Source organism: Gopherus evgoodei, chromosome 1 (genome assembly GCF_007399415.2).
Source record: "Gopherus evgoodei ecotype Sinaloan lineage chromosome 1, rGopEvg1_v1.p, whole genome shotgun sequence".
Taxonomy (NCBI): domain Eukaryota; kingdom Metazoa; phylum Chordata; order Testudines; family Testudinidae; genus Gopherus; species Gopherus evgoodei.
In genome coordinates this window covers 298,494,365-298,782,722 of record NC_044322.1, presented here as the reverse complement: position 1 = coordinate 298,782,722, position 288,358 = coordinate 298,494,365, and the positions used below count along the sequence as shown (strand labels likewise).

The window sequence follows — 288,358 nt, the reverse complement described above, 5'->3', positions numbered from 1 at the left end:
AGTCTAAATGAGCTTGCCCTGACAGGTAGTGATGAGCTGGGGCTGCGGGGAAAGGCTTCAGGGCCAGATTATATTTACATTCACACCTAATCCACCTAGGCATCCAGCAAACAGAGCTGTGTTGTCCAAGTGATAGATTTTGGCTGGGGTTGGGTTACAAACCACTTGAATGTGGGGGCGGGGGGAGATGAAATGTTGTTCTTATTGTATGAGTAAAGGGCAGTAGAACTGTACTTAGTCTGTGATTATTTGAAGGCATCAGGAGAGAGGGTGGGGACCTGTCCCTCTCCACTGTTTAAAGACAGAGCTGATTAGGCTCCATAGATAGTCTTTTGTTCTGTTAAGTGACCACTGCAGCTGAAATCACTGACAATCAGGTCTAAGTGCTTAGTCCTGTTGTGGGGACAGTGTTCCTGTGGGTACAGTGTTTTTGTGTAAGCAACAGCCCAGACTGCACTAGCAGTGAGTTTCCCCCATTGAGAGCTCAGCTGAAATCACTGAGAGCTGGTGGAACCTCAAGAGATCAATTCACAGAGGTCACAGTGGCAGATGGGAGCAGAAGGTGACTGCGCAGGGCCATTGGCAACATAGCGGTGGAGTGAACAGTGGCACAACGAACAGCCATGGCCAGAGTGAACAATGAGCAGCTGGAGGAACAAGTAAGGTGCCTTCTTGTCCTCCACCTGGGAGATGAACTCACGTGAAAGCACCTCTGAACTCTGAGTCTCCACTGACCAAGGACAACACCAGTGAGCGGGGTGCGGTGGAGGGAAAAGTGAGGGGCAAGTTAAATAAACATTTGTTTGTTGGACTATATTTTAGTCTCTTTGCTCCAGAATGCTAGATTAGTCACTGGGAATGGAAACTTATATAAATATGTTTCCTAGTAGGCCAAGATTTTTAAAATGCATTTTTTGCCAAGGTTGTTATCTCACATTGTTGCTATCTTGAGAGGTCATTATGTTGGGGAGTTTCTGTACTAAACATTTTTATTATTATAATTATTTTTGACATAAGAATGGTCATACTGGGTCAGACCAATGGCCCATATAGCCCAGTATCCTGTCTTCTGACAGTGGTCAAGGCTGGGTGCTTCAGACGGAATGAATAGAACAAGTAATCATCAAGTGATCATCCCCTGTTGCCCATTCCCAGCTTCTGGCAAACAGGCTAGGGCCACTCAGAGCATGGTGTTGCATCGCTCCCATCCTGGCTAATAGCCACTGATGGACCTATTCTCCAGGAATTTATCTAGTTCTTTTTTTAATCCTGTTATACTTTTGGTCTTCACATCATCCCCTGGCAAAGAGTTCCCTGGGTTGACTTTATATTGTGTGAAGAAGTACTTCCTTTTGTTTTTTTAAAACCTGCTGCCCATTAATTTAATTGGGTGACTGCTAGTTCTTGTGTTATGTGAAGGATTAAATAACATTTCCTTATTCACTTTCTTCGCACCAGTGAAGATTTTATACACCTCTATCATATCCCCCTTAGCCATCTCTTTTCTAAGCTGAAAATACCCAGTCATTTTAATCTCTCCTCCTGTTTCATACCCCTGATCATTTTAGTTGCCCATCTCTGCACCTTTTCCAATTCCAATATATCTCTTTTGGGATGGAGTGATCAGATCTGCACACATTATTCAAAGTGTACACATACCATGGATTTATATAGAGGCAATATGATATTTTCTGTCTTATTATCTATCCCTTTCTTAATGATTCCCAACATTCTGTTTGCTTTTTTGACTGCCGCTGCACATTGAGCGGATGTTTTCAGAGAACTATCCACAATGACCCCAAGATCTCTTTCTTGAGTAGCAACAGCTAATTCAGATGCCATCATTTTGTATGTATAGTTGAGATTGTTTTCCAATGTGCATTACTTTGCATTTATCAACACTGAATTTTGCTTGCCATTTTGTTGCCCAGTCACCCAGTTTTGTGAGATCCGTTTGTAGCTCTTCGCAGTCTGCCTGGGACTTAACTATCTTGAATAGTTTTGTATCATCTGCAAATTTTGCCATCTCACTGTTTACCCATTTTTCCAGATGAATATGTTGAACAGTACTGGTCTCAGTACTGACCCCTCAAGGATATCACTATTTATCTCTCTCCATTCTGAAAACTGATAATTTATTCCTACCCTTTGTTTCCGATCTTTTAACCAGTTACTGATCCATGAGAAGACTTCCCTCTTATCCCATGATGGCTTACTTTTCAAAAGTCAATTTAAATTAATTTTTTTTTAATTTATATATTTTTTAGAAATCTGTTATGCTTTTTGGCGTAACTTGCATTATTCTTATGTTAAATTTGTATCATCTTAACAAAACATTTACTTTATTCATCTCTCTTTTATATATCTCATTGGTCCTGACACCCCCCTTGTAAATTTAAACACCCCCTCTAATTTCAATTCCTGGGGAAACCACTGCACCATAGTTCCTTCTTAGTCTTTATTCACTGGAAAAATACATTGTGTAGAACACATATGGTGTTGCCAAATCTCACAAGTTTATCCTCAACTACTAGAATTGAGTGATTATGTGAGAATCTCAGCTTTCATTTGAAAATAAATTATGTTCTACCCCTCGAGATTGCAGCAGGAAGCTAGAAAACATGACATGAATGCTCTTTAAAGGCTCAAAAACCAGGAGGCAAATAAAAAGAACAAAAAAGACTGCCTTGTGTAATACAGTGTTAGCTGGTTGTAAATCGTAGAGTCCACCCTAAGACTGACTAGCTGATTGATTGTTAATACAAAAGCCTTGTCTATACTGAAGGCCAGATTATCCTTCATATGATTCTGGCAATGTAAAGGGTCTTCATGAGTGTAAATCTCATTATGTCCCACTTTAGGTCCATTTACACAGCAAAAATGGTTTAAAAGGGGCTATAACATAAATGAGAATCTGGGCCTGAGTGTTTCATACTATGTTAGTTAATTAACACTGCGTAGTTATCTGGTGTAGAGAAGCCCATAAGGAGATGTTCCAACTCAGTTTATGGCTCTGAGGCTCCACAAAAAGGGAGCAGCGGAACTCTCCCCTCAACATTCCTACTCTCTGCACATGCATAATGAATTATTTTGGTTATCAGTGTCTGGCTTGGACAAGAGTTAATGAAAGGAAGATGGAGTCATACTGAGGAGACTTGAAAAGAGTACAGTTAAAGGAGAAAGTGGATATTACTCATATCTTAGTATGCTACTGTACTTTGATAGGCACTCTTTCTTTTATTTGATCTTCCTAATGGTTGGAAACTAAAGAGAAGGGACTTGATAAGAAAGAAGAAGAGATAACCTGGCAGCTCTCCCACTTGGTCTCACTCCAAACTTTGATTAACAGTATGTGGAGTCATGTATCTAATTCTTTAATTTCTTATACACCATTGCTAGGATCCTGGGTTTATAAGAACATAAGACTTGCCATAATGGGTCAGAACAATAGTCCATCTAGACGAGTATCCTATCTCAGGCAGTGGCCAGTACCATAGCTTCAGGGGGATTGAACAGAATAAAGCAATTTTGGACCGAGCCATCCCTGTCTTCCCCTCCCAGGTTCTGATAGTCAGAGGTTTATGATTGTCCCAAGCATGGGACTGCATCCCTGACCATCTTGGCTAATAGACATTGATGGACCTATTCTCTGTGAACTTAGCTAGGTCTTTTTTGAACCTAGTTATACTTTTTGGCCATCACAACCTCCCATGGCCTTGAGTTCCATGGGTTAGTTGTGCACTGTGTGCAAGAGTGTTTCCTCTGGTTTGTATTACACCTGCTCAGGGCCACCCAGAGGGTGGAGCAAGAGGGGCAATTTGCCCCAGGCCCCAGGCTCCGCAGGGGCCCCCACGAGTTTTTCGGGGCCCCAGAGCAGGGTCCTTCACTTGCTCCAGGGGGCCCGTAAAACTCTTGTGGGGAAAGGCCCTGGAGCTTCTTCTGCTCCCGGTCTTTGCCGGCGGGGAGGGTCCTTCCGCTCCGGGGTGGAAGGACCCCCCACCAGTGAATTACCACTGAAGCGGGACCTGCTGCTGAAGTGCAACCCGGTCTTCGGCGGTAATTCGGTGGCGGGGGGCCCTTCTGTTCCGGGACCCACTGCCGAAGTGCCCCGAAGACCCACGGCGGGGGCCCCCCGCCACCAAACAGGGCCAGCTCTAGATATTTCACTGCGCAGGGGGCGCCCTGCCACTTGCCGGTCCCGCGGCTCCAGTAGACCTCCCGCAGGCAAGCGTGCGGATACTCCACCGGAGCCACGGGACCAGCGGATCCTCTGCAGGCACACCTGTGGGAGGTCCACCGGAGCCGCCTGCCGCCGACGGCCCCAGGCCCCCAGAATCCTCTGGGCAGCCCTGAACCTGCTGCCTATTAATTTCATCAGGTAATCCCTGTTTTTGTACTGTGGGAAAGGGTAAAGAACACTTCTTTATTTCCTTTTTCCACACCATTCATAATTTCATAAACCTTTATCATATCTCCCCTTAGTCGTCTCTTTTCTAAAATGAACAGCTGTAATCTTTTTAGTCTCTCTTCATATAGAAGCTGTTCCATACCCTTGATCATCTTTGTTGCTCTTCTCTGAACCTTTTTCAGCTCTACTATATTCTTTTTGAGATGAGGTGACCAGAACTGGACATGGTATTCAAGCACACCGTGGATTTAGATAGTGGCATTATGATATTTTGTCTCTCTTTCAAGAGAAATTGGAATTGCTCATTTATGAGCATAAATTTGACCTAGTTGGTATTACTCAAAACTGGTGGGAAGATTTGCATATTTGGAATGTTAAAGTAATGGTTATAATCTATTTAGGAAGAACCAAATAGGCAAAACAGGAATGGCACTACATATTTTAAAGTCACTGACAACTCAGAAGAAAATTATCTTTAATGCTTTTGGAACAATGTAATAACAGATAAAGCCCCAAATGAGGTACTAGTTGTTGTCTGCTACAGACCACCAAATCTCACTGTGAAACAGGATACCAGCTCTGTAAGCACCTGTCTATAATGTGTAGGGGGAAAAGCTGCATTATTATCAGGGACTTCAATCTGAGTGACATATGCTGGAGGCCTCAAAAGCCTCAGAATTTCTAAATAGTATAGATGAGAATGCATTGCATCCAACATGGGAGAATTCTATATCAGACCTTACCTTGACAGAAAAAGAGGAACTGATCACACCACTAAAAATTAGTGGTTGCTTTGCTGAAAGTGATCATGACTTGATCACATGTCTTGTGTGCAAACAGAATAAAATCCAAACCTGTAATATTATACTTGGAAGTTTAAAAGCACCAGTTTCACAAACTTGGAAAGAGCTATGAGCCAAGTCAATTGGGAGAAAGAATTTAAACAGAAAAAATGTGAATGAAAATTGGAAACTATTTAAGAATATTTTCTCAGATTCCCCAAAACCACCATCACTCAATCAAAAAAGAAGGCTATACTGGTTAAAAACCAACCTCACTTAGAAGGGAAGTAAAATCATCTATAAAAATAAAAATATATATAACCAATAGAAAAAGGGCAGTTATATAAATGAATGACTATCAGCTAGGAGCTCGCAATTGTAGACAATGTTAAAGGACACAGATAAAGACAAGGAGCTATCTATAGCTAGCAGAGTTAATAAGAATAAGAAGAGGTGTTTTTAAGCATATTATGAACAGGAATTCTAACAATAGTATCAGCCCATTACTAGACAGAAATGGGAATGGTCGAATTTTCAATATGGCAGAAATGTTCAATAAATATTTCTAGTCTGGATTTGGGAAAAAGCCTGGTGAATTCCTATCAGATGATGCTGATGAAATACTTTCCATTCAAACAGTGACTCAGGAGGATGTTGAATGCAGCTATTGAAGTTGGATATTTTTGAATCAGCAGGTCCAGATAACTTGCATCCAAGAATTTTTAAAGAATTTATGGAGGAGCTCCCTGGATGGTCAATGTTGATTTTCAATAGCTCTTGGATCACTGGAAAAATTCCAGAAGATTGGAAGAAAGTTAATGTTGTGCCAATACTTAGAAAGCATAAAAGGGATGACCTGGGTAATTATAAGCTTGTCAGCCTGAGATGGGCCCCAGGCAAAATAATGGAATGGCTGATATGAGACTTTTGTAATAAAAAATTAAATGAGGGTACTATAATGCCAATCAGTGTGGGTTTATGGAAAATAGATCTATCTTTTTTTATGAGATTATAAATTTGGATGATAACAGTAATAGTGTTGATGCAATATTTTTTGACTCTGTAAGGCAGGTCTGCACAACATGCGGCCCAGGGGCGGCATGCAGCCCACGTGGGCTCACTGTGCCGCCCGTGGGGGGTGAGTAGGCAAGCGGTGGGCGGGCAGTGGCGGGGGGTGAGGAGGCGAGCCAGGGGGGTAGGGGGCTGAGGAGGCGAGCTAGGAGTCAGTGGTTGACCTGTTCTACTGATCTGGTCTGGCTCCCATCCCCTCTCCAAGAGTTGCAGTTGTCTGGAGGTGCTGCCTTCCACGCCTTCCTCAGTCATACCTCATTCATTCAACAGGGCAATTGATTAAAAAATTGGAGGAAGAGCTTATTCTACTTCTAGCAAAAAGACATTTTTCTTTTATCTTAATTATACTGCCTTAGGGGCCTGCTATAGTATATTACCAAGGTTCAATACCACTGTTTCGGTGGGGCAGCGCTGGGGAAGGAGGGTTTGTTTCTATGGGGTGGGCAGTTCTGGGGGAGGGAGTATTTCAGAGGGGCTGGGTGGCACTGTGGGAGGGTGTTGTGTTTCGGGGGGCTTGGGAGCACTGGGGGGGGGTTCGGCAGGGCCGGGGGAGTTGACCCTCAGCTGTCTTCTTTGGTGTAATGTGGCCCACACCGCTTTACGAGTTGTGCAGGACTGAGTAAGGCATTTGACTTGGTACTACACAACATTCTAAGAAACTAGAACAATAGAAAATTAACATGGCACACATTAAATAGATTAAAAACTGACTAACCTCATTGAGCAGGTGTGTTTCTAATAGGATCCAACGGGTATTAGTTCTTAGCCCTATGCTACTTCACTTTTTTTATCAAAAGACTTGCAAGAAAACATTAAATTATTACTGATCAAGTTTGCAGATGACACAAAGATTTGGGTGCAGTAAATAATGAAGACCAGTCACTGATACAGAGCAATCTGGATCAATTTATACGCTGAGCACAATCAAACACTGTATTTCAATGTGGCTAAAAGTCAAGTCCAGGAACACAGAATATAGGCTGAACTTGCAGGGTAGGGGATTCTATCCTGGGAAGTAATGACTCTGAAAAAGTCTTGAGGGTCATGGTGAATAATCACGTGAGTTCCTAATGCATCACTGTAGCCAAAAGGGCTAACACCATCCTGGGACATATAAACAGGGTAATGTAGAGTTGGACTAGCGAAGTTATATTACTTCTGTATTTGGCACTGAGGTAACCACTTCTGGAATACTGTGTCTAGTTCTGGCCTCCACAAATAAAGAAGGATGTTGGAAAATTGGAGAGGGTTCAGAGAAAAGCCATGAGAATTAGTAAAGGATTGGAAAACATTCTTTATACCAAAAGATTCAGTGAGCTCCATCTATTCATCTTAACAAAGAGAATGTTAAGGAGTGACTTGATCACAGACTGTAAGTAACTATACACAAACATAAAGAAACTGAAAGACCAGAGAAATAACTTAACCTTGGGCAAACTGTGGGATAAAATTGGGAGGGGAGAAACCAAGTCAGCTTGTCTGTAAGCACAGAAGTCTTGCCCATCAAAGACCTTGGAATGGCCGCCTTTTGTTCTTCGTACCCACCCCAGGTGTTGAGAGGAAGAGATACTGCACCTTCCCCTCCTCACCCCGCCCCGCAAGCTCCTAGAGGGGATTGGGAATACAGTGTTGTTTGGGGGGCCTTTCTTCAGGGGCTGCAGTGGGAGTCTAGCCTCAAGCTGTTTTTTTGAAGCTCAACCAAATGCCTCAACGTGTCTGATTGGTCCCTCACAATCTGCAGCAGCTCATCCTGTGTGGCATGCTCATGCTCTAGGGCTGCTCTCCTGCTCTCCATGTCCATGTCCAGTTTTTCAGACAATGAAATCCTCCAGGTTCTGAGCTCCATGTCTGCTGTCCAAGAAGCATTTGTTATCTCACTGAACATGTCATCATGCATACTCTTTTTCTGTCTTCTAATCTGCTAGAGCCTTTCCGCAGGTGTTGAGGCTGCGCTAAAGGCCAAGCTTTCCACTGCAATGCATGCAAAGCACAAGGCAATCATTGTCAGTGCATACCCTGGGTCTAGTACAAAAGTTGCTATTTAAAAATCACTCTCCTTTTTCCACTCAGGTGCAAGCCAGAACATAATCAGCATCCCTAGCTATTCAATGAACCAGTTTGCTGTTCCAGCCATGGTGAGTATGGCCCAGGGGCATGGGTGATGGGCCTTGTAGCAACTTGTGGGCAACATGGACGGTGCTTGGAGACTGTGGAACAGCAGTAAGCCTCTCAAAGTCCAGTCTTTGTCCGAGGTTGCTCCAGGGGAGGGGAGTTTTGTGTCCATGAGATAACACAGGAAAGCCATCCACCCCCTTCCCTTAATGCTGCTGGTAGACGTCACCCTGGGCTTGCAGATTCTGAGGTCAATGCTGATCCCTGCCACCCAAAACACTGGCATGTTAGGGAAACAATTACTGAGGGACCCATAAATCACCATGGGTGGAGGATCACATGCTCTGTTGTTTGCAGTACGAGCGCTTGTAATGAAAACTTCCACTGTCTCCTCTAGGTGACCCTAAGTGATATCAGTATCCTGAGGGTAACAGAGACTGCAAGGGAGCAGACGCTGCAAGAGTCTGAATACAGACCTGGTCCTTATGCTGTGTGCTGCAATAATGGCAACAGAGTTAATTCTGGAGTGTCCTACTGTGATGGAAGAAATAAGGCAGCCTTGCCCAGAAACCTTCTGCAAAGAATTGCAGAGTACCTCTGGGAAAGTTTCCTGGAGATCTTCATGGAGGGTTCCAAGGCCATACCTGTGCACATGAACAATCTTTTAAGAGGGAGGCGCCCTCTGGGTAGCTGGAGCTGCCACTGGGAAGCAGATACCCACCACACCTCACTTTTTCTTCATAATAAACATAAAGTATAAGAGCATGTAATCACTACAGTTTGATTGGAATTGCTTACTCACCAGAGGGTCCTTCCCTGGCATCACACTTGGCGACAATGCTGTCCTGTGATCGGCTGGACTGCTCCAGGGTTAAAAATAGCTCCTGGATCTCAGAGAGAATGGATCCGCCACTTGCCTGTCTCCCATTCTCCTCTTCCTCCTCTTTCAAAACCTCCTCCTTCTTGTTGGTGCCTGAGGTGACTCAGGATTCAGACTCCTGTGAGGTATCAATGCTGTGGTTTGGGGGTAGTGGTGGGACACTGCTGACAATGGCATGCAGCTCCTTGCCCCGTGAGACAAAATCAGAATGACTGTTCGCCTCTCCTGTCTTCTGGTACACCTCCCACAGTTCTTTGATTTTCACATAGCACCGCTGCGTGCACCTGGTGCAGCCCTTCTTCCCCAGACCCTGCATGATCTTTTCATATATGTCTATGTTTCTTGGTCTGGACTGGAGCTGTGTCTGCACAGACTCTTCTCCTCACAGACCAACCCATGACCTCCTATGTACTCCAGGCTGGAGTTTGTTTGGGTCGTTGAGTCACCATGATCAGCTGGGCTGCAAGCTCTCCAAGCTGATCAAACAGGAAATAGGAATTCAAAAGTTCCTGGGGCTTTAAGAGGGGAGGGGCTATTTCCTGTGTACCTGGCTGCTGTGCAGTAGAGTTGAAGTTGAAAACAATCACCAGAGCGGTCACATCGCTTGAAGGCCAGTTCAGTTGACTTACACAATGCTGTGTCTATGCTGTCTGTCTGTCGATGCATCAACATTGAATTAAGCACTATGCCTCTCATAGAGGTAGAGTAATTAAGTCAACGTAACAGATGAGTTAGGTCAGCAGAAGGGACCTGGTAGTGCAGATTCATACGTTATTAGGCTGACATAAGGTGGCTTTCATCAAACTAAGTTTATAGTGTAGAGCAGGCCTAAATTGAACATGTGTAATTCACAAGTATTGAGAGCTTGTTTCCTACTGAAGTCATAGAAGAAAGACTCTATAAACAGTCTGAGCCTGTGAGATGCTGAGCAGCTCATGCTTGCTGCTAAGCCCCCTCAGCCTCCACTGACTTAAATGCGAGTAGAGGGTGCTCAACAACTTTCAGAAGGATCTCAGCACCAGGCAGGATTGGCCCCGGTATTTTGACTTCCACTATAAAAATAACATCACTGTTTCAGCTTACCACAAATATTTTGGGATCATTCCCACCTGCACAGACAAACCTATGGGTAGGACCAGGGGACTAGGTAGCACAATGATAGGTGCCTTAGATTGACAGATAAGGGGAAGAAAAACCCTGGTGGTTCTCTTCATTTCACTTGCAAGAGTTTCCAGTAGATTGTTCTGTTGAAATGATAGAAGGAGATTACCTTTCTGGAAGAAACAGGGGGTTCAGAATCCACAGATCAGCCTGGAGACCAAGTTATCCATTCAGAGAGCCAGGGCTTCTTCCACCCTGGTCCAATCTGGACTGGGCAATGCAATTCAATTTGCAATTAACTAATAGGGACTCTCTAACTGCCACCATCCATGAAACCTTCACTAAAGTGGGCAGTTCACTGCTCTGCTGAAAAGTTAACACAACTTTAGGCTATACTCACTTTTTAAAGCCTTCTCTAAAGAACTGATATGGGACAATATGTGTAGTGCACCTGTCCCTCCAGCTGTCTACACTTCTCTCCCTGCCCCCAGCTCCTGCAAATATCTAGAGTTCCAGAGGGGTTCCTGTTGGCCCAAACAGGGAGCGGGAAGGGTCCCATGAGGTAGTACTCTGCCCTTTATGGTGGGCAGTGGAGATAAGCCAGGCCAAAATAAGGATATTTTTGTCTCCAGAACTCCTATTAGAAATCTGTCCCCATGCTAAAGCATTTGTCCACACTAAAGCCAACATTTCAGGAATCATCTAAACTGCTTCTGGTGTGCACAGTGAATACATACTAGGAGAAGGAACTGTAAAGCATGTAGATAATCCATTTATAGCTTAAATCTAAACAGAAATAATTCTTTTTGACAGATATTTCAAAAAGAAGGCAATAATGCTGAAAGGAACAACAGCGTGAAATCATCATGGGAACAAATGAAACCTGAATGTTTCCATTTCATGCCTCCTTTGAGCATAATTGCTTTGATTTTCAACAGTTAGGATAACAAAGGATGCTTTTCCCATTGAGACTGTAGGCTCCACATCAGCAGGCAGTTGACCTTTGTGCCTCTCTATGCTAAATCATTTGTTGCCATCCCATCAAAGTGAATGATTTTTTTGGCACTACCTCCTCATGACAAAGAAACAAACAATAAAGAACAGTGTTTGTCCTGAAACTGTGTCCTATAGTGTGGAACATCCACCCAAGCACACAATTCCAGCTTCCCAAAACTGTGCCAAATCATCTATATCTGTGGTCAGGGTTTCCATATATATACACTATATCCAGAGATGAGCCTGAACAAAAGCTATGAATCCAAACACCCTCCATCTATATTGAAAATCCGATACAAAGATGTGACCTTTATGGCTGGTCCCTGGCTCTAAAATGAGGCAAACTAAAATCCCGGATCTGACCACCACCCACACTTTTGGGGAAGTTCAGATCTCTAATAAGCTTTGAACGTTGTTGTTTAGATCCATCCCTGCTATCATTAATGTACAGGACCCAAATAAAATTTATGATCCATAGTGTATTATTATTTAATATTTATATTATGATGACACACAGATGTCCCAGTCAAGATGCGGAGGACATTGTACTAGATACTTCATGTGTGTAGCAAGAGTAGTAAGAGAAAATGTGTGCTCCAGAGAGTTTACTGATGGGAATAAACTGATGTGTTTTATACATTATTCACAAAGAAAATTAGAGTCCCTTGACTTTTCCAAGTTGTAGGTCCAATGTTTTCTTTCCTACCTTTTGTATTCCATGCTAAATATTTGCCCATCTTGCTAAGTCTGGGAATGCCAGTCATAGACAATAAAGGGCCAAATTCTCATTGGGTGTAAATTTCCACAGCTTCATTGACTTCAATGTAGCTATGATGATTTACATCCTAAAACGACTCACGGGGAAAAACATCGGATATGGATATATGTAGGATGTTTACTCTAAAACCTCCCTAGAGAATCTGTGTGAACTATTTCCTCACAAAGTATGTCAACAAAGGCAACAAATGAGGATTATCGAGGTCACAAGCCTTCACTCAAACCCCAATCTGTACTACATTTGTACAAGAGACAAAATCTGTGTTACTGATAATTGGCCCATTTTTCATAAGTAACATTTCACATCCATCTGCAAAATGTCAAATACACATCAGAGATAAGTGTCTTTTTGGAAATAAAGATGTATCTAAACAGCATCCTCCATCACAACAAGACCCATGTCTTGAAAAAGTGCCATTTAATACAGGCATCTGTGTGCCCATGCACATTTCCCAGACATGCCTCCAACTGAAAACTCAACAGCTACATGCAGACAACCTTCCACTAATTGCTGTTGCAACAATATTATTTGGTGTCAAGTATCAGAGGGTAGCCGTGTTAGTCTGGATCTGTAAAAGCAGCAAAGAATCCTGTGGCACCTTATAGACTAACAGACGTTTTGGAGCATGAGCTTTCGTGGGTGAATACCCACTTCCTCAGATGCATGTAATGGAAATATCCAGGGGCAGGTATATATATGTGTGCTAGCAAGCAAGCTAGAGATAACGAGGTCAGTTCAATCAGGGAGGATGAGGCCCTGTTCTAGCAGTTGAGGTGTGAAAACCAAGAGAGGAGAAACTGGTTCTGTAATTGGCAAGCCATTCACAGTCTTTGTTCAATCCTGAGCTGATGGTGTCAAATTTGCAGATGAACTGAAGCTCAGCAGTTTCTCTTTGAAGTCTGGTCCTGAAGTTTTTTTGCTGCAGGATGGCCACCTTAAGGTCTGCTATAGTGTGGCCAGGGAGGTTGAAGTGCTCTCCTACAGGTTTTTGTATATTGCCATTCCTAATGTCTGATTTGTGTCCATTTATCCTTTTCCGTAGAGACTGTCCAGTTTGGCCGATGTACATAGCAGAGGGGCATTGCTGGCATATGATGGCGTATATTACATTGGTGGATGTGCAGGTGAATGAACCAGTGATGGTGTGGCTGATCTGGTTAGGTCCTGTGATGGTGTCGCTGGTGTAGATATGTGGGCAGAGTTGGCATCGAGGTTTGTTGCATGGATTGGTTCCTGAGCTAGAGTTATTATGGTGTGGTGTGCAGTTACTGGTGAGAATATGTTTCAGGTTGGCAGGTTGTCTGTGGGCAAGGATTGGCCTGCCACCCAAGGCCTGTGAAAGTGTGGGATCATTGTCCAGGATGGGTTGTAGATCCTTGATGATGCGTTGGAGGGGTTTTAGCTGGGGGCTGTATGTGATGGCCAGTGGAGTCCTGTTGGTTTCTCTCTTGGGTTTGTCTTGCAGTAGGAGGCTTCTGGGTACACGTCTGGCTCTGTTGATCTGTTTCCTTATTTCCTCATGCGGGTATTGTAGCTTTGAGAATGCTTGGTGGAGATTTTGTAGGTGTTGGTCTCTGTCTGAGGGGTTAGAGCAGATGCGGTTGTACCTCAGTGCTTGGCTGTAGACAATGGATCGTGTGATGTGCCCGGGATGGAAGCTGGAGGCATGAAGGTAGGCATAGCGGTCGGTGGGTTTTCGATATAGGGTGGTGTTAATGTGACCATCACTTATTTGCACCGTGGTGTCGAGAAAGTGGACCTCCCGTGTAGATTGGTCCAGGCTGAGGTTGATGGTGGGGTGGAAGCTGTTGAAATCATGGTGGAATTTTTCCAGAGTCTCCTTCCCATGGGTCCAGATGATGAAGATGTCATCAATGTAGCGTAGATAGAGAAGGGGTGTGAGTGGACGAGAGCTGAGGAAGCGTTGTTCCAGGTCGGCCATGAAGATATTGGCATATTGTGGGGCCATGCGGGTGCCCATAGCAGTGCCACTGATCTGGAGATATATATTGTCATCAAATTTGAAATAGTTATGTGTAAGTATAAAGGCACAGAGCTCAGCAGCCAGTTGTGCTGTGGCATCATCAGGGATGGTGTTCTTGACAGCTTGTATTCCATCTGTGTGTGGGATGTTTGTGTAGAGAGCCTCTACATCCATGGTGGCTAGGATGGTGTTTTCTGGGAGGTCACCAATGCATTGTAGTTTCCTCAGGAAATCAGTGGTGTCGCGGAGATAGCTGGGAGTGCTGGTGGCATAGGGTCTGAGTAGAGAGTCCATATATCCAGACAGTCCTTCAGTGAGAGTGCCAATGCCCGAGATGATGGGGCGTCCAGGATTTCCGGGTTTGTGGATCTTGGGTAGTAGATAGAATAACCCTGGTCGGGGCTCTAGGGGTATGTTGATTTCTTCTGGTGTTAGTGTAGGGAGTGTCCTGAGTAGATGCTGTAGTTTCTTAGTGTATTCCTCAGTGGGATCTGAGGGAAGTGGCCTGTAGAATTTGGTATTGGAGAGTTGTCTGGCTGCCTCCTTTTGATAGTCAGACCTGTTCATGATGACAACAGCACCTCCTTTATCAGCCTCTTTGATGATAATGTCAGGGTGGTTTCTGAGGCTGTGGATGGCATTGCGTTCTGCACGGCTTAGGTTGTGAGGCAAGCGATGTTGTTGTTCCACGATTTCTGCCTGTGCACGCCGGCGGAAGCATTCAATGTATAGGTCCAGGCTGTCATTTCGACCCTCAGGAGGAGTCCATGTGGAGTTCTTTTTCTTGTGCTGTTGGTGGGAGGGCACCCGTGTATCAGTGCACTGTTCAGTGTTGTCCTGGAAGTATTCTTTGAGTCGGAGACGGCGAAAGTAGGCTTCCAGATCACCACAGAACTGTATCATGTTGGTGGGGGTGGCAGGGCAGAAAGAGAGTCCCCGAGATAGGACAGACTTTTCTTCTGGGCTGAGTGTGTAGTTGGATAGATTGACGATATTGCTGGGTGGGTTAGGGGTACCACTGTTGTGGCCCCATGTGGCAGGTAGGAGTTTAGACAGCTTACAGTCCTTTTTCCTTTGAAGAGAGGTGAAGTGAGTAATGTAGATCTCCTGTCTTATTCTAGTGAAGTCCGTTTGTATAGAAGTTTGGTTATTAATGAGAGTCTCCAGGTTGGAGAGCTCTTTTTTGATGTTTTCCTGTTTGCTGTATAGGATGCTGATCAGGTGGTTCCTCAGTTTTTTAGATAGAGTATGACATAATCTCTCACTGTGGTCCGTGTAGTATGTAGATAGCAGTGGATTTTTTACCTTTAGTCCATTTGGTATGATGTCCATCCGTTTGCATTTGGAAAGGAAGATGATGTCTGTCTGTATTTGTGCAAGTTTCTTCATGAGGTTGATGGATTTCCATTCCATACGGCTAAATGCAGTGCCTTGCATGGTGTCAAGTATCAGAGGGTAGCCGTGTTAGTCTGGATCTGTAAAAGCAGCAAAGAATCCTGTGGCACCTTATAGACTAACAGACGTTTTGGAGCATGAGCTTTCGTGGGTGAATACCCACTTCCTCAGATGCAACACCCCACCATCAACCCCACCATCAACCCCACCCCACCATCAACCTCAGCCTGGACCAATCTACACGGGAGGTCCACTTTCTCGACACCACGGTGCAAATAAGTGATGGTCACATTAACACCACCCTATATCGAAAACCCACCGACCGCTATGCCTACCTTCATGCCTCCAGCTTCCATCCCGGGCACATCACACGATCCATTGTCTACAGCCAAGCACTGAGGTACAACCGCATCTGCTCTAACCCCTCAGACAGAGACCAACACCTACAAAATCTCCACCAAGCATTCTCAAAGCTACAATACCCGCATGAGGAAATAAGGAAACAGATCAACAGAGCCAGACGTGTACCCAGAAGCCTCCTACTGCAAGACAAACCCAAGAGAGAAACCAACAGGACTCCACTGGCCATCACATACAGCCCCCAGCTAAAACCCCTCCAACGCATCATCAAGGATCTACAACCCATCCTGGACAATGATCCCACACTTTCACAGGCCTTGGGTGGCAGGCCAATCCTTGCCCACAGACAACCTGCCAACCTGAAACATATTCTCACCAGTAACTGCACACCACACCATAATAACTCTAGCTCAGGAACCAATCCATGCAACAAACCTCGATGCCAACTCTGCCCACATATCTACACCAGCGACACCATCACAGGACCTAACCAGATCAGCCACACCATCACTGGTTCATTCACCTGCACATCCACCAATGTAATATACGCCATCATATGCCAGCAATGCCCCTCTGCTATGTACATCGGCCAAACTGGACAGTCTCTACGGAAAAGGATAAATGGACACAAATCAGACATTAGGAATGGCAATATACAAAAACCTGTAGGAGAGCACTTCAACCTCCCTGGCCACACTATAGCAGACCTTAAGGTGGCCATCCTGCAGCAAAAAAACTTCAGGACCAGACTTCAAAGAGAAACTGCTGAGCTTCAGTTCATCTGCAAATTTGACACCATCAGCTCAGGATTGAACAAAGACTGTGAATGGCTTGCCAATTACAGAACCAGTTTCTCCTCTCTTGGTTTTCACACCTCAACTGCTAGAACAGGGCCTCATCCTCCCTGATTGAACTGACCTCGTTATCTCTAGCTTGCTTGCTAGCACACATATATATACCTGCCCCTGGATATTTCCATTACATGCATCTGAGGAAGTGGGTATTCACCCACGAAAGCTCATGCTCCAAAACGTCTGTTAGTCTATAAGGTGCCACAGGATTCTTTGCTGCTAATATTATTTGGATTACTGGAACACAAATCTAGTTGAGCTCTTTCACCATCAAACTAGCCATTTATGTGCAAATATGAAGTAATGTGCCTCCCAAATTATGACAACATAGCACACAGCTTAACAATGTGCTTATGAGTCTTTTGATGCTGTGGTGATGTGAGATCTTTGGACCAATTACTTGACCACGCTAAATATCTTTTGTGCCATTCTAGCCCAACTAAGAAAACTTAAAGTTTGTTTAAGTGGCCAGCTGAAGATCTGCTTTACACAGAGAAATCCTCCAGTTATGTAGAGTTGGCATAGCCACCTCTACATCATCTTCATCATAGTTTCTGGCACAGGACATATGTCATAGCATGGCCAATGGAAATGGAAAGGGATCATGGCTGGAATGCTGCTGGGCTCCAGCAATGCCCAACTGGAGTTGTGCAACGAGGCACAAATTAGAGCAGCTTTGACATTGCTCTATATTGAATGTCCAGCCCCAAGATCACTGGGGACATAAACCAACTTTGTCCCCTCAGGACCTGCACTGACCAAAGCTTGTCTGGAATTGAGACTCTCACCCATTATATCTTAAAGACACATGTTTATGGAAGTTAACAAAAAAGTCACATATGCCTAACAACAAAATTCCTGAATAACACATTCATATTTCCATGCCATCAATGTGTATCTGCCTCCCACGCATGCCATCATGGCCTCAGGGAACTCTTCAAGCAGTCCTTGTCTTTGTTTCACCAGTCAAGGAGCTTCTTCAATCATTCATAAATCCTTTCATCCAGTCACAGCTCTTCTCAGGTTCTGGTTTATTAAATTAACAAAACGTTCAAAATCAAGGTCTCAAGTTCATTCATTTGCCTCCTCATTGGGTCACTCCCAGGCCTTTCAGGTTTCTATCCTGAAGCTCCCAGAAGCCTCTGTACTGCCACTTTCTTCTCTACTCAGTGTATGTTAAACCAGCCGCACATCCCAGACTCCCCTAGGCTGGCATACTATCCCCAACAACAGAACATGCAAAACATATTTTATACTGCAAATAGCATGCCCCACACAAGTCTCCACATACCCATCACCTTCTGTTATGTACTCTTATACATCAGCCTAAACAGAAATATACAGTATCCTGTGCTGAAAATGCTCAAATCAGACTTAGTAATAGAACAATTAATTAAAACAGGTATGTGCTAAGGCCTGGCCTCATGCACATATCTCTTAGTGTGTGGGCAATGCATTCTGAAGGTTCAAAAACGGAAGTCCTAGTTAGAAACTATGTTCAGTCTTCCCCACACCTTGCTCTGTTAATAAATAATTTGCTCAGCTAACAATTTATTGCTATGTATGATTCTTGTTTTGATGGAGAACTCCCTTATATTCACATTACATATTATCTACAAACACACCTTGAGAGCTGATAAGCATGTGTGTGTATGGTGACTGTGTCCTTCAGTAGTTGGTACAGTATTGATAAGGAAAAATCTGGTTATATTTGATGAAGGAACAAGGAGGAAAAAAAGAACACCCTGGCAAATACATGCTACAAAAATGTTTATGGAGGAATATTGTAAGTCAGCCAAAGGTACAACTTACATAACATTATGTTATATAGGATACAGCCTTATTTAGGTATAATCAAAAATCTTCCCTTTAAACTGTTTTTCAGCAGAAAACTGGGCTTTTAATTAAACAAAAAAAGTTGTAAAGTTTATTTTCCATGGAAAATTTTATTTTTTCTTTTAAAAAACGAATGCACAAAAATGTAAACTTTTTCAGTTTGAAGCTAAAAGCAAAATATTTCAATTTGGAATTGCCATCATAATGTCTCATGGGAGTTGTAGTATGGTTTTCTCACCTCCCCATTCTCTTCTATGGGCTCGGCTTCCCAGCCAGACTTCATTGCCAATGGTGCACTACAGCCATATGTATCCCATGATGCAATGACGTCAGCCACTAAAAGAGGAGACCATGCTGCATCATGGGAAAATTATTCTGACCAAGCATCCTGACTTTTAGAGGAAAATGGGAGCAAGAGTCACCCAAATTTCCTTAACTATGATTCCATGAGAGATTGTGGCAGCATTTCTGAGTGGAAATATTTCAAGTTGTGGCCAAACTATTGTAGGTTTTGATTTTTTATTGAAAGAGAAGAGTTTTTGCTGAAAAACTTTTTATTTTTGTCAACATTTTCTAAGGAAAAAGCAGCTATTTTCCAAACAGCACTAATATTAATTTATGTATTTATATTATAGTAGCACTTAGGGTATATCCACACTACCTACCGGATCGGCAGGTAGCTATCAATCTATCAGGGATTGATTTATTGCATCTCGTCTAGACGTGATACATCGATCCCTGAACGCTCTGCTGTCTACTCCGGAACTCCACCAGGGCGAGAGGCAGAAGCAGAGTTGATGGGGGAGCAGCGGTCGTCGATCCCGTACCATGAAGATGGGAGGTAAGTCGATCTAAGATACGTCGACTTCAGCTACACTATTCTCATAGCTAAAGTTGCATATCTTAGATCGATTCCTCCCCCTCCTCACTGTAGATCAGGCCTTAGAGGCCACAGCTGAGATCAGAGACCCATTGTGCTCAGGGCTATACAAACACACAATAAGAGACAATCCTTGCCCCCCAAAAGCCTACAGTGTAAACAGACTAGACAGATAAAATGTGAGGGGGGAAACAGGGCATAAAGAGGCACAAACAGCCTTGCAGCACCGGTGGCTGTCTAATGTACAGAATCATGGGTGAAATCCTGGCCCTAAAGAGGTCAGAATTAATACCCCTGCCTCCTCCCACCAGAACAAGGCAGAAGCAGGGAAGGAATAGTGGTCCAGAGGAGTTTCTTGGAGGCCCACTGCTGCCTTCGGCTGCTTCTGGGGTGGTGCATCTTATATATTACCCCTGGCTCAGGGCTGTGACTAAAGAGACAATCTAGCCCACGGAAATAGCAGCTAACAATTGGTGTGGAGAAGTTTTGTGCTCTTGAGCAAGGAAACAAACCTCACTAGTTGAGAATGTCTGAAAAGTATTAGTGGGGAAAATCCTTTTCCATTCAAAATAAACAACCTCTTAGTAATACATCCTTCATATTTTGAGATACTAGACAAAGATTATTCTGCTTTTATTGTCTCCACTTTTATTGCAAAAATAGCTCTGCCAAAATAAAAATGTTGATTAGATATGCACAACAACACATAAAAATAATCCTTAGCCACGCTAGAAAAAATGTCCATTTTGTGCTTAACTAAATTTTTGTGGTGAGAGTAAAATCTCAAGGAATTTTATGGAGAACTTTTGCACTGCAAAATCACACACAAATATGCAGCACTCAGTGAAAGTCGTTATCGTTTCGAAAATGTAAAAGGCAGCGTAACTGGAGAGGCCTAACAGAAAGGGATTCATTCTCCCCACCCACCCACCAAAAAAATAAAAATAAGGACAAGTGGCAGGTAAGAGAAAGTAGGAGCCCGGAAAACATGAGTTACTACTCCCTGTGTGATGCAGCAGAAACAAACATGTACAAAAGGGGGCGGGGGGGAATGACTAGCAGCAATCCTCATGAAAGCACAACAGAATTATATGGGATAAGACACAGCAGGTCAAGAAGTGACCAAGGTGTCCACTCTTTTGTTTTCACATTTCTAATGCAATATTTATAAATAGAGGAAGGCGACTCAGAGGGCCAAAAGGAGATGAAGAAAGCTGTTTGGGAACCTATAAACCAACTTATTATGAAATGCATATAATACTAGAGCTCCTTCCACCTGCTCATGTAGAACAATAACTTAAACCAGGAGTTTTCAACCTTTCTCTTTCTGAGTGCCTCCACCCTCCCCCAACATGCTATAAAAACTCCACAGATCACCTGTGCCACAATAACTGGTTTTCTGCATATAAAAGCCAGCACCAACGTGAAGGGGTAGCAAGCAGGGCAACAGCCTGGGGCCTTGTGCCACAGGGCCCCCCACAAAGCTACATTGCTCAGGCTTCGGCTTCAGCCCCATGTGGTGGGGCTTTGGTTTTCTGCCCTGGGCCCCAGTGAATATAACACTGGCCCTTCTTAGACCCCCTGAAACCTGTTCACAGCCCCCAAAGGGCCCCGGAATCCTGGTTGAGAACCACTGGCTTAAGCCAAAGAATAGAAACAAAAATGGGTAGTCTGCCTGTTATTGTTTCTTTAAGTGCCAACGAGTGCCTCTCCCATACATACAATTTGTAGCTGAGCCATTCAGAAGAACTGAAAAAGTGATCTCTTAGCCAATAAGAAAATAAAAATGACCAGAATGCCAGTGAAAAGTATGGTACAATGCAGAACAGCTGACAGTTTGCTACATGGATGCAAAAGATGTAGCACTTTGCATAGTCAAAGTCTTTCCAAATATTTACATCAGAGCCAACCAAGACAGGGTTGCAGGGGTGCTCTGAGCCAGGGACATATACCAAAGGACCTTCTAGTTGACTCAGACAAAAGCCCTCAGGAGCACAGAGGGAGTGTATGCTGGAATAGGCACTTAAACACATTTTGACAGCCTTTGGAGGGGGGGCAGTGGGCACTCCAGCAGTACTAACCCTGTTGACTATGGTATCACCCCAGCTCTTTGGGGAGGTGTCTTTCACTAGAGTCCAGTCATCTTGCAGTCTGAGAGTGCCAGGGCACAGATTGAAGTTACCCTTTGCTCAGGTGCGAAAAGGGAGGGTGCCTTGCATCCCTTTTTAAATTCCACTGGACACCCACACAAGCCTAGTAATTAATTCATTTACTTGTCCTCTTCTCAGGGGCGGCTCTAGGTATTTTGCCGCCCCAAGCACGGCAGGAAGGCTGCCTTCAGCGGCTTGCCTGCGGGAGGTCCCCAGTCCCTCAGATTTGGCGGCAGCCTGTGGGAGGTCCACCGAAGCCTTGGGACCAGCAGACCCTCCGCAGGCATGGTGCCCCAAGCATGCGCTTGGCATGCTGGTGCCTGGAGCCGCCCCTGCCTCTTCTACAGTAGTCATGGAAGACATGCCCTGCCTAAAATCAGTGAATAGGAAGGAGACGCTTTCAGTATGTGGGCAGTCAGAGCTACCAGAAGGCCAGCCCTGTCAGAAGGATAGCCCTACCAGACAGAGGCAGCTTTGATGTGGGGAGGGGTCTACCTGCCACCAGCTTCTTCAGGGAGAATAAGAACAAAATGCAACCTAAGTGGGAGGGAGCCCCCTAATCCAATCACGGGGTAGTATGTGTTTCTGCATTAGGATTCCACCTCCTTGTTTGTCTACCATTTTGTGTGTCTCAGAGGAGATAATCTTCCTCAGTGTACCTCCTTGTAGGGCTGTTGAGAGGCTACAATTGCTTTTCTTGACAACACGCATTGAGAGCCTCCGATGTGGGAAGGTGTTACATAAATACTAAGAAGAAAACATTGGACAGTGAAAATGACCATGGAAAATAGTGGAATATTGCTTTTGTCACCACTCCTTTATCTTGATGTGTTCAGTTAGATTGCAAACTGTAGGCTATTTATAGAGCATTTTAGAGTGTAATTTAAATATATATCAACTACTATTAGACACATGTTGGATTTTCAGGTACATCTCGGGGTGACTATAATCAAACCTTCTGCCTTTGGGTGGGAGCTCAGACACTAGTGAGAGGCAAAGAAACGGGTGTACAATAGAATAGTTCATGTTAAATTGACCCGCAGTACTGCAAACATGCAACAGATGGCAGAAGAAAACACTGAAATAATATTAGGAAACAGAACAGGTGTTCAGCTGTTGCTGAGATGCACTAGGCTGAAAGGAAGAAGCAGCTAATACTGACCTATATGTGATTTTATCTTTTCGTCTAGTTGTTTTAAACTGTTTTCATTGTGTGTCTGGGATACCAATATTTCTAGAGTTTAGGCTGAACTCAGCCCTAGAACATTAAACTTTATTTACTATCAGTCTGGCTGTGAATGCGTCCTTTCACCTTATTTTACAGTTTTTTCATAGTCAGGGGGTATTGTTAGTTTTCAATGCTACACTTTTGTTAATCTTTTAATATTCACCATCACAAGGGACATTGGTCTTCTACATTCTCAGAAACGTGAGTGAAATCCCAGATTTAGGACTTCTGAGCAGATTCTTCTGTAGTCCTCCAAATCTGTTTTTCATTAAAAGAGTTTCTCTTCCTTTCTGTTTTTACAAGAGTTAGTTTGCATGCTGGGGACACTTCCTGTGTGCATGGTGCAGTTTGCCAAAAGAAAGGATGAAAACACCAAGAAAGGTGTGAACCCATTCGTTTTAGTGGTATGTTAACTAAAGTTATCAAAGTCAACAATGCTTTGTTTTCCTGAAAATGTGGGTGAAATCACACATGGAACTGGAAAGAGGAATTTCTGCATGGGGACAAGCATGCGAGGATGAACTGAGCCACCTGATCTGATCCTTGAACCTCAGAACTGAATTGTGCTGGAATAGGACAATCTCCTCGAGGACAATCGCAAAAATGAGAGGGGTATCTAGGTATATCTCCTAACATTATCTGTAGCCTCCTGAACAAAACTGTAATATAAATAAACAAACTCCTGAATTTCTGCTCCCCCACTTCCCATAATCACCCCAGATACTCTCTGCTCCTTCTCATAGTCTAGTCAGAAACTTCAGAACTGAGCTAGCTGATCCTTAACCGCAATGTTGGCTCCTGGCTGATCCTGCTCTACACCTCTCCTTCCTCAGGTATAGGCTAGAAAATTAAAGAAGGGCAAGACTTCTATTTTGTTTTAAGAAGTTTTTAATTTCTCCCACTGTGCTGCTCCTACCTGTCCATCCACCTGGAGTGCAGTGCTGAGCCTGCTCATTGCAACACATATGTACCACATCCTCTCACCAACTGAGAAGACCGCACTGCATGTGGCACAGAGGGATCTTTGTGATGAGCTGTGTCAGGACGTCAGGTTAATATCCACCGGGCAGCACAGCAAGAAGGACTAAAAATATTGGGCCTGATTCTCGTTTACACTTAGGCTCCTTTACTCTGTCAGAGTGGTATAAAGGGGACTGAGTGTAAATGAGAACAAGGTCCATTGTTGGCGTTTTTTTAAATCATCATTTCTCTCATGCATCACCCAGGAATAGGCAACAAAGGAGTCTACTCAATTTTCACGGTGGCTGGCTCTCCTCATGCGTGTTTGTCTTCCCATTCATGCCTAGGTGTCCATAAAAGGGAACAGTGAAATGCAATGGTGAAATGCGAGAAACCAGCCTCACAGATGCCACTACTGTTCTAAATTTACAAATCTGGAAAAGAACATTTGACCACTTTATTTCCCATCCATCTCTGCCCCTCCCTAGATTTGGCTTGCAAACATGCTGTACAAATTGAAGTTGTTTGTGTTTTTAAATAAGAACTGCGGGTTAATTTCATCTGCATTCAAAACAAAGCAAAACAAAAACATTGGACAAGCAGAAAGAGAAGAAGGAAATCAATAGGAAAATAAATGGTGGTTTTAAGCTTCTAAAGCGGGGATTAAAATAATGCAGATTCAAGAACAATAAAGCTCTGAAATGCCTTGATGGTGTCCTTTTATGTGCACATGTGTGGTTTTGATTCATTCCCACATGCTCTAGCCAGCTCTCCAACCAGATTGCAAAAAGGATGTGTATGATTTCCCCCCGTCCCGCCCGAACCCCAGAAATGTTTACCATAAAACAAGCTGAACAAGTTTGGTCTCTTTGTAATGATCAGTGTTAATAATTTCAAGAATACAAATACTTGCTGCTTTTCTTTTTCTCTTATACTAAAACGAGCTGTAAGACATTCCATTTATTACCTACCATCAGCACTTTTAATGCACCCATTCTTGTCCTATCTCGGCACCAGTGACAAGGATTAGTAATAAGACAGAATCACACATATCTGTCCAAGTCATCGCCCTTTCCTTGTGTGTTGGCTTCTGCTACTCAGGAGAATATTGCTGGGACATTACTGCCACTCCTTTACTGAAGTAAAATCTATGTAAGGGCATAGGTCTTGCAGCATGTTCTGAACCTAGCAAAATGTGGGCTCACCCTGACCTCCAGTGGCAGTGAATGACACAGCCTATGACATTCTACCAAGAATGCTCTGGCCCCACTTGCGCGAGTTTCCCTCAGCTAATTAAAATGTCCTGTCTCTAGCAGCTGCTGTGGCAGGTCAAGGTGGGAGACGTACTCTGCATAAGTTTCCTTGAAAACTTTAGAAAGGCTGAACTGGATCTGCAGTAAAACAGGAAGCTATTGCAGGCTACAGAGCACCAGTATGCTGTGCTTTTTGAAGTCTGTTCCATGTAGTAGGCTAGCCATTGCATGCTAGGCCAGCAGCAATTCCTGTGCTACCTTAGTCTCATGTAGTCTCAGGTAGAAAAATACTGCAGTAGTCTATTGTGAAGGGAATGAAAGAATAAAGCACAGTCACTTGCCTCTTGCCCTGAAACCCTTGTATGTAAAATGACAAAAATCAATAACCAGCTCTGCTTGCCAGGCAAAGGATTTCAGCAACTCTCCTTATCTGGGTGTCCAGAAGCAATGATGGAACCCTGAGACTGAGCACTGCCTTGACTTCTGGGAAGCAGGGCAGGATTAAGGCACAGGCACTATAGGCCCGTATCTAGGAGTCTCAGCTCCCTGAGTCATGTGGTCACATCAGAATCTCAGAATTTAATTTTAAAATCCCAATAATTTCCCTTATGGATGCAAAGAAAATCTCCAGAATGTGACCAAATGTAACCAATGCAGAGATGTCTGCCTGAGTCTGCAGACAGCATGAAACAAGGGCTCAGAGAGAGGTGAACTGCCTGTACATCCCAATGAGGTGTTAACACCAAGACCTGTGTTGTATTGAGCACCTCTCCACCCACACCACCAGAGAACTGTGAGTATGTCAGGAGGAGAAGAGTGCAGCATGCCCAGCTGAACCATCCAAGTAGATACCTACTGGGGTAAGTACTGGGCAGACTCCCCCTGCTACCACTCCTGCCTTTATAGAAGGCATAAGCCCCTTGCTTCTGCTCTCCTAAGGAAGTGGGGAGAACCTGTTGCCACTGCTTGGGAGCAGAAGAGGGCCACATGATGCTTCTGTGCTTGCTTCTCTGGAAGCTCCTGCCACCATCACTCCCAGAAGGGCAGAACCATGGCATAGGGGTAGGATGCAGGAGTGGGCCTACAGGATGTCTCTGTGACATGGTTTGCCTAGGGTCCCGTATCGACGGATTCCAATTCAGCTGGTGAGCAGATGGCTTAGATAGGAAGGACGTGGACATAGTGTCTGCCAGCTCTGCCTCCATAGTCTGGAATTTTTTTTGACAGATTCAAATTTTTATGCTGATTTGTGAAAAGCAAAGCTTTTTGTCACATGGAATTCTGTTTTCCAGCCAGCCCTATTTACTACTGCTGCAGTTTTACCTGTCTGTCTTAGGTACTTCTAAGGTGCCTATTACCAGCAGGTTTAAGCACAGTATACATTTAAACAAAACAATCACTGTAACTCATTATAACAGTATATTAAATATCCTGGCCAAAATGTTCAAAGATGGGTGGCTAAAGTTAGGCCCCTAACTCCATATTTATGCACCTAAACAAGAACGATTGAATGCAAATGTCACCACCCCAGCATGTATTTGCCACCTCTGATTCCCCCCTGTAGCCCTCCCCATTTCCCCTAATTCCATCCACTCATTTTCCTTTTCAAAAAGAAAATTGACAAAATCTGATATAACCTCTCTTCCTCCCTCATGAACCACTCCTCCCTTCTTCTTCTCAGGTTCTCACTCTGTTGATGCTCCTTCTCCAGGCAATGCAAACATGCTTTAAACTCTCTCATCATGAAATGTCCCATCCTTAACCCAATTGCCTCTTCAACTACTGTCCCATCTCCCTTCTCCTGTTCACCTCCAGACTTACTGAAAGGGCCATCTACAAACACTGCCTTGAGTTCTTTTCCTCCAATTCTATCTCCAATCTATTTTATTCCCTCTACCCTTCACTGAAACTGCTCTCACCAAATCCCAGAGCCTATCAACTCTCCTGATCCTTTTTGACCTTTCTGTGCCTTTTGATGCCCTTACCCACTCACTGTTTCTTGAAATCCTGTCCTCCACTGACTTTTGAGGTGCCCTCTGTCATGTTGTCTGGAGTGGCTCATGACTCTGAGTGCCAAGCTCAGGGCAGACTCTCAAAAAGCAGAGCAGAAACCCCAAACTGGTGCTATGTTCTACAATTAGATTTCACCAACCCAATAACAAGTGTGAACTCCCAAAGCATTGTGACAGTCTTATCATATATCAGCGGGGTAGCCGTGTTAGTCTGGATCTGTAAAAGTAGCAAAGAGTCCTGTGGTACCTTATAGACTAACAGACGTTTTGGAGCATGAGCTTCCGTGGGTGAATACCCATTTTGTCGGATGCATCATGCTCCAAAATGTCTGTTAGTCTATAAGGTGCCACAGGACTCTTTGCTGCTTTTTTAGTCTTATCATGGAGTCACAGACAGTTTGCTTGGGTATTGCAGTCTATCTTGCCATCCAGGCAAGATGGACTATGTGATAGATGGTCACTTTACAACAAAATCACAACAATATTCAGGTTACTCCCAGTTCCAAAGGGCCAGTCACTTACCCCAGGTCAATTATATTCGGATCTCAAATCAAAGACGATGCCGGTAGTCAGTCCTGTAATAAACTAACTAAAGATTTTTTAACTAAGAAAAGAAATGAGAGTTATTTAATAGATTACAACAGGAAACACACACACACACACACACGAGTGACAGTCTTAGACATAAAAAGGTAATATAAGCATCTATAATGAATAGGTCCTTTAGGGATATCCCATGCCAAGCAGCATGGCAATCTCTTGCTTATATTTAGGAAACTTTGCCCCTCAGACTCCAGACAGCATAAAGATCCCAGTTTCTCCTTATCAGGGATTTTTATCCCCTATAACCCAGAATCCAAGATGGTGGAATGAGCTCATGCACAGGTTGGCCCTTCCTGGAGGGAATGAGGAATGCAATCAACAAGGTCTCTGTCCTTCAATGCTGCACAATGCCTCATTTGCCTTCAGTGGGCTGTCTTGCATGCAGGATGAGCATTTTACCTTAATTAATGCTTCTTTTCCTGTTTGGTGAGTTACACAATTATAAAGGTTTACAATCTAAACACTCAATGTAACTTTATCCCCTGTGATACAGATATTATAAGTAGGATTAATGCATGCAGCATCCTATAAGCATTCCATACTGTCTGAATACTAAACACATTCTTATAATCTGAATATCTATTTTAATTACGCTACCTCACAAGAAAGCCAGACGGGTTTCGGGCTATGCATTTGTCAGCGTTCAGTGGGGCTCTGGGCTTTGGCATGACCTGGCCCCTGGTCAGCCAGCATCACACCCTCCTCTCCTGGTTATCACTCTGATTGCTCCTCTGGTAGCTTTTCCTCTTCCTCGCATCCTCTTTCAGTGATCATGCCCCAAGACTCAGCCTTGGCCCCCTGCTCTTCTCTCTCTACCACTTATCTCCAGGTCTGTTTATCTTAGAGCACCCATTCAAACACCATCTACATGCAATGACTTACTAACCTATCTTTCCACTAAAGACCTGCCTCCCTCTATGCAATCTCGGTATCTCAGTCTGTCTCTGTGATACCTCTTTATGGATGTACAATTGGCAACTTAAACTCAAGATGGCTAAAACTGAGTTTTTGATCTCCTCTCCTATCCACAATTTTTCCATCTCTGCGGGCACCACCATCCTCCCATTCAATCAAGCCCACAATCTGGGGAGTCATCTTCTACTAAATCCTCACCTCCAGGCTTTGTCCTCCATAATATTTCACAGATGCAGCCTCTTCTGTCTCTCCAGCCTGCCAAGGCTCTTATTCAGGCCCTCCTCAACTTGTACCTTGTTTATTATAACCTGCTCTTTAGCCTTGATGCCAGCCACAATGCTTCCTTCAAGTCCAGTCAAAATACTGCTGCTAGGAGCATCTTCCTGGCTCATCGCTATAACCACATCACCTCACTCTTTGCATCCTTCCACGGATTGACACCAACAAACACAAGCCGCCTGTCTTTGCCTTTAGGGATTTCACCATTTAACCCCACCTTATCTATCGACTCCCATCTTGCACTGGCAATTGGCAAGCTGGGACTTCTGCTTGTCTGTTATGTTTGCTTTATTCTTGCCTTTTCCTCCCAACTTACATTCCACTCCATTTGTTCATTTCATCCACCCGTTATGTCCCTACTGACAAGTAGATTGTGAGCCCTCTGACTGTGTTATGTTCATCGCAAGAAAACAGAGACTTTAGAGGAAAAACTAGAATATTTCTTCTGAACAGTCGCAACTTTAATTTCTTAAAATCCAGACCCTTAATGCACAGGACCAAAATGCACAGAGAAAGCAGGCTGCTTCCTAAGGCAGAGAGGCACAATTTACCCCATCTTACTTTAGGCTGGTTCTCTGCAGACTGACTGCAAAAGACCCAGATTGCATGCTTCCCTACAGAGTCTCCTTGCCTAGCACTAGGAAATGTCTCACCCTTACAAGGATAACTTGTCATTTTAACAAGTTTCCACTACATCCCAGGGCAGGATTTGTCTTCTTTGTTATTTTCCTTTATAATGCACAGTGCCTAGCACATTTGGATGCTGATCTTTGACTGAGATGCCTAGGGGCTACTACTAATCATAATCATTATCACCACCTGATTTTCAGAGGTGCTGAGCACTAACTGTTATTGGTTTCAATGGGGGCTGCAGGTCCTCAGCACTCATGCAAATCAAGTCATTTTTAATAAGTGCCTCAATATGGACTTAGGCATCTATTTTTAGGCATCAATCATATGTAACCCTTCTGCCCCTCTAGTTGGCAGCAACAAGGGCCGGGTTCAGTATCCAGGGGTTCCGTTTCAGTAACACAATGCATGACCGGCTCGAGCCCCCACCCAGTGACCTGGGACACTCACATACCACACCCCCCTGGGCGCCTCTAGGAGGCAATACTTCCCCTCTCGCAAGCACGGAGTCTGAGTGTAGCAAAATCTTTTTTAATAAAGGAAGGAATCAATGTGGCATCCCATTGGAGAAACACCACAAACAGGGTTATAACACAAACCATAAACAAAAACCCACCTCCAAGTACGTTTGCCACTGTCCTTTTTCCGCTTAGGGTTTTAAGTCCAATCACCCCAAAGTCCAACAACCCAAAAGTCTCTGGTCAATGCCACCCCAGAGTTCGAGAGTCTATCTGTAGAGGTCCCCCCCCCCCAGCCTGGGTAGAAAGGGGCACCTTACGTGGTCCAGGGCCAACTGCCCTGCCTCTCCGTGGGTTCTGCTTCCGCCTTCTCCACGAACTGCTCCGCTTTACCAGCTGCTCCACTCTGCTCCTCCAGCCGTCCTCAGGAACTGCTCCGCTCCACCAGCTGCTCTGCTCCATGAGCTGTTCTGCAAAACTGCTCGGCTCTGCTCACTCTGTGGGCCGCGCCACCCGTCCCACAGCTACTCCGCTCTGCTGCCACCAGCTGTCCCATGATCCGCTCCAGCCGTCCCCGCAACTGCTCCACTCCACCAGCTGCTCTGTCCACAGCATATCTTCAGGCTCCCCCACTAGTTAGCACAATGCTCAGTGCTCTCAGCTCAGTCATTTCAGCTCTTTTTGTGATTTCAACTCTTAGTGATCTCAGCTCTTAGTGGGGGAGCCCCAGTGCTAGTGCACCATTAGCCCAAAGGGCATTCAGCTCAGTAACCTGTATTTAGATTCTTGAGAGAATAAAAAAACCAACTCTGACATTCCACAGTGGAGAGAGGAGGGGGTGCAACTGGTGCTTCTAGCTCCACAAGGAGCCTGCACCACCAGGCACAGATACCTGTCCCCAGCCTCTCTCAATTCTCTGGGTTTTGGAACCCATGTCCCATGTCTAGCCAGTACTACTCAACTGAGGGTGAGCAATTTGTCACCAAGCAATCCCACAGCTTGGGAGTCTGGGATAGGGTGGGCGTACCTATGCAAATACACTCTCTGAACTTCTTTCCACCAGATGTCAGGGTAGAGCTTATCCTGACTCTGCTTACACATACATAGCTACAGCCAAATGAGATTGAGTCTCAGGGAACATCCTGAATCAGAGTGCTGTTCTCTCTAAATTCTGGACAGATTAGCTTGCGCTTTCTCCTCTCTTTTCCAGTGTTCTCTACCTTAGGTTCTCTACCTCTGCTTTCTCCTCTCATTTTCTTCTGTAGAACACATAATGCCTTCTGTTGTCATCAAACACTAGCAGTGTCTATGGCCATGGTATAATTCATTGAGCACACAAACAAGTGGGTTGACAGATGCCATGGATCCAAATGGCTTGTCATCTGCTAGACCCCAGATCACTTGGTCCAATAATAATGTATGAAAAGGGATCAATTCATGCCCCTTTTGTGTATGAACTTTGCCACTACCATGGCTCACTAATCATTCCCTTGTTCCATCTTTGAGCTAATGGTCTGGTCAGAGAGCCGAGCACTGGACCGACTGGTTTTTCTGAGGAAAGGTATTCCTCCCAGATGCCAAGTTGTTAATATTACTGCATGCCTATGTAGGTCTTAGGAACCAGAGTTGGCCTGGTATGTCTTGATATTGGTTGCAGTATGAGATTGTGTAGGACTTTGAGACAGCTAGTCATTATTAATGGCTTACTCTCATTGCTATATATTTGCAGAATATGGGGAGGCCTGTTATAGTCACGGGCTACAATGACCTCCCATTTTTAACAGCTGCTATCTGAGCTATTTGGCTCCATGAAATTATGATCTTTTCAGCCATTGTTCATACATGACTTTGTATCTGTCACTGGTGTGTATTCTTGGCAGGAGTCCCATTATAACTAGAGGGGAGTATGGAAGAAGTTTTTAACTTTATTAACTCCAAGACACTGAAGTGGAATGGTGTTATGCTTTCATTCATGTTCTTTTGCTGTTTTTAAGAATCCCAATCAAACACCGCTGACTGAAGCTCAGTCACTCATAAAATTTCATAGATTGTTAAAATTTCTGTTTATTCCTTCTCTGAGGGAGATGAAGATTAAACCATTTTAGATTATATTAACCTTTATTCCTACAGGACCAATAAAAACCAGGCAGGACTAAATTCAAGGCCTGTTTTGAGGTTAATTTGCCAGTGACCAGTCTGGAATAACTGATTTAGCAAAAAAAAAAAAATAAAAGTTGTTTGTGTTTAATTTCTTGGCTGATGCACATCATGGTCCAATATACAGGGCACAGGACTAGGACTCGAGACCTGGATTCTCTTTTGATTTTGTCATAAGGTGACCTTGAGCATGTCACTTCACCTCTAAGTTTCCCCATCTGTAAAATGGCGGTAATGATACTTACTTTCCATGTGCCAGATGCTTCACCACATTCACTGAGTTCAATCAAATGTTGGGATATAAAAAGTATGTGACCGCCACCATTGCACAGATGCTGAAGGAGGGTCAAGTGGCATAACAATAAATTCATTCTTTCTTTTCCACTTCGTTGTGTCTATTTGTTCTTTTGCTCATTATCCAATATTATATTAGCATTAGTATTTATTTGTGTTCCAGTATTACCCACAGTTTGCTAGATGCTGCGTAGACACAGGCTGCGATCTAGCAAGTGCTTAAACATGTGCTTAACTGATTTATTCTATCGAAACACTAGCAAATACTTATATAGTCTCAGATATTCTTCTTAGTATTCTTTCCCTCTTTCTCACTCTCTCTATTTATACAGGGTTTGAAGGGTTGTTGTTTTTTAAATGATGCCATGAATAAGCCTGAAAGTTTCAAAGATTTTTCCACAATAAATCTCAAATCATTTTCCTGGTCAGCGTGCTATTTTGCTGCTGAAGCAGATTTCAATAACAGCATTTTTATAGAGAGAGAAATAGTAAAAACAGAGGGAAACAGCCATCTCATCTGAGATCAAAAATAACTTTATTGGGATTTCTATAATATTCCTGTAGAATCACTGTCTACTTTCTCTGTCAATGCTGCCACTCTTTCTTGAAACTTTGTAGAAGCTTTGCCTCACAGATGGATGAGTGTATAAGTAACCAGTTTCAAAGAACCTGCTTTTTTGTCCAGGAGCCACATAAATACATTGTGCTTAGCCTTTTTACAGGATTATTTGAGCACAAACACATTGTGTTAGGTGTGGTAATTAAATCAATAAGTCTTTTAAACAATTCACAGCTTTCTGATTTATTTGAGTGTACGGGGCAACATCTTGTGCTCCCATTGTGCTTTTTTTAAACATATCGCTGTTCTGACAAGTTAATTACTTTCTGTGCCATCTCATTGTTACTTCTCAATGAGGCTGAAGCTTGTGTGTAGCTGAACCATTCATAACATACTTCTGTTGTATTTTGAGATTATTTTTTGCAGCTACTTATTTTTAGTAATGAATTATCATTGCAGTCCAGTAACTCTGTTGTTTTGGGGATGTTTATCCAAAGTTTTTCTGAACATATCTGCATCTCTTGGCTCTGGAAATGAGTTGGAAATCTTGCAAGATCAAACTTCCTTGAAGAGATTACCTCTCATACCTCTTGGTTACAGTGAGGCCAGTAAAAATACCACAAGAATTGTTTCTTATACACTTTTGCTCCTGACTGAAAATGGAAATGATGGGGAATGTGAAAATTATACAATTAATCAAACTTTTCCAGCCCTCAGAAAAAGGTTTGGTTCAGTTCAGGTTCTGGGTAAGAGTTCAGGTCTGTTCTTATTGAATTCAAACCAGTTTAAAAAGCACAAGAATGTATCTGCATTGCACCTCACTGCTCTCTGAGTCTGATCCAAAGTCCACTTACATTCACTGAAAGGTTCCAATTAACTTCAATGGGCTTTAGATCTAGCCCAGAGTCTTTGAGTCTCCGACTGCTGTTATAGGATATGGGGATTTCCACCCTCCTCCAATTCTGGTTATTCAGTGGCAGTTTTCTCAATAACTCTACTGAAAAGTAAACAAAATGCTGTACAGTAGCTCCATTTTAAGAGGAAACTGACCCCTGTGCATCAATTAAGTCAAATAGGGCAAAAGTGGGACTTAAGTGATAGGCAGGTATGGTGCAAGCTTACTGCACATGGGTGAATTTCACCTCAATTATTTGTCCCCAAAACCAAAACCATCAAAGTGATTCCCTAAAAAGACTATTCTTCTCTGAGCATGATTTCAGGTTACACTTTGGCCTTGCTCTGGGTAGAGTCCCTCCTTGGAGTTCTCCTAGAGATCTTAAATTCCAGTATTTGCAAAGGCTAGTAACAGTTTTAAGTTATTTATCCAACAACATTCTTTAACAAAATTGGAAAATGTCAAGACAAATCCACATAAAAATAAACCACAGCAGATGTAGAAAGTATACTTATTAAAATGCAAATATTATTTTTTATTAGACTATTGAGTTTTAACTATTGAACAGGGCGGCTGTATATACAATTCCATTTTCATGATTTATGTTAATGCTCCATTATAAGAAAAGTGGAGAATTCTTCCTCCTGCTTCTCCATGTTTTCACTGTACTGGAGTGAATTGTTGAAGAAACTATTCTACAATTAAGTCTTTGACAAAAAAGCACTGCAACCACGATCCCAAATAATTTTTCATACATTTCACAATAGGGGGAACTAGAAACATGAAATTACATAAATTATATTACATTATTATGTATTTGTTTCTCTAATGAAATTTGTGAGACAATAGATGAGAAATCAGCAATAATTAAAAAAAATAGTCTCATATATGGATAATCGCTTAATAGACCCTTTTTAAAATTTCTCTCTTTCTTTTCTTTCTTTTTTTATTAACATCACTCAACCTGAAGAGGGATTTGTAAGTTCTAGGTTCTATGAGTGTTTTATATAATGACATGCAAAATACAAATAGTTTTCTGTTCTGATCTTAATGTAAATTCTGTGTATTGTGATGCACTATTTTGGAACTGTCTATGTGATTGTCAGTCTCCATGCTTTGTTCTGAATATCAATGTTAAACGCATTGTCCTACCCAGGGATTTTGACAATTTGATATTGAAAAACACACATTCTAACAAGAAAGGAAACAAAGAGAATTTAACCCATAGAATCCCCTCGCTTTTCCAACAGATCAATAAAACAGAAGATTTTATGGATACTTCTGATGCAATTAAGATAACTAATAGTATTGAAGTCACTGGCTAGCAGAAGGCAAGTATTCCACTGGAATTAGGCCCAGTTCCATTTCAATTAAGGTCACTTTGTGGAAGATGCCGTAAATTGTTCATAGTTAGATAAGGGATCAGAGTTATGGAAGGAAAGTAGGGAGATTTTGCCTTAAAAATTAGAGATATATTTCTTCACATTTGTAAGGAACAGGTTAATTTGCTAAATGGGGTACTAAACTGTGTTTGGCAGATCTTTCTCTATCCTCAGTTAACCTATATATAGGGATATTGATATGTCACTTTGCTCATTTCAAGCATGGAACAATACTCAGAAGATGACCATTTAAGACAGAAAGACCAATGAGAGCATTTCACACTGAAATATGTGAGTTCTTCTCACTCACATCCAATTCCAGACCAGCTCAAGGTCAGTCCTAATCTTTAGCACCTATTTGGGTTAGGGCTTAGCTATTTTAGAGTCCACCTCTCCATCTACCACCCATTGAGACAGCCATGTTCATTGGGGATGCAGTGCCACCCAATCTATTGGTATAAACCGTCCTTCGTTTTAAAAATGACACTTCCTGCCTCACGGAAAAGAAAACTAATAATCACTCCATGAACTAACAGCAAATGAATCTTGAAGTGCTGGAGAGTAGGACCCTTTGCACACAAAAAATAAGTAAGATTCTTAATTGTGTAGTTGATGCCTACAGAGTAGCACACTCAGGGCATCAGATAGATAATATAGAGCTAATTTTTCTGTGATTTCTTTGTCCTGAAGATTGGCATGTTCTCTGTGTTAATTTGTATTAACTTGGCACAAATCCTTCTTCTAGTAGCTCATGTATTCCCTGGGCACAGTGAACTACATTTATTTGTTTTTCCTTTTTTAAAAGTGAATGTAATGCTTCTTGAGGTTGCCAGATTTACAATACGGGCCAGTGAGGCCATCTTTTTTATAGAAGGTAAAGCCTGGGGGGGGTGGGGGGCAGCAGTGCAAATATCCTCATGCTGTATTTCAAAACTTACCTAAAGGGGCCACCTCTAAGACAAACAATGTGTCTTTTCTCTATGCACCTTTTCTTTCTCTGCCTCTTTGCAGAAAGTTTTGTTTTACCTTACATGGGCTCGACTCATGAATAGGGGGTGAATACTTCCTAAGTTCCTATTCATGGAGTCAGGGTGAGGGTGCGATCTGTCCCAGCGAGAATTATCAGGGAGGATTGATTTTCCCAATCCAATGGATCTCTCAGTATCAGGTTTTCAGGGGTAGCATGAGCTGTCTGCAGAAAGGTTGACTCCACACTAGCTCCCTCTTCCTCTTAGGGCTCCTTAGCTGCTGCAGGCACTGTGTTGTTAGATGACATCCCTGGACCGCTCCCTGAACCCTTCTCAAGGGGTTCCACAGCATGGAGGAGGAAAGTGACTAAGGGTTTATCTACATGGTGCAGTAATGCTCACCAGTGGGGTTTGAATTCTACCCTGACTAATTTGTGTAGATTCTACTGCTGTGTACTAAAATTTCCACAGTGTGCATTAGCATAATACTATTTCAAACAGTTAAGAGCACTAAGGAAATTTTAGTGTACACCCAGCAGAGTGGACTTGGGCCAGTTAGTGCGCAGCACATTGGTGTGCATTAGACTTCACAACCCACTGGTTGCATTCCTGCACCCTGTAGACAAACACTAAGTTAATGCGGAGAGTGTCAGTGTTCATTTATCTGCTGAACACTCCACAATTTTGTTGGCAGAGCAGAGCAGAGCAGAGAGGAGTGGACATCCTTCCAGGCTCCACCCCACACCCTCTGGCCACCAATGCCGCCACATAGCTCCACCCCAACAGAAGGAAAGGCATCAGGCAAAGGGGCGCAAACGACAAAGCTGGTACTCTTGTCTCTACAGCTGCTCTGCATCACCCAGTGAATTCGGCCCTTAAACTGAAACAACAATGCTAAGTTGTGTCAAGAGTAAGAAGCTTTTGTGATATGAACAAAATTCATGGCAATTAGAACAGGACAACCAGCAACATATTTCTCTGGAGACTTTAGGTCAACGGTAAACTACCAAATGTTGTATTTAGATTTCACAGAAGTCTGAATATTAAATGTGCTCAAAAGAGAAGCTTTAAAAAAATGAAATGGACTACCATGTGAATTCCAGCTGGAAAAAGTGCAGAGATGGGCTACTAGGATGATGTGAGGAATGGAAAACCTACCTTATGAAAGGAGACTCAAAGAGCTTGGCTTGTTTAGCCTAAGCAAAAGAAGGCTGAGGGAAGATATGATTGTGCTCTATAAATACAGCAGAGGGATAAATGCCAGGGTAGAAGAGGAATAATTTAAGTTAAGTGTCAATATGGACACAAGAACAAATGGCTATAAACTGGCAATCAATGAGTTTAGGCTTGAACTTAGGCAAAGATTTCTAACCTGAGGAATGACATTCTGGAACAGCTTTCCAAGGGGAGCAGTAGGGGGCAAAAAAACCTAACTAGCTTCAAGACTGAGCTTGATAAGTTTATGGAGGGGGTGGTATGATGGGACTGTCTACAATGGCATGTGGCCCATTGATGATTACCAGCAGCAAAAATCCCCAATTGCTGGAGACAGGACACTAGATGGGGGAGAACTCTGAGTTACTACAGAGAATTCTTTCCCAGGTCTCTGCCTGGTGGGTCTTGCCCACATGCTCAGGGTCTAACTAAGCATGTGGGAAAGGAATTTTCCCCCAGATCACATTGGCAGAGACCCTGGGGGGGGGGGGGCGGAATTGCCTTCCTCTGCAGCATGGGGCATGGCTCACTTGCAGGTTTAAACTAGTGTAAATGGTGGATTCTCTGTCACTTGAAATCTTTAAACTGTGATTTGAGGACTTCAGTAACTCAGCCAGAGGTTAGGGGTCTACGAATGTCCAGTATGATTCCATTATATATAGCAAAAACACTCAACTGGCTTGAAAATCACTTGAAATCTTTAAACCATGATTTGAGGGGTTAGGGGTCTATTTCAGAAGTGGGTGAGGTTCTGTGACCTGTCCCTAAGAATGTCCAGTTTGATTCCAATATCTATAGCAAAAACACTTGACTGGCCACTGTATAAATACAGCTAGTGAAGTTCTTTTTCAGCAAAAGGGCAGAAGTGGTTATTTTAGATTCCGTTAATATAACGCCATAATACAGTGCCAGTCAAATCAACCTCTTCTGACTGCGTATCAAGTGTGTGCAGACTGCTCTGGTTTCAGACTTATTGTTCTGGGATTTTCCAGAGCTCTCTGCTGCTTGATCAAGAACACATGAGACTATAGAAGTGTCAAAGGATATCACTGGCAACATCCCAGTAGCAAATCTTTCCTCCTTTCTTGCACGGTCCATTTAATTGAACACTCATATCAGTGGCAGATTCATTGCAAAACACATTTTTCATCTTTTTAAATGCTCTTTTTAAATGAAAGTTGTAAAGTTAAATGCTTAAAAGACTTTGGCAAAAAAAATGTATGTGAAAATGGGCAACATTTACTTTCTCTAGGCTTGAGTTGGAGTAAGTTTTTCACATTGTGGATCCACTTGAATATTATGCTTTTATGAACATTTCTATTGTTTACAAGCTGTTACCAGATGTCTGATTTACAGTCCATTTCTAGAAAATAAGATTCACAATATCTGCTACCCAGATGAATCCACTCTGTGGAGATACCTACCCCTGGAGTGTGAGCCGGTTTAGTACTGAAAAGAACTAGTGAGTTAGTTCCCCCACCTTTTCCTTTTGCACCATGATGAGGACATATTGATCACTTTGCAGCTCCAGAGTTCTGCTGCTCACTCACTGATCTTCAGAATATTGGCATTGTTTTAGGAGGACCCGACATAAGAAGACCTCTGGGCCAAATCCTGAGTCTCAATACTTTACGAAAGCAAAACTTCCATTGACGTCAATGGGAATTGTGCCTGACTATAAAATGAAGTACTTGGCCCCAAATGCTATCTTTGAAGGGGGCTTTGTGTACAGAACACAGCTGGATCTCATGAAAAGGGTCTGCAAAACTCAGTTATATTTCCCTATCTGAACTCACGAAGGGAGCCAAGATAAGAATATCATCTCTGGTCCAGAAAGGTGAATTTAAAACATACTTAACACATTCTGAAAACATTGTCAGATATTACAAGCGTGTCACTGGTCTCAGAAAAAAAAACTATAGTAAAAAGGCACTGGGGTTCTTATAGTTAAAGTAAGGAAATTCACAACAGGTTCATCAAAGCAATATAGCATGACAGAAGTTAGCAATGGAAAAGACCTACACAACTATGTCTTCACTTCATCCCTCTTTCAGGACAGCATTATTCCCTCCAGCACGGGTGCCCAACCTACAGCCCGTGGGGCATATGGCCAACCAGAGCATTTCATAAGGCCCCTGGCCTACTTCATCACCATATACTAACAGCCGACTTTTTCTTGTTTGCTGTAATTCTGACATGTTTTAGGCACAGATTTCTTTATTTGTTTTTAAATAAACAATACTGTACATAGAAACAACCAACTAAATCTAACAAGCTGAATTTAAAATATAAATCAATACAAGTGACTTTATATCTTATTAAAATATGTAGAATCTGTTTGGCCACACAAGCTTGTTCTTAGATTTATGTGGCCTTCCTGTGAAATAAGATTGAGCACCACTGTCCTACAGTATATTTTCTAGTCTTTTGTCTCATCTTATTTTAAATATCTTAAGTCACAGAGCTTCTACTCTTCCCTTGGAAGACTGTTCTACAGTCTAATGAATCCCATTGTCAGGAAACGTTTCCTACTATTCAACCCATTTTTTCCTTTCTTAAGCCCATTGCTTTTAGTTTTACCCCCATGTGTTATGCTAAATACAATGGCTAGGCAAATGATCAGCTGAGACTTTTGCGTACCACATGATAGCTTGTGCATGTTGGGCTTGATACAGCTCCCGTTGCAGTCTATGGGCATTTTTCTATTGACTAATGAGATTGAATTGGGCCCTTTACAGTTATTTCATCCTCTACCCATCTCCTCTCCCCCGCCGTCCGCTGGTTGTCCCATCCACCTACTGCATCTTGTCATAACCTAGACAGTGAGCTCTTTGAGGCAGGGATTACCTTTTTGTGCCATGTCTGTATAGCATCTAGCACTTTCCTTTCCATCCCTGACAGTTACATCTTTTGAATATTTGCAAACTGTGGACCTGTCCATGCTTTGTCATCTTATAGCCAAGCTACGCATATGTAGCTCTTTTAATATTTCCTCACAAATTGATTTTTCCAGTTGTGGAATTGGTTACTCTTCTCTGAATTCCCTTCAGGTTGTCAATATCTATGATATAATATAGTACCCCAAACTGAACAAATATTCCAGAGGAATTCCCATTAGAACCTGATAGGGAATTGTTACCTCACTACTCTATGATGTAACACTCTTTGTGTATGCAGCCCAAAATTTCATTGGCTTTTATTATTGCCATACTCCACTGAAAATGTGTGTCTAGTTTCTTGTGCTCTAATGATATGTCTACACAGCAACTAGACACCTGTAGCTGGCCCATGCCAGCTGACTTGGGTTGGCAGGGCTTGGGCTGTGGGGCTGTTTCATTGCTGTGTAGACTTCCAAGCTCATGCTCCCCAGCCTTATCTCTAGGACCCTGTAAGGTGAGTAGGTCCCAGAGCTCAGGCTCTAGCCCATGCCTGGAAGTCTACACAGCAATGAAATGGCCCCACAGCCAAAGCTCCACGAGCCTAAGTCAGCCAGCATGGGCCAGCTGTGAGTATCTAGTTGCTGTAGACATAGCCTAAGGTTCCTATCACAGTTCATGTTCAGTATATCTGCTCCCCGGGCTCCTCTCTCCCATTGAGTATGTCATGGTTTGGGGTTATTTATACACACCCACTCCCACATATTAAATATATTAACTTGTATTTTTATGAACTGAACCTTTTTTGTTATTTCCTGTGCATTTATAATTTTTCAGTCCCTTCTGTTGTTTCTTTTAGTCTTTAAATACATGTGTTCCTATCCCAGCCAATTTCAATTAACTCTATGTAAAGTTTCATGAGTTCCTTTATCAAAGCCAAGTAGATTGCCTTTATTTTCCTAGTTGATGTTCACAACAGATCCCAATTAACTGTCATTGTCAAATTTCCTCCATCCAGAGACCACCAGCATATATCACAGACTCCACTTCACAATCTTAACTCTGCCCTGTAGGGATGTCAACCTTCCAGTATCGTGCTCATTCAAGCTCCTCATCACCACAAAATATTAAACTTCCCTCAGACTCCCCCCTATTCTGGAAAATCAGATTCATTCATGAGGCCTTAATCCAGTCTACAGTTTTTTAAGCTAACAGGGACCAACAACTCCCTCCCACCAAAAAAAAAATCCCAAGACTCAGAATGTGAATTTTTTTTTTTTGGACAGCTTTTAACTGATTAGAATTTCTTGAAACTCCCTAGAAAATTCAGTCTTTACTCTGAGATAATGTGCCCAGAATTTGGAATAGACACTATTTTTCATACTGAAAGCAAAAGATTAAATTTCCACTTGAAGAGCAAAATAGGCTTCTACCTTAACTATAGTGTTTCAAAGGCTCTGCCAGGATACTATTTACTCACTCTCCCAGAGCATTAATGAAGATGTTAAATAAAATCAAACCTTACATCAATCCTCACTAGACACTTACCCCAACACAATACATCACTATATACTTGCTATTTATAGTCTTTTAGCTAGTTTTAAATATGGGAGTGTTCCTATCCCAGATAATTTGAATTAACTGCATGTAACATTTCATGAGATCCTCTATATTCCATTTATTTTTATTTTAAGAGATTAGGTGCAGGTGCTGTTTGATATGGCTTACAACTGAGAGTGCCAATCACAGGTCAGGCTGTCAGAAAACAGGGCAGACACCTCACGCTGGTGGTATATTCTATAATTAGATTATAGAATTCTATATATTATAGAATGGTGGTATATTCTATAATTAGATGTTCAACAGTAACATGTGCGCCCTTGGGCCTGGTCTACACTATGGGTTTATACTGAATTTAGCAGAGTTAAACCGAATTAACCCTGCACCCGTCCACACAACGAAGCCCTTTATATTGATATAAAGGGCTCTTAATACTGATATTTGTACTCCTCCCCGACGACAGGAGTAGCGCTCAAATCGGTATTGTCATTTCGGAACAGGGTTAGTGTGGCCGCAAGTCAACGGCATTGGCCTCCGGGAGCTATCCCACAGTGCACCACTGTGACCGCTCTGGACAGCAATCTGGAGTTGGATGCACTGGCCAGGTAGACAGGAAAAGTCCGGCGAACTTTTGAATTTCATTTCCTGTTTGCCCAGCGTGAAGCGCTGATCAGCATGGACTGTACAGGAGATACTGGATCTGATCGCTTTATGGGGAGACAAATCTGTTCTATCAGAGCTCCATTCCAGAAGACAAAATGCCAAAGCATTTGAAAAAATCTCCAGACAGAGACCACAGCAGGGACTCAACACAGTGCTGTGTGACAAGCGTAACAGAAAGCCAAAGAATCAAATGGACGCTCATGAGAGAGGGAGGGGGGACTGAGGACTCCAGCTATCCCACAGTCTCCGAAAAGCATTTGCATTCTTGGCTGAGTTCCCAATGCCTGAAGGGTCAAAAACATTGTCCTGGGTGGTTCAGGGTATATCTAGTCAATTTACCCCCCTCACCCCTCACCGTGAAAGAAAAGGGGGAAAAAATTGTTTCTCGCCTTTTTTCAATGTCACCGTATGTCTACTGCATGCTGCTGGTAGACGCGGTGCTGCGACACTGAACAGAAGCATCCCCTCGCCTTCCTTTCCTGATGGCAGATGGTACAAAATGGTGGAAAACCATCCTCATCTTCCCGTGAGTGCTCCTGGCTGGCCTCGGTGAGGTCGGCAGGGGGCGCCTAGGCAACAATGGGAATGACTCCTGGTCATTCCTGGCAAACGGTGCAAAAGGATTGAAAACCATCCTCATCATACCAACTGGGGGCTGAGCTCCATCAGCCCCCCCTTTTCATGTTTAATGAAGATTCTGTACTGCATGGACTATCATAACAGCGGGAGGCTGCCTCCCCCTCATTTTATCTCACTAAAAAGTCAGTTTCTTATTCCTGCATTCTTTATTACTTCATCAAATAAATGGGGGGACACTGCCACAGTAGCCCAGGAGGGTTGGGGGAGGAGGGGAGCAACGGGAGGGGGGGTTGTTGCAGGGGCACCCCTTAGAATGGTATCATCATTTCTGTGGGATCTCTGGGGCTCTGACCCGGAGCATCTGTGCTCTCTGGTTCTCTAGTAGACTTGCCCCATATTCTAGGCAGGACAGATTCTATTTTTAGACAAAACATAAAGAAGGGAATGACCTGGGGAGTCATTCCCATTTTTGTCCATGCGCCCCCGGCCGACCTCAGCGAGGCCAGCCAGAAGCACCCATGACAGCAGCAGACGGTGCAAAATGACTAATAAACGTCATCACCAATTTCCAATTGCAGACGGTGCTATAGCTGGTGTCAAAGTTAGAATCAGGACTCACAATTTGTTTTATTAGTGCAACGCTCTGCCAATAACACCCAGATAATGTGAGTGGCCATGCAAGACCCAAACAGTCTTATTTATACAGATAAAAGAGCAGGAATTAGACAAAGGGACAAAGAAAGCAAAACAGTAAAATTCACCAGGGGCATAGCATGCATATCCTACTTCCTTACTAACTCTTATCGATCTAAGGCTAATACTTCACCAATTGCCCTTAAATGGTGCAATTGTTCTATGTGAATGTCTGTATTCCTGACACCTGCATTGCAGCATTCCAACAGTTTTACTTAAAGGTACAGACAGCATTTCTTTAATCCTTTCTATTTTCACAATATAATTCATTCTACTTTCACAATCCCTCCTTTTGGTCAAGCGGACGCCATGACCAACAATTACTAGGTTCCACAAATTAACCGTTCCTTATCTCTTTGTTCATCAGTGATATTCAAAATCATCATATTAGCACTCTGTTTTGGGGCAGTCATCTGGGTGACACAATTCTGGATACAACAGGAGATTAACTGAAAGCATACAAAAATCACTAAGATTCAAAACAGGATAGTTAGGGCTCCCTGAAACAACCAGTTTCCTATGCCAGAGAAATTGAACAGGTTACTTAGCCACTTCCATAAAGAACTCGACTCTTCATGGGGAACATATGTGATTTGTTCTAAGTGGCTAGCAAGATCTATTACCTCATTGGTATTGTCAGGTATAAACACACAACATTCTTTTCCAATGAGAGCACAGGTCCCTCCTTTGGCTGCCAGCACTATGTCCAATGCCTAACGGTTTTGGAGGGCCACCTGTCGGATCGCCCCTGTTTCTTTGGCCAGGGTTTTTAAACTTTCTCTGGTTTCATTTGCCATTATTTTAACTACTGCTTGTAACCTCAGGAGCCTTTTTGCATGGTGTATTACTCCCCCAAGTGGGATAAAGGAACTGCCAATAGCCTCTGCCCAGGTGTCATTACTGTTCCATATTGTGTTAAATGGACAAGGTCCTCCAGTGAGGTCTGGGGAATTGAATGGGTAGCCAGGACAGGAACACCAGTTTGAAAGTGGGCTGGGATGTGGCTGCAGACCTAGCATTTAGAAATAATAAGGTCTGAGCTATCCACACTTGCTGCTGGATAAAAGAATTGTCATTGTGGACTCCCCAGACCTTAAGACACCAACAGCCAAGGAACAGGCACCACCAGAGGTGCATGTTGGAGGCAGGGCCCTTCTGGTTCTGACAACCTCAATTGAAGGAACTGCAGTCACAGTTTTATGTCCACCAGGCAGCAGGCGCTAGGCTCACTACTGCTTCTTCTTGGGCCTTGCTTTATGTTGTCATCTGCTTCTGGCAACCCTTACGAGAGCGTAGATTGTAAGGTATTGCAGGCTGTTCCTCTATGTCTTCTTCTGGAGTCACAATTGACTCTGTGTGGTCCTGAAGTGATGATTGGTTCACTGGGGGTGGTGCATTCTTACACTGCGAAACATGTATCCACTTTGAGATGCCAGACAGTTTAACAGACGTCGGGTTAGTAAGCACTGCCTGGTGATTCTTTGATGTTCTTTAAGTCTCTTTACTACTTCTTCCTTGACTCTGGCTATAACAGTGGCCTTCACATCTTATCTTTTCCTGATGCATATATTCCTCATTCACACAAATAGATTGAGAATACAAACAGTAGTATTTTATATCGAGCAAAAAAAATGCATTGCAAATTAAACCTTGCTAAGTTTTACAATTGATAACCAAGACAATTTACATTGAGACCCAGGCCTTCAATGTTTCTCTAATTTATTTAACATAGACACAGTAGAGAATCCTGTCTCTTACTAACTAAATCTTAAAGAGTTAAGAGAGGGCCCAATTTGTAATGCATATGGGAAAACAGAATCTTATAGTCCCAGGGGGTCATTTCTTTCTGCTATTTAAAAAAGTGGCTAGCAGGATGAAATCAAATTATACCTTAATTCTTATGGGACATTATAAAATCCTGCTCCTACATATCCCCCTTTTGACACTAAGATTATTAATCGCTAGTGTCACTTCTTATTTAGTCCGCGTAATAGAAAATACTGGGAGGTGATTTGGGCCTGTGGCTTTAGCTTTGCATACATTTGTTTTATCCAACAGCACATTTTAAACATTGCAATTAAACACATACAATTTAAAACCAAACACAATTAGGGGCAGTAACATTAGTATGCTAGTAGTTGTGAGAGACCATCCAGAAAATGTGTTATACCAATGGTAAGCTGTTATGTCTTTCTGCAGTGGCAATTCTTAACATGTCCCCATTTGTGTGTATAATGTGAATGGTCCAGTTTTCCACATTTTTTTTTCTAGGAACTTTGTTACCTTTTTACCTTTTAACAGATGATTGGTAACTGTTTGCAATTCAAGGCCAAGATTGATAGAGAACTCAGCTAAATCAGGGCTTACAGTAAGCTGAGACTTTCTTTTGTTGTTGTTGTGGCAAATAGTGAATGTGATTATTAGTAAACACAGTACTTATATTACATTTACATTTGTCTTCTGGTGGGTTACTAACACTTTTTAAACAATTTTCCCCAAGAATTAACACATACACATAGCCCATTATACAGTACTTTGGTCTCATTATTAATTTTATTTCACATACAGGATTCTAGTGAGATGTCTTTACTACAGGGCTTTGGAGCAACAGGCATGGATAAGCATACCCACTTTGTATAACCTGTAGTGTTCAATAGTTTCCCTTTCTCCACAGCCCATTGGCTTGAGGTCCAGGATAGCCAGAAAGATCCCAGGTGCAATCTGGGGAGTGGGCTAACCTTCCATGTCTTTGCTTCCAGAGCCTGTTGGTGTGCAATTTTAACAATTTCTTCACTTAACAAATTTTGTCTCACCGTACTGGAGACATACTGCATCCATTTATATTGATAGGTATCAAACAATGATTTTTTTTCTTTGCTTTAACAAATGCATTAAAAACTTAATATTTTCTATTACCCAAAACATCTTATGTTCTAAATATCTGCATTTCAGTACATTCCATAGCTATTGCAGTATTTTTTTTTACTTATATTTGTTCTGTAGCTGGTATTAGCTTTTTATGATTTTCTGAAAGACAAAAATAACATTTTTCTACCCCTTTTGGGGTGGCATTGATTATTGCTTAAAGATTCCATTCTTTTACAAATACCCTTCCTGATTGCAGGCAAAACAGAGGAATTACCCCATATTTTCCTGTGTTAAGCTTTAAGTTTCTTCACAGGTAATAGCTGAGAAGCATCATTACCATATTACTTTAAAGGATTTTTTCAAAAATCATACACACTATAAGTTGTTATAGGGGTACTTACTAACATCAAATTTATTTTAATGTTTAATATTAACAATAACATTAGCATCAAATCTATTAAAGGTATCTTGTTATACCATGCCTTTTATGTAGGCAATTTGTTTGCTGACCAGGTATGTTCTTTATTTGCAGCTTCTTTTGTGCTGGCAGTTCTCACCTTTCTTTATCAGTTAGGTAATTTTCATCAACACAGGCTTGGCTTTTGGATTCAAAGTCATCAACAGAGCTCAGAGACTCTGTCTTAACAAACAGAGATCTGAAAAAGAAAACACAGCCTATTGCGGCTATTTTTGGAGCCCTAATAGGATTTTAATTCAGTAGCACGTTTCATTTGCATTTCTTTTATCCCCTTCTACAATATACACTGCACATGTCCTAGGGAAAATGCACATTCCTTCTGTTCTACAAGTTTTTAAAAACATTAGCCATATTAATTTTTATATAAGGTGTAACTGTTTGTTTTGTTTTTACAGAGTTTTCATGTACCCTTATAAAAGTGACAGTCTGATTACACAGAGCCATTTTAAGGCTCAGTGTTTTTAACATTGCTTCTTTTTGTTTTGTGCACCTCACCTCTGCTGTTGCTTCAGAGGGTCACTGTTAATTTCTTATTCTTTCATTACAGCTTTAATCTGCTATTCTTACAAAAAAAAACAACCAAACAAACAAAAAGACTTCAGAATCTCTCCCTATTCTCCTGATTTTGATTGCCCTATTGCAGCCATGACTTGGTCTTTATTTAAAAATATTTTAATTTTTGTAAAGAATCAAGGTACCCCTTAAGGGTTAAATGCTAAATCTCAAAGCCAAACAGCACTAATTACCTGGGTCTTGCAAAAAGGTCTGTCAGTTTTGCAACTTTGAATTAAAGAGTCAAATGAATTTTTAATGGCATTAAAAACAAAAACAAAAACAATTTATCTCAAACCTAGAAAACAGGAGTTTTACAAACCAGATGTGTTGGTTTAGAGTCTTAGAATGTTACATATTTTCACAGACAAATAGATACATACAGATTTTCTTTTCCTTAACATTTCTTTACACTGCTTTGTTTTTACATAGCTGTATATATATATGTATTATTTACAGGCATTCTGGAAAAAGGGCCCATTTTCCCTTCAGAATGGCTGCAAAGAAACCAAGAATTCTCTCTCTTTAACATGGTCCTTCTTAACATTTTCCACAAAGTTTAACTGCTTAATTCTCTTCAGCCTCTGTAGAGTTAACTTTTCACTCTCTGTTCTTAAATCACTTGTTTATGTCCCAAAATGACACCTTTATCACCTCAAATTTCACCATTTTAAGTATTGTTCCAGGGGTTCATGCCTGCACTTACTGCTTTTCTTACCCCTGACACTATTCCCTTAGGGCTTTCAACCTGTTTCTTTATCTGTTGCTTGCCTGGGCCAGACCTTGCTTTTTTTTTTTTTTTTCAGTGAACTGTTTGTGAGTGCTGTTGTGGTCATTTCACAATTTTGAAAGAAATGTTCAAGGAAAGGGACCAGGAAGGGTAGGGGCTAGTTGAGGAGCCCACCCTCCTTGCTGAATTGGTAGTGGAACACTAAAGAATCAGTTTTTGAGGCAGACAACAAAGGGGAACAGAACAAGGGGCTTTTTGTCCTTTTTACAATGAGATGGGAGTATGAAGGGGGTTGGATCGATCCGGGGTTTGGAGAACAGGGTAAAGGAGAGCACTCAATCTGGTGGTGGGAGAGGAGGCTTTTAATAAAGCTTTTAACTTATTATTTGAATATTTGAGAGAGGCGAGTTTTGATTTTGTCCACCTATGATTTGCCTCTTGCCACCACTGCATGAAACAATTAACCTCCCCTTTAGCCAATTTAGTTTTAGGTTGGCTGAGTTTGTCCTTTAAGACGTCCACTCAGTCTTTGTTTCAAGATTTTAACAGTGGCCACTGAGTTTTGGGATCCCCCTGAGTTAGCCTAGACCATTTTTCCAGAAATTTACAGGAGTCCAGACCCATCCTAAATACATAAAATGAGCCAGTGTTCATTTAGGGAACAGTCCCGACTTAGACGTCTGGTTACCAATACAGGAGCACTTCACACACCAATCACACAAGAAGGAAATTCAGGTTCGTCAGAGCGATGCCCTGTGCAACACACAAAAGGAGCCCACAGGCTACTGCCTCAATCGCCCTTGCTTTCACACCAGGGGTCTTACCCAAAGTGCGGTGCGGCTGCGATTGTGCAGATTCCACTCACTCAGACCGCGGGGACAGGAACCCCTTTGTCGGCCTATCCCCGGACAGAGACGGCACCCAGACTCAAACAATCCACAAGAGGACGGATAGACACAGAGACAGGACAGTCCTCAGTCCGGACAAAACACAGAAATAATTACCTGACGAGATTCCTGATGTCAGATCCCGGGATCCCTACCAGAACAGCGTGGAAACCAACAGGTTCGATGGCGTAGACCTCACTGTGGCTGTGCGCCTTTCCCTCTAGTGGAGGACTGCTCGGGCCAAATGCCCAGGTGCCGGCTACCACGGTCATCCTACAAAAATGGTCAGGAATCACACAGCCCCAGTGAAGACGGTTGCCATCTCGGTGGAACCTTCAAATTGTCAAAGTTAGAATCAGGACTCACAATTTGTCAGACCACTCTGTTTTATTAGCGCAGCGCTCCGCCAATAACACCCAGATAATGTGAGTGGCCATGCAAGACCCAAACAGTCTTATTTATACAGATAAAAGAGCAGGAATTAGACAAAAGGACAAAGAAAGCAAAACAGTAAAATTCACCAGGGGCATAGCATGCATATCCTACTTCCTTACTAACTCTTATCGGTCTAAGGCTAATACTTCACCAATTGCCCTTAAATGTTCTATGTGAATGTCTGTATTCCTGACACCTGGATTGCAGCATTCCAACAGTTTTACTTAAAGGTACAGACAGCATTTCTTTAATCCTTTCTATTTTCACAATATAATTCATTCTACTTTCACACTGGTAACCATCTCTTTAACCTTGCAAAGGCAAATGAAAGCTGCTGTGTAGCACTGCAGTACCGCGTCTGTCAGCAGCATCCAGTACACATACATTGACAGTGACAAAAGGCTAAACGGGCTGCATGGTTGCCATGCTATGGCGTCTGCCGGCCAAGCTAGGGAAAAAGGGCGCGAAATGATTGTCTGCCGTTGCTTTCATGGAGGAAGGATTGAGTGACGACATTTACCCAGAATCACCCGCAACATTCATTGGGATCTCAACCCAGAATTCCAATGGGCGGGGGAGACTGCGGGAATTATGGGATAACTATGGGATAGCTACGCGATAGTACCCACAGTGCAACGCTCCGGAAATCGACGCTAGCCTCGGTACATGGATGCACACTGCCGAAATAATGTGCTTAGTGTGGCCGCATGTACTCGACTTTATACAATCTGTTTTTAAAAAACGGTTTATGTAAAATTGAATTAATCCCATAGTGTAGACATACTTACTATATCAGTCTTACCATGGAGCCACAGACAGTCCCCTTAGGTTTTGCAGCCTCTCTTTACCACCCAGACAAACTGGACTTTGTGATAAAGGGCATATGTGCTGGAACTAGGGGTTCTGCCGCACCCCTGGCTTGAAGTGGTTTCCATTATATACAGGGTTTGCAGTTTGGTTCAATGGCTCTCAGCACCCCCACTGTACAAATTCTTCCAGCACCCCTGAAGGAAGGTTATTAAAACCAAAAAATCACCTCACATTAGGTTACTCCAAATCCCACGGGGCTGGTCACTTACTCCAGGTCAATGGATATCCTGGATCTCACACCAAAGATAATGATGTGATCCAATTTTTCTAATAAACTAACGAAAGGTTTATTAGCTAAGAAAAAGAAATTAGAGCTGTTGAGAGGTTAAAGCAGGCAAAATACATTAACAGGTGAGTCAAAGTTTGTAAGTTCAAAATGATAGCAGAGATATAGTGAGCTCCTAGATTTCCATAAGTCTTTCAGGGTTACCCAAAATAACTTTGGGGATCTCTTTCCACTTGTTCAGAATCTCCCTCCCTCCGTCCCCCCGGTCAGAATCCATCAGTCCAGAGACACAGCATCACTCCCAGAGTTCATTCTTATAGTTGTTTTCCCCAGAAAGCAGTCTGGCCAGTGTTCCCATCACAACATAGGTCTGTAGATTTCCCATTGTTGAACACAACGATCCATGCTATGAAGTGAGCATGCTTCTTCATTTACAGTTATAAGACTTGAATCCTGTTTGATGGGAAATGTAATTACAGAGACACACATAATGCATTTAGTTACAGCCATCCAGACAACCTTTCATTAGTTTTCATAAACAATGTGATAGCCGGAAATAATTCTTCATTAGTTTTCATGCAGTTTTACACATTAAGTAAATTCTTATCCTAATACTAACACCGTTTTGATCTAGGGCTAACTAACTATCAGGATACACATAATGTAAATTAACAAGTTACAGATAAATGAAGACAGTATCATCAACATTTTCTTTTGATCTATACTAACCAATGAATTGGCTTGAACACACGATGGCCTTTTAACGTTTCTTTGACATTCACCACAAGTAAATTGCCCTGTGGCTTTAGTTGGCTGCCACCATCACAGCAGGGTTGGCATTTTATTTTATACTTATACACCACACAATACAATGAACCTCCTCTTTGGATTTAAACTTCTGGATGTTAAAAGTTAAGTATGTGCCTAAGTATTATTTTTTGGATCAGGGCCACAGTCATTTATACCTGTGGAAAGTGAGTGCAAAAGAGGCTGTAAAAAATTACCATTTTATATTCAGTTTGCAGGATCCAGGGCAATAAAGAACCATGATCAATATATGTGATGTAAAGGAGCTGAAAATTTTAACCATCACTGTAAATTATTGTATTCCTAATAGGGCATGTCTGGGAGACTAAAGAATAAAGAACAAGGAGAAGAGAAATATGCCAGAAGTCACGATTTAACTTAAAATATACTAATTTTGAAGCCACTGGGAAATTTCATTCCCCCTCCACTCACCCTCACTCCTGCCAAAGAAGCACCCAGGAAACACTATTTTTGTTTATTTTCCTTGAAAGTTGATTTGTTCTGTTCTGTTCTCTGTTCTCACTAGTTAGGGAACAGGAGGAATTAAGTTGTTGGAGTCTAACAAAGATGTGAAGCACCACTTTTAACTGTTATGTTTCCTAACAGATATTCTGAGCTCTGGGCTGCCTGAGGCCAGTCCTAGAAAGAACAGGAAGTTAAAATGTGAGAGAGACTCTGGCACAAAGCTCAGAATCTTAAGACTACGGCCTCATGAAAATAGGAAGCACTTACAAGAAAAAGTTGGCCAGAGCCAACACACGGGTTCATGACATTGCCACCTGCATGATGAGAACACCCATTTCGCACACCAGAGACCTGGCACTCTATACAAATCTCAGGTTTTGTTCATATTCAGTAAAACAAAATTAATAATAAAACTACATTTACTAACAAAATAAAATCCTGTGAACAAATAGCAGCTTCAGCCCTTTAATTAGCTATGACTAACCCAATACCAACATTAAGACAACTCTTCTCTAGCTCTCACTAATTGAGAGCAATGGGCAGACTGGTTGTGTGTGTGTATATATATAGATAGATAGATACATGTTTGACTATGGGGTGAGATGGGCTTCTTTCTTCTCCCAGGTATTTGAATTTAGGACCTAATCTTCAGGCCCAGATTAACCAATGTACACTCGCACATAAGTCCTGATCTCAGAGAGGAACCCAGTCAGGCAGGGCCAGTCCTAGATTAAATGGCGTCCCAGATGAGGAGCATCTTTGGTACCTCCCCACCCTTCATTTGCTAAACTTCTGAATACCTTATTTTTTATTGCAATTGTAGCCCATTTCATGACTTTGTGAGTGAACATAACCCCCCTGCCCCCCCGTCTCATTGGATAGAGCTTTGCTACTGTTCATATGGGATCTTGTCTTGCCACCAAAGCATTTTGGGAGGTTGCTGTCACTGGTTGGATGCTGTATCAGGACCCTGATTGAAATAGTAATCTACCAGTCCCTGCTGCAGAGCCCTGTCATTGATATAAGCATCTGTAATTTTAACATATAATATTGTAACAATTATATGCTTTTAGCTTTATTAGTTTACAGGCCCATGCAAGCTAAATAAATGCAAAATAAAAGCCATGGTTTAGTTCTCAAAGAAAACTTGTTTATCTGCATACTGTGGCACTGGGTGTGGAGAAACTAGATATGAGAAAGCGGGGTATGAAACACTGACAAAAGAGGAACTAGGAGGGGGACAAGGGGTCACTTGAGTGCCAGCTGCTTTAAGCAAAATATAGTACGATAATTATTGCTTGCTTACGGTAACTTCAAGGTGGAGTTACAGAATGACCAGCTCACCCACTGCCAAAATGCATGATAAGTGTGGAAATGGCTTGCTCAATTATAGAATGACCAGCTCACCCACTGCCAAAATGCGTGATAGGTGTTGAAATAGCTTGCTCAATTATAATATTTTATGCTAGATAAGGTAAAACATTAGTTTTAATATACTGTGTTAAGCAATATCAACCCAAATATGGGCATGCTTATATGTGACGTTTTGCGGTTTTAACCTTTATAAGCTTGGTGAAAATTGTAAAGGGCAGAGCAGCCTACCCCTTGCATGAGGTTACACTGTCTCTCCTTGTATGCATACTTGTAATCTTGTAGTCTTGTTTTATCAGTAAAGGTGCCTCAGGCTGTCTGATCCAAATCAACTGGGTGGTGGTCTTTTCCACAACAACTTTGAAGCCTGATTTGCATGCATAATTTATCCCTGTCATGTACTACAATAAATTTGCAACTAGGATCCGTAAATCTATATTTATTCATGTCATATATAAGCAAATAAAGAAATTAGTTTCCTCTAAGCTTATAGAAACTTTTTAAATTTAAGAATAACCAAAATGTACTAACATCAAGAAATTGAACTATGCACCAACACTGGATGGACCACTATTAAATAGTGTTACAGTAGGTGACAACCTTAGAATGTTAACCCTGGTAATTTAGTTCAAAAGGTCGCTTTTCTCGCCTTTGTCCTTGTGAACCTAAGCACAGCGTCAGCGATCCAAACACTGACCAATGGCATTTTCAAATGTTAAAATAGCAAGCGATGTCAGTCTTTCGTTGGCCATCGTCAATCAAAGATATGTTTTAATGAGCCTGAGCTTCAAGAAGCTGCACTCACCAGCTGCAATTGTGACCGGTAGCATGAGCAGAATCCTGAAAGCTATCCATACATTAGGAAAAGTGTCCTTCAGGCCTGCATCATGAATGAATTGGAGAACTTAGAGTGGAGAGTGCTTCCTGTGTGGCAAAATGTAAAGGATGTTGTCCAATTCAACACAGAGGACTTTATCAAAGACATCTGAACATTCCCCATGTGTCAGCATCCGGTGAAGGTCTGTACGATTGTTCAAGAGTGTTTTTCTGTCTGCCAGCAACTTACTAAGGTCATATGATACCCGCCTGGTCTTTTTGTGGTGCTTCATTTGTCCAAACCTTTCTTCTATGGATGCTCGAGTGGTGTCAATGAGCAAGCAAAATAACTCCCTCTTGAATTTTTCTTCCAAGCTTCCAATCACCTCATCTCTGCTCTCATAGCCAAACAGTCTCTTCTTCCCATGAACATGAGTTTCCTTGAAGATAGGCTCAACTCCTACAGTTTCTGCCATTTCTTTGGCAGCAGTGAGAGCATCTTCAAATCTGTTGTCTCTGTAGGCCACAAAGAAATCAAGGCAGCTTCTCATCAAAGAAATAGCAATTGCACTGTCCATCGACTGAGTTTGTAACGTCTTCCTTACAATGTTTACTTGGAACAAGATATCGTGCCAAACTGCAATTGAGACCAGAAATCTGAAGTCAGTGATCTAGTTTGCCAGGCTTTGTGCCTTGTGTCAGATTCAGCATTGGCTTTACTCGACTGAGTCAATTCCATCAAGGCACTGTAAACCTGTCATTTGATACCTCACTGACATCACACTGCCAATGCGGCTCTCTCAGTTAGTGTCACTTAGCAGCTTTATGGTCAGATTTGTAACGTTGTCTGTGAGGATCTTCCACCTGATAGTTGATGCTGAAAACAGGATGTATATCCTTTGCAGTACTCTGAAGAGAGACATTTAAGATGACACTGCATGTGACAACCAGGTTGAGGAAATGGCAGCCACAAGGTATGAAGAAAGCTCTTGGATTCAGAGCAAGGATCCTTGCCTGGGCACCACTGTTTCTTCCCATTATGTTAGTGCCATTGTCATAGCCTTGGCTGTGGCAGCCCCGAAGCTTTATTTTATTCTCATTCAAAATTTTCATAAATAGTTCTGTTAGGCCTTTTCAGGGAGAGTCCACAGACCAGAAACAGATAAAGTGTTCCTTTCCTTGGATACATCCTTGAATCTTACTGTCAATGACATCATTTCACTGTGACTAATGTCAGGAGTGCAGTCCATTATTATGGGTTTGTACTTTGCTTTGCCAAGTTGCCTCAATATATGTTATCAAGCACCTTTCTTGACATAAGGTCAATCATTTTTTTAAATTGTTTTGCTGTAGTAATGGTCCATAGCTTCTGTATGAACTACTCGACTTAGGTACTCAAGCATGACGTTGTATTTCCCAAAGGAGCTCTACCAAACTGAGGAAATTACCATTATGTTCAGTGAAAAACTTATCAAGTGAGCCCCGGAAAGTCAAATTATTCTTTGCAAGGAAGAGGGTAATTGACATCAGACACTCAAGCATGTTCCTCCAGTGCTCGGTTTCTACATTAATAATGCACTGATTTTCTGTGTCTATGCATTTATTCAGCTTGAGCCTGGACTTGACCTCCATCCATTTGGAGTAGGCCATAAAATGGCCAGGTGACTTTTCATGTTGCTTTAGAGCATCAGCTAAGTTATACCAGTAATTGTACCTAGAAAGCACAAGCAACTATTTGGCATTCTTTTCAAATATTCTGCAACAAAAACAGACCTTTTTTTAGTTGATTTTGAGTAAACCAGCCAACACTGATTCAGTTTCTTGCCATTCTCAAGCCCTCTTTTGCAGTGTGACTTTGACAGATGTCACTTCTGCTCATTTACTGGAAATGTCAGAGCCTCGATTTTGTGTGGGCTATTCAAAACTGTATGATCAATAATGGCAGAATTTAGGATAGCTGGCCATAATGCAGGATCTGATGTATTGATTTGTGAGGTGCAATTTTTCTCAATGTTGTTTCTGTCATCATCATCTTCTTTATCATTTCTCTCCTTTTCATGTAAACCAGACTTTTCTTTGTCATTACTCTCCCTTTTCATGTGAGCCACATTTTTCTTTATCATCACTCTCCTTTACGCCATCAGAAAAACTAGACAATTCTCCATCACTTTCCTCACATTTCCACTCCTTATTTTCAGGTAAATCAGCTAATTCTTTAGTAATAGGACTTCCATCATTTATGTTTTGCTCCTCAATTTCTTCTGTTTTGGGATGATTGCTACTGCCTAAAGCCCAGTCTATGTTTTTCTGTTTCTGATATTTTCCCATCAGATTTGCCCCTTGCTGCAAACTAGATTGCAGCAGAGCTTTTTGCTTCCTATACTGAACTCTGGAAGACTTCTTTGGGGGCATCTTTTATTTTCTCTGGTGGAAAACAGTATTAGGGAGAGCACAAATCTATGTTCTGCGATCTTAGAAAGTCATCAAACATTAAGTTTTTAGCATGGCAAAAGAATTAACAGTATTTCTTTTATATGGAAGCGTAGATAGGGGTTTGATAGATATTTCTGGCATCTCATTAAATATGTCCTTTATTAGTTGCTACTTACACTTTTCAAGTCTTAAAACACAAGTACACTTTCACAATAACACAGTAAAACAAGGTTCACCATATCACAGCTGGGCTGTCACTTCACTTCAGTTTGCTCTTATATCTCACTGACTGACTGGTGTCACCCAGCCCCTTATATACCTGCGAGGGCATGTCTGACAACATTCAGGGGGGTTGAGGAAAATGTAGTTCTCGGAAAGTCTTGAAGGTTCCATGAGATTCTACAAAGGTCCAGAACATTCGAGGAGGTTAGTGAAAAATGAATCCACATATGGAATACCTGAAATGTAACTTCAAACATTCTATTTTCCCTTTTGTTGCTAACAATAAAAACAGCACCCCGAACCCAGTGCCCTTCCTAGCCTGGTATCTCAAGCAGTCACCTGGGTCACCTGCCCCTAAATCCAGCCCTGCAGCCCGGTTTGGGCTTAGGGTTGCTACCTGTCCAGTTTTTAACTGTCCTAGCCAGTTTCCCTCCTGCATTGCTGTTTTTTTTCCTGCATTGTCACTAAAAAAAAATCAATGATTAACACAAGGAAGTGCCTGGCATCAATCAAAAATGATCCAACTACATGGCTAAAAAGAAGAGAACCCCCTAGATCCTTTTTCTCCTTTTCCTTCACAGTTTAGACTGCTCTGGTGCTCCTACACATATTGGGCTATTCTCAAATTGTGTGAATTAAAGGATCTGAGAATGTCCACTGTACTTGAGATATGCCCACCCCAGAGCTCACCTCAGTGCTTTGCAATGTACTCACTGGCTACCCACAGGGGAGCAATGATGCCTGAAGGCCCCATCTCACCTTCTTTGTTATCATGTTAGGTCACTGTTGATTAAGGCACATCCTCTTTTGAGGAGCAGAGTGTGCTGCTACCACAGAAATTCCAGCTTCTTTCATCTCAAGAAGCATATTTGGTTAGGGTCCAGAGTTCAAACCAAGATCTCCTGCCTAATTATGCATAGCACTACTACTGGACCATCCTTTTAGAGAATTCATAACAAGATAAAAAGCTATGTGTCAGGAGAAAAGGAAACAGAAGTAGGGGTGGCAAGGAATGGGTAAAAATGAGGAATTAGAAGACAGTATAAGATAGAAAAAAGCTACACAGTAAAAATAGCCTAAAGGAGAGCAATTCTATACAATTATTGTTATCCCATTTCTACTGTGATTGTACCTGCAGTCAGGGATTAGGGCCTTATTGCGAGAAGCTATAGATATAGATATATAATAAAAAATAATTATAAGACAGTCCTTCATCAGCTTACAAATAAGCAGATACATTAACACAGATTCAGATGCACACTCCCAGAAGGAAAGAGATAAACCCTCAGTCAACCTTATACAATTCCATAACTCTGGCAAGATTATTACAATTTTGTGTTCTCAAAAAATGCACAGGTCTGGGTTAGTTCTTAATTAAGTTTAGGTGACTGCCAAAAAAGTAATAGTGATTTTTTGTTGTTTTTAATATATAAAGTTATGTTTTGAAAACTGATGCAGAACACCAGGACAGTTAATTAGACATGACAACAGCTGCCAGCTAAAGGGATCATAATTAGTCTCCCAAAGCTAAGGCGGCAACACGTGTTTCACTCTCACTGGGGTTCTTTCATATTCTATCTCCTCTTTTGGGAAAAAGACTGAGTAAGCTTTGTGGAGTAATGATCTTACATTGAACTAACTTTGGGTGACAGCCAGAAAGTAATAGTTCTCCAAGTATTATGGGTAATGCCATGTTAATTAACTGTACAATTTGCCTGGTAATGGTTAATAGCTGGTGAGATATTGTTTTCTTGTCTGTCAGATGTTATCCGTTCAAGGAGGAAAATATTTTTAAGGTGATTTCATTTATGGTTTCAACATATTCTAAGTGAACAATCTGATTTCACCACAAATGGTATTGTATTGAATAACACAATTGACAAGGCTTCATAAATCCTTTTCCAACTTCAGTTTAATTGCAGTTTCAGATTCTTTTGTTTCTACTAAACCAGGTAAATAAATAGAGTGTACTGGCAAGTTTGAACAGTGACCCATGGCACAATCTCCAATGCACTGGCACAGATGGAATTCTTGCAGATCACAAATCTGCAAAAAGCATGTCTGTGTATTCCAACAAAATGTCATCACACTGCTGAAAGAATCCATATTTATACTGTGCATGGTGTGTTACAACACTGAATTGGAAGGGGCAGAATTTAAAGCAACAGACCTAAAAAATAGTGTTCTCCCTTTGAATTTCTTTCTTTCCAAGCAACAGAATCACAACCCACTTAAAGTAATGTTTTGTAAGATAAAATTAAAGATCTTTCTTTCCCTTTCCCTCTTTGCAGGCTAAAGAATCCCACCCTAGATCCTGATTCTCTCATTTATGGTAATAAAATGATCTTCCATTGACCTCCTTAAATAATAATCCCACCATAATTCTCAATTAAAAGTTAAAGTGAATTCTGAAATGGATGTTTCACTTTCCAATGTATAGCTGTAGCTGATCTCTAATAAGCTAAGTGATTTATGGAAAATAAAAATAGAGGTTTCCTTTTGCCTAATTTTTTCTCAACTGTTATCCTAGCAAAACAGGTTAGGAACACAGTAGACCAGCAACAGGGCTATACAATCACTGCAGGGATCAGTTCATGAAGGTATGCACAAACCGTACCCTGCAATATAGATACCAGTGTTCAGAAATGAGGTAGAGGACCACATGGAAGTTCGAGTCTGATTAACTCAAACCCTTAAGCAGCCCGATCTGCTTCCACTAACGAACATAAGAACAGCCATACTGGGTCACACCAAAGGTCCATCTAGCCCAGTATCCTGTCTTTCAATAGTAGCCAATGCCAGGTGCCCCAAAGGGAATGAACAGAACAGGCAATCACTGAGTGATACACTCCCTGTCATCCATTCTCAGCTTCAGGCAAATTGAGACTAGGGACACCACTGCTGCCCATCCTGGCTAATAGCCATTGATGGACCTATCCACCATGAATTTAGCTAATTCTTTTATGAACCCTGATATAGTCTTGGCCTTCACAACATCTTCTGGCAAAGACTCCCACAGGTTGACTGTGAGTTGTGTGAAAAACCATTTCCTATTGTTTGTTTTAAACTAGCCTCCTATTAATTTCATTTGGTGACTCCTAGTTCGTGTGTTATGGGAAGGAGTAAATAACACTTCTTTATTTACTTTCACCACACCAGTTATGATTTTATAGCTCTCTATCATATCCCCTCCTTAGTCATCTCTTTTCCAAGCTGCAAAGTCCCAGTCTTATCAATCTCTCCTCATATGGCAGCCATTCCATACCCCTAACCATTTTTGTTGCCCTTTTCTGAACCTTTTACAATTCCCATATGTCATAAACATACAGGTAAGGGTATCATAAAATCCCTCCTTTACCTGTAAAGGGTTAAGAAGCTCAGATAACCTGGTTGGCACCCGACCAAAAGGACAATAAGGGGGGAAGATACTTTCAAATCTGTGGTGGAAGGTTTTTGTTTTTGTGTTCCTTTGTTCTCTCCGGGTCAGTGAGGAACCAGGGCAGGGAAAATACATCTCCCTAAGACATATCTGAAAGCATCTAATATTACAGAAATAGTAAGTAATAGCAAGGAAATGCATTCGATTATCTTTTGTTTTAGCTTGTGAATTTTCCATGTGCTAGAGGGGAAATCCTCTGTGTTTTGAATCTTTTTGTTACCCTGTAAAGTTATCTTCCATCCTGATTTTACAGAGGTGATTCTTTTATCTTTTTTTTTTAAATAAACTTCTTTTAAGAACTTGATTGTTTTTCAGTGTCCTAAAGACCCAGGGGGGTTGATCTGTACTCACTTTGTAACCAAATGGTTAGGATATTATTCTCAAGCTTCCCCAGGAAAGAGGGTGTACGGGCTTGGGGGAATATTTTGGGGGAGGTAGGGATCCAAGTGGCTCTCCCTGAATATTTGTTTAAATCACTTGGTGGTGGCAGCAATACCAAGGGCAAGGAAGGAATTTTGCCTTGGGGAAGTTTTAAATGTAAGCTGGTAAAAATAAGCTTGGGGGGGGTTTCATACTGGTCCCCGCATCTGTACCCCAGAGTTCAGAGTGGGGAGGGAACCCTGACACCATATATCTTTTTTAAGATGTGGCAACATATCTGTATTCAAGATGTGGGCGTACCATGGATTTATATAGAGGCAATATGATACTTTCTGTCTTATTATCTATCCCTTTCCTAATGATTCCTAACATTCTGTTCTTTTTTTTTTGACTGTTGCTGCACATTGAGTGGATGTTTTCAGAGAACTATCCACAGCGATTCCTCCAATAGAGGCTCATTCTATGGGAAGTGCTAAGCTATGCCCCACAAAGACATCTATGGTAAGATGAAGTGGTCATGTGGCTTACTCAGGGAGTTTTTGCAGGCAAATGAGGAAAGCCAGTTGTGGCAGGGTATGAAGGGTGTGTAAATTGCCTTAGATCACATCTGCCAAATACACACAACCATGAGCTGAGGTTCAGGTATGCGCTGGACTCTCAAAGCCTGATGTGCAGGCAGGACAGGAAGGTGACTCATAGTGTTTGCCTTTTTACACAAAATCTGTGAGCAGCTCTTTCTTGTGCATACATATGTCAACAAAGGAGCAAGGAGGCACTTTAACTTGATGTTTCACTGTCATTATAGAGGTCAGACTAGGACACAATTTCAGCACAGAGATGGCATTTACTGTGTTCTGTAGACCTGCCGCCTACGTTCAGGGTCATTTTTCAATTCTGTTCCAGTAAAAGAATCCAACAGGCTTGCAAATCTGCATACTACTACCACATTTTAACACACAGATAGGAGTGTAACCAGACAAAACACTCTCCATCACATCATGCTATTTGTTTTAAGCAGAACTCCCTACTGAAATCAGCATGGATTTCTGTTTAAACATTGATGTCAGGATACGGTCCCCATCAAGTTTGATGCCAGCACAGAATTTCCCCACTAGCTGTTGGGCCATCTCGCTCTCTCTCCTGAGTTTATGGCAAAGGGGATGGGCTATTTCTTGTGGAATGGCTTATAAAGATGAAAAACAAATATTTTCCATGGAAACTTGGAGAGCTCTTGGCTATCCTGAATCACAGTAAATCTAGAATTCTCCACCCTTTTGTTTTGTGTGGGAGACCCAACTGGAAGTGACTAAAATGAGCGTTGGCATCCCCAGCTACTTTTGGCTAACTTGGTCAACAAGGCGTGGGTAGCCCCTAATGCTTCAAAGTATTTTTTGAAATGAAAGCATCCCTAAATACTATCATCAAAATGCTGTTTAAATGCAAGGTACTATGGAGTATCGGAAACCCCTGATCCAAAGATATCCAGAAATTTCATTCCCTAAGGGAGCAGAGGGAGAGAGAAGGGAAAGTTTTTGCTTACTGAAGCCCCAAAATAAGCTTTAAAAGGTGCAACTGCAATAGATATAGAAGAAGTGATGAACCACTGGACTGTCTGCACCACTGGAAAGAGAGATTCTGGGGCAAAGGCAGAAGAGGTGTGGCTAAGCCTTGAGGGCATCTCTGAAGTGCTGGCAGTATTTTCAGGAAGATTTGGTACAGCCTAAATATTTTGGACTTGGGGAGAGATCAGGACCTCCAGACAGTAACTGTTTTAACAAAAGAGAGACCTGCTGGATCTTAATATCTATTCTGATCCTCACAAACTTTTCCATGCCCTCACCTTACCTCCTCACCAACCTCCCCCTTTGTATGGCTTTCTTGCTGCTGCAAAATCAGGCCACTTATTCTGCAGATATTTACCCTTCCTGCTCTCATTCTGCCTTGCCATTTTACTCCAGCTGTGTCACAGAGGTGTTGACTCTGATCACTGTTACCTTTACAACATGTAGATACTGGAACTACAATTTAAAAAATAATAATTATTTTGTTGATTTTTCCCAAAGATCAATATAGAAATTCATATAGAAAATCGAGGACAAATTCTCTAGTATGATCTTGCTCCTTTGTGCCACTGATTTTTTATTCTATAAATGCTGTAGGCACATTTGTTACAATCTGGGGTGGGGGGGGGAAGAGTTCAGGTGGAGTGGATTAAAGAGGTAGTAGATTTTATAAGAACAAAAGCGGCAAGATGAAAGAAGAAAATGACTAAGATTTGCCCCTAAATCTGCTCTAATGTAGTTGTGTCATACCAATGATGGAGCAAACATTGATGGAAAACACAACCACAGATTAACAAACAAATCTTTAGTTTATTTTTATTTTCATCTTGCAGCCGCATGTTATTATCCTGGCTTTGTTTGTTTGGTTAAGAAAGAACCCTGTGTGGGTGCCAAGCAAAGGGCAAGATTGTTCAGGTAATAATTTGAATTATGATTTAATAACAAAACTGTTCAGCCATGTGAATGTATGGTTTTTTGCCATTAGCACAGTGGGAAAGAAGGTACATGTAGTCAGATACATTTAGAACGAACAATTATTAGAGAAATAATTTTTAAAAGGGACAAAGCTAAATATTGAAAAGGGATTTTTCTATACTTTGCTAAATCTTCTTGTGGTTAATACAGATACATTTGAGATTATCTGATATACAATTTCCATTTGTTAATTTACAGTTTGTGGCATTGTTGTTTAGAATCCTGATGAATTTATACAATTTCAGGCTTCTTTTTTTAGCTGCAATTGGTTTATTTCTGGTTTCAGTGTTGTTGTAGGTACACTATAGGTGTAGAGTGGATGTCTGTGTATATTTATATGAAGTGATCATGATTTTAAAACTAGATGTATGACCCTGCACAAGTTCCTGCACACAAATAGATATTCAGCTGACCATGTGCAGCTAAATGGCCCAAGGCAGCATGTGAGATGCTTAGCCTACCATTATAAGTGCAACTACCAATTTGTGCACTGAATATGTTTACAATAGGGGCTGGACTTTCCGTCCCACCTGAGATTCAGTTGGATGCAATGGAAAGGGGGATGCACAGAGCTGATTGCAGCTCCATAACCCCATGGCAACTAGCCCCAGCCTGAGGAGCAGCACTGGCATAAGGTCCCCCAGTGACCTGACCACTGTGTAGGATCAGCTGTAGGTCTGCTTCCCCAAACCCTTCCCCAACCCAGCCCACTCCTAGAATGCCCCCTCAGTTACATCACGGACGGAGAGATTGATGGTCCAAGAGCTAGCTCTACTGCCTCTGTCATCTTTCTGCCACCAGAGAGCTCCCCTACACAAGGGAAACCCTCTGTTGACCATCTCTCAACAGTCTAAATCCACTCGGTGCTGCTTGAGCAGTGCAAAATGGACTTAGACTGAAAAATCTAGCCCAAGGTATCTGTGTGCATACCTTAGGCATGTCCAATTGTTTGTGTACAAGCGCCTATGCCTGCAAATTTGGCCCCTTACCTGTGTCCAGTGTTTTCATGCTTGAAAGTTTGCATTCACAGGACGCATATTGGTGTGATCAGTGGAATTTTTTCTGTAGGTTTTTCTTCTTTAAGATCTGTTTCTTGGATTGTAGCAACAACTTTATTAAGTTTTCTGATGCAAGTGCTATTACCTCTCTCCTAACATCTATCATGATTCTATAGCTAAAGGCTTTGTCAATGACTTCAGTTATAAATTTTTGTTTTTCAGAGATTTAAAACTCAGCCAGAAAAATTCACTCATGTCTAAAAACTGGCTTCTATGGTTGTAGTTTAGAAGCATATTCTGTTTTTACTAACTGCCATAAAAATCCATTTGGTTGTGATAAAATAATAGAATAAAAAATGGAGGCTTGCCAGTGTGAGACGCGTGTTTGTGCTCATATGTGGTCCAGTTCTTCAAAAACGTCTCTTATTTAAAAACAAAACTTAGTCAATATGCTCTATGGGCCAAATATTGCACTCTTTACTCAGACATAATTCTTGTTAACTTCACTATGAGCTTTGCCTGAGTTAGCGCTGCAGGGTTAGTTTGAAAACAAAGATGAAAAATGCCCAATTACAAATTATCTGAAGATTCAGAGCCAGATTTTTAGCAGGAGTTAATCAGCATAACTCCACTGACTTCCGAAGAGCTAGAGTGATTTCAATCAGCGGAGAATCTGCCCTGTGTAATAATTGTAACAAATTGCCGGCACTACTATAACGCTTTCTCTTCTGGAGGGAGAAGGGGTTCAGGGCACAGTTTCTTGTCTCTGAACTGGGAAATTAATTGCCCCACTAGTGTCCTAGAGGAGGGGAGTGGAGAGGGAGGGACCTGGGCACCCCCCCTCTACTCCGGGTCCCAGCCCAGGGGCCCTAAGGATAGCGGTAAACCACTTGAACTAGCGGTTCCTTCCCCTGGGCTACTTCCCTCTCCTGCCCTTCAGCTTGTGGGGGATTCCTGCCCTCCCTCTGCACAAGCCAGGTGTCCCTTTACCTAGGGTCTGGGTCTTCTTAGCCACCGCAGCACTTCTCCAAACTTCCCTCTGCTTCTCTCCAAACTGTTCTCTGCTCCCACACAAATCCATTCTGCTCCAACTCCTCCAAACTGCTCCCTATTCCAACACCTCCACTTGTCTGATTGAAGCAGGGGGGTTTTATCAGGTGACTGACTTCAGGTACTCTAATTGGCTTCAGGTGCTTTAATTAATCTATAGCAGGGGTTGGCAACCTATGGCATACGTGCCAAAGGTGGCATGGGAGCCGATTTTTGATGGCACTCGGGGCAGGCTGAGCCACTCAGCCCGCCGCTGCTCTGGGGTTCCCGCTGCTGGTCCCTTGCCAGCCGGGGTCCTGCCGCCTGTCCCACTCAGCACCCGCTGCTGGCCTGGGGGAAGGAATCCCAGGCTGGCGGTGGGCTGAGACCCAGCTGGCAGAAGCAAGTAGCCAAAACCCCAGAGTGGCGGTGGGCTAAGCTGCTCAGCCCATCGCCACTCTGGGGTTTCCACTGCTGGTTCCTGCCAGCCGTTGTCCCACCGCCAGTCCCACTCAGCGCCCACTGCCGGCCGGGGGGATGGAACCCGCTGCTGGCCTGGGAGAAGGAACCCCTTGCCAGACGGAGTCCCCACTGCTTCCCCACTCACCTTGCTTCCAGTTGGAGTTCCAGCACAGGCCCCCTGTCAGACAGGGTTCAGGCTTCCGGCCCTGCTCAGATCTACCAGCCGCCAGCTCCACTCACCTCAGCTGCTGATCTGAGGTTCCAGCTGCTGACCTCCTGCCCGCCGGTTATCAACTTATAACTCCAAAGCCTGTGTGCAGCTTAAAGTATTTAAATAGGTACACCAGACATTGGAAAACTCAGCAAGGAAAAGCAAGGGCAAGGATCACACTAAACTAATAAGATCTGCATTTTAATTTAATTTTAAATAAAGCTTTTGAAACATTTTGAAAACCTTGTTTACTTTACATATAACAGTAGTTTGGTTATATATTATAGACTTATAGAGAGACCTTCTAAAAAACGTTCAAATGTATTACCGGCACATGAAGCCTTACATTAGAGTGTATACATGAAGACTCAGCACACCACTGCTGAAAGGTTGCCGACCCCTGATCTATAGCAAACTTTCCTCCCTCTACAGAAACTAAGGCTCCCTTCTATCCCTCTCCTGCTGCCCTCTGGCCATGCTGTATCACATAATATAAAGTTCAAGTATTGTATGGTCATAAATCCACTTTTGTTGAAATATCTTCATTACATAGAGATTTACAGTGTAGACTCTAAAATGCGATACCACTATATTCTTTGTACTAGAGCGGATATTATTAAAAAAAAACGCCACCATTGACCAGGATTTAAGTTTAAACCAGTTTTTACTGGTATTTAAGAGGACCACATTAGTAGCCATTTTAAGTACAGGAATACTGCAAGTTCTGTCAAAGGGGCAGATTCTCATCTGGTGTGAACTGGTGTATCTCCACTGAATTCAGTGGATTTTTGACATTTACATCTGAGGGTCTAGCCCAAGCAGTGTACCATGGGAAGTCCTGATTTTTTTAAATATTGCCCCTCAGCAGAAGTGAAACAAGAACACTAGACTGGGACCCAGCAGATCTAGGCTGTGCTCCTGAATCTGCCATTTGCCTGTTGGGTGACTTTTGGGCAAGTTACTTCACCACCCTGTGCCTCAGTTACCCCATCTGTAAAATGATAAATGATAAGGGAATAAATGATATTGACCTCCTGATGAAAAAAGCTACATATTTGTATCAATTATTATATAAAAATATTACAACATTGGGACCTGCGTTCCAGTGTTCTCACTCGTTGACTAGCAGTCCTTACCTCAGAGATAAGGACTGCAAGTAGGAGCAGAAGGAGTATTTCCCACACACTCCCATTTATATAGCTCTATGAGTATACAAGATGTTCTCCAATAGATGTATAAAATCAAAGTAAATAGCTGTTAAATAAATAAGAGACCAAGATTTTCAAAAAGAATCTAAAGATAGGTCTCTAACGGTACCGCTATATTGCATTTTAAAGCCCATGGCAGCTAGTCTCAGAGCCTGGGGCTGCAGAGGCAGCTTTGCATGGCTCATGCTATAGTGTTAAAAACAGCAGTGTAGACATAGCTGCTTGGGCTGGAGCACAGGCACAGAAATCGACCCCCTATTCCAGGATTCAGAGCCTGAGCTCCAGCCCAAGCACAAGCATCTACACAGCTGTTTTTAGCACTGTAGTGCAAGCTCTGGGCTTTCAGACATACTGCCACAAGTTTTAAAACGGCAATGTGGACATACCCTTAGTCTATGTTTAGGCATTGCTTTTTTCTCTGCAGAAAATATATTCTGCCAGATAGGCACTGCAGTTATGCCTTTTGCCCACCAGTGGCTTCTGTGACCAGAACAGAGGGTAGCCAGCTCACCGGCCATAGCAGTGAGCTACGGATGAAGGAAGGAAGAGAAGGCTGCATTCCTCACAGTACCCTGGCCACAGGGTCAGATCAGGAGACACAGGATATGGGGAGGGAAAGACAGAGTGGGGCACACAGGTCTGCTGGGGGGTCACATAGACTGGGGTTCAGAAGGGCTAGTAGGGGAGAAGACTGGGGTAGGGGCTGAATGGGAGTGGGGGTCCAGGGCTACATAGGGACAGGGGGTGCCTGGAGGTGGGGGGTTATTGGGTGGGCATGCAGAGACACATTGGGATGGGGGTGCATGAGGGTGGGGGCTGGCTGAGTGGGGGTGCAGGGACACCAGGGGAGGAGGGGTAGCTGAATGAGGGTTCAGGGATATATGGGGACAGGGGGAGATGTGCCTGACAATGGGAAAGGCTAAGGCTAGGGCTCAGCCAGGGTTTGCAAGTGGAAGACTCCCCAACTCCATAACAATCCCTCCCAAAATAACTTATTCCATACTTTTCCCACCCACACCCAACAACCCTAAGTTCACACCCAGGCTTCTTCCCAGCAATTACTTCCTTCTCCCTTAGCTTCTCCATTCCCCCAGATTCCCCCAAGCCTTTGCACTTCTTCTGAGCGGTGCAGGAAATACTTTGAGTAATGATTCATTTAAACTACAATACAGAAAAGTTCTGTATTAATATCCCTAGTAAGAAATCTATTTGTCAAAAAAAATTTCCTGAATGTTTTTGTTGTCTGTATTATTACAGACATACTTGTTGATGGGTATTTTGAAATCAATTACCAAAATAATTGAAACTGACATAATTATATTGTGTTATTTTGACAAACAACATATGCAGAATTTTGCGGAATTTTAAAATATTGTGCCCAGAATTTTTAATATTTTGGTACAGAATTCCCCCAGGAGTAGCCTGTAACTCACACACCACCATTGTGGACATAATAGCTACCAGGAAAGCGGTTTTCTGACACAAGAGGGGCAATAGACAAGATGCTAGGGGCTGAAATGGAGGACCCCCACCAGGAACATGTTTAGGTACAACACGGGAACCAGAGGCTGTAGTCAGAGAAGCCCTTTTGGGAATCTCTTCACTATGGCATTAGAGAAGATGATTTTCCCTGAACAGGGGGATGAAATGCCAATATTGCTGCCAGATGCCCTCTCAATGAACTAAGCACAAGCCTATACATCTGAAGGTGTAGCAGGGGCCAATGAACACACTGAAAACCTCTTCCATTTTGCCATGTAGGCCATTCTGGTAGAGGAATTCCTACTATTGAGCAGGACTTGTTGGACACTCACCAAACACTGCTCTTCCTTTTCATTCAGCTATGCAGCAGCCACATCATGGGATGCAAGATGCAGTTGTTATTCTGAGGGAGCAGGCTGGAATTGAGAGGAAGCAATATGGCAGGCAGGTTTGACAGCAGGAGAAGGTTGGTGAACCAGCAATGTCTTGGTAATACCAGGACAATCCAGGGCAAATGAGAATGAGTTTGCCCCGATCCATCTTGAGCTTGAGAATTACCTGTGGGATGACTGGGACAGGAGGAAAGGCATAGAGGAGAGTGTGACATTCCCCTCTGGTGTTTTCCAGACCAGTGATCTGCTAGGTCACTCCAGTCCTTGACTCTGGGAGCCAGCCTTCTCCTGCTCTTCTGTGAGAACCCCCACTCCTGGGCTGTTCATGCACAACCTCTGGCATGTAAGCTGCTCCCAGCTACTTGCAACTGAATGACACTAGCCAATATCTCTGGTCTCAGACACAACTTCCATCTTGCAGTGTCCAATTATGCCCGCTGGACGTTACAAGTTATATGAGTTCATCATTTTAACCAAGAAATTGATATTACCAGGCTTGTTATCCCAAGGGGAGGTCTCTGACACACTTCAAACTAAATGCACTGCTTCAGGTAAAATAAACAAATAGATTTATTAACTATAAAGATAGATTTTAAGTGATTATAAGTCAAAGCACAAGAAGTCAGAATTGGTCAAATGAAATAAAAGCAAAACGTATTTAAGCTGATCTTAACACTTTCAGTGCTCTGACAAACTTAGATACTTCTCACCACAGGCTGACTGGTTGCTCTTCAGTCAGGGTCTCCCCTTTGATCAGCGCTTCAGTCACTTGGTGTGGTATCTGTAGATGTATATGGAAGAGAGAGGAAGAGCATGGCAAATGTCTCTCCCTTTTATCATGTCCTTTCTTCTCTTTTGGTCAAGTGAGCATTACCTCATTACAGTTCCAAACTGACCAAAGGAAGAAGGGAGACTCATTCGAGAATCTAACAGATCCTTTTGTTGTTGCCTAGGCCAGCATCCTTTGTTCCTGTGAGGCTGGGCTGGGTTCGTCCCATACATGCCCTGATAAGGTGTGAACTGCCTCTTTGTTCTTGGACAGTTCTTGCCTGGGCTTGCTTTAAGCCATGAGGATACATTTTCAGCCTCATTACTATATACATGAAATTATAACCTAGAACCTTACTATACCATTACTGTAACAATTACTATAACATCACTATAACAACCATGCTCAGTGCATCATGAACCTTCTGAAGACACCCAACATGACAAACTTTGCATTGGATCCCACACATTTTATAAAGACAGAAATAGGGGTGTAGGGTGTTCAGGAACCTTGTGACTCAGGAAAAAATACTTGCTGAGATGGTCCACGAGATGATTCTGAACTCTGGGCAAATGAACAGCTATCGAAGTAATGTTTTCATTGATGCAGAACTGCCACAGCCTAATTGCCTCTAGGCAGAGCAACCTGGAGCTTGCTCCCGCTTGTTTGTTCACATAGTACCTTGTTGTGGTATTTATCAGTAAATATGTGAACCACTGAGTCTCTGATATGGACCCTTAAGGTGCAACATGCATTGTAGGTGGTCTGAAGCTCCATCACATTGATATAGAGTGAAGCCTCCTGCTCCAACCACAGTCCCTGTATCTTCAGCGACCTCAGGTGTACCTCCGTCCCAACCCATTAGGGAAGTATTGGTAACAATTGACTTGGTTGGTGAATGCCATGTGCTCTGGCAAACATTTTGTAAACACATCCATCACTGCAAGAAGTCTAGGACCAGTGAAGAGATATGACCCAGTCTGTCTGGAGGATGAAGGGTAGGACAGACCATTATGAGGCACATTTGAAGGGGGCAAAGGCACAACCTTGAAAACTTGACCACCTGCATGCAAGTGGATATGTGGCCCAGTAATCTCAGACACATTTGAACTGTCATGCAAGGCTGTGATTGCAGACAGAGGGAAAGACATTGAATTGTCTGAAAACGGTCAGCAGGAATGCTCTCAACATCATGGAATCTAACAGGACCCCAGTGAACTCAATTTTTTGAGTAGGAGCCAAGGTTGACTTTCTGCTGTTTAGAATGAGACCCAGATGGGCAAGCAAGTGCAGTGTGGTACTGATGTAAGCAAGAACTTTCTCTCTCTCTCTGCCCCTCAGTAACCAGTCATGGAGGTATAGGAAAATGTGTATCCTCTGCTTCCTGAGATATTCCATAAAGCCCACGCATTTGGTAAAAACTTGGGGGGCGGAAGAGAGGCTGAATAGAAGTGCTGTGTATTGAAAGTGGTGTTCCCCCTTGAAGAACCGAAGGAACTTTCTGTGGTTTGGTAAAATTGTCATTAGAGAGTTGGCATCCTGAAAGTCCAAAGCAGAGAGATAGCTATGCCCAAGGGACCTTATGATTAAGGTTAAGATTTTGTCTCTGTTATTTTTAGTAAAAGTAATGGACAGGTCTCATAGACTCATAGACTTTAAGGTCAGAAGGGACCATTATGATCATCTAGTCTGACCTCCTGCACAAAGCAAGCCACAGAATCCTACCCATCCACTTCTATAACAAATCCCTAACCTATGTCTGAGTTATTGAAGTCTTCATAGAAGCCCATGCCCTGGCTGTGACTTTTACTAAAAATAATGGAAGAGGGGTTGATGTGGGATGATTGAAGCCTGAGCCCTGCAGTGGGGGGAAGAAAGCCTGAGCCCCGCTGTGGGAGGAGGGTGGGTCCGGCACCCGTCACCATGGTGGCAGACAGCTCCAGGACCCCTACCACAGCCCCAGCAACTCAGAGCTGTGGGGTCTGTGCTGCCCATGGTGGCTGACGGATCTGGGGTCCCCACCACCCGTGGCGGTTGACAGGTCCATGGTCCCCACTGCCCAAGCCAGTTCATAGGTCTACAGGCCCCCCACCAATGCAGCAGCTCAGAGCTCCAGGTCCAGCGGCTGAGAGCTCCGTGGCTCCTGCCAGCTGACAGCTCTGTCCTGCTGCCCCGGAGCTGAGGTAGAAAATGTGACGGACGTTTCCACAAGTCACGGAATTCGTGAGTTCTGTGACATAATCTTATCCCTTCTTATGATCTAAATAAACTATACAATGCAAACATAATGCACCAGGTGTTTGTATGTATTATCAGAAAAGGGTGCAGGATTTTTGCAGTGAACTTTGCCAGCGTAGGTCCTAATCAGGAGCAGAGGAAGTTCCCTAAAAGTGGGGAGGTCACCAGTGCCCAAACTGGGGCCCTGACACCCTGCACGATCCCTTGCCCCGAGGCCCTGCCCCTGCACCAACCCTTCTCCCAAGGCCTAGCGCTTACATCTTCTCTTTCTCCCAAGACCCCGCCCCCAGCTTGCTTCTCTCTGCCCCTCCCCTCATCGCTTGCCCTTACAGCCAGTAAAAAGTAGGCGGGAATAGCTTTCCTATTTTTAAAAATGGGGGGGCCATAGCCCCCTGGTAACTCCCTGTTCCGGCGCCCCTGGTCCTAATACTATATTTCTTGTGTAGTCAAAATTCTCAAGTAGGTCAGTGGAAGTTTGCAATGTACAAGAAAGGCACAGTTAGGCTCCTTCCCTTCCCTTCCTCAAGGAAACTTAATAACCATTTGGTAATGGATAGGTAAATGTTATTGAAAGAAACACTGTTAATATCATAAGTAAAAGATTTTTTTCCTGGGGAAGTAAAAGTTATAATTATTTGGTGAGAAATAGCAACTGTGAATTACAAGTTATTGTTGGCATCATGCCCAAGGCATACAACATTTTTATCCTACCTATCATAAGAGTAAGAATAAGAAAGAACCTTACACCCCCTTACTTCTCTATGCAGGCCCATACAGCAAGTGACAATCCTGCCTTAAATAATTTACAGAAGCAAAGTGCTGGAGCTGAGCAATCAGGTGTGGTGTGAGTTTGGTATAAGACAGAAAACTGAGGGGTGCAGGTTCATCTGGTGTAAACTGTCATAGCTTTACTGACTTCAGTAAACATCTGCCTCTCATGTCCAGCACCTGAAAAGTATGGCTATTTTACTATGACAGCCTACATTCAGTTAATTTAAGTTATAAGTTTCCTTCCATTGACATATTCAAAAATATAAAACACAAATACATCTAAAAAGTTTGTTTTGGACTAAGTAGTTAGTGGGCCATTTGAGTTACAGGACAACCTGCATAATTCCAATGAAGTCAAAGAAATTCTACAGGGTACTAGTCAGGGCTCTATTTGCCTATGTTTTTATTTTGCAGATGATTTTTTTTTTAAAATAGTTCCTTCTCTTGTATTTACTGGCTCCTTTGACTTAGGGTACATCTACGTAGTACTGTACGCTACTTATGGCACACTCCTTCTGGCACTCTACTCCCTAGCATGGGTATAAATAGCAGTGTGGATGGCAAGGCACATGCCTGAACCCGGTGAGTATGTACCCTACATGGCTCTCTACATGCCCAAGCAGTACCTCCCACACCTCCCTGATACTGGTGTCATGCCTCAGTGCAGTGAAAGACTTTGGCAGCAGGGGAAGGATCTGGCACCCCTGCCACTGCAGACTTTCCCTGCTGCTTTTTCCCTGCCAGAGCCCTCCACTGATGCATGTAGCTGCACACCACAGTGTGGATGCAGCTTTCTTTTCACTGAGGCATGCCCTACTCACTGCTGCCAGTGATGTGCAGTATAGATGTAGACATAGTGACAATAAACTAAATAGTCTTTTCAAAGAGAAAAATATTCTGATTGTTTTTTAAAATTTCAACTTTTCTCCTCAGTTAGATGTAACAGTTTAGTTTTAAACTGTATTAGACCTTAGGGACTTCATCTTCAGCTGGTATAACTCCATGTAGCTGCATTCTGAAGTAGATATTCTGCTAGAATAAATTAAATTCACTAAAAATCAGATACATTGTTTTCCCAACCTTTATTTTTAACATGTAGGGATTTTCAACCTTGCTTACCTTTTTTTTATTCTTTTTTGGTTCTCCTTCTCTTGTTTGTAGAATGACAGATAAAAGGTCAGATTAACAAGGCAGAACATTAAGAAATGATAACTGTAAGGGACTCAATGCTCAGGAACCTGTAATTATTATCAATATAATAAGATTCCAGGATTGTCACCTCTGTGCAAGGGGTGGGCAAACTCTTTGGCCTGAGGTCCACATCGGGGTTCCGAAACTGTATTAAATTGCTCCCCATAGGAACGTGCTACTTATGGTGTACTATTTACAGTTGCCAGTTCTGGTGCCCTGAGCAACATGGTAAGGGAGCAGGGGAGTTGGATAAGGGGCAGGAGGTCCTGGGGGGCAGTCAGAGGGCAGGGAACAGGGGTGGTTAGATGGGCAGAGGTTCTTGGGGGGCAGTCTAGAGTGGGGGTCCCAGGAGGGGGCAGTCAGGGGACAAGGAGCAAGGGGATGGGATAGATTGGGAGGGAGAGGAAGCAGATGGGGGCGAGGGCCAGGCTGTCTGGGGAGGCACAGCCTTCCCTACACAGGTGTAGTGTATTAAATTGTTCCCCGTAGGAATGTGCTACTCACAGTGTACTACTTATGGCTGCCAGTCCTGGGGCTTCGCAAGTATCACATTCCTACGGGGAGAAATTTAATAAGCTACACCCAGCATCTCTTGCAGCCACACTGCCTGGCAGGACCTCGCAGCCCTGCCATTCTGAGCACTGGCAGCATGGCGAGCTGAGGCTGCTGGGGATGGGCCAGGGGCTAGGCTCCCTGGTCAGGAGCTCAAGGACCGGGCAGGACATCCCGCAGGCCGGATGTGGCCCTCAGGCTGTAGTTTGCCCACCTCTGTTCTGTGTGTTGCTCTGAAGCCTGGAATGTCTGTTGAGTCAGTGTAAAGCAAAAGAAACAGCTACAAGCATAGCTGAGAGCTCTTTTTGGTTAGAATTTCACCAGGTTCAGTCAAGAGTTTTCGACTATTGTGATATCAGATGTTAACAAAACATCATTGCTGTTAGTCTCCAGCTAATTTTCATTTAACGAATTCATTGGTTGTATAAGGAAGACTGTACAGATGGTGAAATACTTAGCTCAAGAGGCTTTCTGCTACTAGTAAGATATAATACCTTTTGTGACAATTTGAAGAATCTATCTTTTGTTGTTTCTTCCCAATATAGCCTGAGAGCTTACTAACAAGTTCTAGCCAGCTATACTTTTAATCCCTAACCTAGTTAGGATCCCTTGACAAGGGAACAGGGCTAAAGTAACTCAGGGAGAACAGGAGTTTAAAAAGCCATCTCCAAGCAACCAGGAATTTTTTGAGGTAGTGAGAGAGTCAGATACACCTAACAAACTTACTGTAAACTTAGGAAAATAAAAAAAAAACCCTGCAAGAATAAATTAATGCATGCAGAAGTCCAGCAGCAGAGTGGGGTCTATCTAGCTTATTGCACTGAATGCAGCATGTGTGAACACCTGCCTCATGGACAGGGTGGCATATGTGCACATATGGTGCAAGCAGCTCAAGGCCCTTAGAGGGACAGTATGGTCTTGAGCCTGAACTGGAAGAGCTAAGGGAGAAATAGAGGTACGCAGACAAGACTTTCAGGGACATAGTAGAGAGTTCACACCCCCAGTCTGACAGCCTCTGTGCTGTTAAGGAAGATTAAGTCTTGGGGAAGGACAACATCATGCTGGAGCACTGGGAAACAATCCCATAATTGGGACCCTCTTTCCAGATGATGTCATGGTATCCTCTCACATTGACAATACCTCTTCTGGGAAGGGAACCCCAGTAACTAAGAAGAGCCAGGTAAAAGTAATGGGAGATTTGATCATTAAAAATCTAGATAGTGGAGTTTGTGATGACCAGGAGAACAGCAGGGTGAATTGCCTGCCAGATGTGAAGGTTGCAGATCTCATGAGACATTTAGACAGACTTATGTGCAGCACTGGGGAGAAGCCAGTGGCCATGGCACATGGAGGTACCGTTGATAAAGGGAAAGGTAGAAGAGAAGCCTGGAAGCCAGATATAAGCTGCTAGGTAAAAGATTAAAGTTCACAACTTCCATGGTAGCATTTTCTGAATGCTTCCAGTTCTACATGCAGGGCCAGAAAGACTGGCAGAACAACAGGATCAGATGGTGTTGTAGGGAGGAGAGTTTTAGGTTTATTGGGAACTAGGGAACCTTTTGGGAAAGGAGGCACCTATGCAGGAAGGATGGACTCCACCTAAACCAAAATGGAGCCAGACTCCTATTATGTAAAATGAAAAAGGTTGTAGAGGATATTTTAAATTAAAGACTGGGGGAAAGCTGACAGGTGCAGAGGACCACAAGGTTCAGGCAGAGATACCCCTTAGGGATGAATTTATTAGAGGAGTCTCTATATTTTTGTAAAGAGGATAGGAAAGAAGTTGGTAAAGTAAACGTAGGAACTAGTAAGGAATAGTCAAACAGTTCTATTTAAATATAACACATGAAGGCAAGCAGCTGAATATTGACAAAATGTACAAGTGCTTATATACAAATGATAGACAGGTGAACTAGCATGCCTGGCATTAAATTAGAATATTGATATAATGGGCAATATGGAAACTTGGTTGAATGAGCATAATCAATTGGACAGGAAGGGCAGGGATGGTGTCCCTTGCTTCTGTTTCCCAAAAGCTGAGAATAGGAGACAAGGGATGGATCACTTGATGATTACCTGTTCTGTTCATTCCCTCTGGGGCACCTGGCATTGGCCACTGTTGGAAGACAGGATACTGGGCTAGATGGACCTTTGGTCTGACCCAATATGGTTGTTCTTATGTTCTTGGACATGGTAATACCAGGGTACTAAATATATAGGAATGACAAAGTAGGTTGCACTGATGGGGGAGTGGCACTATATTTGAAAGAAAGCATAGAATCGAGTTTAGTAAATATCTTAAATGACTCAAACTGTACCATAGAATCTCTAAGGATAGAAATTCCATGCTTGAATATTTAGAATATAGTATTGACCACCTGATCAGGATGGTGACAGTGATTGTGCAATCTTCAGGGAGATTTAGGAGACTGCAAAGCCAGTAAATGCAACAATAATGGGGGATTTCAACTATCTTCTTATTTATTGTGTAAATGTCACCTCAGAAAGGGATGTAGAGAGAAAATTTCTAGACACACAGGTAGCTGGACCATGAAATCTCAGCTCTCAGAAGGGGGTACTAGACAGAGGCTCTGTGCCCCGATGCCTGCCTAGAGTCCCCAAGCCAGGCGCACTCTGTTCAGACTCTGGGTGCTTACAATACATGCAGATTCAGTAGTTAAAGCTCCTCACAGAAATCTGGTGAATGTCCGACAGGGGTGCTCAAGTAGATCTGTCAAAGCTTTCACCGGTACTTCACCTGTTTGAATTCAGCCCATGTCAGTAGTAGCTAAAAGTTTCTAACAGCTGTTTAGTGGCCAATGTGAAAATGATTTTGATGGTCTGGGTTTTGTTCCCAATGACTAAGCAGTTTCCATAAACTCCTGATGTCAGTTTTCACAGTGATCAAGGTCTGAATAGGTCTAAAGACTGAACTATCCTCTCTCTCCTGGGAGAGGATCCCTCCTAGTAAGAGTTGAAGCATACTCAGCTGTATTGGCAAGACAGTGTGGGGAAGCTAATACTGTTTGTGGTTGTTGGATTGACAGAGTACTTTATTCTCCAATTCTGTCAAGCTGGTACCTTTCATTACCTTTTAAACTACACTTTCATTCACTAGGAGACAATGCAGGCAGAAGCCCAGCAGCAGAGTGGGGGCTATCCAGTTTATTGCGCTGAGTGTAGCATGTGTGATTATCTGCCCTGTGGGCAGGTGGCGTATGTGTGAAGTTGGTGCAAGGAGCTCCTGGCCCTCAGAGACCACGTACGGACTTTGGAGGCCAGGGTGGCAGAACTGGAGGAGCTAAGAGATGCAGAGAGGTATGTTGATGAGGCTTTCCGGGACACTGTAGAATTGTCCTCCGCTCAGACAGCCTCTGTGCTGTTGAGGAGGAAGAAAGGCCCAGGGAAGCAGAGGAGTCAATGGGAGCAGAGAGAAACCTTCCCGTAGTTAGGACCCTCCTTCCAGATGGTGCTGGGGTTGCCTCTCACACTGAGGTTACCTCTCCGGGGGAGGGAACTCCAGTTGCTAGGAAAAGGCAGGTGTTAGTAATGGGAGATTCAATCATTAGAAACATAGATAGCTGAGTTTGTGATGACCGGGAGAACCGTATGATGACTTGCCTGCCTAGTGCGAAGGTTGCGGATCTCTCGAGGCATCTAGACAGACTTATGTGTAGTGCTGGGGAGGAGCCAGTGGTCGTGGTACATGTAGGTACCAGTGACATAGGGAAGGGTAGGAGAGATGTCCTGGAAGCCAAATTTAGGCTGCTAGGGAAGAGACTGAAATCCAGGACCTCTATGGAGGCATTCTCAGAAATGCTCCCAGTTCCACGCGCAGGGCCAGGTACGCAGGCAAAGCTTCAGTCTCAATGTGTGGATGAGACGATGGTGTAGAGAGGAGGGGTTTACGTTCATTAGGAACTGGGGAAACTTTTGGGATGGGGGGAGCTATACAAGAGAGATGGGCTCCACCTAAACCAAAGTGGAACCAAACTGCTGGCACTAAACATTAAAAAGGTTGTAGAGTAGTTTTTAAAGTAGGAGATGAGGGAAAGCCGACTGCTGCAGAGGAGCATGTGGATTGGACACAGACTTCTCTTAGGGGACAGAGTCTAATGATAGAGAATCTCCAGGTTATAGTCAGGAACCGAGGACGGAAGAGGATAATGTAAGGGCCAGATCACATAAAAAAGAATCTGGCACATCAGAAAAGGGCAGACAAATAAACAGGGACAAGTTTTTAAAGTGCTTGTACACAAATGCTAGAAGTCTAAATAATAAGATGGGTGAACTAGAGTGCCTTGTGATAAAGGAGGACATTGATATAATAGAAGTCACAGAAACCTGGTGGACTGAGAGCAATCAATGGGACACAATCATTCCGGGGTACAAAGTATATTGGAAGGACAGAACAGGTTGTGCAGGAGGAGGAGTGGCATTATATGTGAAAGAAAATGTAGATTCAAATGAAGTAAAAATCTTAAGCAAATCCACATGTTCCATAGAATCACTATGGATAGAAATTTCATGCTCTAATAAAAATATAACATTAGGGATCTATTATCGACCACCTGACCAGGACAGTGATAGTGATGATGAAATGCTAAGGGAAATTAAAGAGGCTATCAAAATAAAGAACCCAATAATAGTAGGGGATTTCAATTATTCCCATATTGACTGGGAACATTTCACTTCAGGACGAAATGCAGAGATAAAATTTCTCGATACTTCAAATGACTGCTTCATGGAGCAGCTGGTACGGGAAACCACAAGGGGAGAGGCAACTCTAGATTTAATCCTCAGTGGAGCGCAGGAGCTGGTCCAAGAGGTAACTATAGCAGGACCGCTTGGAAATAGTGACCATAATACAATAGCATTCAACATCCCTGTGGGGGGAAGAACACCTCAACAGCCCAACATTATGGCATTTAATTTCAAAAGAGGGAGCTATACAAAAATGAGAGGGTTAGTTAAACAAAAGTTAAAAGGTACAGGGACTAAAGTGAAATCCCTGCAAGTTGCATGGGCCCTTTTTAAAGACACCATAATAAAGGCCCGACTTCAATGTATACCCCAAATTAACAAACACAGTAAAAGAACTAAAAAAGAGCCACCGTGGCTTAACAACCATGTAAAAGAAGCAGTGAGAGATAAAAAGACTTCCTTTAAAAAGTGGAAGTCAAATCCTAGTGAGGCAAATAGAAAGGAGCACAAACACTGCCAGCTTAAGTGCAAGAGTGTAATAAGAAAAGCCAAAGAGGAGTTTGAAGAACAGCTAGCCAAAAACTCCAAAGGTAATAACAAAATGTTTTTCAAGTATATCAGAAGCAGGAAGCCTGCTAAACAACCAGTGGGGCCCCTTGACAATCGAGATACAAAAGGAGCGCTTAAAGATGATAAAGTCATTGCGGAGAAACTAAATGGATTCTTTGCTTCAGTCTTCACGGCTGAGGATGTTAGGGAGATTCCCAAACCTGAGCTGGCTTTTGTAGGTGACAAATCTGAGGAACTGTCACAGATTGAAGTGTCACTAGAGGACGTTTTGGAATTAATTGATAAACTCAACATTAACAAGTCACCGGGACCAGATAGCATTCACCCAAGAGTTCTGAAAGAACTCAAATGTGAAGTTGCAGAACTATTAACTAAGGTTTGTCCTTTAAATCGGCTTCTGTACCCAATGACTGGAAGTTAGCTAATGTAACGCCAATATTTAAAAAGGGCTCTAGAGGTGATCCCGGCAATTACAGACCGGTAAGTCTAATGTCGGTACCGGGCAAATTAGTCAAAACAATAGTTAAGAATAAAATTGTCAGACACATAGAAAAACAAACTGTTGAGCAATAGTCAACATGGTTTCTGTAAAGGGAAATTGTGTTTTACTAATCTATTAGAGTTCTTTGAAGGGGTCAAACATGTGGACAAGGGGGATCCAGTGGACACAGTGTACTTAGATTTCCAGAAAGCCTTTGACAAGGTCCCTCACCAAAGGCTCTTACATAAATTAAGCTGTCATGGGATAAAAGGGAAGGTCCTTTCATGGATTGAGAACTGGTTAAAAGACAGGGATCAAAGGGTAGGAATTAATGGTAAATTCTCAGAATGGAGAGGGGTAACTAGTGCTGTTCCCCAAGGGTCAGTCCTAGGACCAATTCTATTCAATTTATTCATAAATGATCTGGAGAAAGGGGTAAACAGTGAGGTGGCAAAGTTTGCAGATGATACTAAACTAGTCAAGATAGTTAAGACCAAAGCAGATTGTGAAGAACTTCAAAAAGATTGGGCAACAAAATGGCAAATGTCATTTAATGTGGATAAATGTAAAGTAATGTACATTGGAAAAAATAACCCCAACTATACATACAATATGATGGGGGCTAATTTAGCTACAACGAATCAGGAAAAAGATCTTAGCGTCATTGTCGATAGTTCTCTGAAGACATCCACGCAGTGCGCAGAGGCGGTCATAAAAGCAAACAGGATGTTAGGAATCATTAAAAAGGGGATAGAGAATAAGACTGAGAATATATTATTTCCCTTATATAAATCCATGGTACACCCAAATCTCGAATACTGTGTACAGATGTGGTCTCCTCACCTCAAAAAAGATATTCTAGCACTACAAAAGGTTCAGAAAAGGGCAACTAAAATGATTAGGGGTTTGGAGAGGGTCCCATATGAGGAGAGATTAAAGAGGCTAGGACTCTTCAGCTTGAAAAAGAGGAGAATAAGGGGGGATATGATAGAGGTATATAAAATCATGAGTGATGTGGAGAAAGTGGATAAGGAAAAGTTATTTACTTATTCCCATAATACAAGAACTAGGGGTCACCAAATGAAATTAATAGGTAGCAGGTTTAAAACAAATAAAAGGAAGTTCTTCTTCACACAGCGCACAGTCAACTTGTGGAACTACTTACCTGAGGAGGTTGTGAAGGCTGAGACTATAACAATGTTTAAAAGGGAACTGGATAAATTCATGGCGGCTAAGTCCATAAATGGCTATTAGCCAGGAAGGGTAAAGAATGGTGTCCCTAGCCTCTGTTCATCAGAGGATGGAGATGGATGGCAGGAGAGAGATCACTTGATCATTGCCTGTTAGCTTCACTCTCTCTGGGGCACCTAGCATTGGCCACTGTCGGTAGACAGATACTGGGCTAGGTGGACCTTTGGTCTGACCCGGTATGGCAGTTCTTATGTTCTTATGTTTCATGGAAAAACAAAAAATAGGATTTTGCTTGGGAGACTGAAATGCAGCTTGTCTCATTCTTTATATCTCTGCACAGTGAATGCAAAGTAGGTGTAAAACACTATGAATCTGATTCTTATTTACCCTAAGGCCACTGTGCACCACTCTGGTCATGTAAAGGGACCTTAAATCAGATTCAGTATAATTTTATCCCATTTTACGGGCTCTTTAAATGGGCAGAATGGTGTAATGAAGATTTAGTGAAAATAAGAATCAGGTACTACCATTCTGATTTGTTAGCATTTTATACCTACTTTGCTCTTACTTTGCAAAGGGGCAAATGAAGTGCAGGGCAATGGGAAATCTAATTTAGGACACTATGGAGAAGGGAAATTATTAGTATCTTTTGCTAGCACGGTTGGATCAGTGAGGGTTCTTATAATGCACTTTGAGCCTAATGCTGAGTAACGAGTAAGCCACCCATGTAGTTTCCATTTTCAACTGCTAGTTTTCTGGGATGAGTGAAATAAGCTACAGCTGATGGTGAAGGGTACAAGCTGTGATGGCTTCTTTCCAGTGAGTATATTTTCCTGGACACTTGCTGGTCTAAATTGTGACAATCTGCAAGTAAGAAGAAACAGTTGTGCAGTATAACTGAGGCTACATTTGAAGGAATGTACATGATGGATTCATTACCAAGATGGCAACAACAACTCAATCTAGCATTTCTTTTATTCCACTCTCCTGCTACAACAGTGAGACAGACAGACATGGGATCAGTCCTGCAACTATTGTGAACCCAGTAAAACTCCCAATGCCACAGCTATTGTAATATCAGGTCTTTGAGTGAGAAACATAATGGAAATGACCTATACCTTCCATGGACTGGCATCCACGCACTTTATTAATGGATTTGTTTCCATTTTTAAGAAACAGAGAAAATACTAATTCAAAAAAAGTGAAATTTGGCTGAAGTAACTATCCACAGGGCCACTACTGTTCACCTTTTAGATATGGGACTGATTCTCTACTTCATTATGTCACTTTATGCCTGACTCTAATGGAGTTACACCAGAATAAAACCGGTGTGATAGAATGGAGAACAAGGACTGTAATCTTTAATGCCCATGTCAAACAGGACTTTCTAGAAACCCCGGAGGGCCTTGCAATCAGATAGGACTAGATTCTGAATGCAGGTGTCATTGAAGCAATGTAGGCACCTAGGGAGATATGCTAAGCCCCTGAGATCTCTGAACATGAGAAAAGAGCTATATAACAAGCCTATTTGAAGAACCTTATCCTTAAAGATGCTGAGCGCTCACATTTCACAGTGCACCTGAAGGGAGCTTCAGGTGCTGAGCACCTCTCAGAGCTGAACAATTTTGAACTGACCATCTACCCAGCAGTGATAAATGGCTCATGAATCACTAAAAGTTTAGCAAACTTCTAAAATATGGGCCAAATTTTGTTCTAATCTACCTGCCCTCTCCACTCCACTGACTGCCCTGGGATTGAATGGAGTGTCAATCAGGGCTAATTGGGATCAGTATATGCAGTGGGTCAATTCCAAGCCCCATTGTGGAATGAGCCATATTGTGTTATGAATGAATAAGGAACACAATAAGCCTTTCAAAATGTGACTGGCGTTTGCATTGCATATGGCTATCTTGCACCCTCTCAGCATTCTTGTAAAAACAGAATGGACCAAAGTCAACCACAGTGTAAGTGAACTGACTTTACTAGCATGAGAAAAACAAGCAGAATTTGGGCCAGAGTGTGCAAATTTAAAAACTATATTGGTATTATTTATTCGAACAAATCTGAGTTCTTCTACCAACAATTGAAAGCATCTGCTGAAGTCAGTGGGAGAATAAGATGATCAGGATTTGGCCCTGAGTCGTCAATAATTTAAAATTATAATATATATAGATATGCAAATAAAGTTAGCTACACCAACTGAGCCAGATGCATTTGAACAAAGATGTGTCTTTAATTCCTAATTAACCTCCATTCCAATTTCCTGCCCATCCCAATTTACCACACCTCTATCTTCTTGCCATTCAAATTCCCTTTAAAACCCTATACCACTAAGAAGTTATTTGTATAAAGAAGAGAAAGGAGAGAAAAAACACAAGTGCTCAGCCCTGTCCCTACCAGTAATACCCACCTTCCCTGTGTTTTTATTTTAAATTGTAAGCCTTTTGGGATAGCACTTGTTTTTTATGCACTGCACAGTGCTGATCACATTAATCTTAAATAACAACCATGACCACTCTGTCAGGATGTAGTCAGACCCAGTGCTCAGTTTATTCTGATATCTAGGTTTAATAAATTTAATTTTTAAATAATTTGAGATATATCTATCTCATAAAACTAGAAGGGACCCTGAAGGTCATTGTGTCCAGCCCCCTGCCTTCACTAGCATGACCAAGTACTGATTTTGCCCCAGACCCCTAAGTGGCCCTCTCAAGGATTGAACTCACAACCTTGGGTTTAGCAGGCCAATGTGTAAACCACTGAGCTAGCCCTCCCATCCTCTTAGGAGATTGAACTAGTGAACCATCTCCTAATATGAATGTAACATTGAGTGGTTAATAGGAATCTTTTAAAATCTTCCTCGGGATTCCAAGCTGCAAAGCAAGTGTATCCTGTGTCTTAAGAATCTGTAGCCTGTTTGTATCATCAGCTAGGGTGAAAATTTGTTAATTCATATCCTATCTTCCTAGTATTATAGACTTAGTTTGCATTTGTGTTTATTTACTAGGTAATCTGATTTGATCTGTTTGCTATCACCTATAATCACTTAAAATCCATCTTCTACAGTTAATAAATTTGTTTTTGTTTTATCTAAACCAGTGAGTTTGAGTGAAATGCAGGAGAAATCATAGCTCAAGGGGCAAAGGCTGTAGCATATTCCTCTCCACATGGGGGGGGGGAGGGAACTATGAGCTTACACTGTACAAATCCCTGTGCAGTGCAAGATGGTATAATTCTGGGTTTATACTCCAGCAATGGGGAGTCCTAGGCTGGGAAGCTGGTGATTATTTTGGATGTAGCCTCTCTATTGTTGTTTCATGCAGTGGCTGGTCAGAGAGCCTGCATGTAACTGCAGCTGGGTGTGTTCCTACCTGTGTGAATGCTGGAGGAAGTGTAGGACCAGGGGCAGGTCCGTAGCTTGTCACAGCAGCACAGTGTGAAAGGAAGCCCAGGCTGATGGGTCAGAGGGCTCAGTGGTATCCTAGTTCCAGGTGGCAACCCACAAAGAACCCATCACACTGACTACATATGAACAATATTTGAAATAGTGCCCTGTGGTAGGACATTCACCACTTCCCTATATATATCATTTTCTGCCTACATTTATGTTCACACAGATTGATTTGGTGTATATTGACAGAGCCAGAAGAGTACCCAGAAGTCACCTACTACAGGATAGGCCCAACAAAGAAAATAATGCCACTAGCCGTCACCTTCAACCCCCAAGAAAACCTCTGCAGCGCATCAAAGATCTACAACCTATCCTGAAAGATGATCCCCTCACTCTCACAGATCTTGGGAGACAGACCAGTCCTCGCTTACAGACAGCCTCTCAACCTGAAGCAAATACTCACCAGCAATTGCACACCATACAACAAGGAACCTATCCTTGCAACAAAGCCCGATACCAACTCTGTTCACATGTCTATTCAAGTGCCACCATCATAGGACCAAATCACATCAGCCATGCGCTCAGGGACTCATTCACCTGCACATCTACCGTGATATATGCCATCATGTGCCAGCAATGCCCCTCTGCCATATACATTGGCCAAACCAGACAGTCTCTACACAAAAGAATAAATGGACACAAATCTGACATCAGGAATCATAACATTCAAAAACCAGTGGGAGAACACTTCAACCTCTCTAACCACTCAGTGACAGACTTGAAGGTGGCAATTTTACAACAAAAAAACTTCAAAAACAGACTCCAAAGAGAGATTGCTGAACTTGAATTAATATGCAAATTAGATACAATTAACTTAGGTTTGAACAGAGACTGGGAATGGTTGGGCCATTACACTAATTGAATCTATTTCCCCATGTTAAGTATCCTCACACCTTCTATGGGTCATCTCGACTATCACTTCAGCAGGAGAAAAAAAACTTCTGATGACAGGCCAATTGATTGGCCTCTTACAGTTGGTAAGGCTTCTTCCACCTTTTCATGCTCTCTGTATGTATAAATATCTTCTTGCTGTATGTTCCAGTCTATGCATCCGATGAAGTGGGCTGTAGCCCACAAAAGCTTATGTTCAAATACATTTGTTAGTCTCTAATGTGCCACAAGTACTCCTGTCCTTTTTACAGACTGGTTTGCAGTGCATGGTTCAGAATTTCATTATCATGAGATGAAGTTTTTTTTTCTGATGTTAATATCCCTGGTATAGCTATGTGGTGGAGAATTTTAAATACAGTATATATTTTCCTCATTTCACTTTAGGGATCTGCACTATGTTAAGAAGCAGAGAAAGAAGAGAAGATTTGAGAACATGTATTTATTTAGATGCTTTGTTCCCTTCAAGTGTTTGTACGTGACCTTTTATTAGATAAGAGGACAAGCTTAGATAACACATACAATGTTAGCTTAGAAAATTATTCAATAGCTACAGAAAAACAGAGACATTCTCCCACTCTACTTCACTGTCTGGAGTGTTCTGCCTCGTGGCAGAAACTATCTTCTAGTTCAGAAGGACTTGAGGCAGATTCATAGGTGCTGGAAATAGCATGCTGCCACACTCCCTGGCTTGATGTGGTTTCTATCATATACAGGGTTTATAGTTTGGTTCAATGGCTCGTAGCACCCCTACTATACAAACTGTTCCAGCACCCTGTTTCAATGCCCACAAACACTCCCTAAACAAGTCAGAAGGGATTGCTGAAGAACAATGTTAGACACTAGTTCTTGCTACCTCTAGGAGTAAGTAAACAGCTTGCTTATTGTTCCAAGTCTCTGCAGGCCCAGGAAACCAGAAAGCAAGACTGAGTTAAACAAAAAATTAAAATTTTCATTTATTTTCCCATTAAACTAACAATATTACCTCAGCATACATTCTATCTTATGAGAGCCTGATATTACTGTACATACAATGTGAGATATGCCTGCACAAAGGCTACTTGCTAAAGCCCTGTGTATAAGACCTTGGCTACACTTGTGCATTATAGCACAATAAAGCTGCCAAGAGCGCTCTACCTCACTCCCCGTCCATGCTGGCAAGGCACATAGAGCGCTCTGACTCTGCGGTTGGAGTGCTCCTGGTACTCCACCTTCCCAAAAGGAATAACGTTTGTTGCACTCTCGCTGGAGCGCCGTGGCACCAGTGTGGACATCTAATGAGCTCTGATTGGCCTCTGGAAGTGTCCCACAATGCCTGTTCTAGCCACCTGGTCATCACTTTTAAACTGTGCTGCCCTCAGGTGATCAGACCCGCCCTTTAAATTCCCTGGGAATTTTGAAAATCCCCTTCCTGTTTGCTCAGCCAGGCGTGGAGTGATCTCAGCACATCTTTCTAGGTGACCGTGCCGCCACGCGCCAGGTGATCCCCAGTATGGAGCAATGGCAAGGTGCTGGACCTCATCAGTTTTTCGGGGGAAGTAGCTGTCCAGTCCCAGCTGCACTCCAGCTGTAGGAATTACAATACCTTTGGGCACATATCAAGGGCCATGATGGACAGGGGCCATGACCGGGATGTGGTGCAGTGTCGGGTTAAAGTGAAGGAGCTGTGGAATGCCCGCGAGGCAAATGGCCACTCCACTGCTGCCCTCACGACCTGCAAATTCTACAAAGAGCTGGATACTATACTTGGGGGCGATCCTACCTCCACTGCAACGACCACCATGGACACTTCCGAGCCCAGCACAGTAAGGGGGAGAGGAGGAGGAGGAGAAGGAAAGCGCGAGTGATGGTGCTGAGGTGGGGGGAGACAACCTGGCATCCCTAGATGCATGCAGCCAGGAGCTCTTCCCAAGCCAGGAGGAAGGCAGCCAGTCGCGGCGGACGGTGCTTGGGGAAGGACAAACAACAGAGGAGGTTCCTCGTAAGCGGCTTTCTTTTTGGGAAGGAAGTTTTTAGGTATGGACTCTTTGGGTGAAGAGGGTGAGGACTGAATGCATGCCTAGATGCAGAATAGTGCATTGATGTGGTCTATCACATCGAGGTAATCGGCATCGGTGATCTCTTCAAAAGTCTCAGCCAGAACGTGGGCAAAGCGCCTGCGCAAGTTTATTGAGAGAGACAGCATGGTTCTTGTCCCAGTCAAGCTAACGTGTCCACCCCACTGTGCTGTAAGGGGCGGGGGGACCATTGCTGCACACAGGCAAGTTGCGTATGGGCCAGGGCAGAAGCCGCATTGTAGGAGAAGACCCTCCCTTGCTTCCCAGGTCACCCTCAGCAGCAAGGTATCTTCCAGAACAAAGTCCTGTGGAGAATGTTGGGACAGTGTTCAGAGTAAGTGCCCTCTGCAGCTGTTGGCTCTCCCCAAGGCACAGAAACCCAGAGGACAGTACAGCCATGAAACAATCAGTTCCCATGGACCCTGTGCTTACTCACCATTTCTGGAGCTCCCGTGGGTTATGTGCACTTGCTTTGGGACAGGAAAAGTATGGTTTTTGTGATTGCACTGCTTAAGTGTGGGGGAATCATTGCTCTGTCTGGTGTGTCCAATGCTGCCTCTGTTAAGTGTTGCATTTTGCCTGTCTAGGTGCAATCTTGAGATCTCAGCCTTCATTCTTATCACTGGCCAACAGACTGAGAAGACTCTGGAAGAGGCCACGTAAAAGCAAAGAAGACATGCTGCATGAAGTCATGCAGCAGTTTCTAAACAAGAATCGAAAGGCACAGAAGTGGAGGGAGAGTGAAAGGAGGATCCACCAGAAAAATGTGATGCACCAGTGCAAAAGCACAGAACGGCAGATTAGCATAATGGAGCACCAAGCAAACTCTATCCAGGCACTCATCGTCATGCAGGCAGAACTCTGCCGCACTCACACACACCCTGCAGCCCTTGTCCCAAAACTCTTCCCCTTGTGCACCCATGTTCCCTCCAACCCACTTTCCCCAACATCTGGGTTCTTACCACCCCCCAGCTGCCTTCTACACCCATAGCTTCACCACTCACCCACCCACCCACCCACGAAAATTACAACCCTTATCCACTGCACTCAACCGTCCTCAACATGCCTTATATCCATCCTGAGGTGCAGCACTCAGTGCACAGCACTCCAGACGGGATTCAAGAGTATGAAATCAGGACATACTCAAGCCTCTGAGTGAACCGGTCCCCATCCCACCCCCTTGCCCTTTTGATATTTCTGGGTTACTTTGGGGGGTTTTCAATAAATGAATTTTTTTTCAATAAATGGAGTTTTTTACTTTGAAAACATACTTTATTAGTGCATAAAGCCTAATATACCTTAGCCCAGGAAAGCAACAAGCACTGCAAGTCAGTGTACCAAACACAGTCACTGCACTTAACTTCCGTGCAGAGCACCAGACATTACTGGTGGCTTTCAGCCTCATATTGCTTCCTCAAGGCATCCCTAATTCTTGCAGCCCCATGCTGGGCCCCTGCTCTCTGGCTGTACAAATTCAGCCTCCAGGTGTTGAAACTCCGAGGCCCATGCCTGAGTGAAGCTTTCACCCTTACTTTCACAAGTATTATGGAGGGTACAGCACGCGGATATAACTGCGAGGATGCTGTCTTCGGCCAAGTCCAGCTTCCCATACAGAGAGGGCCAGCAGCCCTTCAAATGGCCAAAAGCACACTCCACAGTCATTCTGCGCTGACTCAGCCTGTAGTTGAACTGTTCCTGGCTGCTGTCCAGGCTCCCTGTGTAGAGTTTCATGAGTCATGGCATTAAAGGGTAAGCAGGGTCTCCAAGGATCACAGTGGGCATTTTGACTTCCCCTACGGTGATCCTCTGGTCTGGGAAAAAAGTCCCAGCTTGCAGCTTCTTTAACAGGCCAGTGTTCCGAAAGATGCGTGCATCATGCACCCTTCTGGGCCAGCCTGCCTTAATGTCAGTGAAATGCCCACGGTAATTCACAAGTGCCTGGAGAACCATGGAGAAATACCCCTTTTGGTTTACGTATTCGGAGGCTAGGTGGGCTGGTGCCAGAATAGGAATGTGTGTCCCAATCTATTGCCCCTCCACATTTAGGGAAACACATTTGTTCAAAGCCAGCCACAACGTCATGTACGTTACCCAGAATCACGGTTCTTTTAAGCAGGATGCGATTAATGGTCCTGCAAACTTGCATTAAACACAATTCCAACTATCGACTTTCCCACTCCAGACTGGTTAGCGACCGATCAGTAGCTGTCTGGAGTTTCCAGCTTTCAGACTGCAATAGCCACCCACTTCTCCAATGGCTTGGCAGCTCTCAATGTCGTGTCCTTGCGCTGCAGGGTGGGGGAAAGCTCAACACACAGTCCCATGAAAGTGGCTTTTCTCATCCGAAAGTTCTGCAGCCACTGATCGTCATTTCAGATTTGCAGGATCACGTGATCCCACCACTCAGTGCTTGTTTCCTGAGCCCAAAAGCAACGTTCCATGGCGGAGAGCATGTCCGTGAATGAGACAAGCAATTTCATGTCGTATGCGTTATGCAACTCGATATCATCGTCAGACTCCTCACTGTCACTTTGGATCTTAAGCGGCAACTCGACTGTCAAACAAGACGTGCCGGCGAGACTCGTCAGCATGTTCCGCAGCAGTTCGGGCTCCATTCCCACAGATCGAAAGGGAAGACAAAGAGTGCTCTGCACAGAAACCATTGAAAGATGGCACCAAATGTGGACGGAAACACAGGGATTGCTTGGATGTGAAGCAATACTTCATGCCCCGCATGCTATGGCTCCTTCCCACAAGCCACAGCGCCAGAATGGGAAGGAGCCATAGCGCCATATGTTCTGTGGGATAGCTGCCCATATGCACCACTTCAAATGCCGCTTCAAGTGCTGCAAATGTGGCCACATCAGTGCGCTTGCAGCTGTCAGTGTGGACAGACTGGTGCGCTTTCCCTGGTATGCTCTCCGAAGGCTGGTTTAACCCAAAGCACTCTACAACTGCAAGTGTAGCCAAGCCATAAAGCTCTGGTTCATCAGGGCACTTTGGCAGATACTTAAGTCCCATTGACTTAAATGGGATTTAAACACATGATTAAGGTCCTAATATAGCAAATACTTATGTATGTGCTTAATTTTAACCATCTGTCAAAATTATCTCTATTTATCACAGTACTTAAGCATGTGTTTCAGTGTTGTGTTGAAATGAGGCTTATCTACTTTGTTAAACATGGACAGGATTATTCATGGGCTTAAAATTCAGTGTGTACTTAAGTGCTTTAGTGAATTGGGGCTCCAGTGGTTAGTTCTGGGTAAATAAAAGGTTAGTTCAGTTGTTTCAGCTGAAGAAGCTGTTGAGATTTGAGGATAAATGGTTTAGCACATGTGGTTAGAGTTGAATTTGCCTCAGGGAAGGATGTGTATATTCTAAGCTCTATTTCTGCAGAAAGAAAACTTGATATATTGTTTAGGATTGCTGGGGATATTATTAGCAGTTGAAGAGTGCCTACAAGTAGAATTATCGTACATGACCACGAGGGACTATGGTTTTTATTCCCTGGTTTTCCCATTATAATGTTGTTAGTAAGGAATAAGAGAAACATAAATTAACACTAAAAAAACATGGAAATAATCAGAATTGAGCAAATAATTCAGCATATCATTTATTGGATGATTTTTGCTTCTTTCTGTTCACAGACTGTCTAGATAGATCAGTTTTTGCTAATGTTTTCATTAGTTGGCCATTTTGCTTCAAGTTTCATTCAGTCTGTGGTCTGTTATCTGAAATTCAAAAACTGAAATTCTGCTCTGTTGCTTAGTTGTGATTGTATACATTAGTCCCATGGTATTATCTTTGTTCCCTGATTTCATGAGTAACTCATCAGGTTTCTAGTATAAATACTGACAGGAAAAAAAAGCTATAAAACTTGATATCCTCACTGATTTTAAAATTTGCATTGTGAACAATAATGTAGATTAAACTCACTTGCATAAATGTTTGCAGAAAGCAAATACAGCTACATTCAACTGGCTTAAAGTTGCAAATGAAATATTTACAGAAATTGTTTTATACTTCTTGCTAGTTCCAGAACAAAATATTTCTTGATATAGCTTATAAATTGGAAGATGTTATCTAAAAAGATAGTAAAAAAATAAACCCCTGATGAGAAAAGATAAATCTGAAGGCTAAATTCCAACTCTTAAATACTTACATTTGGTAAGTGTTAAATTACAGCTGTGAAACACAGACATTCAAACAATAAAGAAACTCTAGTTATGGTGCTTTAGAATTCTGATAATATCACAAATATATTGTGCACCCATTAAAAAGCATTGGAGATAATTGGAATTCAGCAACTGTTAGTCAGAGATCTTATGAAAAGAAAGATGTGATTTTCAGGGCCCATTTAAGGGATTCAACAAGTGACGGATGTTCACAGGCACTAGAAGAAAAAGTTGATAGCAGAAGAACACAAGGCAAAAAAAAAAAGATGATCAAGGATGGATGATGTGGTATTCTGGGTGGATCAAAAGAACTATTTATCCACCAAAGGATTAGCAGAGGATTGTATAGAATAGGCTATCATGGTTGCGAACCTCCAGTGCTTGAGATGCCCCATATGAAGAAGGAATAAAAAAATACATAGACATCCCTAGTTGAATTATCTTAGCATTTGAATTATGTTATAAAATAGGTCCTCATTAGCTTCCTCCTAACAGATATGATCTATAGACTAAACCTATGTAATTTATTCTGTCTCACTAAATTAGTTGTGTTAAATTTTTTGTTTATTTGATAGTTCATAAAGTTAAACAATGGCAGAGGAGGGTACTTGGGCCAAGAGACTCTCTCAGTCCAGAGTGGCCCAAAAACTGGGCACAATGAGGCTTAAAGGCAGTGGCTTTGCACAGTCACCTTTCCTCAGAAGCCCTTAGTATTCATCTGCCATACTCAAGAATCTGGTCATTTGTGTTTATGCCCACTCAGACACTGAGTTAGTATAGGTTCCTATTTTGAAAAAATTGGTCATATAAAATATGCTTACAGGTATATTTTCAAATGGGTCTCATTCTGACCTTCATTTGTGCATGAGAAGTTTATGGTGTTACGTCTAACTGCTCCATTGCATACAGTGTACAATTTATGCATATGTATATGCAGGAAGTTTAAAAACAGAGCTACACTATGAAATCCTCAATCAGATTGCCTGAAAACAGAGGGAAAAATCAAGTAAGGATCTCAAGGCTTGGTACGTAAGAACTTCATATGCAAAACTGCAGGCACAAGTTTGGAGGCCAGAGCGAAATTCTTTTAAATCACAAAGCAGTTTAATTTAGGAAAGGTTAGGTAACAGCTGCAACCCATCCAAAATACTTTTTATTTACCATTACTAGCTATTTATTATTATAGTATAGTTCATGTGAAATAAAGGAAGACATAGTACCTGGCCCAAGAAGTTTACAGTAGGTCAGATTCGGTGACCATTACTTGCATTACTCATGAATTAGGCTGGCAGAATTCGGCCCACTATAAATAATCTCAGGTTGCTTCTGTTTTGTTAAAGACGACATTTTTGATTGAAAAACAAGGATTAATTATCCATGATCATTTTGTCAAACACATAGTAAATAATCTCCACCCCTAACCTAACTTCAAAGTATATGGAAGGATGGGAAATAGGGACTGTCAGAAACCAAGGGCAAACTCAGACAATGGAAGATGAATAAAGCAATGCAAGAAAAAGCAAGAGAATTTCAAGTGATCAATCTAATTACAGACATAATGTTATATCCAGTTTCTCTACCTAAGAACCATTAGCCATAACAACATATAAAGATTAGTGAGGTGGTGGGAAAGCAAAGGTCAACGGAAAGTTCCGTGTGTGTTCCTGTAGCACTGATTTTACTGGGATGATCAAAAATGAATAGCTCACATGTATTTTTGCCACAGATATGTCCCTGAAGAGAATTTCACTTAAATCAAGGATGTCTATGCTAAATGACTTAACAGTAATATTGTTTGGAAATTATAGTCCATGTTAAATAAGAAACTACTAGAGTACTTTTGGACACCACCTGATTAACACAGCCAAATTTTTAGTTGTCTGCCTAATGTATAATTCCTATAGTACCTGATGCCAGTAAACTATTATTCTGAAGTTAAGTCTTTATTGTGTCTGTTTTTCATCTAAACTAAGGAGGAAACTATTTTTCTGGAACTGGTTTCTTGGAGGAAAAAAGAGAAAGTTCATTACATTGCTAAAAGTGAAGTGCCTAGATCTCTTTATGTATTGTATCTCCACATTGTCTTGCCCAATATTACCACATTTGTCTAACCTTGTCACTTGGCAAGGAACATGCTTTATTTGATGGCAATGAGAAAGAGTATACTAGTAAAGTGGTATATAGCTATTAAGCCTCCAATACACATGATACTGTTGGTACTTAATTCACATATAATTGATCCTTTTTAAGTCTTTCTAGTTGCTGTAATTATTTTTATTACGATCCTAATGAATATCAGACTATTTTTTGAGATTTAACACACATAGTACTGGGAAGGTACTAATAAACAGGGCTTGATTCTGATATATAGTAAAGCCCTTTATACCACTGCCAGTGTAAACAGGGTCTTAAAGTCAGTGTAAAGTCTGAGAATGAAGGTCTTCAATGTACAGTGGCTATGGCCCTGATCCAGCAAACTCTTATACATGATTTATTTTTATACAGGTGACTAATGCATAAAGTTAAAAATCTTTTTTTAAATTATTGCTATATTGAAAACTGAGAGGTTACTTACCTGTGCAATAGCTGTAATTCTTCAAGATGTTTTGTCCCTATGGGGGCGCCGCTTTAGCTGTGTGAGCCCATACACCTTTGACTGGAAACTTTTGTCAGCAGTGTCAGTGGGCACCTGCACATCACCCCACATTGTGCTCTGGACTGAGGATATATGGGGAGATGCCACTTCAGCTCCATCTCAACCATGATGTTGAAAGACAAGGACTCCAAAACAGAGCAGAAAGGAAGGCAGGCGGTGGAGGACCCATAGGGACAAAACATCTCAAAGAACTCCAATAACTGGACAGAAAAGTAACCTTTCCAAGTTATCATGCATATGGGTGCTCCACTTCAGGTGATTCTTGAGTGGCATGGAGGAAGGTGCTGAGGAGGAGAGCAGTTCAGAATAGTTTGAAGGAGAGCCTTGCCAAAGGCTGTGTCAGGTTTGGAAGCATGAAGTATAGCACAGTGCCTGGAAAAGGAGATGCATAGATGATCAGGTTGCAGTTTTGGAAATGTCTGCAGTTGGTATGTTCTTAAGTAAGACTATAGAGGTGGATTGAGCCCTGGTGGATGGGCCACTGCCCTAGGTGGAGGGTGCACCTCAGAAGCTTCACAACATGCTAAGATGTCTCCTGAAACCCATTCAGATTACCTTTGAGTAGAAAGAGGAGCTCCCTTCCTTCTCTCTGCAGTAGATACCAAGAGTGTAGGGGAGGTTCTGAAGGGTTTAATCCTGTCAAGATAGATGGCAAGGATTCTTTACACATCTAGATAGATGGTGACCCTGAATAGTAGTACAAGCAAAGAGTAGCTCTTGTGGCAAAGAAGGTCCAACCACTTAAGTTCTTTATCATGAGGAGTAGATCTCAGTGTTGTCTGTTTCTTTCATTAACTGTGTTGAAGACCAAGAAGTTAGGGGTCGGATGATAAAGGTATTCTAAACCCTTGGCCTGCATCTAATACTTTTGTCAGCTCTATTGCACATAGGTGAGATGGTAGCACATGTCTGCCATATGGTAAAAGCAGGTGTCAAGAGGGCATCATTAATAGGCAAGGTTTTCTTACCTTGAGATATAGCATGCAGAATATCAACCAAGGAACACTGTAGTTCCTGTATCTCCTCTAGGGGAATTTGTAATGTCTTGACCATCCTTACCATCAATTCTTGGAAAACCTTGAAACAATCCACATAGGATGACAGAGGCCCTGTAACTTCCTCATCTGGGAAGGAATGGGATTTATTGGAAGGAGGTGGAAGATCTCCCTGGGGAAAGGGGGCTTCCCAGGGAAGAGGATCCTTGCATACTGGTAGTTGCTCCTCTTGATGAATCCTCTTTAATGAGGGCCCAAGGGTTCTAGAAATCCCAGCGTGGTGGGATGTACAGAAAAGAAGATGGATCCCAAGGGCATCCTGCCAGGGTTGGTGGGTTATGTGTTAACTAGTATAAGAGGAAGGAAACTAATGAGAAGGTGGTTGAATCTTGGATGGAGATCTCTGATTCCAAGCATGTATCATCTCCTGAGTTGAAGGCTAGGCTATCAGTACCAGCAGCTGAGTTGGTACCAGCAGTTAAGTGAACACTGACATCCACATCAAAACAGACAACTAGGTTTTTGTGGGAGGGTGCAGTGGCAATGGTTGGTAAGTTGGTGCAGATGAGTATGTTGGTACCAGCAGGAACACTCTCTGTATGTCTCAATATGGGGATTCAGCCACTATTATTCAGAGAGCCTCATGAGAGAGGAATGTGATCTGCTCTGGTGATCCAGAGAAGTACTCAGGTTGAGGTGACTCATGCAGTATCAGGAAGTGTGGTCTTACTGCGAAAATTGGGCCTACAGATGTACCCAAATTGTGAGCTCAACTGTAAAAAGTATATAAAAGTTCATAAGACTTTACAACAACCTATAACAACAAATGTTGATGGGTAGAGAACAAAAAGGACAGACAGAAAGAATAGACGGAGGCTAGTGGAGCAAGCTTCACGGTCATGGCTGCCACACGCTTTCTCCTCTGCCCCCATTTCCTGGGACCCTGGGCCTTAATCATCCTGATACTGACTAGAATGAGATAGAGAGAGGGATTCAGATGACATGGCCACCCACACTAGCTCCAGCTGAATCCCAGACGCCACCTGGGATCATAGTTATTATCATCTTACTACCATCTAAGATATTATCAAACAGAAGTGGGGTTTTCCTTCTAAAAATTGTCTACAGCTAAAGAGAAAAGGAACAAGGGATGTGATTAAAATAACAGCCTTATTTAATGCTTTACAATGCTTTAACTGTTTTTCCTTCTTTCCTGCATCTTTAATAAAAGGGTAAAAAGATGTTTAATGACATCTTTGCCATAATGCTAAGCAAGTTGAGCTTTCTGTATACCAAGCCCCAGACTTTAACACTGTTTAATATTCAACAGTCACTGAGCTACATTAACACCTTTAGCCCATTTGTTTCATCTAAATTAATGCAACAGTCTGCATGCTCCTTATACCTGTGGCCCTCTGAGGGTGCCAGAGTTGGGACCAGTGGTGATTTCTTTGAGAAGTACCTAGGGCTGAGAACGTTGGTCCAAAACAGGGTTGCTTGGAAGTCTCTTTTGGTGGTACAGGAGGAGCCTCAGTAGTGAGATGTGATGTCCCCTTAGTCCCCTGGGCTTTAGAACAACTTTTCCTTATGTTTAGGCTCTTGGCCAGGGGATTAACATTTTCATCTTTAATGGGTTGAGGCCTCAATGCGTTCAGTGTTTACTTAATGGAACTGAAGCTGAAGGAGTTGAAGACTTCTGAGAGGCTGAGGCCGAGAATGGGGGGAAGAGAGTCTGACCCTGCAGGTCTCAGGGAACTCTCCATAAGGTGCAGCTTCAGCCTGTCCTCCCCTCAGCTTCCTGAATCTGCTCTTGAAGCCAGAGCAGACCCTGCACTTTGACAGAATGTGGGACTCTTTGAGGTAGCTGGAATGACCTCACTCGGGGGAAGGACTTGGCAGGGTTTGAAACCCAGGGTTTTGGGCATAAACTTCAGGAGGGACCCCACAGGTGAGGAAAGACCAAGGGTAGAGGAGGCCCTAATCTCAGCAAACAAAAAAAGCAGGGGGGCCCTCTCTGAAGGCACCAATTTGTACAGAGGGAAAAAAAAACAAACAAATACGGCTTGACCCTTTAAAGCTCTTACTCAGAAGTGATCTCACTCTTTGGACCAACACTCTGGCTTGAAATGATGACCAGTTCTCCACTCTTCAGTCACACACCTCATTTAAAAAAAAAACAACCCACAAGTTCTTTCAGTCTCACAGCTGACATCACTTTCTCTGCCTCCTTCTGTCAGCAGACAGTAAGGCGACTGTTCTTAAATGAAATCCAATCAATAGATCCTGCCTCTTCCAAAACTATAAATACTTCCCATCTCCAGCTAAACAGATTATCAAGAAAATTCATAGTGAACATTTTAATACTAGTCTTCTGGGTCTTAATCGAAAGTCTACCCAGGCATATATTCTTGGTAATTTCTCCGAATTATCTGCTGGGTGAAATCCTGGTCCCTTTGAATTAAATGACAAAACTACAGCTGACTTCAATGGGCCAGGATTTCACTGGTAGATTTTACTCCATGGATTATATTTTCAAAGCATACATTTGAACAGTATACTATGTCCTGAGAGCCCCATGCCAGCACTACCAGCACAGCATGTAACAGGTCATTTTTGCACTGACTCGAACAATCAAGTTACCTCCCTTCCTGTGTGGTTTTTCTTTTTCTCCACATATGTATTTATATTGTAAACTGCTGGCAGAGGTATATAAACAAAATTCCTATCTGTAAAGCATGGACAACGTTGCTGATGCAATATAAACACATTAAGAAAAAACACTAATATTATGCCTGCCCTGTGTTCTTTACATTACTTCTCTGTAAAGTTCTGGACTGATTTTAAATTTTCCGTGCTGGTTTTTAAAGCCCTCAGTCTAGTGTGGGCCATCTTACCTCCTGGTTATCTCTTCTCTGGTACCAGTGGTCCTTCTGCAGATCCCACCCTTGCTTCTCAGCTGTCAGAGTGACCATGCTTTCACTGTAGAGAGCGCTAGCATATGAAACCTGTTCTCCTGTCTCTGTCAATTTTTTGTACTGGCCCCCTTATTTGGTTTAATCTAGATTCATTTTAAAAAGGAGCTTACTTGTGCTTTTATTGTATTTGAATTAATGTAAGATGCTATGCGGTAAAATCAAATGGATGGGATATTGAAAGGAGCAAGTTTAAAAAATACAATTTTAATATTCTAACTACAAATAATTATCCAGCCATTAAAAAAATATGCTACTGTATTTTAGTCTATAATTTCCATGACTGGGCAGCTCAGGTCTTTTCCTATGTATAGTTTTACTGTATGATTTCTGATTACAGAACACCAGAGAAATATAAACCATACTTGTTTTCACTGAGTGACTGTCCTATACCATACCTCCTTAACCAAACAGCATGAAACACTCACCCAATGTTCTAATGAAACACTGTAGCTTGAATATCACCACACACATGCATAGTAAACATTTTCCTCTGTATATTCAGAAACATATCTGCTGGTTTTATTGACAAAAATAAGTTTTTACTGCATCTTACTTCTGTTAGAGGCAATAGGACCAATACTGCTAAGTGCTTATGAGCTGGATTCTATTCCTTCTTGTGCATAATCGATAGAATTGTTTACTAAGCTTTACTCCGCTAATCTTTGCAAACCCTTTGAATAAAATACAGAGTTGCACAGGCACACTAAAGGCCTAACTGCAGTTTCTTTATAACTGTGATAAAATATAAGGAAAGAACTCAGTTCCATTGTTTGTCCTCAGAGAGAGTTTTGCTGAGCTGGCACTGAGGACACATTTTTTCCCTCTTCTAAACTGTGCTTTTTGTTTTGGAATTGCTGAGACACAGTAAATGTGAAACCTCATTTTGCCATTTGTAGTCACTTTTCAGATTAGCTACACTCTAAATGTTCTTGAAAAGGGTAAACTCTTCCCAACTCCATTGTTTATAAAACACAAGCACTCACCCTGTACGTGCTGCAGCCTCTTTTACACCTGACCTACTATTGTTTCCTGCCCTACCGTCACAGCTCAAAGAGAAGAACAGAAGATAAGCACCGATACAGTAGAGTGGCTACGGGCTAATAAAAGCTACATTAAATAAATGACCTATTGTTAGCTATCAGTTGAAGCGATGCCAACCAGCTAAATTAATCACTTTGAAAACCTAAACAAAAAGGGGCTTAATTTGACATGACTGTTTGACTTTCCACCTTTTTGTACTTTGGCTGGTATGGAATGCCTGATTTACATACCATGCCAGAGAAAGAACTAGCAGCACAGCCCCTAGTTAATGCATCAGACCCTTCCTTTTTTCACTTATATTATTTGCTATTAGAAATGTGAAGCATGGTTCCATAAATCTACTAAAAAAAAAAGTCCTTGATAACTCATGAATAAAACTTCTCCATCCTCCTAAAACATTTGGCTGTTTTGCTTTGTGCAGTTAAAGAAAACCAGTGGGATATTGAACACAGATAGCAAAATTATTTCAGTTTATTTAACAGTTTGTGTGTTCCCTACAATCTCCTGGAAAAAGTGAAGGGGCAGGGATGCAGGGTTGTGGCAATAAAATATTTTTATAGTGAATTTCGCTTAACTATAGAAGATGTTAATGCAGGAGTAAATCATTAGTCTGGCAAGTAAAGCTGGTAGGTGGGCAGCTGCCTGACCATTTACAATTTTGCATTTCTCCACTTCAGCAGGTTTTCCCTTTTTAAATGATACTTATAATAAACACTCTAGCTCAAATTTTCCACTCAGTTACAGCATGCAACCACATTGGTATCAGTGACTGACCTGGTGTAACTAAAAGTAGGATTTGTCCCTTTACATATACCACATCTTTCATGTAAGGGTCTCAAAGAACTAGAGACTGATTCAAACCAAATACCCAGATCCAAACACTCCCAAAGTTTGAGAAGGTTCAGATCCAGCTTTGCAGCCCAGCCCCATCCCAGATACACATCGGATATATCTTCTGCACCTCTTGGTTCCGGGATTTTTGCAAGTATATTTTCCCAGTCTGATTATTTACATAGAAGCAGAACAAAAAGAGAAGACTCAAAAATACTGCAAATTGTCTTGGGTTTGCTTCAAAATCAAAGTTTGATTTACAGTAGTCATATAATTGTGGCTTTAGAGTCTAAGAACCCAAACAGTTCTGAATATTCATTTAGTTTTCTACTCTATGAAAACCCAGTTGCATCATTAGTTTTTCTTGGGAAAAACAGTTCTCAGAAACTTAATAACTCAGTTAAAACTGCAGTTCTAGCAAGATTAAAATGAAATATTACTATGATACCTGTTATTTAACCAGTTTGCTACTATTCTAATTACTACTAAACAATAGAATACCTTTTGATTTTTAAATTGATACATCATTCGGTTTATATCAAGAGACATTTTTGTTTGCAGTATTTGAGAGAAACTAAAATTGTCCATAAATAAGGCAATGAGGAATAATTAAAAGTTTAGAAAAACTTAGGGATGGCTATTTTCATGTCAAAAGGTATAGAAAGTCAAAGTGAATACATTATAGCAATTTCCTCACAGAAGATGCCCCTATCCTCTCAAAGTCAGAGTAAATATGCCATAGTGGAAGACAGAATTTACTCTCAAACAGCACAGATGCAACACAAATGCTCTGAAATTACTATTCCAAACTGTCTCTGTGGACTGAAACAGCAGCGATAGCTGCTCCCCACAAAGGAATTAGATCTGTGTCAGTGAAGTTTAGTAAGACTTTATTGGTGAGCAGGCATTTACCTAAAATCACAATTTTCTGTTACCACTAATAGTAGGGCTGTCGATTAATTGCAGTTTTAATCACATAGTTAAAAAAAAATCTTGCGACGCTGGCTACAACAGTGCCATGAGAACAACCGTTCTCACTTTCAGGTGACGTGAACAAGAAGCAGGCAGTATTATCTCCTGAAAATGTAAACAAACTTGTTTGTCTGAGTGATTGACTGAACAAGAAATAGGACTGAGAGGACTTGTAGGCTCTAAAGTTTTACATTGTTTTATTTTTGAATGGAGTTATTTTTCATACATAATTCTACATTTGTAAGTAGAATTTTCATGATAAAGAGATTGCATTTACAGTACTTGTATTGGGTGAATTGAAAAATATGATTTCTTACAGTGCAAATATTTGTAATAAAAAATACAAAGTGAGCACTGTACACTTTGTATTTTGTGTTATAACTGAAATCAATATATTTGAAAATGTAGAAAATATCCAAAAATATTTAAATAAATGCTAGTCTATTATTGTTTAACAGTGCGACTAATTGCAATTAATTTTTTTAATCGGTTGACACCCTAATTAATAGTACTGACTAGAAAAACAGGAAGAGAGGATGATTATAGGGCAGCAGGTTCTCAGACTGTGGGTCAGGACCCCAAAGTAGGTCCTGACCTTGTTTTAATGGGGTTGCCAGGGCTGGCTTAGATTTTCTGGAGCCAGGCCCTGGTTTTGGCCCTGGGCAGTGGGGCTCAGTTACAGGCCCCCTGCCTGGAGCTGAAGGCCCCCACATCCACCCGGGGCAGTGGGACTCAGGCTTTGGATTTAGCCCCCCATCTGGAGCGGTAGGGCTCAGGCGGGCTCAGGCTTCAGTTCGCCTTCCTGGGGTTGTATAGCAAGTTTTGTTTTCAGAAGTGGGTCACGGTGCACTGAAGTTTGAGAACCTCTGTTATAAGGTCTGGAATGGCTTGGGAGAAGCAAGTCCTGAACTGATTCATTGCCTTTAGTTCTCCTTCCTGAACTGATTCATTGCCTTCAGTTCTCCTTTCTGACATTCTAGAATGATCAGGGAGAAGGGGGGGAAAAATGAAATTATAGGGTTAATATGTTGAAATTCTCCCTTCTTACCACAGAGTGTCACACTCACCCCACACAGCACTAGGCTGCAGTGCACTTCTACAGGGTAGGAAAAGAACACTTCTAAAGGAATCAGCCTCTAAGGGCTTGTCTACATGGAGACTTAGTGTGCAGCAAGCCGCGGTGTAAATCTACAGCTCACTAACCTGACCCACACTAACTGACCACATTGACCCTACGACTGCACACTAAAAGTTCCCTAGCATGACTCTTTGCAGTGCACTCAGGACCGGCGCTAGGGGTTTGAGCACCCTAGGCAGACGGCAATTTTGCTGCCTCGCACGCTGGTCCCGCGGCTCCGGTGGAGCTGCCGCACTGGTGCCTGCGGGAGATCCACCGGAGCCATGTGCGCAGCCGACCGTCCGCGGGCACGACTGCGGCAGCTCCACTGGAGCCGTGGGACCAGCGGATCCTCCGCAGGCACAACTGCGGCAGCTCCACCGGAGCCGCGGGACCAGCGGATCCTCTGCAGGCACGACTGCGGCAGCTCCACCAGAGCCGCCTGCCGCCCCCTCCGGCAAAACGGTGCCTGCCACTTATTCTGGCGCCCAAGGCGATTGCCTAGCCTGCCTAAATGCTAGCACCGGCCTGAGTGCACTTAGTGCCCACATATATATGCTAAAACAAGTCAGGGATTTGGATATACTGATTTTAGATTATAATAGGTAATTAGGTTGCAGAAACCTAAAGTAATGCATATTAAAATCGATTCACTAGTTTTGGCTTACAAGGATTATAAGGACAACACTCAAAAACACACCTCTAAAACTAACCTTATTTACTTCTGTATGGGCACTCCAAGAACTAACTTTGGAGAAGGCAGAAGAGCATGAGCGGTGCATGAATACTCCATTCAGGGAGGCTACGCCCCCCACCCCACCTCTCCCATGCCCATTCCGCCCCCCCCCCCCAACTGCTGGGGCCAAGTCCCCTTCTTCCCCTCACCAGCCCCAGGCCACCTGAGCACCCCCAGTCCTGAAACGCTGGAGTGCTGATCCACTCTCCAGTCCCAGAGCATCAGGCAGGTGCCCCCAACCCCACAGTGCTGACTGGAGCGGCCCCGGCCCCAACGCCCCCAGCCCTGGACAGCCTGGCAGCCAGCCCCTGGCCTCATCCACAGTATCACCTTTTTTTTTTTAATATATTCCTAGGCATGCATGTGTTTATAATAAAATATTTACTCTTCAAAGAAAAGGGATCTATGAAAAATTACTTACACTCTTACATGTGCTGTATAAATGGAAACCAAATCTTTTGCCTAATATGAACTCAGTGCTATCGGACTAGCAATAAATAATGAAGGAAAAATATGATAACATTTAAATAAATGTGCATTACAATGGATTGCTGTCTTGTTAAAAATGGTGAGGTTGGATTATGCATTTAAGGAAACTAAACGTAATACACTGCAAGTATGTTTATTTGCTCGTCCATTTTAATGAACAGCCTTCCATTCCCTGTGTGTCAAGTGCCCTTTTCAAGCCTCAGAACCCCTACTTCTTTCCAAACACATGGCTTCATTTTTACAGGTGCGTATCACCCACCAAAAAATCAGGGCAGTAATAACCACACATCACTTTGTGCACAGCCCTGCCTTTGGGGCGAGATGGATTTGCACTCACTCAGAAGGAACTCAAGAGGCACAATCCCACCCCTAGTGTTTAGAACGGTTGAAAGATGTACAGTACCATCTTTTAGCAGCCTGCTCCCTCTTGATGCACTCAACACTCTTCACAAACCAGTGCGATTCTGGGGGCAGCTACAGTCCTACCTCTTCTGTGCCTTCTTTGGGAAGAGGTGTGCTCCCAGGAGTGCACAGAAGAAGCTGTCCCATAATTGTTCCAGATGCGAAGAGAGGGATTGTGACAGGCTTGTGCATGTGGTGCACAATGAGGGAGGGAAAGTTTCTTGCATACTCCCACACAGTGCTCTAAATTCTTATGTACACAAGCAGCGCTTACCCATAGGAACAGTCCCTTCCCATTGACAACTCAGGCTTGGGGTAGAGATAATTATATTTCATCTATTGTGCAGAATTCCCTATGGCACCAATAATGTTCTACCCAGCACATCTAGAGCCATATAAAGTCCTTATGTAGAACCATGCTTTAGATTAGGGGTTCCCAAACTTTTGAAGGTCACACCCTTAGCCCTTACCCTGTTCGCACACACACACATCCGGAACCAGGGCTGGGAGCAGGGATGCAGCCTGGGGCAGGGACACGATGGAGTAAGGGGGCCACAGCTGGGGATAGGGGTGGGGTCAGGAGCTGCGGCCAGGGACCAAGGCTGGGGGCAGCGGTGGAGCTCCAGCTGGGCTGCAGTGGGGGCCAGCAGCCGGGGCCAAAAGCTGGGCCCAGTGGCCACGTGCGGCTCCACTCCCAGCCCCAGCCCTTCCCCCAGCCTCGACCCTAGACTGGGAACAGAGCCATGGCTAGGGGCCAAGGCTGGGAGCAGGGAGTGGAGCTGCAGCAAGGCCATGGTGGGGGCCAGTAACTGAACCCCTGGCCAGATTCTGAGCCATGCCAAGGCTGGGAATTGGGCCAGGCTCAGGGCCAGGAGCTGGGGCCATGGCTGGGAGTGGGGCAGGAACAGAGCTGGGGGCAGAGTGCTGCTCCCTCCCCCATGGGGGCTGGCCCAGGCCTGCAGCACCCTCCAACTGTTCCTCCATACTCCCCCAGTGGGGCACTCTCCACAGTTTGGGGACCTCTGCTTTAGAGCTATGAAATACTGCTGATTTGGTGTATTGCTCTATCCCAGTGAACATCTGTCTATATCAAAAAAACCAGCACATTCTGGAGTATTTCAGCAAAATTGAAAATCTTTGCTCAGTAACAATCCAGAAAGCAAACAGCAGGGTTGCTGCATGTTAGGAGTGGGAAACATTGACAGAAATATTTGGAACAAGAGCAATGATGGCTCTCCACACTTCTTGCTCATGCCATCAGCTATCAGAGCATTAATGAGATGAAGTCCAAATTTAAGAAAGACAAATATTTAAGGATGAAAAATCTCATGAATCTCTGGGGGTAGGGGATGAGGTATTAATTTACGTTGTGTGTGGAGTTAGGAGACCTTTTATAAAACCTCTTGTTTGGCCTTCGATGATTCTGAGGTATTTTTGTTGGGCACAAAAACTCTATAAACAAGCCACTACTAACAGTTTCCTTCTGTGAGGGGCTCGGTTTCAGCACAGCTCATAGCGTAAATCCAAAATAAATAGTCCCAATAAAAGAAAATTGAAAAATAGCTCCCCTGTAATCACATAATTAGTGGTACAACTTGTTAACCACTTTTGTGAAAGCAATTTAAAAATGTTCACCATTCACATTGTCTAACACATCATTGAGCCAACTGCTTGAAAACTAAGTATTGATTAAATTAAATCTGATCTGTACTGTAGTTACTGACATGGAGGGAAATTCTGCCCTCTCTCTGCAGACATAGGAGCCTCCAGAGGTACCATAGGGCATATACATCCTCAGCATGCTGGCTCACTTTGCCATAAGAACGTTTGGAGGATGGGACAGTGGTATGGCATAGATCCAAGCCCCTCTGGGCACAAAGTCGACCATCCAGCCCATCCATGAACTGATCTGCACTCATTGGGGGGGAAACTACCCAGCTGAGAGGAAGTAAGGGCCATTGAGAGGGGTCCGGGAGAGGAAGAGTCCTTCCGTTAACTCCTAAACACAGCTCATTTACTCAAGATGCATGCAGGATTCAAGATTTACTCCATAATTAGCTGATCAGACAAGTGGAATTCTGTAAAAGGATGTAAAGCAGTGGAAAGATACTGCATACCGTGCTGCCATAATTTGCATTCAGTTAGGATAAAATTCACAGCAGCAAGGAAGATGTCCAGGACACAGTCTGTTCCAAGCTCTACCATAGAAGAATCACTGTGTGACCCTGAGCAAGTCATAGATGAGTCTCTGCGCCATAGTTTCCCCATCTGTAAAATGGGGATAGTAATACATACCTACCTGACGAAGGTGTTGTGTTCATAAACGTAGGCAAGGCACTCAAATACAATTGCCACAGTACAGATATATTTATAAATAAATGCAAAATTATAAAACTGGAACCTGTTGCAAACCAAAGTCATTAAGGACCTCTATTTAGCTAGCTAATCTCCCCATAACAAACAAACAAAAAAAACCACACCCAACTGTCTTTGGAGCTACAAGTCTAATTAAATGAAATCTATTAAACAGGAAGACTTCCACGTACCCTACTATTGCCAGCCTTATGTGGAAAGATAAGTCTTCTGGTGTACCGATTGCCACGTGCATGTAATCTTTTCTCCCACGAATCATGGAAATACAACCAAAAGGGACCAGTAATTCATCCCCCTGTAATGAGATACCAACATCCCATTTTGCCATAACTTAAAAACATAATGAAAAATAGATTAAAATGCAGCATATCTAAAGCATTTAGTGAAAAAATGTTCATGTTTGTAGAATCAATAATGTATACAGGACAACTTGTGCTACTGTAGATTATTCAATTAACAAAGGCCTTTACACTGGAAAGGATCTTTAGGTTTACTGGGGTCTGGGCTCTATCTTGAATTATTAGGCACCTACTGTTGCCTAATTTCAGCACTGATCTGCACTCCAGGTTCATAATCTGAAGTAATTATATAAACATAAAAAGGATCGGCATCAAAATGGATAGCCTTTGTAGGAAAAGAGCTTTCCACTGTTTCCCCTGTGTCATTGTTACTGTAAGATCATATTTCCAAATGTGTGGGACATCCCCTGTGGGGCGGGGAGGCATGAAGGATGGACCTTTCAATACAAACTTTTTTTTTTTTTTAAATAATGAAAGCTAAGAAAGTCTCTAGATGTTATGGCTCTGAAAAAAGCCTTCAGAGCATGAAATGAGCATAAGGCCTTGTTTACACTACAGAGTCTATGCTGGTATTCTGATGCCTGCAGAGTTCCCCAGCAGTGTAAACCAATAGGAATTATTTTGCTGGCATAGCTTTACCACCTACCTGAACATTAGGTCAGCTAACAAACACTCTGCTGTTGCCATAGTTGTGTCCACATTGGAGCTTTTGCCAGCATACCTACATTTGCTAGAGGGATTGATTTTTCACACTCCTAGCCAACATAGCTGGCAAAACTTTGTACTGTAGACTAAGCCCAACTGAGGGAGAGATGTCTGAGTTTACAAAAAGCCAGAAACTATAGCTCTGAGGTGCGAGCTTAACTACTTCACTGCTCAAAACATGTAAGAAAGGAGCAGTAAGATTTATACCAGCATTTCCTGAAGTGGAGATTGAAGGGAAAGGGTGACGGACTAGCTGAAGGAAGATGGAGAAGATGTATAAATATAAAATGTACACACATACCAGGGCTGAAAGCGGGGAAAAAGGGGTGGTATTTATTGGTTTCATTTTCCTGAAGGGGACTCAGATTTCAAAAGTTTGGGAAACACAACAGTAGGAAGATGTAATAGTCTCATAGACTTTCGGGTCAGAAGGGACCATTATGATAATCTAATCTGACCTCCTGCACAATGCAGGCCACAGAATCTCACCCATCCACTTCAATAACAAACCTCTAACCTATGTCTGAGTTACTGATGTCCTCAAATTGTGGTTTGAAGACCTCAAGCTGCAGAGAATCTGTGGCCACAAAGACTTCAGTCACTAGCTACTCCCCACAAAACAGCTGCCTGGTAGTAAAGCAGGCATGGTACCCATGTCCATCAGGTCTATAAACCCAGTCCTTTGCCAGTTAGAGTAAAAGAAGAATCATTATTAGTGTCATTGGTACTGATTGCCAGCTGACGGCTCTCCCTATAGATTTTCCAATACAAATATCATTATTAGAAGCAGCAAAGAATCCTGTGGCACCTTATAGACTAACAGAAGTTTTGGAGCATGAGCTTTTGTGGGTGAATACCCACTTCGTCAGATGCATTTAGTGAAAATTTCCAGGGGCAGGTATATATATGCAAGCAAGCTAGAGATAACGAGGTTAGTTCAATCACCATCAACCTCGGCCTGGACCAATCTACACAGGAGGTCCACTTCCTAGACACCACGGTGCAAATAAGTGATGGTAACATTAACACCACCCTATACCAAAAACCTACAGACCGCTATGCCTACCTTCATGCCTCTAGCTTCCATCCCGGGCACATCACACGATCCATTATCTACAGCCAAGCACTGAGGTACAACCATATCTGCTCTAACCCCAGAGCAGATATGGACAGAGACCAACACCTACAAAATCTCCATCAAGCATTCTCAAAACTACAATACCCACACGAGAAAATAAGGAAACAGATCAACAGAGCCAGACGTGTACCCAGAAGCCTCCTACTGCAAGACAAACCCAAGAAAGAAACCAACAGGACTCCACTGGCCATCACATACAGTCCCCAGCTAAAACCCCTCCAATGCATCATCAGGGATCTACAACCCATCCTGGACAATGATCCCACACTTTCACAGGCCTTGGGTGGCAGGCCAGTCCTCATCCACAGACAACCTGACAACCTGAAACATATTCTCTTCAGTAACTGCACACCGCACCATAGTAACTCTAACTCAGGAACCAATCCATGCAACAAACCTCAATGCCAGCTCTGCCCACATACCTACACCAGCAACACCATCACAGGACCTAACCAGATCAGCCACACCATCACTGGTTCATTCACCTGCACGTCCACCAATGTAATATACGCCATCATATGCCAGCAATGCCCCTCTGCTATGTACATCGGACAAACTGGACAGTCGCTACAGAAAAGGATAAACACACACAAATCAGATATTAGGAATGGCAATATACAAAAACCTGTAGGAGAACACTTCAACCTCCCTGGCCACACTATAGCAGATCTTAAGGTGGCCATCCTGCAGCAAAAAAACTTCAGGACCAGACTTCAAAGAGAAACTGCTGAGCTTCAGTTCATCTGCAAATTTGACACCATCAGCTCAGGATTAAACAAAGATTGTGAATGGTTTGCCAACTACAAAACCAGTTTCTCCTCCCTTGGTTTTCACACCTCAACTGCTAGAACAGGGCCTCATCCTCCCTGATTGAACTAACCTCGTTATCTCTAGCTTGCTTGCATATATATACCTGCCCCTGGAAATTTCCACCACATGCATCTGACGAAGTGGGTATTCACCCACGAAAGCTCATGCTCCAAAACGTCTATTAGTCTATAAGGTGCCACAGGATTCTTTGCTGCTTTTACAGATCTAGACTAACATGGCTACCCCTCTGATACTTGACATCATTATTAGAGTCACTAAAAGTGCTGCTGAGCACAAACCTGAAGCAGAATCAAAGGCAAAACCAATGAATGAGCTCATTGGTCACATTCCAGGTGACGTGTTTCTCCCACACTATTACAAAATACTATGTTGTACTTATGTAGTGCCTTCTATCCAAGTAATCCAACATGAAAGAATTAACCTTAAATAGCTGGACCTAAATCAAGGGGCTCACTCCTGCAAGAGATAAGAATGATCACAAGCATCACCACTTTCAGAACTAAATCCCAAACTCATTTCTTTTGACCTAGCTTTCCCTCTTATGCTCTTTTTGCACACAGACACACACACACAAAATAAATTAAGCTACTTCTCCTACCTTCTGGGAAGAAAGAAAGAAAGAAAGATATATTGTTATTGCTATTTCTGGTTTGAAGCTACTTGGGAAGCTCTCAGATATTTCAGTGATAAGGGGCATATAAGTTCCTAGATAGATTGTACAAGTAACTGTGCAAAAGAATTTTATTTAGAGAAATGGCTACAGGAATTGAGGTCTACGTGAAACAGCATTCCGGCTCACACAGCCCTTATGACAGGTTTGAAGACAGTCAAATCAATTTCCATACAAATGGTAAGCCAAACATATTAAATAATAAATACATCTCATTGAGGCCAGTCATTCAGTCTCCATTAGTTCAAGTGTTCTTCCATCTTAAAATAGCTTTAGTCTACCTTGGAACCCAAATCAAATTGAACAATATAATTTGGCTTCAGCAATTAACATGAAAATAAATACAGCATCTAAAAGAGCTAATGGAAATACATGATGTAGGGTAAGTATTACCATATGTTGTTTGTGGAGGAAGGTAACAAGAATGGAATGGACAATGCAAACACCCTCCTCAGAAATACATCATTCAACAAAATAGTTTTGAAGCAATAGGAGTCACAAGGGAGGTCAGAGTTTAGACTAAAATTCTTCCTCTAGAAGAGTTAATTAATAGGCAGAGAGTTTTAAAAATAAGAATAGCTCTATTTCTACAACTGCCTACTACTAAGGATAATCACTGTAGAGGACCTGATTGCCAGCTGATGGCTCTCCCTATAGATTTTCCAATACAAACATCATTATTAGAGTCACTAAAAGTGCTGCTGAGCACAGACCTGAAGCAGAATCAAAGGCAAAATCAATGAATGGGTTCACTGGTCACATTTCCAGGTGACATGTTTCTCCCATAGTGTTGCCCCCTCCCTAGCCAGAACATACCTGTGCCTGTAATTGACTTTCCTGTCAGTATAGTTGTTTTTAACTTGTAGCTTCTTTTAGAAAAGTGAAATTGAAACTATTAAACGCTTCTATTTTTATTATTTGTAAGTGAAACTAAAAGGCAAATGAATTCTTCTATGAGAGCTGTTTAGAGGAGAAGAGAAAAAACCCAGAGTGCAGGGAAGACCAATAAGTTTCCCCTGCATTTGCTGCTACATGTAAACTCCAGTTATCACATTCAAGTGATCTGAATTTTTAAGTTGTATCCCAAATTGAAATATATACAGAAACAAATTTCATTTATCCAAAACTCTGATTATCACAATGTTTCAGGTGACTTTGTGGCATTCAAATAATTGGGGTTTACCTGAATATACAAGTTAAAATATTATTTTAAGTAGTGAAAAGATGACATTATGCTGGTTTTTTTTACTCCCTCTTTTCATAAAACAAATCTCATTGGCATAAATTAGATGATCTGGTGACTTCATACCCTTTCTTCTTAAGAGTTGTAAACAAATATATGACAACAATAAAAGCCATCTAGAGCCTGGTTTGGAGTGACAAAGGTAAATATTTTCAAAAATTGGAGGATGTGCTTCACAAAAGCTAATTTTGCATGTAAGTGGGAACATGTATTCACAAGCTCCTATTAACCAATTTGTCTATGGAAACCAGGAAAATGTGTGGAACAATGTACATGCATGCACCTACCTACTTCTGAGCTTCCAATTGGTGGAAATTTGTCCCTTAATGTTCAAATCATGCTAGAATGGAGGATTCAAAACATACAGGAAGAGAGAAAGCAACAAGATTTGTTCTTCCACTAGAAATCTGTCCTCTGAGAAAATAAAAGCACAAACACAGCCAAAAGCATGAAGCATGAGGTTCTATAATTTAATACTTGAGGCCTCCATTCATTTACTAGCTTATAGACACAAGTATCTATGGAAAAGGAGAGCACAAGTCCATCTAGTACAAAAATGGTAGGACCATTGCACCTTGGAAAATGATCAGTAAAGATTTACACTTATATGTTTGTTCACTATTGTATCTGATTTGGCAATGTACCCACATTTTCTTTGAATTATCAGTGAACTTAGGAAAGGCTTTCCAAAGTGCTTACAACAACACAATTTCAAAACTTATTTAAAATATGAATTTTGTTAAAACCAAGAACATTTTCCGTGAAGTATTGGTTTCTACAAATCAGCATTTTCCAGTAAACTACATAAGTCAAAAAATTCCACATCAGCTCTATTCACAGCCCCTTGAGGGATTAATTGTCATTACTTTCAAACTGATATTGGATAAATGTTCTGCTTTGTTTGAGCATAACTTGTAATGCAGTGATAAAAAGTTGTAGGATGTTGAAATGTGGGGAAAAAAAAGTTTTAGTTATTTAAAATGAGATTAGAAATAAGCTGTAGAATTCTAGTATTTCCTGATATCTAGTTTTTATAGGAATATAATTATATATGATTATACTAATATCATATGTATCACATCAATATATAAATAGATACCAGTCTACAGAGTTTAATTTTAGGAACATTTTAAATGCATCTGACCTTTGGCTTTTGACAGTTCTTTAATTTATAAAAGTTCACCAAGAGAATTAAAAAGGCATCTAAGGAAATTAAACATGTTCGGTTTGAGGTTTGCAGAGAACACTTCAAGCATTTCATATTTTACAAATATTGTAAAATCCCATCTGGTGTTTGAGAAGTATTTTACTATCTCCTGCTGGGCCAGGCAGACATTGGTTTGCATGTCTGCATGTTCCCAAAATATTAGAAAAAAAAATCTGATGGATGTGGACCAAGCATAGCAAAATGATATAATACCACAGTTCCATTATTCTGTGTTCAGGAATGAAGACAAACTTCCTCAGCTTCAGAAAAGTTTTACTTAATGGAACTTTGTGTGGAAAATGTGAGTAGTAGTATTTCTCCAAGTAGTACAGTGTTCAACATTTTGAGAAAGATAGATGGTTATGAGCAATAAATTTCTGATTCAGTTATGCATTTTGTTTTCTAGAGAATTCATTCAGAAAATGTAAAATAAAAGATATTCCATTTTAATATACACACTTTTTCTTCTCTGTGCAGCTCACATTGCCTATTAATCACATGTAAGTCCCTACCTCCTAATATTCTTCTAGACTTTGGAGCCTGCTTTATGTGCATTATAGCCAATTTCCTCTGAAGTAAATAAGAAGAAACCCACTTCTGATCTCATTTACACTGAGTATACACTGGCTAACTCCATTCAAATAATCAGAATTTATTACACTAACAGAAGTAAGAGGAGACTCAGGCCCAAGTGTTCAAACCAACGTGACAGTGATACTGCAGCTATTATACAAAAATATATTTGAATAACTTAAGAAATGATCTGATAACATTCAACATTTTCAAGCCAAAAAATTCTAGTGCTTTGGCTCAGAACAACTTTAAAAAAATTAATGTCCTCATTTTTTATAAAATTTAAAAGGTCAAAATCAAAACTAAATGTTCCAAAGTTACTGAAACAAAATATTCTGATTGAACCAATTTTTTTTTCCAGATTGTTGGTTCACAAAATTGAGATTTTCACTTTTCATCCTGATTTGGAATGGGGAAAATTTCTGAAATCTCAAAAAAAATTTCTGGGATGGAAACATTGTTTCCTGCCCAGCTCTAGTTATGAATTCAATTTAAACAAATTGACTTTCTGGAAGGGAGCCTTGTCTACATAAAAAGACAGACAGTGTCCTTGTATCAAACTCATTCCTTGAGATCTGAGTAGTAGTTGATTTATCTGGATATTTTAAAATATTCAGTATGTTTGGACTAGTCATCTTATTTCTTTTGTCAAACATCTCTGCTTTAAGGCAGAAATTCATTTCTGAATACTTTATGAAAGATTCATCAAATTATACGCAATCAATGTTAGTTTACTTCTGTCAGCCAAAAAAAATTATTCCATGTGGAAAAATAAAGACTCAGAGTCAATTCTGCAGCTAATATTAATTGGCATAAAGCTAATAGGTGAAATCCAGAGCTCTCTGGAGTGGGGAGCTTTCCCTCTGAGTTCAGAGGAGCTTTGACTTCAATGAAGCTACACTGATTTATACCAGCCAAGAATCTGGCTCAAGCAATGTTTATGTGAGCAAAATAAAACTGTTCATACATAAAGATTTAATTCAGTTTATAGAAGTGTTATGATCATTAGACTTGACATCTGAAGGTGTTCAGTGGAGAGCCGAAGTCTACATATTTATGTTATAGGTTGACCAGAGTGTCTGTTGGGATTCATTTTAAAGATGGATGCAAAGAATATGAGTACAGCAATGCACTTTTTTAATCATGACTTTTGTATGACTGTATGCTCAAAAGTGCATGATGCAGTAATGAATTGTGTGTTGTCATCTTTCAATCACAAAGATTAAAAAATGCCTTTCATTGCTCTTCTTTCACTGCATTGTTTGCCAGATTTATAAAAGGCAAACACTGATATCCACACACATTTTGCATGCCTAATTTTTACACCAGAAAGTACACCATTAAATTAGGTGTTTCTTAAAACACATACAACACAGAAGATAGGTATTTATATGATGATGAGCTTACTGCTGATGTCAATGGGAGCCTTTCTATTGGCTTCAATGGACTTTATAAATTTCTATTTACATAAAAATTATGAGCAATTTCTGTATGCAGTTGCAGAAAACAAACTTGCAACGATACAAAGACAAGTGTGTCTGGATCTTTGACCTTGTTTTATGAAAATCTGGTCTCATATTTAGGATATAATAAAGAGTATGTAAAGTGGCTTGTTTTATTAATAACAATAACGAGGAGTCAGGTGGCACCTTAAAGACTAACAGATTTATTTGGGCATAAGCTTTTGTGGGTAAAAAACCTCACTTTTTCAGATGCAGTTGTTTTTGTGGATACAGACTAAGACGGCTACCCCCGATACTTGTTTTATTAATGTAGCTGTTGTTATAGCTGTTGAAATAATATGAATTAATTGGTTTGTTCCCCATTTGTGTGATGTATTAGTAAAGTTCCTGATGTTTTCGTGTGATCGGCAGATTGTGCTTTTTGCTTAAATATTTTTAAGACAGTAATACTGTCAGGATAAAGATAAGCCAAAATAAATTCTGCTTGTGAAACTTTTACTTTGGTTAAGTAAACTATATGCATCACCTACCCATTTGACTGCATCCATTTACAGACAAAAATCTGCCTTCATAGAAATTTATGTGCAAAAACAAGGGACAAAGTTTAAGGGCTGGATAACTTTAGTAGAGATCATTTAATGAGGGTCTTATCATTTAGTTCATCAGTTCCACATGTGGCACTCCTTTGAACTTAATGGGAGATTTAAGTGTAGCTTGACAGAAGAATCAGTCCTGAAATGTTCCGTAGTGAGAAAGAGGCTTAGCAAGATACAAGCAGATGGTGTCCTGAGGGAATACATGGAGTAGGACATACCTTACAGGGCAGTTATATTCAAAAGACAACTCCATAAAATTGTGAGAGAAAAGGTAGGTGTGTTAATATCTTTCATTGGACCAACTTCTGTTGATGGAAGAAACAAGCTTTCAAGCTTCACAGAGCTCTTCTTCAAGTCTAGAAAAACGGAATCAGTGTCACAGCTAAATATAGGGTGAGACAGATTGCTAAGGGGTTGACATATATTGCAGGAAACCACTTAAAATAAGGTGGGCAATTAACACCTCTGTAGCCATAGAACAAAGGAGGGTTACCAATTGTTGAGCCTTAAAACCAGTATCTCTGCTGAGTGATTTTTTAACATCCAACTGAATTATGAATTTAATTTCCCAGGTTTGTCTTTTTAAGGTGTCATGCAGGATTTTTTTTGAGGATGAGAACTAAGAGGTCAAATATGGAGTGATCAGCTTGGGAAAAATGATCACCCATGGGTGATAGGCTATTGTCTTTTATCACACCACCTACTACAAAGAACTCAAAAGAGACCTCACACCACAAATTCACACAGGAACTTAAGGATATCAAATTCTTCCCCAAACAAGTCCAAGAGAAACTTACTGTATTCCCCATGAATCCACCCCAGGGACCTTTTACATAAGGGTTTCTCAAACTGGGGGTTGGGACCCCTCAGGGGGTCAAGAGGTTATTACATGGGGGGGGGTCACAAGATGTCAGCCTTCACCCCAAACCCCACTTTGCATCCAGCATTTATAATGGTGTTAAATATATAAAAGTGTTCTTAATTTATAAGGGTGGGGGCGGTCATACTCAGGCTTGCTATTTGAAAGGGGTCACCAATATAAAAGTTTGAGAACCACTGTTCTGCATGCTTCCCAAGATACACAAACAAGGGAACCCAGGCAGACCCAAGCCATGGAACTCTTACTGATGTAATATCAGGACTCATCAAAACCATCCTCAAAACACTCACTGAACAAAGGGACAATTTCTCTAAGGACACAGCTAACTTCCTCCAAAAACTCCACAACATTAACAACCTCCATCACCGTCACTACAGATGTCATCTCCCTGTAAACCAACATGCCTCACCTCACCATTCGTGATAGCATCACTGCGTGCCTCAGGTATCTAAACAATGAACAACACCTCAGATATCCATCCCAAACATATCACACTCATCCATTTCATCCTCACACATAGCTTTACATTTAGCAGCCATAGGTATTAGGATGGTTCCCCCATATGCTAAACTCTTCAGGGGCCACCTCAAGGGAAAGTTTCTGGAAAAATTCACCATGAAACCAATATACATTGATGACTCTAGACAGATGACCTAAGTTCCCTCAGATTTCAACCACAACTTCAACAACCACCACTCTTCCATCAAACTCTCTCTAGAACACTCCCACACCAGCATCAACAATGGACACACCAATCAGCTTCAGCAATGAAATTCTACAGACAGCTATATACAAGAAACCCTAGGATCTGCACATGTGCCTCCACAAATCCAGTAACTACCCCATACGCCCAAGAAACCTGCTATCCACAGCCAAGCACTCAAATACCACAGAATATGCTCTGAGAAGAAAGTCTGGGACACACTTTAACACACTTAAAGCCATCTTCACCAAACAAGGACACTCCACCAGGGAAGTAGTTTGCATCACGGAATGGACCGAGAACCTGCTTCAGTATGAAAAAGAAAAAACAAAAAAAAAAACACCAACTGACTGTACCTACCACCTGCTGGCACCTCTGTGGGGTATCAAACAATTACAACCCATACTTGATGGTAACCATGTCCTGAAACAAATCTTTCCTGACCCTCCCCCCTCCCGCTTTTCTGGCTTTCAAACAACCTCCCAATCTCAACAAATTCATCATCAGAAGCAAGCTCCTCACAGACCAGCAGGAGCAGCGCCAGGGTTTTTGGCACCCTAGGTGGGGGTCCTTCTGCATCCCCGGTTGCTGGTGGCAATTCTGCTGCAGGGGAGTCCTTCTGCGCTTCCAGTCTTCAGGGCACTTCAGCGGTGGGTCCTGCAGTGAGTGAAGGACCCGCCGCAAAATTGCTGCCAGAGACCCAGAGCGCAGAAGGACCCCCCGCTGCCGAATTGCCGCCGAGGATGGCAAAATGCCACCCTCCCAAATCCTGGTGCCCTAGGCAACCGCCTAGGTCGCCTAAATGGAAGCACCGGTCCTGCAGACCAGAGCCCGCAATTCAAACCAGACCTGCAAAATCTGTGGACATATCACCACTTCTGCAATGATAAGTACCCCCCACAACAGATCTTTCAAGATCCATCTTTCACACATCCCTATCGGAACATGTGGTGTACCTCATTCAGTACATCGAGACCTCATTGTAAGGCAGTTGTAGATCGAAAGTGAAGTTATTTTGGTAATTTCATCCTTATCTCTAATTGGGACTACATGGCCTGAATCTGCTCCAGCTGAAGTCAATGGGAGCTTGCTGTTTACTTTAATGGGACCCAGATTACATCCATATTTTATTAAATGCATAAAATAACTACCCATTTGGCATAGTTGTTTTTTTCCCCAGGAAAGATCCTTTTTTAATCATACTGTCCAAGTCCAAATGCTATTACTTTCAGGTGGCACTTTTCCTACTCCTACTCATGCTGCATATCTTGGCACTATACCCATCTATTGTAGACTCTGACTCCAACCCCTATCTGCCCTGTCCCAATCTTTCTTTCTCATCTGAGTGAGTACTATGAGCCTCAATAAATCTTGAGTTATCTCCTCGTTAATGGCCCCAAATGCTAGCTGCCATTTCTGTGTTTCATAACTTACATATGGAAAGAATGATACAATCCCTTTACCAATAAGTAACTTTATCCACACTGCTACAGTGTAAGAAGATTTTCTTTGTCTTCCTATTTAAATAATTTGACCAAGAGGTCTCAGATATTGGTTGCCTCTCCTTGGTCTTGGCTAATGTGTAAAATGTACCCTTGCAAGCTCCAAAAATGATCCTTCAGTCTTTTCTTCAAAAGATCTCTCAGAAGTAACCTCAGAAAGCCAGAGATGCTGGTCCACCTGCTAGATTCCAGATTAATCAACATTACACAAAAGAGTCACAGTAATGTGAATAAATTGTTTACTATATAATTATTCTCACAGCAAAATGACTGACCAAGTATTATTATTTTATCAGCTACAGTTGGTTAATAACATAGTTCAAGTATCCTGATCGGTTAATAACTTAGAGTGGTTAATAATTAAAATCACACCCTGTTTTAATATCATGTGCTGCAAAGAGCTGCAGGAGACACATTAAAGAGCCACTCGTGGCTCTCGAGCCTCAGTCTGAGTATCACTGATCTACACAATGAATGTAAAGGCACAAGTCACGGACCTCAGATGCCATATCTTTACACAGATGCTTTCCTACAATATTTACTATGACAAACTTGTTTCCAAAAATATTAGAATTTGTATAAAAAAAGAGAGACATTGACAAGAAAAATAATTAAAATTTTTAACTTTCATAAAATTCACACAGATGTTTAATAAATATATGGCTCCCACAACATTTTTGCAGAAAGTATGTAGAAGATTAAAAAGGAAAACGCTTTAATTTTATTTACTGTACGATAGGATCAAATGGGCTAACACTCACACAGCACTGGAAATCCTCTGCATATTTTTTTACTCACTTTTTACAAATTCAGACACTCAGATTAGCAGAATAATCTGCTCCGCCACAGACTGTAGCTGTACAAAGAAATAAAACATGTAAAGATGTAGAACTCAGTCCTCTCTTCCTTACTCAGGTCCTGATCCAGTAAGCCATCTATATTTAGCAAAGCATTTAAATACATGCTTAAGTGCTTTGCCAAATTGGGGCTTTAATCCTTAGTCAATTAAAACTTCCATTGATTTCAAATGTTGAATGAATAAGGTCAGAATAAGAACTAGAAGATCAGGCCTTATAGTAGTGGTGTTAAGTCCTTCTGTCATACACAGTAAAAAGTGCCTCATCCTACAGTGAGTTCCATCTGGGCAGATACTGTGCCCTTATGGAAATCCATCTGAACCCAATTCAAGTTAGTGGAGTTTTAGCAGCAGAGAAACTGGCTCCCTGTTTCTAGCCCTGTAGGGTCATGAAACATTACACCTTAAATTATATTATCCATCCTGCTCCTCAAAGCCGTGTAAAGGGCTGAGGGTGAAGAAAATTCCAAATCTGAGCACAGGGGACAAACATTTATCTGGTGAGCTGTTTTGCTCTGTTTGTTTGCACTTTAGATTTGAAGCTGCTCAGAAGTTTAGAGAGAGTTAAAAGCCATCCAGGTGTCAATGCCTTTAGAGCAGTAGTCCCCAAACTGTGGGGCATGGAGGAACGTTCTGGGGTGGGGAAGGGGACAGTGCAGAGTGGGACCCAGGCCAGTTCTCATTCAGTGGAGGAGCACCACCCAGCCCTGCTCTGCCCCAAGCCCAGCTCTGGCTCCAGTTCCAGCCTCAGCCTGGTTCTGCCCTCATTCCCTCTCTGCTCCCAGGCCAGCTCTACCTCTAGCCCCAGCTCCTCCCCCATCCCTTGCTCCACCTTCAGCCCAAGCTCCTTTGCTGAGGAAACTTAGGCTGTGCAGTAATGGAGGTGTCATAACCTTAGTCCCAGATTTGGACCTTAGCGTCCAAAATATGGGGGTTAGCATGAAAACCTCCAAGCTTAGCTACCAGCTTGGACCTGGTACTTGCTGCCACCACCCAAAAAATTAGAGTGTTTTGGGGCACTCTGGTCCCCCTGAAAAGCCTTCCCTGGGGACCCCAAGACCCAAATCCCTTGAGTCTCACAACAAAGGGAAATAATCCTTTTTCCCTTCCCCCCTCCAGGTGCTCCTGGAGAGATACACAGACACAAGATCTGTGAAACTACACAGAGTGACTCCCCCTCTCTGTTCCCAGTCCTGGAAACAAAAAGTACTTTCCTATTCACCCAGAGGGAATGCAAAATCAGGCTAGCCAATTCAACACACACAGATCTCCCCTGATTTCTTCCTCCCACCAATTCCCTGGTGAGTACAGACTCAATTTCCCTGAAGTAAAGAAAAACTCCAACAGGTCTTAAAAGAAAGCTTTATATAAAAAAGAAAGAAAAAATACATACAAATGGTCTCTCTGTATTAAGGTGACGAATACAGGGTCAATTGCTTAAAAGAATATTGAATAAACAGCCTCATTCAAAAAGAATACAAATCAAAGCACTCCAGCACTTATATTCATGCAAATACCAAAGAAAAGAAACCATATAACTTACTATCTGATCTCTTTGTCCTTACACTTAGAAACAGAAGATTAGAAAACAGAACTACTTCTCCAAAGCTCAGAGAAAGCAGGCAGCCAGAAAACAAAGACTTCAGACACAAAATTCCCTCCACCCAAAGTTGAAAAAATCCGGTTTCCTGATTGGTCCTCTGGTCAGTGCTTCAGGTGAAAGAGACATTAACCCTTAGCTATCTGTTTATGACAGGAGGGGAACACAGACAGAATCCATTACTAGTAAGAAGGGGTGCAACAGGAAAAGTTTGGGCACTATTGCTTTAGAGAGCAGAGTACAGGTGAGTTGAGCAGAGGCACATGATAATTCACTTTATAACAGGGGTTGTGTCTTTTGCTTTTTACACAACATGTGTACTATGAACGAACCTACTGGACACAAAGGGGCCAAATAATGGTGTTTACTAAACACGTATCACATGAAACTTCTAGCTAAATATGAACACAGCTGCTCTGGCAGGGATCTAGTGGCTTTTGAAATACAGAAGACAGTGTGGGCCACTAGTCTCTTACTAAGACTTTCTTCCCTTGAAAACTGTGCAGTCAAGAATTACTATTTGTGGTCATTTGATTGCACTGTTTCTTAAGAAAATCCCTCTGCAGATTGGGCTTTAACAAGGCCAGATTTTACATTAAATTACATCCCATAAACAACATCACTTATGTCTGATATGTAGTAACATGTACAGCCAAAAGAAAAATTGCTACCTTGTGCTGTGAACAACCATAGCGCAAATTGTTTGCTTGAATGTCTGGATAAGCCTTTCCATTAATCCATTTGTGGCAAGATGATGAGTGTTATGGACAAGGATGCAGGTGGTCTTGTCTAGCAGTCAGAGCAGGAGTCAGGTTAGGGAACAAAGCCAAGGGTCAGCACCAGAGTCAACTGCCAGTTACCAGAGCAAGGGTGAGACCAGAGCTAGGAACTGAAGCTGAAAGTCAGAGCCAAGGTCAGATACCAAATGCCAGAGACAAGGGTCAAGCCAGACTCATGAACTGGAGGCTGGGGTCAGAGCCAGGACTAGTAACTGAGAATCAGAAGCAAGGCATAAAGGCAGCAACTGGAGGAGAAGCAAGGATTAAGCCTGGAGGAGGAGCACAGTGGGGAACAGGAGCTGAGGCAGGAATTAGGAATAGTGTTGGGTGGAGGAGCAGAGCAGGAATCAGGAACAGTATTACATGCAGGTGGCAGGCACAAGCACAATTCAATACAGCCACAACAGAAAATCACTTTATTGCTCAGAAAAACTTGTTGTGCCGACTTCTGGTTTAAACAGCATCGCTGGACTAATCAGTGGAGCCAGGTGAACCGCCAATCAAGGCTGCTGTGGGTTTGCCTTGTCTGAGGCTATAGTCCTAGTAGATTCTCAGCCTACTGGATTTCAGTAGATATTGGATGGAGACTAGGATACAGCAGTTCTCTAGGGACTCCCAGGCCTGGGTTCAAGACCCAGGATGTTGTACTGAGAAGCTGATGAGTTTGATACCATTTCTTTTCACTAATCACTGAAACTCTTCAGATGTGAATTGAGTTTGTGTCACCCAGAATCTGTTCAGAACAGAGAGTCACACTTCGCTCCCAGTTCTCCCTTCTCGGGGAGTAGGGAGGGGATGAGAGTGAGAAAAAAAGCCATATCAACCTTTAGCCTGGTACAGCACACTTCCCCTTTCATGCCTATTTAGATGCGCTCGAAAATGTATGTGGGATCCTGGAGTCATATCTCCACTCACTCCCTGCCTCTGTCCAACCATTCCCTTCTCACCTGCATGGGAGGGAGAGTAGTGGCCTCTGGAAACCGTGACCCGCACGGTTGGGAACAAGGATAGTGCTTTACATACACACACTCTTTTCTTCATTCTGTAGGCATGTAAGGCATTGCCAGTTGATCACTGAGTGCTGAGGGGGACGTAGCACTCTTTATTCAGGGATCAGCAACCTTCAGCATGTGCCTCGCCAGGGTAAGGCCCCTGGTAGGCCAGGCCGGTTTGTTTATCTGCTGCATCCGCAGGTTCGACCGACCACAGCTCCCACTGGCCACGGTTCACTGTTCCAAGCCAATGGAGGCTGCGGGAAGCAGCGCAGGCCGAGGGATGTGCTGGCCGCAGATTCTCGCAGCCCCCATTGGCCTGGAACAGTGAACTGTGGCCAGTGAGAGCCACGATCGGCCAAACCTGGGGACACGGCAGGTAAACAAACCAGCCTGGTTTCCTCAAGCGTCTGCTGCCAGACATTAGCAGGTGCAGTAGACTAGGCCTCTGGCTGTTTCCACTGGGGCCACAGTTAGCTAGCCTCACACTTTAGTCGGTCCTATACTTTTTTTAGGTCTGCTGGGTGTGGAGAAGGAAAAATGGATCCATGCACTCACCATTTTATGACTCACTGAAGGACTGTCTGGATATGTGGACTTTCTACTCAGACCCTATGCCACCAGCACTCCCAGTTATCTCCGTGACACCACTGATTTCCTGAGGAAACTACAATGCATTGGTGACCTTCCAGAAAACACCATCCTAGCCATCATGGATGTAGAGGCTCTCTACACGAACATCCCACACACAGATGGAATACAAGCTGTCAGGAACAGTATCCCTGATGATGCCACAGCACAACTGGCTGCTGAGCTCTGTGCCTTTATCCTCACACACAACTATTTCAAATTTGAGGACAATATATATCTCCAGATCAGTGGCACTGCTATGGGCACCCGCATGGCCCCACAATATGCCAATATTTTTATGGCTTACCTGGAACAACGCTTCCTCAGCTCTCGTCCACTCACACCTCTTTCTCTACCTATGCTACATTGATGACATCTTCATCATCTGGACCCATGGGAAGGAGTCTCTGGAAAAATTCCACCACGATTTCAACAGCTTCCACCCCACCATCAACCTCAGCCTGGACCGATCTACACGGGAGGTCCACTTCCTAGACACCACGGCGCAAATAAGTGATGGTCACATTACCACCACCCTATACCGAAAACCTACCGACCGCTATGCCTACCTTCATGCCTCCAGCTTCCATCCCAGGCACATCACACGATCCATTGTCTACAGCCAAGCACTGAGGTACCATCGCATCTGCTCTAACCCCTCAGATAGAGACCAACACCTACAAAATCTCCACCAAGCATTCTCAAAACTACAATACCCGCACGAGGAAATAAGGAAACAGATCAACAGAGCCAGACGTGTACCCAGAAGCCTCCTACTGCAAGACAAACCCAAGAAAGAAACCAACAGGACTCCACTGGCCATCACATACAGTCCCCAGCTAAAACCCCTCCAATGCATCATCAGGGATCTACAACCCATCCTGGACAATGATCCCACACTTTCACAGGCCTTGACTGGCAGGCCAGTCCTCGCCCACAGGCAACCTGCCAACCTGAAACATATTCTCACCAGTAACTGCACACTGCACCATAGTAACTCTAGCTCAGGAACCAGTCCATGCAACAAACCTTGATGCAAACTCTGCCCACATATCTACACCAGTGACACCATCCTAGGACACAGGACCTAACCAGCTCAGTCACACCATCACCGGTTCATTCACCTGCATGTCCACCAATGTAATATACGCCATCATATGCCAGCAATGCCCCTCTGCTATGTACATCGGACAAACTGGACAGTCGCTACAGAAAAGGATAAACACACACAAATCAGATATTAGGAATGGCAATATACAAAAACCTGTAGGAGAACACTTCAACCTCCCTGGCCACACTATAGCAGACCTTAAGGTGGCCATCCTGCAGCAAACAAACTTCAGGACCAGACTTCAAAGAGAAACTGCTGAGCTTCAGTTCATCTGCAAATTTGACACCATCAGCTCAGGATTAAACAAAGACTGTGAATGGTTTGCCAATTACAAAACCAGTTTCTTCTCCCTTGGTTTTCACACCTCAACTGCTAGAACAGGGCCTCATCCTCCCTGATTGAACTAACCTCATTATCTCTAGCTTGCCTGCATATATATACCTGCCCCTGGAAATTTCCACTACATGCATCTGACGAAGTGGGTATTCACCCATGAAAGCTCATGCTCCAAAACGTCTGTTAGTCTATAAGGTGCCACAGGATTCTTTGCCTCATTTTATGACTGGACATCGACAGTATCTCAGGGTATAAATGGGACAAGATGCTGAATTAGAGTGAATTCTTATCTGTATGCACAAGTTGAAACTAACTACCACATTGGGGTCTTAAAGGAAATTTTTCCTATAGCATTTTCCCCAGAGATCTTGGAGGGGGCCAGAGTGGGGAACTCACTTTTCTTTTGAGATTTAAGCAAGAATCATAGAACTGGAAGGGACTTTGAGAGGTCATCTAGTCCAGTCCCCTGCACTTAAGGCAGGACTAAGTATTATCTGACCATTCCGGACGTGTGTTTGTCTAACTTGCTCTTAAAAAATCTCCAATGATGGAGATTCCACAACCTCCCTAGGCAATTTATTCCAGTGCTTGACCACCCTGACAGTTGAGAAGTTTTTTATAAAGTCCAACCTAAACCTCCCTTGCTGCAGTTTAAACCCATTGCTTCTTGTCCCATCCTCAGAGGTTAAGAAAAACAATGTTTTCTTCCTCCTCCTTGTAACAACCTTTTACATACTTGAAACTATTATTTCCCCTCTCAGTCTTCTCTTTTCCAGACTAAACAAGCCCAATTTTTTCAATCTTCCCTCATAGGTCACGTTTTCTGACCTTTAATCATTTTTGTCACTCTTCTCTGGACTCTCTCCAATTTGTCCACATCCTTCCTGAAATGTAGCACCCAGAACTGGAAACAATACTCCAGCTGAGGCCTAATCAGCATGGAGTAGAGTGGAAGAATTACTTCCTATATCTGTCTTACAACACTCCTGCTAATACATCCCAGAAGGATGTTCGCTTTTTTTGCAACAGTGTTATACTGCTGACTCACATTTAGCTTGTGGTTCACTATGACCCCTAGATCCCTTTCCACAGTACTCCTTCCTAGGCAGTCGTTTCCCATTTTGTATGTGTGCAACTGATTGTTCCTTCCTAAATGGAGTACTTTGCATTTGTCCTTATTGAATTTCATCCTATTTACTTCAGACCATTTCTCTGGTTTGCCCAGATCATTTCGAATTTTAATCCTATCCTCATGTATCATGCATTAGGATCAAGTGATGGTATCACTTCTCTTAAATTGCAGAGGTTGATGAACATTGGGGAAAACTTGGTCCTGCCTAGTATCTTCCTTCCATGTATGATTGTTCTGCTGTAACAACACTCATGTAAGATGGTACTACATCATCATCTTCACTATTTCAAGAGCAAATCAATACACAGCAAAAAGATTTTAAAAGTAAGATTAAACCTATTTTCAACACCCACATTATATTTTGTCCCGATATTACCATTAAAAGCAGTCTTGTCTTCTCGATCTTAATATTGTTTGGAGTCCCTGCTAATTCACTGAGGGACACTAGCAGCCAGCAGAGGGAGCCCATGCTTTTAGCTTTACCTCCTTTTCTTCCTTATTCAAATCAGTAAGATGAAGATGGAAAAGGCAAGGTAAAAAATTAGTGCTAAAAAAAATCCCATCTGCTTCTGTATTTATGCATGCAAGTAAAAATTCCCAACATATATTTAACACTTCACATCTCTCTCAGGAGTTTTTGGCAATACAATAAGCAAAATGCATACCCACCGCTGATAATCAGAGAAAATGATTTGGGAATTAGTCTAACTTCTCTGCTTGAGACCACCTTTTAGATACAACCAGAACCCTTTAAATTACCCTGTTGCTTCATATTTCTTTTTGTCTGTAACCACTGAAGAAGTCAAAATAATGCCTCAAGATGATACATATAACTTTAGGTTCTAGTCCTACACTTATACATGTGCTTGACTTTGCTCAAGGGAGCAGTCCCAATATTAGTTGGATAATATTGTCACAGGGTCATGGGGGAGTTGCTCTGGAACTACTCCATACGAAGCCAGTCAGGACTCTGCGGGAGCCTCCTCTCTCTGAGCATACTGTCTCCAGGACAAGAAGCTTACACAGCTTTGACCTTCTTGGGTCTGACCTCAGAGCATTCAGCATCCCTTTCCACATCGTGTGCTTCCCTCAGCGAGTTCACCCGGGCAACTCCCCAGTTAGACGTGACTCTCAGCCAGCCAGTAAAACAGAAGGTTTATTAGTCGACAGGATCACAGCATAAAACCAGGGCCAGCTCTAGGTTTTTGCCATCCCAAGCAAAAAAAATTTTGGATGCCCCCACCGCAGCCCTGGGCTCTCACCCCCTGCCACCCCAGCCCTGGGTTCTTTCTTCTTCCACCTCACTCGCATGCCCTGCCGCCCCAGTGCTGGAATCTCCACCTCACCCACATCCCCTGCCACCCCAGCGCTGGGCTCTCTTCTCCCCCCTCCCACTCACACCTGCTGCTGCCCCAGCCCTGGGCTCCCCCACACCAGTGCTGACTCCACCCGCTCCCCCCTCACCTCCAGCCAGTCCGGTGCTGGCAGGGGCATGGGGCAGGGACAGGGGCAGGGGAAGCAGTGGGGCTCCCAGGCCGTGCGTCAGCCCAGGGTCCCTACAGCCAAGGCTCTTGCCTCCAGGACCAGCCAGGACCCAGGAGACCACCCCGGCAGGGGGCTGAGGAGCCAGGGCAGAGTAGCCCCAGAGGGAGCAGCACCCCAGAGAGTGGAACGCGGGCCCTGCACGGCAGCGCCCTGCCCTCTATGGCCCCGCTGCTGCTGCTGCTTGTGGCTGCCCTGCCACAGTCCCTGGGCAGCTCGGGCCACTTCGCTCAGCCCCAGCTGCAGCGCTGGGGGGCAGCCGCCCTGCAGCATGTGCTGGCAGCTCCGTGCACCCCACAGGGCAGCCCCCAGCCTGAGTGTCCCCTGCTCGGAGCCTGCCCAGCCCAGCCACAAGGTCCAGTGCTGCTCCCCCGCGGCGCAAACCGCAATGGTCCCAGGGCACCCCCGTGCATGACGCACTGCTGCTGCCAGGGCCGGCTCTAGGCTTTTGCCACCGGAAGCAAAAAAAGAAAAAAAAAAACCATGGCCAGAATGCAGCCCTTGAAAATGTGCTACCTCAAGCACATGCTTGGTTTGCTGGTGCCTAGAGGTGGCCCTGTGTAGAACAGAACTTGTTAGCACAGAAATCAGTGACTTTAAGCCAAGTCCATTTTGAGGGAGGGAAGCCCAGAGTCAGGGCTCTGGTCCTCCTCCTGCTTCCCAACCCAGATAAGATTGACTTGCTTCCAGCTGCCTGGCCCCTGCCCTGCCTGTTGCTCCTTCTCTGGCCTTTGTCTCACTTCCCGGGCCAAGCATCACCTGGTCCCATTCCACTCCTGGGTCTCAGGTTATGAAGGGGCGGCCATGGCATCCATGCAGGCAGCTGGATCAGCCCCCACAGAAGTCACACATGCTTATTCCCACCACCTAGACATTGATGCAATACACAGGGAAATTGAGGCACACACAGCATTCATGAAAAACAGTGAGACTCACATACAACATGACAAGGGAAAATCTCCACTTTGTCACAAATATAAAGAAAATATATAGAAATATATAGATTGTACCATTCATTGGAAAAGCCAGTGGTATTGACCGTATAACTGGAAAAGCCAGAAGTATTGACCATATAATTTGTATCTTTCTAATATATATTGCAAATGATTTTTAATGGTTCTGAAATAATTAAAGCCAGTAACTCTTAACTGGACACAAACAGTAAAGTGTACTAAGTGTTTGATATTTTAAAAGTGTTATAAATATAGTATTTACAGAATTTTCTCTGGATGTTTACAATTCCAAACTTGATAGTTACTAGTCCTGCCAGATATCAGAAATAAATATTCATTAATAGTCTAACATATCAGATGTAATGAAACCATTGCAAAAGTCCCTACGCCTTGAGTAACAAATCCTCTGCTGTAAGTTGTCAGACAGCAATATTAGAGCTGGAAGAACTTGGAAAGACCCATCAGGTTGAGTAGTTCTTTAAGATAAAAATCATCCCAAACTTCTGGATCTAAGAAGAATGTAGTGAAAACTGAACACACTTGATTCTGCCTACTAGATGCATATTCAAGAAATAACCACTGAGAACTCCTTCAATAGGAGGCCTTTCTGAAGAAACTCATTGGAAAAAAGTGAACCTCTGCTCTCTGCAACATACTGCCGGGCAGCTGTAAAACTGAAGTAAAACCTAAGCATTAAAGATTAGATTAGGTGTATCTTCCTCCTATTTACGAAGCATCCAATCACCATGATAATACAGTATTATGTTTTCAAATGTGGTTACTTATTTTAGGTGCGCATCTTGAAATATCTTAACGTGTCTTAAATTGAGATCTCAAAAACTAGGGTGTCCAGGATCAATGGCTATTTTGAAAATTTGACTGCAAATGAGTGTAAATGTCTAATTTTGAGGCTTTCTGTGTAAAATGAACTTTAATACAGAGGAAACTTTGCTTTAATATATTGAACTAAATTCAGCTCTGAGTGGGAGTCTCATTAAGTGAAAGGGTGAGTATAGTTCACCACCTTAACATCCAGTATATATTTCTTATACTAAAACAACATTACCCAGAGAGGGGCAGATTACACTCTGAGTCACAAAGTGAGTTGAAGTGGGGCTCAACGAGGAGACAAAATATTAAGCCCCTTGAATATCTGAATTCCATATTGCAAGCCACATGTTCAGTGACAACAGCCAAAAAATACTCTTCTATAGGTAAAATTAATCTTAGCTTTGCTGAATTACCTATCCAAATGAGAGAGACTTTTATTATTAATATTCCAATATTCTCATGATCTGAGAAACCCAAAACTTCTCATTTCTTTCTATAATATGAATTATGAAAATGTATACTCTTAGTATTTATTATAGTACCTTAAATACACATGGCATTTTACTATACAGATAGAGATGGATTCCTTGCAAAGAAGAGTTTATAATCTATAATAAGGTGAAAATAAACAGGAAGTTCCTGCTGTTCATTCCAAGGCAAGTTCTCTGCTCAGTGCCCCACCAACTATCTGAAATTACCATGACTTTAGCTATTTTCCTAATAAATAAAAACATCACTTTCTTCTTTTGCCATCTTTCTCTTTTCAACATATTCTAACATCCAGCTGTTATTGGCCTAATTCACATAAATATTTCATAGAAAAATTCAGCCTAATCAAGTGCTTATTCCAATATCACTGCTGCTTCTTCTGACAGATTCCAAGTGGCACTAAACCAGTGATGATTTCCTGGTGACCCTCTTTTTCATCTATCTCAAGAGCTCATATAAACTCATCTTTAAGCAAGATGAGCCACATGCAGACCTAATATGTAAACAGAGAAATAAACTTATGGTTTTCAGATTAGTCCTTGTTTGCCAAACTTTCTTCACCGCTGCTATACACTGTAGCTTTCTAAGAGTAGCTTTAGTGAAACAATAATGCAGAATATTATATTTGATATCCAATAGTTATTTTATGTGGTGAGGTAATTCATGTAGCTATAGTAGATACATATTACTTATTAAAGAAATGTAGCCAAATTCTCAGAGGACCAAATTCTTAAGTGGTATAAATTAATGTAGCTGCATTGGCTTCCATGGAACTATTCTGATGTACACCAATTGAGAATCAGGCCTTCTCATCTGTTAAATGTAAATACATATTAACCTACTCTGGATTTACAGCTGTTTAACTAAGATTAGAATCTGGTCTATAAACTATAAATCTTCATATCTCTTTGATTTTGTTTTTAAAAACAGGTTCTATGGCAGCTACATATTTGGAAATACTTTAGTGATAATGACTGGTCCTCTCTCAAGCAAGCAAACATTATGAGTTATAAAAATATTATTATATGTTCAAAGCACCCTACTGCGGTTTGTAACTATCAAACTTTTAAATGAATTGCTGGCATTTAAGGCAGATACTCCCTAGAATAGTTCCGTTGCCAGCTCTCCTGGAGAGGAGAGGAATGAGATATGTGATGCCACTTAAATGTTTCATGGATTTAGCATAACCTAATTAATCTTAGGCACTATTTTAAGAGCCTGCTTCACATATCAGATCTGAAGGTGTGTGCTCTTTTATCTCTTTCAAAAGCATTTCATACAAATGTTGATTCTTACATATCAGTTTATTGCATATCAGTATCAAGCCCAAAGGGTGCAGTATTTGTGCATGGTGGAGCATGTACAATATCAGATGGCAGTTTTAAAGCCATGGGGTGAAATTCAAGCCCCCGTGAAGTCAATTGGAAAATTCTCATCGACTTCAATAGGGCCAGGATTTCACCCATGGTGTACTTGATTCTGTTAATTACAAATTCAGTTATCTTACATAACAAGTTGTCTGAGCAGAATACTGTTAATATTGCACAGTGCAGGACGTCGCTGGATTTTGAAAATATGCTTGTAGGTGAACTGAAAGTTCTCATAAGCATGTGGCTCTAGGGGAGAAAGTTAAAGCCAAAGGGCATCATTATCCCCAGTTGCACAAAAAAGTGTACAATAGTAAATACCACATGAAAAGGATATAGAAGAGGGGGAGGAGGGTATCATGCAAATTCAGTACAGCTCAGTGTGACATTAAAGCACAGGCCCACACTAGGGGTAATGTGGATCTCCACTGTTCCAAGGAAGCATCAGAAGACAATTTTCTCCTGGAATTCTCCAGCTTGCAAGAGAAATGTGTGTGCTTCTCAGGGCCAGCTCCAGGCACCAGCCCAGCAAGCACCTGCTTGGGGCAGCCAACGTGAGGGGCGGCATGTCTGGGTCTTCGGTGGCAATTTGGGGGCGGGTCCCTCAGTGCCTCTGGGAGCGAAGGACCTGCCACTGAATTGCCACCAAAGACTGAAGCTGCAGAGATGCAGATCACGATCGCGGCTTTTTTTTTTTCTTTTTCTTTTTGCGGTTTGAGGCAGCAAAAACCCTGGAGTCGCTCTGGTGTTTCTGCATCCATTCAGAGGGTTCTGCGCATTCCTACAGTGCTCCAGGTAGCTCCAATGACCAGTATGCATGTGTGTGTTGAAGGCCATGGCCTTGCATTTTCTCCCCCATCCACTTGGTATGTCTTGCAGAAGTACACGTGGATTTGATTCTACAGGCATTCAGATGAGAGGCAGCAACAGTAAAGGGTGCCAACTGAAAGCACAGTGCAACATCACACTGAGGACAAAGTATGCATTACCACTCCTAATAGATGAGCCAAAGAGACAGAAGACAGTGAACCAACTTCTGAGAGACAATAGTTAGGTAGCTAAATATGAGCTAAATTGATCACACTTACCCAGTATGGGTATCCCAAAATCTGCAAATGAACTCCCAAAGTCCCATACACACTAGGTTCAGTGTAAAACCTACTCTGTCACCATGAGGCATTCTCTTCTTTGATTGTTCTAACATCCTGGTCAAGAAGAGCAAAAGGACTCATAATAGAAGAATAATATCCCACTATGTTAGAGATGTTAGCAACTTTTTAGGGCCCAGTTCAACCAAGAAATGCTCTTGACTTCCATACTTTGTAAGACAACAGAAATCAAATTTTTGGTGCTAGCACAACAGAAGTTTTATTATATATAATGGGGTTTAAAGGAAAACTGATGTTACATTATTTAAACTATGATGCCTGTCACAATTATTTTCCTTTCTTCTGCTAGCTTATCATACACTAACTGATTCCAAAATTGCTAAAACAGGATCTTCTCCTATTACATCTGCACTAAAAAAAGAGCCATTACTAAGCCCCCTCAGAACCACCTCAGTACTACAGTACATGCTTCAAGCAATTATAAAAGGCCATGCAAACACATCACAAACTACAGTAACCCCAATGAGTTTGTCACAGCAAAAAATTATGAGAAGGAAGGAAGTAAAAAGATAGAATTCCTAACAGGCTGCTAAAAGTAGTAGTCCTTTTATTCATACCTGCCCTATGTCCCAATTCCTCTCCCCATCTCAGAAAGGGTGAAATTCATCATAGCACAAAGGGCCCACACGAAGCCCCCCCCTCTATTCTTCTCAAGACATTAATAGAAGGCTTAAAAGGGGCTATGCAATATATGAGACTTCTGGGGGCTCTGGAGCAAATTCCATCGCAGAAGTGGAGGGCTCTGCTTTTAGTGGACCTGTTAGCACTTCTGCAGCATGAGGTGCATAATGTTTTGAGAGCCTCCCTGGGGTCATGCCCCCTATACACCACAGAGCTCAGCATCATGAAGGCTCCAACATGCAGTTTTAAGAGCAAAGATAATTCATCTGCAACCGCACAGAACTATTGACCATTAATACCTGTAAGGAAGGACAGTACACAGACTGTACAGGGCTAATGAGCTGGGGACCAGAACGCAGGTCTGCTGAGCCTGAGACTGCTAGTATTCCCACAGTGCCACTGGCAGGCCACACAGGGGACAGCTAACATGCACTGTGAAGAGAAGGTGCCAGAGAACCTGTCGACCAAGAAATCCAGAGTGATGATACCCTGCAGCCCTCTGATTGGCCAAGCACCCTATTTAACCCTAGGGTTTGCCAGAGGAAGGTGTCTGGGCAATCACAACAGATTTTGGCCTGCAGCAATGCCAGACTTTACTTGATCTCTGACTCCAGCCTGACTCTGACCTTGACTTTTGCTTACAAAACCTGACTCTTGCAATTCCTCCAACTCCTGCCCAGCAACTACTGTCCCTGGTGAGCAACCTCAGCCCAGCTGTGATCTCTAAGCCAGACCACCTGTGCCCCAGTTCCATATGGCAAGTCCTAAAATAGCCAAGTGCTTCACTTCTGTACAGACCTCCAAAATTCAGACCCTTCTCGGGTCCATTTTTCAGTCACCTCTAAGCAGAATTTGAACCAGGTAACAACTGAGTTCAAGAAAACTATCAAACCAAAGATTTGGGGGTCATGGTGGATAATCATAGCTCTCCAATGGCCAAAAGAGCTAAAGAAGGCCTGCATTACACAGAAGGTCACACTAGGTGATCATGATGATTCTTTCTGGCCTTGGAATCTATGAACCCAGGATGTTTATGTATATTTCAGAACTGGCAAAATTAGCTCACCCAACCCTAATTTTGTCACCGTCATTCTGTGTTGACAAAATACAATGAAAAGCATAACATAAATACCTAGACAAAGACATTCAGATAGTGTGATATCACAGCATTTTGATCTGCCTCACTGTCCTTTGTACACCTTTGCACACTGCTTCCCTATCCATATTCTTGTTCTTGCCCCTGGTCCTTTGTGCATTAGAGCAGATGATGAGGGGTGTATAGATCTAAGATGGTCAGAGAATAGTAAGAGCTAAAGATAGAAAGGACTAATTAAAAACACATAGTTCATCTCTATGTTAGTCCAAGCCATATTGTACCTTTACTAGAGCTTTGTCTAGTCTAGTTTTAAATATCCTAAATGATGTCACTTTCACTTCAATTTACTACAGTAAAAGCTGTGTTATCTGGCATTTTATCAACTGGAAAGCTCTATTAACCAGCATTTCTGATATCTCCCAGTACAAACCTTCAGTCTATTAACTGGGACTAGTATACTGCCCAGGAGGTTATGCAATTGCATATTCCGCACTCTACTTTTATGCAAAAGAGGCAGAAGACAAGTAAACAAGTTGATATCAGGGATTTATTCAAAAGAGCAGCTTCCAGGGTATGTCATAGGGTCATTTTAGATTCAGCCCAATCTCCTACACCTTCTACATCTACAATGATAATTGATGTTAATAATGATGACCTTGAGGCACTGCAAGATTCTGAAGTGCCTTCTGAATCATCCAACATGCCAGATAACAAAGCTTTTACTGTATTAGGGAGTTCTTCTGAATTGCTTGTTTCTACATCTTCATGCTTAAATAGACTGTATTCACTCTAATACAGGGTGTTTATTAGAAACAGACCAACTGTTGTGGAGATTAGCTTCTCCACATTCATTCTTTCACAGACCCTACCTTCTCTCACAAATAAATAATATGCAGTAAAACCATATTGTATATATTTTCAATTTTCCTCTCCCTCCCCACCTCATTACTAGCTATTAGAACAGGCATGTGTAAATCTGACTTTTTCCACCAAATCTTTCATCCATTTCTACTATGTGTTTTTTACATTGGAGTCAACATCAGTGTTAGGACATAATTTTCTGCAGGAGAAATGATAACAGAAAATAAATAGGTTTTTTTGCATTGATTTAAAATAAGGATACTTTCCTTCATTTGATCTTGCTTACATATATAAACTACTTGATGGCAGCTGATCATTCCAGGTAAATGCAGGAAAATTCACTTGTCAAATGCTCCAGCTATGTCCTTTCACACTGATTATAAGAGAATGGTCAAGGAAGATGGCAGCTAAGTGGTGATGTGACCCCAGGCTGCTCTCAAGCATGTTCCTTGTGGCCCTGCAGGTGCATTGCCCTCAACACCCACTCAGGTTCTTTTAGTCAATCACCCAGACCAGATTAGGTCAGAGAAATAATCACTTCATGAGGTCTGCTTAATTAACATTTTTTTACTGAGTACAAACTCTTTCTAGTCTCTCCAGTTCACACCCACTCTGGGTCCATATGAGAATCCAGCTCAATTTTCTTTTCCCCACATTTAGAAGTCCCCAGACCTCCTCCTAGCGCTCAGTTATACTTCAAAGAATCACTTTCTCTCTCCTTAAGGAAGGAGCCCCCAGCTCTCCTTGTGGAGTTGAGATGCATTTTCCATCATTAATGCTCTCTTTAAGACAGGAGTCCCAAGTCCTCCTCCTGTAGTTGGTTGTAATTCAGGCCAGCTGCAGAGCCTCAGCCAGCTTGTCCTCCAGTTAGACCTTTCCCCCTCACTTCCATCCACCTTTAGCTTGGAAAGCTCAGCAAGCAAACCCCCTGCTATGAGGGAGGAGGCAGTATTTATGCTGGTCCATTTCCCAAACCCAATTGGCTGGAAGAGAAGAGAGCCTTGCCCTGCCCACTCTGCCAGGCTCCTAGTCTCATGCCCTTAAAGAAATAGTAACAGTTGCTCCCCACTCCCAAAAAACTCTACTTATTCCCTGAGATGGCTTCCTCTCTTCCAATATCTCCTATTTCCTAGGTCCTTGTATACACCAGACCTCCCAGAATCTTAAAGGGCCATGCTAGATGCATGGGCTGATCCCTAGACCCCACTTCCCTTAAAGGGACAGAATGCCCTATAACAGATGGTAAACCAGGACTAAAGGGATTAATATAAAAAACAATATATGAGAAAAGTGGAAAGCTATTTAAATAGCATACAGTTTCAATGGGAGTTAGTGCCTAAATAACTTTGAAGATTTGGATGTGGATCACTTAATGTTTCTGTATTTATGTATATACCTCTACGCCAATATAACGTGACCCAATATAACACGAATTCGGATATAACGCAGTAAAGCAGTGCTCTTGGGGACTGGGGCTGCACACTCCAGTGGATCGAAGCTAGTTCGATGTAACGTGGTTTCACCTATAACACGGTAAGACTTTTTGGCTCACGAGGACAGCATTATATCGAGGTAGAGGTGTAAGTGTGTAAGCCTTTTGTCAGGTGTTGATGGCAACAAAAAGGCCCAGTTCAATTTTCTATGAGTGTCCTTAAAGATATAAATAACACGAGCCCAAAACCCCAGCCAGAAGCCTAGGATCCTTGGCACCCATCCTGGGCAAGTCTTCCCCACTCACAAGCACTGAGTCCAGGGGTTGCAACAAAGAAAACTTTACTAGGGGGAAGAAGAAGAAGACAACAGCATGAATTTGTGAAGACCAACAATTAACAAATTCTATGATGTCAGACTCTCTTCCCCCATAGTGTCCCAACAGTAGTCCCAACCTCAGTCCTCCTTTGGCTGTTGTTAGTGGCTGATGTGTTCTGGCCACTTCCTCCTCCCCAGTTCCCCACTCACAGATAGCTGTGGTGGGCTGGAAAGGTCCAAGGATTCTAGCAGGTTGGAGCCACCTGTGCTGCTTTGGGGACTCTCCTACCTAACCCAGCTAGAGTGATTTCAGCTTTAGTTGCTGGGTAAGCAGGCCTGTACCAGAATGCCTTGGTAAGGCTGTCACTCTTTCCATGGCTTCAGCTCAAGCTGCCTTGACCTGCTATCACTCTGCACTGTCCATCATTTCAAGGTGCCACCACCACTGTGCCATCCATAATTGTAGAGAACCTGCAGCTGCTACAGCCCCCACTCTGTGCCATCCAGCACCTTGAAGCTACTGCTTCTCTGTACCACCTGCCATCACTCTGTACTGCCCCCTGTTCAGCAATCTCAGCTCAGTTTTGGAAAGAGATCAGTAGTATCCAGAACCCTTGATATTCCTCACACACACACCCAGAAAAACACACTGTCTGCAATAAACAGAAGAGTTTTCCTCTATCTCCTTCTCTTTTCTAGCTTGATCCAAGCTCCCTTACCCAAAAGGAGACAGCACTGAGCTCTCTTCTCTCTAAGACTTCAGGCAACAGGGCTTACATGTAATATGGACACAATGTTACTTACCCAGGTCATAAGGGTGTTATGTAGCTAAATAAATTGATGTTTGTACAATGGTTTGAGCAGGGGCGGCTCTTTGTTTTTTGCCACCCCAAGCATGGCAGTCAGGTGGCCTTTGGCGTTGTTTCTGAGGGTGATCTGCCCGCCCCAGGGTTTGAGATCCTGGGATGAAAGATATACAGCTAGTGAGTGGAGAGAGAGAGATTTGTGTTATACATATTTGACTTTCTCGGGTATAGACAAATCTCCTAAATCAAGATAAAAATAAAAGGCAAATCCTGGTGCTGAGGCCATCTCAGAGAGCACTGGCAGGGTAGAGTTGTTCTGCAAGGATCAGAGGGAAAGAAATCTTCCTGTTAGGGTCACAGGACAGTTGCAGTATTGCTCTGCAGCCACTAGGCAGCTCAAGTATTAATGGAACTGCACAGTCCCACTGAATCCTCTCTCCAATTAAACCACGTGATAACTTGGAAGAATCATGCAGAGCTCAGCTCCATGGTGGGCAAAGGATGCAGGCCACCTGCAGTTTAGCCACACAGTTTTGTTGCATGCAGGGTGCTCAAACCATCTGGGTGGGGAGGGAAGAAGGTTTTCTCTTAAAATAATTAAACTGCACACTAGGATTGCCAGTTATGGTTGGTCGAATTCCTGGAGGTTTTATCACATGACATACTCTTTAATTAGAGATTAATCTTTAAATCCTGGAGGGTTGGCAACCCTACTGTACACCAAGCATCTGAAATTCCACCTCCTCCTTTGCTATCATATTTTTTTAGTTTGTCACTGAATTGAAAATTATTTAATATTTAAGCAGTGACTGCTGTACTCTGTTGACACTTCTGTTCTAAACCCTGTTTTGGCTGTGGCAACTGTTGTGAGATGGTGGTGGTAGAATTTTATATGGCCGAAAATTATATTCTCATCCTGGGAGCTGTTTTTAACCACAATTTTAAAAATATTTTCAATCATTCTAAGCTGTAGAAGAGAAATAATATTAGAAGTTTGGTGGTCCTCAATGTTCTTTTATACTCCTGTATTTTAGAAAGCAGCTTCTACATAAGAATGGCCATACTGGGTGAGATCAAATGTCCATCCAGCCCAGTATCCTGTGTGCGGACATTGGCCAATGCCAGGTGCCCCGAGGGAGTGAACCTAACAGGTAATGATCAAGTGATCTCTCTCCTGCCGTCCATCTCCACCCTCTGACAAACAGAGATTAGGGACACCATTCTTTACTCATCCTGGCTAATACCTATTAATGGACTTAACCTCCATGAATTTATCTAGTTCTCTTTTAAACCCTGTTATAGTCCAAGCCTTCACAACCTCTTCAGGCAAGGAGTTCCACAGGTTGACTGTGCGCTGTGTGAAGAACTTCCTTTTATTTGTTTTAAATCTGCTGCCCATTAATTTCATTTGATGGCCCCTAGTCCTTATATTATGGGAACAAGTAAATAACTTTTCCTTATTCACTTCTTCCACACCACTCATGATTTTATATATTCTGTATAAACCTGTAATTTTGCAGGCTGTTAATCCATGATATGTCTGAAATATCCAGGTTTAATAAATTACTTAAATTAACATTAAGAATTGTTATATTTTTGTGTGCACTGATAACATGTATATAATCCAGCATTTAATACTGTAAATACACAAAATTCCGTCAACATGATGCACTGTACCAATAAACCATAAATATAGGTACATCGTTTTATGTATCATTTTTAAATGAGCTGGAAGTCTTGTATACTTGCAAATCACATTAAAGCCTCCCCAATGTATTAAAATAGCTAAGAGATAGTGCTGTTTATCAGCTGCAATTATCAGCTGTGTTTATCGTCTGTGAAACAAGGGTGTATTTCTGGCTCCACTGGAGTCAATAAGAACTTTCCCATTGATATCAATGGGGCCAGGATTGTAGTGACAGTAGAATATGCTTAGACGTTAAAAACACATTTGCTCTGAAGGATCATTCCCAAAGAAACTGTAATCTCCTTTGAAGAACTGTAAGGGTACCACTTATATCCCTTTAGACCAATAACACCAACTCATGCATAGGGCCCTACCAAATTCACAGTCCATTCTGGTCAATTTCATGATCATGAGATTTTAAAAACAATAAATTTCATTATTTCAGCTACTTAAATCTGAAATTTCAGTATTGTAATTGTAGGGGTCCTGACTCAAAAAGGAGTGTGCTGGGGGGTTGCAAGGTTATTGTAGGTGAGGGTTGCGGTGTTACTACCCTTATTTCTATGCCGTTGGTGGTGGCGATGCTGCCTTTGGAGCTGGTAGCTGAAGAGCAGTGGCTGCTGGATGGGAGCTGCCTGCAGAGCTGGACCTTCAGTCAGCAGCCGCCACTCTCCAGCTGCCCAGCTCTGAAAGCAGCAGTGCGGAAGTAAGGGTGGTATGGTATGGTATGGTATTGTCACCCTTATTTCTGCACTGCTTCTGGCGAGGTGCTGCCTTCAGAGCTGGGTGCCCGGCCAACAGCCATCGCTCTCCAGCCACCCAGCTCTGAACAGGGGCAGCTCCAGGCATCAGTGCAGCAAGTGTGTGCTTGGGGCAGCAAGCCACGGGGGGAGGACTGCTGCTCGCTGAGGGCGGCAGTCAGGCAGCCTTCGGTGGCATGTCTGCGGGAGGTCCGCCAGTCCTGCCGTTTCGGCTGCAATTCGATGGCGGGTATGCCGAAGGTGCGGGACCAGCGGACCTCCCACAGGCATGCTGCCCAAGGCTGTCTGACTGCTGTGCTTGGGGCAGCAAAATACACAGAGCTGCCCTAGGCCCTGAAGGCAACACAGAAGTAACCTTGTGACTCCCCTGCAACTCTCTTTTGGGTCAGGACCCCCAATTTAATAAGTGCTAGTCTCCCCCATGAAATCTGTATAGTATAGGGTAAAAAGCACACAAAAGACCAGATTTCATGGTCTGTGATGTGTTTTTCATGGCCATGAATTTGGTAGGACCTTACTCATGCATTATTTCAAATAACAATTTTTGTGGTTTTTTCCCTCCTTATGGGGAAACAAGGGACTTTACATATAAGAAATACTAAAACAAATACTATAATGGTATGACTTAAATTCAGTCATACAGAGCACCCCGTCCCACCACATCCTGCTTTTAATGAGTTTTTTAAAAACAGTCTTCTCTTAAAAGTTTGTGTTTATATTAGGTATAATTAAATAAAGATATGTTTTATTTTTTAATATTTCAAAATCATGTATTAGTTGAACAAAAGCATTCACGCAAAATAAATAATACCTAAATTAAATATATAGTTAAACCTTTCTCTAGCCCTCCTAATTAATTAAACTATGTTTATCTGAAGGAAGTAGATATCCAGCGTAATACTGATTATATCCTCAACATGAAATGAGCAGGGTAAACAATGGACTCTACCTTTTAGAACAAATTATATAAGTCTATAATAGCCCACCAAGTTGTGTAAATATGATTTCACTATTCTTATGAAAAAATATCTACTTTTTAACTAAAGTTATTCTGGCATCTTTTGGCAAAGTATATTAAACATTCTAGTGGCATGCAATGCATGTTTCTGAAGTGGCCATTTTGACATAGATGAAAGTAAAGTATTCAGATATCTGTCAAGCCACAAGCATGAACCTGTTCAACGGTATTCAGTGAGCGATTACTCTGAAATCACATAATTCAGAAACAAAGGTATTGATCCTGCACGGGGTAAGCAGTACTCAAAGCGGTCAAATAGGGAAACTGCTCTCTACGGCAGGTGCCAGGGTGTCTCAGTGGTTGCACAGAGTAAACACTGTATCCAGCACAGTTTTTCTCCCCATCCATTCATGCCTTACATGTCCCTTGTACTTCCAGACATTGTTATCATGAGCACATGAAAGGGTGTTTGCAGAGGAGTCTCTCAGTGCTCTGGTGGACATGGATTTACACAAGAGGAAAGTAGAAGCTATTTTTATTTATTTTAAATAAAGCATTTCTCTCCAGTGTAAGGCCACCTATGCAGCTCATATTACATCAAATGATGGTGCAGAGGTGGGGAACAATAATTACAAGCTAGATATATCCATTTATATGCTATCTTCCCGGACTTCTCATTAGGCCACTATTTTGGACTATCCTCTGGATTCATCAGGCCCATAACCCTTTCATGAATGCTCTCCAATACCCAGGTAGTCTGATCTACCAGTTGGTCACAAACAGCACAATTCTACTCCCATTGTAGTGAATGCAAGTTTTGCTAGTGACTTCAGCGGGGACAGGAGTGGGACTCGGATTAGTAAACTGGCAACCAGACGCAAATATGGGGCTTGTGATGGTGCACAATGCATTATGATGCATGAGGGATGAACTTCACCATCTGTCTTACAAGGTTGCCTGTATGCCTCCCACGGCCAAAATCCATCTTTTGTTCCATCTAAAGTGCAGAAAAACGCTGGGGATTGCTACCATGGGCAAGGTTCTCCTTGTTCATGACAGGAATCCCTGACCATCAATCAAAATTTAGGATTGGCCTCATGAAACTGAAAATGTAATTTTGAATTGCTTTTGCCAACAGATACAGCCTAATGTACCATAAGAACACATTTACTACCTAAACTCATGTCTAATTGAGTTTGAGAAATAAAAGTATCACCCCTAAAGATCTATTAAGATTTACAAAAATGTAGAAACAGATTCACAGCTGGCATAAATTGGCACCACCCCACTGAAGTCAATGGAACTACACCAATTTACACCAGCTGCAAAGCCAACCCTTATTAACTTAGGTAGAGATTTCCAAAGGCACAAATGAGAGTCATGCACCCAGCTCTCATAGAAAGACAATAGAAGTTTGCCCCTAATTTCCTTTAGCTTTTGAAATATATTTTTAAATGACGATCCCTTTTTATATTGCTCTATCCCTAAATAAATAAAAATAAATACTGTATATTTGTGAGATCAGTACAAAATCACTATGCATATCATGTTAGAGCTTGTTTTTCAAAATGTGAAAGCAGCAAATGTTACAGGAATTTTCTGCTCTTGCAAAGAATGAGCTTTGGTGTTGCATTTTACCAGAGTAAAGGTGATGCTGGTTTTCCAGCTGATGCAACAAGCTTTTCTGTCCTATGACAACTGGAAAATGAACATCCTTCAAAGCCTGTAGCCACTCAAATTAATCAGATACTAAAGTGCCCAACTGCCTGTTCTACCTGTAAGTATAGTGTTACTTCAGCTGGTCTGATCAGGTCAGACATGTCACTAAACTGTCTCCCAGAATGAGAAATGTCTTTCATTTCAAGCCCAATATGTGCCACATTTCTACACAGCCCAGACACTATACCATTTTTGTTTGAAAATTACTTATCTCTGCAGTGCTAACCCATGAAGCAGAGGTATAATGGTATCAATCAATAATAATAATAATAATACATACTGGCTGCTTGCCTCCTAAGAACACAACTTGTCCCAAATTTTGTAGGATTGTCTGACTTCTGACCAGGAGGGTCCCATGTGCTGCCAGAAGCTGGAGCCATGTGGTGGCATTTAACTTGAAAACATTTCAGAGGCCAGTCAAACTGTCCTCAAATGTGCTTTTTACTACAAGGCCAACTACATGTGAAATTAAACTTCCCAAGAAGCCTCCCTTGTGTGATCTCATCTTAATACTGGATAAAATCTAAGGGTAAAAACATCAAAGGAGCCAAAACGGCTTAGTCACTTTGGGAACATGGGCTCCCAATGCTGCTCCCGTGCTCTCAGTCCGTGCCTTCCAGCTGAGGCTGGGGGAGCTCGCTACACAGGCGGCATACGGCACCCAGGAAGAACCTGGCGGCACTGCCTGGTTTGCAAGCAGCTCCCTGCCCTACTCCGTTTTCTCACCTTTGGGCTGAGCCGGCAGGGCCTTCCCCGCACCCTTTGGCGCTCCAAGCCCCAGCCCGCCTCCGCCGCCTCGCCCCGGGGCTGGCCCTGCTCTGTGCACCGCCCGCCGCGCTCCACAGGCAGCACGCGCTGCAGGTAGAGGCCAAGAACGCCCCCTTCCCGGCCTCCCCCCTCCCGCTCCTGGAACTCCCAGAGGCGCTGGCAGGACCCAGCAGCGCGGCCGCGGGCAAAGCTTGGGCGGCGTCAGTGGGCGCGCGGGGCAGGCTGCGGCTCTTTAAAACAGCCTGTAAACTGAGATGCTGCTCCAGAGCGCAGCGCGCCGGCGGCAGCTCGGGCTCCAGCAGCTCGCGCTCCAGGCCAGGCTCCGGCTGCAACAGCAACAGCAAGAGCAAGAGCAGCTTCCTCCGTCAGGGCGGGCAGCTTCTTTGCAGCATCTGCAGCTGGGGCTGCGGCAGCTTCTTTCCCAGGCTCCGGCTGAGGCGGGGCAGAGGTGTGTGTAAACAGCGCCCTACAGGACAGCGGTGCAGAGCCGCGCGGCTACCAGCGCCCGCTGGCACCATGGACACCTCCTGCCCGGCCAGCGCGCTGCTCCTGCTCTGCTTCCTCGGGCTGCCTGGGGCTAGCAGCGGGGGCTTGGCGAGCCCCGCCGGGAGGTGGCAGAGGGGGTGCCCGACCCTGTGCCAGTGTGAGCAGGACGGGATGCTCCTCAGGGCGGACTGCTCCGACCGGGGGCTCACAGCGGTGCCCACCAACCTCAGCCTCTTCACCTCCTACCTGTAAGTTGGGAGTGGGGGGTGGGGACCGGCAGCTGGTGCTAGGCCCCTGGCTGCAAGGGTAGGGAGCGAGGCACCACCCGGGAGTTGCCCGCGAGGTGGAGGCCGATCGTGCACCTGGGGAGACTGCCGAGCGCGGGCTCCGCTCCAGCTGCGCCGAAGGGAGAGCGCTGTGAAAGGCCAGATGTGCCTGCTCTCTCTGCGCTAACCCCAGATGACAACCGCCTGCATAGGAAATACTCCCTATCACTATCTTGCTCAAGGGCTGACTAGTTTCAATCCACTTCTACATCCACCACTTCAGTAAGTGCCTAATCGCCTTTTAATCAAGAAATTGGTTATAAAGCGTTTAGAGACGTCGGGCTGCCCTAGCGTTACCCAGGCCAGACGGGCTGATATATTTACAGGATTGCTGTATGATGAGCCATTTATTGGGTAATTTAAAAGTCAGGCAACAGCAAAACCTGGATTAGAGCTACACGTACGTTATCTTTACCTTTGCTTCCCTGGACAAGGCTTTGAACTGCTGCTGATTTAATCTTTAACTGATCTGTCTAGGGGTTTGAAAGTGAATAGAATAAAGAAGCGAGAGCGGGTAAAATGCAGCGCTAACATTCAAATACAGCGCTGCTGCTTTTTGTCATTCAGAACAAGTAAATCCGTCATCCAGAACATGCGGAGAAAACAGTAATTTAAACGTGTTCCTGATCAAACTAGCTCCGTGCTGAAACAGGTGGTTGGAAGTACAAGAGCTGTTCATATGTCAGATAATTGTTACTTTATGTCAGACCCTCTAGCCTGGTCTTTCTTATGACAGAGATACTCGCGTGATTTGAACATTTCAGCTGAGTCTCTGTTGAATTGCTTGCAGTTAATTCAAAGACTGTACACTTTCTGTTGTATGTGTTGAGTTGTATTGGGTTTGAGGATAGGAGTTGGTACAAGTGAAAATTCTGAAAGAAAAAACCATGTTTTTTTTCTTTTTTTTTCTTTTTTGTGTGTGTGTGTCACTGATTTGCTTGTCGTGGTTTTTGTTTTGAAACTATTAGTACAAGGCACTAATTTTACTGACACTATAAATTGTCTTTATTTCTGATTGTGTGCACTTTTGCAGAGGAGTCCAAGTTCTCTGCATCTGGATATAGTATATCTGATGCTTAATGTGTTTATCCATGCTTTTTTTTGTCTGTTGACATATTTGTTGCAACAGTTACCATTTGATGGGATTACCAATCCAAATTTCAAGTGGGGGGGGAAACCCATTCTGAATTCATTTTCCCCTTCACCTATGGTCATGAAACTTGGTAACATAAAAAAGGTAGAGCTGCTGTGTGAATAATAAACTCTAAGTTCTAAACATATATTGAGAAGGAGCTAAATTGAATGAAAATAGCTTTGATAAAAGAAACAAAATTGTTTATTTGAAAAGAAGAATATGCATATTAAATGTATGCTATTCGGAGCTATGGCTATAATTTAAATTTGGTGATATATTCTCAAGTAATGGTAAAACAGATTTTGTTCATTTATTGTGTTTCCTAAATGTAACTTGACAGGAATCCACAAGTTTTTAAAATTGCTCTGACATTGAAATAATTAGAAAATGTAAATATTACTATTTTCTACCAGCTGAGGCTTGCTAGCCTATTAGAGTGTTGCTCACTACGTCATTTAAGTTGCCTTGTGTTAAGATTCTTATTTATTAAGATCATTACTTATTATGATTATTTTAGTTTATTATACTACTTAAAATATGGCAATTCACTCTGAAAAAGTCAAAACTTACTCTAAGAAACAAGGATAGTTGTTAATGAATGATAGTTTATAATAAAACAGAACTTTTCACATACACAATAAAATATTGAATAAGGGTATAGTCTTGAAGCCAAATGGGAATTTTGCCATTGACTTCAAAAGGAGCAGGCTGGGGCTCGAAGTATAAGAGAGAAACAGCTTTTGATGCTTACTGTGTGCTTTGAAGAGTCATAATTGGAGTAACTATTCTGAATGTTGTAAAGACAGAAATAAAATACTTAACTTGATGGGATAAACGCTAAAACTGGAAAGTGTCCCATTTCTTGAGGGCCTGTTTCTTAACTAATGTGTGAAAAAGGAAGGTATAGCTGAGCATGATGCTGGTACTGTGGACTGCTGCTGTTTAAAAGAAACATCCTTCTACTGATCTGTTTCTTGAAGAATGGTGCTACCCTTTATGCAGTTCTGGCCCTCTAAAATTCCTCATGTCTTGCAGAAAGGGTCTCTTAAGATTTTTTTCATGAATCCACTGTTATTTAATGGAATACATCCTGAAGAGTAGAAAATCCACTGCAGAAAAGGAGGAATTTTAAAGGACCAAGACAATCTATATGCATTATTCCAGTTGTCCTGTAGAAAGTCATTAATGAGAATGTGATACTATTTCTTATCATTTGTTCAGGACTATCATTATTTGATTGATAAAACATTGTCTAATTATGCAGTGGAGTACCTCCAGCCCTGTGTAAACAGAGAACTGTCATGTCTCATTTTCTTTAGGTGGATAAGCAATGACAAATTTTAAAACGTGTGTTTGCTACGAAAGTGTTTTTCATTTGGTAGTTGCCAGCCAGATTTTACGTTTCATAGTTCTTTTGCTGAAAAACAGAGATATTTATCCTCACTAATTACAATCATTCTTCTCCCAAAACAGGCTGAGTGCTTGAGTCCAAACCCTTACACTAACTCCCCCTCCTATGAAACCTGTGTTATTATTAGACCTTTTCCTGTACCTATTTGACCTGATAATAGACATAATAAGGAGTACTATCTATTGTAAGTTCTTATTTTGTCATATTTCCACCCTCTCATATCTTATCTGAATAGTTTGCCTGATGGAGAAAAAGAGAGAAGAGATAGTGGCTTCCTGATGAGAATCAGAAATTGGAAAATGGAAATTAAAAATGGACAGAAAAAGGTTGTTCAGGTATCCTGAGCTTTGTATTTTGAGATAAAGGAGATGAGTTAGTTTATCATGATCTATTATAGTGACTGAAGTCAGAGCACACTGTGCTATGGCCATATAGCTAATGAAGTCTACGGAAGGACCCAGCTAGAAAATTCAGCATTTCCCACTTACATAGCAATTCTCCCTTCTCTTATAAAAATAATTTTTTGTTGTTGTTCAAAGTTGTATATTTGCTATCACATGCTATGTGATTTTTTTTAAGTTCAGTTTCTATTTTTCTTACTTAAGCCCACATAATCTGCTAAATGCATGTACACAATTCCTGTTGACATTAATGTGAATTCCATTTGTTGATAGAGGGCAGCATAGGGATTTCAGTTGCAAGTTAAGAATACAGTATGTCACTTTCTTATCAGTGTACTACAGTGAACACTTAAGAGCCAGGATCTGTAAGTCCCTCACAAGTGGAACTCCCATTAAGCCTCATTCCAATACTGGGAGCTAGTGAAGTATTATCCTGAATTTTTATGATGGAAAAGGAAAACCGAGGCAGAAAGTGGTTTGCCCAACATCACGGTGAAAGTTTGTGAAAGAGCTAGGAACTGAAGCCAGAACTCCTGATTCTCAGTTCTATGTTTCAATCATGCAACCACCCATCATCTCCAAAATAACTGATATTCTAAAAAATAAAATCTGGCCAACTTCAAAATTTAAGAATTGTTTTATTAATATGCTGACTGAAGAGCTGCTTTTTAAACTTATGTGATGCGATTTTAGATTACCAAGAACAGGCAACTTCTTATAATTTATCTCCACTGTGGAGACGGATTAAATTATTAGAAATAGCAATTCTACCCAACCAGCACAAATCCTGCATTTCTTGCACACCTAAACTCTCAGTTAATTCGGTGGAGAGATGTGAGTGCAAGAGAAATGCAGGCATAGGCCTTTTACTGTTTTCATAATTTTGTATTTTAGATATAGATAGTAGTATGATCTGGTTGTTTTGTTCCTTTATGATTTGCTTTATAAATTCATTTATGTGAAGTTTTATTTGCATAAATAAAGATTGAACTGTGAGTAAATTATAAATTTATTTAGGCATATGTCAATTAGAAGTTTGATTTGCATAGTGTTTCAAAGAAGTGCCATCTGATGTTAAGGCAAACTAATTTTGAAATTAAGAAGATAAAATTTATTTGTGCTGGTAAAATATATGAAAAGATTTTGTGATCTGTTTTTCAATGGTTACAACATAGTCTCATTGAAACAAATTCTCATCTTCTTTCATTTTCCACAACAATATATTCAATATGTGCTATTAAGTACATGGAAAATTTTCAAGGACTGAATTAGAATATTTGAAAGTTAAAGATTTCACTATTTTAAAAAGTAGTAGAATTCTGTTCCCAGAAACAAAGTGAACTGCTGAGACATTTACAAGAAAAGAGCTACGGTAATATTTACTGCAAGAATACCTAAAACCCCCTCCGCCCACTACAATCTTTGAATAAGCTTACACATTTTTCTGTTTATCTTTTCCCCACCCTATGATACAAACTCAGTCCTGTGTGCCTCATGGTCTGAGATATCCTGGAAGTGATTTCAGTTTATCAAGGAGATCAAATAGCAGAGTAGTGTCTCAGGCAAGAGCAAGCCTTTATAAGTCTTCTTGCAACCTCTAGATCAATTGACAATGTGCAGGTGTGGCATGGCTAGTAAAATATCTGCCTTATCTTTAGAAAATACTTGTTTACAGATTTCAAACATTCTAAACAATTCTTGCTGTCCTCTAGCTGAAATAAAATAAATGGCTACTATATGATTTAAATTAATAATTGGAAAGTTGGCGCAGAAAGGTGGCTAATATAATTTCACTGTTTCAATAGACTGAGGACCAGATTCTGGAGTTACTCTGGATTTACAGCACTGAAATCAGGATTAGAATCTAGCCCTAAAAACCTACTCTGAAAAGAAAATTATTCAAATTCTTTTCCCCGATGTAAATTTTGCTCATGACATTTATATGTATATATATAAATTAGAAGTGTGTACAAACTGAAATTTTTCATGGTATATTTTAAATGACAAATGTTTTATATGTCCTAATAGGAATATTTTTAGTTTTTAAAAACAAATCGGTAGATCATAATTGCATTCTTCATGTTTACAGAAGAATGAGTATGAAAATCAACAAAATACAAATTAAAGCTTCTTTTAAAAAGTGACTGTCACTCTTACTGGCTGGGAACACAGTATTAAAGAATGAGTCTTTACACTGCTTCCTAAAGAGCCTTGTGCTATTCAGAGGGAAAAAAAGGCACTCACACACACAACCTCCCTTCTTTGTAGCGTAAGGAAATTATACATAAGTTGACAGGAAAAAGGAAACTCTCTTTAAGCTGCTAGAATATAAGGAGCTGGCAGGGTGAAGGCACCTTCAGTTTAGTTTGGTATCTGAAGTGCAGAGGACAATTGGCCTGGCAGAGGGAGCCCAATTCCAGCTGAGAACGCGTGCACTGGGCTGACCTTCCTAGTCAGCATGCCAACTAAGATTAGACTTTCTTCAAGTGTTCCCTTGTTAACCCAGTCTTTTCTCCAATGTCATTTGTCTTTCAAATGCTTAAAACCACTACCCAATTTTGCAGCCAAAATGCTTTCTTTTTTACTTGTCCATTCACCAAAAAGAATTCTTCATTCACATGCACTGCTTTCTGAATTCTTTACAGATTATTTACATACAATTTAAGGTTGGCTGTTCCTTTCAGTGGGTCAGATTCTTCTCAGTTACATTTTTGCAAATATGGAATTGCTCCTTTGGCTCTGACTAATGTAACTGAGACCAGAATTTGGTGCAATGTTTTTGGCCTATCAAATTCACTAATCATAGTCTTCAGCTATAGAAGAAATATACTGGCTCCTTCAGAACGAAGGGACATCTTCAAAACATTCTTATCCTCTCTTAGAGGATTAACATGTCACTGGACAAAGCCTTACATTAAATGTTCTGTCCAGTTTATATACAAGGCAGGAGTAACCTCTGTGCAATTCCACTATGCAGGCAGTAGGAGGATAAGGCCCATAGGGTTTAGAATAGAAATGAAGGGGCCTAACATTATTTATGAATCGGGATGATAACCACAGACAAAAGACACCTATCCTAGTCTCTGTTTTTCCTTGACAATTATTTTTTAACTCAACCAAAGAAAGACAAACCAGCAACAACTTCCACATGTGTGACAGTAGCTAATTAGCTCTCCCAGCAAATAAAAAAAATAAGGAAAAATACACCACGTTCCCTAAATACCACCCTCAAGCAACACCTCCCTTCCCGAAAGCCCAATAAAAAGAATGGCAACAAACCTGGATGATTTTGGACCAGAGAGCAGGGAGCGAGTTCCAAAGCAATGGGGCTCTCGTAGAGAATGCCCTGTCACAACCCCCTTTCCTTTTATATTGAGAAAGCTTCAGCTTGAGCACATCCACTGATTGTAGCAGTGACCGTCTGGCACAGAGAGAGGGGCAGTCTCTCAAGCAGTCAGGTCCCAGGCCAGCTAGAGCTTTGTAAGTCAAAACTAACACCTGGAACTCCACCCAGAGATGAACAGGTAACCAACACAGATCACAGAGTACTGGTATAATATACACGCAGTTAGATACCCATTTAAGAAGTGACTTGCCACCTTCTGCATCAGCTTCCAAATGAATTTAAGAAGAAGCGCCTGACATAGTATGTTGTGGTAATCTAATTGTGAGATGACAAAGGCAAATATCACAGCACTGTGTTCCATATTGGAAAGAAAAAATTTCAATCTCCTAGCTACACACCACTTGAAAATAAAAAGGTCATACTGAAAGCTAGTAGTCTCACCACTCTTAAATTGCAACTCAGAGTAACAAATGGTGGGCCAACACTCTGTGTCAGTGGGTGAGTTTAGTTGCCGCCAAATCTTCCTATTGACTTCCCCCACCCTCCTTCACTCTCTCTCTCTCTCTCGCCCTTCTCCCATGTTTGCCTGGGAGGACCATTCTTAGTTCTGCTGTAAGCTGGTAACCAAGAGATCCTTTCTTAGCCTGATGACCCCTCTGAAATCCCACCTGGCTGATTGTCAGAGAGGAACACTGGCACTGTACTGGAGGGGAAAGCAATAAGGGGACACTGAGCATCTGTAGCACCTGAATGTCATCTCTAGGGACTGGTTTCCACTTACATCCATTATAAAGCCATCTCAGAAGGGAACCTTTTTCATCAGGATTTGTGTAACTTCTGCAAGCAAGTGGGCAATGAAATGGTTCCGCATTATGGAGGAATCAGGGTCTCAACTTTGGCCCCTACTATTTAATCCCTTAACAAGTATTGGAGTAGTCTGAGACACCACCTGTCTCTGCTCCCTTTGTGTTATTCAGGCACTGCAAAGGAGTTCAAAACCATCTGCAAGTAGCCAATGGATTTAGAATCAGCATAGCTAGCTCTTACACCTCCCTCTCTTCAGCTCCTGGTCCAGGGAGCATTTCGAGAGTGGGAGGGGCATGGAGATAGGCCAGAAGTATCACCCGGCAGGACCTGAGTGGCAGCACCTCACAACCCGCTGATTGGCCAATATCAGTCCTTAAACCAGGAAGCCATGAAGGGATACTGTCTGAGCAATAACCTTCCTCTGCTTCAGATCCTACTTGTGAGAGATTCTAGACTCTGGCTTCTGATCCTGGTTTATCCTTGACTTTGCTATTCAATTGCTGTCTGTAACCTGATGCACAGCCCTCATTTCCTGATAACCTGATTGACACCCGACTCTCAGTTCATTCTCTGGCCTGTCTTAGACTTGGCCTGACTCTGAACTCCTGCTCTGACCACTAGGTCTGACCACCCTCGTCCTGCTTGTGATGTCAGACCCCTAATGCATTGTGGCGGCACCTATTGCACTGGCCCTGAATCAGTTGCAGCAGAAGGAGGATTTGGGAGCAGACTAATGGAGGGGTACAGATCCAGTGGCTGAGGGCACTGAGGGATGTGGCCTCCATGAAATTCAGTGGAGTTACACCAGGTCAGACTTTGTTCCTTTGTTCTATGCTTATACTAAAGGAACAAACTTTGTGTTTTAGCAATACCAATTTTGCACAACAAAGACAAAAAAAGCTCACAACAATTAGTACAGTCTATGTACAGCCCTGGAATATTGAATGACAGAAAAGCTTTAAAACACAATATAAAAAGTGAAGTTAGTAATGTCTGCTGCTTTATAGAGTAAAATGTGCCATTAAAGAGGGAGCAAGCTACTTATCTGTTATTCCTGTGCAGAATATATGTTTTTCTGAGGCAACCCAAAAGTCAGATTCGTTCTTGAGAAGATCTTAAACATACAGCCAAGTATCAGTCTTCTCTCCTCAAGCTATTTGTGTCAGGATGCAGGCTTCTGCCATAAAACTGTTGTGCTGTATCAACACAAATGTTTGTGGCTATCTATGCAGATTATCAGTTAAGTGGAGGCAGATGGGACTTTGTTTTGTATTTGATGGTGACTTTTTCTTGATGGTGTTAACGAAAAATTCAGCAGGCTTTTATGGATGACACTGAAATGCCATTGTGATAAGTGCACTATACATAGCATCATAAACTGTCCAATAGAATTATCAGAGTCACATTTCTTCTCACATTAGCGGCTCAGTTGTCTTGCCTTCCATGGCAGTCTATAGACAATCTGTGTCAAATCATGTAAACTTGGAGTTAGATGTAATCTGTTTTCTCCGTTTATTGTTGATCTTTTAATATCTCATCTTACAGTCATGTTGTTCTATGTTCCTGCATGTCTGGCCATAGGGTAATGCTACAAAAGCATCAGATTTCAGAAGGATTTTGTAATATTGAGATTCACTGGATGGTATTATGCACAATGTCATATCCCTATATGAAAAGCATAACAGATAGTGAAACACTTCATGCTCTCGACATACTGTTAGTTTAATCTGTTCTGATAAAAGTATGGTAACTGATTAAGAGCCAGTTTAGCTTCCAGTTAAATGAAGAACAAAACTCCATTGACTTTATTCATGGAGGGTCAGACTCCTGATACATCACAATTAGTTTCATTGCAGAGCTTGTTGTTGGGCCATTGTGTGCCTATTCTTGGGAAAATGATTCATTCTTTATCCAGACAACACCATCTGCTGAGTATACAAACAGATTTGGTGAATGAGTAATTGCTTAAGTACATGATGACAGTAATTATAATGAATATTATTTAACAGTTTTGATTATCTCAGAATACACAGCTCCTGCATTAAAAGTGCTCAGAGTTTTTAAAAGGGCATTAAGGCATGTGTACAAAACATAAGTTAATATAGATTAAACCAATTAAAGTAAACAGTCTTTGTATTGTTATGTGACTAATATTTTGATAAACGAGGTATCTGTTATATGTGGAAAACACAAGAGAATAATAATGAGGGCTCATAAAGGAAAAACCTCTTTCCCAGCAATATGGATCTGATAGTACTGAATTATGTTGTCAAAAACTGTAAGGACCAGGGATGCGCCAAGCTGCAGTGACATAATATTTTAGTTTGAAAGCGAAAAATAACAATTTAATTCAGGATAGACATGCACTGACAATGCACTGATTTTTGAGATAACCATCTGTGAGGTCTTAAATGAAACTGCTTTATATTCTGAAATTGGTATGAGATTGTGAAATTGCCAAAGAACACTTTGGAGGAAAGGAAATTGGCATGAAAAAAACATATGTGCAAGTAAGTTAACAGATACGCAATCAAAAACAACAATTCCCTAAGGAACATGGGGGCCAGATTCTGTGCAGTGCCTAACATGCAAGCTAGGGCATCAGGAGGGCAAAGGTGGCTTTTAGCCATTTGAAACTCCCAGATTCTGGGCTGCTTCACAAGCCAGCACAGCTCCTGAGTAAGTCAGAGCAGCCAATGGACCTCCCCATGGTTGCCTATGGCCTGTTCCACTGCTCAGAACCATCAAGCAGAGCACACTCTAGCCATTCAGGAGGGAGGGAACATCATCCCAACCTCTTTATAACCCCTTTATACCACAGGAATGGCACACAAGAGCCAGAATTTGGGCCAAAGTATCAACTGTGCCCTCATGTAGGCTTAGCAGCCCTGGGGAGGAGAGGGTACACTGTTCAAAGGGCAGTGGAGAACCACTTGTTCCTTGGAGGCTTTTGCAAGACATAATGCCATCAGAAACTCGGAGGAAAGCTTGTTAAGCTGGGGTCTCCATACACTGTTATTTTGAGGTTTCTGTCACACCCATCCCCATAAAAGTACTGTACCTGTTAACCAGGTGCACCCAGTACTCCTCCTACTACAGACCTGGCAGTGTACATTTATCTTTTGAACAGAACCATCCAGTTAATATGTTTATCCCACAATCCTAAAATGTGTCTGAAGCCTTTTCAACTGATGAAAGTCCCAAATGTTTTCTGCCCAGCTGCCAAAACTCCAGCTTCCCCTGTTAATTTTCCTGATGCAGTTTTATATTGTCAGTCCAAAAATACATACCAATGGATTGTAATGCATGAACCTCTACTTCCTGAGCAAAAGGACCTAGCTCTTTCACCCAAGGCTGTAGCACGCTCATCAACCTCTATGTGGCCTAGCTACCACCAGATGGAGAAAGAGTGTCACACCGTGCTGGCCTGAGTAGTACAAAAATTCAGGGGCAGAGTAAAATGAATTTAATATGACAATATTTATTTTCATATTCAGTAAAAACCTCAGTTGTTGAATATACCTGAAGCTACTGCAGAGATTTTCTAGTCTGCTGCAGCACCAAAGCAGCCTTGACCATAGATAGCATGATATATCTGATAAACACAATGTAACATGGCAGGGCTTCTCCCCAGCCTGCAGAAGCCCCTCTGTCATGCCCACAAATTCCTTTAGGCACTTTTATTTCTCAGCAGAGGTCAAACAAATAAACAACAGTTCTTCAGCTCACCCTGAACAATAATCCCCAGGGGATTTTACACCTTCACTTCTCAGACTGTCACTGACTCCCCTTTGAGAGGACTCTGGGTCTCTCCTTTTCTAGGCCCAGGTACCCTCTTTTAAAGCTCATTAGGGACAGCTGATGTGGCACAAGTACACTGGCCCTGCTCCTTCCTAAAGGGCAGTTTCAAAGTAGGATTTAAACAACCATCAGCTTGCACTAGATGAAGCCTCCAGATGCATGGTGAGATCTCCTCCACATGACAGCCTAAGACATAAAAGACTCTTGAAATCTCAACAGCTGAGGTCTTTCAATATAAGAACACACAAAAGCTAATTATTTCAACTGCAGTGATGGTCATATATATTTATATTGTAGTTATAATTATTAAAATTATGAAATAGAAAAGAGCAAAAGTCCTGAAGGATATTTTTTTTTTTTAGTGTCTGAATTTTTCAATATGACTTTATAAAGTTAAATTTTTTAAGTAAGTTTATGGATATATTTCTTTCTTCAGAAGCTCTTCAAGTCAGGTTTTTAAATCTATTTAGATGTCTGCATTCAAAAGGATTTAGATGTCTAGGTGCTTTTGAAAATCCCACTAGGCAGTGCTCAGTAGGGACCTATCTGCATCTTTGGGCACCTAAATACCTTTACAAATTTGGCCCATCAGTGGAAAAGTTATGTTGGGAAACTGAAAAGTTTTCTGTGCATGGCAAGTTATCATTCCAGACTTAGAAAGGAGTTTTCAAGTTTAAGTAAACCTTTACAGGCACTGACAAGACAAGGTGCTAAATTTACTTGGCTATGTGTCTTTCGGAAGACTTTAAAGACCTCAAATCTGAATTAGAAGACTCTTCCACTATCTCATATTATGCTCTAATGCCCTATTCCAAAATCATTATGTAGTCTGGTTAGCTTCGGTACCATTTTAAGAGATGAGATGAAGAATGGAGATCAGAAGATCATTTCCTATGCAAGTCACAATCTGTGAGATACAGAAAATGTAATTGCAAGATGGGGAAAAGATTCTGAAGTTGCTTGACCCTTGAACAATTTTCTTTTATTTATTTATTTTTTTAAGCAAACCATATAAAATTGTGATTGACAGTCACTTTTGAAATCAGAAAACCTAAATAACTGCAAAGGTTGAAAGACAGGGGTTAAGACTGCAAGTATGCAGTCCCCAGATGGTGCAAAGACCTGGTAATATCCGGTGATACCAGCTGACTGACTACATTTCTTAACATCTACTTCAAAACACTGACTTGGGGCTGGTCTACACTAGGGGGGAAATCGATCTAAGATACGCAACTTCAGCTACGCTATTCGCGTAGCTGAAGTTGAAGTATCTTAGATCGAGTTACCTACCGTCCTCAAGGCGTGGGATTGACGTCCGTGACTCCCCCTGTCGACTCCGCTACCGCTGTTCACGTTGGTGGAATTCCGGAGTCGACAGGAGCTCGTTCGGGGATCGATATATCGCGTTTAGATGAGACGCGATATATCGATCCCCGAGAAATCGATTGCTGCCCGCCAATATGGCCGGTAGTGAAGACGTAGCCTGGTTCTACACTAGTGTTCCTAATTCAACACTATTCCAAAAACTCTTAGAACTTGGTAAATTCAAAGAAGACTGCAGTGGAGATTGGGCTGTCCAGTCTATTGCAATTCACTATCTGAGCTCTGGTCAACTGTGGTCAATCTTTTAAAAGGTCTGGAGGGATACAGAAAAGTAGTGATTTTTGGAGAAATCAGAATTAAGTTGTCAAGCGCAGTCTGCTGTGCCTGGGAACATAGGGAACACTGGATCAGACCAATGGTTCATTTAATCCAATATACCATTCCAATATTTGCCAGTACCAAATGCTTCAGGGGAAGTGTATTCCTAAACCCAGATATTTAATTGTAGGCTTATGCACTAAAGCAGAAATTTGTATCATGCTATATTTTAATGCAACTGTGGAAATTATTACTCATGTATGTCCAACCTTTTTTTAAATCCTGCTAAGGTACTGACCTCAAATAATATCTTGTGACGTTGAATTCCACAGCTTAATTATATAGAGTAAATTATCAGTTTTTAAATTGTTGATTTTAATTTCAAGGGGTGTCCCCTTGTTCCAGTAATATGAGAAGGGAGTAAACATGCCCAACTGAGATTCTCTGTATCATTGTTTTACAGACCTCTGGCATACCTCCTTCTATTCAGTCCTGATCTTTTTAGTCTCTTCTTACATGGTAGCCTTTCTATTCCATTTTTGTAGCCCTTTTATGGGCCCTTTTTATTTTTGGTGTATCTTTTTAGAGATGAGTTGCCCAGAGAAGCTAAGAATTCCAGAATCTATGAGACAAACTATCAGGTTAACACACAATAGCCATTTGGAATTAATAATGTTAAAGCAGCCATGTAACTGGAAACTAATTTTGTTTCAGGAAATTCACACGGCCAAATTCTGTGCTCCTTTACAGAGACATGAAGTCAGAGCAATAGATTTACTACCAGGGTAACTGATAGCAGCATTTAATGGATACAGGTAGTCCTGAAAATGGTTGTACTCCTGTTGCTACTCTTAAATTACCAGACCTTCTAAGCATCATCAGATCTAAAGAGCTTGGCAGTTATAAGCAAGCCTCCCAAAAGTCTCAGTGAATGGTTGTAAATTTTATTGAACTAATTGCCTATAATATATATGAGATGGGTTTCATGTATACAGTGAAAATGAGAAATATCTTACCTGCTTTATTTCCAATAATAATTTTATTGTAATAAGATAATTGTTCAAGAAACTATATAGATTTTAAATATGCTCACCTGTTTTAGGTCAAATGTTCATCTTTAACAATTTTGTTGAAAAGAATAATATATTTTGGAACTATACATGCATACTTTACATTAAGATGATGGTCACATTAGTCTTCTGTAAATAAGTGCATGGGTAAGATGTTGATTGCTCTTTGAGAAGGAAGAGAGACAGATATCAAACCCCTTGGAGTGTAGTTTCATATGGAAATTAATTCTGCAAAAGAAGTTTGATAAGTTTAACAGTAAGTTTCTTTGTTGATTGTCTCCTCACTGCGTTTGTCTTGCTAGGAATGGAGATGCAACATATAAACTCTTGGTTTGTCAAGACTTGTGTACAATACTTTCTCTAACTTTGCAGCAATAATAGTTCTCTGAAAGGATTCTATAAAGAATGAAAGTAGATATAATTATTGGTCAGCAGCTACAAAAATAGTATGATATATGCTGTATGTGCCATGTTGACACAGTGTCATATTTTAGTCCTAAACCTGCTGCCTGTGTGCATTCATTTATATACACTGATGACAGTGACAAAAATGTGTTTTTCTTGTGTTACTTCACAGAGACAATACAGAGAAACTTGAATGAGAGGCAGATTCCATTCCATCAATGGAATTGTTTATTAAAGTACAATTGCACCTGAGCACATCTTTCAAGTCAATGGAGTTGCATGGGAATCACTGAGGGCATAAGCTTAACACAGTGGGATTGCACAGATGTTGGCCTAATTTAGTCTGCAGAAACTTTATTATAATGCATGTGATTGAAAGAGAAGCAGAATGAGGGTGGCTGGCTCCTATTGGGCTCTGGTTTTCGGGGTATTGTTTGTGGATTATATGTGAAGGATAATATTGTGAACTGTTAACCTAGTGAGAAAATGAGTCAAGGAAGAGACAAGTCTGACCTGTGTATTTATTTTCTGACTTGTAAAACTGCCCCATCACAATTGTCTCTGAAGCACATACATTTAAAAAACAAACTCTACAAAATTGGTTACTTAACATTAAATGAAAATTAAATAAAATTCCCAGAACTGGAGACAACTTTTGCACTAACACTGTCCTATCTGTACAGGTTCTTGTATGGTTCCCATCAACAGAGTATCAGGCTTTGTGTCCTTAGACAAAAACCTGCAAAACCAAATGGCATTTAAACCCTGTCCTGAAAGTAAACAGATATGGGACCTGCTAGACCAAAGGGGGAATAGAATTTAGAAGCAAAGGCTCTCCATTGAAAGTACCAAGATAGAATCTACCATTTGTTTTGGCTCAAGCACATCCACTGATTTTAACTGCTGTGGCACAACACAGGGAGAGATGGTGTTTCATGTAGCTAAGATAGGTAGCTAAATTCCATGAGCAGGAGCTATTTGGGTTATCTTTGCCAACAGAGCTTCTCATTCCACTGAACTGGAACTACCTGGCTCTCAGAACATTTAGATTCAGTCAAGTGTTTATGTGGAGCTTTGGGATATGTCTACACTGCAATTAAACACCTGCGACTGACCCGTGTCAGCTCACTTGGGCTCGCAGTGCATAAAATTGCAGTGTAGAAGTCATGCTTACTTGTGGGATCCCATAGCTTGTGCTCTACCCCAAGCTCGAATATCAACACTGCAGTTTAACAGCCTTGTAGCCCAAGCCCCATGAGCCCAAGTCAGATGATACGGACCAGCCGTGGGTGTTTGATTTCAGCATAGACATAACCTTGGAGACCCTTAAGCCTAGGAGATGGGGTTTTCAAAAGCACGCTACTTTGGCTTAACTCAGCTTCTATTGAATGCAACAGTAAAACTCCCATTGCTTTCTTTGGGAGCAGAGTTAGGTCACCACTGACCATTTTTAAAAATCCCACCATAAGGGCTTACAATAAGTGCTTACATATAAATTTCACAGCCTATGACAGTGGAGTTTAGAAATTCTGCCAACTCTTGGGGGTTTAAGTTTTAATAACAAGTAAATGCAAGATTTTCACCCGTGGCTATAAAAATAATCCCACTCACTAGTTCTTCTTAGACTTGTGAATCAAAGAAAAGTTGACTTTAAACATCAAGCCATTTTTGAATTATGACTAAAAAGTATTTCTGAAAAAAAAGGAAAAACACCTCTTCCTCCCCTTAATGTACCACATGTAAAAAACACTTTGTCCATTTAATGCCAAACTTCCACACAAGTTAATTTATCCTCTGCCTATCCACAAGAGCATTTTTACAAGAGCTCCATCAAATTTGTGCTTATAATAGAAAAGGTCATACAGCTAGTTACGGAATAACTAACATAACTGTATAAAATCCTAAATAAAAGGACAACAAATTTTTATCTCCAAGACTTGAGTTAAATTTACTTCATGAATGTCTTAATATAGTAATGTATTCTTTATATATTTGCCTCCTTCATAGGTATATTTTCATTTATTTTTGACATTGCAACACCAAAATGATGTTATAACAGAATAAAAGTTATGGCAAGTAACTACAGTAGCCAATTTAAAGTGTATGTGCTTTTTTAACCTTATTCCATGTATAAAAAAGGCTTAATCTACAAGGACAACATCCCTGTAAAATTGTTTGTATCTTTTTTTTTAATCAAGCCAAATTCTGATCTTTGACATGCATGGCCAGCTTGCGGTGAAGTCATAGGGAGCCATGCAAATGTATTAAAAGCCAGAGTTTGGTCCTAAGATGTCTTTTAAGAAAAAAAAAGGGAAACGGGCCAAAATATACTTTAGTAGCTTTATAATAATAAACCATTTAAACTTCACTAAAAATAACAATTATGCATAAACACGACTTAAATTCAGCCAGAGCTGTCCGAAGCAGAGTTCTGGTGAATATTTTCAAACCTGTGGGGCAGAAGTCCTGAGTCCCAGCACTCCTCCCCCGCCGCAGTGCAGAAGCCCTGAGTCCCAGGACTCTAGAAAATACTGTATGAGAATTTAACGCTGTGCATAAATGTTTGATGAGATTTTTAAGTTTAAGCATTTCTCCATCACACTTACTGATTTTTAGTAGTGTATGAAATTATGCTAATAATAGGCTTAAGGCATTGAGGGGAAAAATTCATGGTGTTAGTATAAATAGAACCCTTTCTGATGAACCATTTTGTTATGCTTATATCTGCTATAAAAGCCAATGATAGATTTCACTGTTCATGAGACATAGTGCTGTGCGTAATGTCAGTGCTGATTAAAATCTAGTCTCATCACAAAGATCTATGTTTTAACATTCTCTTGAATATCAAGTCTACTGCACCTGAGCTCCCAAATAATTGAACCCCACTATAAGTACCATTATTTTAATATTTTTTTGTATAATATATAATTATTAGGTTTTACGTATAAAGTATTATAAGGTAAGTGGAGTGGTTATCAATATATCTCATAACTTCATAGTTCATACACTCTCTTTTTAAGATGAATAGAGTTATTTATGTTTCTGGACTGTTACTTAAAATGACTTTATTTGTTTTACAGTTTAGAAAACTCTGCAGGTAGTCTTAGAGGGCCGTTCAATTCATTAACATTATATCAACAACCAGAGCGTCTTTCTGCCTTTCTGTGGGAGGATTAATGGATTTTGGCATGATTTGTGCATCAAGCAGTAAAAGCTCTTGCTGGGAAAGCTAGCAAGCTTGACTAATTCCCAGCAGTGCTAACTTCATAAACTTATTTTAAGCTTTTAATTTTGACTGAAGATTAAAGGTAATGACTTCATGCTGTTACCTTTGAATATACGGCACTCTAATACGGTCATGCTTAATAAGTATACATAAAAATAGCAAATATACATTGGATAGTATACATGTAACTATGAATATGTAATTAATATTATACAACAGAAAGTAAACTCCTACATCATTATTTTTACATTCATGCAAAATATGATTCCACATAATAATGAGCAACTTTGTAATTTAAATAATACTTTATATTGAAATACCTGCAAGTGTTGGAATACTTGGAATATTAAATCATATAGTAAAGACACATACAAAGTATTTCCGAATATCTTATATTTTAATGGAAAATGTGGACTATTGATATGATTTTAACAAAACTGGGTTGCTCAGGAAGGCTATTTTTCACCTGTAAAATATTTCACTGGTATTGGGTTTTTTACCTTTTCAGACAGCCTTAGAATCAGTATTCAGAAAAGCCTGCAGAAAGAAGAAAAGGGAGGAAAAAATGTTTTCAGCCTATCTGACAAGACTACATAAAAAGCTCATGATCAAAGGGTCTTAAGTACACGTTACTGGTGTGACAAACAACATTTTTGTCCCTTTATTAGATTTATTTTTTTTCCCTGAAAACTGCAGTGGCCAGTGTATAGTTTGTGAAAGAAAGCTGGCAGGGTTGTATTCTTTGATTCCTAATTAACACCTTCAGTCTCAAAAGAGAACTAACTGAAATACCATAAAATGTTGCAGCTGCATTGTTATTCCGCTTGGTTGGTTTGTTAAAAGTCAGCTGGGCATTGGCAGCTGCAATAAAGGAAAAGCTCAATGGATGTTTTGTATTGTGCCCACTGAAGTGAAAGAAGGCAACCATTTTATTTTCAAATGGGCAGCTGCACGTGAAGTTTAAATGGAGCTAAATGTAAGATTTACTGTTAATTTATAGTAATTGATTATAAATAAAGTAGTAGGATGGCCTACCTTTAATCTGTTGTAGCCATAGGACACAAATTTTAGGGAAAATGAATTATGAGGGACAAGGAACTAATTTTGCAGCACTTTGGTAATAGAAAATGTTGGTTATAGAACTTAATGACCGGGAGCAGTTTTCAGCATTAAAATAAAAAAAGTACCTTGGAAGCAGCTTAGCAAGTCATTCTATGGAAAACCAATGTTTATGCTTTGAGAAGTGAAGGTATATATTTCCTCCTTTCATACTCTAACCTCTCCCCTCCCCCACATTATTGAAAACCAAAATTGTAATGCTGAGATCATTCTGCATGCATTTTTTTTTCAGCGTATGGACTTGTATTTTGCCTTGGATAGTGGAATAAAGAAGGCATTTAATTCTGGTCAGATAAATCTCACTCACATTCAAAAAATGCAATTAGGAAAATATGTAAATCTAGATGTTTCATCAAATGCTAGCTAAAGGGTTACCAGCTCTTTTCTTGCACAATGACTGAACTAAAGAACTTTAGTGTCTGTGTAAGAACCATTGTCCCAGCCCCAGTGCCCGTTGGAAACAGAGTCCAGACTGGCCGTGGGAAATACCTACATATTTGACACAGGCCCTATTTCTGGGTAAAGGGGGTGGAATAGAAAGTATGGAGATTTTACTGTTGCATTCTAATCAGCCATGATCTGCCTAATTTGCTTTGATCAAGAAGATAAACTAATTTTCCTATAGGCTGGATAAAAGTAATTAGCAATCCAATGCTTTCATGTTTTTGAAAAGGGTAAAGAAAAGGAAAGTAGGATTTGTAATGGTGGGAGCAAAGTACATGTTTTTGACTCATCTGAGTGCATTGTTAGTTGAAAATAGGATGGTGACATAGAAGAGAGGCCCTGACTGAAGGTAGTTCCATGTGTTTAGGTTTCTATTGTAAAGCATGATCTATAATGCTATGCAAATAAAACAAAGTTTCTGAAAAGTAATTTATCATCTGTTTTAGTGTATTCAGATTCTGTTCTTGTTTATGGAGAAAGCATACTTTAGCTTTACATAACATAACATGCAGAGGTATTTTTTTATGTTTAATTTTCCTAATGGTAGTTCAGTGTCGTTCATCATAGTTTCTTTTGGATAATTAATTTGTTAATTGAAATTTGCCAGTAAGTCATACATACATAAGTTATAAGTGTACATGGCCATCATTGTTGGACACAACTAACTTGTTGCTGTATAGTGTACAAGCTGTATAATGAACTATCTGAGTAGACATCTGACTTAAAACACTCAAATGTTTGCACTATGGGATGAAGCCTCAAGTATGCCGTTTGGGAACAGTTATTTCTTTTCTCCTTGACCCCTCCAACCGCTTATTTAGCCATGAGCTTAGATGGTTTGGGTGAGAGGTTTTGAAGTACAAGATTTTATTTCACTATAAACTCATTAAATTGTAGATATATGATAAATTGCTAGGACACAATGCTGCAACCCATAAGTATGCAAATAATTCTCACATAAATCCCATAACTAACATGAGTAAAGGATGCAGGATCAGGCCCTAATTAAAAAAAAAAGCTTGCATTTAAAACATAAATGTATTTGCAATTATTTATTTGTCACCCTAAACAGTTTAAAATTAAGTAGCTTTTACATTTTGCCTGTAATAGATATTAGGTCATGTCATTTTTGATGTTTGGTCACAATTGATTAGTACTCTGTCAATGATATGTTGAGCATATGCTATCACTGATTATACAGCTGTTATCAAAGGCAAGCAGTCTCTGATTTGTATTTTTAGTGGAAATTCCTGTATTGGTTGGTATAGTTTTTAACCATAGTTTCCTTAAACATGATTTATGAAGGCCCATTGTAGAGAGGGTATTTCAAAGGTGAGGTACTGTGCTCTAGTGGATGGTGCACTAGACTGGGACTCAGGAGACCTTGGTTTTAATCTCAGCCATGCCATTGATTTGCTGTGTGATTTTGGATGAGTGACTTCACTTCTCTTTGTCTACTTAGCTAAGCTCTTTGGAGCAGGGTCTGTCTTTTACTGTTTTGTATAGTAATTAGTACTGATAATACAGTACAGTAATACAGTACTGATATCAATGGGGACATTTAAGTATTAATGTGAAACTACTAATAATAATAATATGCAGTCAGGACTTGAAATTGAATGGTAAATGTTTAACAAGGTTAACTTCCTTACTCCACAAACCTTTATTCTAACTATACTTGGTAAATTAATGTATACATTTGAATCAGTTTTAACTGATGTCCAGTTTAACTATGCTTTGGATAGTACCTTTCATCCAGAAGAATCCAAAAGCACTTTAAAAACTGATTTGCTAATAATAAACAAAATGATTGAAATCTGAGACACTGCACCAACATTTTAGGACAATTCAAGAAGTCAAGAAGAATACCATATACAGACACAGAGCATTTTTAGTAGGTAGAATATAAGTAGCCAAACTGAAATGTTCCACAGGACACAGGCTTAACATCGCTATTCTTTTCATAAAGGTCATGAGAACTTTGAAGAAAAGTTACATCCCCTCTTAAACACAGTTCTTCCAATAGCACTTTACTGCCCAGGGAAGATTATCTGTCACCGTTTCCTACAGCACCTGAGGTTCTTTTAGAATTCATCAGGAATTTTTATGGACTTCACTGGAGGTTTCATTAAAATTAGATAATTTTCCTCAGCTACTGAAAATGGAAAAAAACAACAACACACACACAAAGCCCAATATGCTGTTTGAAATCAGCAGGAATTTGGTCAGTGACTTCAGCAGGACCCAGCCAAAGTGAATGAGTGTGAGTGTGTGTGTGTGTGTGTGTGTGTGTGTGTGTGTGCACGTGCAGAAAATAATTACATCTGAACTATATATATTAAAAGCTGAGTAGTATGAAATTGGTTATAAAAATATTTGCTAGAGTGTATTTTGTAGGGTTTTTTTCTTTACCTAGTATTCATAAATAAGAAAATGTTGTTATATAATTGGCTTTTAAAAAGCAGATAGACATTAGGCAACTTTGTTAAGAGAAGATCATATTTAACAAATCAAATAACTATAAGGGCTGTATTCATTATTTATACTATGGTTATATTGTAGCAGGGGGCTCTAATCAGGATTGGAGTTACCTTGTGCTAGGAACTGTTAAAATTGAGAGCTCGACTATACAGAGAATGCCCCTGTGGGGAAAAAAAAAGCAGCCATTATAGATAGGTGGAAAAATATTTTATGGTGTGGATGCATAGAAAGGGGCATATGCTCTGTATCACTGACATTGCTCTCCAAAAATAAAACTTCAAAGCACTGACAGAGTTTGCAGAATAAATTTCCCCTGCTACCAAGACATATTGGAGAAATATGTTCCAGTATGATATCATCCTCTGACTGGAGGACTTCAGTAACTCAGCCAAAGATTAGTTAGGGGTCTATTACAGGAGTGGTTGGATGAGGTTCTAAGGCCTGCAATGTACAGGAGGTCTGACTAGATGATCATGATGGTCCTTTCTGACCTAGAAGACTATCAGACAACAGATTCTCCAGTCTTGTTTCTACCTCCTCAGATATGGAGATTTGAGATGTTAACATTTGTTATATAATATATATATACACACACACAGGCTGTCGAGCAATTTTAAAAATCACAATTAATCACCCTGTTAAACAATAATGGAATATCTTTTTATTTAAATATTTTTGGATGTTTTCTACATTTTCAAATATATTGATTTCAGTTACAACACAGAACAAAATATATGGTGTGCAGTTTATATTTATTTTTATTACCAATATTTGGACTGTAAGAAACAAAAGAAATAGTATTTTTCAGTTCCCGCACTGCAAGTACTGTAGTGCAATCTCTTTATTATGAAAGTTGAATTTACAAATGTAGAATTACGTAAAAAAACCTGCACTCAAAAACAAAACAATGTAAAACTTTAGAAACTACAAGTTCACTCAGTCCTACTTCTTGTTCAGCCAATCGCAAAGACAAACAAATTTGTTTACATTTATGGGACATAATGCTGCCTGCTTCTTGTTTACAATGTCACCTGAAAGTGAGAACAGGCATTCCCATTGCACTGTTGCAGCCAGCGTCACAAGTTATTTACATGCCAAATGCCCTAAAGATTCATATGTCCCTTCATGCTTCAACCACTATTCCAGAAGACATGTGTCCATGCTGATGACAGGTTCTGCACAATAACGGTCCGAAGCAGTGCAGACCGCATGTTCATTTTCATCATCTGAGATAGATGCCACCAGCAAAAGATTGATTTTCTTTTTTGATAGTTCGGGTTCTGTAGTTTCTGCATTGAAGTGTTGCTCTTTTAAGACTTCTGAAAACACGCTCCACACCTCATTCTTCTCAGATTTTGGAAGACACTTCAGATTCTTAGTCCATGGGTTGAGTATTGTAGCTATCTTTAGAAATCTCACATTGGTACCTTCTTTGAATTTTGTCAAATCTGCAGTGAATGTGTTCTTAAAACAAACAGGTGCTGGTCATCATCCAAGACAGTTATAACATGAAATATATGGCAGAATGTGGGTAAAACTTAGCAGAAGACATACAGTTCTCCCCAAAAGAGTTCACTCAAAAATTTTATTAACACGTGTTGTTTTTTTTTAATGAGCGTTGGATGGAAGCATGTCTTCTGGAATGATGGCCAAAGCATGAATGTTTAGCATATCTCGCACATAAATACCTTGTAATGCTGGATACAAAAGTGCCATGTGAAAGCCTGTTCTCACTTTCAGGTTACATTGTAAGTAATAAGCAGGCAGCATGATGTCCCGTAAATGTAAACAAATTTGTTTGTCTTCATGACTGGCTGAACAAGAAGTAGGACTGAGTGGATTTGTAGGTTCTACAGTTTTACATTGTTTTGTTTTTGAGTGCAGTTATGTAATAAAAAAAACTTTTGTAAATTGCACTTTCACAATAAAGAGATTGCACTACAGTACTTGTATGAGGTGAATTGAAAAATACTATTTATTTTGTTTACTAATATTTGCATTCTAAAAATGATCAAAAATAATAATAAAGTGGGCACTGTACAGTTTTATATGTTGTAATTGAAATAAATATATTTGAAAATGTAGAATAACATCCAAAATATCTATTAAATTTCACTTAGTTTTAATCGCACTGTTAAGTAATAGAATACCAAGATTAATTTTTTAAATCATGATTAATTTTTTGAGTTAATCGCATGAGTTAACTGCGATTAATCAACAGTCCTAATATATACGCACATTTATGTCAGCTGCCAAAACTACGTTAGCTTCAATATGAGAGCATGGTCACAGGTGGTGAAAGCTGACTGAAAAGTTATAAGGGAAAGGTGAAGTCTCCACTGGGGTGCCACAGTGATCTGTGTTAAACCTGGGTTTACTTATTGTTTGCATTAATCATAAGTAAGTGTAACCTAGTGGGTAGCACACTGGACTGGGACTCGGGAGACCTGATTGTGTTTCGCTTTGCCTCTGTTTCTCCACTTATATAATGATACTTACCTCCTTTTGAAAAGTGTTTTGAGATCTGTGGACAAAAAGCACTATATAACGGCAAAATATTATGATTATGATTATTATTAAAGAAAGAAGAGCATAATTACTTTGTGCCAGATCAAAAGCTCCAGCTATGGGAAGGGAGGAAAGTTCCACAAGTTTCCCCTCACAGAGTTTCCCCCCTAATTGTTCTGTTGGGGAGTGCAGGATTATTCCCTGATATTCCCTGAGGAAGATACAGCTGCTCTATGCTGCAGCTTTGAGCTATATTAACTTTTCACTCTATTCGCCATAGCACTAGGAGATAGGACAAGGATCTGGCCTGGGTCTTCACAACTGTAGATACTCATACCCAAGAGGGAAGGAAGAGAGCTTCAGTTGTCTCTCTTTCAGTGTGGTATGGACCCCTTTTAAACCAGCTTTCTGTACCCAGGATTTTTCTTCTAGAAAACAGAGAAATTACAGGATTCATAACTATCCCAACAACAACACACTCGCCCTAATTATGAGAGTTCCTATTTACTCTTAGCCTTCTTCCATCCAGCCCCAAGTTTCAACCAAGCAGCTCTCAAGTTTCTTAGCAAAACTGTCAGGGGGGTAGCCATGTTAGTCTGGATCTGTAAAAAGCGACAAAGAGTTCTGTGGCACCTTATAGACTAACAGATGTATTGGAGCACAAGCTTTCGTGGGTGAATACTCACGTCGTCAGCAAAACTGGTTCAGCTGCTGCTATCATCTACACAAAAAGAAAAATCCCAAATGTTAAAAGTCCATGGATATATAAAAGAAAGGAAAACACTCTCATGTCAATCCAGAAGTCCATGTCACGTAATGGCTGTGCAATAATGCAACCTTAGTAATGGTATTTTATAATTCTGTAGTGCTATCCCGTTGCGTATCTCAGAGTGTTTGACTCACATCTCACAGCACCACTGAGAAATAAATATTACTAGACCAGTGTTGTTGATTTGATGGGTAAAGAAAGACACCCATCTACATCGACATGGCAGCTAGAGCTCCGGTGCAAAGCCCAAGCGCCAGTGCAAGCCCAAACATTTACACAGCTATTTTTATCACCATACCTTGAGCCCCATGATCACGAGTCTGTAGGTCCACACTTTGACACACTTGGCTGCAGGTTTCTGCTTGCCAAGTAGGCGAACCCAGGATCACAGAGTGAGTGTGAGTGTGTGAGTTGGGAATAGAATCTGAGAATCAGGACTTCCACTAACCACTCACTCAGGTTTCTGACAACATAATGGGATTAAACCTGGAACAATGACAGTTGCATGTTAGAAAATAATCTGCAACAAAGGAGGCTCTTACATTTTTCCAGTGTACAGAGGGGAAATTTTTCAAAACGTGTCTAAGTGATTTAGATGCATACATTCAATTAATTTTCAATGGTATTTTAAGAACTTTTGAAAATTTTGCCCTTACTGCATGTTCCGTGTCTCTAAGATAACGTAGAATCATAGAATATCAGGGTTGGAAGGGACCTCAGGAGGTCATCTAGTCCAACCCCCTGCTCAAAGCAGGACCAATTCCCGACTAAATCATCCCAGTCAGGGATTTGTCAAGCCTGACCTTAAAAACCTCTAAGGAAGGAGATTCTACCACTTCGCTAGGTAACCCATTCCAGTGCTTCACCACCCTCCTCATGAAAAAGTTTTTCTTAATATCCAACCTAAACCTCCTCCACAGCAACTTGAGACCATTACTCCTTGTTCGGACATCAGGTATGACTGAGAACAGTCTAGATCCATCCTCTTTGGAACCTCCTTTCAGGTAGTTGAAAGCAGCTATCAAATCCCCCCTCATTCTTCTCTTCTGCAGACTAAACAATCCCAGTTCCCTCAGCCTCTCCTCATAAGTCATGTGCTCCAGCCCCTAATCATTTTTGTTGCCCTCCACTGGACTCTTTCCAATTTTTCCACATCCTTCTTGTAGTGTGGGACTCAAAACTGGAGACAGTACTCCAGATGAGGACTCACCAGTGTCGAATAGAGGGGAATGATCACCCTCGATCTGCTGGCAATGCCCCTACTTATACAGCCCAAAATGCCGTTAGCCGTCTTGGCAACAAGGGCACACTGTTGACTCATATCCAGCTTCTTGTCCACTGTAACCCCTAGGTCCTTTTCTGCAGAACTGCTTCCTAGCCATTCGGTCCCTAGTCTGTAACAATGAATGGGATTCTTCCATCCTAAGTGCAGGACTCTGCACTTGTCCTTGTTGAACCTCATCCGGTTTCTTTTGGCCCAATCCTCTAATTTGTCTAGGTCCCTCTGTATCCTATCCCTACCCTCCAGTGTATGTATCACTCGTCCCAGTTTAGTGTCATCTGCTAACTTGCTGAGAGTGCAGTCCATGCCATTCTCCAGATCATTAATGAAGATATTGAACAAAACTGGCCCCAGGACCGACTCTTGGGGCACTCCGCTTGAAACCGATTGCCAACTAGACATGGAGTTGATCACTACCTGTTGAGCCTGATGATCTAGCCAGCTTTCTATCCACCTTATAGTCCATTTATCCAGCCCATACTACTTTTACTTGCCAGCAAGAATACTGTGGGAGACCATATCAAAAAGTTTGCTAAAGTCAAGGAATAAAACATCCACTTCTTTCCCCTCATCCACAGACCCAGTTATTGCCTCATAGAAGGCAACTAGGTTAGTCAGGCATGACTTGCCCTTGGCGAATCCATGCTGACTGTTCCTGATCACTTTCCTCTCCTCTAAGTGCTTCAGAATTCATTCCTTGAGGACCTGCTCCATGATTTTTCCAGGGACTGAGGTGACGCTGACTGGCCTGTAGTTCTCCGGATCCTCCTCCTTCCCTTTTTTAAAGATGGACACCATATTAGCCTTTTTCCAGTCATCTGAGACCTCCCCCAATCGCCATGAGTTTTCAAAGATAACGGCCAATGGCTCTGCAATCACATCCGCCAACTCCTTTAGCACCCTTGGAGGCAGCGCATCTGGCCCCATGGACTTGTACTCGTCTAGTTTTTCTAAATAGTCCCAAACCGCTTCTTTCCCCACAGAGGGCAGGTCACCTTCTCCCTATACTGTGCTGCCCAGTGCAGCAGTCTGGGAGCTGACCTTGTTTGTGAAAACAGAGGCAAAATAATCATTGAGTACATTAGCTTTTTCCACATCCTCTGTCACTAGGCTGCCTTGCTCATTCAGTAAGGGGCCCATGCTTTCCTTGACTTTCTTCTTGTTGCTAACATACCTGAAGAAACCTTTCTTGTTACTCTTAACATCTCTTGCTAGCTGCAACCCCAAATGTGATTTGGCCTTCCTGATTTCACTCCTGCATGCCTGAGCAATATTTTTATGCTCCTCCCTGGTCATTTGTCCAATCTTCCACTTCTTGTAAGCTTCTTTTTTGTGTTAAAGATCAGCAAGGAGTTCACTGTTAAGCCAAGCTGGTCACCTGCCATCTTTACTATTCTTTCTTCACATCGGGGTGGTTTGTTCCTGCAACCTCAATAAGGATTCCTTAAAATACAGCCAGCTCTCCTGGACTCCTTTCCCTCTCATGTTATTCTCCTAGGGGATCCTGCCCATCAGTTCCCTGAGGGAGTCAAAGTCTGCTTTTCTGAAGGCCAAGGTCCATATTCTGCTGCTCTCCTTTCTTCCTTGTGTCAGGATCCTGAACTCGACCATCTCATGGTCACTGCCTCCCAGGTTCCCATCTACTTTTGCTACCCCTACTAATTCTTCCCAGTTTGTGAGCAGCAGGTCTAGAAGAGCTCTGCTCCTAGTTGGTTCCTCCAGCACCTGCACCAGGAAGTTGTCCCCTACACTTTCCAAAAACTTCCTGGATTATCTGTGCATTGCTGTATTGCTCTCCCAGCAGATATCAGAGTGATTAAAGTTTCCCTTGAGAACCAGGGCCTGCGATCTAATAACTTCTGCTAGTTGCCGGAAGAAAGCCTCATCCACCTTATCCCCCTGGTCTGGTGGTCTATAGCAGACTCCCACCACGACATCACCCTTGTTGCTCGTACTTCTAAACTTAATCCAGAGACTCTCAGGTTTTTCTGCATTTCCATACCAGAGCTCTGAGCAGTCATACTCCTCTCTTACATACAGTGCAACTCCCCCACCTTTTCTTCCCTGCCTGTCCTTCCTGAACAGTTTATATCCATCCATGACAGTACTCCAGTCATGTGAGTTATCCCACCAAGTCTCTGTTATTCCAATCACATCATAGTTCCTTGACTGTGCCAGGACTTCCAGTTCTCCCTGCTTGTTTCCAAAGCTTCTTGGATTTGTGTATAGGCACTTAATATAACTGGCTGATTGTCCTGCTTTCTCAGTCTGAGACATGAGTCCTCCCATCTTGCACTCTCCTGCTCATGCTTCCTCTCGATATCCCATTTCCCCGCTTACCTCAAGGCTTTGGTCTCCTTCCCCCAGTGAACCTAGTTTAAAGCCCTCCTCACAAGGTTAGCCAGCCTGCTTGCGAAGATGCTCTTCCCTCTCTTTGTTAGGTGGAGCTCATCTCTGCCTAGCAGTCCTCCTTCTTGGAACACCATCCCATGGTCGAAGAATCCAAAGTCTTCTCTCCGACACCATCTGTGTAGCCATTCGTTGACTTCCACAATTCGATCTCTACCCAGGCCTTTTCCCTGCACAGGGAAGATGGACGAGAACACCACCTGTGCCTCAAACTCCTTTATCCTTCTTCCCAGAGCCATGTAGTTTGCAGTGATCTGCTCAAGGTCATTCTTGGCAGTATCATTGGTGTCCACATGGAGAAGCAGGAAGGGGTAGCGATCCGAGGGCTTGATGAGTCTTGGCAGTCTCTCCGTCACGTTGTGAATCCTAGCTCCTGGCAAGCATAAGACCTCTCGGTTTTCTTGGTCGGGGTGGCAGATAGATGACTGAGTCCTCAACCACCACAACCCTCCTCCTTCTTTTGGGAGCGATGGTCGTGGAACCCCCATCCCTAGGACAGTGCATCTCATGCCTTCCAATCGGTGGAGTCTCCTTCTGCTCCCTTCCCTCAGACTTATCATCTAGTCCACTCTGCGCATTAAACCTGTGGAGAGAACATGAAAACGGTTGCTCATCTGTATCTCCATTGCTGGTCCATGGACACTCCTCTTTCTTCTTCTGGAGGTCACATGCTGCCAACTTTCTTCACCGTCCCTCAGTCCCCTCTGCGCAGCCTGCTCCTATTCTTCAGAACGTTGTGCCCGTAGAAGCATATCCTGATGTCTGTCTAGGAAATCTTCATTTTCTCGTATGCAACGCAGGGTTGATACTTGTTTCTCCAGACCTTGAACTTTCTCTTCCAATATGGAGACCAGCTTGCACTTTGTACAGACAAAATCGCTTTTGTCCTGTGGAAGAAAGACAAACATGGCACAATCTGTGCAGGTTACAACAGCTGAATGCTCACCTTCCATAATTTCTTCCTTCTAAGAGCTTCCTCAGCTGTTGCAGCAACTCACAGAAGCTCACGAGACGAAAGCCTCAGTGAGCTCTCCCCAGACGAACTCCCAGGCAGACTCCCTCTGTTAGCCTCCACTGTTCGCCACTCACTTACATCAAATAAACCTTAATACATACCACAAATAAAGTGAACTGACATGTTGACATTAAGAAGCCTTCCCACCAGAGCCTTAACTAGCTATTTTTGCGCCCGAGGCAAGAATATAAAATTGTGCCCTCTCCCCTCCATGTAATTTCATAGTGGTTACTTTGTAAAAAAAAAAAAAAAAAAAAAGAAAAAGAAAAAGAAAAAATGTAAATAATAAGAACAATAATGATAATAGAACATTTATTTATTTTAATCATAAGTTCTGTGTACAAAATCAACTAATACGTATAAGGTGTGCATCATAGTGCATGTAACATACTATTTAAATAATCATGAATAAAATTTAGCTGTAGAACCATACCAGATACGATTAACTATTTTTCAAAATTGTACTGTTTGTGCTTTTAATGAGGCAAATTCATCGATAATTGCATCAAAATTAATATTATTCTCTACTTCATGTTCTATTGACAAGATGGACATATTTTTTATTCTCTCGTGACCCATGGTTGCTTGAAGGTAATTTTTAATTAATTTGAGCTTACTGAAACTTCTTTTGCAAGAAGCCACAGTTACTGGCAAGCAGAGAAATATTCTTAATGCAATTTCTAAATTTGGATAAGATTCGGCCAAATTATATTCATGAATTAACTGAAGAAGGTCCAAACTAGTTGCGCATGAAACATTTGGAAACAACACTAATACCTGATGTTTAAAATTCTGAATCTCTGATGAAATTTCTGAGGCATTCAAATCGCTGTCATATTTGAGACTTAGATATGCTGCTGCTTTTTGAAGATTAGTAATGTCCATTTTAACAAGCGAATCACCCGAAAGAAAATTGAAATCAGAAGATATCTCATTTAAAGTTTCATATCTCCAATTTAACTCAACTGTTATGGTATCAAATATGGGGTTTTTTTTGTACTTTAAAAGATTGTTCAGCTGATAAATTAGAAGATTTGTCTGCACACTAATAAAGTTGCTGCTTTTTTACTTTTCATTTTCTGGATTCAATAAATTCTGCTTGTATTTCTATATTTTCAGCCTTTTTTTACAAACTGTAAAAATATTGACCATATCATTATCGCTTTCATGCATCTCTTGTAAAATATTTGGTAATCTATTGATCATTTTACAAGCCTGAGAAACAGTGATGCGTTTTGCTTGTAAGGCTTTATTCACTCTGTTAATATGTGTTAGGATATTGCACCAAATGGATAACGTGCACAAAAATTCATAATTAATTGTTTTAAGAAGGCTATTAGCTGTTGATACTGCTTCTGGACATTTCGATGCAACAGTGACATTTTTTAGAGCCTTGGTCAGTTCTGTAATCTGCAAATTTAAGGCTTCAATTGCATTAGCTTTTGATGACCATCCAGTATCAGCATGACCTTTTAGTGATACTTTTAACATATCCATTAAAATATCCCAGTGACTGGTTGCATGAGGAAAAAAATGTGTATAACTTTTGTACAGTGGCAAAGAATGAAACCATAGTAGAATTTATGGAAGCCGCATGTACTCCAACTAAATTTAGACAGTGGGCTGAACATGGTACAAAATTTGCTAATTTATTTTTTTGCAAAATGACAGCTTTGATGCCTTTGTACACACTTGATATATTTACTCCATTATCATAGCCTTGGCCTCTCGCATTTTGAAGATCAAGCCCATCATTTTCAAGCTTCTTAATTTTTTTCTTCGGCTAATCCACTTCCCGGTTTTTCTTTGGTTTCAATGAAGTCTATGAAACTTTCTTCTATAGATACTATTCCGTTATCAATTCTCACGTATCTCACAATCTGGGACATTTGCTCTCAGTGAAATATGTCTGATGTGCAGTCCAGAAGGATAGAATAATATTTAGCTTTTTTTATTTTGGATATAATTTCATTACGAACTTGGTTTGCTAGTAAGCCAATAAATTTCATTTTGTATAGCTGGTAAAAAATAACTCACTGAACCTTTTTTGTGAGTTACAATATGTTGTTTTAGTTGAAAATCATAAGACTTATAAATTCCAATAGATTAAGAAATATTCCTGAATTAGGGTTTTCTATACTGCTACATAATTCTTTGTGTTTTTTGGTGCAAAAAATCACGGCATCAAGAATTATTTTTAGAATTTGTCTCCATTTTTGTTTATCAATTTCAATAGCTTTTTGTAGTGCATCATCGACACATTCTCCACTTAAGTAATCTCTTTTGTAAGGATTTCCATTTACAGAAATTTTCACGATGATTGGTTGAATTTTCATGTTCCACAACACTGTTTAAATTTTTCCAATCATTAAATCCTACTTTCTGATTTGCAATATTAGGTTTAGTAAAACGCTGATCGAATAACATGCATGGAAAACAAAAAATAGACTTACTGGTTTCCAAGTAAATAAGTCAATTACGCTCTATGGTTTCACCCTTTAAAAAGCTTTTTAAAAAACCAGTCTCCTGAAAAAAAATTTTCATCTTCCGATGTTGATTCATGGCATCTTATTTTATCATTTATACGGAGCCAAGATGGTGGATTATTAAAATTGATTTAAATGATTTGCCTTGCAGAGGAATTATGTTGCTGATCGCGGCCGTTCACATTAGTTTTAGTCATGATATCAAAGGTGTCGAGTGTCTCATCATTGTCAGTAATCAATACTGAAGGTGAAGTTGTAACCTCACAATCCAATTGCTGGTCGATAGTAACAATAATTTCTGAAGTTGTATAATTCTCACTGTTACTATTAGATAGCAGTGCCGAACTTATGACTTCAAAAACATCATCTATTGGCATATTCCCATCGTTTGATGCATTTTTCACTAGCCATTTCCCCATTGTCATTGACATTTTTTAAATTTTCTACTTCCTCCTTTTTTCATCCTCTCTCATCTCCTTTTCTCATATGAATAAATATTTCTAATACAATATTTAACTAATAATAACTAATAACACTGCTCTACAGCCAAAATGCTTCTGAAATAAATGTAGTCTAACTTTACTAATTCTGGGTCACTGAGAACGAAAATGATGCTTAAAATTGTTAATTGGCTCTAGTTTTCAAGATATGCTATTGGGTCAATATATACGACCCTTGACTTGGGAATGGCGGAGGATAAGTGAGTTATAAAGGGAAGGGATCTCAATTTAAACCAGAAATGACTAAAATACATCTTTGACTGGATCTATGAATAAATCTATGACTGGGTTTGGACAGTACTTGCTTTTTAGGCAAAACAATGAGTGATGCAGTCTGAAGCTGGTATTGCATCATACATGATATGAATTGCATCATGTTATTCCTAGAAGTCATGGATGATGCTATCATAACGAAGCTTACATCACTGCTGAACAAATTGCCCTATATCAGCTCTAGAAATCATACAGTGTGGTGCTCTCTTATTTGTCAGTGTTTGATTTTGCAAAGGGACACGTTTCTGTTTAGCCAAAGTGAGCAGAGATGCCTCGTACTTGTGTGAACAGTGCAGATAACTTTTGCTGTGTTTGTGGTGAAGTGACTTTTGCATCACAAAAGCGCAGTATAACCACTATGGTTAAGAAAGCTTATCACCTTTATTTTGGCTGCAAAATTGGAGATCAGGACAAGAGGTGGGCCCCACACATATGCTGTAACACTTGTGCAACAAATCTTCACCAGTGGTTGAACAGGAAAAGGAAATCTATGCCTTTTGCAGTGCCAATGATTTGGAGAGAGCCAACAGATCATACCAGCAATTGTTACTTCTGCATGGTGTCTCCAGTTGAGAAAGGTGTGTCAAAGAAGAAAAAGTGGACTGTGCATTATCCAAACATTCCATCATCTATACGCCCAGTACCCCACGGAGAAGGACTGCCGGTTCCTGATGCACCAGAATCATTCTCACTTGAGTCAGACGAGGAAGAGGATGAAACTTCTGGTCCTGAACCATCAATGTCACAGGACCCACATTTTCTCCCATCCTCCTCCTCTGAACCACACCTCATAACACAAGGTGAACTGAATGACCTTGTCAGGGATTTGGAACTACCCAAGAGTAAGGCAGAGCTGTTGGGCTCCAGACTACAACAGTGGAATCTTCTGGCAGGCTATCAGGGCAAATGGAGCCCATCAATGCTTGCAGACTATAGCTGGACAGTGCCAAGAGATGCTCCATTTAATGAATACAAGAGACAAGCCAAGAAGCGCCGAGTAGACACTGAATAGGACTAAACTATGTACATAATAGTTTTTTGCCTTTTGTTTCGTAATAAATTTTATTTATATAACCCCTTTGCTGATTTTTAAAGTGTTACATAAACAGGACAGGTGAAATATTCTCATGTAAAGCAACCATAAACACATGAAAAGACCTAGGTTTACAATTTATGATTAAAACTCTACAATCTACACAATAGACATAGACATAAAATGTAAAAACATAAATATCTTAAACAGTAGCCAATCAGTTGTTTTAATTGTCATATTTGAATTCAGCACTTCAAAATACATAATAAATATCACATTTTATCTCTGAAGCAGACGACTTCTCAAAAATTGTAGACCAGTGTAACTTAATAAAATGTTAGGTTCCAAGTGGAATAGCTCAGATCTCTGGCTTCAGAGCTACTTTTTTCATATGATTGCCTCCTGCCTGGAAATCCAGTGTCCTCTGTGGGCAAGGGGAGTGGATTTGCGCACCCTCCTTTGCAGTGAAGGCAGAGTGCTGTGACCGACGCTGTCTGTAGATGAGAATGGGTTCACGGAGTAGGAGAGGAAAGGAGTTCCCCAGAATAAACTGAAGGACTATTCTTTGGACTCTGGCTGGACAATATTTTGATAAATCAGATATGATGAAGGAGAAACCAAGCCTGAATACCTGAAAGGGAGGAGAGGGAGAACACAAACACTAAAGGGATGTAAGAACTACCCTAATAGATGCAAATGTGTATGTGTGGCAGAGGGAGGAGGGGTTGCTTGTCTGTTTGTTTGGATTGTGGGAATTTAAGAAAAATGTATTTCTCTGATGTGTAAAAAATGGAAAATAGAAAAATCATGCAACCTGTTATAAAATATTAAGCCTGGTAAATGTCTAAACTATACTATAGACTTTTGCCTTTTAATAAGCCAAGAAGAGAAAATGTGGATGAATGATGATTATTGTAAAGGTTTTTTAATTACATTCAATATAAAACAGAAAAGTCCACTGGCATCTGAGTAAGGGAAATGTAAGACAGTGTTTCATTATGTAAAGCAATCAAGTTGTACTTTAATCAGCATCATTGTTGAATTAAAAGAAATGTGCCTTTCTCTTTTATAATAACATAATTGTAAAGTTGTCAATCTAGGGTTCCTATTTGAACTGATTACACTTGATAAAAATAACAAGCCATGACAAATAGAGGAGCTAGGTTTCAGCAACTCACTAAAGAATGTCTCTACCAAGCCTTTGTGACAAAATGTCTTGTTTGCAGGACAAATGCAGAGTTGAAATAACAACCCATGAATACTACTGGTGAAATGGCTATGTACACAAGGTGAATGCTAAAGCTTTCCCTTCTGAATGGACCTTTTAATCCACGCATTATCTAAGCTCTGAAAAAGTCTTCAGTGGCCTTACGTACAGATTAATGGGAAAAGCTGAGACTCAGAGCTGGGCTATTTGCAAAAACAGTTTTAAAGATTTACAGATGGTTGACAAATGCCATTTAAGCTTTCAAAGCCATCAATATGCTATTGAAAAGGATTTAAAGGGGAAACCCTACCACTATAGAAGAAGATGACTTTGAAGGATCTCCATGGTAGCCTCTGTTGTTGTTGTTGTTGTTGTTGTTTTTGTTTTTGTTTTTTTTTACCCCCTTCAAATCTTTCACTGGCTTTCTTCAGCACAAAGGACCCTGAAACGCGTGGCTATGGAAAACGGTCCCTTTAAAAGACATTTGGCACATTCAGTTATGTTCAAATCTGCTTTTGTTCAGCCATGAGAACTGAACAGAACGTTTCCAGAAAAAGCCTTTTTGCTCATGGTCAGCCTTTCAATAGCCTTTCTGCTAATAAATTTTTAATATGAGAGTTGGAAATGGCAAATAAAAGTTTGTTGATTTTATTGAATTGGAAAAATTGACCAGAAAATACTCCCTGACTTGTTTACCATTTACTTGTACTGCAGGCATCCATCTTCTCGGGGCGACTCTAGACATTTCACCGCCTCAAGCATAGTGGCATGCTGCGAGGGGTGTTCTGCCGGTCGCTGGTTCAGAGCGCCTCCCGCAGCATGCCGCCCCAAGCATGCGCTTAGCATGCTGGGGCCTGGAGCCGCCCCTGCATCTTCTTTTACTTTGGCTTCTGTGAAAAGGTTGCTTATCTGATATGTTTTGTGAAAAAGAAAAACATCTGAAAATAGATTTTTTTTTTAATTAAAAATAATTCTGTCTCCTTCTTTCCACACCCCATTGTAAAACACTTTTTTATGCCTTGGCTCTTTCTCTGAATTATTGAATTTCAGCATCAAACCCCAGAACCTTCTTTCAAAAATGGCTGTGTTATCGGATTAAATTAGAAAAAGTTTCAAACAAAGATTTGCTGGACTAAATATCACTTTATCTTCTGATTAAAGAATTTTAATTTGGGCAACTTTGGGGTCAGCAGCATTTGTGTCAGGTGTTAGTGCACCCATTTGTGCTACCTGCCCTCTCGCAGGATAGGTAAGCCTTTTATTACCAGTGTGGCACAAACCATGCCAGAATTTAGCCTTCAGTTTCAAATAGTTGATGTTTTCAGCTCCACCTGACTTCCATTCTCCAGCTGACCAAAATGAAACTGATTTCCTTTTTTAACTCAGTGATTGAAAACAACAACAAGGGCTGCCAGTATGTGTCAAAAAGTGGCTCCACACAGTTCTACAAGGCTGCATTAAGTAGATCACAGCGTTTTCTGCAGATGCACGGAAGTATTAGGACACAAATTCTCAGATTATAAACTGCTGTTTTAGTATGAGGAAATATAAACCAGTAGATAACGCATGGCATGGATCGTCAAGACTCCTGAGGTGAAATCTTGGCCATAATGCAGTCAATGGGAGTTTTACCATTGACTTCAAAGGAGCCAGGATTTCACCCTCCATTCTGTTCCTAGTTCTAACAATGACTTGTTGTGTGACAAGTAGCAAGTTTCTGTGCCTCAGTTTCCTCATCAAAAGAATGGGGCTATTGAGCTTGACCTACATTTTTAAAGCACTTTGAACAGCTAAAATGAAGAAGAGGGAGGAGCCTTGGAAATTTCACTTTACTATTTGTTCAAGGAAATGGAACAGACAGGTGCAGTAGGGAATTGAAGCTTATGCATAGAGGCCATGTAGTAAATGTATATAGAAAATTTGGCAGTGACAGCTTTAATCTGCACAATTATTTTTGTTTGTCTTAAATACCAAACTATTGGTGTTTCTAGACACAACACTGATATTTATGACCTGAAGCGAAGACATAGTGGTGGCTTTGACTGAACAGCTGCATTTAATTACCTGTCTGGAAAGATTTTCCTTTTGATCATTTTAAGAACCACACAAAAAGTGGTGGCTTGCCATCCACAGGAATGAGGTTGATAAAAAGTGGGTTAAATAAACTCTGTGCATAAGAGAAGACAAACACAGTCTATTGACCTAGGGGGTATGTCTACACAGTAAAGAAAAGCCAGCAGCTTCCCAGTCCCAGCTGACTCGGGCTTGCAGCGCTGTTTCACTGTTCTGCAGACTTTCAGGCTTGGTCTGGAACCCAGGCTCAGAGAACCTCCCACCCAGCTGGGTCCTAGAGCCCAGGCTTCACCCTGAGCCCAGAAGTCTACACAGCCATGAAACAGCCCTGCAGCCTGAGCCTCACAAGCCCAAGTCGGCTGGCACAGGCCGGCTGCTGTTTTTTCTTTGCTGTGTAAACATACCCTTAGAGTCAGATTCTGCCACCCTCACTCACACTGAATAGTAGCTTATTCCACAAGGCTGTTGATCTCAGTAAGAATACTTAAGGAGTATTTTGCAGCACTCAAAAGTTCTATCACTTCAACTATACCTTTATAGCTGATTGCCATACAAGGAGGGGAATAAGCTATGTCGATATAAAGGTTTCTTATACTGAAATAACTGCATCCATACTAGTATCTGGTATCACTATATTGGTTAAAAAAATTCACCTCTCTAACTGATATAGTTATACTGGTACAAAAACTGCAGAAAAGGCTTAAAATGTTTTCAGTGTAAGATTAAGAATCTGGTTCTGATGTATATTAAAACCTCGGATTCATCTGACCTATATACAAGGTGTTCGAATAGGCTCTTGGCCAGCATAAGACTAGAAGATCCTTACAGCCTACCATAATTTAGCAGAACAATCATCCACTGACATCAGTGGAAATTGTTCAGGCAGCATGATGGCAAGACTGAGCCTCCATAAGTCTGAAGGCAAGTTTCAAATGTTAGTTGACCGCAAAATAAAGAGAAGAATGTGTAAAGAATTATTCCAGCAAAGCCACTATGTAAAGATGGCCAACTGAATAACTCTGAATATAAGGATAATGTTTGCAATATAAAACATCCTACCCCCTGCTGAAACTTACAGGACACTGTACAATATAATAAAATAAAAACATAATAAGAAACTGCTCTTAAAAATTAAACAAAACCCACTATGAAGTTTTAATATAAGATAAAATGGAAAGTATGGTGAAGGGAAGGATATAAATGAGACTAGCCAAGATCATATTGAAAGCACCTTTGAAATAGAAAAATAGGAATTATGTATGTAAGGGGTGAAATCTTGAGCCTATTAAGGTCAATGTGAGTTTTACCATTGCCTTCAAAAGGACCAGGATTTCACCCAACTTAGAATTCCTGATCTGAAGCGGGGAAAGGTTGTAGATACGCTTTCAGCTTGGAAACCTGATAGTGTCACTTTTATGAGTTTGTCTGTAGTGAATGCCATCCAAATTATTTCCCTGTTTAGCTTTCCAAATTGAGCTGCAATAGCAACATGAAAGCCAGATAGGTAGAATTTAATTTAATTTTGAATTTAAGACAAGCTGGACAAATTCCACTCTCAGTTACACCCATACAACCACAATGAAATCATTGGGGATGTATTAGTGTAACTGAAGCCAAAATCTGGCTCATATTATGCAGTTGTGTTGTGCATAATTTGCAGTTGGTATTTGGCCCAGTCACCGGTGTAACTGAAGACAGAGTTAATTGGGCCAATAGTGCGCAATTTAGGAAACAAGTCATTTACAACTTTTAGATCTTTGTTTTGATCCTTCCAGTATTTGTAGACAAATCTTGGATTCTCTTCTGGGTAGCTCATAGTGTTTGTAGTCTGTGAGATATTCTGTCCTTAATGCATACTCTCCTCATTTAAAGCAGCAGAAACTAGGAGTAGCTCCAATTAATTCAGTGGACTCAACCTGCTGTAAACTTGATGTGAGACAAGAGTTGGACCCGTAGATTCTAAAGTGGACAAAGATGTTGGTTCTTCCACAAGAATTTTTTTCCCCAAATCTTTGCCAGGAGCTTGAGTGAAATGGATGTTAACAAAAATAAACAAAACACAAAGAGTTTTAAACTTTCTGGAAACCTGCGAAATTGTGAGGGGAAGGAATTTTAGCGTACTCAAGTAGGAGTCGGGAGGAAATATTATCTCTATATTTGGCACTGGTGCAACTGCTTCAGGAAGAGTAGGTCCAATTCTGGTGCTCACAATTCAAGAAGATATTGACAACTTGGAGAGGATTGAGAGAAGATCTATGAGAATGGTTAAAGAAATGGAAAACATGTCTTACAGTGAGAGACTCAGTTTATTTAGCTTAATAAAGAGAAGGTTAAGAGGTGACTTGGTCACAATTTATAAGTACATACATGATGAACAAATATTTGATAATGGGCTCTTCAGTCTAGAAGACAAAGGTAGAACACAATACAATGGCTGGAAGTTTAAGCTGGACAAATTCAGACTGGAAATAATACATACTTTTTAAAATAGTGTGGGTAATTAACCTTCAAACAATTTACAGAGGACTGTGGCGGGATTCTCAATCACTGGCAGTTTGTAAATCAAGGTTTGATGTTTCTCTGAAACTTATGCTTCAGTTCAAACAGGAATTATTTTGTGACAATTCTATGTCCTGTATCATGCAGGAGGTCAGACTAGATCATCACAGTGATCCTTCTGGCTTTAGAATCTCTTTAAATTTTTACTTTGTCTCATCACTTATGAATGCCTTTTATTTCTCCAGTCCTCTGTCAAAAACACAGTATATAAGACGTGATATTTCTTATGTCAAAATAGCCACAAAACACAAACAAAAAAATTCAAGCCTTCTTTATACATTATAATAAAGGGTATTTGTTTTCCTGCTTGATAATAGTGACCATAATATAATTTAATTTAATATTCCTGTGGCGGGGAAAACACCACAGCAGACCAACACTGTAGCATTTATTTCAGAAAGGGGACCTAACAAAAATGAGAGGGTTAGTTAAACAGAAATTAAAAGGTACAGCGCCAAAAGTAAAATCCCTGCAAGCCGCATGGGAACTTTTTAAAGACCCCATAATAGAGGCTCAACTTAAATGTGTACCCCAAATTAAAAAATATAGTTAGAGAACCAAAAAAGAGCCACCCTGGCTAAACAACAAAGTAAAAGAAGTGAGAGGCAGGTTAAATTCTAATGAGGAAAATAGGAGCATAAACTCTGGCAAATGAAGTGTAAAAATATAATTAGGGAGGCCAAAAAAGAATTTGAAGAACAGCTAGCCAAAGACTCCGAAAACTAATAGCAAATTTTTTTTTACATTCATCAGAAGCAGGAATCCTGCTAAACAACCAGTGGGACCACTGGACAATCAAGATGCTAAAGGAGCACTTAAAGATGATAAGGTCATTGTGGAGAAATTAAATGAATTATTTGCATCGGTCTTCACAGTTGAGGATGTGAGGAAGGTTCCCAAACCTGAGCCATTCTTTTTAGGTGACAAATCTGAGGAACAGTCTCAGATTGAGGTGTCATAAGAGGAGGTTTTGGAACAAATTGATAAACTAAACATTAATAAGTCACCAGGACCAGATGGTATTCAACCAAGAGTTCTGAAGGAACTCGTGAAATTGCAGAACTACTAACTGTCATCTGTAATCAGCTTCCATAGCAAATGACTGGAGGATAGCTAATGTGATGCCAATTTTTAAAAAGGGCTCCAGAGGTGATCCGGGCAACTACAGGCCAGTAAATCTGACTTCTGTACTGAGTAAACTGGTTGAAACTATAGTAAAGAACATTGCCAGACCCACAGGTGAGCATAATTTGTTGGGGAAGAGTTAACATGATTTTTGTAAAGGGAAATGCTGCATCACCAATCTGCTAGAATTCTTTGAGTGGGTCAACAAGCATGAGGACAAGGGGGATCCAGCGGATATAGTGTACTAAGATTTTCAGAAAGCCTTTGACAAGGTCCCTCACCAAAGGCTCTCAAGCAAAGTAAGCAGTCATAGGATAATAGGGAATAAAATATAACTAAAAAATGTATGGAGATATACCTATCTCATAGAGCTGGAAGAGACTCTGAATGGTCATTGAGTCCAGCCCCCTGCCTTCACTAGCAGGCTAAGTACTGATTTTTGCCCCAGATCCCTAGGTGGCTCCCTCAAGGATTGAGCTCACAACCCTGAGTTTAGCAAGCCAATGCTCAAACCACTGAGCTATCCATCCCCCCCATGGATTGGTTCTGGTTAAAAGATAGGAAACAAAGGGTAGGAATAAAATGGCCAGTTTTCAGAATGGAGAGAGGTAAATAGTGGTGTCCCCCAGGGGTCTGTACTGGGCCCAGTCCTATTCACCATATTCATAAATGATCTGGAAAAAGGGATAAACAGTGAGGTGTCAAAATTAGCAGATGATACAAAACTACTCAAAATAGTTAAGAACCAGGCAAACTGAGAAGAGCTACAAAAAGATCTCTCAAAACTGGATGACTGGGCAACAAAATAACAGATGAAATTCAGTGTTGATAAATGCAAAGTAATGCACATTGGAAAACATAATCCCAACTATAGATATAAAATGATGGGGTATAAATTAACTGTTGCCACTCAAGAAAGAGATCTTGGAGTAATTGTGGATAGTTCTCTGAAATCATCCACTCAATGTGCAGCAGCAGTCAAAAAAGTGAACAGAATGTTGGGCATCATTAAGAAAGGGATAGATAATAAGAAAGAAAATATCATATTGCCTCTATATAAATCCATGGTACACCCACATCTTGAATATTGCATGCAGATGTGGTTGCCCGATCTCAAAAAAGATATATCGGACTTTAAAAAGTTCAGAAAACGGCAACAAAAATTATTAGGGTTATGGAACAGCTTCTGTATGAGGAGAAAGTAATAAGATTGGGACTTTTCAGCTTGGAAAAGAGAGGACTAAGGGGGAATATGATAGAGGTCTATAAAATCATGCCTGGCTTGGAGAAAGTAAATAAGGAAGTGTTATTTACTCCTTCACATAACACAAGAACTAGGGGCCACCAAATGAAATCAATAGGCAGCAGATTTAAAACAAACAAAAGGAAGTATTTTTTCACACAATGCATAGTCAAAATATAGAACTCCTTGCCAGAGCATGTTGTGAAGGTCAAGACTATAACAGGGTTCAAAAAAGAACTAGATAAATGCATGGCGGAAAGGTTCATCAATGGCTATTAGCCAGGATGGTGTCCCTAGCCTCTGTTTGCGAGAAGTTGGGAATGGGCAACAGGGGATGGATCACTTGATGATTACCTGTTCTGTTCATTCCCTCTGGGGCACCTGGCATTGGCCACTGTCGGAAGACAGGATACGGTGTTAGATGGACCTTTGGTCTGACCCAGTATGGCTGTTCTTATGCTCTTATGTTCTTAGAGCTCAGTTTATACATTTGAATAGGAGAAATAGGGACTCTGTGCTACTTGAGAAGTATATTTTAATTAGAAAGGCAGAAACACAAATTATATAAATATTATTTAAAAAATAATAATACTAAATATATTCATTATATTTGGGAGCAAATCTCATTCTTTTCTCACTTAATCAGCTCTGCCTGCTGCTGTGTGTTACAATATTCCACTATTTGTTTAAGCCTTGTAATATATTAGCTAAGTACAATAAATGACACCCCACCAGGGGCGGCTCCAGACATCAGCACACCAAGCACGTGCCTGGGGCGGCAAGCCACGGGGGGCGCCCTGCTGGTTGCCAGGAGGGCATAAGCTTTCGTGGGCTAAAACCTACTTCATCAGATGCATGGAGTGAAAAATACAGTAAGCAGTATATATATTACAGCATATGAAAAGATAGGAGTTGCCTTACCGAGTGAGGGGTCAGTGCCATCGAGGCCTATTCAATTCAATAGGCCACTTCCACCTTGATTTAATTGGCCTCGTTAGCACTGATCCGTCACTTGGTAAGGCAGCTCATAACTTTTCATGTGCTGTAATATATATATTGGGCTTACTGTATTTTTCTCTCCATGCATCTGATAAAGTGGGTTTTAGCCCATGAAAGCTTATGCCCAAATACATGTGTTAGTCTTTAAAGTGCCACAGAGACACCTCATTGTTCTCTCTGAGGTTTTTTGGGTTAAATTCAGTTCTGATTTGATAGGAATGGTTTATCTGGATCAGTTATGTGGTATTCACAGGTGGGTTCAACTGTGCCTAGCCCTATGTGAGGGCGCAAAGCAAGGGAAAGAGTGTAGAGCATTTCTCGTGTAGCTTCCCCCATCCCCAAGAATCACAATGGGCCAGATCCTTCTCATGGGCTTCAATGGAGCTACAATGATTTACATTACCTGAGGATGTGGCCCATGATCTACTCCAGGCAAGTGATGTTGCTGGAACTAGCATCTCTGGAGGGAACAGGCAGGGCAGGCTCTAGGCTTTTTACCGCCCCAAGCAAAAAAAACCAAAACTCTCTGAGAGTGCAAGTGCCGCCCCTGGAATTGTACTGCCCCAAGCAAATGCTTGGTTTGCTGGTGCCTAGAGCCGGTCTGGGAACAGGGACAGGTAGGGGAGAAATACATGCTGCTTCCCAAGGATGGTGTTAAACAGCAGCTACTAAAGTTAGACATTTATAAATCTGCAAGTCCAAATAACCTGCACCCAAGTGTTTTAAAAGAGCTGGCTGAGGAGTTTGCAGAATCATTAATGCTGATTTTCAATAAATTTTGGAATACTATAAATGGAATAACCCAGGTAATTACAGGCCTGTCAGTCTGACATTGATCCCAGGAATGATAATGTAGTGGCTGATACAGGCCTCTATCAATGAAGGATTAAAGGAAGGTAATATAATTAATGCAAATTAATGGGGTTATGGAAAATAGATCCTGTCAAACTAATTTGATCTCTTGTCCTGATAAGATTACACATTTTGCTGATAAAGATAATAATGTTGAGGTAATATATTTAGACTTACGTAAGGCATTTCATTTCTACCACACAACATTTTGATTAAAAAATTAGAAGAATATAAAATTAACCTAACACTCATTAAATGGATTAAATACTGGCAAACGGATAAGTCTCAAAATAGAATTGTAAATGGAGAATCATCATTAAGGAGCTATGTTTCCAATGGGGTCCCTCAGGGATCAGTTCTTGGCCCCATGGTATTTAACATATTTCTAATGGTCTGGAGGCAAACATAAAATCATCACTTATTAAGTTTGCAGATGACACAAAAATTAGGGGAGTGGTACTTAATGAAGAGGACAAGTCTCTGATACTTAGTGATCTGGATCACCTAGTAAGAAGGGAACAAGCAAACACTGTTCATTTTAATATGGCTAAATATAAGGGTATACATCTAGGAATAAAGATTGTGGGCTGTACTGACAGAATGGGAAGCAGTGATTCTGAAAAATATTTAGGGGTCATAGTGGATAATCAGCTAACCGTGAGCTCCCAGTGTGCAACAGTGTGGCCAGAAGTGCTAGTGCAATCCTTGGATGCATTAACAGACCAATCTCAAGGAGGAGCAGAGAAGTTATTTTACCTCTGTGTTTGGGACTGGTGCAACTGCTGTTGGAATACTTTGTCCAGTTCTGGTGTCCACAGTTGAAGAAGGATGTTGATTAATTGGAGAGAATCCAGCGAAAAGCCATGATAACGATTAAAGTATTGGAAAACGAGGAGTGACTTGATCACAGTTTATAAGTACCTACCTGGGAAACAAAAAATTGCTAATAGGCTCTTCAATCTAGCAGAGAAAGATGTTAAATTATCCAGGGGTTAGAAGTTGAAGCTAGGCAAATTCAGACTAGAAATAAGGCATCATTTTTTAACAGTGGGGGTATTAACCACTGGAACAATTACCCCGGGTTGTGGTCAGTGGCAATTTTTAAATCTACATTCGGTATTTTTCTAAAAGATTTACTCTAGGAATTATTTGGGGAACATTCTATGGCCTGTGTTATACAGGGGGTCAGAATGTATGGTCACCGTAGTCCCCTTCTGGCTTTGGAATCTATAAATCTATGAAAGGCTGAGATCCCCCCCTCACCTGTTAGGCGCACACACATATCCCTCCTTATGAGATCTGTCCTAATGCAACAATCGAGTCTCATTTACCTTTTTAGCATACATTTTAATGCAAACTCTTGTGCAAACTTTGCATTTTAAATACTTAAATAACAACAGCCTCCTGTAAAAAATCAACTTCTTATGCTACATATCCTTCCTTCCATTGATTAGAAAAGCTAATATAATGGGCTCAGTTATCGATCTTTGGTTATTTTGAAATGTTGTTACTGCAAGTGTGGCTGAATTTTTAAAGATTTAGCTTTTTGTTTAGATTGTTTCTGTTACCAGTGTAGAGAAAGGCAGAAGTAGTCATGCTATTTCCATTTGCTAGTTATTTTAAAAATCTCTGTAGACAATGTATTCAAGATGTGTACTGCATCTCTATCTTAAATATTTCTCCCTGCAAAACTGCTAAATTCTAGAACAAGATTTTCCCAAATGCTAAGGTTGAATCCTTTGGTGGAAAAACACATTTTTACCATAGATTTTCAATGGAACCCCAGTAAACATTGCAGATGTACTGTGAAGTCAGCTGTACTATAATTTAATTGTCACAAAATTCTTACAGCACTTATTTATATGATCAGATCTGCTTCTATGCTTCTGTGGGGTTATGTACTTAAATATTTGGCAATGCAATATCACTGCTTATTTGCATACTCATTTTGTCAGACACTGTAAAGAAGTAATTAAAATAAAAGTTATGCTAGTTTTATGTCAATAATCTATAAGACAGTTACCAAATTCTCTACCATTGATGATGAGAGGTTGCATTCTAAATGCCTGTTGGTAATACTCCTCTACCCCGATATAACGCAGTCCTCGAGAGCCAAAAAATCTTACCATGTTATAGGTGAAACTGCGTTATATCGAACTTGCTTTGACCTTGAGCATCTCCATTATTAACAGTCAGCAAATAGCCCCGCCCCTATCTGACCCCCACCTACTTCTTCCCCCGACTGAGCACTGAGAACCCCTCCACATCCCTAATCACTCCCAAGACTTCCATGCTGAGCCATGCGCTGCACCGGGGAGCCGGTGCACGGAAGCGCTCACACCTGCTTTCCTACCACATCAGCTGGGGCGAGCCCCGCAGGGGCAGGGCAGAGGGAACTGGCCTAGCGGCCACTGCCCTGTCCGCAGAGCACTCCCAGCCCAGCATGGCCGCTGAGCCTGAGAGGGGGAGCAGGGCGGGCAGCCTCACCCAAGGTGCCCGTGTGCATCTGGTCCCTGCCCCGTGCCCATGTGGTGCCAAGGAAAGGTGAGCCATCAGCGGATGGCTCCTCCGGTGTGTGCCCACGCTCAGCCCGTTTCTCCTCTGCAGAGCCCTGTGCCGCCTGTCTCTGGTAAGGACGCTGCGGGTAGCTGCCCACGGGGGCGCACGGAGCCTCTGACTGTGGGCAGGTAGTGTGGCGCATTATGGACCCAGAGAGCCTGCCTGCTGCTGCTGTGAACAAGGCGCAGCCTGCCAATAGGACCCACTGTGTGCCGAGCCCTCCAGCGCTGGGACAGGGGTATCTAGAAGATACCGTCTAGGACGGGCACCTCTCCCTGCCCTGGATCCACAACTTCCCTGCATGGACCAGTCTTCCACAATTTCTCGGCTCTGGCTGGAACCTGTGTGACATTCCCCTGCACTGCAGCTCCCCTCCTCAGGCTGTGACTCTCCCCTGCTCTGTCTCCCCTGACTGCCCCCCGAGACCCTGTGCCCCTTATCCAACCCCTTGGCCCCAGCCCAGCACCCTTAACACACTGCTCAGAGCAGCATGTCAGAGCCAAACACACTGATGCACTGATCCGCTGGAGCGCACAGCTCTGCCCCCCAGAGCGCTGCTTTACCACGTTATATCCGAATTCATGTTATATCGGGTCACATTATATCAGGGTAGAGGTGTAATATGATAGGGCAGACAATGTGCTCCAGTGGACTTGGTGACAGAAGACTTGTCTTTTGCTCTTACCCTGCCTTTAACCTGCCTGCATGGTGCCACTGTGCCTCAGTTTCCCCTTCTGCAAAATGATGATAATTATACTTATCCTGTCTTTTAAAGCCCTTTGAGGTCAATGAATGAAAAGTGCTGTGTAAGAGCTAAGTATTATTACCATAGTGTTGGCAAACCAAAAATAAATATTTTGGAACAATATTTAATCTTACTTTTAATATCTGTGATGATGGATTTGCATTAAAGACCAGCATATTTTGAGAAATTAAGGTACTCCATCACAGTATTAAGTAGCTGTTAAGGTAGTCTGCCCATAGTAAAAATACAGCAATACTGTGTTCAAAAGGTGGGAATATCTTGGAAACATCGTTGCCTTATACATGGTAATGTCCAATTTAACTGAGAGTGGATTGCTTGGGTAGCTGTTCCTAGTCACTCAGAACGGGTTGTATCTTGTTTATATTCAGTCTCTTGTCAGTGTTTTGTCCTGAGGCTGTTTTATCTTTCAAAGACTCCATAAAAATAATCATTAGTACATTATCTTAAGCTAATGAAAGCCCAAGGAAAAAATTAACAGCAAGAACAGTATTTCCTCTTGACTATTTATATAAATTATGCTTTGGCTTAACTTGTTAAAAGTTTTCAGGATATAAATGTAAAAAATCGGTAAGTTGCTAAATGCATTTTCTCTGTAATACTGAGTTTCTCTAGACTAGCCTAGTGATGGATAAAAAGAGATTGTAATGTTCTGCATTTAAAAATATATTCTAATGGCAGATGAACAGTTTTCCAAAAGTCAGTGGAAGCCATGCATATATCCCAGGATAGATTTTTGCCCTTGTTTAGTAGATGTAAATGATTTTCTAAAATACAATCTTAAGAAATTAATTGTCCCCAGTAATATCAGGTAATAATAGAGTACTAGCTTGGCCTCCGGCTAAAGACTTCTCTAGCATATGTTGAAAGCTAGTTAAACTCCCAGACTCCAGCAAAAAAGTTAAATTCTCTGGTATGACTTGTTTTAAGTATGGTAACTGGAGATTCTGCATTATGCCTAACGGGACAATAAATAAAGAAATCTGGAAAAAAAATATTTTATTTTTACCAATGCTTCTGGACTATACCTGGTCTTGCAGTGTTTGCAGGTATGGCACCGTTTGGTGAAAACTCAAGATCTGCTGGACTCTTTAAACAGACAAGTTGACCATTTCTATGGTGCAGTCTGAAATACCTATTGTTTTTCAAAAATAACCTTCCACAAAGAGAATTCCTCTCCCTGCAGCCCTAATTACTAGCCAGAAATGCAGAATGGGTAATATTCTGTCAGGGGCGCTGGAACAATTTTAATAGTGGGGGTGCTGAGAGCCATCGAAGCAAACTGTAAACCCTGTATATGATGGAAACTCCTTCAAGCCAGGAGATGCAGCAGCACCCCCAGCACTCCTAGTTTCAGCACCTATATATTCAGTGCTGGAGCAGTGACCAGTCTTACATATGAGAGCTCTGGGCCTTTCACTGCTAGAAATGGAAACTTTATAGCAATGGAATATGCGGGTTCTCAACTTCCTAGTAAGATACATGGCACTTGCTTCTATCTTTGAAAGTGGCAAAAAATAGAGGACATTTTTATATCTAGAAGAATGATGGTTAGAGATGACATAAATATATAGTAGGTTTTCTTCAGTTTCTGAGCCATTCAGTTGAGCTCAAGGAATGTCTCTGTGTTTCTATAGTGCCTAGCACAATGGGACTCTGTTTTTGACTGGGCCCTCTAGACTCTACTGTAATTACAAATACCTAATAATAATGGCTAAGACTCTGGATTTAGAAGGACACCACAAATAGTCCTTGAATAACTTTGCTGTGAAGTACGTGGCCTATGTACAATAATGTGATGGTGTGGGAGACTAGAAACATTCTAATCCACATTCATTTTGAATGACTTTCATAACTCACTAATGACTTCACTACTTGTGAGTACTGTGCCCATCCCAAACGTATGCTAATGAAACCTTTTTACCACATCATGCATCATGTAGTTTAGTGTGTGTGTGCACACACACACAGAGGGTATGCCTAAACTTTGAGTTGGAAGGTGTAATTTCCAGCTTGAGTAGATGCAGTCATACTAGCTCTCATCAAGCTAGCGTGCTAAAAAAGACTGTAGCTGTGGCAGCACGTGTGGTGGGATGAGCTAGCTGGCCTGAGTAAATGCCTAGGGTCTTGGACAGGCATGTAGCTGGGGCAGCTAGTCCCTCCCGTCACTTGCATTGATGTATTTATGCTCTAGCTCAGTGAAAGTTGGCACAAGTATAGCTCCTTGAGCTAGGGATCAAACCCCCAGCTCAAAAGTATAGATATACCCTGAGCAGTCAAAGGAAGGACTTGGATTTCCCTTTCTCTCAAATACTTGGATGGCTATATGGAGAATGCTGAAAAGTTTTTAAAAGTGAAGGAAAATTCATAAGTTTGGAAAGCAGTAACAGTGAAGGAGTTTGCCTTTGAATGCGATCACAGACTTGTGACTAAACTTTTAAAAGATTTATTTGCGCAGTTGAATTACAAAATGCATGCAAAATAATCCTGACTGAGCATACAGTTACCCCGTTGGATAGTGTTCAGTGACAGAAATTGCATGTGAAAATTTGGTGCCCATTTTGAATGCTGACAGTCTTCAAAACTTTAGCCCTCGATGTTGTAAATCAGCAAAGAGAAAAATGTATTCATACTTTAGGTCACCTGCTGGGAAGGAAACACTTGAATTTAGATTAATTAGACTAAGATTTGACTACCATTCCTGGTTATCCTCTGCAGTCTATTTTGAGCTGAGCTAAGGCTCAGTCTCCCTCTTTGTAGTTGCAAAATGGGTTCATATCTGAGCACATGCCTCTCAGCTACCAGGCTGCATGTGCAAATCAAGTAGTTATAGGCTCAAATACCCAAACTTGCACCACAATTTGGTTTCTGGTGCTATCCTTTTGAAAATTTAGCCCTTGGTATTCAGCAGGATTTCCTACAGAAAATGTTACTCAATGCCTATAGGGACACCTAGCAAATCAGATGTGTTTGGAAGTAATTTAATTACTACACTGGTGGCAGACTGGCACAGGGTATAATTAAGAAAGATATCATTGCAATGAGTACCATTGCCTCTGCAATTATTCATGCAAATCTTTGTATTTTCTGCAAAGATGTTGTTTGTTCCCTGACATGATTCCTAGTCAACTCCTGGATAACTGGTTTAAGAATTCAGACTGATGGGCTGCTGCTGTTTGTTTTGTTTCTTGCTCTCTCTCAAATTTCCTCTTGCCAGTTGCAGTACTCTAGCCTAATTTAGTGGTGCATTAATTTAAAAATGTTTCTGTCTGATGTTATATTTATTCACATTATGAGCCATATACTGCCTTCAGCAGTTATTTTCTTGGCAGAATTCCCACTGATATCAGAGGGAGTTGCACATGCATTTTAATGGTAATACATGGCATTATGTTTCCCTATTGTAAAAATATGTTAAAAGGATAGTGGGATTCTAATAATTGTAAGTTTAACTGTGTTTTTATATGATTTATTTATCATTATGGCAAGCAAGAGTGTATTAAATTTGAATAGAAATGCTTGTGGCTTTAGTTATTTTGTTTCCAGTGTGTGAATTGGAAAATGCTATAGATTTTGGGCCAGATCTGTAGCTTTGTTGAAGTCATTTGAGGACTTGGTCCTTTAATTTGAAGTTTTGTTTTATCATGACATTGAAAATACTATTTTACAAGCATCCTCCATTCCCTCTTCTCTTCACGCAAGAGTCAGATTCTGTCCTGGTGCTGAAGAGAGATAGCTAGCAGAGACTGGGAGAAGGAGGGGACAGAAAATGCACACTTTGAAAAAAGAACCCTGCTAGTGTAGACCAGAGTTCCATAAGACAATCCAAAACACTCTTTACTACTTTTCCCAATAGGAGCAATGCATAAGATCACTGTCTACCAGCTAGCTCTTAGTGCTGATAGGGAGCATGAATGCAGTTATCTAAACCGATAGACATGCTCCTTGTCCTGAAGTCTGTTCCCTCTTGGAACATGATCCAAAGCCTGGCAAGTTAACTGGGAGTCTCCTTTATTGGTCTGTCATAACATTTCTTCCCAGATCTGGACCTTAGCGTCCAAAATATGGGTGTTAGCATGAAAACCTCCAAGCTTAGTTACCAGCTTGGACCTGGTAATTGCTGCCACCAGCCAGGAATTATACAGTGCCTAGCTCACTGTGGTCTCCCCAAAACCTTCCCTGGGGGACCCCAAGACTCAGATTCCTTGAGTCTCACAACAAAGGGGAATAAACCATTTCCCTTCCCCCTCCTCCCCTTCAGGTGTTCCCTCCCTGGGTTCCTGGAGAGATATACAGAAGCAAGCTCCGTGAATCTAAACAAAGGGATTCCACCCTCCCTGCTTCAAGTCCTTGAAACACAAGCACCGAGAGATCTAACCTCTCTCCCCCCCCTCACGCAGAGGGTATGCAAAGTCAGGCTTAGTAAATCTAACACAAAGAGATTTTTCCCCCTGACTTCTTCCTCCCACCAATCCCCTGGTGAGCTGCAGACTCAATTCCCTGGAGTCGCCACTAAAGAAAAACTCCAACAGGTCTTAAAAAGAAAGCTTTATATAAAAAGAATGAAAAAGGACATAAAATGGTCTCTGTATTAAGGTGACGATATACAGGGTCAATTGCTTAAAGGAAAAAAATGAATAAACAGCCTTATCCAAAAAGAATACAATTTAACACATTCCAGCAACTACACACATGTAAATACAAATAAAACAATATAAACCTATTGTCTTACTATCCTTGTACTTACAACTTGGAAACAGAAGATTAGAAAGCCAGGAGATAGAAAGATCACTCTCAGAGACAAGAAAAAGAACAGACCAAGAACAAAGGACTCACACCCAAAACTTCCCTCCAACCAGATTTGAAAAAGTCTTGTGTCCTGATTGGTCCTCTGGTCAGGTGTCTCAGGTTACTGTTTGTTAACCCTTTTATAGGTGAAAGAGACATTAACCCTTTGCTATCTGTTTATGACATGGTCTCTTTGGGCACTATTGAGAATTTCTGTTTGACTGCCCAAACTCTACGAGTTTACAGCATTGCTGATATGACCTTCTGTGGCTGCCTATGTTAACTCAACAGGCCCAATTGTGGAACTGTTACTCATATAAGTAGTCCCTTTGACTTCACAGGGACTTTTCTCATGCATAAGTGTTCACCAGTAAGAGTAAGGGTTGTGCAGTCTTGCTGAATCACTACACACAATGGCAGGAATTAGCCCAAATGGCAGACAGGCTAATTCGACTTTATATGGGACATTTTTAGTGTATAGAGGCTCTGGTGCATGCACAAAATGTTCTCACTGCAGCCTTCATGTATGGAGGTCCTTGTCCGGCTGGCTGGAGGAAAATAGTTGTTTCCCCTTTAAGGACTATCCCTTACAACAGGGAGATAAGGAGGAAGTGGAAAGTGATGGACAGGAAGGGCAGGAAGCAGCTGAGCTCAATTTAGGGGTGGATCACTGGCCCTTCCTGCTTACTAGAAGAATAGGGGAGCATTTATACCCCATGCAGCCCCAGAGAAGCCCTCTTTTACCAGGATTGGGATGGCGATACCCACCCACCCATGAAATTTGCAAAAGGACCAAGTTCCCTCATGAACAACTGTGGGCATTATGGTAATTGCCCTTTTTCTTGGAGGCTGGGAAGGAATTTTTCCCTAACAGCTGCGTTGGGCATGGTAGATTTTTTCACAGTAAGTCTGGGACCCAGTGGGGTGGGCAGGAGGGTTAGGTTATAATGTCTCAACTTAGTATCTAAAACTTGAGGTGGATGTCCAATGTGGGTACTCTGTATGGAAGGGATATGGTTATCTGATAAAATGGACTGGAAAAGGGTTTGAAGAAAAGCATCCTGTAAGGGAGCTGAATAAGGGGAGGTTGGGTTCCTATATCCTGTACATCGGGGAGCCAACCCCCTCTTTTTTTTTTTTAGCCTCTTTAAAAGAGCTAAGAAAGGGGGTCTTGGGGCTTCTACATCTGGAGCAGTGGGGAGCTGAGCCCTCTTTTGCCTCATACAAGGGCAAGACAGTAGGGATTACAGGAATGGGATGGCAGGGACCAGGTTGGAGATTATGTGGAAATGATGATGACCTCCTGCAGGGTACAATTTGTCACCAGATACTCCCAGATATTTTAAGTGAATAAAGTTGTGGCCTAATTAAACCACATCCATTGCCTCCTATCTGACTTCCACCATGGCTGGACAAGTGGTATAAGTGGCCCAAAGGAGTAACCCGCTTCTAAACACAACTGCCTGGTGCAAATGTGTAATGGCATATGCCAGTAAAGACCTAGACTTCGATGTGCACCAGCACTTCCATGCTATTGAAAAATTGGCCATGTAAGGCTTTATTGGGCAAGTATGTAAGTAATGTGCTCCCGTGAGGTATGCATTTCTGTTGTTCTGTTAACTATGGGTAAACTTATTTTATGGATAACATTTTGTGGTCCTGTTGCAGACAAATATTTTTGTTTTGTGTTATGTTGTAAAAACAGAGAAGCTAAGAAAAGAGGGAAGAGGCAAAGTGGTGTGTATACACACAGAAAGAGAGAGAATAAAATGTTCATTTAACTGGTAGTTTTAAAGAAATTTCTAAAAGTTTTTGTATATTGAGAGTGACTTGTACTGTTCTGGTGGATGTCCACAGTCCACAGCAGGAGCAAGGAATGAAAGCTGGGTTGCCTATGTTCTGACCCTCTAAGATGTTGCAGATGAGCCAGTCTGTAGGGTGCTTGTGACAGGTATTACCAGCTGCACCCTAGGAGTTAGGATAGTTAAGGTCCTCGGGGTTGTACATGTATCATCCCTGCTGTGCAGATTAATCCTACTATTAAGAGGAATCAGTTAGTCAAGAGAGCTAGCTTTGGTCTGTGTGAGCCAGAGCTCACATTAAAGCTGTTTTTGTAGTATACCCAATAAACACTCCTGTTTCAGGATGCATTACTCCTGTTTTCAGGTGTCATCAGCATTTGGATTTTAAATTATAAAATATGAGCAAGAATATTTATTAAAAAAATCCCATTAAGACCTGTGCAGAAAATGCATGCACCAACTGATTTTGCTTAACATAATGCTTTGTACCTTATTATTCGTTAACCTATAATTCACTCAGCTGATGGGATTTCAGCATCTATATTTTTGTTCTTTTGCCAAAATAAAATCTTTTATTCCTTTGCCAAAATGAAAGGGTAGTCCGCTACCAATGGCATGAAAGAATTAGGTGATGAAATATTACAGTAAAAATGTGAATTAATAACTAAACTGCTTCCTGATTAATCATTTTGATTTTAAAGAGAATACACAGAGGCCTACTTCTATGAGTGATTTGATAATGGTTGTGAAATATTAAAACAGTTCCCTGTTATTTTGATTCTGTACTCCAACTATGTTTTTCAATTGTACATTTTCAGGGAAACATCAATACAGTAGAAGATCAAATACTGAATTTTAAAGATTGATGGCTGAGAACATTTATTCCATAATGTGAAGCAGGAGGTGATTAATAGGAATTTTAAATGTCCACATACATAAATTCAGATCATTTGCTTATCTCAGGATCTCCCAGATGCTGGAAAAGAAAAGTCAGTCATTGAAAAATCATATAAAGATTCTAATGGAGCACTTTTTAATAACTTATAAAAAATTGGAGGTTAATAGGTAGTATAAATACTTGTGTATAATATACAGATCTGAAATATGTTTTGATTTTAACCATGCTATTCCTATTTTAGGATGTCATCCTATCTTGTCTACTGTATTTTGTTATGCAATCTATTTTATTACATTTACTCTTGTGGTATGCCAACTCCGATGATATGGTAGAAGTATGGGAAAGACTGATAGAAACCTATACAAATAAAAACAGAATAAAATTTAATTACATGGAACTTAGCCTAAAACAGAAATTGATTGAGGTCTGACCAGAGTTTAGAAGGCTAGTGGTTTCCTGTGCCAGGAACTACTGTGGAACCCCACCAGGAAGTGTGCTACATAGCAGGATCACATTACGCCCTTGTTTTATGGTTCATTTCTCTTATTTAATGCAATTTGAGAACCTGTAAAAGAGGAATGTATTTTTAATTCCATTTCTTTTAATCAAAATATTTATTTTTACAAGATACCTAAAGTAACTTAGGACAAAATCAATAGCACTGTACATCACGTTGTATTACAAAAGCAGTATATTCCATATTCATGAAGTGTCAATAAAAATGCAGATTTCTTGGTTTTGTACAGCTTAGTTTTTCTACTTTTAGTAACTCAAGAATATGCTACAGTCTTAAAACAAATGTATTTCCTTTCCTTTTATTATTCCAAATAAATGGTAATATGGTATAGTGGTTTATTAAAGTAACTTCAACTAAAAAGATTGTTTAGCACACCAGCTTATTTATCGAGCATAATGAAACATTCCTGAATCTTTGGAAAGTGGATGGGCTACAGCATATATTTTGTTTGACAAAACTGTCTTCTTAAGAAAGAAAAATGTTTAAAATGCTAACTAGATAATGATTCATCAGTCATGGCAGAGGAAGTAATTTTTGTTAATGTACTACTTAAAAATGTGTGGAATGAGCAGCTGGATACCACACTTGTGGCATGCCATACTAAGGCTCTGTCTGTTTTCCCCTACAGTGATCTCAGTATGAACAACATCACTAAGCTGCCCTCGAACCCCCTGCACAATCTCCGCTTCCTGGAAGAGCTGTAAGTATCATTGTATCCTTGATGGGCATAATCAGCACCAGACACATTCCTGTGTTTGTCTCTCATACGTACTGTGGGAACCAGATAAAACAGTGCAGGGAAGCTGTCAGCTCTGACACTTTTGGCACATGCGGAAACACTTAGTTGAAAAAACCAATTGCTTGTGATTCTGGAAATGAACTTATAAAAGAGTTACCATGAGGCTACAACTTCTCAAAGCAGAGACAGAGCCAAACAAATTAAAAATTTTAAACAAGGGCTGTGTAAAAGAGCTGGATAGCTTTTTGGAAATAGTTAAGCAGCAGGATATTAAAAGTTTGAATACTGGTTCATGTTTATTAAAATAGCAAGTAAAGCTATAATCAAAACCTGCTGCCTGGTTCTGCCTATGTCAAGAACAATTGAGTCAACATTTCATAGCATCAAGGCTTCTTGTCCTAATCACTTTTAATTACTGTTTCCTTACTCTTAAATTTAGCATCCTTCAAGGCTGACTGTAAAATACCAAATCCTACAAAGATCTTAGAGTTATGCCATCCAGTACTTTTTTGTAAAAGAAAAAAGCAATGTACAATGCAAAAACAAGCTAATCAAACACAGCTTCAAAGGAGGAGTGGGATTGGAAGTGATGATGACTAACCATAAGTGAAAGTCACTCTGTGCGCAGGAGACCTGGATGTGGCAATGTCCTTGGGTATTATGATCTACGTTTAAAAGTAGTCGTCAACCTCTCATTTCATACTGTGATGGAGAATCAATGGCTAATGTACCATATGCCCTGTGGGAAGAGGCTGACACTTGCAATTACAGGAATTCTCTAAAAAGTTGATTAAAGGAACTATTTAGGCTTCGGCCCCTGATGAAACATAGAAGTATAGGAGTGGAAGGGACCTTGACAGGCCATCTAGTCCAATCCCCTGCACTGAGGCAAGACTAAGTATTAAGTCTTAAAAACTTCCAATGGTGGAGATTCCACGACTTGTCTAGGTAAGTGCTTAACTACCCCGACATCTTCCTTTATTAGCCCCTAAAGACAGGGCCCCATCTTTTTCACTGATTTTAACTGCTAATACACCACAAAATCCAAATGGGAAGTTATGATGTTACCTTCACACGAAAAATTCATTTTAAAGGTAAAGGAAATGTACAGTAGTAACCCTATTTTCAGAACCCATTAAGCTAGAATATTACTTCAGAACTATTAATGTCCTCGCTAATGGCCAGTTATATGCTGCCACCTCATCCTTCAGGCTGGCATTTCAAAAAGCAAAACAATGTGCACATTAATGGTCAGTGGAATTGCCCTCTTAAAGCTCAGAAGAACAGAAGACTCCTCGTAAATCACTTTGAAAACTATTCCATTTACAAACAGATTCCTGCTTTTTTTCTCTCCTCTATCTTTTTTGTTTTATTACCAATAACATTTGCATGGAAACAAAGTATATCTTTTCAGCTTCATCTGCTCCTTCTACTTATTGCCTGTTTTAAGTAACAATCAACTGTGATACTATAATGTGGCCACTACATGTGTGCTGTCACCAGCAAAGTATTATGATATCAAATACATATGAGGTGGGTTGTGTCACCAAAGCTCTGTTTTTAGATTTTGTGTCTTAGTTACTGTTTGTCAAACTTCCTATAAACTGTCATAACCCTCTTAACCATCTCAGCCCCAAACTCTTTTCTTTTTTCCAGACACCTCAGAAATAAATGTTTTAGTTTTCCCTGTAAACACAGAAGCTGATTCTCTCCATGTAGCAGGTTAGGGTGTTCACTGACTTATACCATCACAGGCCAAGGAATATGACTCCAGTGGAAAGGTGACCATTCTCTTTGTTTTTCTGGAGCCCTCTCTTTTTCTCGTGTTGATACATCCTCTCTCTCTGCCATTTGCTGTTGTGGTTCTATCCCAGTGTTAGGTAGAAGGGATATATGGGCAGGGGCGGCTCTAGGCATTTTGCCGCCCCAAGCACGGCAGGCAGGCTGCCTTCGGCGGCTTGCCTACGGGAGGTCCCTGGTCCCACGGATTCAGCAGCACACCTGCGGGAGGTCTGCCGAAGCTGTGGGACCAGCAGACCCTCCACAGGCATGCCATCGAAGGCAACCTGCCTGCCACCCTCGCGGCGACCGGCAGAGCGTCCCCCACGGCTTGCTGCCCCAAGCATGTGCTTGGCATGCTGGCGCCTGGAGCCACCCCTGCATATGGGGCATAGTTGTTATCCTTTTCTCTGAGCCAAGCACACTGCCTCTGAGATATCCCTAGTTTTCATTAGCATTGGGACATCAAAATTCTCAGGGATCCTTTGCAAAACTAGTCTCTTGCATGATTGTCACAGTAACATGTTATAAAAATAAGTAACATCTTGTAATGTATCTGGTTAAGAAGACAATTCAGCATGAAGGATATTGAATCAAAGAAGTTAGACACGTAAATGGCATATTAGCTCATCTAGTTTATCTCCCACTCCAGTCTAAATTTCAGTGCTCTGAACACTGGGGCTTTCACTACTCTTTGGGAGATTATTCTGCAATATTAATGCATTTCACTCACTGTCAGGAGAATTTTCTGACATTTTCCTTCTTAATTTCTTACTATTACTCTTTGTCCCAAACTAAATAATTCTACTTCCTCCTTGCTGCTAACACTGTTCAGCTATTTATACTATTATCATTTTCTGATTCTCTTAGCCAAGCTATAAAAAGTTAAATATTTATATTAAATTAAAATATATCCCAATAAGGGCCCCACACTGTTTGAAACCCTACTACTGTGGCACTGAGGGCATCAAATGTATTTACTTTTTATTTATTTGGCACTGAAAACTTTAATACTGGAGCTTCATTCAAAGCTCATTGAAGTCAGTAGGTGTCTTTCCATTGACTTCAGCAGGCTTTTGATTAGACTCAATGTATAGGAATTCACTATGCCAAAAAGTGTTGTTTTCAACACTTTCAACTGTTCAATAAATAAGTACAAGAGTCTTTTTAGAGAAACCTGTAAACAGAGCTAAGAATGTTTATAGAGCCCTGCTGTCCATTACATAGGAAGTGAAGCAGAAAGTAGAGACATCTACTACTGTAGACCTTATAGCATTAAAAAGAAGCAGTTCTTATCTGCAGCCTGGGATAGCAAATGAGGTCTTCTTTACGTAAGTGTCAGTATGGATATCTGCAATGGACATTGGTCATTAGGAAAGTTACAGTGTGCTGGGATTGCAGGAGTCTGCATAGAGAAGGGACATAAAAGGAGAAAAATTTTGGAGCCTGTCCTGTATTGCGGTGGGGCAGAAAGCAGAAAAAGAGATGAGGATGTAGGGAAGGCAGCAGCAGCATTTTGTAGGTGCCAAAGGGGTGTGTGTGTGTGAGAGAGAGACAGGGGATACAGCAGAGGAGGAGCCTGCTGTGTGCTGTTGGATAAGAAGAGGGAAAGGAACTGCAACAAGCTAAGATTATGGTAGGTAGGGTGTGTGTGTCACGTACCCAACATACCACTCTGCAATGTTTCTTGTTCTGAGCAATCCTGCCTCACACATCACCCCCCAAAATATGTTGAGATTTTGTTCAATAAGAAAATTAAACGAACTGTATTAGAACCAAAACCAAGATCTCTGAATGAATGTACATTCTATTATTAATTATTCACCTTGTCCCTCAGGGCTGGATCCTGACTCTCCACTAAAGCAGAGCTTAGGCCTTGGCTACACTACAGGGGAAATTGTATCTAAGCTGCGCAATTTGAGTTACGTAACTAGTGTAACTCAAATAGATATAATTTAGATCTACTTCCTGTGGGGTCACACTACACGACATCGATGGAAGAGGCTCTCCTGTCAGCTCCCCCTACTCTTCTCAATCCAGTGCAGTACAGCAGTTGACAGGAGAGTGATCTGCAGTCAATTTAGCGCGTCTTCATGAGACCCACTAAACTGATCGTCGATGCATTGGTTGCTGCTCATCTGTCCCCCAGTAAGTATAGACAAGTCCTTAGAAACTCCACAGGAGCAGATCTTCTTTCAGTGCAGAGGGACATAACTGGTTCTTTCATTAACCCAGAGTTTTGATTAAAGTGTGAAAATTCTGGAGGGGAAATGTGCCCCAAAATGTTTGTAAGCATTGTTTTTCTCTGAAAACTGATCTGCACAATGCTGTCCAGAAAGCTGAGTTTTGAGAAGGTTCAATTTCTTTGCTCATACAATAGGCCTGTTTGGGTCTAATTTTTTGCTTAAATGTATGAGGCGGATGTCAGATACACCAGTGTAAATTCAGAATAACACTGGGGATTTATACCTATAGAACTGAGGCTATGTCTACACTATGATCTGGGGGAGGGTGATTCCCTGCTTGTGTAGACGAGACTCATGCTAGCTTGAGTCGATGAGAATTATTCTGAGTACAAATAGTAGTGTAGCCCCAGCAGCAGAGGCAGTGGCGGCACAGCTTAGCCATGCCAAGCACAAACCCACCTGAATTACCTGGGTATGTACTCGGAACAGCTAAGCTGTACCATTACTGCTTGTGCTCTGATGGCACAGTGCCATCAGAGTTCAAGAGGGGAAAGCTCCCAGAAGACTGTGGACCATAGAGTGTGTTGAGGGCTTCATGGAACTGCTTATAGTTGTTCCTGTCCGCATACGCCTGTATTTCATCTGCTTTGGCGCTCAGCCACAAGTCCCGCATTTTGCGCAGTTGGTTCTGTATTGTTCTGCGAGCGTTGATAAAGGCGGTCTTCTTTGCCGCTGAGGATGGGTCGTTCTGATATGCACGATGCAGGCGGTGCTTCTCAGCAAGTAAGGCCTGGATTTCTGCATCATTTTCATCAAACCAGTCTTGCCGCCTGCATGTGGAGGGCCCACTATCTTTGATGCAGCTGTATGGACAGTGTTGCGGAATCGCTCCCAGTCTTTCTCGGTGTCATCCTCAATGCGAAGATCAGCAAGCTCATTCCTGGGTCTTCCGCTAGATTTAGAGTGATGCGGCTGTTCTTCAGCTTCGACACGTTGATCCTTTTGAGAGCCTTACAGCCTTGTGGTCTTCTCTTCGGCATGATACGGAGCTTCATTTTGGATACTATGAGCCTGTGATCCGTCCAACAGTCAGCGCCGCACATAGCTTTTGTAACCTTGACATCTTGTCTGTCCCTTCTCCTGATGATAAGGTCAATCAGATGCCAGTGCTTGGAACGGGGATGCATCCACAAAGTCCTGTTACGGGTACGGAGGTGGAAGACCGTACTGGTGATCAGAAGCAGGCAATGTTTAGGGCACCTTTTGTAGCCCCCTCCTCATTCTACGGAGGTGAGCAGTGCAATCCTGAATAGGGCTGCTCAGTCACTCAAGAAGGCGCCGAGCTCCACTGCTGCTTCGGTCAGTGAGGAACGACCATTATACCTGAGCCGCCTGTGTACAGGTCTGCGGCTACAGCTCCCAGTGTATCCACACCTACTGCTTCGTCGCTCGCCCATCGCCACAGGACTTGATATGATGAGATATGATATGATGTCGAGACTTGCGTGTGAATTGGATTAAAGTGAGGGAGAGTTGCGTGACGTCAACCTCACTCTCTCTTCCCAGTTCCTATCTGTATCCAGTGGCTGGACAAGAGTCGAGATGGCTGGAGCTAGGGCAGGGCGCAGTGGATGACCAGGATGCCTACGTGTCTTGTCATGCTTTTGAGCGTTCCACAACGCTTGCTGTCACCGCCTTCCTGACCGTTGAACCAGGTTTCCTCAGTCAGCTGGATCCAGCCTTTGCATGCAATGGGTAGACAGGCCCTAACTCACTGAGGGTCTCAGACTCATCAGCTGCCCTCACCTGGGTTAGCCCGCCAGTCGAGATGGTTTCTGGGGTGTGGCCGCTGTCGCATGCTGACAGCTACTTGGAGCCACAGGTGAGAACTGGGTGTCAAGTGGGGACCAAAGTGGATGAGCTGCTGCTAGGAGTGCGACTGCTCCCCCATCAGAGGTACTACCCCTCCCTGACAACCCCATACACCCCTGCATAGCTGATGGCACTGTGCTTCTTACAGAGAAGACGCAGATTCTCCAGAGATGGGCTGAACATTTTGAAGCAGTTCTCAACTGCCCCTCAGTCATCAATGATGAGGCCATTGACAAGATGCCCCAGGTTGCAGTTAATGACTCCATGGATGCTTCACCAGAAGAGGACGAAGTGAAGAAAGCCATCAACTAGCTGTCAAGTGGCAAAGCCCTAGGGTCAGATGCCATACCAGCAGAGGTGTACAAAGTCGGTGCACCCGTGCTGCTATGGAAACTCACTGAGCTGTTTCCTTCTGGAAGCAGGGATCCATTCCACAGGAATTTAGAGACGTGTCCATCGTGCACCTCTATAAGAGGAAGGGCAATCGCCAGGTATGCGACAATCACCGTGGAATCTCACTGCTCTCTACAGCGGGGAAGGTTCTTGCACGGGTTCTGTTGAACCGATTGATCACTCACCTGGAGCAGGGCTTACTGCCAGAATCACAGTGAAGCTTCCGCAAGGGATGTGGGACTATTGACATGATCTTCGCTGCATGTCAACTACAGGAGAAATGTCAAAAGCAGAATCGTGAACTCTACACAACTTTTGTGGACCTCACAAAAGCGTTTGACTCTGTCAGTCTCCAGGTCCTGTGGAGGATCATGTCAAAATTCAGCTGTCCAGACAGATTCATACGAATGGTACATCAATTTAATCATGGTATGGTGGCTCATGTCCTGGATGACGGTGAAACATCTGAGGCCTTCCCAGTCACCAACGGCGTCAAGCAAGGGTATGTTTTAGCACCCATTTTGTTCAGCATGATATTATCTGCCATCTGACTGATGCCTTTCAACACTGCACTGAAGGAGTAGGCCTGAAGTACAGAACTGACGGGAAACTATTCAATCTGAGGCGACTGCATGCCATCACCAAGGTGAAGGAAACTGTACTTCGAGACTCTCTTTGCCTATGATTGTGCTCTGAATTCTAGTACAGAGCCAGAAATGCAAGCCAGTATGGACAAGTTTTCATCTGCATGCAACAACTTTGGTCTCACCATTAACATCAAGAAAACTGAGGTCATGCACTAGCCAGCTCCCCACGCTCCATACTCAGAACCATCCATCACTGTAAATGGACAGAGACTTCAGGCAGTGGACCACTTCACGTACCTGGGCAGTACCCTTTCCCGAGCAGTGTCAAATCGATGATGAAGTAAACTGCAGAATTGCTAAAGCCAGCTCTGCATTTGGCCGATTGCGCTCCAATGTCTAGGAACGTCGAGGGATCAGCCTACCAACGAAGCTGAAGGTCTACCGAGCAGCGGTGCTTCCAACTCTGCTGTATGCCTGCAAGACGTGGACTGTCTATCGAAGTCATGCACGAAGGCTCAATCACTTCAACATTTCCTGTCTGCGAAAGCTTCTAAAAATCAGATGGTAGGACAAAGTGCCCGATGCTGAAGTCCTTACCAGAGCCAGTCTGCCATCAGTTCACACACTGCTGATGAGAGCCCAGACCAGATGGACCAGACATATCGTGAGAATGTCAGATGAGCGCATTCCTAAGCACATTCTTCTACGGAGAATTCACCCAGGGAAAGCGCTCCCATGGAGGACAAAAGAAGTGGTTCAAGGACACGCTGAAGACCTCTCTGAAGTCCCTCGAGATCAACACCGTCACATGGGAAACCCTCACACTGAACCATCCAGCATGACTCAGCCTCATTCACACAGGCAGTAATACCTCTGAGGCGAAGCGTACTGCTGAGGCTGAAAGATAATGTGAGCTGTGCAAGTCCAGAGCTGCCCGCACATCATCGACAGTGCCATCACATGTCTGCCCGATGCATGACAGGACATTCCACGCCTGAATCGGACTGATCAGTCATCTTCGGACGCACAGAACCCGGTCATCGAACAAATGAGTTGTTGAGGCCTTCATCGACAACGATGGATGAACATTGCATCTATGCTAGTATTTATATTTGCACTCACTCCTATCAAGTTACCACAAGTATGTGTATGCAAACTGGGAATCACACCTCAAACTTGTAGCATAGACGTATCATGAGACCCACTTACTGATCTCAATGGGGTTGCACAGAATGTAAACTGAGGCAAAATTTGTTCTAGAATGTCTATTAGTATAAATGTATCAATACATTACCTTAAGATGTAAAAAAGGTATGAACATTATATCTGTTGCTAGGCCAAAACATGAAATTTTAGGTTCATCACCACCTAGGCAGGTGTCTTAAAGGGATAAAATGGAAAACTGTATGTAAATACGGACATTGTGAGCAAAACTTCAAAATGTTTCCTGAAATTATTTTATTTGCTGAATAAATGTCTCTATAAAGACTAAGGAAGAAAGCCTGTAGTGATGGCAGAACTAGATAGAACACTGTTAAATGAGACATATCTAGTTTCCTTTCATATACTGAAAAAATTGTTCTTCCTAAGCAAAGTAGGCTGCCGACAGACAAAAGTCCAAGTGATTTTTAGTACACTGCTATTATTGTACAACTTAAGGCAGGTGCTTTTACCAAAACAACAGGCAGGGGCGGGGGAAACAAACCCCAAGGGGATGTTTTTTGGTTTGTTTTTTTTTTTTTGGTTTTTTTTTGTTGTTGTTTTTTGTTTTTTACAAAATGATTTCAGAGTAAGACAGTTTCAAATAACATCCATTTTCAAAATTACATGACAAAGGCACCTTACATTTAATTCTAACCTGCATGCAGGTGCAAAGTGATTTATTGAAGCCTGTATTACTTTAAAAAAAAAAAACTTGAAGAGGCTTACCGTCATCTCTGAAATTTTTCAGGTTGCCCACTGTATTATTACAGCTATTACTGAAGAATTTAGTATGTGACGTTTCTGTGTGCTTTGAGACATTTTGTCTTCATGATAGTCAAAATGTACAATGAAAAGCATAAGATTTCAGGCACAAATGCCTTTAAAAACATTGTGTTATTGTAATGAAATACAAAATTACATAAATGCAATACAAAATCAGGAACATATGTGGACCCTGCTTCTCATTTACTTTAAGGCCCCTTCACACTGTCAGAGTGGTGCAAAGGGACCTTTGTGTAAACGAAAATTACACCCTAAATTCTAAGGACATGACCAGTCACCACTTGTTCATCTTGTCGATTGTTCCCCTTTCCTCTCTTCTGTCATTCTGTTTGTTTTGTTTTTGAGGGAGAGATTTTCAAAGGTATAAATGGGAGTTAGATGCCTAATTCCCATTGGCTTTGAGTGGGAGTTAGGCACCTACCTGACCCTTATACCTTTGAAAATCTGGATTAGAAACTCTTTGGGGTAGGGACAGACATGCTGAATTTTTCATAAAATCATAGATTCCAGAACCAGAAGGGACCACTGTGATCATCTAGTCTGACCTGCTGCATAGCACAGGCCTTAGAACTTCCCCAAGATAATTCCGAGTGGATCTCTTAGAAAAATATCCAATCTTGACTTTAAAATTGTCAGTGATGGAGAACCCATGACGACCTTTAGTAAATTGTTCCAATGGTTAATTACTCTCACCATTAAAAATGTACGCCTTATTTCCAGTCTGAATTTGTACAGCTTCAACTTTCAGCCATTGGATTGTGTTATAACTCTCTCTGCTAGACTGAAAAGCCCATTATTAAATATTTGTTCTCCATGTAGGTACTTACAGAGTGCAATCAAGTCACCCCTTAACCTTCTCTTTGTTAAACTAAATAGATTGAGCTCCTTGAATCTATCATTATGAGGCAAGTTTCCTAACACTTTAATCATTCTTGTGGCTCTCCAGAGAACTCTCTCAATTTATCAACATCCTTCTTGGAAGAAGGAAAAAAAACTTACTAGCAGATCCAAGAACACAACCCAGGTCTCCTAACTACTAGTGTGGGGCCTGCAGTACTACACCATACTGCTTCCCTCCCTTGCTGTTAGAGTACCAAGCCCATTGTGGGCACTACTGAGTATTACTTGTATTTAAATAACTGGAAAGCATCATTGTCCAGCTGTACTGAAAGACAGACAGGAGACACTTGATCTGGATTTAATCAGGCTGCAACTTTATTATTAGATGGTCTGAGACTACCCGGCAGATAAAAGTGTACAGTGCAGGTAACCCCATGTTTATTCCTTGATTACCTGGGGGGCTTTTACCAGCTCTTTTTCCATCCAGGTCCTTGCAGCAAATCCATTGCTAGGACGTTAGCATCCTCGTCCCCCTCGTAGGAGGGGTAAGTTGGGCTATAAGAAAGAGGGGCTGGCTCCCTACTGTTCCAATGATATGAGTCCCAAACCCCACACCGTTACTGTCATAGCATTCTTTCTCAGATCTGAACCTTAGAGTTCAGAAAATGAGATACTAGCATGAATTTCCCTAAGCTTAATTACCAGCTTAGATCTGATAGGCTGCCACCACCCAAAAATATAGTGTTTTGGGGCACTCTGACCTCCCCAACCTTCCCTGGGGACCACAAGAACCCAGATCCCTTGGGTTCTTAAAACAAGGAGAAATAAACTATTCCCCCACTTTCCCCCCTCTCAGAACTTCCCTCTCTGGGCTATCCTGAGATACTGATCTAACCTCTTAAATCACCATACAGAGAAGCATCTCCCTTCCCTTCCACAAAGAGGCAAACAGATTCAAGGAAAACAGAGATTTTCTCTCTCCCCCTCCCGTCTCCCCACCCGTCCTGGTGAGTTATCCCAATCCCCTGGGATAAAACAAGGGAAACTGAGAAAACAATCAATCAGGTTCTCTAAAAAGAAATCTTTTAATAAAAGAAAGGAAAAAGTAAAGAATTATCTCTGTAACTTCAAGATGTAACTATTACAGGGTCCTATAGCTTACAGACACCAGAAAGAGACCTTCCCCCCCAGAACCAATACAAATCAAAATATTCCCAGCAACTACACACATAAAAGTTAACCAGCCAGATCCACAAACTGCAAATAGTATAAAACAATTAAAGCCTAAACCGCCTGGTTTTTACCTTCTATTTGAAAAGAAACTTAGAGAGCCTGTAGTAATGTCTGGTCTCTCTCAGACCCCCCGAGAGAAGAACAAAGAACTCACACCCAAACTTCCCTCCACTCGAATTTAAAAGTATCTTGTCTTCTGATTGGTCTTCTGGTCAGATGTCCAGTTTCCTGCTTGTAACCCTTTACGGGTATAAGAGACATTAACCCTTAACACTGTTTATGACAGTTACGTCCCATTAATCAGCACTTCCTTTTTAAGTCCTTTATAAGGCTATTTATCTGGTCACTAGATGCCTTCCCTATGGAGGCATCTGCCCCACACTTACCAAATAAGGTGTGACATATAGACTACTACACCTTTTGTGCTCACTGTAATATGTGTTCCCTAACATCCACTGTGGGAAAGATGGAAAAAAAACACTCAACCGAAGCCAATATGATGGTGAGGGGAAAAATTCCTTCTCATCCCCCCTATAAAGAAGTGACTAGCATAATGCCCACAGCAAGTTCAAACCCCACCTGCTAATCACACTTCAGGGGTAAGGAGGGTGGATGCTGCCTTGCCTGCTGCGTGCAGAATGGGGTTTCCAATGCCAGAGCTTTCACCTTTAAAGCCTCCCATCCTTACATTCCAAGGTGGAGAGTCAGTGCTGCAAACCTGACCAACACTTTTTGCAGCAATTTCTGACCTTGTTCCCCGTCCCTGGCATAAAGCACTACTGCCTTCCTCCAGCAAGCCTGGACAGCAGCCCCCGTGCTTTCAGTGCAGGGCGGTAATTGTCCAGCTATACCAAAAGAAGGGCTGTATTATTAGACGTCTGGGACTACCTGGCAGATAAAAGTACAGTGCACGTAACCCCTGTCTATTTTTCATTTACTTCAGTGAGCTTTGGACAAACCCCTAAATGCCAAAGACCTTTCCCACAATATGAATCTGTGAAGACATAAACACTACAGGCATACGTGTAAAAAAACCTGCAATCAATATGCTAGGCAAAAAGAGAAAAAATGAACAAATATAGTCTACAGGTCTCAAATCATATTGTTCTGGTTCTGATCTCCCATGTGTGTCAGTTTTACAGATTTTACAGCACTGATTTCAATGGACTTACTCCCGCTTTACAGCAGCGTAAGTAATTTCCATTAGCCTATATGTTTCTCAGTAATTTTCATTGCAAGAACTTATTGTCTCATATACAGCTGTAACACTGCATGTATGATCACATGCTCTGCTCCTTGTAGTCTGGGAATTTTTATTTCACTTTTAATAACCCTACATAGAAAGATGTGAACAGTTTAGAATATACTGTTGTGTTTAATTTGTAATGTTTATTGATGAGACATATCTGCCACCAGGGAGGCAAACAGCCAGTGACACATCGTAAATTCCATAAGACAGACTTTGTTGATAACACAGGGCAATGTCTCCACAACCTTGTTTTAATACTGACAAAGAGGCACTAAAAGTCCTTGCCCAGGAGAGCACAACAGTCATTTTGAAATTAACCATACTTCAATAAAAGTAGTAGAGAGGTATTGGCTCAAATAATAATGTGGACTAATTGGCAGAAATTGAGGTAGATTTTTTTTTTTGGTAGTTTTTATGCATGCACTGAATCTGACTCACTAGAAATGAATGTGCTAGTCATTATTCGTAATGAATTATAAGATGAAGATTCACATTGTGCAATCAAAGTATAATTATGAAAGCTACAAAAGCAAATATTAACTCCTATTCACATAATCTATCAAGATGGCCTAATGATTGTAGAACTAACCTACTATTGTTGTATTTTTCCACTGTGTCATGGATGTTTCATGAGCTTGATGCCACTTTAAACCAGGACATGGTGAAGTTAGCTGACTACTGTAAGACTTGGCGCTTCCAGCCAAGCATCATAAAAACAGTCTCCAGTTTGTTCCATCTTCATCATGCCAGCTCAGCCTGAGAACTGAATGATTATCCCAGTGCTCAGAAGGTGAAGCATGAAGTAGAACCGGTCTATCTAGGTGTGAGCTTAGACTGCACACTGAGTTACCATGCCCACCTGGAGAAGACAGCAGCTAAAGTTAAGATATGTAACAATCTTCTTAGCAACCTGGCAGGCTCATCATGGGGTGCCCGTGCTCCAACTCTGCGAATGTCGGCTCTTGCCACCTCATATTTGGTGGCAGAGTACAAAGCCCTGGCTGGGAGATTTAGTTGGTGTTGGTCCTGCTTTGAGCAGGGGATTGGACTAGATGACCTCCTCAGGTCTCTTCCAATCCTAATATTCTATGATTCTGTATTCTGCTGTGCACCAGCATGGAGTCCATCGTCGCACACCAAATTGGTGGATACACAGTTACATTTCTATCAGATGAGAGGTTGCCACTGGCAAGTTACTGGAGAAAGTACATGCCAACTCAAGCCCGCAGCTGCACAATGACATTTTTAAACCACCAGCTGCACATTTGCTGTCACATCACCCATTATGATCTCATCTGCCACAACAGGATGTTCGGGTGGAAACACTCTGGCGAGAGGAATGGATATTTGTTATAATCCCCAACCAGTCCCTCATCGCCACCCCACAATCTGCCCCCCTGTTTTTGACCTACCCCGTTGCCAATGGTCCCTGTTGAACAGGTTCCAGACCGGGCAAGGTCTCTGTGCAGCCAAGCAGTATTAGTGGGGCCTCTGTGACAGCCCTTTGTGCATCTGCGGCACAACACAGACGATAACGCACGTTGTCAATGAATGCCTGCTGACTAGGTTCAACAGTGGCCTAGAAGAACAGCATCATGCCACTGAAGATGCACACGCTAAATACTGTGTCACTGTGACACCACCAAAATTTAACAATAAAAAAAATTCTTCCATATAGACATGCCAGACTGGCAACCTCCAGAACTGCCCTTTCGGCTACTGTATTGACAGTGACAAGCCGGGGAACAAAAAGAGAAACAATGGAGCAAGTGCCTGACTAAATCAGAATGGCTCATACTGTTCTAGGAGTAGTCTACACTGACAAGCCACTGTTGTTGGAATGTTAATTAAAATAGCATTCCACAGAATTAACTCTAGTACTGCTGTGCACCTGTAGCATAACAAAAGAAAAGAGAACAAGAATGGAAGAAAGAGAAAATAATGAGAGATGCAAGTAATAATTTGGATGTTTTAGGGAAACAGCTTGGAACTCCAGGTTTTTTTCAACTTTTTAGTGCTGCAGCAATATTCTCCCTGTCCGTATGCAAAAGTGTAGTTTCAAATATTAGCTTGTAAACTGTTTCTAGAAGTAGGAGTTGCCAATTTTGTAATATTTAAAAACCGGACACTCCTACAGGAATGCCAGAAACCCCCCAAACACCCCACTCCTTCCCCACCTCTTCCTTCAAGGCCCCACCCCCTGTTCCTTCCTCTCCCAACCCTCCATCATTTGCTGCTTTTCCCCACTCCCCTCTGCCTCAGGCAGGAGGGACTCATCTGAAGATTCAGGTAGGAGGCGGCCCCAGCTGAGTCAGGACTGGCACAAGTCAGACTTTGGGTATTCGGTCAGTACTACTATCCAGAACATGTGATTTCTTTAACAGCTTCAGTTACCCAGAAATTGTCACAAAGAAGTGGATTGCAATACCAACTAACAGATAGAGACTGTAATAAGCCATAAGGAAACCTTTTTAGATGTTGCAACCAACAGAGATAACGACCTGTAGTTTAAGAGATGGGGGACATTGTCTGGCTTTTAGGAAAAGGGATGTGGCCCTTTAAGGCCTAGATACTCAGAGAGAAACAGTGACCCATTGCTGAAACCCATCCTTCCCTTCCCCCTCCTTCCCATGACCGGAAGAGAAGGGAGACTATTTAGGTCCATGCAGGTGCAAGAAAAGCCCTCTGTTACCTGGACCAGATAGAACAGCACCCACCCTGTCCCCCATGGATATAGTTAAATACCAAGTTATGTCCTGCTCTGCTGTGGGCATTATGCTAATTGCTCCTTTCTGGGAAATATTTTTTTCCCTCACCACCAGGTTGGCCAACAAGAGGAGGGGGGTGGGGTTGCCTTTCCCACAGCAGGTTGGGGCTTAGTTAGCATGAATATGAAAGAGGAATTAGGCTATGATGTTGCAACTCGTTATGTAAGCATGGGTTGTGTGTCCTGTGCAGGCACTCTAGGGAAGGGATATGAAGATTAGATTAAATGGATTGGTAAAGATGTACAGGAGGTATTCTTTAAAGAAGCAGAAACAGCAGGGGTTCAGGGCTCCTATGACAAGTATAACAGGGAGCCAACCCCACCCTCCTTTATTGCCCCTCCCCCTTCAACCCTCATTTGAGGGGAAGAAGTGTGAGGTCCCAGCAGGGGGTTGGCTGGGGACCTGAATGGGTCAAGAGTGAGGACTGACAGCAAATGGAATCAATCTGTTTCACCTTATATTTAGTTGTCACACTCCAAGTACATTTCACAAACCTGAAGAAGAGCTCTGTGCAAGTTTGAGAGCTTCTCTCTCTCACCAACAGAAGTTGGTCCAATAATATCTAATAAAAGACATTATCTCACCCACTTTGTCTCTCTTATATCCTGGGACCAATGTGGCTACAACAACACTGCATAAATGGGGAAAATGTTTATTGAGCTATACAGCTATAGATCCTGAGGCACTCTGAATTTAATTAACCAAAGTCTTGCACATTTCAGACCCAGTACTTCAGTGTGTTCACAGACCTAACTTCCTTCTATGTCAGTGGGAGTTTAGATACATGGACTGCAGGATTGTTGTCTGATTAGGATGCACAGTGGCAGGTGAATATTTTTTTATACTTAAATAGCGCAATTTTCTACTTTCCTGTAGTTGTAAAATAATTACATCACTACCCTGATATAACACGGTCCGATATAACATGAATTTGGATATAACGTGGTAAGGCAGTGCTCCAGAGGGGAGGGGCTGCGCACTCCAACGGATCAAAGCAAGTTTGATATAATGCGGTTTCACCTATAAAGCGGTAAGATTTTTTGGCTCCTGAGGACAGTGTTATATCGGGGTAGAGGTGTATATGTTAATTCAGCCAAAATCATGTTTACATCTCTCACATTCACAAGCCTGGAAATTTGGCAAAAGGCATCCAAAACCAGTCATTTTTCACAAGTTTTTTTTGAACTTCAGAACACAAGTGCATACTCACCATTCCTGCTGGAGGCAGTGCCCGTGGTAACATCTCTAATATGCCCTCACTGTGGCTTCATCAGTGTGCAATAGCAACTACATAGCACCAGAATTTTGGCCCCACACAGTCTCCATGTTTAGCACATAGCATGGAACTGACAAAAACAATTGCCACACTTTTCTGTCCAACTATCTTCTTAACAGTACATCACATGTCAATGTACTTATGATACTGTTGACATTATACATTATTCCCATACTGGTGATACTGCCACCCGGGATGAAAACAATTGGTGCTCAGAAATCTGAAATACACTCTTTAAGGCTAGCCCAACAAATTAGAACCAAAACTCTGGATTTGGATCAATCTGACCTAGCATTTATTGTTTCAGTTACATGTAAGTGTTAAACTTAAAATAAGAAGTTTAATAAGAGATTATTGGCTGGCCTGTGGTTTTAGTGATAATACTATCCAAATATAAAAGTAAACTTGAATCTCTTGTTTCCTAGTTCTGTGGGATCTTATGTAGGAGATGAGTTTAGAGTCTGGGGTAGAAAGAATGAAGATGCTTACTTGAGAGTACTCAAGTACTCCTCACAATTGGTCTTGCTGTCTGCTCTGGAGGAAGTTACATGGCTTCTGTTCTAGCAGAGTGCCATAGTTAGAGCCATCTGAAAAGAGCAGGGCTCTATAGTGTTAAAAGCAAAACAGAGTTTGTCCTCAGTACTGGCCTTGGTCAGCTTAGCAAAACATGAGACCATTATCTTCAGTGGTCTTATCATTGCAGGTGCAGAGAAATGCCCTCCCCTCTGTAGAAGGAGGGAGTAATAGTACATTTTGAGCCAGTCTCTTAACTGGCAGACATCAATGATCAAGGCCAGATCAAGATCAAAGATGGTGTAGTGTTCTGATCAAGCAATAGGGATGGGAGGAATACGTGAAGTCAATGGACCTTCTCCAGTTACACTAGCTTTGAATTTGGTGCATGTATTTTAAAAGCCATTTGGGGCTTTTGCTACAGTAAAACATGCTGTATTTGAATTTTCAACTAAAATGTAAGTGGAGTAAAGAGCACAGTAACTGTAAATATGTGTGCAGCACAACTAACTCTTGCCCCTTGTTTGCAAGGAAGGAGCATGTTTTAAACATTTTGTTCCAGGAGCTCAGTATAAATCAGCTTCTTGATGACATAGAATTTCAGGCCGCATTACTATCTTTTCTTATGTTATCTATCACTTCATAATAATTAGGTGATTAATTCATAATGAGACAAAATGAAATAAAGAGAGATGATAATCACTATCAACAATTCATAACTTTTTGTCTAGAAAGATAAGTTCTCAAAAACATCTTGCAGGAAAGCAAATTTAGAGCAAATATCAGCCATATGGTTTTAATTTCACACATTAAATATTATTACTGAGATTGGCCTAGGAATAATCATTAAATAGATATTAAATTACAGGCAGCTGCCTCAATCTAATAGTCTGTCCGATCAATATCAGACTGGCTATCCATATTGACAGAGCTATCTTTCTTACTTTGATTTGAGAAGCAAAAAATAGTTTTGCATCATCATAGTTAAAAAGAGAAATATAATGCTTTTGGTGATTAATTACCCTAAGGCTGGCAGGAAGCAAGATAGAAGCAGAAAAAACAAGATCTGCAAATTCTGCCTGAAGTCTGAACAATTTTTTTGTTACATCTAGAATCAGTCATTTTAGAAAACAAATTAGAATCTCAATTTTGCTGTAATACCTAATATTTACACTCCCCCTCCCCAGTCCCACTGTAACATCTGTTTTGTATTACAAGAATATAAATGTTTCAGTATTGGTATCAATAGAAGAATTAATTGATTGATTTAAATAAGGAAGATAAAATCCTGACCCTATTGAAGTCAATTGGAGTTTTTTCACTGAATTCAGTGGGGCCAGAATTTCACCCTGCACCTTTATTAAGTATTCTAAACAATTTTGATAGATGGACGGGGGATCAGACGCTTGGAAATAATATTAAAACAACAAAACTGAATTACCTAGACACTCTCCATTACCTCTGGTCCCAAACACCAGAGAGACAGACCAATATGCTGATTATCAATGCTTCAGTAAAGTTTTGTAGATTTTATATTTGTATACAGCAAAGAGTTACCATTAATCAGAATTACTGTTAATGTTACTTAGGCATGTCAGTATCTGATATCTGTGAGACAGCTCCCATGCTTAAAGTTAGGTTCATATTTTAAATACCTTGCCGAATCAGGGCACTTAATACTTTTTGCTTACAGAATCAAAAAGCCTTAAGGTTCTTCTCTACTATTTCCTCTCAGTTACCAATCTGGGAGATTGTATTAGTTACAGTATGTAATTTAGCATCAAAGGAGTCAAACCACCCTTCTCAAGAGAAGATGAATAGCTTTCAAAACTGATTCAGCTGAGACATCAACTCTGGTAACCCGTTCATCTTCATTTTTTTAAAGAAAAATATGGCCTAATCCATGATAGCACTAGCCTTGGCACATGTTCTTCCCTACTCTCTTATCCCCTGGATGATGTCAGTAAATCAGTTAGCAGATAGAATTTAAAATTCAGGGTCGGAAAGAGCTAAAGGCAGTGCTAGTAGTTCAAGGAACACAATTTATAGCCATCTCCCTAGTATATTTGGAAAGCCAGAGGATTGCAAGTTGCAAACGTGCTTGCATACCGCAGTATGTTGCAATATGGTATATGCAAATAAAATCTGGAGTGAATAAATACAGTACAAAGCAAACTACTAGAAATGTTTCATGAAAATAGCTGTAGCCTGGTCTGTGTAAAAGAACATGCACTGGCATTTCTCTGAACAGACACATCCAACTGTTGCTCTTATATTTTAACAGCCAAATAACAACACAACAGACTTGTAATGACCTCCACTTCCACTGATGCAAGTTGAAAGTCCAGAATTACTTCAGTGCATTTCAGTGGACTTTCACCCCACTGGACTTTCAGTGGACCTTCACTCCTTTAATAGTGACACTTTTTACAATGCTTGATCCTGAGGCGCGTTGAGCACGTCCAACAAAATTCTGTGTGCCCTTAACTCCTAGTGATTTCGGCACCTTCAGAACCTCTTAGTTCATTCCAATACAAGAAGATTCCACTGTGCTAATCCTATCAAAATGCACAGTTATCATCTACCATATTAGTGTTGCGTAAATGCTCCTTTACAAAAAGATCATTGCCTTCCCTTCTACTTCTGTTCGAAAGGCTTGGTCCTGCGTGGCGCTGAGCTCTTCCAAGAGGTGATGAGCATCCTCAACTTCCATTGTCTTTAAAGAGAGTTGAGGATGGTCAGCACTTCTCAGAAGGGCTCAACATTTTGCAGGACTGGGGCCTTACCTGAGAAGAGAAGAAAATCTGCCATGGTCCCCATAAAGGGATGGCATGCTGTCTTTTGACCTCGCTTCTACTACTCCCAGCAGGAAGTTATGAGGAGCTGGGGTGGTCTTGCTGCAGCACTCACAGTGGAGAGTGAAGAGGAGCTGTTTTTCCCAAAAGCTGCAAGCTGCTAGGAGTGGACATAAGGTTGCTGAGAATGATGCAAAGTCACCTGCCTAACCAGGAGGAAAAGAGAAGGGGATATTGTTATGGACACAACAGCAAAATGAGGATTGACATATGCATGGAATTGAGTAGCAGGCCACAACTTTTATTAAACTTTAACACAAGGGAGGAGCACTGCCCGCTCATCATGTATCCTCTCCTATACAAGGCATGTAATAGGTTCCAGTGCAAGGGTTATAAGACCCCTTACCATATAACCCATAACATGAGATAGACTCTCCTCAACTTACCCTGAAGGACTCATCTCTCTCTGAGTCCTAGCACCCTCCATCCAGTCCCCTTCCGGCCTTTGAGGGAGACAGAGGGTGCATCAGGGTGGGAATCTCAACCCATGAGGGCCACAAGGTCTCACCCTATCACTTGAGCCCAAGCGCATCATCAAAATCTTTTATCTCTGGGAACCATTCATTTTATTTTCTTAACTGCACTGGAAACTGGCCACAGGTTGCGATGAATAAACAACTCCACCCTGGTACCTCAGTCAGGTACTAAGCATGTTCCTGCTTAACCCACTGTGGCTTGAAAGTGCTACAACAAAGATAAAAACCTCCTTGGCCCTCCACCAGTTGACCCATGGGAGAAAAAATTCCTTCCTGACCCCTTAAACAGCTGATCAGCTAAAGCCACCGCATCTGTCAGGCCAGGTTCCCATTTCTAGTTTAGGTAGACAGCTGAAATGGAGCTGAAAGAGGCTCCACTTGGCTCCTGCATGGGATGAGATCCTGGGCAGGGGAAGGCTGGCCAGTGAGCACCCCTCTCCCCCAGCTGGCCAATGGATGCCAGAGACTTCCAGGGGAAGGAGCGACCTATTGTCCCTTGATGAGCGTCTCCCTCCCTTACTGTTGGGACCATTCCCATTTCCCCACCAGCCCCATCAATTTCCCTCACCCACTGATGCAAGTGGGTGGCATTTTTGCCAGGCAGGCCCTCACCTATCATAGTGAAACTCCACATAGAGTGAAGTTTTTGTGCTGGGAGATCAAAATTCTTCTACTATAAAAGGGCCCCACCTTGTGCCAAAATATTGGAAATAGCAGCATAATTACACTGAATTTTGTTTGCTCTTAATAAAGTTGTAGCATCAATCAGCTGTGACAGACAGGAAGAAAACTGCAAATGTTTCTATTTGTTTACTGAAATTTCCAGAAGTGTTTTACCAATTAAACAAAAGCAAGAGACCCACTTTTCAGAACCTGGAACATTCTCACTCCAGCATCAGTAACCACCGTCTCCCATGGCTGTGTCTCTGCAGAAAGAGTGAAGTGTACAAAAGGATAAATGTACAAGGAATAGTCTAAGCAGATACCAAACAAGTCTTTTTATGTAGCTCTGACAATAGACCTTAAACCTCACTGGCGTTATCTCACCTATTCCTCTATAACTCCTTTCCTGAGCTGAGATTGCTAGTTGTGCAGAACTGTGCTGAAACAGTACAGAGTTGCAGGAATATACATTTCTATCAGCTTAGCGTTTTGTTTTATTTTTACATAATTTTTACTTTTTTTAAAAAATCAGCATTTTAGGGTATATATACACTGCAATCTGAGGTGTGACTGCAGCTTGGATAGACATAACTCCACTAGCATGACTAAAAATAGCGGTGCACAGTCAACACACTGGTTCCTGCAATACGAGTAGGTCCCCAGTGTACTTGTATAGCCTGCAATGAAGCCCCTGCCACCACATCTACACTGCTATATTTTGCCATGCTAGTGTGAGCATTTCTACCTGGGATTGCAGTGTACATATACCCTGAGTGTACAAGCTCAACCCGTGCTTCTACAAAAATTCAAGCACGTGCAGAAGGTTACTTATGTGAGTAGCCCCATTGAGAGGTATGAGACTACTCATCTGAGTAAAATTATGCCACAGAGGTGTAAGTTACTGTAGTACTGGTTCTTTATTTGTGAGATTCTGAAATGGGATTCTAAACCAATGGCCTCCAAAAATAAACAAATGCAGTAACTCTGTTTCCTTTTAATTGCCTTTTTATTATGGAAAAGTCATATATTTCAGTCTTCTTTTTGTTTAGTGTAATATTTCTGAAACAACAAATCATGGAACTATGGGAACTAAAAAAAAAATTCAACTTTTCTGAAATTTAAATTTAAAACATATACAAACAACAGAGGCCAGATGTTTGGTTATGTAAGGACTATAAACAAACTCATTCATTCCCCCTTTCAGAAATCATTAACTAAATGCACCACCATGGAGGCAGACAATCCATCCATCCTCAGCTCTGTAGGGGCGGGAGGTATTTACCCATCCAGTTTCAGATCATTAATCAAAGTCCATCCAAAGTCCAACTGAAATCATGACTTGAATGACTTAGTGTAATGGGAAACAAAACCCCAGAAACAATGCACTCACTGGCTTCAGTGCTGAAGCATAAAAAAAATTCTAACTACACAGGGAAATTCATTGTGGACTGTCTGAGAAAACATATCCTAAGTGTGCAAATGCAGTCAATGTTATTTAAAATTGCAAAGTATGCATACATCAGAAACCATACAACCTTTCAAATTTAAACATAGACAACATGAACGACCATGTTTATTATTCTGAGAGAAGAATAAAACCAATGTCCTACAGATTAGCTACCTGTGATAGCAACAAAAGAATTGATTTCCCTTTGGTGCCCAGATTGGGGTAGGATGGGAATAGCAGGTAGAAAAACACATGACAGCATTAAAAGAACTGTCAAGAATAGAGCAACCAAATTTGCAGTGTGCCCTACAGAAGTGACCAGATAACTTTCACCCAAAAGTGTTAAAAGAATTGGCCAAGGATCTCACTGATCCAAATCTTGGAACACTGGGAAAGTTCCAGAGGACTGGAAAAAAAGCTAATTTTTGCCAAAATTGAAAAAGGATAAATGGGATGACCTGGGAAACTGTAGGTCGGTTAGCCTGACATCAGTCCATGGCAAAATCATGGAAAGGCTGGTATAGATGCAATCAGTAAAAAATTAGAAGATGATAATATAAATTAATTCCAATCAACATCTTTTTATGAAAAATAAGTACTGTCCAACAACTTTGATATACTATACCGCTGTGATCACAGGTTTGCTGGATAAAAGTAACTGTGCTGACATAATATACTTAACACTTCTGTTGGTCCCATGTGACATTCTCATTAAAAAATAGCATTATACATAATCAGTGCATCCCATATCAAATGGATTAAAACTGGTTAACTGATAGATCTCAAAAAGTCAGTCTAAATGGGGAACCCTCAAGCAATGGGGGATCTTTCTGTTGGGATCCTGGAGGGATCTGGTCTTGACCCAATACTTTTCTACATCTGTAACAATAATCTGAAAGAAAATATAAAATAATTGCTGGTAAAGTTTGCAGAGGACACAAAAATTAGTGGAATGGTAAATAATGATGGGGACAATTATGCAAACTGACCTGGATTGCATGGAAAGGTGTACTCATTTGAACAAACATGTATTTTAACACCACCAAATGCAAGGGTACGCATTTAAGCACAAAGAATGTAGATCACAATTATAAGAGGAAAGACTGTATCTCCTCTGGAAAGCAGTAACTTTGAAAAATATGTAGCGGTTATGGTAGATAACCAGTTGAATATCAGCTCCCCATCTGATGTTGTAGCAAATAAGATGAATGTGATCCTTGGCTGCAGAAGTAGGGGTGGAATACGGAAGTGGTATTATCTCTGTATACAGCATTAGTGAGACCACTAATACAATCCTGAGTCCACTTCTCCTGTCCACACTTCAGAAAGGAAGTTGACAAACTGGAAATGGTTCTGAAGAGAGCTACAAAAATTATTTGAGGTTTGGAAAACTTGCTGTACAGTGAGAGCCTAAAGAAGCCCAATCTATTTTATTTATCACAGTTAAGAGGTGACTTGATCAGGATCTACAGGGAGCTTTCTTTATGAGGAAGATATTTCTATATTGAGGGCTCTTTAATCTAGAACAGTGGTGGGCAACCTGTGCCTCGCGGGCTGCACACGGCCTGTCAGGGTAATCCACTGGCAGGCCACAAGACAGCTGGTTTACATTGACCGTCCCCAGGCCCAGCTGTCCACAGCTCCCAGTGGCCACAGTTCACTGTTCCTGGCCAATGGGAGCTGCGGTAAGCGCCACAGGGGTGGCGAACAGCAAACCGCAGCCACTGGAAGCTGCGGGTGACCGTGCCTGCAGACGGTCAATGTAAACAAAGTGTCTCGCGGCCCACCAGTAGATTACCTTGACAGCTGTGTGCAGGCTGCAGGTTGCCCACCACTAATCTAAAAGCACAGAAGTTTAATGTGATCTCATGGTTGGAAGCTGAAGTTAGACAAATTCAGACTAGAAACAGGTACACATTTTTAAATGTGAGGATAATTAATCATTGAAAAAAATTACTTAGGGATGTTATAGATTCTTTCTCCCTTGCTGCTTTTAAGTCAGGGCTAGATGTTTTTCTAAAAATCATGGTCCTGATGCAGAAATTACTAGGTGAAGTACTTTGTCTTAGGAAGTCAAATTAGACTAAAATATTCATCCTGCTGGCCGTGAAGTCTTTGTATGAAAAATGACAAATTACTCTGGTACATTTTCTCCCAGAGAGAATTCTGCAAAAAAAGCACTTTGACCGAGAAAATCTTGAGCCAATTAGAATCAACTCAAATATATTCCAAAAAGCAGCTAAACTCACCCTTAATTTCCTCCAGATAGGCACAGATGTATATTAATAGAATTATAATCACAAACGTTTTTGTTTGTTTCAAAAAATGATTTTAAGCTACTACACTTCAAAATAGTACAAGACGCTAAATGTATAATTTGCCACAAAAAGGTCTAATGAGGTTCTGAATCTGGAAAAATAAGTACTATCCTACTGAAACGCAACCGTAAAGGTGCATAGTGTTCCAATGAAATGGGCGTGGTCCATCTTTCACTAACAGTCCCCTCCCTCCTCTGAACAGTTGGGATCCTTATTCAGGAGCTGTTGAACAGGTGTGGTTTTCCAATTAAAGCTTTACCACAGGGAATATTCCACCTCACGCAGAAAGTATGAACCTCAGCAGAGCCTTTTTGGCTGGGAGTCTTTGGTATGGAGTGTTATTGCAACATTGGTCAAGTCCTGGTTACAGTGTTCTCTTTTACCTACTCTGTTGAGGGAAAGGGTGGCCCGTGGGTTAGGACTCTAGCTTGAGTCTTTGAAGAGCTGTGTTCAAATGCCTGCTTCCCCCTGCCCCCAACTCAGTGTGTGATATCGGACAAGATACTTAGCCTATCTTAAGGCTCAGTTGCCCAGCTGTACTTTTTACCTCTCAGGGATTTTGTGGGGATAAATACTTTAAAAATGATGAGATACTCAGACACCATATTGCAGGGGGCCATATATGAATGATAGATCCATTATTTCTCATCAAATATGGGATATCTTTCTTCTGCACATCCTGAAGAATGCATCTCCTTTTGGAAAAATAGCAGACCTAACAAATGCATTTGTGATGTTTATTTATTTAAGTTTGTAAGACATCTCACACACACACACAAAAGGGAAGGTGCTGTAGAAATGGAAAGTATTGTAAGAAATTTTGGCAATTACATTGAGGGCCACATTATTATAAACGTGTGCCTGGGGAAAAGATGCATGTCTCATTACTTAATGTGCAGTCATGGTAAATGAGCCATGATCATTAATGTGTGCATGTACTTTCATTAAAATGAACGCACAAGTTATGCATGCACAGTTATAAAAATATGAGCCAGAATGTTCCATAATACCACTGGTAGTCAGCCTATTTATATTTTAGTATTAGACGTTGTTTACTCTTTAAAAAGAACAGTATGAACAATTAGATATGCATTGTAAACCATAAACTTGATTTATAGTGAAAGTGCATTTGTCTGTGCAGCTCAGCTGCCAGTAAATTGAATACACAGTTACAGGATTTTTTTTTAACAGTATATTAATGATGACAAAACAAGGCTCCTAAACAACTGCCTTTGGCATCAGTGGTTCAAACATACTCATGTTGCTTTGTAACAACCAAATTAATTCCACATGAAGAGAAATATATTTACCCCCCCTTTTTTTTCCCCCTTTTTTTTTTTTAAACCCTGCAGACGTCTTGCAGGAAATGGTTTGACATACATTCCCAGGGGAGCATTTGCTGGCCTTTTCAGTCTTAAAGTGCTGTAAGTAAACTGTGCGGTGTTTGATATATTTCTGATTTCCTAAATTCTCCAGGAAACTAATTAACATGTAAAGATTTGATCAAGTAAATTGCATATTTTGATCAGTCCATTGTGTGCAATTCAGATGGAATGAAGATACATATTAACATTTGTATATCTTTGCTTTATCATATGGAAAATGTCCTAAACACAGATAGTTCTAAAACAGCCTGTTCATCAACTAAATGTCACTGTACAATATCAAAGACAAAAATTGTTCCAGTTAATCGTTTCTTTAACTGTCCACAAAAGTTCGACTTCAAGTCTAAAAGCTTCTGAGGCGTTTTTAATGGTTGGATAAAATTGAGGATAATTTTTCTTTTAGCTTTGAGGGGCAAGCTGGATAGATTAATTACTGTAAACTAGGCATAATTTAAATACAGCTCTCCGTTCATATCTAAATCTTGTATCGTCATGGACGTAATCAGTTCAGAATAAGCTCAGGTCCATAAAAAACCGAGTTAAAGAATATCATCTGTCTTTTTTGCGTTTATTTTTGATTAAAAACTTGTGCATTTGAGAAGTATAATACTGCACATAATAAAAATTGTAAAAATAAGATTATGGGCCAAATCCTATTCTATTTACTTAACTCAACTTCAGGGGAAGTTTTGCCTGGGTAAGGATGTCAAAATTTGCCCCTTTTGGAATAAAATGCCAACGACCTATTCAGTATCAGCCAAATCCAGATATCCTATTCACTTCAGGAATATTCCCAGCCACTGCAAGACGTGTACATGGGGAGAAGGTAACAAGGACTCTCTCACCACTGTCCACTCAGGAGCTGGCACAATAGCAGTCTTTGGCTCAGGGAGATCTAGGGCTACCAAGGGATAGTGCTACTGTCAGAAATAGCTCCTCTACTGGGGACCGAGAAGGAACAGGGCCAAAGCCGCACTACCCCTTCTGCAGTGACCAGCTCAGCTTCTGGCTGGACATAGAGGAGAGCTGGTCACACTCCCCTCTGCACTTTCCCTTACTGATTGGCAGGGCATTAGCAGCACAATAGAGTCCTTCATTTTTACTCAGGCAAAGCCCTTTTGCACAGTGGGAGTTTACCCAGGCATAGACCTCTGGCTTTGGCACTTCTTGGATTTTTCTGGAAGTTCTCTGTTCCTGCTCTAGCCCCAAATGTTTCATCAAATTCAAAAGAAATGAAAAGTGCATTTCAGCCCCTGAGAAGAAGGTGGTGTGACAGATATAGAATGGATTGTTTTTCAGGTCATTGCCTTTTTTTGTGCAACAAGGAGCAACTTCCTCTGTAGACTTGAAAAAACTAATCTCACCAAACCAAATTCTATAATCTTTTCTCAGGCAAAACTCTACCTGGGTCAAATTTTAAAGTCTTTACTGAGAAAAATTCCAATTAGCTGTAATAGCTGTGTTCTTGAGTAAGAATCTCAGGAGGTGGTCCATTGCCTTTGAAATTTTGTCTGAGTAAGAAATAGGAAGGGACGTGAGTTTTTTGGGGGAGCCAGGTTCATAATCATCTGAAAAGAGTTAGGAGCACAAGTCCCATTGAAAGCCAGTGAGACTTCGTATTCTGAACGGCCTCTGATGCTTTTGAAAATCCAGCTCTTAGCTAGCATGCTACTATTAATACAGTTAGTTCATGCTGTAGGTATTTGCTCACCTTGAGAAGACAAATCCACTAATAAAAAAATGCAAAATGTGAGTTTTAAAGGTGGTTTAATAATTTTTAGATAGATGTGTAAATTACATCTTAATTTGATACGGTCAAAATCTGCACCCCATAATACCCATACAATCCCATTCCTGGAGTTTCATGGGTGAAAGAGAGCAAAATTTGGCCTAAAGTATGTAAAGTAAAATAATTTCCTTTTCTTACATTGTTTCCGGATTTTAATGAAGAATGCTGCAGAACAATCAGTTAAAGCAGGTTCCTACAGAAGCACTCCAGAACTTGCGCAGTCTTCAGTCTCTGTAAGTATACTTGATAGTTACATTAACAACGTAATGTAGTGTAGTATAATTTATAAGATAATGTTGTTATCAAATAGTATATTTGGCCAACTTTTTCTTCTCAACTCCTTTTGAATTCATTTTCAACTACAGTACCATATTCTTCAGTTAAACATCAGAAGTGACTTCATGTGACAGTTGCTTTACAGTACCTTAAGATGGTTCAAAGTCTGAGCAAAGATCCACTGCACTGTGATACTTACTGTTCGGTCAAGTATAATTGGATATAGAAATTGCTTTCATGAACACTGCTGATCTTTCTCATGATTAAGGTTTCCTGAAGAACACCTTTAATATATTTTTAAATCTCTAATTGACATTGTAATAAATTTTTTCTTTACGACACTGAAAACACTATTAATTCCCTTTTATGTAATATGCTTGAATCACATGAGGCAAACAGATCCCCACACTTATATGATTTGGCTGTACCATATTAGCCTTGTCTATGAGCCTCCATTTTATCAGAACTATTGCCCAGGTCCAGAGACCAAAAGTTACCATTAGCGGGCTGTTTCGTGGCTTGTGTGAAGTGATATGAGTTGTCTTACAGTAGTTCCCAGTAAACAAGTAAGAAAGGATAGTCTTGTGGGTAACACAGGAGTGGGGGTCAGTAGATAAACATTCTATTTCCAAATTAGCCGCAAACATCCATTGTGACCTGGGCAAGAAACTGGAGTCTAAAATTTCAAAAGTATTGACTAATTTTGGGTGCTGAATTTAAGACATCAAGATAGCCAGAGCTGGGCATTCAAAATCTTAGGTTCCTTACATATGGGGGACATGTGAAAATTCAGATAGCAACTTCTCGGTGCTTCAGTTTTTCCCATCTGCAGAATTGGTGTAAAGCCCATCCTCTTCACAAGGGTAGTGGAGGCATAATTAATCTTTGTAAATTTTTTAGGTCCTTGTGTGGAAGTCACTAAAAAAATTCAAATATTTAGTGTCACAAAAACCATTACCACAGTTTGCACTAATTAGCAACTTCATTGGGAGTCTGCAGAGAGGATGAGAACTCAGATGACATATAGACTATGCTATAGACTGGCTTAGGTCAGAGTTGAGACATATTGATGGAGTATTGTGGAAAAACTTGAACTCTCTCAGATTATGGTATAGCCTTGTTCTGTGTATAAAGAGAAGACTCCAATGGAGTTAACTCAATATCTTTTGCATACACTAAATTCAGACAAAATTAAAAAAAAAAAACTGAAAATTTTTGTAATGATTTCAAACATAAAATGACATCTCTGTGACTTTCAATTATATATACATATTGCTAGGCAATAATATTGCCCATGCATTCTTATGTCTGCCTTGGATAATATTTGGCTTCTGTATTTTCAAAAAGTTTATTACAGATGCTAGTGTAAAGCAATTTAAGATTGGTTATCTAATAATTGTTACTTCCTTCAGCGACCTTTTTCTTTTATTGACCAGAGACAGCGTAAAATATCTCAAGCATATGCTTTTAAGGTTATTCTTCTTTCCCTTGATTTTCGTGGAAGTCATGAGAAAACTCTTGTCTAATGACTACATTTTTTTTTCCGCCTTCTAAACATAAAAATCATATCTTGCTAAATCTCATTATTCTATAGGTATTCAGGGCTAAAACATGATAAGGCAGGCAAACAAGGGGTTTTTTGGTGCTTTGAGAGAGACTGTGGAATTTTCAGTGCCGTTTCTACGTAAAATGACAATGTCTCTCATTCTTTGTTGAGAATGGCTTTCCCTGAGGTAGGAAGGAAGAAGCTGAAGAAGAATACCGTAGGGTTATGTGGTCTGTGTAAAAGACTGGTATCTGGTGACAGAATTAAAATAAAAAAAGAATGACAGAGGCCAGTAAGAACTTTAAACAGCTGTGTAGCAGACAGAAGATGGAGTGATAAGGGCTTGTACAGGAAAGCTACTATCAGCTGAAAGAAGATCATTGGCAAAAGTGAACTCTTTGAGGAAAAGAAAATCATGATTCTTTTGTTTGTTCCAACTGGGTTGTGCCTGTCAGATAAAGGTGTGCAGAGATTCAGTTTCTTGTTTCAGAGAGTGTAGTAATTTTCTGTTCAGAAGGTGACTCTTGCTTTGGTTTCTGATTTACAATAGGAGTTACTTTTTGAAACTCTTGAAATAACAGAAGTTCTATCAAAAGAGTAATTAAAAGGTTAAAAGCTCTTAGAAACCTTTTACCAAAGCAAAGTTTTCTTTAGGATAGCCAGGTTTAGTATTTATTTATGTTTAACTTTATAGTCTGGCATGATTTGTGTGAGCCTCATTAACCCAGTCCTTAGGCTAGAGTAGTTGTGAACTGCTGAATGTTGGTGCCAACTCTCATCCTTTTTTTTTTTTTGTAAACTCTAAAAATATTATTGTGTTTAGGGGTGGGTAGCCAAGCTAATTCTATTGCGGCCTTAAAAGATGTGTAGCTGATCATGTGACAATGCTAAATTCATTTTATTAGTACAAAAAAGCTACAACTTTTCCCTGCTCACTCAGAGCACCAATTTAATAGCAATTGTTTTATTTATGCATAAAAATATACATTATAGGACAGGCTTTTCCTCCATCCTCTGGTGTATAGATATGTTTTAATCCCCAAAATTGAATGAATGTATTGGAGAATCAAGCAACAATTTCTTCCACACCTTCATCCAACTGACATTTGTTGCTGTTTAAATTCTGAATTGCCTCGGTTGCCTTCTGCAGACCTTCTTTCCTGCTGGTGGTGCCACTTTATCTTTCAGTTACTATAGACTATTATTTAGTGAGGTGATTAAAAATGTACAGTGCACATTACTTGCATACTGTATGAATTAATTCTTTAACTGATTATGACTTACTTTGCTGGAGAAAGTACTGCTCCATGAGACAGAGTCCTGTGCTCATGTGCAGCCTCATTAAAATCAGTGCGGTTCCACTGACGCACAGAAGGCCGTGCCTGCAGAGCAGCTTTCAGGATCAGGGCCTAAATTGTGACTATCCCAACCAGCACTAAGGTTTCCCTGTAATTTCACTGAGGTTTCAATTCAGCTCTGAGTCATAGCTTTGCTCTCTTACTTGGCCTCATTCTTATTGGAAGCAGCCTTAGTTCTTTTGAAATTTGTGTTACAAATATTCACATACTTTGCTAAGGTTCACCTTTCCTAAATGCTACGCTATACTTATATATAGCAAGCATCACGAGATATTTACAAAATACAAAATCCTAGAAAATAAGATGTTGACAACAGCACACAAAATAGTTTGTACATACTGAAAAACTAGGATATGCTTTAGTTCACCTTAAACAACAAAAATCTTCTGGGGAGAACAATGTAAGACTGTTAACCTGTCATGTGAAGCTAATGGAGAATGCAGATCTTATTTCTTTAATTAAAGCTAAAAATAAAACAATCCTTAAAACTCAGGATATTAAAATCCTCGTCAATTTTACAAGGGACCCTAGCTCCCTTGTCAACTATGAGAATGTACTAGTTCAACAGTTCTTAAAGGCATCTACTACCCTAGGTTTGAGCCAAATGATTGCGTGAAACTCAGTGTTCCTGTATCACGTGAGGGTTTGAAGGAACTAATCAAAGTGCTTTCATTTTGGAAGTGCCCAGGTCATAATGGATTCACATCTGAGTTCTACAGAATCATGCCTTATAGCGTACTGTAATTTTCACCTGAAGTACTGTATGAAGTGAAGGGAAATAATGTGAAATACTAATCCCAACAATGAGATTGCCATTCATTTCTGTTACACTCAAGAAAGGAAAATCTGTTTTCAAGAATCATGGCTAAATGTAACCCCCCATTCAGGGCCGGCTCCTGGCCCCAGCGTGCCAAGCGTGTGCTTGGGGCGGCATGCCGCGGGGGGCGCTCTGCCAGTTGCCGGGAGGGCAGCAGGCGGCTCTGGTGGACCTCCCGCAGGCGTGCCTGCGGAGGGTCGGCTGGTCCCGCGGCTCCGGTGGAGCTTCCTCAGGCATGCCTGCGGGAGGTCCACCGGAGCCGCGGGACCAGCAGACCCTCTGCAGCGACGTCTGCGGGAGGTCCACCGGAGCTGCGGAACCGGCGAGCGGCAGAGCGCCCCCCGCAACGTGCCGTTGTGCTTGGGGCGGTGAAATAGCTAGAGCCGGCCCTGCTCACATTATCACTGATATGCCAGGACTAAGATATTCATCTGTAGTGTTTGCCAGTGTCACTTGAGTGCTGTCTACCCTTACCTTATTCACCCTGAAGTTTCTTTAGAACAGAGCATCAGCTGGTGCTCTTAGTTGTTTGCATACTGCCCAGGATTCTGGCATCCCCATTCTTGCCGTCTGCCTTGATGTCAAGAAGATATTCAACAGGGTTGAATAAGCATAGATGTTCTAATGCCCCAGAGGTTTTTAGATGTGGAAAATTTTAATAGAAAAGAATTGTTTCTGCAAATGTTAATGCAGGAAATAATATACATGATTACGTACAACTAAAGAATTTGCAGACCTCCTTATATGAATGTTATTAATTAAAAGGAAAGAAAATCTTACATTCATAATGAAGAAACTTTTTGATTATTTTAGCATTGTATACAAAGTTCTGAAACTTCGATGAAACTTTACGCCCTGTTTAGTCTCATGTTTATATATCATTATTAATGAGTAACTTTACGGTTGGTCAGCCACCATGGAAATAGCCAAAAATCAATGACATACTAGGCAGTGCTCTCTTGCCCATACTCACTATTCATAAAGGACATTAACAAGCAAATAATCGCATTCCCAGTAATATGGATCATTTACTCCTGCTCCCCTAAAATTCAACAGGAGTTTTTCTATTGTCTTCAGTGGGACAAGGATCAAGATAAAAAGACAGTTCCTATACTAAACAGAACAAACTTCTCTCTTGAATTTATTATTATAAGTCATCTTGACTTTACAGGATGCAGGATATGAAAATAGTGCCAGTAAGGTTTCAGTAAGATTTGCCCAAAGCATTTCTTAAATAGCTTTTATTTGTCTTTTATCTATTTGGTTTATACAGGGTACATTATTATCAGGTTTGATGTCACATAAAGGTTTAAGTGGAAATTATCTGGAATTTTTTCTATAATTCATTTGTGGCTAGAGTTGGATGGGAAATGGAATTTTCATCCCCCCAGATATTTTGACATTTCAGAATTAGTTTCCATTCTGAATTGGAACAAAAAAAATGAAAGATTTTAAAGAAAGAAAAAATCCAAAAAGGTTTGAATTGGCATTTTGAAATGGAAAAAAATGAAATTTTGTTTAGAAATGTCAATTCAATTTTTTATTCCTTCAAATGCAAAACTGGAAAATTTAGTCAAAAATAAACATTTTCTTGTGAAAATGTTTATTTAGATGAAACCACATTTTCCTATAAGAAAAAATTTCATGCAAAAAGCTCTACCCATGTTGCCACTCAGTAGAGATCCCAATCTAATGAAGTTTAAAACTTTATTCCTCATCATACCATGACACATTATCACTATATAATAATCAGTGAAACCTGTAAAGTAATCATCCTTCCTAGGAAACGTGCAGTCTTAAAAGTTGTCTACATTCACATTGAGCCTGATCCTGGGGTGCAGCTGAATTGAAGACTAAGCTTGTCAAGTTAATGGAGGGGATGGTATGATGGGATAGCCTAATTTTGGCAATTAATTGATCTTTGATTATTAGCAGGTAAATATGCCCATTGGTCTGTGATGGGAAGTTAGATGGGGTGGGATCTGAGTTACTACAGAGAATTCTTTCCTGGGTGCTGGCTGGTGAGTCTTGCCCACATGCTCAGAGTTTAGCTGATCGCCATATTTGGGGTCAGGAAGGAATTTTCCTCCAGGGAAGATTGGCAGAGGCCCTGGAGGTTTTTCGCCTTCCTCTGCAGCCCGGGGTACGGGTCACTTGCTGGAGGATTCTCTGCAGCTTGAGGTCTTTAAACCACAATTGGAGGACTTCAATAACTCAGACATAGGTTAGGGGTTTGTTACAGGAGTGGGTGGGTGAGATTCTGTGGCCTGCATTGTGCAGGAGGTCAGACTAGATAATCATAATGGTCCCTTCTGCCCTTGAAGTCTGTGAGGTGAAGGTTATCTGTGTATGTGCAAAGCTGCCTTAAAGATCACTTTTGCATTCCCCTCATTCTGCCACATGTCAGTGTTGGGTTGGCCTCCCAGTGCAATGCTAGAGCAGCCTAAGGATCACTCTGTTTTACAGTGGGCTACAGACAGTCACAAGAGGTTGGAATCAAACAGGGATCCGCTTAGCACAGGGCCATCCCAACCAGCCCTCCTTTCTTTGATACGCTAGCGGAAGGGAGGGAGACTGATGTGAGCACCCTTAGGCTGGCTACATGCCATGGGAAGATCGCTGTTACTCTAGGGGATGCTCCCTGAGCAGGTTCAGCCAACTGTAGGACCAGATTAGGCTAGCAATGCGGTGCAAACAGTCTGCATTGCATTGCATCAGAGATCCAGGCGCACTGAATGTAGTTCTGCTTCACCTTAGTGGAAAACCACCTCCATTAAGCAACTGATTTTGTTGGTCCCTTTAGTGAGTACATGGAATGTGGAGTTTGTGGCACAGCCAGTGAGAAAAATCACAGACAGGGTTTTTGTTCCACAATAACGACAGTATATCCTCTGACCCTAGTCCAATAGCTGTACTCCTGAGAACAGCCTGTAATGTTTCTATGCCATGCAGTACACATTTTCTGGTCAGCCATGTGCCTTCCAAATTCCTAATTTATGTTCTTCCAACATGTATTAATAGTTTTCATATTGTCACTGTGTAGCAATTCTTTGGACACTCAGCCAAAGAAGAGAAAACTATCACAGCTTCTAGACACAAATCTCTGACGTGGTCCAGATCTGCTCTCGTACATTGTATGAGCTGCACACTAGGCCTAAGGCCCAGATCATTTCCGTCCAAGTGAATCACCACAATGACTGGCAGATCACAGCCACTTAAGTCCCTGGTTAGATGTTGCAGAATGGGCAAACTCAGATGACAACACAGGCCACCCAAATCGGTCAGTAGTCAGCAATCCCCATGTCATGGTTTGACCCTGGCTTTCCCACAAACTTCTGCAACCTTATGATGCAAGAATCACCCACAGTCCACACATGGCAATCCTGGCATCACACATATTTCTTTTTCCTCACTGGTCAAGGTATGTGTACTGTCAATGCCAAACCTCCATACTGTGTGTCTTTGGAAATACCACATTAATCTTCCCTGAGATCCAGAAGTAGCCACTTACAACCTCCATGGGCTAGTAAAATAAAGATTTTATCAACCAACCTAAGGCTTGCCTACCACCCGTCCTCATTTTCTGGTTTCTCCACAGTGACAACCCCTCTCCCTGTCCCCACTTTTTTTTTCTTTTTTTCTGTCTCACTCACACTCACACCTGTCTCCAACTCCTCGCCACCAAATATAAAAGTTTGGTTAAACCAGCTACTGACTATTCTGCACACACAGAAGCCTCCCCATAAACTGAAAATGTTCTGTTATAACAGGCATGACTTTTAGCAAGAAATCTGAGTTATTAAATCTTTATTGCACAGGTGCACAAAGCTCAGACTAAAAATGTCAGTAGTGGGACATTCACCAGGGGCAATGACTTTGGCCTATCCCCTCAAACTACCCACGCAAGCATAAAGTGACTGCAGAGAAACCCCTTCGGGTGCACAGTGATTCTTCCAGACCCTACATCTATGCAAGTGAAGAAGTGAACATGTTCTTAGATACCATTCTCAATGAGCTAATCAGTGGGGCCTGTGGACCCCAGTTTGAGAAATACTGCTCTAGCCATTTGTCTGCATTGGCACATGTTTATTTAAAAAGTGTACATTTTCTTAAATACCATTCTCAGTTTAGGTCCCTCAAATATTTATGGGTTCCATGCATTATCTTGGGTAAAATTTGACAGAATTAGACCATCTTGTCCCACATCACATCAGTAGTGTGATCTCTATCTCTATGCAAAAACAAAACAAAACCCACTCAGAAACTTTTTGAAAAATGGCTACTTTTCGGGGGGCTTCTATTTCCACAACCCCTAGCTCAAATTACCCCAAATTTGGGTCATTACCCCTCAATTGCACTCTTCCAAGGCATGTCAAATTTTGAAGGAATCCAATTAAGCATATTTATTTTAGAGGACTTAGAAAGGTCAACCTTTAAACAGAAGTTGTGACACAACCTTAACTATAGTAATGGACCAACACCACTATAATCTTGTCCCAGATCCTTGGGCATAGTTTGGGGGGGCCAGGGAGTCATTGCCACCCCCCCCCCCAGCAATCCTTGGGCAGGCACAGAATTTTCCCTCCCAGTCAATTGGCCTGACTGGAGCTTCCACCTCAAAATATAGTAGTCAAACTACACCTAAGCCCAGATCCTGTATATACTAACCATAGTCCAGAATACCAGTAATAGTTGTGGAAGGAATTAGTGTTTTATTCTTAAATCTGAGAGTCAGCTCTTTTTACTTTATCCACTTTTAGAATTCTTCATGAATAGTATCTTTACATGAGCTACAAAACATATGGTCAGAGCATACACAGTACAAACAGCTACAGTGGACTACATTCTGCATAATTTAAGCATTTACTTTGGACATTTTAAGTGAGCTCATGATAAATATCATGCTAGAGGTCATTTTATAGGCTGCCTATCAGAGGAGATCAAATATTTTTGTATCCCTAAGTTGGCTTTCTTTGGAATATAATAGATCTTTTAAACTGCCCACATGTTAACTATATATTTTAAATTATAAGTAAGGTCATGTTTATGAGTTAATGGGTTTAGTTTTGAAAGTGCCAAAACTTTGATCAACACGAGTAAAAAAATTGGCTGAAAACTATGATTTTGCTCAATGTTTTATACATCAGTATAAATTATTTATATGATGCCAGGAAACACATAAACCACTAATGAAATGTTTATTATCTGCAAGTAGGAAAATGGTACTCAGGAATTTTATTTTAAAAAATAATTAGATAACAAAGAAACATTTGTTGGTCATACATTTTAAGAGCACTTGTAAGTCCTGCAACTACATTACATACTGCATAAGCCATAGTAGCTTCTTGCTTTGCCAGATATTGAAACAATAATTCACCTAGCTGTGAATCACAATTAAATATGACTGCATACACACACATACAGGGGACAATACCATTTAAATTTGAGAATTTACACTTTCAACTAACTCAGTTTCTAAATTTTCTGTAAAATATATGTGGAGGATGAAATCCTGATCCCACTGAAATCAATGAAAATATTGCCATTAACTTCAGTGCAGCCAGGATTTCATCCATAGTTTCTGTATCATCTAAAACAACTTACTATACCTAACAACTTCTATCCTGCAACCGTTGTACATGTAGTCCCTTTGGAGTCAACACGTGCTGCAGACTGAGACCCCACATCAGACAAGATGTTAATTGCAATACAGTAACAGATTTAAATTGAATAAAGCCTCCATTCTTTAATCAGTGTAACTGTCAAACTAGTGCAACTATAACTCCTTAGTTTACATACAGACATCATGCAGACAAGAAATTTACTTCTAACCAAACACAAAGAAACGCCATCTATTCACTCAAATTATACCTTATTTGAAAACACAGGCAAAGGAGGTACAGCATGGGTATTTCTTAACATTTTCAGCCTCACCCATTGTTGACAGACCCTTGAGTTATTTTGGAAGCTCTGTCTCTGCTGCTTGCCATGTCAGTTATTATAGTGAAAATTTAATTGTATAAGGGCTTTGACACTGAACTTTATAAATTTGTTCCAACTGACCTTGTCTCAGTTATTTGCCAGTCTGGCACGGAGCCTTAGAATTCATTATTGGTTCTCATGCAGTAGGTAGAAGTACTGTGAACTAGAAGACACAATAGACCCGACATTTTACATGACTCTAAATGAGGAAGCACTTTAATAAAGAGATTAGTATGCTTGCCACAAAGAGTATTCATTCCCCCTCTCTCAAATGGATCCAGTTCAGGTTGTGAAGGATTACCTCCTTACGCTCAGGGTGCATCTGTTTGTTCTGTAATGTTTTCAAACATGCTTTTGAAAATTCACTACTGCTTCCTTTTAATAACATCCTGTAAACTGTCAGCCTGAACAAAAGGGCTAAATAATAACTTTTGTAGTGCAAACAAGTGTGCAAAGTCATTAAAGCAGATTAGAAGTAAGTAGAAGCATAGAAGAGTTATGATAAGCATACAGATCACATATATGTTCCCTGACATTTCAGAAAGTTGATATGTTCTTTCAATTGTGCTCTGCCAGGAGCACAAAATAAAAATAATGTTAAACCACTGATTATATAGGGCCTGATTCTTAACTCAGACCTGTTTATACCCTTGAAACTGCATTGATTATTCCTGATTTACACCAGTGTGAGATCACAATGAGGCCTGTAGAATCTAGAGAAAAACAAATAGTCTGTTGTGCAGTTGTTCTCCCTGTGTTGGTTCTGCAGCAATCAAAGTTTTTCCTACAGATGAAACCAGCTCAATGGTAATGCTGGTGCAAAATAAAGGGAAGTCGTCTCTGCCTTGCAAATGACACATTAACTTCAGCCTTCATTAGAAACACAGGAAGAACCAATATTTCACAAAATGCAATACATACAATTAGTCAGAAATAAAATTTTCTTTTCAGGCTTCTAAGATGGTGCTGAAAACGATGGAGAGTCAAATGTTTCTTTCAGTTATGCACAAGCAATCCCATGACCTAGAGACATAAAAATAACGAAAGAGTCTCTGAATGAATTTCTTGCCTAGTTATTAATCCCTTAAGGTGACTGAGAGCTCAGAAGGGGAAATAAACTCATTGCTCAGCCCATGGAGGAGTGCCCTGCGCCATTCAGAAGTGACCCCTTCAGTCCATAAAAGAGTCACATAAGAATGTTGACCATATTGTGGGGCCTCAAGGACCAGAACGTAAAGTAGAAGAAAATGTGGATATCTCCAGAGCACCAAAAGGGGATGTGATAACCCTCCCCTCCCCCCACCCCTTTGGAGCATACTGTACTTGACAATATCCTTTCAGGTCTCTTGTGTTGATTCATTACATTTTTCTCAGAGTCAGTATTCTAAATATCTGATTTTTTAGACGTCTGGATGCCAACCACATCAACTACGTGCCACCCAACTGCTTCAGTGGCTTGGTCTCTCTTAGACACTTGTGGCTGGATGACAACTCTTTGACAGAAATTCCTGTGCAAGCTTTTAGGAGTTTATCAGCACTTCAGGCAATGACACTGGCGTTGAACAAAATACATCACATACCAGACTATGCTTTTGGAAACCTCTCCAGTTTGGTAGTTCTGTAAGTTTTACTGATTTTTTTAAAATGATTTTTGCAAGACCTTGGCCTCCTTGTAATAAATTATTTCAAGATGCAATGTCTAAATTAAGCTTTGTAAGAGATACTTTAAAACTAAACTGCCTAAAAATGTGAAATGATCTGTACACCTTGAGGTTGGTTAATATGGGCTATTGTTTTATGTTATAGTTTTAGCATTAAATTGATATTTTGGGCTATAAACCTGAAGTTTGCCCTTTATTCTTGGATTGTGTTTAAAGCTATAACTTTTGCAACCTTATTAAATGACCTTTCCACTCCACATAATATAAAGATTTAACTTGCAGATATGTTTATTTATAACGATGCAGAGAATTAGTGGCAAATAAAATTCTCTTCAGAATGTCAGTGAAGAGATAAGTTGAAAAAACTGGACTTTTGTATCTAAGATATTATTTATAAAATCATAGTACTGGAAGGCTGTTTACATGTGTACACATTTTTACTTAAGACCATAGGGCAATATTGACAACATGAGGCTAGGACGGGAAAAGGAAGTTAACTCAAATCTCTAAAGGACTAGAAGGATAGAATGCTAACAAGTATGAACTGAGAAAGTTCCCTTCACAGACAGTTTGTGTAGATATCTACATAACAGTAGATATGTTCCCCTACCAGTATTACTGAACAAAACAGATACAAAATTCACAGAAAATCCTGGAAGGAATTCCAGTTCCTGAGGAATCATCTTCAGATCTTCTGGGACTATCCCAAATTGAAAAAACTTCTGTTCTATTATTAGAAAAATTATTCAGGAATTGTTTCAGGATATACTGAAACATGGCCATTATTAAAGACATTCATGGTTTGTAGGCAGCACGAAACCATTGTATGTAAGATGTTAAATATATTTTAACATATTCTAACATGCTGATCTGATAGCCATGATGCAAGCCTTTGGGACACTATGATTGGATTATTTCAGTGCACTTTATTATAGGCTACCATTGTGATGGGTTCCCCCCACCGGGGTACAACCTGGAACTGGGGTATCACTGAGCCCTCTGTCTCACTAGCCTGGGCTCCCTCTCCGCCCCCCCCCCCCCGCCCCCGCGTGATGCTGTGACAAGCTACAGGACTTGTACTCACAGTGACACACCCAGCTGCAGTTATGTGAAGGCTTCTCCTGAGCCACTCATAAAATGACAATGGAACAATTCCAGTGAGCTACCCCACCCTCCCAGCTCCACAGCCTACAACCCTAGAGCTGTACCGTCTTGCCCTGGTCAAAAGTCTGACCAGTATACATTTTTTACCCAGTCCACCTAGGGTGACCAGAGGTCCCATTTTTAAAGGGACAGTCCCATTTTTGGGGACTTTATCTTATATAGGCGCTTATTACCCCCCACCCCATCCCATTTTTTCACAATGGCTATCTGGTAACCCTAAGTCCACCCCTCCCTTGATGTGGAGAAGGTAACAATGCCCCAGCCCCTGTTCCTGAGCGGATTCCCCACACACTTCAAGCAAACTACATGCAATCTAAGGCCATGTCTACATCTAAAATTTTGCAGCGCTGGTTGTTACAGCTGTATTAGTACAGCTGTATAGGGCCAGCGCTGCAGAGTGGCCACACTTACAGCAACCAGCGCTGCAAGTGGTGTTAGATGTGGCCACACTGCAGCGCTGTTGGGCGGCTTCAAGGGGGGTTCGGGGAACGCGAGAGCAAACCGGGAAAGGAGACCAGCTTCGCCGCGGTTTGCTCTCGCGTTCCCCGAACCACCCTGCAAACCGCAGGGAAGGAGACCTGCTTGTTCGGGGAACGCGAGAGCAAACCGGGGAAGGAGACCAGCTTCGCCGCAGTTTGCTCTCGCGTTCCCCGAACCACCTTGCAAACCGCAGGGAAGGAGACCTGCTTGTTCGGGGAACGCGAGAGCAAACCGCGGCGAAGCTGGTCTCCTTTCCCGGTTTGCTCTCTCGTTCCCCGAACCCCCGAGCAAGCAGGTCTCCTTCCCTGAGGTTTGCTGGGTGGTTCGGGGAACGCGAGAGCAAACCGCGGCGAAGCTGGTCTCCTTTCCCGGTTTGCTCTCGCGTTCCCCGAACCACCCTGCAAACCGCAGGGAAGGAGACCTGCTTGCTCGGGGGTTCGGGGAACGAGAGAGCAAACCGGGAAAGGAGACCAGCTTCGCCGCGGTTTGCTCTCGCGTTCCCCGAACCACCCTGCAAACCGTAGGGAAGGAGACCTGCTTGTTCGGGGAACGCGAGAGCAAACCGGGGAAGGAGACCAGCTTCGCCGCGGTTTGCTCTCGCGTTCCCGGAACCACCCAGCAAACCTCAGGGAAGGAGACCTGCTTGCTCGGGGTTCGGGGAACGCGAGAGCAAGCTGGGGAAGGAGACCAGTTTGATTACCAGAGGCTTCCTCAGGTATGCTGGGATACCTGCTTATTCCACGGAGGTCAAGAAAAGCGCTGGTAAGTGTCTATACTTGATTACCAGCGCTGGATCACCAGCGCTGGATCCTCTACACCCGAGACAAAACGGGAGTACGGCCAGCGCTGCAAACAGGGAGTTGCAGCGCTGGTGGTGCCCTGCAGATGTGTACACCTCCTAAGTTGCAGCGCTGTAACTCCCTCACCAGCGCTGCAACTTTCTGATGTAGACAAGCCCTAAGTGTTATACACTAGTTAGGATTTGAATCAAGCAGTGTCTCACCCTGTTAGTACAAACAGTTCACCAAGCTTCCATACACAGATAAGATTCCTTCTTTCCCGCCTGGGACCAGCACTCCCCACAGTTCAGTCTGTGTTTCCAGATGTTCTGTTGTGTAGGGAGTGAGGCCTCTTGGTGATGTCATTTCCCCCTTTTATAGCTTACTCCATATGGTGGGAACCCCTTTGTTCCAAGCCAAGTTCCCAGCCCAGTTTGTGGAAAAATGCAAATACCAAAATGCAGTTCAGTATCATGTGATCTAGTCACGACCCCTTGCATGCGCCGATGAGTCATAGCAGCCATTATCCATAGGCTGACTGAAGCATCCCCAGGTGAGGATAAGCCTCTTCCATGTCCCATTGTCTTTTTTGATGGGCCATTCAACTTGAATAGGCCATTCATGATGTGCTGGCTAGGCTTTATGTAAATTTTTGTGGGTGTTACCCACACATCTGCATATCTGAAATACAAATACAATCAATATTCATAACTCCATGAAACATTCATACAAATAGGATAATCATATTCAGTAAACCATCATTTTCCATTGACACCTCACATAACACAGTTTGTACAAGATGCATCATTACATCATAATCATATCATATTCCTACCACTATGATAAATATGGGGTGCAGAGTGTCACAACCATAAAAGCTGATCCGTTACCTCTAGCAAGTGCAGAATGTGAGCAGTACAATTGTACAAGGTACAAGCCATACAGGGTAAGCAGAAGGAATTCCATCTACCACCTTGTGGACAGACTTTGCTCTCTGCCTGTGTGGGTACAGATTGAGTTTCAGTATGAGATCTTAACCTTTTTAGATTTTAACCTTTAAAAGAATGTGGGTATGTATCATTTGGCTGAGCTTCCAGATCCTTGTTATTTTTCATCATGTTGTCAACCACTTGTTCAGGTAGAGATCCTCTCATGCCCCATTTCCCCACCTTCCCTGCTGAAACTTCAGTAACATTAGGACAATTAAGAAGACAAGATGAAAACAAGCTTTACTTGATGCAATATGTGCTGCTGCTTGGCTAGGTCCCCTCATTTTCCATCTACTGTTTATCTCCTGTTTCTGGGTGTAAGACTTTAGAGTTATTAGTATTTAATCACCCTTAACTATCTGCAGCACCCATTGTTCCAGTCTCTCCAAATGTGTGGTTCTGTACACATGTTTTACTACCCTCTCTCAAGTTCTGCAAATCTTAAGTCAGTGGGAGAACTCACATTGGCTTCAATGGGAGCAGGATTGGACCTGTGGTTTTAAAGATGCAAAACTAATTGGAGTTTTGGAGCAAATTCTTCATACTGCTATAGCCTAAAAGGTCAATATAGTATGTGGGATCAAAATGATTGAGGTTTCTTCCTAAAGAGGAAAAAAAAACATTTTTTGGTACATCAGAATATCTTTTAGAGTCAGTTGATAAATAGCTGAATACAGTTTGTGTAGGTTCTGAAAAATTTATTGAGAGCTTCTGATAACTAAAATGCTTCTGTGTAAAGCAAAGACATGGATGCAAATAGTGTGACTCTCACATTCACAGACCTTCTCTTCTTTTATGTACAACTCCCACAGTTTCTCTCATACCATGAGGGAGGAGTGAGGAAGGTAAAATAGGAGAGAGAAGTCAGTTGTAAAAGCATTCTCTTAAAAAAATGCATTGAAATTACACTAAGTTACATCCATCTATGTTAATAAGCTACACAGAGCAATTTCTCTATTAAGATCTAAAAATTTAGAAATAGGCATAAGCAGCAAAATTCTAAGCTGAATTTTGAATATCCCAAACTTTCAGATCTGCAGGTTTGTTTCAAGCCAATCACTACCAAAAAAAGTCAAACTGAAAATCCTATAAATTACATAACATACCACTGGAAATTAATTGTTGATTATTTTAGTTTAACAGGGAGGAAGTCAAGTTGTAGCATCAGTGAGGTCAGTTATATTTACTAACTCACACTGAAATTCTGATTTTTGGTCATGTGAATTTATCTGTTTCTTACTACATTTCGTCAGGCCTCATGTACATTATGTCACTTCCCTGCTTCCCATCCTGCCCACTCCTCCTACCCGGAAACAAAACCCACATACACTTTTTAAGACCTTGTATTTAATTTAAATATATATTTTTAAAATCACCAGTGACCCTATTTTTAAAGTTTCAGAACACTTAATCCCCATGTGTCTAAAATTAGAACGTCAGGCTAGGCACTTTTAAAACAAATATGAAGACAGAAAATAAATACATTAAATGAAAGAATCACAATCTCTGCAGTTTAAAAGCAAAACCTGTCTGTGGAACCAAATCAAAGCCTCGGTGCGTGGGTGGGGAGTGGGGGGTAGAGGTTGGGGAAATGCCCTCCTATACATGCTCTTGCAAAAAGCATGACTTGCATATAATCAGTGCATGCCTGAAAATAAGTTTCTTTTGATTTAACCATCCACATGTTTTGCGTAACTCCACTGTGTGCAATGTGCTTTCCTGACTGTGCTCTTAATGTTCCCCTGCAGACATCTCCATAACAATAGAATCTACTCCCTGGGAAAGAAATGCTTTGATGGGCTCCACAACCTAGAGACTTTGTGAGTTGACCTCTTATTTGTTTCCTCCCCACCTCCCTTTTTTTTTTTCTTCAGTGTTTTCATTAATATTCTGAAAGAATAAAAATACCAAACATGCTATTTGGCTTGCTTAATTGCTAAAAGCCAAACATGCTTTTTGGCTTGCTTAATTGCTACAGGCTCTGAATGATTGTTTACAATGACTGCAGTACACAGTAATTGTGTACAATGATCCTATTTCTCAACTATAAAGCTACACTGCTTTTTTTGTAGGCAGCATATATTAATAAATTATTTAATGACATTTTAAAACTGTACCAGGCGCAAAATAACAAATGACTATTCAGGGATAGTTATTCTTGCTTTGATAGTGCTATTTGTTTGTTTATCTTTCGTAAGCAAAGCTAATTGACATAGAGGTTAAGGAAAAATTCATTGTAACCAAAAAGCTTTTAAGTTTGCAGAATGCATCTTGCCACATAGTGTGATTGCAGAAGCAATCAGATACTTTGACCTCTTGAACAAAGGAAAAGCTCCAGGTAGCATCAAGTACAAACATGTTCTTCCTTTTTAAAAATTGCTCCAGTTGTTAGTCTTTAAAGGATTCGCTTGAAAAGTTTCTGTGTTAGAAGGATAAAGTCACCTTAGCACCTACAATAGTTCAGTAAAGTGCAGGAGGTGAACACAAGGCTTCCCTGAATGGCATAAGAAAAAAAGAATTCTGGGAAAAGAAGACTAAACAGGAAAACAACTCCAAAGTTTAAAGGAAAGTAATTTGCTCCAGACATGCACAAATAAAGATATCACCACCTCTGTTTGGCGCTGGAGCCCTGACCCACTAATGCCTAAGGGACAATAATCCTTGCATATCTGTTCCCCTCCCTCTCCTGTACCACAACCAAGTGAACCCTTTCCACAGATCATAACCAACTTTACCCAACCAGGGCACTTCAAGAGGCCCAACAGCTTTGGTGCTGATGCAGAAGTCATAGAGTTTCAGGCCAGAAGGGACCAATATATCATCTAATCTGACCTGGTGTATATCACAAGCCACCACAACCACACAGCACCAGCACACTAAACTCAACAACTGAAATTGGACCAAAGCATTCCAGCCCACAGAAGACTAGGCTTTTATGTGCCACAGGCAGAGTGAATAAACCAAATGTCATACAAACATCATCAGAACCTAGTGGTTGGTTTGCTTTTTAATCCACAAAACCATGCAGTGCTCACTTTCCAGTTCCACTAGGATCGAAAGTTTAAATTTTGATCACATATACTAATCCTCTCTACTAGAACTTGAGTCTTCTATTGTCAAGAGCACCCTGCAATGTTACAGCTTTGACTTTTACCTGCTGTGCATAGAGAGAAAGTCCCTCAATAAAATACCAGAACAGAAGAGGGAAAATGTGATTGTTCTTTAAGAAGACATACACATAACCATCAGCTCAGGATTAAACAAAGACTGTGAATGGTTTGCCGACTACAAAACCAGTTTCTCCTCCCTTGGTTTTCACACCTCAGCTGCTAGAAGAGGGCTTCATCCTCCCTGATTGAACTAACCTCGTTATCTCTAGCCTGCTTCTTGCTTGCATATATATACCTGCCCCTGGAAATTTCCACTGCATGCATCCGACGAAGTGGGTATTCACCCACGAAAGCTCATGCTCCAAAATGTCTGTTAGTCTATAAGGTGCCACAGGACTCTTTGCTGCTTTTGCAGATCCAGACTAACACGGCTACCTCTCTAATACAATACACATAACCAGGGCCGGTGCTTCCATTTAGGCGACCTAGGCGGTCGCCTAGGGCACCAGGATTTAGGGGGGGGGCGGCATTTTGCCGGGACGGCGGCAGGCTGCTCCGGTGGACCTCCCGCAGGCGTTCCTGCGGAGGGTCCACTGGTCCCGCGGCTCCGGTGGAGCATCCGCAGGCGCGCCTGTGGCAGGTCCACCAGAGCCGCGGGACCAGCGGACCCTCCGCAGGAACGCCTGCGGGAGGTCCACTGGAGCTGTGGGACCGGTGAGCAGCAGAGCGCCCCCCGCGGCGTGCCGCCGTGCTTGGGGCAGTGAAATGGCTAGAGCCGGCCCTGCGCCTAGGGTGCCATAAACCCTGGTGCCGCTCCTGCACATAACAGTATTCAACTGTCCTGAAATGGGGGGAAAAAGCAGTGATTTTAGTTATCCTTCCAGCTCTGGCTAACTGGTGTGAAAGGGAAGAAGATATAAATGTCAGCTTTGACCCTTGAAAGGAGGGAGGAGAATTTGGAGAATGTGGTACCTGCCACAGTCATGTTTATTATTGCTTTAGTTGGCACAACCATCAGTGGGGAGGCTGTTTTGGAATCTAGCATCAAGATAGTCAATCGCCTGGGCTGCGTTGGGTGTCACAGGGTTATCCTCTTCCCAGTCTGGGCAGATTCAGCTCAGCTAGTGGCCCAAACCAAATTACAAATGCTCATTATCTGTGTAATCAACGCACAGGGCCTGAAGGGATTTACAAACAGGAAGAAAAGCCCTGTTGACTATAAACAGCAGTTTCCTGCCTGTATTATTAAGGATGATGTTATTTTGTTAAAGTCCAATGTGAATCATTGTTTTTATTTAATTTAGTCAAATTATCTCTTATTTAAATTGTTTAAAATTTATCCTCTACAAAGCAGAAGCTTCTGCAGTGCTCCATCGAGCTGCATAGTTTGACAAAACAGACCTTTCTTCATTTTAATTTTAACTGCATACTTGGGCCAAATTCTTCTATCAGATGATGTGCATGGGTTTCCCAGGCCAGGAATAAGCACGTGGCTAGTGAATGTGCTGGAATGAGGAAATGTCTCACTAACAAGCAGTTCTTAAAATAGAGTATCAGGTTGCTAACCTAAATCAAATATTATTTTTACGACTTGTGTGTGGTAAGGAATTGTTCTTTCTCCTTTACTCTGTATTGATATTGTCTACCTTACTGCAATCTTAAAATCTCAGAATAGGTCAAATCCTTGCCCCATTTAAATCAATAGAAGTTTTGCCATTGACTTCATTGGGACAGGGGGTTTGCCTAATAAATATTTTTCCATTGATATTTCTCCTGTGCTATTCCTGAATATTTATCTTTCTTGTTCTCATATACTGTGCCAAGAAACAGGTCAGAAAAGAAAGTTAAAACATGATAAACATGGGAGTTGGAAAAGAGGCAAACTGAACCTAAATAATGTGACTATGAACTATGTAAGGGTCAATTCACTGTACAAGTACAGGCATTTATTTTAAAGATCAGTTTTAAGAGAAAAAAATTGGGCATTTTTCATATGTAAAAGTTGCAAAATTGTCCCTAGGTAAGGATAGATTTTCCTTTCATGTTTACAAATGTATGGTGGGGAGGAGAGATCACAAAATAGCAGGTGGCTTAGTAGCATTTGTAAATGTCCATATTTTCTCATTTCCAAATTGGTAACAATTAAAAATAGCACCATGATCAAAAATAAAAATGATGATCTGCATTGGATGGTGTTTATTAGAAAACATCACATTTTGAGGATTCCCTAGCCTTTGGACCTATTTCTTTATTTAATGCATGAAAGCTGATACTTCCTTACAAATCCCAACAAATTCTATTATCCCTTAAGCAGTGTATAACCTACATTATGTGATCTGTTTTTATGCAGAGATTTAAATTACAACAGTCTGGATGAATTCCCCATTGCTATCAGGACACTCACAAACTTAAAAGAACTGTAAGTATTGAACTCTACCTGATAGAGAGGATGCTTTGGACAATGTTTTTTATTTGGGAAAAGCTGATGATTTCTATCAGTACTCTTCAAAATTTTCTATATCCTGGAAAAGTTAGCAAGCATGCCAACATACATAAAAGGAAATTTTCAGCATTTCATTTAGAACATTTAACTTTGATAACTTTTACTTGTTACAAATGCTCTTTTGTACTGAAAAGAGTTTATGAGAGAGCATTCTTTTTTGGAACTTTATCCTTGAAATGCAGTATATCATAATAATAAAAGGACACTATCAATTCTGTTTCAGCTTCAAATGTTAGACTTGTTTCAAAAGGCGCAATGCCCAAGCTAGGAAAAAGAAGCAGGAATTTCTTTTCACTCATAGGCACTTTGGGGAAATAGGGGAGTCATTTTTAACCATATTTTAAACAGGTTTTTTTTTTTCAGTGTAATCATTCAAGTGCAGTGTTGTAAACTGGAAAACTTCTGGAAGCTTAGACATGGTTTGTAAAATAGACTAAAATCAAAGGTGAAACTGACCAGCCTAGATTAATTGTGCAAGCTAGTTGAATTGCAAAATAAGCAAACAGCTAGAAAGTTACCAGTCAATTAGATTTCTGAAATTCTTTCTGTTTGAATGATCTTTGATGTTAAAGATAGCACCAGCAGGCATTTTTTAAAACATAAATGATCATAGATTCACTAGGCCACTAAGGGCATGGCTACACTTACAGTTCTGCAGCGCTGGTAGTTACAGCTGTGTTCGTACAGTTGTGTAGGGCCAGCTCTGCAGTGTGGCCACATTGACAGCTACCAGCGCTGCAGTGTGGCCACATTTGCAGCATTTGCAGTGCTGTTGGGAGTGGTGCATTGTGGGCAGCTATCCCAGCATTCAAGTGGCTGCAACGTGCTTTTCAAAAGAGGGGGTGGGGTGGAATGTGACAGGGAGCGTGGGGGAGACAGAGAGAGTGGATTTTTGGAGCTGACACTGTTCTCAGCTCCCTGCCTTGCAAGTTGTAAGGACTGGAAGATACACAGTGCCTACCTTCAATCATTTTAAAAGTTTTGACCTTTCCCCCACCTGTCTCTTATTCACTAAATGCTAATTATGCACTCATAAATAGCCGTCAGATCACATAAACAGTTGCTCAACATTACCCCTCCCCCCTCTCTCCTCAAGCAAACAGCTTTGAACATTCCAAAGCAATTCTCCTGCCTTCGGTGGCTCGCTCGCTGGAGCACAGAGCAGCTGTGTTTGTTTTTTAGCAAGTAGCTACGGGGAGATCGGAGTTCAGCCATTCTTCTGGTTTGTTGTGGACAGGAATTCTGGGATACCTCCTTATACCCCGGAGGCCAATAAAAGCGCTGGTGGTGTCCACAGTTGCTGACCAGTGCTGCATCACCAGCGCTGGAATCGCTACACCCGAGGCAGACCAGGTGTACAGCCAGCGCTGCAACCAGGGAGTTGCAGCGCTGGCTGTGCTTTGCAAGTGTGGCCACATCCTGAGTTGCAGCGCTGTAACCCCCTCACCAGCACTGCAACTCTCCAGTGCAGCCAAGCCCTAAGGGTTCGTCTGCACTGCAATTAAAACCCTCAACTTGCCTGTGCCAGCTGACTGAGGCTCACAGGGCATGGGCTAAGGGGCTGTTTAACTGTGGTGTAGACATTCCAGCTCAGGCTGGAGCCTCTATTCTAGGACCCTCCCACGTCGCAGGGTCCTAGAATCCAGACTCCAGCCTGAGCCCTAACATATACACCACAATTAAACAGCCCCTGTGCCCAAGCCAGCTGGCACGGGCCAGCCACAGGTGTCTAATTGCAGTGTAGACATACCCTTACAGTGCTTCGGGTTGCTGTTGCCATACAAAGCAGATATAAAGCCAATATAACAAGCTGCTTGGAAAATCCTTCAGAATCCCTAGGCAATGTAGGGTCAGCGCTGCAGCTTCTATGCCAACACTCCAGTTCTGGCATAGGGAACGTGGTCAGAGAGAAGGCATTGTGGCTATGGGCTACTAATCTACCTTATTCCCAGCTGCCATAATGGCCCCTTGACATAAAATACAATAGCTCTGAGGGAGTGGCATCTGCTGACTTCAGGATGGGGTAGCCACAAAGGTGATACCCAGATGTGCACTGAACAAATCCTGGCTGGCCCTGTGAATCAGGGGCACAGTTTATATGATCAAGGTGTCCCTTCAATATATTATTCTCTGGGCATAAAAATCTACATCAAAAAGTTGAAATTGTAAATTTCTTAGAAAGTATTTGAAACAAACTTCAGTAAAACCAGCCTTAATGACTACCTCTGAGACCACCTGTCACAAGTGACTACTTATAGAGGTCTCATCTTCCCTGATTGAACTAACCTCGTTATCTCTAGCCTGCGTCTTGCTTGCTTATATATCCTTGCCCCTGGAAATTTCCACTACATGCATCCAACGAAATGGGTATTCACCCACGAAAACTCATGCTCCAAAATGTCTGTTAGTCTATAAGGTGCCACAAGACTCTCTGCTGCTTTTACAGATCCAGACTAACACGGCTACCCCTCTTGATACTTGAAACCATGCAAGGCACTGCATTTAGCCGTATGGAGTGGAAATCCATCAACCTCATGAAGAAACTTGGACAAATACAGACAGATATCATCATCCTTTCCAAATGCAAATGGATGGACATCATACCAAATGGACTAAAGGTAAAAAATCCACTGCTATCTACACACTACACAGACCACAATGAGAGACTATGACATACTCTATCAAAGAAACTGAGGAAGCACCTGATCAGCATCCTATACAGCAAACAGGAAAACATCAAAAAAGAGCTCTCCAACCTGGAGCCTCTCATAAATAACAAAACTTCCATACAAACGGACTTCACTAAAATAAGACAGGAGATCTACATTACTCACTTCACCTCTCTACAAAGGAAAAAGGACTGTAAGCTGTCTAAACTCCTACTTGCCTCATGGGGCCACAACCGTGGTACCCCTAACCCACCCAGCAATATCGTCAATCTATCCAACCACACACTCAGCCCAGAAGAAAAATCTGTCCTAACTCGAGGACTTTCTTTCTGCCCTGCCACCCCTACTAACATGATACAGTTCTGCGGCGATCTGGAAGCCTACTTTCGCCATCTCCAACTCAAAGAATACTTTCAGGACAACACTGAACAGCCCACTGATACACAATTATCCTCTCACCAACAGCACAAGAAGAACTCCACATGGACTCCTCCTGAGGGTTGAAATGACAGTCTGGACCTATACATAGAATGCGTCCACCAACGTGCACAGGCGGAAATTGTGGAAAAACAACATTGCTCGCCTCATAACTGAAGTCATGCAGAACGCAATGCCATCCACAGCCTCAGAAACCACCCTGACATTATAATCAGAGGCTGATAAAGGAGGTGCTGTTGTCATCATGAACAGGTCTGACTACCAAAAGGAGGCCGCCAGACAACTCTCCAATACCAAATTCTACAGGCCACGTCCCTCAGATCCCACTGAGGAATACACTAAGAAACTGCACCATCTACTCAGGACACTCCCTACACTAACACCGGAACAAATCAACATACCCTTAGAGCCCCGACCAGGGTTATTCTATCTACCACCCAAGATCCACAAACCCGGAAATCCTGGACACCCCATTGTCTCGGGCATTGGCACTCTCACTGAAGGACTGTCTGGATATGTGGACTCTCTACTCAGACCCTATGGCACCAGCACTCCCAGCTATCTCCATGACACCACTGATTTCCTGAGGAAACTACAATGCATTGGTGACCTTCCAGAAAACACCATCCTAGCCACCATGGATGTAGAGGCTCTGTACACTAACATCCCACATACTGATGGAATACAAGCTGTCAGGAACAGTGTCCCTGATGATGGCACAGCACAACTGGTTGCTGAGCTCTGTGCCTTTATCCTCACACACAACTATTTCAAATTTGATGACAATATATATCTCCAGATCAGTGGCACCAGTATGGGCACCCGCATGGCCCCACAATATGCCAACATTTTTATGGCTGACCTGGAACAATGCTTCCTCAGCTCTCGTCCACTCACGCCCCTTCTCTGCCTACGCTACATTGATGACATCTTCATCATCTGGACCCATGGGAAGGAGACTCTGGAAAAATTCCAGCATGATTTCAACAGCTTCCACCCCACCATCAACCTCAGCCTGGACTAATCTACACAGGAGGTCCACTTCCTAGACACCACTGTGCAAATAAGTGATGGTCACATTAACATCACTCTATACTGACAACCTACCGACCGCTATGCCTACCTTCATGCCTCCAGCTTCCATCCCAGGCACACCACACAATCCATTATCTACAGCCAAGCACTGAGGTACAACCATATCTGCTCTAACACCTCAGACAGAGACCAACACCTACAAAATCTCCATCAAGCATTCTAAAACTACAATACCCGCACGAGGAAATAAGGAAACAGATCAACAGAGCCAGACGTGTACCCAGAAGCCTCCTACTGCAAGACAAACCCAAGAAAGAAACCAACAGGATTCCACTGGCCATCACATACAGTCCCCAGCTAAAACCCCTCCAACGCATCATCAGGGATCTACAACCCATCCTGGACAATGATCCTAATCTTTCACAGGCCTTGGGTGGCAGGCCAGTCTTCGCCCACAGACAACCTCTCAACCTGAAGTATATTCTCACCAGTAACTGCACACCGCACCATAGTATCTCTAACTTAACAACCAATCCATGCAACAAACCTCGATGCCAACTCTGCCCACATATCTACACCAGCAACACCATCACAGGACCTAACCAGATCAGCCACACCATCACCAGTTCATTCACCTGCACGTCCACCAATGTAATATATGCCATCATATGCCAGCAATGCCCCTCTGCTATGTACATCGGCCAAACTGGACAGTCTCTACGGAAAAGGATAAATGGACACAAATCAGATATTAGGAATAGCAATATACAAAAACCTGTAGGAGAACACTTCAGCCTCCCTGGCCACACAATAGCAGATCTTAAAGTGGCCATCCTGCAGCAAAAAAATTTCAGGACCAGACTTCAAAGAGAACTGCTGAGCTTCAGTTCATCTGCAAATTTGATACCATCAGCTCAGGATAAAACGAAGACTGTGAATGGCTTGCCAGCTACAAAACCAGTTTCTCCTCTCTTGGTTTTCACACCTCAGTTGCTGGAAGAGTGCCTCATCCTCCCTGATTGAGCTAACCTCGTTATCTCAGGCCTGCTTCTTGCTTGCTTATATATACCTGCCCCTGGAAATTTCCACTACATGCATCTGATGAAGTGGGTATTCACCCACGAAAGCTCATGCTCCAAAACGTCTGTTAGTCTATAAGGTGCCACAAGACTCTTTTCTGCTTTTACAGAGGCCATGGAACACCGCTATCTGGTGTGCAGACCTTTAAAGAGAGACCACCTCTGATAAAAGACTGCTTTTGCTAACTCCCATGAGTGGTGGCTCTTGGCGGGTTTTACTGTATATGTGTTGTGTATCATCTTTTTGCTTCAGATTTTTGGCCTCTTTCACATCAGATCTCCTAATATCAGACTGTGTGGCTTCAGCCAGGGTGTTTTAGTCCCCTATTTCAGTCTCTGCCTGTTTGGAGCATGAAATTGTACAGCACAAAGGCTCTGATTCACTTTAAGCATGTGTTTGGGTGCTTTGCTGGATTGGGACCCAAGAGCTCAGCAATGTATCTCTGAATGGTTACTGAATACCCTCAACTCCCATTGATTTAAAGGTGCTCATCACCTAACAGGATCAAACATTAAGGCCTCAATCCTGCAAATACTTATGCACATACTTAACTTTAAGCACATGAGTAGCCCCATTGACATCAAAGGGACCACTCACAGGAGTAAAGTTAAGCACCTACATAAGTGCTTGCAGGACTGGGGCTTCAAAAGTTGCCTTGTAGTTCTCCCTGCGAGTTAAGTTAACAACACAAGTATACCGATATATTGATGAGGGACTAGTATTTTCCCTGGGAGCTAGTAATACCATTTCCTCAGCTACTTCTGCCATGCAGGGAGCAAAGGATTGATCTGGGGAATCCTGCTTGGTAGAGTCTAGGTCACTCAGCCAATCTGTATATTGGTTTTGAATGAAATAGTCTTTTGTTTTGGTCTTTTTTTTTTTTGTGGTTGTTGCTTAGAGCCCAGCTGTGTATAGGCACATATTTTTGATTGCATGTAGTATATAGAAAGGAGTATAGAGTCTTGATTTTCTAGCCCAGTTACACAAGCAAGATAATTAGTTCAGTGAAATTGATAATCTGGTATTGGTACAAGTAATGACTGAGGGTGCTTGCATCTGTGAAAAATTCAAGGCTTTCTAAATGTTTTAATTTAATCTGAGAAGCCTTTTCATAATTCATGATTGAACTAACTAAAGTTTCTCACACAAATCATCATTGTTCCTTTTGAAACCTTAGTTTGTTTTTAACAATGGCAGAATTACTCATATGAGTACAATGTAATAATTAATTATGAGACAAAGAATTTGTCTCCTTTCTAGAAGACAGTAAGTACATTGTACAGCTTGTTCTTCTCATACTTCAATAAAGAAAGGAGTGTGGGTGGTTCGATGCATGGTATGTCATAATGCAACATGTAAATTCATACATACACTATACATTCCTATAAATCTAAATCATCCCAGAAACAAGGATGCTATGAGACAAGTATTGGAATGAAATGCTCTCTTTTTCAGTCTTAATCCAACTAATTGTGATGTCCATATTGACTAGAAAGCTGAAGACACCATTGCTTGCAGCTACAGAGGTTTTTGATGAATTGCAATAGTTCTATGTTACTGTGGAAAACAGGCCAAAAATAATAATAATTTTTTTTAATGTATCACAGGTCTTACATTCACACTTTTTGTTATTGTATAAAATATTGGGTTTTTTTCCCCAGGGGATTTCATAGTAATAACATCAAATCAATACCTGAGCATGCATTTGTGGGCAATCCATCACTTATAACCATGTAAGTGGAAGCAGTTTACTTTGGTATTTTTTATATCAAATGTGGAATTAAATACAATATTTCTATGTGGTTTTCTAACTCATCTACAGTGTAAAGGAGCATAATGTGAGTACATTAGGTCTCCTACCTTTCAGGTCATTCAGTTCTCTTAGTACTCACACATTACTTGAAGAGAGAAATCATAACTTTCCATAGCCCTTGACCTTTTACTCAGGCAGATATTTCTTATAACAGGGTAGCTGACCCATTAAATGGAACTGGGATCAGGTGTCCTTTTCCAGTCCAGGTGTTCCCAGCTGGCCAATTAAGAGGGTGGGGCAGCACCTGGGTGCTATAAAAGGCCTGGTTAGAAAGAGAGCCTGTGTGTTAGTTTGGGTAAGGGCAAGAGATGAGAACTGTCAGAAATAGAAGATGATTCCTGGGAGAAAGCTGAAGGTAGGCAAGCAGTAAGGTGGGTTTGTTAGCTAGCATCCCTGAGGGGCTAGAGGACTGATGGCAGGAGAGACAGACGAGGAGAATGTCTGCTAGCCCTAAGCTGGAGCCAAGGGCTAGAGAACCCTAAAGAAAAGGGGAGTAGCAGAGGGGCTTATCCATTGAAATCTCATTGCTGGAGCACTGAACCTGAAGGAAATGTGAGAGAGCTCAGGGGAGTGAGGGGTACTTCCCTGGCCAGGATATTCACAAGTAGAGAGGCCATGGGAATTCTTGATGGGATGAGCAGGGCTGCTGCTCTGACAGAGCTGGGATGGCTGTTCCTGGTAGAAGGCTGGAAGAGAACAGATAAGGCACTTGTCTGTGCTAGAAGACACTAGGGTGTAGTGAGAACAAGAACTACGTGCACTGGGATTGATATGGAGTGTGTTTAGGGATTTTAGTTAGGGATTATTTGCACTATATTTTGTTAATAAACTGTGACAGACTAGAAGAAAAGCTTCTGTGGACTTACTGGAGACCCAAGATAGATAAATAAAAACAGATTTTATTAGCAACTGTAGAAAGAGTGAGAAGAAATTGTGAAATAAAAAGTAAAATAGATACTCACCTTGATGCTTACTAAGGAAAGCTCTATCAGGACCAGCAGAATACTGATATTATAGCATTGCAGAAAGAATCCTCTCCATCTGACAGCTCAGACTACCAGAAAAGTGTCACAAAGCCCTGTATCTGTCTTTTAAGTCCCAGATTTCTGTATTTTTTTTTTTTTACAAAAACATTTCCTCATTTATAAGAAGTCCCACCCTGTGTTTGCCTATACATCATTTCCAAAACCAAGCCAGAAAAAAACCTATCTGCATTTGCCCCAAATATCATTTAAGTCATTGTTACTAGAAACACTTCCTCTTTCCACCTGAAGAGATGCCTTTTGTTAGTAAGTTATTGGACAGAGCTTTTGAGACCATGTGTACTCTTTTTTTAAAAATGACAATTTTGTCAATAGTTAAAATAGTTTGAACAAGCTATAAAGATGAAAGATATCTGGAATAGTTGAAGGTCATATTGGCTCATAAATTCTACATTTGGACACAGCTATCCATCACAGATCAAACACAAGAAGCGGGTTGTCAGAGAAAAACAGAGTTCTCACTCTCAGGTTGGGTGCAGCAAGTCTGATTCTTGCTCACATAAGGATACTGTGTGGATTTGAAATCCCCTTCAAATCCCTGTCAGTTCTTTCTCTACTTCTACAGGGTGAATGTTATTCTTTCAGTTCATAACTTCTGAAATGGAAAGATATGGAAACCTATTCATTACTATATGGGAGCAGACCAGCCATTGGTCTATCACATCTCCACGTGCAAAGTCAGGCTCTCTTAGCATCAAGGAGCCCAATGGCAAAGATCACAAAGGAAAGTAAAACTATCACATATATATATATATATATATATATATATATATATATATATATATATATATATACACACTATTTGTAAAGCCTCTAATGTCATAGAATCATAGAAATGTAGGGCTGGAGGGGACCCTGAAGTCATCAGCTCCAGTCCCTTCTCCTGAGGCAGGACCACAGAGCGTGCCTGACAAGTGTTTGTACAATCTGTTCTGAAAAACCTCCAGTGAAAGGGATTCCACAGCCTCCCTTGAAAGCCTTTTCCAGAACTTACCTATCCTTTTAGTTAACAATTCTTCAATTTATAAAATGTGTGGTTGACACCATCCTGGGAGGGAGTTCACCACCTACGGGGACAGGATCAGAATTCAAAAAGACCTTGATAAACTGAAGAATTGGTCTGAAATCAACAAGATGAAATTCAGTAAACGCAAGTGTATAGTAGTACAGTTAGAAAGGAAAAATCAAGTGGACAACTACAAAATGGGGCGTAACTGGCTAGGAGGTAGTACTGCTGAAGAGGATCTGGAGGTTATAGTGGATCACAAAATGAATATGAGCGCCAGTGTGATGCAGCTGCAAAAAAGGCTACTATTATTCTAGGGTGTAGGAACAGGAGTTTTGTACATAAGACAGTGGGTAATTGTTTTGCTCTAGTTGGTACTGGTGAGGCCTCAGCTGGAGTACTGCAGCCAGTTTGGGGCTCAGCACCTTAAGAAAGATGTAGACAAATTGGAGAGAGTCCAGAGGGAAGTAACAAACATGATGAAAAAAGTTTGGAAACCCTAACCTATGAAGACAGGTTAAAAAACTGGCATGTTTAGTCTTGAGAAAAGAAGGGTGAGGGAGAACCTGACAACGGTCTTCAAATTTGTTAAGGGTTGTTTTACAGAGGATGATGATCAATTGTTCTCTATGTCCACTGAAGGTAGGCTTAATATGCAGCAAAGGAGATTTAGGTTAGATATTAGGAAAAACTTTCTAACTGTAAAGATAGTTAAGTCTTGTAACAGGTTACCGAGGGAGTTTGCTGAGTCCTTGTTAAGAGTGCTGGACCAATTTGTACAGTGGGGTGCTGAGTCATTGAATCAAACTGTAAACTTTGTATATGATGGAAACCATTTCAAACCAGGGTGTGCAGCACCAGTCAAGAGCTACCGTCCTCATGGCGCTGGTCTGGCACGCTGCGATTACTGGAGGGGTGGAGAATTCTATGACAGGACTTAACAACAAAGCCAAAAGTCAAGTGACTAACAAAAGGGCTGCTTTGGAAGAGATTGGGAATAGAGTTGCAACCAGAAGACCACATGCAGCCAAGAAAACAGAGAACTTTAAAGTGCCTGTAAAAACTACGAAAGGAGCTACTAAACCAGCGAATGTAACTGCACAACCTAAACCTTCAGCTGCAGTGAATTTAACTCTCAAAGAAGAGACTCTTCCAAAGATTCGGTCTCCAACCCCTATGGATGAATCCATGAAAGAAGAGGACCTATGCCAAGTTTTCTCTGAGGTGCTGCTTAACAACATAGAGGATATTGATGCTGATTATTGGGAAAATCCTCAACTCTGTAGTGACTATGTAAAAGATGTTTACATGTTTTTAAGAACAGATTAGACAAACACCTGTCTGGGATGGTCTAGATATACTTGGTCCTGCCTCAGCATGGGGAGAAGAACTAGATGGCATCTTGAGGTCCCTTCCAGCCCTGCATTTCTATGATTCTATGAAATTCGCTTTTCTAGGAATCTAGTACCTTAAACCTATCAGTGGTCCATAACTGAATAGTGGTCATCTTGGACCTCATGCCAGTGTAAATTTGTGAATTTACAATGTGCAAATGCTACATTTGGGATAAAGAGGGACACACTTTTGTGGCAGGTTAGTTTTAAAACCAAGAAAATGGTGGCTGCTAGAAGATACCTAGGTATTTGGAACATAGTCTTGATGAAGACGGATTAGTGGGCAGAATGAAAATGAGATGTTCAAAGCTGAAGGAAATGCACAATTTATCACATGGAACTCACCACCACGTGTAGTGTGCTTTGCCTATTTATAATTATTCAGAGTATTATCTTGCGTATTAAAATGCCTGTTTCTCTTTTTGCAGTCATTTCTATGACAACCCTATCCAGCTTGTGGGACAGTCTGCTTTTCAACACTTACCAGAACTCAGAACCCTGTATGTTTTTACTTCTTTAAAATCTCTTTGTCTTTGAATAACTATTTCACTTCTAAAATTGTCCTGTACTTTCCTTTCAATAATGATACTGTATTTTTAACTCTAGGACTTTAAATAGTGCTTCACAAATAACTGAGTTTCCTGATCTGACTGGAACCACAAGTCTGGAAAGTTTGTAAGTGTTAGACAAATACCCTCACTCAACCCAGTAATACTTTTTAGATTTTGACTTGTTTTAAGGATCTATCCTTATATTAAGTATTTATTGTGTAAGCATTAAGTAAAATAAAATAATCTTGTATTGTTTACTTTTACAGAACACTTACAGGAGCTCAAGTCACCTCTCTTCCCAAAGTAGCTTGTGATCAACTACCTAATCTTCAAGTGCTGTACGTTTCAGTAAGGGTGATAACACCGTGTTAAAGCAGGAGTGTAACGGCTGAATTAAGTGATTTGTGATATTGGAACAATCCACTTCTGATTAACTAGCAGTTGTATGATACCACTTGTAGATAATCTACAGACATGTAAAAAGATGACAGTCCCTTCCCCAGGTAACCCACAATCTACATGTCAATCAGGATTTCCCTTACATGAAAGAGACAAACATTTTTTATATCATACATTTTTAGGAAAGCATAAAACAACTCATGATACTCCTTAAAAACCTCAAAAGAGGGGACATCCAGGACAGATTTGAGACTTGATTTGCATTTATCATCTCTTCTATGATAAGTTCCTTTAGAATGGTCCAATCTTGGATTAATTACTCAAGCAGATGTCCCACTGAAGTGAAAGAGAAAGATACATGAGTCAGGACTGTAGATATGCGTCTTTATTATGTACATCTCTTTCTCTACCAGGCATATCTATTTGACTGAAATTTGAAGCAGTCTGTTCCTGGGCTATGTGGGGGCATAAGTTTTATACTAATAAACCGATATATTATTTTATCATGCAAGTATACCACAGAGTAAGCTTAATCGCTAACAAAAGTAATCAATCTGTCTACTTTGTGAATCGGCCAACAGCACTTTAAGTATTACATCACTGTGAACGTATTTGGTATTAGTTCTTTTGGCCAACAGTGAACTAGCACTAATAATAACACATTATTTGTACCACTGTGGATTTCATGAACATTTCCAGAAAAATTACTTTCAGTTAATGGACTATAAAATTAATTTCCAGAACATTAAGGCCCAAACACAGAGCTTGCACTGATGACAATGATAATTTTGTACATAGATTGCAGTCAATGTATGTCTCATACTAACCTCTAAATAAGCTTGGAAGGATTCAATTTTTATCAATAAATGTCAGGAAAAATCAATTTCACCATGCAACTGAAAAAAAAATATTTCCACTGATAATGATCAAAATTTACAGGTAGGCAGAGTAAGAAAAATGCGCTTGCGAATTTTTTAGAGACTGTCATTAAATAATTATTGTTTGAGATTCCCATAATTTCCTGCAACTATGAAAATTTAAATAGATAAAAAGAATTAAAACCCAAAATTTCATGCAAGTGTGATATTTAAATTGATAATCATTGAAAAAATACTTTAAAATTTCTGTCTGAAAATTGTGTTGCTTTTGTAGTTAGAAGTATTACTCAGATTACTGTAATTGAAAGGTGTTGGGGGTGGGGAAACACTCTTTTCCTTTATTTTGCATTCAACAGCAATCTGTGTGTAGTCAGTTTCATTATTCTTGCTGTATAATCAGTTAGGCCCTGATTCTGCAAAGACGTATGCACATCTTGAACTTACCACACTGAGAGGATTGGCCTCAATAGGACTAATCACAGTGCAGGAAATTAAACATACACCTAAGCCTGTGCAGGATCATGACCTTCATCAGTTTCTCTCTTGCTGAAATGACCCTTATAAATATCAGCGAAGGAACAGAAAAACCCTTATAAATATTTTAAGACTTTTAAGAAACAATTTTGTGGTGCTCCAGCCAAAACTGGAATGTTTTCAGTTATTTTTAAAAATTCAAATTGGCAAGTGCTGTTTTAAGAGGACAAGTGTCCTTCTAAGAGGAGAAAACTGAAGTTAATATATGGTAGCAAGGGCATAATGTTTACATACATAAGCACAGATTACTTTTCCATACCCACATTTGTTCTTCACATTAGTTTAAAAGCCTTCAACCCACCTGAATCATCCTCTGGCATATGTGACTAGCACAATAAAGGATCTGTCAACAGGACATGTTCAGGCTGTCTTCCCCGCAAGAACAGAATGCATACATTATGGTAGCCTCTGCACAAAGTAAAGAGTAAGATACTAAACCAAAAGTATGCTGTCATTATACTTAACTTGTTTTTACAAAGCAAGGGTAGAATGAATAGTTGAAATTCCATCTTCAAAACAAGTGCAAACAGAATTAAAATGTCTTTTAAGAAAGCAATTGCATAGAGATGAGCCAATTTTTAAAAATTAGACTCAGACATGAAAATGTATTACTGCATTAATTGTTAGGGTTGGAGTTAGAAAACAGAGACAAAAGGACATGTTTTGTATCTACCTATAGGTCCAGTCCCATACTCTTTACACAGGTGAAACTGCTACTGAGGTTGACGTGTGTTTCCCCTGAGCAAAGGAGTACAGGATGAGGCTCTATTACTCTTTCTTTCTTCATTTTGCAATTTCTGCAAATTACCCTGGCTTGTTTTTGATTAGTTATATTATACTATAAATCAGTCCAGATGTTTCAGTTATTCTGTAATTTGTTGAGTTTTGGCTCAAGTTTTTTCAGCTTTTTTTTTCTTTGTAGTGATTGATTTCAAAGTTAGTTCTCTCGCTCTTTTTTTTTCTTTTTTTTAAAAACCACTTCCCTCAGCTAAACATATAGCAGCTCTAAGGGTCACAGGCAAGATTATTTAATTTAAAATGTAGTCTGGAAAGCTGATTAAATTTCAGTATGATTATAACTAGAAAGTTTAGGGTCTTCTCTGTCAAAATCTAAATAGTCTCATTTAGTAGATTATTTTAAGTAATTAAAATTAAGTATAACAGTTAAATATTGGTGAACATTAAGTTTGTGATCTAAATCCAGTAATACAGATAAATGTACTTCCAATATCTCTACTCTGAAAGACTCAGAAGTTTACATTTGGGCCAGAGAATCCTCAAATATAGCAAACGGGAAAAAATGCTAATTTTTTATCACAGCACCATAGAGCTTTACCTCTTTAATACCCTCTCTATTGCAGAGATCTGTCTTACAATCTGCTACAAGATTTACCCTGTTTTACTGCTTGCAAAAAACTTCAGAAAATGTAAGTATGTGAAAAATCATAAAATGCTTATAAAGGTGAATCTAAATACACAAAGTAGCTTGGAAGTCATTAATTCAGTTACTGCTGACACATTTGGTGATGTCTGACGTAGCCTCAACATGTGTGTCTTCTGATTTAAAATCTGGATCCATAACACACACAAACACTGTCTAAAATTCTCTAAATGTTATGTTCTTTGAAGCCAATGAGTGTCTTATTTCCATTGTAGTGACTTACATCATAATGAAATCTATGAAATCAAGGCCAACACATTTCAGCAGCTGGTTGCCCTGCGCTCTTTGTGAGTAAAGCCATCATAGCTATTTTCCTTGGTTCTCAGAAACATAGGAGCTTGCACTTTCACAGTACCTGCCCCTAAACATTTGTTTCCATTGTTCTACTTTGATCATTCAGCTCACTAAGTTATATTTGCCAAAGTAAAATAAACATTTTGAAGTTGAGCATTTCCAGCAATGAATTCACAGCTGTAAATGTATAGCTGTAATAGCTGCTACTCTTAAACATTTCTGAAGATGTGGGAAAGTACTGAGTCAGGTCTAGTACCTATTTGCATGTAGACACAACAGTCAACTGTAGAAAGCTGTGTGGTTTTTTTTCCTATGGAAGACAGTATTAAAAAATTGATCCCAATCCTGCAAATTCTCAGTCACATAAGTAGTCCTTCCTTCCTCACATGAGCACCCCCACTGAAGTCAGTAGGAGTCGTGTTCTGAGCACAGATCATTCATGTAAATGTTTGCAAGATCAAGCCCATAGATTGTTTATAATATAGATTGCAATGAGCCCATTTTGAAACTGGTGTTATTTTCATAATTGACTCTAACACATTTAAAACAGGATGAAAGACGTTTTGCTATAAGATATACATGATCCCAATAAATATAGCAACCTATTGAAAGTATTTGGATGTAACATATACCTTTTTGATATTTAGGAATCCTAATCAAGTGCCTGAAATCTTCCAAATACATTCAGCGGGTATGTAATCCTCTACTCACTTTTCTTGCAGGGATTTAGCTTGGAACAAAATTGCAGTTATTCACCCCAGCGCATTCTCCTCTTTACCATCCCTGATCAAACTGTGAGTATTTTCTTATTTAAGTACTTTTTTTCATAGTTTTTGTTGCAAAGGCATGCACTATTTATAATTTGGGGGCCTGGTCAGCAGAAGTTCTGGTTGTACAGACTGTGACTCTATGCCTAATCGTTCTGGGCTGTTGAACACTCTCTCTAGATTTTTGCTTTTTCACATCTCCCCCGTTCACATAAATCTTATAGGAAATAACTTCCACTCATGACTGTATATGAAAACTATCTAACCCTAATGATGCTGTGTGTTTGGAGCATGTCAGCATGCCCCACTTTTCTTTTCTTTTTTTTCAGTGTGCTAGTGGTTTTATCCCTTGTAGCTGAGACCAGCAGTGTGTTCAGTTATTTTTAGAATATTTGCAGCATCAGGAATAAGGAATTTGAATCACAGTTAAACAGGACACTGTCTTATTAACTGCTCTAACTTTGTTTCAGCAGTATTAATGTGATGCAAAAGTATGCTTTATTAGTAACTGTCACCAAAATAGCTTAGTGGTCTAGGCATCAGATTGCAGTACTCGCTCACAATTAGTTCCAAGTCTTTATTAACTTTCACCTGCCTCCCACTGCACCTGGAATACTTCTTTAAGGAGACTCCCCAGGGCAATGGGTCGCCAGGGAAGTGCTAGTAGCATGGCCACATTAGAGCCACACTGCCCAGGAGCCGAGATAATGAGAGGCACTGGGGACAAAGTGCTTGCACCTCACGTGGGTTTCCCAGGATCCACTGCTTTTACAGGCAATCCCCTCCATCTTTTTTTGTGGGTGGACAAAGCTTCCATTCCCAATGGAATGACTGGGAAGCAAGTCTCTGGAAGGAGAATCCCACATATATCTCTTTCACTGGCAATTAAGGGTTTCCCAGGTAGGAGAGCATGATCGAAGCCTGAGAAATGGATCAGGGATCCCACTGAGTAATTTTAGCCAGTACATTGCCAAACAATCAGAGAGGCTTACAGAAAAATGGCCTTTAACACAGTCAGATGGAGGTTCAATAGTAGCAGAAGACTTGGAGCGAAATCCTGACCCTACTGAAGTCAATGAAAGTTTTGCCATTCACTTGACTAAAACCAGGATTTCACCCCTGGTATTTAAATATGTTGCTGCTGGCATCTCCCATATTGCTAAACATGTACCCAGTACTTCTGTCTGAGCCACTCATCTCCACTAACATTCAGTAAGCAGCCACCTGGACAGTAACAATTCTGTGTATCCTTGAAAGTGGTGGCAGTTACATGAGCTTCTGATCCACCACTCTTCTTCCTGCCTGTTGACCAAATTAAAAAAAAACAGGGACATTTGTGGGGGAATGAATGAGGATGGTGGAGAAATGGGAAGAAAAAGGAAGATATGTGACACAGTACCATGAAGGGCAGTCACAGCCTCTTCTCTGACTCCAGTTCAGCTACTACCCTCCCTACTTTCTGACCCAAGCCACTCACCCCCGAATTACTTCATTTATCCACAGTCAGCTCTGCCAATCCCAATCATCCCCCTTCAGTTCAGAACACCTCTCTTCAAGGCCCTGCAGTGTCTTTCTCTAACCCCACCCCTTCATCCCAGAAGCCCCCTTCCGCCATCCTCTCACCTAACCCCACTCAGCTGAGACTCCCTCACATTCATACACTGTCCTCCCCAACTTTCCCACAACTCAGACCTCTTTCAGGTCTCATTCCCCCTTCCCCTCCCTCTCCCTCTCCCCAGGCGTACCACTCTCTCAGAACTCCCCACTGTAGCTCTAAACCTGTCCCCCACCCGACTTGCCTCAGACTCAACAGACATACATACCCCAGCTCCACAGAGACCACTCTCCATCTCACTGGTCTCAGACCCTAACCCTTTTCATCCTACTCAGTATCGCTCAAAACCCATCCCCCTCTATTGCTAGATCTAGAGAAGCAAGGGCAGAGGCAGCAGGGACAGAATGGGGCAGGTATAGGTGCTGAAATCCACAGAACTTGCCTCTGTGGGGATAACCCGAATTAGCTGTTGAAATCCCTACACTGATGGGCTCCTTTCTGCAGTCTGAAGCCTTGCTGACAGCCATCTCCCCAGGCCAGCACTTGTACTACAACCACTAAGTCCTCCAGCCACACCAAGAGTTCCCCCATGGCACCAGCCGGTACTGAGCCTTGCAGTAGCACTGTCGCACGGCTGTAGTACACCGTGTCTATGGTATCGCTGCCAGACAGCTTCTTTCATGTGACAATGGTAAATAATCACAGGTTCACTCTCTAACACAGAACAAGGTAGTTTATTAGAAGAAAGAAAATAGTGTTCTTGCTAAAGCTCATACTCGCTCTCTGCTTCAGAATCTCCACTGGCTTGGTTTGGTTTTAAAGAAAAAGTACATGTGTTCTCATAATCCCTAGTAACCAGTCGGTCCTGTTAAAGGGGTTAAAAAGAGTTCCCTTTAGTTCTAGTTGGGAACTAGCTCTCACTTGGCAATGTACAGTTCCAGAGAACAGTTGATTCATTTTTAATTGATTACCCGTTCTTTAAAACTGGTGCCATGAGTGCACAGAGTCAGATCTTGGTAATAATTAACCCACAGCGGGTACTACTGAGCAAAATGCTACCATGGGCCAGCCACGTATTTTGCTGAGAAAATGGGTGTATATTTGTGAAAATGCTCCCGATTTTCTCTGCATACTGGGGCCCTATTTGGTTTAATAATCTTTGGTGAGGTTAAATTAATTGATTTTTAAAAAAATCTAGTGCTGAAAAAAAAACTCTGTAAGCTGATTTTTATTTGCATTTATGCAGGGATCTGTCATCCAACCTTTTGTCTTCTTTTCCTGTGACTGGGCTACATGGTTTAACTCATTTAAAATTAACAGGAAATCATGACCTACAAAGTTTGATATCATCTGAAAATTTTCCAGAACTCAAGTGAGTATGTCATTAAGACTAATAAGCCACATTTGTGTTCATGTGCAATATAAGGTGTGTCACTGTGTAATGTACATTGCTTCATACTGGAAGACTTTGATCTGCAGTATTAAAACTAAAACAAATATGATAAAAATATGATAGACTCCTTTTATTATACTCACTTTTAACTGAAGAAACTACAATGGTCTTTGAAATATTAACCCCAGTAGCTGCTTAGTATGATCCACATCTGCTTCCTGGCGATACATTTCAAAAGCTGTTAAAATTATATTGCTAGCAGTTTAATGCTCGTCTTCCACTGACTGTGGTTACATAACTCCCATTAAATTTAATGGGAACTAAGTAGATGCTAAGGAGAAAATATGCTCTGTAATGTACCAAAATACTTGACAATACTCACTTAAAGCAACAATAAATAGTTTGCTCCCAGATCATCTGGTTAAATCTTAAAGTTCAAATAAGTAATTTGTTGTTGTTGTTCAGCCCCTTAATTCTGGTAGAATGTTTTCGACTGGACACTGTGTGATATAGGCAGGGCCGGCTTTAGCTAGTGCGGGGCCCAATTCGAACACTTTCGGTGGGGCCCTGGCAGGGATGACTTAAAAAGAAAAAAGTGTAAAAAAAAGCCTTCCATTTCTTCCATGTATTATTTACTTTCCATAACTATATGAATAATAAAATTGTATATTATGTACATTGCATCATATATGCTGTTGATTGGTTATTAATGACTGCCGTTTCACATGTGTGGGTCCCCGCCACTCCCTGGGGGCGTGCACATGTGTGGGTTCCCGCTGCTTCCTGCCCCCCTCATTGAAGCAGGTGTGCAGGTTACTGGCCTGGGAACTGCAGGGCAGCAGTGGACATGGGGCTCGTTCGAGGCAGGGCAGGGGCTGACTGGAGGTAGGGTCTGGCTGCAGGCAGGGCAAGAGGTGCGGGGCTGGCTGGAGACAGGGGAGTGTGGGGCGGGCTGGCTTCAGGCAGGGCCACAGGGGGGTGCAGCAGGGGTTGGCAGGGCTGGAGACAGGAGCATAGGACTGGCTGGCTTCACGCAGGGGGGTGCAGCAGGGGTTGGCTGGAGACAGGGCAGGGCGGGCAGTGCAGGGCTGGTGCGGGCAGGGGTGTGTGGCAGGGGTTGGCTGGAGACAGGGCAAGGGGTTTGGTAGGGGCTGGCTGTGGGCAGGGGTTGCAGAGCTGGCTGCGGGCAGCGGGGGGCGGGGCTGGTGCAGGCAGGGCAGGGGGTGCAGCAGAGGCAGCTGGAGCCCCAGCCCTTTAAAAAGCCCCAACCACCCCGCTATCCCAGGGCTCTGGGGGCTATTTAAAGGGCCCGGGGCTCCCCTGCTTTCTATCCCGCCCCGGACCTTCTAAATAGCCGTGGGAGCCCTGGGGAATGCATGGGGGCGGCGGGGCTCCAGCGGCTATTTAAAGGACCGGGATGGCAGAGGCAGCTGGAGCCCTGGCCCTTTAAATAGCCTCCAGAGCCCCCTGCTACCCCAGGGCTCTGGGGGCTATTTAAAGGGCCTGGAGCTCCAGCCAGGAGAGCTAGGCCGCGGGGGCTTGTCGCGCTCCGGCCAGAGCTCCAGCCGGGGCCGCGGGGGCTTGCAGCGCTCTGGACAGAGCTCCAGCTGAGAGAGCGGGGCTATGGGGTAGCCGCGCTCCCGCCGGCGCTTTGATCAGGGGAGCGGGGCCATGGAAGACCCCGGAGCAGACCGCAGCCAGGGTAAGTAAAAAAATTTTAAAAGGCGCCTAAAGCGCGGGGCCCTCTTAGGCGCGGGGCCCAATTCCCAGGAATCGGGTGAATCGGCCTAAAGCCAGCCATGGATATAGGAAGGAAATGGTTTTTAGTGATTATTCACAGCTCTGGATGATGGTGAGTAAGTCACATACAGCGTGATTCTGTACCTTTGAAGTTAATGGGATTTTGCCACGGACTTCATTTTGATTAGGATTAGGCCCTAATTCACTCTGTGCCTCAGTTTACCCATCTGTAATAATTATTATATACACAGGGATGTTGTAAGCCAATGGCTCGATCCTGACAAAACCTACACACCTGCTTAACTTTACTACCATGGGTACTTATATTTGGGACTATTCAATGAACTTAATAAATTTAAGCGTGTGTGTAAGTATTGGCAGGATTGAGGCCTAATTGCTTCATGTTCAAGTTTTGTAACATCCTCAGATGAAAGGTACTAAGTATAAATTATTCTTATTTTATACACCTGTGAATATTTGCAATACAGAGTCCAATTTCTTCTTTAATGAAATCATTGAATAGCATGTGTGTTGTTAGGTCATCACTATATTCATCCTTCAAAATTTTCATCCTCCAGGAGGGAGACTATATCTTGGAAAGCAGGGACTCTGGAAAGGATTTAGGGGTCATAGTGGATGAGCAGATCAAGATGGGCTCCCAGCATGATGCCATAGCAAAAAGGGCTAATGTGATTCTTAGATATATAAACAAGACAGTAGGAGTAAGGAGGTGATTTTACCTCCGTGTATGGCATTGGTGAGATTGTTACTGGAATACTGTGTACGATTCTGATGTCCATATTTTACAAATTGTTTAAAAATTGAAGAGGGAGCAGAAGAGAAACACAAAAATGATCCCAGGGCTGGAGAAAATGCCTTACATGGGGAGACTTGAATTCAATCTCTTCATTTTATCAAAAAGAAAATGGAGATGTGACTTGATTACAATATGTAAGTGAAGAAATATAGGGTCCTAAAAGGCTTTTTAGTCTAAGGGAGAAAGGCATAACAAGAACCAATGGCTGGAGGCTGAAACTAGAGAGATTCAAATTTCAAATTAGGCTCAATTTTATCAGTGGGGCCTGTTTAACTATTGGAATAAACTACCAAGGGAAATGACAGATTCCCCATCTCCTGAAGTCTTCAGATCAAGCCTGGATGTCTTTCTGGAAGAGATGCTTTAGTCAAAGATAAGTTATTAGGCTCAATGCAGGGGTAACTGAGTGAAATTCTATGCTGTGGTCAGACTAGATGAGCTAATGGTCCCTTCTGGCTGTAAAATCTGTGAAGGTCTAAAAAGATGCTGAGTGCTCTCAACACCCACTGGAGGGGGTGTGCACCTTGCAGGACTATTCTCAGCTCAACAGAGGTGCTCAACAGGCCCGCCGTCTGGCTCTTGTGGGTGCTGTGTATGCACATCTCTCCTTGTGTTTATTCTCTCTCTTTCTCCATGTAGGGACAGGTAAGCTCTCTAAAATGATCGGACCAACTTCTGAAAAATATTTTAAATATAATAAAAGCATTAATTCAAAATAACCCTGTGATTATTATGAAAATGCAGCATATGCCATGGCATGCCAACATAAGAAAGAGGACATGGAATGTTCTTGGTGTAGCTGATTGCTGGACTGATTGAAATCATAACTGTACTTAATTCATTTTAAATATGGTTTTGTGTATTAGAAATGATGCGCTCTTCCTAAATGAAAATCAAGTACTTTGCTGAAAATGCAACTAAATTATCTATGAAAATTAAATAAACTCACGAGGAAGTGCCAAATAATCCCTTACTTTTTTGGCAAAAACAGTTCCAGAGGGGTCTATTCTTCCTTCAGTGAACATATCTAACTCTGATTGACATTAACAGGAGTTAAGTGCATGCAGCCATTAAAGAACAGAGGTGAAATCCTGTCCCCATTCAAATCCATTGGAGTTTTGCCATTGACTTCAGTGAGGCCAGGATTTCACCAGAGAGCCTTACACTGACTCTTCAAAGCACTGAACATGAACAGAGAACTAGCACAAAGTTTCCTGAATGGTGGTGTTATACATCATTTGCAAAGCTAAGGACCAAATCCATGGAAAGAGCTCACAGCTCAGCTAAATGGACCATTTGCTCAGGAATATAGAGAAACATCTTGGGGCTGAGAGGTGGAATCCTTAGCTCTGCTTCCAGTAAGGGCACAACAATTGTCACCTAGCCAAGTTCACTATAGCATGGAGAAAACAAACATTGCCCGCTTCTCCTTCCCTCTGTCAATGTGGGGTTTGGTTCAGTGGTTTGGCATTACCCACAACTCCCTGGCCATCCCCCCGGCCTACTCACAATTTACCATTTCTATTCACTGACCATGACCATCCCCCACCTCATAATGTGAAAAGCTCGAATTCTCCCTGCAAGGGTTCTCTGCTCCTTAAACCATTCACACAGAGGAAAGGAGGCTTACCATGGCAATGGACCCAGTAAGTAAAATAGGCCCGATATACAAATTCTACCTAAAATTGTGAATTTTTAAGAGTCAAATATTTTATTTTGACAGTTTAAATCTAATCTTCAGCCAGCTTTTTATCTATTTAAAGTTAAACTGCCAACAGCAGCTAAACCTGAAAGATGTAAAAGACATTTATGTTCTCCATTAAGTAGCAGTCAGTCATTCTACCTTTAAAGTAAAAGGAAGTGGGTCCAGGTGTTGTGAAGCATAAAGTTGAGTCTTTGGTGTGGTGTGATGTGGGTCAGTTCCAATGTTTGTTTGTTTTGCATTTTTGAGTTATCTTTGAATTTTTTTAGACAGTTTTTGGAAGAAGGTTCATTAGAAGGTGATACGTCAGTGGTTCCTTTGTGACCAGGAAAAGCTGTCTATCAGCTCAGGAGAAATTGCTCCTGGCTGTGTCACAAAATATTTTTGCATCTACTAAGTGACCGTCTGGCCATGTACTTTTTAAATTGCTTAATGGGAGACAGGATTTTCCAGACTAACATTTATTGGAAGAGGAAGATCTTCATTTTTATGAGATTAATTAATCTAAACTCATTGTAACTCTGGAAAATAGGGCCTTGTTTACATTTGTCAAAGGAATTCTGGGAGGACCTACAAAGGGGATGAGAAACTAAAGCCATGCCCTTTAAAGAGTGGTAATTGAGAAGGCTTGGGCATCTGGTCACCTTATCTAGAAGCCATGGAACATTGCAATGCTTGAGGTCTACATGTCTTTCCCCCATGACTGGCCATCAGAGAGGCTGTCATAAACAGATAGTTAAGGGTTAATGTCTCTTTTACCTGTAAAGGGTTACAAGCAGTGAACCTGGAACACCTGACCAGAGGACCAATCAGGAGACAAGATACTTTCAAATCTCGGTGGAAGGAAGTCTTTGTTTCGTGTTGTTTGTCTGTCTGTTGTTCTTTCTGAGTTCTGAGAGTGACCAGCTGTGCAACCAAGCTTCTCTCTAATCTCTCTGATACAGTCTCTTATATGTTCAGAATAGTAAGTACTAGGTAGATAAGGCGGTTTTAGTCTTTTCATTGTTTTCTTTATTTGCAAATGTGTATTTTGCTGGAAGGATTTTAACTCTATTGGCTGTACTTGTATACTTAGGCTGGGAGGGTATTCCCAGTGTCTATAGCTGAAAGACCCTGTAACATTTTTCATCTTGATTTTATAGAGACAATTTTTACTTTTTCTTTCTTTTTAATAAAAGCTTTTCTTTTTTAAAAGACCTGATTGCTTTTTTCCCCTTGTTAAGGCTCAAGGGAATTGAGTCTGTACTCACCAGGGAATTGGTGGGAGAAAGGAGGGAAGGGAGGGGGGAAGGTGGAATTCCACTGTGTTTTAGATTCACGGAGCTTGAATCTGTATTGCCTCTTGGTGAGGGGAAAAGAGGAGGGGGGAAGGTGACATTCCTCTCTGTTTTAAGATTCAAGGAGTTTGAATCACAGTGATCTCCTAGTATGCCCAGGGAGGGGAGGATCTGGGAGGAAGAAAGGAGGGAGGGGGAATGGTTTATTTCCCTTTGTTGTGAGACCCAAGGAGTTTGGGGTCTTGGGGTCCCCAGAGAAGGTTTTGGGGGGACCAGAGTGTACCAGGCACTGCAAGTCCTGGTTGGTGGCGGCACTACAAGATCTAAGCTGGTAATTAATCTTTGCTTGAGGCTACGTGTCTTTCCTCCATGACTGGCTATCAGAGAGGCAGGAATCCAGCAACATCTGAAGACTTGTCACCACCAAGTATATAAAGGAAGTGTCCTAGTCAGCTAATGAGTCTATTACCATTAATCAGCAGATCTGAGAAACCCACCTGCTGATCCTTTCCGTAGCAGGCTCATCCTCTTCCAAAGCTGCACGAAGCCACAAGAATCACAACAGCCATCTTGCAAAAGGATGGAGTTTTTATTTTACATATCTATTTTCTGTCAGCAGAGGGACACTTCTTGGCTGACTCAATAGCCTTGCATCTCTTTTTAACCCCACTAGGTAACTGATTGCTAGTGAGCGAAAGAGTGTGGGTGTGTGCAGGCACCCATGCATGAGCCCATGCAGAAGTATCTGTGGTTCAAACCCACAGAAGTTAGTTGAGGACAGCACCTAAGGAAGTCATTTCTCAAACATTTAATGGCAGCCTTAACTGGATAATCTCACTTGTTTTAAAAGATCACATACTTGGAAATTTCATGGAGTTGGGATTTTATGTTTAAGCCACAGGAAATCATTATCTTCACATAAAGTTCTCAATTAAAACTTTATTATCCTGAACTTTATTGGAGTATTTTAAAATAGCTTATGCAAATGTTTATATTGGGGACAGACTTAAGGATTGCTATTGCTTCCACCTCACCACGGAAATCTGAACAAGTGGCTCATTAGTTGGCATTTAATTTGTAATTTAAATATTAGCTTTAGCTTGGGGTTTGGTTTGTTCCCCCCTTTTTGCAAGCCTTTGACTAGAGTGAAAGTTTAGCTCTGATTGGCATAAGGCCTATGATTTGGGCTGATCACTTTGTAAATGACCACCTCCTCAGATTGCTATTTAGAGTTTGTACAGAGATTGTTTGCTCTGTTGAGCTGTTTGACTAATCTGATAAGATTTACGTGATAATTTGATATGAACCCATTTTATTTCCATTTATGTTAATATTTAATTACAGTAATTTTTAGTGATACGTTTTTATTGTTATTAATTGTTAGGCGTTAATTACCAGTTACAATTGGAAACTTAGTTGGATCAAATATTTATCTATCAGAAGGTAACAGTATAATTAGCAGAGATTATCCATCTACTTGTGGGCCACACAGTATAAGCCGTACAGTTTTTCTCAACCCCTTTCAGAATTTGCCCTAGAATGTCCAAACAAAATAGAATTCAAAATGTACAAGAGACCTGGAATTTGTATAACAGTAAAAAGAATGAAAAGCCCATTGACTAAAACCTGGTTAAGAATCAGGAATACCAGTGCACTGAAAGGTGTTATGGATGGCAGTGCCCCTTGATAGTGTGCAGATGTGTGCATGATAATTAAGGTAGCAAAACAGTTTCCATGGTAACAATGTTCTTAACTTTCCAAATCATTAACCATTCAGTTTAGAATTCTTCATTCCTGGCCTCCACCCAGAGATTAACCCCTTTCAGCTATTTCACAGTGGAGATGGGAGAAATTTTAATCTGGATCCAAAATTCAGTCTCTTAACTTCCCCCAAATTTGTGGAGGTTGTGCACTGAAATATGGGTTTTGCCTGTTATGCAGGTAGGATTCAGCTCTGGTATTTGGATCTCTCTCTCTAAAAGAAAAAACTAAGAAAACTACATGGAGAAAGCTCAGTGAATTAAAACAGTTCAAATCACTAGAAGTCAGGACATTAAAATATGGTTCTGACAGCAACATTCATTCAACTGCATTGCACATCTGTTCCTGTTTTATTAAATCTACAGCTTAATATATTACTGAATATGTTGTAAAATCTCTATAACAAAATATATAGGATGTGTGCAATATGTCTGAATTAAAATTGGTCTCGGAACCATTTGCATTTTCTAATTTTTTGTAACTTTAACTATGCAGGCCAAACTCTGCATTAACAAGCTTTTGCTTTTTTTAAAATGTGTGGCTATTTTCCCTTTCAGTTACAGTTATTTGAGTTCATTTTTCTCAATATTAACATTACCGATGAGGTATAATACATTAAGTAAAATACTGTAACCAGTGTAACTGCATATTTTGTTTGTTAATGTGCAGGGTCATAGAAATGCCTTATGCGTACCAGTGCTGTGCATTTGGAACTTGTGAAAGCCACTACAAGATCTCCAGCCAGTGGAACAAAGAGGAGAATAGCAGTGCTGATGATTTTCATAAGAAAGATTCTGGAATGTTACACATTCAAGGTAAGTAATTTAATGTCACTCTGGCTTTGGAACCTACTTTAGGGCCCAGGTCACCTCCCTTAAATCAATGGGAATTTGCCATTGAATTTTATGGTAGTCAGATATAGCTCTCAAAGTCTAAACAAGAATGAGTTTATAATATCCTTTTAAGGGGACACTGTCAAGATGGATCCTCACACGGGAGGCAAAAATCATCCTCTTACCCCCTCTGAATTAACATGGTGCTAGCCTGTCATCCTACACAATAGGTATCCTGCATTTGCAAAGCAAGATGGTTCAGAGCTGGACTATCAAAAGTTGTTGTTGGCCTTAAAAGTAGCAACATGTGTTCTGGGCTACCATGCCGTGCTCATAGCAGCAGTACATGCTTGGGAGTGGGATAGGTTGCCATTGCCAATGTTCTAATCACACAAAACCGAACGCCCTTGCCCCGCCCCTTCTCTGAATCCCCACCTCCGCTCACTCCATCCCTCCTCCTTCTGTCACTCGCTCTCCCCCACCCTCCCTCACTCCCTCATTTTCACTAGGCTGGGACAAGGCTTTGGGTGTGGGAGGAGCTGGGGGTGCAGACTCCTGAGTGGGGCCAGAAATGAGGGGTTTAGGGTGCAGGAGGGGGCTCCAGGCAGGGGATTGGGTTGCGGGAGGAGGAATGGGTTCTACTTGGGGGTGCAGGCTCTGGGGTGGGGCCGGGGATGAGGGGTTTCAGGTGCAGGAATGGGGGGAGCTGAGGGGTTTGAATTGTGAGAGGGGGCTCCGGGCTGAGGCAAGGGGTTGGGATGTGAGAAGAGGTCTGCTCTCTGGGCTGGGTGTGCAGGGTAGGCGGTGAGGCCAGAAATGAGGGGTTTAGGGTACGGGAGGGGGCTCCTGGCTGGGGAAAGAGGTTGGGATGTGTGTGAGGGGGGTGAGGGCTCCAGCTTGGGGTGCAGTCTCTGGGCTGGGAATGCGGAATTTGGGGTGCAGGAGAGGTCTCAGAGTTGGGGCATGGGAGGGGGGTCAGGGTGTGGGCTCTGGGAGGCTGAGCTGGGGCAGGGGATTGGGGTGTGGGCCATGGCTGGGGGTGTGGGATCTGGGGTGGGGCCAAGGATGAGACGTTTCAGGAGCAAGAGGGAGCTCGGGGCTAGGGCAGGTAGTTGGGGTAAGGGAGGAGGGCAGAGTCTGGAAGGGATTTTGGGTGCAGGGGGCTCAGCTGGGGGTTGGGGTGCAGGAGGGGATGCAGGTTCTGGGAGAGAGTTTGGGTGCAGGAGGGTGCTCAAGGCTAAGGCAAGGGGTTGTGGAGGGGGTGCAGTCTCCGGGCGGTACTTACTTCGGGTGGCTTCTGGAAGCTGCAACATGTCCCTCTGGTTCCTAAGCAGAGGGACGGCCTCTGTCCACAGGCACTACCCCACAGCTCCATTGGCCATGGTTCAAACGGGAAATAGCTGAGATAAGCCTGCACATCCCTCAGCCCGTGCCACTTCCTGCAGCTCCCATTGGCCTAGAATGGCAAACCATGGCCAGTGGGAGCTGCAATCGGCCGAACCTGCGAACGCTGTAGGTAAACAAACCAGCCTGGCTCGCCAGCAGATTTCCCTGATGGGCTGCGTGCCAAAGGTTGCCAATCCCTGGGTTAGAGACGCACTGTATCCTCTGTCCCTGCTGCACTGGGTTTGTTACTGCAGACACACTGGTGCATATTACACCCTCCTGCTAATGTCCATCCCATCTCCATTCCTGTGAGCAAGCAAAAGGCTCAAATCTGACAAGACCTTTTTTCATCTAAGCCCCCAGGATTAAAGTCAGCAGGAACTGAAACTGACAAGAATGGAGCCAGAAGCTGGCACAATGTGAACACATGTTGGGTGATCACAACAAACACAACATCCAGGGTTGTTTGTCAGTGAATTGGTACAACTCTGGAGCTGATATTTAACATTCTTCCAGGCAATCCTTATAGTGCAAATTACGTAATTAAGGGGATGCCTTTTTAACTGTAATAATTTTCAAAGAAGTGGTGATTTGATCTTTCCACCCCAAGTAATACAAAACCAAATGGACCTATGTCTGCTATTGCTTGGAAATTTGCAGGCAAAGAGAGAGCAAGACCAGGCCTTAAAGCAGGGGTCGGCTACCTTTCAGAAGTGGGGTGCCGAATCTTCATTTATTCACTTTGATTTAAGGTTTCACGTGCCAGTAATACATTTTAACGTTTTTAGAAGGTCTCTTTCTATAAGTCTATAATATATAACTAAACTATGTTGTATGTAAAGTAAATAAGGTTTTTAAAATGTTTAAGAAGCTTCATTTAAATTAAATTAAAATGCAGAGCCCCCCAGACTGGTGACCAGGACCCGGGCAATGAGAGTGCCAGTGAAAATCAGCTCAGGCGCTGCCTTTGGCACACGTTCAATAGGTTGCCTACCCCTGCCTTAAAGTAACTTATCACAGCCATTTCCTTATATTCACACTGAGGAACTTAGTCTCAGTCTAAAGGCTCAGTGATTTTCTCCCACAGATGAACATGACTTCGAGGATTTTCTGCTTGACTTTGAAGAAGATTTGAAAGCTCATCATTCGGTGCAATGTACACCCTCTCCAGGTATGGAACTGCCAGGCAAATAGGAGACCTGACAAAGTTTCCCTTGATGTCTGAAACAAAGAACTGCTAAACTGTCCCTAGAATTAACTTCAGATCCATTTCAATGAAATTGCACCATATTTTGCAATAATTTTGGTGAGACAGAATTGCATTAGCCCACAATATAAGATTGAAGCCCATGAAACTGTTTAACTACAATAACAGTGTATCTCTATTATACATTGGCTCCTGTGACTGCTAAACCAAGAGTTTCCTTCTGTTTCCTGAGATGGGTTTTATCCCTCCCTTTGGTATAACAGATCTGTGATCTCAAGTCATTGGTCTCTGTGTCCATCAAGAAAAAGATGATGATAGACCAGGTTCTGTGCTTAGGCACTCTAGTGTAAATCTTGAATAATTCCATTGAAGCCAGTTGAATTAGTCCAGTTTTAAACTACAGTAATAGTGCAGTTTGGGCTAATGTCTGCATCAGAGGCAAATATCACTTATATTGCCCTGAACAAACATTCTCTGTCAAATGATTCCCCAATATTAGCATTGCCTCTCTAGAACAGTGTTTCCCAACCTGAGGTGTTGTAAACAGGAGAAGTGGAGACAGAAAATAACTGTATGATGACACTTCCACTAAATGCTTCCTTTGCTACATGGAAAGCAGCAGGTATCTCCTGGAAAGTCTCTCCCTGCTCCTGTGCCAGCGCCCAGTGTATCTGGCCATGGACACAGCTTACCTCTACATAGTGAGAGGCCCAGGTACCACCCCAGTCTTATCTTCTCTCAGAGCCTAGCTACTCTCAGAACACCCAGCTCACAGGGAGAGCACGTGCAGCCTAAATCCACAGATCCCTAGTCAACACCACAGCTCCCGCCCCAGACAGCAGGAAGCCTTCTCTTCACATGAGGAAATGAAGTGTGGGGGAAATAAAAGCAAAAATAAAAAAAACTGAAAAGAAAAAAAATACACCAAGAAAACACAAGAAGCGGGGGGGTGGGGGGGGGAGAGAGAGAGAGAATGGACATTAAAAAGGGACGGAGTGTTCTGCTTCATGATGGACAGAGGAGACAGGAAATGCCATCCTCCAGTCTTTTTGGGAAGCAGGGGCAGCTCTAGCTTTTTTGCCACCCCAACCATGGCAGGCAGGCTGCCTTCGGCGGCGTGCCTGTGGGAGGTCCCTGGTCCCACAGATTCAGTGGCTTGTCTGCAGGAGGTCCGCCGGTCCCGCGGCTTTGGTGTACCCACCACTGAATCCACGGGACCAGCAGACCTCCCATAGGCATGCTGCCAAAAGCTGTCTGACTGCAGGGACCGGCAGGGTGCCCCCCATGGCTTGCCACCCCAGGCACGCACTTGGAGTGCTGGTGCCTGGAACCACCCCTGTGGGGAAGCACCAACAAAAGAAGGTTGGAAGCCACTGCATAGCAGTGGGTGCTGAAGAAGGTGAATGCTCCTTCTCCCTGTGGTGAGAAGAGACATGAAAATTAGGCAGAGTTTCAAATGTTGCAAATTAATTGTTCACTCTCACATATTTCCTCTTCCCATTTCTCTTTCTTGTCCTTGCAGGCCCCTTCAAACCATGTGACCATCTGTTTGGTAGCTGGCTAATCAGAATTGGAGTGTGGACCATAGTGGGTTTGGCATTTATTTGCAATGCACTGTTAACTGCAACAGTCTTCAGATCTCCATTGTATATTTCCTCTATAAAACTTTTAATTGGCCTGATAGCCATTGTAAACATGCTAATGGGTCTGTCCAGTGGTGTATTGGCCAGCATGGATGCATTTACCTTTGGCAGCTTTGCTCAATATGGTGCTTGGTGGGAAAGCGGAGTTGGTTGCCAAGTCACTGGCCTCCTGTCCATTTTTGCTTCAGAGACTTCCATTTTCCTCCTTACCCTGGCAGCACTCGAACGGGGGTTCTCTGTAAAGTATGCTACAAAGTGTAAAACAAAATCCTCTTTTGCTAGTGTGAAAATAGCCATTTTCTTTTGCTTTATGTTGGCCTTGATCATTGCAGTGGTACCACTTCTCAGTGAGAGCAAATATGGAGTATCTCCGCTCTGTTTACCTTTGCCATTTGGGGAACCCAGCTCTATGGGCTTCATGGTAGCTTTGGTCTTATTAAACTCTCTTTGCTTTCTGGTGATGACTGTTGCCTATACAAAACTGTATTGTAGTTTGGAGAAGGGCGAACTAGACAATATTTGGGACTGTTCCATGATTAAGCACATAGCATTGTTACTTTTTACTAATTGCATTCTCTATTGCCCTGTGGCCTTCTTATCTTTTTCCTCCTTACTAAACCTCACTTTTATTAGCCCAGAAGTGATTAAATCAATACTCCTAGTGATTGTCCCACTGCCTGCATGTCTAAATCCACTTCTTTATATCCTCTTCAATCCACATTTTAAGGAAGATCTGGGAAGTCTCAGAAAGCAAACTTTGTTATGGAGCAGATCAAAACATACAAGTCTGATCTCTGTTAATTCAGACGATGTAGAGAAACAGTCCTGTGACTCAACACAAGCCCTGGTAACCTTTGCAAGCACCAGCATATCATATGATGTGCCTGCCAGCAACTCACTAATGCCATCATCTTATCAAACGACAGAAAGCTGTAATCTTTCACCAGTAGCATTTGTTCCATGTCGCTAGTTTCAGGGGCAAAAACAAATGTATGTATGTTTACACATTTTTCAAGCCCAAATGTAAGAGTGGGTGTGCGTACACATGCTGGAGAGTGGGGTCAAAGGTGCTCTTGATTACTGTTACACGCATCTAAACAAACCAGCTAATAACAAAGAAAATAAGCAGCAGGCTGAAATCCCAACACATGAACCCTGTCAGCCTGTTCAGGAAATCTCAAAACCAATCTTGTTCGGGATGAAGAGGAAGCCTGAAAGCTGCTAGCATGTATACAGTTGGTTCGGTTGTTCTCTTTAAGAGATGCCAGTCAGAAAAGGCATCTGACAGTCAAGAGCAAAAATAGTATATTGAAGAGGTGAATTTTCTTGGAGGCATCGCCATTGTTTTAATTAATTGAGCTTGTTGAGGTACAGAATTTAAAATGTTAGGAACAGGCTGCTCCCCAGATGGGGTTGGTCAAGTTCCCTCAAAGCTTTTTTAATGCTATGATTGTTTTTTAAAAGTGCCTGTCTATGGCTTTGATTCAGCAAGGTATTTGAGCATGTGCCTGACTTAAAGCGCATGAGCAATCCCATTGAAGTCCAACAAAGTTTATGGAAAATAGATCTTGTCAAGTCATTTGATACCATTTTTGATGCGTTTGCAAGTTTGGTTGATAAAGACAATAGTGTTGATGTAATATACTTATTCTTGTAAGGCATTTGACTTAGTACTACACAACATATTGATTATGAAACTAGAACCATAAAAATATCAGTGGCCAAAAGAGCTAATGCAATCCTTGGATGTATAAATAAGGGAGGATCAAGTAGGAGTAGAGACATTAGCTTACCTCTGTATTTGGCACTGATGTGACCAATATTGAAATACTGTGTCCAGTTCAAAAAGGGTGTTGAAAATTTACCAAGGGTTGTGGTGGATTCTCCATCAATGGAAATCATTAAATGATAATTGGATGATTTGCTACAAGAGAGGGTTGAGTTCAATTACAAATATTGGACTCGAAGCAGGAATTAATTCAGGAGGTTTTGTGGCATGTACTACAGAGGAGGTCAGTCTGGATGACCACAATGGTTCCTTCTGGTTTTAAATTCTGCGAATCTATGAATCCCTTACTGAATCAAGGCCTATGAAGTTGTGTATCTCAGATCCATCACAATTAGAGAGGAATGCCCCCGGATATTTGCCTTCTCTACTTTAAAGAGTCCCATGCAATCGGCTCCCATTGTTTCTGTCTGAGACTAGCACTTACCTTGATTTAACTATATTTGGGAGTTCTTTCAATCTCATTTTCTCATAGATGTCACTTTTCCTTTCATGAGCAGATCAAATAGGACATTGCTATGCATGGATCCAGATTTTGTTGGGTTTTTTTCTAATGTTCTCTGAGCAACAATGTTTAATGGTCCACTACCTGCTTCTTAGTTTAAAGGCCACTCTGCTCTCCAGGTGGATAAAACTGCATTTCGACAACATTACCTAGCTTAGATGAGCCCAAATAATTAAGATGATCAATTACAGATGGTCTCTGATTTTCATGTTACATATGTACCTTCCCAGCACCCAAAGGATGGATTTTCATGATGAAAATCTGTTGTGAGCTGCGAACACACCTAGAAATGCTAGTGTGAATGGAGAAAAAATATTTTTTAGTTTTGAAGTTACAGATGGCATCGGTTGACTTTGGCTGACATGTGCATCCTGGAAAAAAAATGAACAAATGAAGAAATTATGTCTGGTAACTATGCAGCCAGCTTTATCTTAATCCTCTATCTCTTGTGGCTTTTGAAGCAGCACAGTATACAGCTGGAGAATGATTCCTGAAACCACTTTGGATTAAACAGAGTATCAGTCAACCACTGCACAATACTTATTATCATGTTTATTTAGCTTTATTTTAACTGGGGTCCCCCTATGCTGCACTGTTCAATGTCAATGAAATTTCTCCTTGGCTTGCTATATTTAAAAAGTTTGTAAAATGGTTTGAGAAGCAAAATAATGTTATAATTCAAAAGACTAGTTCAAGTTACTTTTATCAGAACTTTCATAGCTTGCAGAAAGTCCAAAACAAAAGGCAACTATGGGTCTTTTATTTTTATAAGCGATTTTTGAAATATTTTGATCAGATATTTTAACCTGTTAAAATTAATTTGCTTTTTAAAAAAAATTGTAAATATAGAACTGTATTTATTGCTACAATAAAATACAACCACACTAAAGGGCATGAAAATAAGCCATGTACAGTTTCTTACTGATGTTTTCTATACTGTCTGCTCATATATTTTACTAAATTCACCATCTGTATATATTATATGTAAATGTGTAGTGATTGTAAATAGATTATGTACTTTCTTTTCTATCGGTTGTTCCAAATATATGTAATTTGTAATAAAATTTGTGACTAAACCAAAGGGCATTTAATCAGGGTCTGCACTAGTTCACCAGAATAAGATTTCTGAGGTACAGCTACACTGCAGTAAGACTCCCACAGCTAGCCTGTGTCAGAGTGTCTCAGGGTTATGGGGCTCGGGCTGTAGGGCTATAAAACTGCAGTGTAGACGTACCCTGAAGTTCTAACCAGAGCTTAAATTATAAGTATTTCTATCTTGTTAGGGGTCCAGGAGAGCATCACCAATCTAAAATAGTATTTTATTTCAACACAGAACGAGCCTCTTTACCTAATCTGTCAGGCTGAAGCCAGAAATCTTTTACCCTGACTATCTTATATCTACATTCTCTTCTCTATGGGACAGCTCAAAGCTATTCTGTACTATGTACACACACCCCACCCCTATTTCAATAACAAAACGTAGGTTTGAGCAGCCCAGGTTACATTGCAGGTTAAAGCCCAGATGACTGAATAAGAGGGAGACCATGGCAGGGACTCAGAGCCCAGTATAAAGAGCACATCTGAATTCACTGTCAGGCTGATTGAGGAGGAGGACCCCAGAAATTGTACCAGCACTGGGACACACACTAGTGATTAGGAACAGTGTTGGGTGATTAATTATTATTGGCAAATAATTTGGCTGCCCAAAACTTCAAGTTTTGATGGAACTGAAAAATGAAAACATCAGCAATATCAAAAGGAAACATTTTGTTTTGACCCAGAGTTTTATTCTTATTTCAGGCATTTGTCAAAAGCCCAGGAGAATTCACAAAATGGCTGAGGGGAAAGAAGGTGGCAGAAACCTCCTTTACAACCTTTAGCCCAGTGCGTAGGGCGCTCACCTAGGATGTGGAAGACCCAGGTTCAGTTGCCCTCTCTGCCTGATCTGAGAAAGGAATTTGAAGAGGGGCCTCAGTAGCATGCCCTAACCACTGAGCAATGGGATAGTCTGATAAGAAGGGGGGGCTCCCACAGTCTCTCCTATTGAAGCTGTTCCACTTTGTATAAGCAAACAAGTGAGGCAGGGAATTGAACTCCTGTCCCCCACATCCCAGGTGAGTGCCCTAACTACCAGACTGTAGAGTCTTCCTTTTTCTCCTCCCTGCCTCAATGACTGTTCATTCTCATGATAGTGGCAACTCATAGTCAGTTTCAATTTATTCCAACAACATTTTGTTCAATTTTTTGGTTCACTGAAAATTCAGAAAAAAAACTTTGTTTTCTGTTCAACTCCAAATGATTTTTTTCCAGACCTGCCAGCAGATAGCAAAAAGTACATTTATTCACCAAGCTCTAACTAGGAACCACTTTACAAATAGTTGGGTACACTTGGCTTCTCAGGTGTATTGATGTTGGGCTGAATAAAAGTGGAATACAGGCAGCAAGAAGAGAGATACAAGGAGAATGACAGAAGAGCGAAAAGAGGACAGACAAGAAGGAACAGAAGAAGCCAACATACCAGAAGAGACATAACACTGAGTAAGAGAATTAGGGAGCTTTGAGAATATTCTGGCAGGCACTTGGCCCATGTGCAAGGCAGCTACAAAGATCAGATTTTAGAATTGCAGGTGCTAGGCATAAATGTTGGAAAAATGAAAAGTAACTCTAGTGTTGATAATGTCAGTGTGTTTGGCCAGGAAAACTATCAGAGAAATGAAGCTTGAGGAGGGATTTGAAGGCAGAGAGTCAGGTTGTGTGGGGGACAGGATCAGGAAGGAGGGGGCACAAGAAAAAGGTAGAATTGTTTGTAGGAGACAAAAACCCAAGGCATGACAAAGTGGATTGAGGTGGCACAGCTCAGGGCATGAACTAAGGAGGAGGGGGCTTTGAGGGACAAGATATAGGTGGAAGCAGAATTGTGCAGAGTATGAAGGTGAGGCTAGGGTGACCAGGTAGCAAGTGTAAAAAAATCAGGACGGGGATGTAAGGCACCCATATAAGACAAAGCCCCGAATATCAGGACTGTCCCTATAAAATTGGGACATCTGGTCACCCTAGGTGAAGCTGAGGAGTTTAAATTTGATGTAGGAGAGTGGAAGGCAATATAGTGATTTAGAGAGGGGATGAAAATGGTCAGCTCAGCAAGTAAAGAAGAAAGTTTTAACTACCTCATATTGAGGAGATCCATGTGAGAATCATGGAAGCTAAAAAAGGGGGAGGTTGCAGTAGTTGAGGCTGGATGTACTAATGCATGGGTCACAATTTAGCTGTTGGGATGGAAAAGAAGGGATGGATTTTGGAGATATTACAGAGGATTGAATAAAAGTGTGGGAGAGGAGGAAAAGAAAAAAGGAGCCAAAAATGACTCCAGAGTTTTGTGCCAGATTAACTGGGAGGATAGAGGTGATATTATTTCTGCTTTTGTTGCACTACCACTTAGGGGTCCAGTCAGGGATCAGAGCCTCATTGTGCTCGGCGCTGTGCACACATGTAACAAAAAGTTGGCCTGAATAGTTTACAATCCAAGTATACTAGAATTATCAGCCATAGCAAAGGAAGGGTATTATAAGGAGGAACTGCAGTTTTATCACATTATTAGTAATCATTTATACAGTGGTAGCCCCTACAGGCCTCCCCCACTTCAAGCCCCAATATGATTGTATTAAGTTTGAGTTGGTGGGTCAACACCCAGGCAGAGTTGAGAGAAAGTTGCAGATGTGTGACTGAACAGGGAGAGTGGAGTAGTCAGCACAGAGATGGAAAGGAAAGCCATCAGAGAGGATGTAGTCAGCCATGGGAAAGGAGGAGAGGGACAAGGACTGAGCCTAAAGGACATTGATAGAGAGGACAAAAAGGGTGAGGAGAAGCCCCAAGAAAGATGTTGCATGAAAAGTACCCTAGGATTCAATATTGAAACCCAAACACAGGACTCACAAGTCAGTCATAGCTCTTACCTAGGCTGAGTCTGGCATATCAAGATGTGTTACAGCCTGCCCTGATCTCGAGCTTTGGTTACATATTTGTTCCTCCTGCTCTACTAGTACCTTTCCATCCTGAATTCTGCAACCAAGTAGCCTGCATGCATTATCCTGTGAAACAGCCCTTAACCACATGCAAGTGCTAAATATTATAACCATCCACAATCCCTCTTTTGTTTTTGAACATTTGGCTTTACAATATTTGACATGTCAGAGAGTAGTTCAGTGATATTCTCTGTGTGTTGTCTGGAGTATTGGGACAACACTATCTTACAAAGGCTGTATGGCACATACATATAATCATCAGTTTAAGATTTTATATTGAAGGGTAGGTCTTGCCGGAAATATATCAATAGTTGACAGTTATAAGAAATCATATAGTCTTCAGATCAGGAAGGTGGAAAGGACACATGAAAAGTCAGAACAAAAAACCAAATGAAACCAAATCAGGCTTATAACAAACAAGTTCCTATTTCCAGCCTCATTCAGGTTGAATGATGGCCCAGATCCTCAGCTGATATAAATGGACATAGCTCCATTAAATTCAATAAAGGTGCACTCATTTACTCCAGCTGAGGATCCGAGCCAACATCTCTCCTAACAGCAACAACCACCCTGAGTTCTTTCTGCGATACACATATATCATCTGCACAAAGGTTCAAGAAACAAATCCTCCATTTTCGAAGTACATCTCAAAAAACAAATAGTTAATTCAGCTCTAGTTCTATATTATCTAAACTAAGCTCAGGAATTTGATCCAAATCTCTAATTGTAATGACTGATGGAGTCTCAAGCTGCGTTAGATTAGCATCTCCATATTAAAGTTGTAACTGACCTCCATTAACAGAGCTATCTTTGCCTCCTTACAGCTTTAAGCTGGAAAATAGGTTGGGCCTCAAACTTGCTAAACTTCCTTTTAAAGGAGAAGGCCAATTTATCCATGCTAAAAAAATAAATAACATCGAAGTATTCATGTGCCCAACAGATGGATGCATACATGAGAGAAAACATAGTATCAACATCAAAAACATCTTGTTCACATAATGAGAATCACAGTCTTCTGGTTCAGTGGCTCCAGAGATTGAGGAAACATGAGCACTTCTCCCCCATAAAACAATTTGTTGTGGCACTGTCAGAATAATCTAAGGATCCAATCTTGGTCACAGGAAAAAGCAAACATTAGGAGTATTCCTCTTGAGAGCTGGCCTGAAGCCAGAATTTCTAAAAATCTCAATAACAGACTAAGAGTTCACTTAACAACCCCATATAATCATTTCACAGGTGGCAACACTTTCCACTTGTCAAGCAAAAAATATGCCTTCACTAACAAGGGATAAAATGTTCATCTGAATATTAAGACTTCCACTAAGTAATTTGGATACGTGTTCTGAGGAGCTTCTCCAACCAGTTTAGGAATTCTCAGGACTCATATATAATTAGTACTTGAAGGCAGTTTCAAACTTCTCAGTTTTCCTCTGGTGTCAGAATTTATCTGTAATCATTGTTTTGACAGCTGCCCATACAGTTTTTAATTGGATCCCCTGCATCTCAGCAGCCTTCTCAAGACTGGCTATAGATTTTCCTGCAACAATCTGCAGTGTTTCCATTTAATTAAAATGACCTTTTTCCCCTAGAAAAGAACCTCTCCCATCTACCTAACAGAGTTGCACAGTGACTGGGAAGGTTTCACTAATAAAAGCAGAAGTTTCACTTACTTAAGCTGTAGCCTTGGTTAGTAATGCAGTATTCTCAGCTTTGATATGGGCTGCCTCCTTCCTTTCACCATCTTTGTAAAAGAAATGCACAACGTCTCATATGGGTGAGCAATCCTAGGGTAAGAATCAATCAGCTCAATGCAGAGCTCTGCAACCAAAGGGGGCTTTCACTACTCTTCTCCTGGCACTCAACCATCAGTCTGTAGGCAAACACATAAAGGGACAGAGGACAATCAAGAGCTCATGCCCTATGCTGGAATGGTGAGAACATATCTGAGGGTATGTCTACACTGCAGCCAGGAGGTGTACTTTTGAGTTTGGGTAACTATACACACAGGGCCGGCTTCAGGATGAGTCACCCGATTCCCAGGAATTGGGCCCCGTGCCTAAGAGGGCCCTGCGCCGGGGCCCTGCGCCTTAGGCACATTTTAAATTTTTTTTCTTTACTCACCTGGCGGCGGTCCACTCTGGGGTCTTTGGCACCATTTCAGTGGCCGGGGGGTCTGCTCTGGGGGTCTTTGGTGGCATTTCAGTGGCGTGGGGTCCTTCAGTGCCATGGAAGACCCGGAGCGGATCCCCCGCCATTGAAGTGCCGCCGAAGCCCCAGATCACCACTGGGTATTTGAATTGGGCCCCACAGTTAATAAAGTCAGCCCTGTATACACACACTAGCTTTGATCAAGATAGTGGACTAAAAATATCAGGAATGGTGGCACAGGCTAGCTACCTGAGTACAATCCCATCTAAGACTCTAGGTATGTATTCAATCAGCTAGCCTGTGCTGCTGCAAGTGCCATGCACCGACACTGCTTTTGTTAGGACACTAGCTCCATCAAAGCTAGTGCCTATATAGCTATCTAAGCTAGAAATTATCCCTCCAGCTGCAGTGTAGATGTACCCCTAAACCACAGCACCCCAATCCAAACAAAGGTGCTGGGGTGGATGTATACTTATTAAGTTACCTTATACTGCAAGATCACTATCAGTTGACTTCAAAATTTTGAGATATTTGCCTGTAACTGGCCCTGAGGCCCTACTAAAGACCTCAAGGCCCTACCACACCCTGTCCTAGGAAAGAGCAATAGCGGTGAATCCTCCAAGCTGCCTGGAGAGGCTACAGGGAAGCAGCCAATCAGTGACAAGCAGGCTCATATAAAAAGAGGCTGCTGAACAAAGCAGTTCAGTTGTTGGCTGGAGCTGGAGAAGTAAGGTGTGTGTTGCTGGCTGGTTGGACAGATTGGTACTGGGGAAGTGGCCCAGGAAAACACAGTAGCAAATAGTTAAAGAGAGACAGCAAGGGGCTGCTACTTAAGGATTTCTGGTTTGGGACTTGAAGTGGAGGGGGGGCTTGGATGTGCCCACTGCCAGTACAGTTGGAGTGGGTAAAACCCTGAGCAAGGGAGTAACCTGGAGGTGGGCTGACAACCTGGAAGATGGTCAGTAATTGGTGAACATTGTTGCCAATGGAAGGGGACTGACCTTTAAATAGTGTCCCAGGTGAAATGTCTCTGGGGTGGAAACTCTGAGGGCATTGGTGCATATCAGAGCAGGGAACAATACTTGAGCAAGCCCAGGAGGGGTTAAGAGACACTTTGAAAGCTATCCCAGGAGGGACAATAATGAGGATA

The 288,358-nt window shown here is 41.6% G+C and overlaps 1 protein-coding gene across 4 annotated transcripts; it reads left to right on the top strand.

Moving 5' to 3' along the window:
* Positions 1–143,596: 143,596 nt before the first annotated feature.
* LGR5 (leucine rich repeat containing G protein-coupled receptor 5) lies at positions 143,597–280,534 on the top strand. 4 transcript variants are annotated; one of them, XM_030548736.1, is made up of 18 exons: positions 143,597–144,047; positions 199,701–199,772; positions 225,605–225,676; positions 227,588–227,659; positions 238,810–239,025; positions 244,227–244,298; positions 247,939–248,007; positions 254,975–255,046; positions 258,998–259,069; positions 259,176–259,244; positions 259,387–259,458; positions 262,293–262,358; positions 262,588–262,659; positions 263,389–263,460; positions 266,235–266,360; positions 274,348–274,493; positions 276,985–277,068; positions 278,627–280,534. In XM_030548736.1, the coding sequence occupies exons 1-18, from the start codon at positions 143,830–143,832 to the stop codon at positions 279,715–279,717; spliced, it is 2,733 nt and encodes a 910-aa protein (XP_030404596.1). In that variant the 5' UTR covers positions 143,597–143,829; the 3' UTR covers positions 279,718–280,534. The 4 variants fall into 4 exon arrangements, with proteins under 4 accessions (XP_030404596.1, XP_030404598.1, XP_030404599.1 ...); XM_030548738.1 differs by lacking the exon at positions 143,597–144,047 and adding an exon at positions 162,290–162,344; XM_030548739.1 differs by lacking the exon at positions 143,597–144,047 and adding an exon at positions 178,178–178,358.
* Positions 280,535–288,358: the final 7,824 nt, after the last annotated feature.

What these genes read in the sequence shown, in the direction of transcription:
- LGR5 (XM_030548736.1), top strand. Translation starts at nt 143,830, where the DNA reads ATGGACACCTCCTGCCCGGCCAGCGCGCTGCTCCTGCTCTGCTTCCTC. An exon ending in CTTTTCAGTCTTAAAGTGCT is followed by an intron (nt 225,677 to 227,587) that starts GTAAGTAAACTG and finishes ATTTTAATGAAG; the next exon opens with AATGCTGCAGAACAATCAGT. An exon ending in CTACCTAATCTTCAAGTGCT is followed by an intron (nt 259,459 to 262,292) that starts GTACGTTTCAGT and finishes TCTCTATTGCAG; the next exon opens with AGATCTGTCTTACAATCTGC.